General features: G+C 44.0%; 4 protein-coding genes and 1 long non-coding RNA gene across 8 annotated transcripts in view; 3 read left to right on the forward strand and 2 right to left on the reverse strand.

The window, feature by feature from the left end:
- Positions 1–4,524: 4,524 nt before the first annotated feature.
- On the forward strand, positions 4,525–130,529 carry Cdyl (chromodomain Y like). The gene is made up of 7 exons (XM_038335031.1): positions 4,525–4,801; positions 70,075–70,741; positions 111,496–111,752; positions 112,947–113,119; positions 118,244–118,454; positions 127,766–127,909; positions 128,990–130,529. The coding sequence occupies exons 1-7, from the start codon at positions 4,778–4,780 to the stop codon at positions 129,146–129,148; spliced, it is 1,635 nt and encodes a 544-aa protein (XP_038190959.1). The 5' UTR covers positions 4,525–4,777; the 3' UTR covers positions 129,149–130,529.
- A 22,090-nt stretch (positions 130,530–152,619) lies between these two features.
- On the reverse strand, positions 152,620–161,321 carry Rpp40 (ribonuclease P/MRP subunit p40). Of its 2 annotated transcripts, none has more exons than XM_038333669.1 (8): positions 161,171–161,321; positions 159,526–159,670; positions 158,803–158,871; positions 157,453–157,548; positions 156,707–156,832; positions 154,406–154,598; positions 154,165–154,299; positions 152,620–152,842 (listed from the first exon to the last, which is right to left on the reverse strand). In XM_038333669.1, the coding sequence occupies exons 1-8, from the start codon at positions 161,291–161,293 to the stop codon at positions 152,644–152,646; spliced, it is 1,086 nt and encodes a 361-aa protein (XP_038189597.1). In that variant the 5' UTR covers positions 161,294–161,321; the 3' UTR covers positions 152,620–152,643. The 2 variants fall into 2 exon arrangements, with proteins under 2 accessions (XP_038189597.1, XP_038189596.1); XM_038333668.1 differs by having other exon boundaries at positions 154,406–154,604.
- Positions 161,322–204,418: 43,097 nt separating this feature from the next.
- Positions 204,419–235,438, forward strand: LOC119816674. Its single transcript, XR_005285808.1, has 4 exons — positions 204,419–204,703; positions 232,221–232,290; positions 232,496–232,591; positions 234,875–235,438. It is a non-coding gene; the product is annotated as an uncharacterized LOC119816674 (long non-coding RNA).
- Ppp1r3g (protein phosphatase 1 regulatory subunit 3G) lies at positions 221,158–223,490 on the forward strand. Its single transcript, XM_038333515.1, has one exon. The coding sequence runs from the start codon at positions 221,918–221,920 to the stop codon at positions 222,968–222,970; it is 1,053 nt and encodes a 350-aa protein (XP_038189443.1). The 5' UTR covers positions 221,158–221,917; the 3' UTR covers positions 222,971–223,490.
- Lyrm4 (LYR motif containing 4) overlaps positions 233,099–288,358 on the reverse strand; it is an 83,907-nt gene continuing 28,647 nt past the window's right edge. For all 3 annotated transcript variants that reach the window (XR_005285807.2, XM_038333517.1, XM_038333516.2), the window contains one exon: positions 233,099–233,547. Coding sequence is in view for 2 of the 3 variants with exons in the window: in XM_038333517.1 (XP_038189445.1) it covers positions 233,479–233,547 (69 nt within the window). In the remaining variant the exon portion in view is untranslated. The remainder of the gene's footprint in view (positions 233,548–288,358) is intronic.

A 288,358-nucleotide genomic window follows, 5' to 3' on the forward strand; every position in this document is an offset into this window, starting at 1 on the left:
CCCAGCACTTAGGAGGCAGAGGCAGGAGAATCTTTGTAAATTTGAGTCCAGCTTGGTCTACAGAGTGAGTTCCAGGACAAGGCTACAAAGAGAAACCCTGTCTCGAAATATCCCCCCCCCACACCAAAGAAAAACAACAACAGGGAAAAGCAGTATCAAAAGCACCATATTAGTTGAAAAAGAAAATGACCTTTGATGGGGATGTAGCTTAGTTGTCCAATGCTTGCCTAGAGTGTTTCAATCCCTAGTACCACAACAAAAAAAGGAAAGAAAGTAGAAAGGAAAGGAGGAAGGAAGGGAAGGAGGGAGGGAGGGAGGGAGGGAGGAAGGAAGGAAAGGAAAGGAAACCCTTAATAGCAAATTCCCCAGCTGAGCAATGGTGGTTCCTGGTTTGAGAGGGAAATTGGTGAAATCAAATACAAAGAAAACTCAGAGCTGACCTCTCTAGAGCTTAAAAAAATAAATGATGGTGCTTTGACAGGAAGCAGTAGCATGGTGGCTTGGGAGAGAAGTCAACTAGAGATGATGTCCTGGCCAGAGAGGCAAGGGAGGCTGAAGTGGAAATGGGAGATTGACTGCTCAGCTAGGGAAGGAACTGGGGGTGAAACCAGAAATCAGAGAATGGTTGACTTGAAAGAGGCATTAGTATATACAATGTAAACCTTCAGGAAGGAATGGTTGGCTCCAAGTGCAGAGAACCCAGCACCCGACTTCCCGTTTCTCTTGCCCTGGTGTTCTTCTTAGTTTTGAGCTTTCCCTCTTTGCCTGCAGGTGATAGAGATGGGAATTCCACTTAGTTTTGTGGAATGGATAACTTATAGCAAGAATGGTATTTCATTTCCTTTTAGCCTCATTATGTTTAAACAAACCAACTCTAGGTCCCTTCTTCATAAAATCCATAATTAAATTCTGAGCTTTAGTGGCAGTAGCCAAGATGGAGTATGCTTTTGGGGTACAGAATTGCTGTAGGCAATCTTGATCTGCAGCCTTTCCCAGCTACCCGTCCCGAAAATGCCTTTGGCTCAGAAAACCTTTGGTGCTTGATTTTGGTTTCTTTTGTCTTTAAAGTCCCATCCCCCATCTCCTCCAGAATGCCTTGGGATTCAAATGTAGATGGAATGCAGATTATTGGGAGAATAGGACCAGCAGTTGGCTGTGTTGGTTGTTGAGAGCGAAGGAAGGCAGAAAGAGGAGACCTCGAATTTTGTCTTCAGCCATTGTTCTCCAGAGCTGGAAAATTGCTATGGTGCCTGATCCGAAGAGTTATTCTTGAGTAGTATTGGTTTGTGTGTTTCTGGAGAAGGAGTAAAATGGACTGTGGGAATCTCCTCCACTGCTTCAAGTCAGGTAAGAGCTGAAGCTTATTGTTTCAGATGTGTGTTGTAATCACGTGTGTCCATTGTCTCGTGTTGACCACTTCCTTAGCCTTTTAAGATTTTTGCTGTGTGCACACGTGTACTGTGTACTTGGGAGGATACCACTGTGTGGTATGTATTTTTGGTACAGTCTTCCTGAGGCATTTGAGAAATTGATTTCTTAATTGAAAAAGTACTTCCACACCTACACACGTGGTCTTGGTAACTCTGGTTAGAAACTGCATTATTTCATAAAGATGGTATAAATTCAAAGCCACAAAGTGATCTTGAGCATATTTACTTTTGTTATAAGCATTGATAAATGTTTATATTAAAAAAGTGAAGGTGGAAAGCAGCATTTGAAAGGTAAATGTTCATCTGATGATGTAAAAATGTATATGCAAAATAACATTTAGTAATCCAGTGGTTGTTTTAAATGAAGGGAAGCAAGGAGGTCAGGGAAGAGGGGGTAAATGGATGGCTGCAAATGTGGTCCGATTTTCGGATCTCTAGTTGAGAACCTGAGTACAAGTCTCCTGCTGTGGAAGCCGGCTCATTGGAGGAGAAGTAATTGGCGCTGAGTTTCGGAGGATGGCTTGCTCCAAAGCAGGCAGAGTCTACCAGGGGTTACACCTTCAACATAGGGGGCTAATTGTGGCAAGTCGTAATTTAGATCTTCGATGTTGTAAAACGTGAACTTTTCTGGGTGACTCTACTAAGGCTCTTATCCCCCAACCCACCCCACCCGTCTCAATCCCCAGCCTTTTCCACCACGTGGAAGGAAGGGTGATTTTCTATGTACTAGCACAGCGTCTGATTATGGTTGCTGTGTCTATCTCCATCGTCTTCTCTCCTTTTGGGGCAACAGGGGTAGGGCTGAGGGCTCTTTAGAGATAATATACCTTAGAAATCAATACATCCTGTCCCGAAAGTAGCAGTGATTAGTGTGAGTGTAGCGGGAGTAGAAACGCTTATACTGATTTTGCTGTCCACTCTTGTACATGGGTTTGAATGTGAGATGTTAATCGGATCATTGTCTACCTAGGATCCCTTTTGTTGTTTTTTGTTTTTCTCAATTTGCTTGTATGGCGTTTGGTCATCACTAGAGCACTTGACATGGTGTTAGGGAGCCAACGGCTTTGAGACGCCCTTGTAGAAAGTCCTAATTCTTAGCTTCGAGGAGTTGATGAATTAGTAGGACTTGAAGTGACTCCAGGGTAGCAAACAAAGAAACCGCCGAGTGAGGAGGCCTGTTTGGAGGTGGGACAGCATTGGCTGAGCCACCTGGGAAAGGCGGGGCTTGGGGCGGTTTAAGTAGTTGACGAGTAGGACTTCTTAACGTGTGGTTCTGTTTAGGAATTTGATTATGCTTTCTTTGGCCACCGGAATTCCTGCTCATTGAGTATCAGCTTATTTCATATGTACAGGGTAGTGTCTGGGGCAGGAAATTCAAATTTGAAGATGAGTGGATAAACACTAAACCATACTGAGATAGCGCTGCCATGGAGCATGCACCGAGTGCTTTTGGAGTCCCCGGAGAGAAGTCCGGAAGACCAGGCTTTCGATGTGGTGGCGCTAGGAGTCTAAGAGGGCTTTGCAGGCATGGCGGTCACAAGCACGGACACCTTCTCGAAGACCCGGGGATTGTAATGCTAGGTACTCAAGGACCTGGCGTACTGTTTTTTTTTTTTTTTTTTTAAAACCTGGATATGGGGAAGACAGGGAACTTCTCGACGTCTGTGGCTTTTAGAATGCAGTTGTAGTACACAAACCAGTTGGGTTTTAGGAAGACATTGGTATGATGAGCCCAATATCTGGGAGGTCTGTTAGGATGGAGCTTTGAGGGCTGGGGTAGCACGGGAGAGGAAGCATTGGAAGCAGAGAGAAGTGACGCTGACGTCCAGTAGACTCTGAGGGAGACTATCGGTAGTGCCCCGTGGGGACGTTCCATTGTGTTGCTAGCTGTTTTGGGAAGCTGGTCCGGTAGCCTCTCTCCCCAACGACAGAGAAACGTCCAGTTTACCGGGAGACGAGCCATGCAGGCTGGGCTCACGCTACCCATCTCACCTATAACATGAGGAAAGGCCAGCCCAATGCAGCAGATTGAGAGGGAGTGCTGTCTAGCCGGTCCCCACAAGACGCGTCACCATTGACAGCTTCGGTCCTTAAAAACGCAGACCTCCCAGAGTCTACATTCGGAACACTCCTCTCCGCTCCCCTTAAAGGGAGGTGGACACTTCAGGAGGAACCCGAGGCCTGGCGTGGGGAAGCTGCGGGCAGAGCTAGACGGCCGCACCCTCGCGCCGCCCTCCCCCGCGCCCAGATCCCACCCCGGCAGGAGGCCCAGCTGGCGACACGCGGCGGGGCGCGCAGTCCCGGCTCCGGGTCTTGGCTGCGGCCGCGGGGGCGGCGGGCACGTGGCAGGGCGGGAGATTCCACCTGGCCACACCGCTGGCCCCTAGCTTGCTGGCGCTGTCCTGGCCGGCGCCCGCTGCGGGCGCAAGGAGGCAGCCACTGCGCTCTCCCGATCACAGGCGCTAACTGCACCGCCACCGCCGTCGGGTCGCGACTCTAGACGCGAGCCCACCGGCCAGCCAGGTCCTTTCTGGCTCAACTTTGGGTTTGGTTACCTGCCCTAGTCGGCACAGTAACCCTCCTCCACGACCCTCATGCGCCGCCCGGTCCCGCCCTCTGCCGGGCAACTAGCGCCCACGTCCAGGCAGGGCCGGTGGGCGGCGCCGTGGCCAAGCCGACCCCGGGGAGCGGGACTTGGGCAACTCGGAGCCCCGCCCACAACCACTGGTCCCGCCCACTACCCTCCACGGCCCCGCCCACCCCACCCGACTCCTCCCCTTCCTGCCGGCTTGCTCCCTGCAGCCCGCCGCCCGCGCCCAGGCCCGGAACGGAGTCCGTGCTCCCCTCGGCCGCCCCGCCCCGCCGCCTCCCGCCCCTCCCGCGAGGGCGGCCCGAAAACCCGGAGCGCGGGAGTGCTGCTCCGCCGGGCCGGGCGGCAGCACTGGGCATGCTCAGTAGCCGGGGCAGGTTTTTCGGTCGCAAGTAGGAAGCTTTTTGCACTACACCGGAGACCGGGAGCCGCGGATCCCGCCGCACCTCCCGCACCGCCGCCGCGCCCTCCCCATCCCGTCCGGCCCCTTGCGGGCGCGATGAGCCCGCGCCTGAGCCTCAGCCAGCCCGCCGGGCACTGAGCGCGGGCGCCCAGGGCGCGTTGCGCAGCTGCTCCTGCGCACAACCCCGCTGCTGCCGGCCCGCACCGGCCGCCCGGAGAGCGAAGCTGGTCCGTGCACTGCGCCCGGCGCCGGCCGCGGAGCAGGAAGCGCAGGCCACGCAGGGACCCAACTGGAACAAAGTGTCTGCCGCCGGGTGCCGCGCCCCGACCCCGCCGCGCCCCTGCGCCGCCCACCATGGCCTCCGAGGAGCTGTACGAGGTACTCCCCTCCCCCCGGCGGCGCCCCCGACCCACGGGCCTCGGTGCCCCGCTTGCTGGACGCGAAGCGTGCGCCAGCCCCCCGAGCGAGCGGCGGGCGGGGGCGCCGGAGTTGCCGGGCCGGGGGGAAGTAGCGCTGACACGAGCGACTTGCTCAGACTCAGCCCAAAGTGCTGCTGGCGAGGGGAGCCCGTGCCTGCGCGCGGTAGGGTCCGTGGGCGGCGCGGGGGTGCTTTTCCTGCCCGTTTGCTAGAGCCTGGTGGACAGGGTGTCGCCTCGCGGGGGGCCCGTACGGCTGTCTCCACTCGGGTACTAGCCAGAGGGATGCAAAATTTCTCACCGAAAATGCTGAACGTTGACCACATGCTTTAATTAGGTTAACATTGTGGCCGGAGCCAGGAAATTGAACTTAAACGCCGATGCGCTGTCGTCGCAGCCCTGGGAGTAGGAGAGGGTACTTAAGAGTCGAGACGATGAGTTATGGGTGATGGGTCTGCCAGCTTTAACTTCAAGTTTGAGAGTTATCGGTCTGGATCTTGGAGGAATTCTGAATGTCTCCACGTAACTTCTTGACGTATTTCAAAGTAGACTTCCTGGGAGTACAGAAGGGTAAAGGCTGGCTGTGCCTTTGGACTAAGTGGTTCTCCGATTTCACATGTTTATAAATACATCTTTTTTAAGAGACTTAAAAACTTTCCGGATTCTATCCAGACTCAACCTTTTTGATGCCTTTGGGACTTGGGTGTTTAGAGATTGAAATAAGCATCTGTAACTGCAGCCTTATGTGAGCCTTCCAAGGTGTGCCTTCTTCTGTGTGTATTACTGCTTTTGGCATGGACTGAAGCTTTGTTGACAACAGTGAGAGCCTTGTAGCAAGTTTTTTTGTTTCGTTGCTTTTAAAAAACAAATGTTTACAAAAGTCCTTAGAAGGACTTTTTAGGTCTACCTTCTGTAGACCTAAGGGGAAGATTGTTGCCTGCCCTTGGTTTGTGCTGCTTCAGTATGCTGCTGTCTGTACCTATCATTGAAGATCAACTCCCCCTTTCAACCACTTTACACATTAGCAGTGCCCTAGTGTATTCAAGATGCTCTTAGGTCACTGGTGGATATAAAGAGAGAACTCCCCGTTCCCAAGAAGCTTTGTTTCCAGGAATGGACATGTCTTAGTGGGAACCCGCACAGTAGAGGTGAGAAGGGGTAGGCAAGATGTCTCACCGGCCGAGTCGTGGAAAGTACTGAGTGTGAACGAGGTGGGAGTTTCCTTTCCATATTAGATCATTGCTTTGGTGTCTTTGTGTGTTCACTGTTGAGTGTTTGGGGGGTTCTAAATATCAGCCCCGTTGGTATTTGGGCAAGAGGTTCACATTATACATAAGTTGTATCCTTCTCGAGTAAAGGAGATGACACGCTGGTCACTGTTGCCTTATGAGTTAGTAAAGTTACTTTCTGTGTTTCTCCTATAGCTTCCTGTTTTGTACTCAGCATTTTTCTGTCACACATCATTTATAAATAGCATTTTATACTAAGGCTTGTGGTCATTCAGAGTGTTTTTGATGTCTGGTAGAGCTGGAGGGATGTGATGGGCGGTGCTCTCAGAGAGCACCTCTTGGGCTTGGGGAACAGATGGGTTCACTGCAACCGGAGTTTTGAGTCTGGGTTTTTTTTTTTTTTTTTTTTTTTTTTTTTTTTTTTGTTAGTTTGTTGTTAGGGAAAAGGTAACATCGAGATGTGATTTGAAGTGGCGAAAGTCAATGTAGGTGTGTCCCGTTTAGTTTCATTTAGCTTTCCTTCTAACTTCTTGATTTGGTGGAAACATTGTGGCTGTATTACAATGAGAAGTTGAGATTGAAGCAGTGCACCTCTAATCTCAGGACTCAGGAGGCTGAGGCGGGAGGATCAGGATAGTCTAGGCTGCATAGTCAGTCCGTGAGGGGGGTCAGCAGGTGAAGGCTCATGCTATCAAACCTCACTACCAGAGTGTGGTCAGTGTTGTCTGCATGAGATTGTCACTTGGTGCTCACACATAAAATAAAGTACATTTAAAGGAAAAAAAGGGAAAGAAATTTGATATTTGAAAGTTTTGCATAGTGGCGGAGAGTCTGGATGTGGAGTCAAATAGCTTGTTACTGAGTTCCAGCTGTCATGTTGAGTAAATTAACCTTGAAAACTGTTTCCTCATCTGTGACGTTGGGATCAATGCTTCCCTTGTACCGCTGTGAGGGTTTATGTGAGAAAACCGAGCACACCCCTACAGCAAGCATGCACAGAGGGGTACTCAGAACTGTCCTGTAACTGATCTAAAGTGCCCAAGTCCCGTTTTTGCTTAAAAAGATGCAGAGTTTGCTCATGGAGGGAGGCATTATTGTGTGGTGGCCGAGTGCTGTCCAGCCGTAGAGGAGCACTGTGGTCTGACTGTTGGGGCAGAACACCATGTGCTTCAGAGGCCAGGTCATGGGATAATAGTTTTGTCCTGTTTTTTCTGGTTGTCCCTAATTTGAAATGTTCTGCTTTTGGCCTGAGGCTTTACAGATACAGAGCCATGAAAAGTCTTGCCCTTAAGTACCTGCCTTGATAGGAGGGAGGGAGGCTCATAGTCTTCATGGCCATAGTGAGTTGTCTAACTGCTCACTGATGTCGAGTTTTTTTTTTTTTTCATTTATGTCTCTAACACTTAACATGGAACCTTGTATGCAGTAGTAGGTCCTTAGTATGACCAAGTGACTCTTGTGTTTATGTTTTGGGAATGGAAAACAAGGGAATAATCTGCAAAAGGGTAGCACATTAGTCTGCCAGAATCCAAAGAGCTTTTGTTGGTTGGAGGATAGAATAGACTTACTCTCTGAATCTCGTGCAGCTAGGGCTGAGTGAACGCATGTTTGTGTGTGCACGACATGCGTACACCCCTTACGGTGCATGTGCAGAAGTTAGAAAACAACTTTGGAGTCTCCTTCCAGGTTCCTGACATCAAACTCAGATGCACCTTTTCCCACTGAGCCATCTTGCTGGCCTGAAGCATGTTTTTGACTAAGCATAAAAAAGAGCAGAGGTTTCACAAAGGCCAAACATCTTTTATTTTAAAAACTTTAAAATTTACATTTCAAAAATTGTTACACAGTTGTATATATTTATCATGTACAACCTATTGGGTCAAACAGTATGTGTGTGCTGTACAGTCCCTTAAGTGTGGATAGTTGACACAGTGTCTCACATCACTATCTTTGTGATGGAAACAGTCCATTTTGAACATTTTCAGTAACACAGTCACCATTGCTATACAGAAGACTTGAGTGTGTTCCTTCTCTTGTAGTGTACAGAAGACTCTGGAAGATCTCATTCTCATTTGAGGACCCTGTGTATGTTTATTACAGTGCTTGTACTAATTCACATTCCCGCCATCAGTGTCAAGAATTTGCTTTCTCTCTGCCCTTACTAGTGGTTATCGTTTGTGTTTTTCATAGTCGTTCTAACAGAAGGCACTTGGTTGTAGAAGACTATTATTCTGTGTATAATATATGTGTGTGTAGAGGTCAGAGGACAACTTTGCAACATTGATGCTCTTCCAGGGATTAAATTCATATCACCATGTTTTTGTGGTAGCGTATTTGCCCACTGAGTCATTTTTCTGGTCCTGATTGATTTCACTTTGCATTTTTTTTATAATTGATGTGGAATATTTTTAATGTACCCATTGGCCATTTGTTTGTCTTTTGGGTTTTATTTAAGATACTGTATCTCTGTGTAATCCTGGCTGTCTTAACTCCTTCTGCAGACCAGACTGACTTGGAACTCAGGTCTGCCTGCCTCTCACTCCAAGTGCTGGGATTAAAGGTGTGTGCCATCACTACCCGTATTCTCTTATGCTAGACTGTGCACTTCTATCTATGATAACTTGGTGGTATAATTTGAAGTCAGTGTGATGTCTCTAGGTTTTTTACTGTTTCTCAGAATTGCTTTATCTATCTGTTCAGGAACCTTTTATTTTTGTGTATGGATTTTAGACTTTATTCTGATTTTGTAAGGATGAATGTCATTGATATTTTGATGGCAATCACATTGATCTTCAGATCACTCTTTGTATTATGGACATTTTAACCGTATTGTTGATTGTAATCCATGAACATAGTATAGCTTTATATTTGTTTGAAATCAATTATTTGTGTGTGTATGTGTGTGTGTGCTTGCGCGCACGTGTATGCGTGCGTGCGTGCGTGTGTGTGTGTGTATGTGTGGTTCTAGGAGCCAGCAGAGGATCTTGTACGTGATAGATGAGGTGTAACAATGAGCTATACCTCCTACCCTGATATTGCGAAGTTCATTCCTAAGTTTTTCACTTTCTTTTGCTACAGCTGTGAGTTATAAATGTGATGACTTCCTTGATTTTTTTTTTCAGATACTTTGACTTTGCTGTTAGTGTAGAAACAATGCTGACTTTTATATGTTGGTTTTGTATTTCACGAAAGGTTTTTGGTGGAATTATTGGGGTTTTCTATATATGAAATGTTATTGTATGCAAACAGGGATAGCTGATTTTCCTTCCAACGGTCTCTCTGCTCTGCCTAGGACATTCAGTATGTTGAGTAGAAGGGTCTTAGAGGAAAACTGTGTAACTTTTACCTGTCCAGTACAAGGCTATCCTACCCATGGTGTTGTCATCAATACCCTTTTATTGGGATCACTGCCTCATTTGTGAGGCTCTTTATCCTGGAGGAATGTTTTTTTTTTTTTTTTAATCAAATGCTTTTTAGCAACTGTTGAAATGATCATATGGTTTCTGTTCTCTTTTCTGTTAATGTGGGGTATTTGTGTTGTTCAACCGTCCTTGCATCCTAGCGTGAATCACACTTTATTCTGGTGGGTTAGTTTTTCTTCTTTTTTTGATTTTTTGAGATAGGGTTTCTTTTTAACAGTTCTAGCTGGGAACTAGCTCTTGTAGACTACGCTGGCCTTGAACTCCGAGATCCGACTGCCTCTGTCTTGGGTCCCAAGTGCTGGGATTAAAGGCGTGCGCCACCATCCCCCAAGTAGTTTTTCTTTTTTATGTGCTGTTGAATTTTGTTGAGGATTGTTACACTTGTATCATTCATTCCGGGTATGATCTGATAGCATTCCTTAGCTGTGCTTTTGCTTGTTTTCTTTTTGTTTCTGGAGACAGGGTTTCTCTGTAAGTTTGGAGCCTGTCCTGGAATTTGTTCTCTGTACCAGGCTGGCCTTGAACTCACAGAGAGCTGCCTGCCTCTGCCTCCTGAACGATGGGATTAAAGGTGTGTGCCACCACTGCCCAGCATGCTTTTGCTCTTCTAAGTGGTCAGAAGAATTCAGTAGTAAGGCTATCAGTTTTTGCTTTCATGGAAGACATTTTATTACACTCTTTGCTCATTACTGGTTTGTTCAGATTTTCTGTTTCTTTATATTATTCAGTCTTGATTGTTTAGGAGCATTCAAATTTGTTTTCTTTTGGGTTATCGACTTGATTAGCAAACACTTGTTCATAATTCTCATGAGCCTTGTATTTCTGCTGTTTTTCTTAAAAAATTTTTTCTTCTGGTTTAGCTAAAGATTTGTTGATTTTATTTGGTTTCTTTCTTCTTTTTCTTTTCTTTTTTTTTTTTTAAAAAAAAAAACTTCTCCATATAACCCCTTCCACTTTCTAAATTTCACTTGTCTCTGCTCTAGCTTTTGTATTGGCCTGTTTAAGTTTTGGTCAGCTTGACACAAGCTAGAAGCTAGATTTTTCTGGGAGAAGGAATCTCAGTTGAGTAAATGTTCCCATCATATTCTCCGTAGGAAGTCTGCAGAGCATTTTCTTAGCAATGATTAATGTGGGAGGGTCCACCAGCCCACTGGGAGCAGCTCTACATCTGGTCCTGCGTAGTAAAGTAGATTGAGCAAGCCACAGGGAGCAAGCCAGTAACCAACCTTACTCCATGGTCTCTGCTTCATTTCCAGCCTCCAGGTTGCTGCCCTGACTTCCCTTTATGATAGGCTATATGCTGGAAGGTGAAATAAATCCTTCCCTTTCTAAAGTTTGGTTTTTCGTGTTTCAAGACAGGGTTTCTCTGTAGTTTTGGAGCCTGTCCTGGACCCTGCTCTGTACACCACCAGGCTGACCTCAAACTCACAGAGATCTGCCTGTCTCTGCCTCTGCCTCCCAAGTGCTGGGATTTAAAAGCATGTACCACTGCTGCCTAGCCTAAGGTGGTTTTTTTTAATTATGTAAAATATTTTAAAATTTTAATTTTTGAGATTATAATATAATCACTTCATTTCCCCTTTTCCTTTCCTCCCTCTAAAGCCTTCACTTTCTTTTTTTCAAATCCATGACTTATTTTTTATAATTGATAATATATACATATATAATCCTAAATGCAAAAATATAACCCGTTTAGTCTTCATACTGTCACTTCTATGTCTGTTTTCAGAGCTAACCGTTGCTAACCAGATAAGCGGTTGTGCCCTTCCCTGAGGAAGGCTATTTCTCTTTTCAGCTTGCCCTAGTTGCTTGTAGTTTTCTATGTAAGGTTGATGCCTGTTGGTCTTTCCCTGGCTCCCATGTCCACTGTTGTCCTGTTCAGGTCATGTTTAGACAGTCCCGTGGATGAGACTTTATGGGTGTAGCTTCTGACGTTTCTAGAAGACACCTCTCAGAGCACACTCCCTGAACCTCTGGCTCTTACCACACCCCCACTCCCTGCTTCTGCACTGGTTCAGGAGTCATTTTGGAGATGTGTCTGTTGGGACTGGGCTCCACGACTCTGCATTTTGATTGATTGTGCTTTCTGTAATGTCTCTGACAGTCAGTTGCAAAGAGAAGTTTCCTTGATGAGGAGTGAAATACTTAGAATGTGGTTAGGGATCATGCTGGTTTAGTAAAGTGGTGGTTATAGGTTCTCCTCTACGAACTATGACTTAATGAGCCCTGGGTAGTTGGCTAGGTTTCCAGTTCGAGGCATGAGTTTCCTTTTGTTGAGTGGGTTTTAAGTCCAAATAGAAAACTGTTGGTTACCACCAAGGAATGCATGCCTCTGATGCCCAGATAGGGTTATTGTTCCATGCTGATTGTTGTTGTGGTTCATAGATGGCATAGGGTGGGGCTACTAGTTGTTCCCCTCCTTTGGAAGCCTGCAGGGCTCTTCTGGTATTGTGAAAGCTAGTCCTCCAGGAGGAGGCTGTCAGGTGAGGTCCTGCAGAGGCCTCTGGACCCTCCAAGTTGCTGGTACTGGTGTTTATCAGAGCAAACTAGGACTTACGTCTTCCTCCTAATGCTACTTTTGCATGCTTTGCTTTGTGGTTACCATTGGGTTTACAGAAAATATACCATAGGTATAGCAGGTTATTCTCAGCTAATATAACATACACATCTTAGCATAGTATTTTATTAATTCTTTAAGAATTTCATGCAATGTATTTTGAAATCTTTACCCCCTTCCTCCCCCAACTCCTAGATTCACTCCCTACTTTCTTACCCATTCCTGTTTTATTTTAAATAACACACTAAGTCCAGTTTTGCTGCCCCTATATATACACATATATATATGTGGGCGTACACACACACACACACACACACCCATGAGTGTAGGGCCACTTGTGGGAGCATAGTTGACCTGTCAGGGACCACACGCTTAAAAAGAAAACACAGCCATCCCACCTGCAGAAGTCATCAACTGTCCATTACTCTTCAGCTGTGGGCGGGGCCTCTTGACCTTCTGGACACTCCCTGCTAGAAGGTTGGTAGGCATGTTCTTACACAGGTCCTGTGTAGGCACAGCTAGTGTGGGTTGAGCACATCCATCCTGTCATGGCCAGAGGATGCTGTTTGAGTCTGGTTCTCCTGGTAGTTTTCAGCCTCTCTTTGGCCATGTTACGGTCCCTGAACCCTGGGTGAGGTGAGAGGTGGTGATTTAAAAGAAAACCAGCTCATTGGCTTCTCTTCTCCTTATTTTAAAATTGGTTGTTTCTTGCAGCATTTCCAAGCTGTGATTCCATCGTCTGCTTTCTCAGCATTCTTGAGGAGCTTGTTTGTGACTGGCTCCATTATAGGAAACCAGTCTCTTTATGGTTGCCTTGGAGATCATTCCTTTGACTTTGCTGTTTTGCAGGTCTACGCCCATGTATGCTGTATGACCTTTTATATGTTAAACTGCTTTTGCGTGTTTGTGCCCTATCGGGCTATTCTGTCTGCAAATATTGTTTCTTCTCTAGATCCACATCCACTCTTCCTCTTCCTTTGCTTCCCTTTGGATGGCACCCCTTTGCCCTCAGCCTCCAGTGCTGGGGTACACCAGCACTCTCTTCCACTCTTCTGGGATTCCACAGTTACCTATTTCGTCATCATAGTGTCTCTTTATTGATTAGTCTCTCATTTCCATCTCCTTGGTTTTGTTTCTATTTAACTTCCTTTTTCTATTTACATATGAAAGTTGTTTGTTTTCTCTTTATGTGAGATAACCTTGTATCTCCTTGATTTGAACTGAGTTTAATTTGACAATTTCAGTTCAGTGGGTCACCTAACTGAAGGTGGCGGGTCATGAAACATTGGGCAACAGTAAAAGACTTCTGAATGCAGAAATCAAAGCAAATACGTAATGCACCCAAGGTGTTGCTGGCAGTGCACCCCGTGTTGCTCTGGTGACTTCATTGTAGCTGCAGCCTGCTAATCACAGCCGTTCACTTACCCGCCACTGCCTATGGCTGCCTGAAACACTGGTTCCCATCTAAGACCTTCCTGTCTGGAGTGCAGTGACATTAGCCTTGCATGCAGTCTTTGAAGTCTACATACAAATTTCCTGCTCTCTTAGAAGCACGATGGTTTAATTATGGAAAAAGAAGACTTAATAGTTGTCTACCCTCATTCTTTATCATGTGAATACCAAATTATATGTCTTTGGATTGTATGTGTTAGAATATTTGATTTTGAAATTGTTTTAAGTTGACTCGAGTTTCATAAGAATGCTAACTTTTGCTTGAGTTTAGGACAGAACTTCCAATACTTTGCTAAATAGCTGTAAACACTCTTCTTTCGTTATGTACTGTTGTGTGCATTTAGGTGAAGTGGCATGCTCAGCATTGATAGTTAAACATCAAAATGATCGTTTAGCTCTGACAAACATCGAGGGTTCTGTGTTGTTCTTTATGTAAAAAAGAGTGCTAAATTTGCCCTCATCTTTAATAAATGGTTAAATTATAAGTATACCAAATAATTGTTTTAAATTAAGATTTATATCAACAAATGTCTGAGTTTTATACTCATTTTCTATACGTGTGTGCTCGGAGTTAAGAATTTTTTTTTTTTGGCATGAAAAGGTTTTGAATGGAAAAGTTTTAATTTGCCCATTTCGTATTTTGCCTGTTTCTGCTTCTGAATATTCTGAATGACCATGTTACTGTTGTCCTTGTGCCCATCCCTTCCTCCCCCCCCCCCCCCCCCGCCTTTTGTCTTTGGTGCTGCAGTAGCTATTTACTCCTTGCTGTCACAAATGCCTGGCAGAGGTAATTTATAGAAGGCATTACTTTGGCTCGCAGTCTATCTATTAAGGGATTTGGTTTATCATAGTGTGGTGGGATGGTAGACGTGGCAGCAGGAGTCACTCAGGAGGGAGACAACTGTCACATTGTGTCTGTAAACAAGACTAGAGAGGAATGAGTACTGGTGCCCAGTTGGCTTTCTCCTTTTCGTTCATCCAGACTTTCAGTCCAAGGAATAGTGCCGCCAACAGCCAGGGTCCTCTTCTAGAGCTAACCTAGTTTATAAACCTCCCTCGCTCAGAGGTGTCTTCTTGTGGATTTCTGTAAGTTTGGATCACTATTAGTTGCCACAGTGTTGATCTATTTTTACGATTTACTCATTCTCCGGAATTGGAATTGGAGGTGTGCCTGAGGTTTTCCTTGCTTCCTGCAAGCCCAGTAAAGCCTGAAGAATTACATCTTATTAAAGGTCTGGTTATTTGTGGTTGGGGAGTGGGGGGGGGTCCTCAGAACTCTAGTTTGCTGTGGCTCCTGCATCCGAAGAAGCACCCCACCCCCACCCCCGTATTTGGAACTTGTAGTTACCATGACGAGGTGAAGGGTTTGGAGGGTTTGAGCCAAGGCTGTATTTGTCTGATGATATTGAAATGCAAATAAGGGGCGAGCTGGATTTCATATGACTGTTTATGGAATTGGGAATAGTTGTTGCTCTGCCTAGTCTTATGAGCATATCTTCTCAAACTTTTCTCTAGCTAAGACTCACTTGTTCTTAGCATGCCAGCCCCAATGTCTGTCTTCGTCCAGCCTGCCTAGTAGGTAAGGTCCTTATTCCCCAGGACCTTGAAACAAAGAACAAAGAAGCCACATGTCATTCGCACCCCTCCCTTGAAAGTGTGGGGCCATTTTGCTTCTCGCTGTAGTTTACCCCTTTTCACCTCCTTGTACACTGTTTCGTCCTAGTGTGTTGTGCAGTTTCTTCTGGAATGGTTGAATACATTGTTGGGGATACCATGGCGTGATGTCTGGGGACATGAATGTGGCAGACAGTCAATGGTTGCTGATGCTACTAGTGATTGGTGTTTGAAATCGTAGCTTATATGTGATAATGGGACATGAGGTGTCTGGCTTGGGACAAATCTTGCCAGGCATTTTGGAGGTAAACTAGAAAGAACCTGAAGTTTGCACAAATTATTTGAGGGGAGGAAGATTTTCTCCTTTGCACAAATTATTTGAGGGGAGGAAGATTTTCTCCTAGAAAGCTAGATTGCATTGTTGTTATTAAAATGAATATGGGATGGGAAAGATGGCTCAACAGTAAAGGGTAGTTACTGCTTTTGCAGAGGGCCTGGGTTTGGTTGCCAGCACCCACAGCAGGTGGCTCACAACTGCCTGAAATTGTATTTCCAGGTAATCCCATGCCCTCTTCTGGCTTTCATAGGTACCTGCACACATGTAGTGCACATACATACACTCAGACTCAGGCACATACAATTGAAAAAAAAAACTTTTTAAAATGGATTTATGTTTTTATTTGTGAAAGTGGCATGTGTGGGAGGGGAGGCTTTCATCTACCGCGGGTGTCAAATAGCTGGTGAGCTCCAGTGTCTGCAGAGTGTCTTAGTTGGTGTGTGCTTTCTGTCCATAAGAGTTGCTGCTGCTTGCGGTTTTCTAGAAGGTGGTGCTGTCCCACTGTTTGGTAGAAGCCAGCATTGTTGATCGCAGGTTACGGATATTCTTTAGTTAAAGTTTACCTTTCGTTTTCTCATTCATTTGCCGTTAGAATTTCAGGACATCAAGTAGATGCACACGGGTATTTCCTGATTTACCATGTAACTAATCTCCAGTAATTTAGCACCTGAGAGAACTCGGGAACAGCCCTTCCCATTCTTCGTTTATGAAAGTAGCTGCATACGTGCATCGGTCAGCTCTGGGGCTCCGTGGTACTTCTTAAGTTGATACTAGACATGGTGTACTTGGACTTCACTGGGGTCCATCTCATGACACGCAGGTGCAGCCAGGAAGGAACGCAGATCTGCTAAGGCAGGTAAATGGCGTGACGGTTAGCTCATGAAATGAGTTGAACATGGGGGAGTTCTTGGTCTTGGGATGATAGTTTTGGAGGTCGTGAGCCCTGGAGAGAACATAAGGTATGAGGTGTGTTTATGCAAAGGTGTGTGTTAGAGAGAAATATCTAGAAGCCCCTTTAAAAAAACTATGGCACCTAAGTGGTAAAGTCAAGGTCATTTTTATGGTATGTGTTTTACAGTTTTTACCTATGCTGTTCATTCTAACCACAGCAAAATGAGCAAACGTTCTCCTAGGAGATCGAGATGGAGTGGAGGGTTGAGTGGCTTCAGAAGGTGTGACCTGTTTATGTCTGATGCTACTCTAGAACTCGGAAGAGATAATTACTGTGCACTCCACAGACCAAGGGAGTGAGTATTGTTGCGAGATGCTTTAAAATGTTCCAGGGATATGAGCCATGATAGTGACTTCCAGGAGCCTGTGGGCTCCTGGTGTGTGTGTGTGTGTGTGTGTGTGTGTGTGTGTGTGTCTCCAAGCTTGTTTTAAGAAGCAGGAATTTGTATGTTATGTTCTAGAAAAATCATTAAGTGAAGTATAGGCTGATTTGGTGATGGGTAAATGAGATTTGTGATGGTTAAGGCCTCATCTTTTTTCAGTGCTTGTTCTTCAGTCAGCTTTAAAGGTCCTGCTTTCATCTTCCTGCCGGCCACTCAGGAGGTGCAGGGTTTGTCTCAACTAAGCCTTCTGTTTAAAGAGTGGCAGTGTTGCGCTGTAGCTTGAGTGAGGAGTGTCCTTCAGAGACCCGCTGTTAAAGGCTTGATAGATCATGAGCCTGTGGGTTATTGGAAAGTGTTAGACTCTTTAGGGTGTGGGATTGGGGAAGGGCAGGCATGGTTGGAGGAAACTCTATGGCTGGGGGGCTGTCTTTGAAGGAACTACTGGGGTTCTGGCCACCCTCTTCTCTCTGCTTTCTAGCCACCATGAAATGAGTAGCTAGTTGAATTTCAGTAAGTCTCATTGTCATGACATGCTTTCTCACCACAGGCCTCAGATGCAGCCCCAAACATTGCTATTGTCTGCCTTGGGTATTGACAGGCTCGCTCCTCCCAGTTTTCTTGATCCCATGTCCAGTCTTGAACTTGTCTTTATTCCCCACCAGGCTTTCTGCTCTGACTCTTGACTTTGGCCATGTGCTTGTTGCCTTGCAGAGCTCTGGACCGGGGCACAGGAGTCTGACTGCCTATTTAAGTTAGCTAATAAGTTTTTATCTGTGCACTCTAGGAGATTGCTTTTCTTATCTTATACTTCAGGCACCTAGAGTAGAGTGTAAGCAACTCTAGTTTAAACTGCCTTAGTCTTCCAACTGTCCCAACTGTCTGGTATATACATACAGATGATCTTTTGAGCTTAAAGAAGAGGTGGGTGTGTGTTCACACCACACATGAGCCTGTGCTGAGCTTGTGTGAATGCCCAGAAGATGCTCATTAGCATATGGTTTGCTGTGCTCTTCCTCAGATTATAATAGGATGAAATTTGAATTGAAATTTATGCCCTGGCAATGCTGAAGCATGCATAGGCAGTCTGTATATGGTAGTTCTATTGAATTTGTCCATATTGGGTTTCATGGTCTGAGGATGACTGGCACCAGATCTCATTACAGATGGTTGTGAGCCACCATATGGTTGCTGGGAGTTGAACTCAGGACCTTTGGAAGAGAAGGCACTGCTATCTCTCCAGCCCAATAGCAGGGGATATATACTAGTAGCACCTGTAGTTTGATACCTAAAATGGTGGATAATTTTGATCCCTCTCTCTGCTGTGCTTTTTCCTATCCATGTTCTTTGGCTCTTCAGTGACTCCCGAGGGCCCGTGTGTTAAATGTCCTTTATGCTATTGGGAGGTGTTAAAACCTCTAAGAAGTGGGGCCTAATGGGAAGTCTTCAGGTCATTGGGGGCATGTCCTTCACAGGAATAGTGAGAATCTGTGTTCTCTTGCTTCCCTAACCATGAGGCGAGCAGTTGGCTTCCAGCACATGCTCCCTGACACAGCCTGAAGCAAATGAGCTGTGAGCTGAAATCCTCTTCTGTGTGCGATTATCTCAGGCATTTTGTTGCAGGAATGGAAAGCTGACTAACACACACACACCCCTGTGGTATCGTAGTTTATAAATTAGGCATTGTGTGAGATTATTCTCTAACAAGTCTCCAGACTGTACTTGCTTGCTTAGAGTTTCTATTTGTAGTTGCCCTGCCTCACTTTAAGTACTTCGTATTTCCTGTTTGGCATGTTCTAATTCTTAACCTCTGGGGCCATTAGGTAAAATAAGAGATGAACTGTGAGCGCCAAGATAGCCAGTAGTTTATAGCCCAGATGGCTATCAGGTGGCTATGGTAGGTAGTGTATACAGTCCGGATATGCTCCGCAGGGTCTGATGCACATACACAGGCTTCTGTGGGTTTCATCATGCAGCTAACAGCATGCCCAGTTTACTTTTTATTTGTTGTCTTGAGACAGGGTCGCATGTAGCCCATACTGACCTCAAACTTGCTGTGCAGTTGAGCTGCCAAAGCCTGTCTGCACCTCCCAAGTGCTGGCATTGTGGGCATACATACACCACCATACCCAGTTGTGATGCCAATTAAAAAAATCTATGAATTGCTTTTTGAATTTTCTGTGTGATAATTTCAAAACATAGTTGGCTGTAGGTAACGGAGGTCATAGACAGTCTACAGTCTGTCCACTCACCTATCAAACTGAATAAGCTCTCCTTCAGAATGACTGTCCTGTCACTAGGTGCTAATAATAAATGTCTTCTCAGTGTGTCTTGATTAAATAGATGGACACATGTCTATCAATTCCTCAGGGAATTCAGTTTGTAGTGGTTATGCAGAATAAATTTTAAAATACCGTGGAATGTATTTTTTCTTTTAAATTGCGTGCACGCATGATGTGTGTACTTGGTTGCATGTGCCATGGTGTTGGTACAGAGGACAGAAGACAGTGTGGTGTATTCTGTTCTCTCCTTCAGCAAGAGTTGATGGGAGTTTCTTCTCCATCACTTCCAGTTTGACATGGGTTCCAGACATCAAGCCCAGGCCCACCAGGCTTGTGTCGCAAGCACCTTTACCTACTGGAGCATCTTGTCGAGATGTGTGTGCTCTTGTTGGTAGGAGGAAATCAAGTATTAAGACCAGAAACCTTCAGAGCTGGGTAGCTGTAGGGACGACACCTAATAGGTAGTCTTCCCATTGTGAGAAAGATGGATGGCCTTAGGAAGAAAAACAACACAGTGCCAAGGTAGAGATAGGAAGAGATTGTTCTAAAATTCAAATTTTTCAGTCTCAGTTCTACTGAAGAGGAAACTGAAACCTTGGGAGCTTCATCTTGGGGTTCCTGTGGCTAGTTCTACAGCAGCGAACAAATGAAACTGTAGGAAAGATTGGACTGCCCCACCGTGTTCCTCAGCTGTTGCTCTGGGTAATGGGCTGCAAGTGAAGGCAGGATGGAAGTACTCATCCTTTCTGGGCTTTGTGACTGCCGTTTTCCACTCAGATGTGGGGAGGTTATGTCATTTGCTTGTGCATGCCAGCTTCCTTCCCTGCACTGCCAGTTATCAGCTCTGCTTTTCAGGGCTTCCGAGTCTAGTCTGGTGCCTTCTTGGTGATGTGTGATGAGCTGAAGTCTCTCCTGCCTTGTAGCTGGAGCTTCCATTCCAGCACAGTGTCCGGATGCTTCCTCTGCATTGTACTTTGTTCCAGAGAAAGCCCAGTGATACGACTTCATCTAGGCCAGTGGTTCTCAACCTGTGGGTCATGACCCCTTGGGGGGTTCCATATATCAGACATCCTGCGTGTCAGATATTTACATTATGTTTCATAATAGTAGCAAAATTACAGTAATGAAGTAGCAATGGAAATAATTTTATTGTTGGTGGTTTACCACAACTTGAGAAACTTATTAAAGGGTCATAGCAATAGGAAGGCTGAGAACAAGTGGTCTAGGTCTAGAAGCTCTTTCGTTAGGGTAGGGCCCTTTAAACATCCCCTAGAAAGGTGGGAAGATCCAGGAGACAGACATTATCCATGTGTTCCCACTTGTAATCATAGCATTTTGGAACTGGAGGCATGATCTGGCTATCCTGGGCTACGTTGGGAGATCTGTTTCAAAAGAAAAGAGATGCTTCATGAGCACTAGAGGGCCAGTGGACCACTGTGTATGAAGAATCTGCTGTCCTTAAAGGATCAGCTGTGGAACCTAGAGTTGTTTCCAAAGCTCTGTAAAGTACCCCTAGCACACTGACATCATTCTTAGAGAGAAGGTAGCTGGTGATTGGCATCTCCAGACCCTGGCACCAGTGTCACTGTTTGAGGAAAGCTGACATATCCCCCCCCCCCCCCCCCATCCCCGTCGATCAGGTGCAGGTAGCTTCTTGGTTAGGGGTAGGACTTTACCTACTTTGCTTTCTTCAGCTAGGGATTTGTCTGGTTTGAAAGTTTTCTGTGATGACCTTGAACTTTTGTTTCTCACGCTTCTGTCTCCCAATTACTGCGGAGAGGTTTGTGCCATCTTATCAGGCCTGTGTGGTAATGGGAGTTCATCCCCAGGGTGTGTTACTTCCCCAAATTACATCCCCAGTCTCATTCAGGCCCTTATTGTCTGTGGACATCCATAGTGTTTGCAAAGAGTAGCAAATACATGGGAAGATTGAGTTTTCTCCCTAGCTATCTGATTTGGATATTAATGACAAGAAACTGTTTACTCTTTAAGCATCCTACATTTATTAAAGGTGATGCTTGAATGGTTTGCCCAACTGAGGTTTTGAAATGAATAATGAAATATCTTCTTTAAAGAGACCGTGTCTTATTCTGTTGTTCAGGCTGACCCTGTACTACTTACTGTTCTCAATTATTTGCTCTTAGCTTTTCACAGTACAGGGTCACAGCTTCTAATGAATTCCTTGAGTCTCATTATGTAGCCCTGGCTGGCCTGGAACTCAGAAACCTGCCTGCCTCTGCCATAATGAAAGGTTTTTTTTTTCTTTTTGGGGGGGGGGGTTATGAGACAACATTTCTTTGTGTAGGCCTGGACTTATTCTGTAGACCAGGCTGACCTCAAACTCACTGAGTTCTACCTGCCTCTAAGTGTGAGATTAAAGGCACGTGCCACTACCTCTTGGCAATCATAATGAAATCTTTTAATGTGACAACCAATAACTTAAAGATCTTGTAACTTAAAACCATAGCTTCATATTTATATCGGTGCCTGCTGAGGGCTAATGTAGCTATGTAGGGTCCAGGAGAGGCGTGTTCCCTCTGTGGTTGAGGTTATTTTGTTGTGTCTGAGATGCCATTGTCCTCTAAGATCGTACTTCAGTGGCATAAAACAAGTTGTTTTCTTGGAATAAGCATTAGAAACTCACGGATTTTCCAAACTGTTCAGTGTCAGTTGACAGATGGTAGTTCCTTTATAAAAGGTAAAGTCATTTAGAAAAAAGATTTATTTTACTTTTTGTGCCTGTCTGTCTGTCTGTCTGCCAGCCTGCCTGCCTGCCTGCCTGTCTGTCTACAGAGGTGCCTTGTGGAGGCCAGAAGAGGGCATTGGATTCCCTGGAGCTAGAGTTAGAAGTGGTTGTAAGCTATCAGGTATGAAGGTAGAAGAATAGCAAGTAATCTTTACTTTTGAACCATCACTTCATCAGAGAGAGAGAGACAGAGAGAGAGAGAGAGAGAGAGAGAGAGAGAGAGAGAGAGAGAGAGAGAGAGAGAGAGAGAGGACCGTGTACACGTACACTCATGCCATGTTGTATCAGAATGTAAGTGTTGGTTCTCTCGTACCAGGTGGGTCCTGGGAATTGAACTCAGGTTGTCAGGCTTGGCAGCAAGTTCTTTACCTGTTGGGCCTGAGAATCCGAGTCACTATCTCCATCTTCCTTTTCTTTCATGGTGACCGTCTCTGGGCGTTTCTAAGTAAAATGCACAACAGGCCTGACTAAAGTAAGACATTTTTTAACACTGCTGTGGAACTAAATAAGGCTTGACTAATTCCCAGTTATTTCACAGACAGCCAGTCATGGAACTCTTTGTGTGGACAAAAAGGAGTGACTAATGATGGGGTAGAAAATTAATAAACTTTATATAAGATGGAGGCAATCTGCAAGGAAAATGAACTCAATGAATCATCTCGGAGAACAGTTTTTGACTGACTTAAATTTAAGATGTCTAGAAAGATGCCTAAAGCATCATTGAATACAAAAAAAAAAAAACCAGAGAGATTGGGTTTGTTCAGGCAAGTTGATTGAAAATTTTGTCTGAAAGGAATCACCATGTTTCTTTTAAATAAAATTTAAGTGTCTACAAAGATAATGGATGTAAGTAAGCCGTGGTTTGACATGTGTGATGGCATTTAATCTTTTTATATGTAAATGTGGGCTTTGCACTGTGCTTGGGTGGGTGAGTCTTGCGGATGAGGACAGTCTTCCCCCGTGCTCCACATTACTCATTGGGGCATGGTCTCTTGTTGAACCCGAGCTTGGTAACGCCCTAGACTAGCTCGCCAACTCACTCTGCAGATTCCCTGTTCCTGTCTCTGGCTTCTGGGGGTTGGGATTCCTGGTGAATCACAACATCCACCTTTATGACCTTTATGGGTTCTGGCTATCTCAGCTCTGATCCTCATGCTTGCTGTTGTGTGCTTCAACCACTGAACCATTTCTCCAGGCCATGAGGTGGGGTGCGTGTTTTGGGGTGTTGTTTGTTTTTGTTTCGTTAGACTTTAGTTCAGCCCTTTATGAGATGTTTTTTAAAGAACTGGAGCAACAAGTGTTTGGAAACTTACCGAAGGCTTGTTCAGTACCAGCATTACAGATTCATTTATGAGGCTGGAGCAGCAACTCAGCCGGTTAGAGCACTTGCTATTCTTTAGAGAATTAGGTTCAGTTCTCAGCACCCATGTGCTGTCTTCAGCTCCAGCTTCCAGGGGCTCAGTGCCCTCTTCTGGTCATCATGAGCACATGAACACATGAGAGTATGCACACACATATACATAAATATTTTAATTTATTTAAAAGTTTTTTCATTGTTGTGCTTTTTGGTGTGTGTGCGCATATGAGTATAGTTGCCAGAACAGGAACCCAGACCAGGGAAACAGGTGTTTGTAAGACTCCTAAAAGGTTCTCTGCAAGAGCAGTAAATGCTTTTAACCACTGAACTATCTTTATAGCCCATAAAAATTAGCCTTTTTTTGAGAAAAAAAAAAGACTAGAAATATTGTCCATTGTAAAATGGTTCTGTAGGTCATATCTTTAGTGTGTGGCAATCAGTGAGCTTGGAGATGCAGAGGAACACATCTGAGGTCTGGTGATGACGTCCCTCGTCAGTGTTGTAGGAAAACTACTTTGGATTTGCACAGCCATCAGCCTCACAACACATTTAATTTATTGCTTCTGCTTATTCCAAAGCCCATTTCTCATTTATGGAAGGAAGTTTGGGCACTACGGAGGGCATTCAGTCTGAGGATTCGTAGGGATGGGATCGTCCCATTGGTCTGAAGATTTAGTGGAGGTGCGTGGAGACAGAAAAGGAAAGCTGTCGAGGAACTCAATGTTTCTTGAACCAACTTGAGAAATCTATTTTATTGGGTCACCTGACACCAGAAAATGAAAAGTGGCACATATGAAACACTGTTCTAATCATGACAGAAGGGAGAGCCACAGTTCACACCACTGGAACTGCTCCCCCCAAAGACAGTCACGCGGAACAAGAAAGGTCCCCGTCACCCCCCCCCCCCCCATAGAGAGTACTCTGATTACAGCCAGTCTGACAGACGAGGGTATTCTTACGATGTCAGCATGGAATCTCGAAGTAAGTAGGGACCGAGAAAAACGCAGAGAAAGAGATGTGGATTAGAAAGTCCCAGAAATGACCATCTGCTGGAAAAAGGAGCCCAGAACGAGCCATAGCCCAGAGTTCTATGCAGAAAGAACCTGCTAAGAAGACAAAGAAGGACCAGCAGGATTCACTGCTCACCTGAAGTTGGGGGGGGGATGGGACATATATTCCCCCCATAAAACTTAGGATTATGCAGTAACAGATCACAAACAGCCTAGCCTACCAGAGAATGAGCTGGACGCCCCTGAAGAAATCAATCAGTGGTCTCATTAAAAAGGTCAACATCTACAATATAAGTATTATTATCCAAAATCATCTTCAAGAAAACCTAGTCAGAGGGAAAGTTCGGTTGATGAGAGGGAGGAGCAATATTACAAGCAATCACAGACCATGAAGATGAGGAGGAGGAAGAAGAGGACGGAGGACACAAAGTATTCATGACAAAACAGAAATCAGCCTGGTCTCATTTTACCATACAAGATATCTCGCTATCCAGTCAAGTTTAGATTTTGAAGAATGTGCAGACAAGTTGCTGAAGATGGAGTTTTCTGAGAGCTAAACAGAAGAACTCTACAACATGGTACTCGATTGCTGTGCCCAACAAAGGGTCTCTGAAAAAATTTTGCCTTGTTAGCTGGGCCGTTTTGCATGCTGAAAAAAAGAATACATGAAATCACTGAGAGTCTATTCAAAGAACGCTGTGATAGCATCCATAGCTTAGAAACACACCGTTGAGGAATGTTGATGAGGTATTTGCTCACCTTTTCTACACGGATTCACTTCCATGTAGTGTTCTGAATGTATCAAGCTTAGTGAAGAAACCACTACATCATCTAGTAGAATTTTTGTCACAATATTTTTCCAGGATCTGGGTGAATACATGGGTCTTCCTCAGCTGAATGCGAGGTTAAAGGATGAAACTCTACAGTCATTCTCTAAGGACTATTACCTCGAGACAACCCGCGGAATACCTGGTTTGCCATCAACCTTTTCACTTCCATTGGTCTCAGAGTTTCATGGATGAACAAACTGCAAGAGCACCTGAAAATGCACCCCAGAAACAAGCTGAGCAAAAGAGCCCCCCCACCCCGATTTCGTCTTCTTTGGCGTCCTCCTCAGACAGAGTCTGATTCCTCTGACTCAGATTCTGACATCAGCAGCTCAGACTCCTCCAGACTCCTTATCCTCCAGCAGTCAGAGCTCTGCCTCAGACCCTTCATCCATCAACCAATGGAAGCCGAAGCAGAGATCCACAGCTAAGTACTGGGCAGACCTTCTGGAGTTCGGTTGGCAAGAGGAAGGAGCAGTATTACAAGCAACAGGGTCAAGACCATGATGGGGAAGCCCACAGAAGCAGCTGACTTGATCTAGCTGTAACTCACTGACCCTGAACGGACAGCTGTGGGAGAATGATGCACTGACACAACGTTTTATGAGATTCCTTTGGATGCTGTATGGAACCAAATGTGAGGAGCCCAAGCAGAGCCACAGAGGTAGATCAGGAAGCAGGCACAGCAGCACAGATACGGTACCTGGGGAGGATGTAGCGAATGCTAGTGGGTTGTGAGCACTAACTGCCTGTCATGTGGGACGTGGAACTGAGCTTGGTTTAGCTTTATGAGGGGGTCAGAGAAATGGAAAGAAGTCATGTTTTTGTGAGTAGGGTGTATTTGTCATATACTGAGGTAGGGCCACTGCTTAGGGACCAGTCTGGTCTTACTCCTAGGGAAGACTGTGAGAGCAGGGAATATGAGGAACTGGGTTTTGGGTGTCAAGTTGGAGGAACCTGTGTCCAGAGGGTTGTATTGGGCAATAGTGAGCCACGACGGTTACAGATTAAGACAGGTGGTGACTTGGAGTTCTCTGTGTATGGACTTGGCTAAAGCTTTGGACAAGATCAGCACTGGAAGATCAAATGGAGAGGGAACTGGGGTACTTGGGGTGTTCTGGCCACACTCGCTGTACAGAGCTCAGGAGAGATGACCATAAAGGTGAAAGAGCCAATACTTAGGCTGCATCTCCCTTTCTGAGCTCTCTAGGCTTTTGTGATTGTTGTTAATGGCTCCTGGTAACTTTGTGGTTACTGGTATGTTGAAAGGGTATTTGCATCTTCTCGTGTCTGTTTAGCTTTTCAAATTACTATGTCACTTGGAAAATCTGCAGGTTCCTTTTTTTATATGTAGATTGTCTTAAAGTTGAGACCCACTTTTGTTTATGAACGCTTTTGTCTTTTGTATTGGCAGCATTGAATATGCGTTGTAACAAGTATTCCTGCTTTGTTTCTGATCCTGGAAGGGACCGGTTCTGCCATAGTAGGAGAAGCTCTAGGAATCTAGATTCTCTTATGATCTGGAATTGTTGAATCATGGTTATTGAATTATATTGGATATTTTCTGCATTTATTGGAGATGATCGTCTTAGCCCCAGCTGTTTTAGTTTTCTAATGTAGTAAGAAAACTGTGTTGTGTGTTTTCTGATGTATTGCTACAATCTTTTCCTAAAAGTTACTTGTGGAGGTTTCTTGTGATCTTGTAAAGCATTTTATTTGGGAAATAGAGTTTGCATCTGTTTTGATCAGGATTCAGCTATTATATAGTAGTTGATGTGGATTGTGAGTTGCCCAATACCTGGAATCTCCTCGACTAAGCAATGGTCTGGGCGTGTCTGAGGGAGTTTCTAGATTAGGCTAATTGAGGAGGGAGAGCACCTTAACTGGACTGCACTGTTCCAGGTCCCCAGTTGAGTAAAAGGGCAAACGCCAGAGTAACACTGGCATTTTTCATCTCTCTGTGTGTTTCTTGACTGTGAGTGGCTGGAGTCAACCACCAATTGCCTGGACACTTCTGCCCCCAAGGCCTCCCCTCTCTGATGGACTGTATCCTTCAAACTGTGGGCCAATAGAGAGCAGCTTATGCAGCTTTGCTTGGGTCTTTTGTCATAGCAACAAGAATATGCATGTCAGACTTATATTCGTGGACTAATATTGATTGGGTCTTTGATTGTCTCTTGCCTGTCTTTTAATGAACTGACATGAGCAAATTTCTCGAGATAATGTATTTGTCCATCGTGTGTGTGTGTGTGTGTGTGTGTGTGTGTGTGTGTGCGCGCGTGCGCGCGCGCGTTCATGCAATGCATATTGAGCCCATGCTTTAGGTCTAATAAAATTTGTTTTTTAACCTTGAAGAAAGATATATATTGTATATGTGTCTGTGCCAGCTAGCTTTTTGGTTGCATTTACTGGTCATATTTTCCTTCCTTTGTATTTAAAAACAAACAAACAAAGCATCTGTCTTTTGGCAAGGATGAAATACCTCTACAGTCCTGGGAACTTCGGAGGCTCAGGCCAAGAGGGTCTGTTGAGTCCTGAAATTCAAGGGCTGGAGCAGCGTAGTGAGCATAGTCTCAAAGTGAAAGACATGGGTGGGATGGGAAAGAAAACCTCATTTTGTGAAACCTGTTCTAGACTTGGTGTTTCTTTGGCCATTGTGCTATTTTTAGTTTGTTCATATTTGCATTTAAAGTACCTCTTTAAAATAGATTATATGTGAATTTTTTTTGTGTGTTTGATCTTTAAAAAAGTTTTAATCTATTTTTTTCCTTTTGAATAGAATTTGTACCGTTTACATTTATTTTTGTTTTTAGAGTTATGTATGGGGAGGGGTAAGGTGCATGTGAGTGCAAGTACTGGCAGAGGCCAACGGTATCGCATCCCCTAGGAGTTCCGGTGTGGATGCTGGGAATTGCAGTGTGTGTTTTTAGGCTGAACAGTCTTTCCGACCTCTCATTTACATTTAAAACATTGTTTTACTCTTTGCCCACTCCCAACCCCACCCCGTTTTGCTTTTGATTAAACCATGGTCTCTTGCATGCCTGGTAAGTTTTCTGTTCACCAAGTCACATTTCCCATCCTATCATTTACACTTAAAAATCATTATTAATCTGAGTATATCTAGATCTCTCATGTTTTGCTTTATTAGAAAGAGGTTTTGTTTGCTTTTTGTATTAATTTTTAATTATCCCACCAATTCTTTTGTTTTCTAGCTGTACTTTGGTTTATTGAGGAAGAGGGTAGTTGATTTAAGAATTACAATTATGTATTACAGCTTTATCTGCTTAGTATGATATTCAACCTGGAGAGAACCATTTTGCTGTGGTGTGTTTCACGCTCTTCTCACCTCTCATGGTCATGAGTTAGAACCTCTATGCTTTTGGTACTTTATCAGTGCATTATAGAATTTGCTTTGAACTCATCTTTTATAGAAACCAAGATAGAAACTGCTTATTAATAGGTCCCCACGAATACTGTTTCTGACTCTATTTCTTCCTGCGTATCCGAGTTGCCATCTACTGTGGTTTCTGCGTAGGCTGTAGGACCTCGTATTTTTTATAGCAGAGATCTTCTTTTTGAAGTGATGTTTTTGCTAGGTGCTAGAATTCTTTGCTGAAAGGCTGGCTGTTTTGTCTTGCCTTCTTATCAGTTGACTGTGGTGCTCATGTATGAATATGCCAGTTTCTAGGGCAAGGCTATCCCATGTTCTTACGTTGCCATTGGTTTTCTGCCCACATCATCCGCTTTCTCTGGCTTTATCCAAGGTGTGTTTTCCCTGACTTTGAGTGGTTCAGTTAATCTCTATCTGGGAGATGTTTGAGGTTCCATGAGCTGTGGTGGTGGAGGTTTTCAGATGTTCCATCTCAAAGCCTTTCCCCTCTTGTTCCCTCCTGTGTTTCTCCATTAGTGTATGGTTTCCTATTGTTACAGAAATCTTTGAATTCTCATTTTTCAACCCATCTTTTCGCTTTTTGTTATCGTTGTTGTTTTATACTTTGTTTTGTTTACTTGCTTGTTGGTTTGCTTTACTATATTTCAACTGATGGTAGAAAGGAAGCACCGCTCACTTGCTAAGGTGTAGTTTTGATAAATATTTTGTTTAGGGGTGAGATGGCTCAGTAAGTGTGAGAACCTGTTTGTAGTCCCTGAACTCACATAAAAAGTCAGGTGCAAGAGCCTGGGAGTGAGCTGGGTGTGGCCATCTGTGCCTTTAGCAGCAGCCCACGGAAGGAGACACAAACCCTGTCTGCTCCAGGCCAGCCTTATCTGCTTACTCATTGGTAGCATGTTTTCCATCCATTTCTTCAACATGCTTTTAAAAGTATTTGAAATCCTTATTACTTAGAAATCCCTTGGTACCAGGTTTTGCAGTTTTGCTTGTGTTGTGTACACCTTGATCTCTTTCTCCTGCTGCAGTGGGGACATGTGCCATAGGGACTCCATTTCTTTATGCTCTTAGGGGGATTGCTGGGCCTATTGCAGCAGACAGTAGAGTTTGCTGGATTCCAAGGACTGTTCTCCCAATGCCTTGAAGCTGGTTATCCTCTGCTATTGTGGTCTGGGGTCCACTCCCCGGGGCTTGTGTTCCTGGAGTGCTGGACATGTGCTGGGGATCTGAGATCCTCTTACACCTTTGGTTTCCTTCTTGGTACTTTCCTGCCTTGCCAGCTGTGGGCTCTGCACCCGACACTTGAACTTTCTGCTGCCCTAGCTGGGCATACTTGGGAGAGTGGATTCGTAGATTTGGCTCTGTGCTGCCCTTGGATTTCCTTCTGGTCCTGATTTCCTTCTTGCGCTGCTGCTTGTGGTCCACCCGGTGGCTAAGCTGTGGTATTTCATGTTCAGTCCTTGTGCCTGCAACCTGGTGACATCAGAATACCCTGCATTTCTAGCTTACCTCCAGCTCGTGTGCTGTGGTATTGGAAACTATTACCACAGCAATTCTCAATCTGCGGGTCACAACCCCTTTTGGGTGTGTGACCCTTTTACAGGGGTCGCCTAAGGCCGTTAGAAAGCACAGATATCCACATTATGATTCCTAACAGTAGCAAAATTACATTTATGAAGTATCAACAAAATGATTTTATGGTAGAGGTCCACCACAACACGAGGGTCTTGAGGGTATTGAAGGGTCATTGTTAGAAAGGCTGAGAAGCACTGTATTGGGAGGAAAGACTGGCTCTTACTGCTCTGGGGTTACAGCCACAGCTGTAAACTTCCCCATCATCCTTACTTATTCTGCCTTTGTTTTGTGTAGTTTTAACTCTTTCTTGGGCTTTTGTGACAGTCTTTAGGTTTCTTCTTTAGTTTGGTTGTCACACAGGATGCCTGTGGGTGTTGGATTAGCCTCTTTAGTATTCTGCTGTTAGAAAAAGTGGATTGTTAAGTTGTTGTTTTTTCCTTTTTTTCTGGAAGTAACAGGGTAGTTTGTTTCATAAGCATGTTCTCCTGCAGAGCTGTCGTTTCTTCTTTGGTCATTATTCTTTTCATGTTTAGATTGCGATGATTTTGTATGAGACCCAACTGCTGGTTCCTTTCTGAACATTTTGCATTTCTCCTTGCATTTCTCCAGGGGAGGGGTCAGTGAGGGTTTCTGAAGCCACAGCTCCAGAGCGCCCTCTTCTGTCCTCAGCAGCTACTTGAAAAGGTGCCCTGGTATTGTTGAACCCAGCTTCTGTCTTTCGTTCTCCTCCTTCCCCACTTTCTTTGGATGGTCATTTCCTTGCCTCTGCTCTTTCTGCTCTGGCTGCTTGCTGTCCCCAGCAGTGTTCCCTAATGGTCAGTTCTCCAAGAGCCCGCAAGCCACAGACTGCTGTAGCCTGTCTGCCTGCGTTGTACAAACAGGTAGAAGCTTACCTGCAGGTGGTTAGTGCCCAGAAACCCTGAGGTCTGGACTGCTGTCCCATGCTGTCTCCGTTTGCTATGCAGTTACCCATCCATCATGCTTGGGTATTTCTGTCCCGTCTGTCAGATAGCGGTGACCCTCTCTGCCTGCCCAGACCCGCTGCGTTTGTGCCTTCGCCTTGCTCCTTTTTCCTGCCTCTGGAGCACGGTAGCTTGTGGGTTCACAGGTTGTTGTCTGAAGATTTTGACTTTTACTAGGGAGGGCAGGGAGATGAAAGGTGTCATTCATTGCTCTCACCTGTCTCTCACATTTCTGCCTCCTGGAGGTCGGCAGGTCGGCTCACTCTGAAGACTGGAATGAGGGCAGGCCATATCACCAGGGCTGGGAGGCCTGTGCTTCCCCTCATTCCTCATTCTCCCTTTGACCTGGGACCTTGCCTGCCTGAGGAGACTTTGATCTGCCCTCCCACCTCGCCAGGCTCACAGTCCTGTGTCCTAGCTCTACATCACAGGCACCAGCAGTTTTGGGGGGACTAATTGCCTTGATTTTTTTTTTTAAGTTTTTCATCTTTATCTTTCTGAAAATACCCTTCTTGCCAGCTTGAATGATGGTTGTTGTACAGTATTCAAAAGGTTTTCTTGCTTGTCTGACTGAGAAGGGTCTCACTACGTAACCCTAGTGATCTTGGAACTTGCTATATAAGCCAGACTGGCCTCAGACTCACAGAGATCCACCTGCTCTGCCTCTCAGTGCTGGAATTAAATCTGTGCGCCACCACACCTGGCTTTAAGAGTTATTTTATTCAACTATGGGTGCATTTAATGTTCTAAAAAGGATGTCTTGTTTACCACATTGGAGGAGATGAAAATGTCACTTTTCATTCTTTAAAGTTGCTCCCCTCACCTCACGCCATGACTAAACCTTTCTCAAGACGCACCGTGCGGCCTTTATTTTGCCCTGTGTACATCCTTAAGCTGCCTGCCCCTTAAGGCTCCCATGCAAGGCCACTCATTTTGCTAGACTTGGGCTCTTAAGTAGCTTATGGGTTTGGCCAGTGTAGATGGTAGGGAGAGAAAAGGTGTGACACCTGTGTTACTAGACTTCAAGAGTTAAGGGTCTGCCCACACTGGAGAGAGGGCACAGAGGAAAAGCCCTCAGCAGCACCTCTGCTTAATCACCACCCTCTAGCTCTATGCAGCCAAGGATGCTAGGACCAGGAGAGAGAAGAGAGTGGAATTACCACACAGGACCAAACACAGGAACTAGCCCCTCATCCCTGGTGAGGCAGGTGTTAGTTCCTCTTTCAGAGCTCAAGAGGGGCCTTCAGCTCTGTCTAAAAGCACCTCAGAGCCCTCTTGTCCCCACTTTTCCACCTGCTTGTGACACCAGGGTCTGTCCTGTCCTCCCTTGTCCGAACTGCTCTAAACAGTAAACTGCAGCTTTCCCTGGTTTTCTAGAATTGCACAGCTTCTCACACTTGACAAACTGCTGATTCTAATGTGCGCCCCGCCCCATATTCTCTACTTCAGGACGGGTCATAGACACCTGAAGGTCTTTGAGAAAATCTTTCACTGGTACACTGCCAGAGGAGTTGTTAAACTTGTGTAAACTCATCTCTTAAAATGAAGACACAAAATTGGTTAATTGTGTGGGACCAGTATCTGTCCCATTTTTGTATCTGTTGATGGTTACATTTGTTTCAAATACGGAAGAATTTAGAGCCAATAGTTAACAATGAGTTTTGTTACATAAAAGTTTGAGTCAAAATACTCCCCCCAAAGAACTAGACATTAGATCCGAATAATAATGCTATATTAGAACTGCTATGATCTTAAGCACACTTAAAATGTGCTAGCCAATAATTACTTTCTTCCTACTCAATATAAATTTGCTTTATTTTTAGAAACTTTAAAAAACAAACATTATTAATGTTAATCATTTTAAATATTTGGATGTTATTACATTATATTTTATCGTGTGCATGTGCGCACTGAGATTGGAAGATCATTTAAATGTAGTTTTAAGCTGCATGGCAGAAGGATACAGAGACGGAGAGCCATGTACCATCAGGAAGGACCCGAGTGAAGGAGAACCTGGGGGAAGAAAGTCCTCCCACAAAGTCACTTCTACATTGGACATCTGTCTCGGAGCTGGGAGAAAGCACATGCTTTTACTCAGGCCTCCAGACTGTGTTCTGTTATGGCATCCCTAGCAAACCTGTGTATGATTCCAATCCTTACTAAAATGTAGGAGACCCAAACTAAGGGGACAGTCTGTAAGATAAATGGCAAACATTTCTCAGAACTATGGAGGTCATGATAAAAAGACGGCACCGCCACAAGCAGAGGGAAAGGCATGAAAGAAGCACACAATACGCACAGACCCCAGAACAGAAGGGCATTGAGGGGAACATGCTGAAATTGGAGTAAAGTCTACAGACTGAACCAGTGAAGATCCAGGTTAGGGTGACTGCCATGACCTTATATTTGCACATTGGTTTCTGTTGTTGTTTTGTTGTTGTTGTTGTTGTTGTTGTTTGTTTGTTAAGACAGGGTTTCGCTATGCAGCCCTGGCTGTCCTGGAACTCACTCTGTAGACCATGCTGACCACGAACTCAGATCTGTTTTTCTCTGCCTCCCAGGTGCTGGGATTAAAGGCATGTGCCACCACCGCCCGGCTATTTGCAAGTTTTTTTTTCTAAATAATAAAGTTTATAAAAAACTTAGGTACTAAAGTTTAAAATGCAAGATTGTGTTTTAATTTTATATAAATGCATGTTTTGCCTGTATGTATGTATGTATGTATGTATGTATGTGTATCACATACATGCCTGGAATGCCCATGGGTCCCAGAGGGCATTGGGTCCCCTAGAACTAAATGATGAGCAGTTGTGAGCTGCCTGGTGGGTGCTAGGAACAGAATCTGCATTCTCTGCCAAAAAAAAAAGTGCTGACCTCTTGTGCTGTCTCTCAGTCCGTGAAAAGTTTGTATTGTTTTTAAATGTTCATACTCATTAAAGTAATTTGATAGGAAATGCAGAGATCACTTTTCTTTATTCTCAGTTGAGGGACACACTTGGGCACAGCACGAAGGAGATGGGTCTACTTTTTCTCTGTTCCATTTTTGCCCAGTCCTGTGACGTTTCTACACTGACAGCTCTCTTGACTCTACAGCAGGCTGCTAGAGGGGCAGCACACACAAGTGTCCCTTTTCCTTCGCTGCATGGTAGTCCAGGTGCCGGCAAGCAGCTAGCAGGTCTCGTGCACAGCTGCTGTTCCTCTCAGTGCTTGGTTTTCTTGGACTACCCCACCCTCTCCTTCAAGGCTGCAATCGGCAAAAATCTCCTTCAAGGGAGCTTTCGGCGGGCTGCCCTCCTTCAACCTGCTTTTCCTGTTCATCGCTTGCCTCCTGCCACTGCCACCCATGGATACATGAAGACTTCTCTTGCCCATAGTGATAGCTAATCTTGGCCATTAATTTGACTGGGCCACGGGATACCCAGACAGCTGGGAAGGGATATTTGTGGGGTTACCTTTAAAATTGTCCGTCCCAGAAAGAGATTAGCGGTAGAGGTGAGTAGCTGATGGGCAAGATCGTTCCCACAGCTGTGGGTAGCATTGATCTGTCTGCGGGTCCATTTAGTGCAGAAGAACAGGGTAAATTCTTGTTCCTTGAATATGTGGGGTTCATAAGAGATAGTAGATCTCAGAGCCACCAGCCTTCGGCTCTTGGTCTTCCTACAGTGTCACACAACGTTTCTCCTTAAACTTTTTGGGCAGTAACTTTAGTGCTCCGTTGACTGATTTTGCCTGCTGCGGTCATTTCTGTTGAGTATCTATTCTCTTTGACTCTTCTACACTAGTATGACTCTCCACTCTGACCTCTATTTACAGCCCTTTAGAATGTCATCCTGGACCTTGTTCTGAAGTCCTACCTTGGAGAAAGCAATTCTCTGAGGATGCTGTGTTACTAGGGAATGGTATTTAGAACCCTAGATCAGGGCACAGGCTACGCTTTTCATATGTCCTCCACAACTCTAGAGTTCATATTGATCTATTCGCGTTCAACACCCAGTTCATTCTAACTTTTTTTTAATTTGGTTGGAATGTCTTTCTCTCATAGTGAACTACCGAGCCCCCGGTAGCCCATACTCCATTTTCTCATCTGCCCAATTCTTGTTTCAAGTTTGTCAACCCATTTTTTTATGAGGGGTAACCCTTATTAACTAGATCAACTTTTAATGAACGATAACCCATGGAGCAAATCCAGCCTGCTTCCTGGTTTTGTAGACAGTGTTTTGGAATCGAGCCCGCTCTTCTGTTTATGTTTTGTCTGTGGTGGTTTGGTACAGTGATCGAGTCAAGTTCTTGCAGAGAGTGGATGGCCTGTAAAACCGGAAACACTGCTCCTTGTCATAGAGCAAGCTTGCTGACAACTCTGCTGAGAGAGTTTATGTGAAATTCTGTCTGTAGTTTTCCTGACTCAGATAACGTTTTCCAGTTTACCTTCTACGTCCTCCAGTGATAATTTTATTCATTTGTATATGCCCATTATACAATTGGGCACACTCCGTATTCCTTGGATCCTTCCTCTTCCCATTCCACTCCTCCCACCCGTCCTGCCGTCCCCCCGTATATCTTGTACAGATCAGGCACATGGATGTGTACATAGCTGGTGAGTGTCACTGTGAGGAGCTTTGCTTTTGTCCTGTAGCAGTCTGTCTAAGAGCATTCAGCTCTTAGTGATCACCCTACCACACTCTCCACGGTCCTGTATCTTCCCTCCTAGATCCGGCCTTTAGAAGGTCTGTCACTGTAAACAGTGTTGTAGTGAAAACTCTTGTGTGTGGACTGCTGGGGGCGTGTCTCCAGGATTTGTCTTTAGTGGGATCGCTGGAAAAACGTAAATGTAATTGTGTGTTGTTGTATCTATGTCCAGAATGCTGGGCTTACCGCCAGGTGGTTGAGAGTCTGTTTCCTTAGTCTTAGGAACACAGCCCACCTTAACTTTTCCTCCATGTCCTAAACTTGTTTTGTTTTTTTTAAGAAGTGAGATTCAACAGGTTTTTATGTAGTTGGCATTTTGTAATTTTTTTTTTTTATTTCTTGTGGCTATGAATTGTTTGCTTCAGCTTTTATCTTTTTCCCATTGACTATCTGTCTTTACATTCTTCAGCCTCTTCGTGATTATTTCTTGCACATGTTTTTTCCATGGTGACTTTTTTTTTTTTAAATTTTGTCTTGGCTGTTTTGTTTTCTGATAGGGTTTCATGTAGCCCAGGCTAGTTTTCACCTTGCTAGGTTGTAGTAGCTACCTGATCCTGGTTCTCCTGCCTCTGCCTCTTGAGTGCTCTGATCGCAGGTTACCACTCCTGTTCTTTGTGTTGACGTTGAGTTTGATTATGATGTCTGTGAGTTTTGTTGTGCTGCCAGCTCCCCTTGCCTTCTCCACGAGCACAGCGCAAGCTGTGTTTGTTTCCTTCACTGTAGCCGGCTTACACTCTCTTCCCATGCACACTGTTCCTTCCAGCTCCCACCCAGTAAGACTTGGCTCTAAGGGTCGTTCCCAAATGATTTCCCAACTAGAAAGAAGTCAGTGCCTCTAATTAACTTCTTAGAAGGTGCTCCTCTTAAAAGTTGTTTGATATATGCATGTGCCCTGTCATGACTGCCTCTTATAATATGGCTTGTACCGTTTAATAATGAGTTTCAGATTTCGTCAGTTCCCATGCCCTTATGCACAGATGCATCCTTGGGTCTGAGACTTAGATTGCACGAATCCATTTCACCCAGCGTACCCATGAAGCCTGTAAATTCCGGTGCTAGCCCGAGTGATATCCTGGTTCATGTGGGCTGTGATAATAAAATGGCATCAGCTGTGGCTTGTAAATAGCGAGGTTTATGGAACTAGGCAACTGTGGAACTAGGGGCTGGCACCAGCGGGTTTGGTGTCTGTGAGCACCTCCCCTGGTTCATAGATGTTTTTACTGTGTTCTCAGACAGGGGCAGCCAACTCTCAGGGGCCTCCATAATGGCGGCAGGAGTCTCTTTCACGGGGGTGGAGCATCCTGACCTAATTACTTTTGAAAGGCCTCACCTTCTAATGCGATCCTATTCACAATTAAGTTTCATTGTGTGAAATCGGGTAGGCAACATTCCCACCACAGTAAGTGGCCATTCATGCCCATTTTGTTACTGCCATAGCCTCTTTGTACTGGTCACCCTTAGCAAGACCTACACCATGGAGGCTCATAGCGCTTCAGGTTCAGGTGCCCCACTCTAGGGCCAACCCCGGAGACTTTTTGGAGTTGCCATTATCCAAGAGACATTCCTGAAAGCTCATGAGGCCTGGACTTCTTCTAGGAAGAGTCATTAAAGCGTATGAAGGGGATAAAACAGAGGATATGTTTTTTTAAAAAAAAAACAGTCTGGTACAAAATGTATTACTTTTCTCCTTGCTATGATCAAGTACACGACAAGCAATGAAAGGGAGGAAGGGTGTATTTTTACACGCAGTTCAATGGGTGTAGAGTCCATGGTGAGGAAGGCATGGTGGCAGGAGCCCTCGGTCGGGAAGTGGAGAGAGATGTGCGCTGGTGCTCAGCATACATACGTGCATGCTCTCTCATTCTCTCAGATGTATTCTGGTTTGTTGTTTGTCTGTGTTTGCATGTTTGTGTGTGCACCATCATGCAGATACCCACGGAGGCTAGAAGAGGCTGTTGGATCTGGAGTTGGATTTACAGGCAGTTGTGAGCCACCTGATTGGTTGCTAAGAACCAAACTCTGGGTTCTTTGAAAGAGCAAGGGCTCTCAATGACTGAGCTGTCTCTGCAGCCCCTACTTTCGACTTTTTATTTAGCTCTGAATCCCAGCCCCATGGATGGTGCCACCAACATTCAGAGTGAGTCTTTCCTCTTTGGTGGTTTCTGGAACCACCCTCAGGCACCCCCTGGGGTGTGGTGTGTTTCCTTGTTCTCTGGCTACAACAGTGCTTGAATATGCCTCTGTATTTGCACATGCACTCACACACACAGTGCGACTGTGTTTAGAATTCACACAAAGGGTCTAATACTGCAACTTTTCCCATCAGCCAGGGCTCTTCACGTTGCTGTGAATAGATATGCCTCATCCTTCTTGTTCCCTAGCTTCCCTTCAGTGCCCCACCCCCTGCCCCTCTTAGAAGTCCAGTGTGGCATTAAACTCACAGGGTGTATCTGATGGACGAGTACCGGGAAGTAGTCAGATGGAAGGGTGTGCATTAAAGGGCCCACCCAAGTGTGGAAATCAGTTAGAGTTTGTTTCTGGACTCTGATTATATGCTTTTTATTGTGTATAACCTTGGTTTAATTAGTGCAGCTTTATAAGTTTTCATCTCAACTTGTCGAATTCTCTCCCTGCTATAAAAGTTCTTTTGGCTTTTCAGGGAATGTGTTTTCATGTAGGAATGCTATAAGTTTACCCTGCTGGGGTCTGTGGAACCTTTTGGGGGTTTTCCTAGCAGGAGATTGCGTCTAATTTCTGCATCACTTTGAGTGAACAGTCTTGTTTGACTACTGAGCCCCTTCGTACTCATTCCCAAACACAGATGGTGTGTCTCTGAACTTGTTTTTAAGCCCTTTGGTGGCATTTTGTAGCTAGGTCCATATGTACATGGTGCTTACACGGGTCTATGTTGTGTTGTATACTTTAATCCACTTTCTCTTGTCACCTTCCTTGGAATTTTATATTCCCTGCATTTTGTTGTCTGCGAGGCTGGGGATTTCCAGGAAGGGCTGTTCAGATAACATAGCAGATTTCACAGAGGCACTGGGAGTGTTCCAATGTTTCACAATTCAGTGTGAGTGTCCTCCAAACGCCTGGCAGATACTCTTCTGCCCATATTTGCTGGTGAAGAGGTCGTTGCTGTCTGGAGAGGGATGAGTGGGTTTGCCTCTGATGGTATGCGTTTGCAGCTCCCTGCTGTGTTAGCTCATCTACTGTCTGACTTAGGATGGTGATGGATTTCCTAGAACTCCCTCTCCCAGGTCTGCCTGGGATGCTTTTGATTGCTGAGGCACCATTCACTTTTTGGGGCACCAAAGGGTTCAGCTTCCTATACTATTTGTTTAGGAAGTTCAGCTTTCTGCTGTAATGAGATTGACCCATGTGTTTGTGTGCCTGTATTTCTGCACCCTTCTGGTTTTCTTTTGTTAGTGGTTATTAGAGTCTTATTGCTTGTTTCTTGTTTTTGATAGAATTTTCCCAGAGTTTCTTTCTCAGACTCATAGTAAACAGATTTGTTGACATATTTTGTGTTTCAAATAAAACTGTACATTCCAGTTATTTTTAACTTCTACATTGTCGCAAACTATAGAAAAAAAATGTTCCCTAAAAATATTGGAATGACTGTTATGGAACATTTTATAAACAACTTTTTATATTTAGTTGTTTTTTAAAAAGACCTCTCTCTCTCTCCCTCCCTCCCCCCCCCCCGTATGTGTGGGTGTGTACCTGGTACCCTTGAAGGTCAGGCAGAAAAGGGTGTTGGATCCACTGGAACTAGAGTTACAGGTGTTTGTGACCAACAGTGTGGGTACTAGGAACCAAAATCCCAGTCTTCTGCCAGAACGCTAAGTGCTTTCACCACTGAGCCATTTCTCTAGCCTGGAAAGACTCTAACTCACTGACCTATACCTCCTAGAAGCTGAAGTTGAGTAGGGTTTACTGTCGAGTCAGATCGCAGGAGGGACTGCACTGCAGTGATTCCCTTAGCCAGATCTAGAACTGGGGATGTCTCTGGCAGATACACCAGGTGTCATTTCTGTGAGCTTGCCGAGGAGCCCATGCAGGATCTGTTTTAAGAAGTGGGATCCTCGGTAATGGCTTTTCTCCTAATCCAGGTAGAGTGAGGTAGTAGTGACTATTCCTTTGGTTGTATCTGTTGGGCCGTGTAGCACAGCATCATTCTCAGTTTTCTGCCTGTGACTTGGTATTTGCTTTCTCCTCAGCTCCAAAGTCAGTGTGTGTGTGTGTGTGTGTGTGTGTACATATTACGTCATCCTAGAATGTGCTATAGATCATAGGCTGATCCCACACCTCTCCTTTCTGGGCTGCCTACAGTCCTTAGGCCACACAGATCAACAGATTATCTTGAACTGCAGCTAATTGTGGAGAGATCTGGATCTTCCATGAGAGAACAGACATGAAGAGCTCCAGTAAGCAGAGGAGATTCGTGGTCTCAGCAGCTGTATCACATCTTTGTAGCGGTTCTCTGTTTCAGGGCTCTGACTGCGCTTCTGCGACTTGAAAGTGCTTACTGAAAATACCTGTATACCGTAGTTACTCTTTGTGGGGCCAAACAAAAGTTGTTAAAAATAAACCCTACTAAATAAAAATAAAATTTCACTAAAAGTGGGTGTCTTGTTTGGTTTTAACTTCCACACTTTGGTGCTGTTTGTGCGTGCTGTTCATGAGGCTTAGTTATTATTGACCAACTAAACCAGGCTGTACCATGAGTTCCCCTGGTGGCAGGATTCTATTCTTGGTGCATCACCAGGTTCTTCAGGTTCAGTAAATAAAGTAACCACATACTCACCACACTGGGTGAGTACTCGAGCAGTGTTCTGTTCTTCTCTCTGCCCAGATCGAAGTTGTGGGCCTTCAAGGAGAATCTTCAGTGCTGTCTTCAGCAGCTTTGTATGCCTGAACTTTTGACAGCAGGCAGGCGGCAGCAGCAGGTGGCACCCTCTAGTGGTACAGATTTAAATATCAGCCCTTAAGGTCCTCTCTACCACTGTCCTCATTGCCCCTCCTGGTTCGGTTCGTCGGAGCAGTTCCACCTCTTACCACTGTCAAGGCTGCAGGGTTTCCATAGCTCTGCGTCTGCCGCCCATCTAAGCTGCTGGCAGGACCCCTAACTCATTCTCGGGGACACCGCTACTGTCCCCAACTCTGCCTTGTTCTGCTTTCAATAGCTGGCTGTTGCTCAGCTCTGCTCAGCTGCTTCGTTAGAGTAAGAGGCCATTGGAGAGAATCCTTTGTATTGGTCCTGATGTTGAAACTGCAGAAGCACAGGAGGGTGTCTCCCCTCCAGCTACTTCATGGTGAGAACAGCCTGCTTGCATAGCCAGAGAAGGATGCTCGCACCAGTTGCAGGAAACCCCTCATGTAAATGAGTGCTTGTTTTTACACCAATCATGTCATTGTCCTTTCTGCACCAGGCCAGCAGGAATAGATAGTTGAAGGGTCAGAGCACAAAGGCTGGTACAGACTGTTGGAAACAGTTGTGGCTGGAGCTGTACCTTAAGGAGTTAGAGCAAGTGGCTACATTCACCCTGCAGTTTCCCCAAGGTGTCTTTGGGATAGTCGAAATAGAAGGTGCTGCCTGACTGGCAGTCCTGGGCTCAGGGAAGCCAGCAAGAACATCATGCAAGTGGCTCACAGCTCCCAATTAGAGTCCAGTTGGAAGTAAGCATCACAAGGAGTGCTTGCACTAAGAATTTGTTAATATTAATACTGATTTTTAACAGTATGCAACACTAGCCACTTTCCTGAGGGAAAATGGGTCCCTGTCTATTTTGGTTTCTCGTGTGTCTAAGAAGAGACATAATAAACATGGGCACTTTAAGGAGCGGTGTGAAAGGAGACGGGGCCAGTGCGTTGGGTGAGGGCATTGGGAAGTGATTGTTGAAAACGATGTGCACAGATGTCTCGGATATCCTGATTGTATGGGAAGAAACGGTCCTTCAACCCTATAAACACCGTAGACAGTGAGACCCGGTGGCGCGCCCACAATGGACTGAACGCTGTTATAAGAAGGCTTCTGGAATCTGTAACAGACCCACAACCAGAATGAAATGTAGAGTCAGAGCTCACGTAAATCTTAACCCCATTCTTGGCGTGGACCAAGTATTGGATGCTAATAGCAATGGGGACAGTTTTTTGTATCTCCTAGCCTTGCACTAAATTCTGTTGAGCTTAATGATCTAAGGTGGACTCTGATCTCACCTCACCACTTCATGTTAGTGGCTATCAAACTTCATGGTCCAAGCAACAGGTCAGAGACATGGAATGAAAACCAAAGGGTGAGAATTACCGGCCCCAGATGGGAATTCTTTAGAGAGCTCTAGCTTTCCATGTGGTTGTAGAAAGTTTAGCACATATTCCTATGTGATTAAAATGAATTTACATTGCCCATTGCATAATCATAGTCATACCATGGTTTGACTTAATTTTGATTGAGTCATAACCCAAATTTCAGTTGCTGCAACATCTTGTTTACCACCTGTATTCTTTACTTTTCTATTGCTGTGATGAAATACCGTGACCTAAAGCAATTTATGAAGGAAGTTTATTTTGGCTTATGGTTCCAGATGGAGAATCTGTATTAGTTACTTTTCTATTACTGCAATAAAGCACCGTGACCAAGGCAGTTTATAACAGAAAGCATGTAATTGGGCTTATGGCTTTAGAGTATTAGAGCCCATGCTGGCATGGTGACAGGTACAGCAGAGAGCTGACACCTACAAGCAGGAAGTCAAGGGCACACTGGGAATGGTGTGAGTCTTTTGAAACTGCAAAGTCCATCCCCAGTGACACACCTACCTTCTCCAGTGAGGCCACAACTCCTAATCCTTCCCCAACAGTTCCACCAACTAGGGACACAGTGTTCAAACACGAGTGTTGGAGACCCCAAAGCCCACAATGGCAAGTAAGGCATGGCAGAGGGCACCTGGGGAAAGAAGCTAAGTGGTCACATCTCAACTGTACACAGGAAACAACAATCAGGAAGTTGTGTATTATATATGTGTATAATAACACCTCAAAGCCTGTCCCTGGTGACAAACCTCTTCCAGTAAGTTTCCACATCCTGCCCAAGCAATGCTACCAAGTAGAGATCAAGGATTCTGAAAGCCTGTGCTGGATGTTTTCAAATTACCACCTGTATTGTTTCCTTACTTAAAAAGTAAATCAATTTCTTTTTTAACCTCTCCCTTTAAAAGCTAACTCTAGAATTAGAGTGGAATAATGGAATATCACTCAACTGAAAGAGACGTATAAAAAACTTGAAGAGATGAGGCTCATTTCATTGAAATATCAGTAGTGTTTATTGATTGATTACTATGTTACCTAATAAACATATGCCCCCCACAAAATACATAAGGTAACCAGCCATTTTTTAAAAGTTTTATTACCAAGAAATTTAATATCATAAAGATCATTTTGGTTTCAAGGAGTTCTTAGAAGCCGTCACCCAGAATCGTGGGGTTAATCTCAGTGTGATGAGAGACTGATCCTCTAGACCAGTGGTTCTTAGCTTTCCTAATTCTCTGACCCTTTAATACAGTTCCTCATGTTGAGGTGATCTTGACCATAAAATGATTTCGTTGCTACTTTCATAGCTAATTTTGCTACTGTTATGAACCATAATGTAAAGATCTGATATGTAACCTCTGTGAAAGGGTCACTTGATCCCCAAAGGGGTCCTGACCCACAGGTTGAGAACCTCTGGGCTAGTCACTTAGCTGCTACCATTCAGTGTGGAAAATGAGCCATTATAATCCGTCTATTAAGATTTCTTCTCATTTAGCAAAATGTTTCATAGCGATGCAGCCAACAGAGAGAGCCCCACACAGTTAGCAAGGTGCGTGGATACTTGTATGACTCCAGAGTTCTGAGTGTGCTTTCAGGGCTCATCAAGGCACCTGGAATCCTTTGAACAAACACCATTGGAGAAGACAGTGGTTACTGGAGACTGCCCAGGCAAATTAGATTCTGTCACCCCACACTCGTATTCGTATTTGCTGGAATACTTACTTTGCCTTTATGCCATCCTTGTCATTTAACCCTTTATCCATGGTAGGGTCAGCAGACGTGATCGTGTTTTCCCACCACCTGGGGGGGTGGCTTCCGGTCTACCACTGACGGCATGGGTGTTCGGGCTAATTAGCAATTTTGGAGTCTGGATTGATCATCAGGCATGTTGGCCATATGTTTTTATCTGTTGTATTTTCATCTGTTGGTACACTTTGTATAATAGAAAAAAAATTTAAGCCTACAATTCCATGACATTGACTACAGTGTTAATTCACAACCTCCTAAACTTTAAAAAATTCCAAACAGAAGCTCTGAAACTACCGTGTAATGGTAGTAATTCCCCAGTATCGTCCTCCCCATCCCTGCAAATCTCTAGCGTATGTGAATTTGCTTATGGATGGTTGCTACAGTGAGATTATGTGCGGTATTTGTTCATTGTTCATTGTTCAGCTTTCTTCACTCTGAATCATATTTTCAAGGTTCATCTATGCTGTGTGTATTGGAATCTTATGTCTGAACATTGCATTGTACATATACATCTTAATCTATTTATGTTGATGGAATTTTTGGTTATTTTTGTATTTTGTCTATTGCAATACTACTGTGACCACTAACATGCAAATATATGCTTTCAATGGACTGGTCATTATTGGGTCATATGACAGAACTTTGCACAGAACTACTTAATATTTTACTTAATGGATGGATACCATTCTGCGTTTGCAATAGAAACAATCATCAACATTTATTTTCAGGGTTTTTATTACTATTATTATAGTTGTCCTAATCAGTGTAAAATTATAACTCATTGTGGTATTGATTTGCATTTGAGGACAGGCACTTTTATTTATGCAAAAAACTATTTCAATTTTAATACTTATTGCATCAAATTTGCATATATATATCACTTTCAGTAGTATTCATGACCAGGTTAGAGAGGAACACTCAGTTTTGTGTGTTAATTGTGTGTCCTATAACCTCACTGAAATCTTTTGCCCTAATTTAATGAATTAAATTATTCCTTTCCTGTGAATTATTTAGAATCTTGTATATATCAGATCTTGTCATTATTTGAATAAATAGTGATAACTTTACTTCCTTTGCAATTGGAAATCTTTTTGTTTATTTTTCTTGTCTAATTGCTTTGACTATAGCTCCCAGTGCAGTGTTAACACCAATGCTGAAAGCAGGGTCGTTGAAAATTTCAGTTCCGGTAATTAAAATGTGAGTTATAGGCGGTTCACAAAGAATCCATTGTATACGTTCCTTTTTCTTTGTTTAAACAGGTGGTATTTTGTTTGTTTGTTTGTTTGTTTAATACTGGATTATATCAGTGTTTTGGGGTGGAAGACAGTTGAGACTTACTGTGTAGCCTTGTCTGGGTGGAACTTTCTGTCTAGATTAGGCTGGCCTTGAGACAGGGTTTGGGCTGACTGTGTTTGTCTCAAACTCTTCAGATGATAGCTACCTGCTTCTGCCTCCCTAGTACTGAGATGAATAAAAATGGGTTAATTTATGTTGTAATAGCTAGTTAATAATAAGCCTGAATTAATAGGCCAAACAGTTTGTAATTAGTATTAAGCTCAGAGTGGTTATCCAGAAACTGGCAGGCGGGAGAGAAACCTCTAGTTATGAGTTGGTTTTAATTTTCCAGTTTGATCAACACACATTCTTCATTGGGTGTTGAAACTACAAATAGTCTTAACTAATGGCTTCATAATGGTATGGAAATGATTAATTGCTGTAGAAACTATACTTAGAATATTGACTTTTGTTTCTCTCTTCTCGCCCTAGGTTAGCGATAGGAAGCTGTGATCATAGGGGTAACGAGCAGTACCGTGCACTCTTGTGTATTTAGTAAAGTAGTGAGATGTTCAGAGCTTTACAGAGCAGGCTTTGTGGTGGACGGTTCTGCTCAAGGCCAGGTTTTACCGCATTTCAAGCAGATGAAGTGTTTTGTGAATAGATTGGAGGTGTTGCCTACAGCTTGCGGTGGGTTTGTCTGTCGGTGCAACCTCCTGGGCGAATGCACAGCTTTCAGTGGCCCTGTGCCTTTCTTCCAGGCCTTCACAATAGTGCTGTATCCCCATAAGCCCACTGCAAGTTAAAAATCATTTAATAACTGAGAAATTTATCATAATACAGTGGGGTAAATTATAGGCCAAACTGCTAGAAGCTGGGCGCTTAATTGATTAATTGGAAGCATTTGAGAGCAGGGATACTAAGGGTTACACAGACTCCCAGAATGCATCTGACCAGGGCTTGTTTGCTTTTGTCACGTTTCTAGTCATAAACTGAGTCTATTTGGAAATTTACTGTATAATAACCATGAGTCTGGTTATTCTCGCTTTGTTCACTGCTTTCTTGGGTGTCTTGCAATACCATGTTGCTCTATAGAATGCGGTTTTGTGCCTGAAAGTCTCCTTTAGTTGTCTGCATGCTTCTTTAAAGTTCTTCCAATCAGTAAATACACGGGAGGTTGTTGACATTTTGAGTTTCTTATCCACACCTCATACTTTCCTGTTGAAAAATACTTTCTTGATAAGTAGTACGTTCATAGTAATTTCTAACAAGGGGAAAATATTTTCACTTTTTTTGTTTTGTTTTAATTGGTAATATGGTCTGTCTCAGCACAAATATTTTCACAAAAACTTTTTTTTAAAAAAAACCTCCATTTAGAACACCTTTGTTCAACAGATAATTTAGCAAGACAAAATGTCAAATAAATTGCCTTTTTCATCCTTTGGAATGTTTAACTATATTTAGATGCTGTAAAATTTAGCCCTTCTTTAATTAAAAATAGGAGCTCAAAAACAGTTCTTTCTACAGCTTGCACTGTTTGAAAGCACACACTGGCTTTCAGGCTTTAAAATGCATTTCTTCAGTTTGTTGCTTGGTTTTCTGTTAATCTCACCGTTTACCTATAAACTTTGATTTTACAATTGTCCATTTGCCAAAAGCTTCAAAAAGTATTAGTGGGGTGTGTTTGCGCGTGTCTCTCTCTCTCTCTCTCTCTCTCTCTCTCTCTCTCTCTCTCTCTCTCTCTCTCTGTGTGTGTGTGTGTGTGTGTGTGTGTGCGCGCGCGCGCACACAAGCATTCTAAGAATAGTTGCTTTTTAAAACCTTTGTTGAAAATTTTGGTGGATTTCCCAATGTTTTGAACAACAACAACAACAAAAAAAAAAGCCCAGGTTTTAAATATCTAATGTGAAAGGGTCCAAGTCATTTTGTTATACTTGGATTGATTTTTCACAGTGGTCTTTTGAAGGTCTACCTGGGTTTGCAGCATGAAGAGACTACATAACATTAAGACCCTGATTTTTTTTTAAAATATTTATTTATTTATTATGTATACAATATTCTGTCTGTGTGTATGACAGCAGGCCAGAAGAGGGCACCAGACTCCATTACAGATGGTTGTGAGCCACCATGTGGTTGACTGGGAATTGAACTCAAGACCTTTGGAAAAGCAGGCAATGCTCTTAACCTCTGAGCCATCTCTCCAGCCCCAAGACCCTGATTTTTCAACTTAGAGAAATTTGTTATTCTCACACACACACTCATATTTACCTTTCTATCTACATATGTTCATATGTTTGTGTGAAAATCACAAAAAACAACATTCTACACTGAAACATTGAACTTTTTGGGTTTTCAGGATAGGCTTTCTCTGTGTAGCCTTGGCCATCCTGGAGTGAGTACTCTGTAGACCCGGCTGATCTCAAACTCACAGAAATCAGCCACCTGTGCCTCCATGAGTGCTGAGATTAAAGTCGTGCATCACCACCACCTGGCAGCATCGACCATTTACTACCTTGCAGGGCAGGATTCAACAAACATCCTCTCAAGGGATAGTGATAGGTTGCGCTCTGTGTCACATGTCCTGGTCTTCTGTGGTAGCCCCAAGGCAGCTGTTGACAATGTGCATGTCAGCATGTGACTATGTCTTGAGGAATGGTCAACATTCCTTCACTGACATCGAGCTGTGAATTGTTAAATCATCTTTATGCATAACAAGTTATAATTTCTGTTTTTGGTCTTTTTCCAGCCACTGTAAGCTGGTACAAAGCAATCTCACCCAGTGGGCTGTGCCAGAGTGGGAGGCAAGGTGAATTTGACTCACAGGTTACTGTCATTGACCCTTATCCTATAAACTCAACTCTGCAGTTGAGCTTCTCTTAGAAAACTGCAACAATCTAACTCATGTCTTCCAGGGCTGCAGGGCCATCATTTAATAAATAGCAGGCCATTTCTGAAGAAAGCAGACATAATTAATTAGAACACTCACTGAAGTAAATAGAAAGTTGGACTTCACAAGATAACAAAATGCTTTGGTTGTAAAGATGTAAACTTCCTGACTGTACTTGATATTATTTTTGAGTATTCCCTTCTTAAATAGTGGATGTTGATAGTAATTTAGAGTCTGGTTCCCTTGGGTCCACCGTGGCACATGTGGACAGATGTGCATATTACACGGTCATCATTAATTTGCTTGAGCAATGAAAGTATAATTCTTAGTCACTAAGCCTGTATTTAATTTTTTTAGTTCATTGCTACTATAGTAGCCCATTACAAAAGAAAAGCAATCAAAACAGAGAATGGATTTAGACCATAAACAAGAGAGTCCAGTCTCTGTGACCCTGGTCCCTGAACAAGAAGAGTCCGCTGTCACATGCTTCCTTTGTATTGGAAAGCGAGTGCCCCACGTGCTTGGGACACATGGGGTCTGGAAAAGGCCCAGAAACAGTGGCTGCTGCTGTTAGGCTGCAGCAGCATGTTGAAGCTCTGCTCGCTGCATGCGTGAAACACTCTACAGATGAGATTGCGACAGAAGCAAGACAAACCTGGCATGGGCTAAATCCACACTAGTTTATTTTAATGCAACAATGAAGCGTAATATGTAATTAAAAAGTGGAAAATACAAAGACCAACCAGTTTGGATAATGGGACAACAGGTGTATGCCGAGGCTGTTCTCAGACATCAGATCCCATTAGTGTGTTGTCACTAGTATTAGCACACCGCGTCTGTGCCACCTTGCAGGTTCAGCCACTAAGACTCGGGTACAGTTGAATGTCCCCTATGTATGCCCACCGTTCTCAAGTGTTGTTCTCCATGCAGCAGCTGGGGCCCCCACTGCTATCAAGTGCATTTATCAGATTTTTCCACCACATCTGTCCTTCAGCTTAATAGATGTTATTCTGCACCTTCCTGTGGAATGGTGTTTGCTGTTTTGATTCTGTTTTCTCTCGGGGCTTCATGAGATAGAGCGGAGTCTCTTTCAGATCACATCTGTGTTCTCTGCACTCTCCCGGAAACTTGTGAGTGCTGATGGAGGATTAGCCGTGGTGTCCAGGGCAGCAGCCTTCTCGTTGGGCCTCTGCTCACCTGCTGGAACTTGTGCCAGGTGCATCTGAGCCTGTGTGGCTCACCGTACAACTCTAGATCTGCCTTGGAAACACGCTTTCTCCAGAGTCAGCTGGAGTGGAGACTCTTGATTTCAAGTTTGTTTCGAGTTTGCATTCGTGCGGGGCGGAGGGGGCTGTCCTAAAATGTCCTCTACATACTATAGGTTCATTTGTATTTTAAAACCAAGCATGGCCCTCTCCCTCTCTAAAGAGAGGGAAGAGCGCTTCATATCAATCCTCTAGCTCTTACGGGTCGACAGTCGGACAGACAAGCAAAAAATCCTGTTTGCCTTGAATGCCCATTGAAGAGCATTCTCCTCTTCTGGGGGCATCACCAGTAAAGCCCTTGTTTACTCTGTCTTGCCTTTTACACTCTAGAAGGCAAGGATTATAAAACAATGGCATTAAAGATTGTGAAGCACCATTCTTTGGAATTGTTAAGGTTGTCTCTGTGAGGCAGTGAGTCTTTGTTGGTGGAGGAAGAGAGGGGAGTGTGTGTGTGGGGGTATCTGTTGTTTCCTATCCTGAACTCTGCAATGGTGCCTGATAAATATGATCTGACAGTGTTCGCCAGAAGAACAACTGATAAAATATGGTAAAGCAATTCTGTGTTTTAGTGATTTTAAATTGCTTTAGATAACAGAGTTTCCCAGGAGTGGAGGGTTCTGTTATGATGAGTTCCTGACTCCCCTAACCCCAGTCACTTTGAAGATAGCTGCTGGTACCGAGTCAGCCTCTTTTCACAGAGTGGGAATGTCCTTTTTTGACAAATGCACAAACAGCAGTCATATGAGAGCAGCCACAGTTTATTTGGAGTGTCAGCAGCAAAGTTCTTCACAGGCAGGAGTCACATTGCATTGTGACCAGCTGCCCTGAGTGTCTAGGGCCGTGAAAGCCAGCTGGCTGGCCACTGTTAGTACCCGACTGTACGCTGCCTATGATCGCCTGAGTCGTGTGGAAAGCTCCACTTATCTGTCCGTGATCTTTCTGTGGCCGGCTGAGACTCTTGGCAGTGGCCACCTTGAGCTCTTGTGAAGAGTCGGGGTTGAAGGTCATTCATCTTATGTCCCAGATATTTGAAAATACTTGACCGATTTCCTTAAACATTCACCACTGAGGAACAGCAAACTTTAAGAGAGCTGTAAGCGTCTGGTACCACTCATCAATGCTGAAACTGTTATTATTGATCAGATGTAGGATTAATCCTGTTTGCCTTGATGGTGGCCGGTTGAAGAGCATTCTCATCTTCTGGGAGCATCACCAGTGAACCCCTTGTTTACTCTGTCTTGCCTTTTATGCTCTCGAAGTCAAGGATTATAAAACAATGGCATTAAAGATTGTGAAGCACCATTCTTTGGAACAGGGATTTCGTAATGTTGAAGCTTGTTGAAATCATGGAGTGAAGAGCCAATTACAAAAACAGATAATACTGATTTGGCACAGCGTGTCTTTGTGGCAGCATACATCAGCAACTACCTGCCAAGTACAAGTGCTTTTGAGGTTAAAAGAAATATAAGTAGGAAGCTGTAAATATGACTGTCAATAGGAAACAATGTGTTTATATGGTGTGCTTTCTTCCATGATTCCTAATCATCTTAAATATTCTGTTCTGTGTGCTTTGTTAGGAATTAATTGAGGATTGTTATTTAAAAGCCATTCTTAATTTTCTTTGCTGGTTTTGTGACTAAGCATCGCTGTTTGAAGAACATTGTTCTTTCAATTTTTATTTTTAACAAAAATCGCTCAGACTGTAAAACAGTATTTCTCTCCACAGTCCAGGTTAAGTAATTTAAGTAAGTCTTGCTACTCTGCCTCTCTTACCCACTGGGTGCAGGTTCAGTGAGCGGGAAGAAAGCAGAGCCTGCACTCATGGGCCCCATAATGTATGGAAACTATTGGCTTGGTGGTGGTGGTGGTGGTGGTGGCGGCGGTGGCGGTTTTTCTTTTTTTGAAACAGGGTTTCTCTGGGTAGCTTTGGCTGTCCTGGAGCTTGTTCTGTAGTTCAAGCCAGCCTCGAACTCATAGAGGTCCACCTGCTTCTGCCTCTGCCTCCTGAGTGCTGGGATTAAAGGTATGCGCCACCACCCCCAGACTGGAAACTACTGCATTAGTTACTTTTTTGTTGTGGCAAGCACTTGACAGTTTGAGAGGATGGAGTCTAACCAAGTTGAAGAGGATACAGTTGAATAGCAGAAGGCCTGGCAGAGAAGCAAGAGGGTGGCTGGTTACAGGAGGTCAGCAGTCAGGAAACAGAGAGAAATGCTGCTTCTCCTTCACTTCCTCTTTTTCTGTTCTTCCTGGACTCCTGGTGCCAGCCACATTCAGGGTGGGTCATTTGTCCTCAGAAAAACCTCTGGAGACACACTCCTAGATGTCTTTCCCGGGTGATTGCAAATTCAGTCAAGTTGACCATGGAGCTTAACTGTCATACCCTAAAAGACTAGAGTCTAAACGAAGTAACCTAGGCAAGGGATAGATGAGGCAAGCCCTGTGCTGCCGCTACACTGGGTGTGTTGGCCGAATGACTTCAGGTCAGTCATTTAACATTAGGAGCCATTGTCTTCTGAATACATACGTAAAAATAAACGGGCTGTGTAGGTGAGAGGCAGAGCATTGGTAAAAGGTTGTTAGACATGTAGATAATGCTCATTTACTCTGAGTTAATTTGCTGAAGCTCCAAGTCACGGGCCAGGTGTGCAGTTCATTCCTTGACAAACACAGCAAATATTTATTGAGCATGGAGGTGATATTCTCTGGGGTTTTAGATAGATAGGGGCCTCTGTCTTCAGTCTGATGGAGCTGTGATTTATATCATTCACATTTTTATGTATTTTATTAATTGGTTCGATTTTTGTGGCTTTTGGCAGTTAGCTGGAAAGGTTTATATTTTATTAAAGCTTCTAATAGGAGACTGTGGTTTTCCCAGTCCTTACCTCAGAACTATTTAAAAGAGTAATCTTTTTCATTCCATAAGCATCTTAAATTTAAAACGGTGGCATTCCTTTCCTTCTAAGAATTGTGTAAAATAGCCCTTACATTTATAATGGTGCTCACTAAGAACACTGAGTGTAATCAACTCTGTAATGTTAGTGTCCATTAAGAAACAGGAAGAAAATATGCCAGTGTAACCATTGAGTACAGTAGTAAAAGCTACACACTAGAATTTAGCTAAATTAACGGTGCTGCTGAAGGAATGATGATATCTCGTTCTGTACTTAGAGCAAGAGTTCTGAGGGCTGGCAAGATAGCCCAGTGCTTGCTTTGCAAACCTGAGTTCAATCCCTGGGACCTGTGTGAAAGTTGGAAGAGAACCAACTTCTCAGACTCGTCCTCTGACCTCTGACCATCACACGCCACAGTGTGCACATCTCCACGCCGCACAACTAATAAAGTGTTTACTAAGATAAGGAATCAAACTGTTGGGATGTGTGCTCTACATTATTAACTGACAAGTGGGAAACCACTCTTTTTTTTAAGAAGCTTCTGATTTGGAAGGGTGAGTGTCCAGGGGACCGCGATGGCTGAGACTGAGCATTGAGCATCAAGACTGCGGTTTGTCCTGTCCACCAATTGACTTATCATTTAGTTTTGTGGTAACAGCTGTGCCTGCAACGTCAGCACCTACTTGGTGACATGGACTAGTTCTTACCTTTGGACCTTGCTGCCTCTTCAAAGCCAGAGACTTGTTTGGTTAGAAACCGTCTGAGCCACATTTGAGTTGTCATGCTCATCCTGCAACCTTAGACTAGTTACTTTTAGTTTTCTCTCTGTGACGTGGATGATAACCAAAGGTGGTGAGAATCAAGCTGTGGTGTGTGTTAGACCTGACAGAGATCATCAAGGGCTGTTCTCACAGAGGTGTGAACACCTTGCCGTAGTGGAGATCTTCATGTAGGGAATGTTCAGCTAGCTGTCCTTGGAGATGAGCAGGAAGTGGAGCCTTGGTGTTGTCTACTGTTAATGGTGCTTTCAGAAAGGAAATGAGCCTGCCTCCATCTCTCTTTCCCTTTTGTGGGGGAGCTGTCAAATGCATCCAGGCAGAGAAGCTAGACACAGAGCTCAGTTCTACCTTCCCTGTAGGCCTGCTGGTACGCTACACCCTCCGGCTTCTGGATAGCTGGAATCATGGCAGTCATGCATGCATTCAGACTGTACTAACCATTGAAGCACGTGGCCTTCAGTCCTTGATGAATGGCGAACTGTGGCGTGGGGACGGACCACTGAGGGATCAGATTCCATCGAGTTGTGTTATCAGTGTGCTGGGCACAGCGCAGCATCTCGCTTCCTTCTCTGCACTAGCTGTTTCATTCATTCTCCTTGATTCTTGTCCTGGCCGGGTCAATTTCTAGGTCTCTGTCTCATCCCCTGGGCTCATCTGATTGTTTCCTGATTAACAGTGTTATGACGTTTATATTTCTAAGAATTGGGAGTTGGGTTTAAAGGCTTGATGAGACAGAACTTCTGTTGACCTTTCGGCATGAGGTGGCACTGCTGCCAGACCCAGAGGCAGATTATTGCTGGCAGGTGCAGCCTGTGGTGACAGGTTGGGTTCCCCTTGAGTGACTCTAAGGCACTGGGCAGAAATCTCTTTTCCCCCCGAATGTGTGTCTCCAGTGGTTGGGATGTGGAGGTCTTCTGTGTTTGTTCTTTCTGTATTTAGTAGGAAAATTATTTTATAATGACGTTCTTTCAACAACTGAGGTCCTCTGCAGTTCTCCCTAAGCATGTAGGACTACTTTAAACCAGTTTTCAAAGCTCACAAAAAGTTAATTGATGAATAAGGATTGAAATATCTCCATATGTAGCACTGTGGGCTTACACTGTTACGGGTATGATTCCTCTCTCTCTTCGTTGTTGTTGAGCATTTAGCTGTGGGAACCTTCCTGTGGGTTCTTTTTCTTCTGACACCACCTGTCATTCGTGATGGAGCTTCCCTGTGCAGCTGTTGAAGGTATGATCTGCCTGGTCACCCCTTGAGCACCTAAGCATGTCCATACCCGTTTACTTAGAGAAGGCTGAAGGTCCACATACAATGTTTACCACATTTGATCCTTACGCTGGTTAGGTTTTTTCAACTAGACACAAGCTAGAGTCCTCTGGACAAGGAGACTTCAGTCGAGGAGATAACACTGTCAGATTGGCTGGTAGAGAAATCTGTGGGGGCATTTTCTTGATTGGGAATTAATGTGTAAGGGCCCACCCCAGCCTTCTGTAAGCAGCGGCAGCCCTGGGCAGGTGGTCCTGGCTTTCATAAAGAAGCAGGCTGAGTAAGACACAAGGAGCAAGCTGGTGAGCAGCGCTCCTCATGGAGTCTGCTTGAGTTCCCATCCCCACAGTCTGTAAACTGTGGCAAAAGCCCTTCTTCCCCAAGTTGCTTTTGGTCATGGTGTTGATCTCAGCAACAGAAACGAACTGTACAATCCTCACCCTAACCCTGAGAATGGGAACTTCTGTTTTCCAGTGTTAAACAAGGCTGGCAAAAAGCTCAGAGAAATGGAGAAAGCCGGGCTGTGAAGTGGGGAGAGAGAGACTCAGACTGAGAAGTACTTCGGTCAAAAGCTCCCTGAGGTGCTGAGTATAGTCCACAGCAACTGTCTCCCTGCCCCACCCTCCATCTCTTGTTTAGTACCAAGGATAGCGCAAAAATTCTTTTACCCTAGCACCACCTCCTTGCCTAACCTGCTGGTCCCTCTTGTAGATTAGGGCTCTGCCTCTTGTCCTTCTTCTCCTATGAGCATTCTAGCCAGAGGGATCTTTTCCTTTTTACAAAGACCACTTCTTTGTAAGAGGCCAGCCCCCTATGTGTGTGATGTATTGTCTTCAATCCCACCCCAGGCTTTCCTCCCACCTGTCCAGCAGTCCAGGATAGCCTGCTTGTCCCTCAAACCCTCGCTTGCCTTCTTTCTTCTTACTGTTTCTCCACTGTTGACATCACTCAGGCTTCCAGCATCTCTGGGGATTGTCTTGTCTGGCTCCCCAGGCAAAAAAGTGTTCCCATTCCCTGAGAGCCTGCTGAAACGCAAATTCCATATGCACACGTCTCTTGGAGTGCAGTACCTTGCGTAAGTGGGCCTTGACCTCGCTTTGCTGCAGGCCTTTCTGTTACACAGGTGCAGATTACTTGCCATCAGGGTGTACTGGGCAGGCCAGTGCCTGTTGCTTCCGTTCAGGGTTTAATGTCAAGTGAACATCTTACAAGGAAGCTCAGGTCATCTTCAGGACGTTCTTCTTCAGCTCATGTTTCTGAAAAGCCAGCTCTCATAGTTAACTCTTTATATGAGACAAAATACATTGACAAAAAAATTTGACATTTAGTCATGGATTTGTTCCCAGCGTGTCAGAGTTAGAATCTGGGATTCTTCCAATACCAAAAGCTTTAGTGAGTCATTTTGGTATGTCAAGTGGCATGATCTTTGGTTGGTCATCTGTTAACACTCCCTCTCTCCCTCCCCTCCCCTCTGTGTGTGTGTGTGCGTGCGTGTGTGTGTGTGTGTGTGTGTGTGTGTGTGTGTGTGTGTGTTTCTGCCTGCCTGCCTGCCTGCCTGCATCTGCATGTGTCCCTTTAGAAGTGTTCTGTACTGTGGATGAAATACTGAAATGACCCTCTTGCTCTATGATTGTGAGGTCAGGGAGCATTGTGCCTCACAGGTAAGTTTCACCTGGCTGTTGGTTTATGAGAGGCTTAGTTCTGCCTATCCCAGGGTTGTGGCCAGGGGCGCTAAATCACCCCACACTATCTTTGGGTTGGCCAGCACACGTGACCACTTGCCTTAGAAGTGTACAGAGCTGTTATATTAACTGAGATAGTCTCCCTGGGGGCTGTCATCTAAGACTGTAGTGAGAATCAGGGCTAAGGTTAGGCTCCATCAGATCCAGCTGCCCTTTGATAAGGTCTGTGTATAAGGTGCATGTAAGCTTAGTCATCGGTTGCTGCAGTTCTAAACCTGTCTGTCTGTCCACAGCTGTGCCTGTCCACAGAAAGAGCCATTCCACAGAGAGTGACCATAGGATTTCATAATGATTGTCTAGGTCAAATGGTGGCTTACGGAAATTGACACATCTGTCGTAGAGTCTTGAATGAAAGCTCAGTGCTGATTGGTCCTCTTTAGCACCCCTGTTTGTATTAGCAGTTTTAACCTGTTTAAGCCATGAGCCCTTTGTGGGATCTGCTTTATAAAAGAAGAAAGTGAGGAGGGGTCAGACTTTCAACATAGAAGCTGAATTGTAAATGTTCCCAGCACCACTGTAAGTATGTGTCTGTGTCCTAAATGGTCCGCGGTCCGCGGGCACCAGCCTTCCTGTGCAGAGTGTTCCGCTCTGGTTCTTCCGTGAAAGGCGTCATTAAATGACTTAATAGCACTTAGGGGTCTGTACCTGCAGCTGGACAGGTAATTTTTGGTGTACAAAAGAGTCAGGTTTTGAACCTTGCCTTTATCATGGGCATGCCGTGTTTGATGTCCATACATGCTGCTTAGGTTTGTTTTCTGTTTGTTGCTAAGAAGGACAGATGAGACCTGGTTGTATGCTCAACCTCTGGCTGTCAGGGAGGCTTGGTTTAATTTCTGGCATATTAATTAAACTACTGAGGTTTTTCCGACATCATTCGAGTGCTATAAGGGCCTGTCTTAGGGTTTCTATTGCGGTGAAGAGACACCATGACCACGACAACTTTAACAAAGGAAAACTTCCTAATTACAGTTCAGAGGTTCAGTCCCTTATCATCATGACGGGACATGATGACATGCAAACAGACATGCTGGAGAAAGGAGCTGAAAATTCTACCTCTTTGATCCACAGGCAACAGGAAGTGAACTGAGACAATAGGTGTGGCTTGAGCATATACTAGACCTCAAAGCCCACCCTCACAGTGATATACTTCCTCCAACACCAACTCCATAGGCCACTCCCTCTGAGCTTATTATGGAGACTCAGTACATTCAAACTACCACAGGGGCTCTTACCAGCTTAGCAAACACGCCACCTTTGCGGTCCCAGTACAGGTGTGTAAAGCACTTTAGCATCTAGCAGTGAGCTCATCACACAGCCGGAGAAGGCAGTAAACAGGATGGCATGTGTGTGAGATGTCCCTCAGTGCTCAGGAGAAAACATGGAAGAGACCTGAAGGGCCAGAATAATGCCTTGGGTGATGTCTAACTCCTACTGCAAACCGAAGGCCTTCAGAACAGGGTAGGTTGCCTGAGTCTCCTGGGGTGACCTTTCTCTCAATGTCACCTGTTTGCCGGTCCCTTTTATCTATGCCAGTAGACTCTCTTGTTGGACAGTAGAGTTTTTCTCTTTGCTCTCTGCTTTCGAAGTGTCCTACAAAGCTGGGCCTAGTAGTGCACTTAGGAGGGAGAGGCAGGAGGTACAGGAATTCAAGGCCAGCCTTGGCTGCGTAGTTTGAAGTTTGCTTGGGCTACCTGACCAGGTAAAGCTTGTCTTGAGGCGGCATCAGCTTTACAGGGAATTGCCCCACATTTGATACTTCTCTTGAACTCTCCAAAGTTCTTTGTTTCCCATCATCCCCAGCTAGAAGAGAGCGCCCTCTCCATAAGGAGCCTGATCTACAGAAAGGTTCTGCTGTTCAGTCTCCAGTTTTTCCAACTCACAAATCATCTCCTGCCGCTTGTTCTTCCATGTTTTTTGTACTCCGGGCCCTTATCTTCCTCACAATTCCCTCACCCTTCAAATTGAGTTTATTTCTGAAGACAAGGGTTCCACATAGAAGCCTCATTGATACGCTTTCTTTTATCTATTATCTCTAAGTATGCTTCTTGTCCAAGTAAGTATTTTATCCCTCCTTCCTCCTGCAAATGAAAATAGCTCTGTATTTAAGCAATGCAATTGTACCTAGAAAAAAAGAAATCAAACTGCTATAATGTGAATTGCTCGAGGCTGTGGAAACGCTCCTATGAGGTCTAAACGGACCTAAGCCCATTTTCTTAGTCATTCTTCCATGTGATCTCCTTTCTATGTAGTAGTGGTGACCATAAATGCAGCCATACTGAGTGCCAGGGCCCCGGCTATTTGCCTGAAGCACATCTGGTCCCCGAGCATTTTAGTAAAGGGTGTTCACCTTGTACCAGTGTTGCCTAGTTACACAGATGAACAACCCAGACTCTGTGGAGCCCTGTCAGAGTCAGGCAGGCGTGAACTCAGGTGATGGCTAGCCCTCCTGCTCCCCAACCTCATCACACACATTTTTATTACCTGCCTTTGTCTTTTGTTTTCTAGCTCCAGCATATGCCATACTTTTACATGTGTATAACAGGATTGAAGGCTGTAGATACAGAAGAGAGTGCACTTTTAAGTGCACTTTTACGTTAGACTTGACTCCTTTGTCAGAGACCTTAGCCTCCCTGTAGCTGACTTCCTCTGTAGAAAGGGAAAGACAGATAAGATTTATCACCGAGGGTTTTGTAGGAATTAAATGAGTTAATGCATAAAGAACTCAAAACAGTGACTGCCAAGTAAGCTCTCAAAAATGTTAATCAGCTGTGTTAAATGTCAGGTACCTGCTGCGTCCTTTGTTTGTGACCGATTCATTTAGTGCTGGAATCAGACTTGTGCACATTTTCCACCCTTTGGTTTTTGTTCACTGTGAGTTTTTTCTGTTGGGTTGAAGCTGGCATCCCTAGTAAGTTTTCTGGAATAGTTCTTATTCTGTGAGGTTTACAGTGAAACACGTGACTTCTGTGTTTTGTGGACAAATCTATCCTTTGATTACAGCAGCGGGGATTTTAGTTCAAGGGGAGCTCCTGTTTGTGAGCTGTGTGTGTCTCCTTGGTCTCCTCTCCCCAGTGCTAGTCACTTCATACACATAACTTCTACTTGCTCCTAGCTTTAGCAGAATCCTGTGCCCGGTTCATTGTTTGATGTAGGCTTTTTTTGTTCAACCTCTTCAGCCTTGAGCAGGTTATCCTTGCTTTTCAGGTAGGGAAATGGCTGTGTTTTTCCTTAGCAGACCCCTGGTTGGCTCCTGGAACTTTATAGTACACATTTTCAAGTCAGGGTTGAAGGTGGCTACTTTTCTGCAGCCGTGTACATAAAAGAATATCTTTATCGTGAGCTTCGGCATTAGATAATTATGTATACATTACAAGTTATATTTACCGGGGGGGCAGTTTTGTCAATCTCGGGTGTTAATGGGTCAAGGAGCACCTGTGTGTAGATGTCACCTGTACAGTGCGCTTGCGTGGTTGGGCTTATGGTTTGACTTTTATGGACACAACTCTCATAAGATCTGGCGTATGTTTTCAGCTTTTTTGAATTGTGATTTGAGTGTTGCATTCCACATGTATATGCTTAAAGTTATCATTATTGCTTGCCAACCACACCCTCCTCACACCCTCCGCCCACCAGCCCTGTCTTGGAGTTTATCCGCTAGTGACCATGGTGGTGTAAGAACCGCTGTGCTAGCATTTGGGTGGTAATTCTCTGACTAGGAGTTTAGTACTGGTAAGAACAATGTAGAAGGTGATATTAATTAATTAGAGATCACTTATTTTTCTCATGCAAGAAGGGTTAGAGATGTAACACAGTCAAAATGTCAGTGAGGAGAATAGTACTGAGAACAAGTTATTGGGAGACACAAAGTGCTTTTTCTAGCCGTGTATATTTATGGTTTATTTGGTGACACCTAGATTAGCCCTCTAGATAGCCACCTGGGCCTGAAAAACAATACACCGTAGATAAAGCTGCAGTCGTGTAAATAGCCAGGCTGGAGGAGATACAGCCTTGGCAAGGTTTGTCAGATCTTGTGAGATGTGAGTGATACCTGCCTTTCTGTGGAAGAAGGGGAAACAGCACTTACAATAAAGATCCACCTTTAGAAGCTTAGCACGTGTCAGGTGTGGTGGCCGAGACCCGTGTAATCCAAACACACGCTGAGACCCAGGGGGTCGAGAGGTCCAGGACAGAGGGGGAGATTGGGGATGGAGGCTTCCACTGAGTAAGTACATAGAGCAGATCTTTGAGCCCAGTAGAGGCCACATCACAGAAGTCGGCCTTGTGACGCTCATGCTTCCCTGCCATTGCCTGAAACATTTGTGCAGAAGTTGCGGAAATTTGATTTCTGCCAGAGTAGTTGTTCTCGTCTCAGTGGCCTTGTTGGTTATGGGTCTTCTGTGTGCCTGCAGTGTCCACTTGTGCTTTGTGGACTGTAGAACAGCCTCGCTACATTTCACACGGGAGTGAGTTTTATTCCTCTGATGTGCTTATTTCTGTTAGCAGAAGATTGGGTTTTTAACAACAAAGAAGCAGCTTATAATTGATGAGAATGTTTTAAATTAAACCCAACAGGTAAGATCTACAAGATTTCTTTTGTGAGGCGCCTGCCTTCTGCCTGGTATACTCTGTACTTGGTTTAGTTTGGGTGTGCTTGGAGATTTGTAATATAGTCTTGACTGGGTTTTGTTTATTCTGTTTTTTTTAATTGCTGTAAAATACATTGCTGAAGCAATTTAGAGGAGATTTATTGGGCTCACAGTTTAATAGAACACAGTCAGTTGTGGCAAGAAGGTAGAGTTGGGAGCTACTTCCTATTGTGGCCCAGGGAGCCTGCTCACACTCTGCAATTCAGGTAGTGGGGGCTCCAGTATAAGCCTCAAAGCTGACTTTCAGCGACCAGCTGGTTCAAACACATGAGTCTGTCCAGGTGTCCAAGTCATTATGGGGCTGGATGTTTTTCTTGTAAAACATGAGGTTTAAAGGTGAATATTTTGGTACGAGTTTAACAAATTTAAGAAAATTCAGATAAACTATAGTTCCTAGCTTTTCTGTGGTCTTATGAAAATAGAACTAAACAGAAAATTCCCAGCCTCAGAATCCCTGCTTATCTATTTTTAGCCCCCCCCCGCCCCCCCCACAGTTCCGTCTTTGTCTCTAGGCATTGATAAAGCCAGGCTGTACAGCATAGTACCAGCCATTCGGCTTCACAACAGGAATTTCTTTATATGACTTCTCCGAGCTTCCCATTTAGCATGTTGGGCCTGTGTGGCCTGTGTGGCCTGTGAGAAATAGCAAATGGCTTTATTCCGCTCGGAGGCATCTGGCGAGGAACACAGCTGTGAAATGAGTTGGCACCGTTGTCTCGCAGTCCCGACCCTGTGTGCAGAAGTTCTGTCTCACCCTGTGTGTACAGTGCACACACGCAGATTTGATTTACTTGTACTCTGTCAAGCATACAGCAGCAAGTGCACGTGTATTTGCACCATTCTACATGTGTCCAGAACAGAAACCCCTGGAAAGGTAGCTTATTCGCTACTTCTTTTCCGCAACATTGCCATTAAATTTTTTTAAATTCATTTTGATTTTGGTAGATCTCTTTAAGAAAAAAAAAATGAATAGGGGTGGCAAGGTAGCTTAGTGGGTAAACTCTCTTGCTGCCAACTCTTACTCTCCAAGTTTGAGTTTGCTTTTTAAAATGTAATCTAGCAACTGTGAGAACTTTAGCAAGAAAGATCCATTTAATCTTTTTATTCACACAGAATTCCTTATCCTATTGAAGTGAGAGAATTACAATATATAGAGTGCTCATACCCTCTTATGTATGTTCCGAGTGTCTTTTTACTGCTGTGCATCTAGCATCTGCATGGCAGGGGGAGAAAGTATGAAAACTGATGTGCAGTTTTCGGGGTGGATGGAAATATGCTAAGAACTTTTCTCCTTTTTTCCTATGTTTTGAAAGCTAACTTAATACTTAACCCCATTGGAAATATGGCTATTAAACTCCTGTTTTAATCCTGCTAACTCGCTTTAAGAGTAAATTGGTGTGTGCGATAGTACAGAATTCTGTTCTCAAAGGAAGTAACAGATGGGGGTGTCGTGCTGTGCTTGTAAGAGCCGGTCTGCGCCCAGACAGGGGATGCAGTCACAGGTAGCACAGCCAGTTAGAGTCCTCTCACCTGCTCACTCACTCTACTGCTCCCCACCTGTCTGAGTCTGTGTGCATGGCTCCCATTACTTCCTTAGCTGAGTTCTCCACCTAGCCTGCGTGCACGCGCACACACACACACACACACACACACACACACCAAGAAGGCTGCCTTAAAGCCTTACATGCTCAGTGTAAGATTGCAGCGCTCTGTGAAACACGCAGCTCAGTCAGCCTTCACAGAGATGTTCCCACACACCCTGGTGAGCCTTATGCTGGGTGAGATTAAGTGCTATTCATGCTCACTGGTGGTTTGCTTTCTTTTATGAATTGCTTAGAATTTGTCCCACACTCAGTTTGTAGCATTGGCCTTACTGATTTGGAACATACAATCATGCAATATGAATTACCTTGTTCAGCATCTCTTGTCTGATTTTTGCGGTGGCTCTTTTTTACATATGTGCACACATGTTCACTGTTGGCTTTGGGATTCAGCAGAGTCTCCATCTCTACCACATGGGCCTTCACAGCTATTATGCTGGCTTCCTCATGGGAAGCCCTGTTGCTTAGCTATGAGCTGTTGCGCACCCAGCAGCCATTTTAAATGTGTTGGCCAGAACACATTTTAAATGTGTTCTCATACCAAGGACCATGTGGTGATCTTCTGTTGTGTAGTGATTATGTCAGATACAGCTGAAGATGCATAGATCTTAGATGGATAGAGTGTAATAGATGTAGGCATTTGTGTAGCTACCATCTGCTAGGCACAGAGACCGTTTTCACCCCTGAAATTCACTTGTGCCCCTTTTATTGCCTCTGCCACACACAGCTTTGTCCATATTTTTTGTACATCCCAACCCTGTCGTGTAGCATTTTACTGCTGAACGTACAAGTTTTAGTTTTATGTTTGCCACACGAATTAGTAGTAGTTTTTTGCTCTAACACACACCCACAATGCAGGCAGGCAAGCATATCATGGTAGGAGCAGGTTGTGGCGGAAGCTGCTTACCTCAAGGCATCCTGGAAGCAGAGATGAGAACAGGCTGGGGTTCCCAATGTCCTCTTCAGGGACACTCTCTCAGCTTGAGTTCACCTTGTACAGTTGCTGCCTCCTCCCTCTAGCAGGGGACCAAGCCTGTAAACATGTTAAGGGGCACAGTTGTTAAACCACGTGTGACTTTTGAGTATAGGGGCGACTTTGAACACCCTGAAACCACAAGCATGTGAATTTATTGGAATGACTTACAGACTGCAGCCCAACTAATCCAACAATGGCTAGCTGTAGCTGTGAATGAATAGTCCAAGAACCTAATAGTTGCTCAGTCCTGTGAGGCTGGATATCTCATCCGCTCTTCTGTATACACCGGAGTCCAGTGCCAGTGAAGGAATGGATTTTCTGGCGAGCAGGCAAGGAGTAAAACTCTTCCTTCTTCCATGTTTGTATATTATAGTCTTCCAGCAGAAGGTATAGCCCAGATTAAAGGTGTGTCTTTTTGCATCAAGATTTGGATCATAGGTGTGGCCTCTATTTCTGGATTGTAGTTCATTTCAGATATAGGCAAGTTGACAACAAGGAATAGCTACCCCATCCATCAAGAACAAATGGAACATGGCTGTTCTGCTCTTGGGCAAAAGGCGAGAATGCTCACAGTTCTCTTCTGGGAACACACTGCGTTTGCATTTGGCCTCTACAGTTCTGCTGCTTGGAAAGCACAGGCGGCAAATGAAAGCCACCCTTTCTTTCTTCAGCTTGTAGAATTGTTGGGGTCAGGACCAAGGTGCTCTGGGCCTCAGTGTTGAAGAGACTGGCAGAACAGCCAAGTGGCTCTGCTCCTGCCCCACTACACAGAACTGACCACGGAGACCTGGAAATGCCCTCCATTTACAGCTAGCATTTAGTCACCCCAGAGGAAGTATGGTGCCACCTCAGGTGGGCAGCCAGAGAAGTGGACTATTTCCTGCCAGGCCCTCAAAAAAAGGGACAAGCTTCCTTAATTTGAACTGAACCGTTTATCTCAAACATAAGCTGCACAACACACTGTTGGGCAGTTAGCCTGGGTCTCCGTGACACACTGTGACACACTGCCTCCAGTGTGCACGGTCGGGACTGTATGTATCGGTTGGGACAAGGCCAGGCCTTAGCTCATCTGCCTCCCAGAAATGTGATGACTTTCATCTTAGGGTTGAGACAGGAGTCTCAGGTTCTCACAGAGAAGTTATCAGATGAACATTGTAGCCTTCATGATACAGTGGAAATCTCTCCAAAATGAAATTCTGTTGATTATTGGGTCAGCTCTGGAGGGATCATTGATGCAGCTGTGCGTTTGCCCCCATGGGCCCTTACCCTGCATTAGCCATGGACAGAGTGGCAGGATCTTCATCCTGTGCTCCTGTTGAAATCACCTTGGTCCTGGAAGATACTCTGTCAGCCTTGACTCGCTGGTTTTTATGAATGACAGACTGCTCCATATTTCTTCATTCAGGCCACAGCAGGGTTCTTGTTGACACTAAAGCAGCCAGTTACACTTATGTTAATGGCCTCAGCCAAGAAAAAGTCAATGTCAATTGAGTAAATGAGTCCTGCTTCCCCACCATCCGACATCGCTGTGCAACCCACCAGACAGATGAAGAGGCGAATTTTTCGGGTGGATTTTCATTTGGGTCCTTTCAGTCTGGAGAAACTCCTCAGTATTTCTTGTAGAGAAGATCCACAATTAACAGAGTCTGACCTTATCTGGAAATAGCACCATCTTATGTCCATAGCAAGAAGTTTTTGAGGAGAGTAGAGATGTTGCATACAAGGCTTAGAAAGGGAACTACAGCCTCCTCCGTTGTCAGCAGACTGCTGCAAAGTGGTATGTTGTTGGAGGTGATAGATGTGCATTCGGACAGCCCAGAGCAAGAACAGCATCCTGTCTGGCTGTGTAGTAGTAACAAGCCAACCCATTGTGGTATCAGACAAAGCAGTGTCTGAAGTTCATCTCCCCCAACTCCCACCCCCTTCCCAAGTGCTGATGCACACTGGCCTATTTCTCCTTTTTCTATAGCTCTGCCTATTATAGAACTTTTTATTTCTGGGCTCATACAATAAATATATAGTCTTTTATATGTAATACTACACAGAAGTGTAGTATGTTACAGTTGAGGGTAGTTTGTTACAGTTGGTGTGCCCATAAATAGAGCAATATAATGTGTGAATCCCACAGTGACACCCCTAAAAAACAACAACAACAAAAAAGCATGGCAGGAAAAGTGACATCACCAATAACAGACGGGGCCTGATTAGGGTGTAAATAGAGAGATGTGTTGGTCACTGAAAGACTGACAGGCTTACAGCTGGTCCCTTGAATGTGCCGTACCAGTTTCTTCTGCTGTCCATTGTTCCTGATGAGAAGTCAGCTGTGAGTCTTACTGGACTTGTCTCTGCAGGAGTCATTTCTTTGCCTTTATTTTCAGTGTTGTGACTTGGATATATCTGTAATTTGTAACATTTTCTGCTTGCATATATTACTCATAAAGAAACTTGAATGGGGAGGTGGCTCAGTGGACAGAGCACTTGCTACACAAGGATGAGACCTTGGATTTGAATCTGTAAAACTGACATAAATCTGGGTGAAATAGAACACACCCACAGTCCCAGTATTGTGGTGGGAGGTGGGAGTGACAGCCCCCAGGCTTGTGGACCAGTGACAGTGTTTTGAAAAGCTGTCTCTCTCCTTGTTCTCTGTTAAGCTGTTGTTTCCATTTGGTGTTACACTAAGCTCGTTCCGTACTATTACATACTACATTCTGGCTGTCTACACCATTGCTTTGGACAGTGCCTGGTGTTGAATGGCTCGCAAGTCTGATCCCATTAAATAGAATGTAGGCAAGGGTGGTTTTGAAACCAGTCTGTGACATTTGTACTTAACCCACAAGGGTTCACTCTCCCTGCTGACCAAGGTATCTTCTGACTTAGCCTTTGCTCTTGTTTTCAAGGGCACCTTTGGGGCAGGGGGAGTCTTACGATTGACCACTACTCAGGTGTAACTTCACAGCTTGTTCCACCTGCCCCTGTGCAGAAGTCCAAGCCCAGTACTGCCTGGGGCCCTGGAGAAGGGCCTCCTGTGGGCGGGCTTCAGGGAATCCCTTGATCATCAGGGAATATACATCTTTGCTTTTTTTTTTTTTTTTTTTAAATTCACAGAGACTTACAAACAAAACCAGCTTTGCTTCTATAGAGGGGCGAGGTCTACTGGCTCTTTGCTTGCCTCCCTAGAATGGAAGGGCCTGTTCTCAGATTCAGGTCCTGAGATAGCTTCTCTTTGCTCCAGGCTTATGCAAGCGTATGTCCTGTGTGGCTCCACGGGGAGGGTATTTTTTCAAATGTAGGCCTGCCCAGCACCATACACATGTCACCCATGTATCTTTGTTTGGATTATTGTCACAGTTTCTTTCTCTGTAATGAGCCAGGGCTATCGGTGAGTTGCTGGCTAATTTTGGGGGCCCTGGGACACAGTATTACTCAGAAACTTGCCTCGGGTTTGAAGGGGTTAATAAGTCGGTTGGTCCTCCTCCTTCTGTGATGAGTCCTGTGTGTGGCCTACTTAGATTTTTGCTTTCCTTTTAACCCAGATTTGTCCTCCGACTGCTTTCTGTCCCAGTCCTGCCAGCTACAGCATGATGTGCTGTGCTTCCCTGTTCTAGACTCTGATCCCCTGCTTTCTTTTGGGGTTTCCTTGTAGTATCTTCAGATAGTTGTGTTTAAATTCTTCCTCGTTTCAGCTGTGGAACGCTCTATTTTTGTAGTATAGATGCTTCCCTTCTGATGGGATTACCTCTCAGTAAACCTGTTGGAATTTGGAATTAACAAAAAAAAAATGTTTCACATAGAACCCAAGGAGCATTCAGCAGCTCCTCACCCCATAGAGAGCCAGCTGTTTCCCCTGGTGACAGACGCTGCAGCTGTGCCCCACAGCAGGGTCCAGCTGTATTCCCACTAGCTACAAAGTCGGGATTCCAAGTTTGAAGTCCAGTTTCTATGGGATCTGTGTTGCTTTCATGCCAGGATAAAGCCGGAAAGTGTCAGACCGTTACACAAAAACTATCCTAAAAACGTGAGGCAACTTTCCTTCTTCACAGTCATGGCAGTTTTTTTCAGTGGCTGGTATGTTGTCTTTGTCTTTGGCATCTTTTAGGTTACCAAAGTTCTTTTTCTATAAGCAGGGTTTTAATATGCTATTCTCTCCACTTGGCACTGCTTGTGGCTTCATACTGGTCCAAGGGACCTCTCATATTCCTGGTAAACGTGCTGCTCTGGGGATGGTGTGGACAGCGATCTGATGTGTCAGATTTCTGCTGTCTTGACTTTGCAACTGGCAGTGGCATTTTGCATGCCTTGGGCTGTTTTTTGTTAAACTGCAGCAGAAATGGAGTTGGCTTCTTTGCTTGCGTCCCTGCTGAGCCTTTCTGCCAAGTGTTCCATTCTGTCTTCTGCAGCCCTGAGAACTTCAGTATACATTGCTAGACCTGGGCACTCCAGGTCCAAAAGAGGTGGCTTGGCAATTAATTCCACTACTTTACAAGTGATCAGCAGGGGTCTGGGATATTACACAAGGTTGGGTTTTACTTGTCTCACATTTTGGCTTTTTACTTTTAGAAGAAAATCATAGCTCAAAGAATTTGAGTTGATTTACTGTACAGACAAGAACATAGGGTTTAAATTTCATGTGTGACTCTGGGTGACATTATTAAGGAAAGTGATGTGGGTGGGATTTTCCTGCCTTTTTCCTTCTCTGAGTCTTGGCTTTCATCATCTTAAAGCTTTTCGGTGGGTGTACCTGCACGTCAGCGTCTTCCCCAGAGAATTACCTTGTATGAAATTCTTGGTATTAGCCTCATGGTCACTAGGGCCATCCATTATTCATACCATGAGGAGGGCACATCCTAAGAGTTACCTGGGATATAGAAGAAACAATGGGTTTTCTATTTTAAATAACCTAATAAGTTAAAGAATTATAGCACAGGAAACGACAGGGCTCTCTGTTTTTAGCTCTTTTAGACGTCACTGATTTTGATTCTGCTTCCTTGCCTCTGAGAAGAGTTGAGTGGTTGGGAGAGCATATAGCCCTGAAACTTAAACTTTCTGTTCTTTAGCAGTGCCCATAAGGTGCCCACTAGCTTAGTATTGCCTTTTTTTTTTTTTAGCATCTCTGAACAGTTTGGTCCTGTGCATTTGAGAAGTCCACATGTGTATCCAGGTAACTGCTGAGACTGGTTCCCATACTGCCTCTCCTTTGGCAAAAAGAAAGGGCAGGGTCCTGGGGCCCAGAGGAGAAAAGCCAGCATTCAGAATAAAGGAGGGAAGGACTATTCTGTGGCCCCATATCCTCACCTCAGCTTTAAGGACATGGAAGTGAGAATAAGCGGGTGTTCTGGTTGAGTGCACACTTCTGAGGCAGAAATGAATTTAGGAGGATAAAACATAGTTTCCCTTTAAGGCACAATTTCTTTCCCATGCACCTTTAAAACTTTTAAACCACGGCTGCCATGAAATTGATTCTTGTGGAATTTTCCAGAAATGTACCTTTTACTTCCACTGAAAGGCTTGCATACGTGAGCTCTCCTTTCTGTGTTACCAGCTGTGCGGACCAGCTCACGCCTTGCTGACAGCAATTCTTCACGCAGGAGATGTGTTGGTTGTGAAAATCTTCTTCCCATGGAGACAAGTCTTTCTGTTCCTAATCCTCCACATAGAAACAATAATGAATGTTTAAGTGGTGGCTTTTCTACAGCTAAGGGGCTTTAATTCTCTCTGTATCTTATTGATATGTTTGAGGACGTATCTTTTTTAAGAAGGAATCTTTTAGGGCTATTTCCACTTGTACGTTTGGTTACAGTCTAATTTGGAGTGTTAGAGAACTTGGTGTGCACTGTAACTTTGAAAGAAACACACTCATGTTTGGAGACTTGATGAGCTTAGACCTTTGTGGCCTTAATTAAAGAACTGTTAGCTGATATGAGCTTCTGCCTGCCAGGCAGGCACCAAATCACACCTGACCACCTTGGAGCAGTCAGGTGGCTTTTACATTAAGTGTGGCTGTCGCAACAGATTATGGGTGTTTCTGCAATAACATGTGGGCATTAATGTCAAATATTTTCCTTCATCTGAATTGTAAGTCTGCCTTTTACACTCAGAATGTCACAGTCACGGAATATATTACAATACTAGATGCATACAAAACAAGGGGTGTATGTAAATTTGGTGCACGATGTATCAGTCATCACTAAACGATCAACGTCACCTTCTTTTAAAGATGTTAGCATAAAAATTAAAACCAAGATTGAGAGAAAATAGCCTGACTATTCTAGAGCATTTCATTGAGAGAAAGGGCCTTGTTGATTATCATTGAGCACCTTAAAGTCACATTTCCCAGACTCCTGTTCCTTTGGTTGAGTCAGCTGCATGCCACAGAAAGCCCTTGCTGTTTATAGCTCACTGCTTGCTGCTGGCCACCTAAGGATGGTCAGCACTGACTGCAGGTGGCTCCTGCAGCCCCCGTTAGATCCAACGCAAAGGCCTCTTTGACTCATAAAGAAACTGGCTACCTCATGCACATCTGCGGATATAGTTTTGTTTTTATAGCTACTAGTTTATTTCCAGTTTAATCTTAAAGGCACAGTTCTGAAATTACCAGTAGTTCTTGTGGTTAAAACACAACCGGTTTTAAGACAGGGTTCTTCTGTGCAGCCCTGGCTGGCCTTGAAATGCCAACAACAATCCTGCCTTAACCCCCAAATTTTGGAAGGCTATTATCAGTTCTGTTTTAGTATTGTGTGTGTTGTTTTTCAGAAAAATAATTTAGCTGGTATTAACATCATAGAAAATTCACATGTTAATGGGGCGCCACATAACTTTTTGATTTGTGTATAGTATTTCTACATTTTGATTATAAAATACGAGTGTAGTTTGAGTTCAGGGCAGGGACATTGACATTCTGTTGCCTTTGTGTTTTGTATTGATTGGGGCAGGAAAGAAAGGACTTTATGGCCTGTGATAGTGGTGTTTGTAGCGGTCATGCTCGTGGTGGTGATGGTGAATATTTTCTTGTTAAACTTGTAGTGTTCTCAAGTAATGAGGATTGTCTTTTAACCTTTCTCTCATATATAGGTGGAAAGGATTGTTGACAAAAGGAAAAACAAGAAAGGAAAGACAGAGTATCTGGTGCGTTGGAAAGGCTACGACAGTGAGGATGACACGTGGGAGCCGGAGCAGCACCTGGTGAACTGTGAGGAATACATCCTTGACTTCAACCGGCGCCACAGCGAGAGACAGAAGGAGGGGAGCTTGGCCCGTGCCAACAGAGCCTCCCCCAGCAACGCCAGGAAGCAGATCTCCAGGTCCACCCACAGCAACCTCTCCAAGACCACCCCCAAAGCACTTGTGGTAGGCAAAGATCATGAGTCCAAAAACAGCCAGCTATTGGCTACCAGCCAGAAGTTCAGGAAAAATACAGCCCCATCTCTTGCAAATCGCAAGAACATGGACCTTGCCAAGTCAGGGATCAAGATTCTCGTGCCTAAGAGCCCCGTGAAGGGCAGGACCTCGGTGGACGGCTTTCAGGGGGAGAGCCCTGAGAAGCTGGACCCTGTGGAGCAGGGTCCCGAGGACACCATAGCACCAGAGGTGACTGCAGAGAAGCCCATTGGAGCTTTGCTGGGTCCTGGTGCAGAACGAGCCAGGATGGGGAGCCGACCCCGAATACATCCATTAGTGCCTCAGGTTTCTGGCCCCGTGACTGCTGCCATGGCCACGGGCTTAGCTGTTAATGGAAAAGGTGAGTGTCTAGGTGGGCTGTGATAGGCTGTGCTCACATGTTGGGCAGTGACCTAGAGAGCATGTATCCTCTAGAAGAGTTCATCTCTCTTTCTCTGGGGAGGGGAGGCACATTCACACAGCTGTCTCCCAGGCCTTTGGGAGATCTTGACGACTTCTTTCTTTCCTCAAAGCTTTTGGCCTTATTCTCAAATCAGCACTGGCTCTCCCTTTGCCACCCACAACTGTGTCACCACAGATGTGTGCAGGGTCTCCCCCTAAACTGCCTATGCTTGGTTTTGGTTTTTTGTTTTCTTTTGCTTTTGTAGCAGACTTTTATGAAGCCACCCGCCTTCCTACATCTCTTACACACAGCTCTGTTAAGAATCTGCCTGTGGTCTCTCATGTGACCAGCATAGATTTAGGGACCATACTCTCTGTTTGCCCACGTGAATCACCAGAAATGCTTCCAGTGAGGGTGTCTTCTGGAGATTGGCCTGTTTCTTGATGTACATCTGGTCAGATCCTATCACATTTTGTTTGGAGTAGGAGCTCTCTCAGCACAGTGCCGGTCTGTTAGCATCCACCTCCTTGCTTCCACTCAGCCATGACCTGCCCATTCCTAAGTCAGCCTTCCAGGGGCTCCTGCCCCTCGCTAATCCACACCTTAATGGCTGCCTGTGTTTGAGGGTTACTCATCCAGACCCCACTGGCCATTCTGGTCTTTGAAGTCTTAATCCTGTCTTCTTGCCCCAACTTTCTCAGAATCGGTCGTGTATAAGGGACTGCTAATGAAGCCCAGAGCCTCAGGCCTGCCTTGTAGGCGCTGTAGTATCGAGTCCCATTCGCACTGTGCCAAAGCTGTCCATAGCTCTCCTGCCGCTTGACACCTCCCATCCCTTTCACATAAATGGACAGAATGGTACCCCCAGACCAAGCTAGTGAATCTTCTCACCAAGTAGCAAGAACTCATCTGAATGCCCCTGGACCACTGTCCCACCTGTGCAGGCACCATGACAGCATATCCTGGCCTGTCTTTTTCATTTGCCTCCTGAGCTCCACTTGAATTGCAGGCTCTACTCCTGGGCCCCTTCTAGCCTTCTTACAGTGGTTTCCTGTGTGTGCACCCAACTCCAGTCTCGTAGACTAATATACCACACTGGTGTGGGATTGCTGGGGGCGGGGGGAGCTGCTTAGCTCCTCGGGTAAGAATCTCATGAGCCTTGCTATCAATCCTGTCATGGTATATGCAGCAAGTTTTCCTCTTGGTTTTAGCCCTTGCATGGTACCTCAGCAGGCTATTAACTAAAATTTGTTGTCTTGCCAACATTTTCCAGATACATATTAGACCCAAGGTCCTGCTCTCCTGGCTGCAAATCAAACTCATATGGGATGAGTGCTCACTAATGATTATGATGACGTTCCATAGCCAGGAAAATCATAGACATTTAGTGGTGGAGGAGATTATTAATTACCTGCTTGTGAGCTCTGTTTCCCATGTAGGGAATTCAGATCCAGAGAAAGTGAAGGTTCATAGAAAGAGCTGTAGACACAGAAGTAATCAAAACAAATGTCTCAGGTCATCTCCTGTGTTCTCCCTAGAGTGTCTACTAGTCAGGGGCCTCTGTTCTGTATTGATGACTTCAGGCCAGGCACTGTGCTCAGTTCTGGACAAGAGCTAGGACAACGGCTGGCAAAGTGACAGCCTTGGAGGCCAACCCCACTCACTCCTGGTTTTATATGGCATGCAAGCTAAGATTGGGCTTCCCTTTTCCTATGACATAGAAACCAAAACACGTGAAAATGTAACAGAGTGATGTATGTCTGAATGTAAAGTCTGTCTGGAACACAGTTGTGTTCATCTATGTATGGACTATCCATGGTTGTGTCTGCTATAGGAACAGCGCTGAGTCCCCATAGGGCCATGTGATGTAAAGTTTGCTGGTCCCTGCAACACGGAAGTCATCCCCTTTTTTAGGCCTTTACGTTTAACTTCTGAGTAGAACATAAAGGGCTTCAGAAGACCTGTGATCCTCTTATAATTCCTGAACTTTCTCTGTATTGTTAATGGGGGGGACTTAGGATAGTCAGACCTTAGCCTCAGCAAGGCTGAGGATGCCAGCGAGCTACTCTACATCCAGGAGGCCAGCTTTGGTAGGTTTCCATGTTCAGGACTGTCTTTCTTTTGCTCCCTCGTGTGACCAACATGGACTGTGCCCCTCTCATGTTTCCACAATCTGCAAGGAACTGCCCTCGGCCACAGCCTCTGGTCCTTGTGTACGGAGGGCACTGGCTCCAGTTTCAGAGTTTGATGGCTTCCCACTCTTCAAAAGTTCTGCCGCTGCCTGCAAAGGTCCTGTGAACCTGAGATCGTCCTGCTGTGGAGCTCGGTGGATTGGTGTGACAGTAACACAACGAGACTTATTTCTTAGCCCCTATTCCCTTCACAGCTCATGCTCACCTTTCTGCTTGTTGATCAGCTGGAGCGTTGTGCTGGAGTCCTGCCATTCTAGAACAGTCTCCACTGAGGGGACAGATAAAAGGCACTCACTTGGAAATGATTTTAGGACAATGGGGGCCAGTCTCTTCCAGACTGTGTCAGGTCTAGACTTGTAGATTGATGCAAGTGAGTCCCCTCCCTGCCTAGCATCTCCACTGCATGGCAAGTCCTTTCTAAACGAAGGATACGCGGAAGCAGCTCGATAAGACTCAGGTGGCAGAGAGATTCCTGCCCACTACACAAACGTGAAGGCCAGTGGGGACAGGGCCGGGACAGGCCAGAGTGATGTCTGCCACGGGGCTAGTTCTTGAGAAAAACTTGTATGTGGGCTTCAGTAGAACACATGCTCACAGAAGGTGGCACTTGTGGCCTTTCTGGCTTGGGAGAGAATGGGACAAACCTTTCAGAGAGCCGTGCATTGTCTCTCCTCAGTAATGGGCCATGAGACTGAATCTCTGCTCAATTGTTGGTCCACATGCACAGATCTCTTAAGCAGTTGTTTGTTTTATTTTGCAGATTAATTTTAGAGCTGCATAGAAAACGGATTTGTTTTTCTAAAACTAATTGAAGCAGATACTGGTTGAGTCATTGGGAAAGTAACCATCTTTCTGTTCTAAACATTAATCATGTGTTCAAGAGATGTATTTACCACTGAAAACAGCTTACAGTGTGAATCAGAAGGGAGGCTTTGGGCCATTTTAATACACAAATACTTGTACAGATAACCATATGCACATTTGGGTTTTAACTATTTTAAATAGAAAACAAGGGCTTAGAAGGTAGATTTATAGCTTCTCATTAATGTAGGTAGGGTGTTTACTTACTCCTCCACCAACAGGTCAGAGATCATTCCTTGCTCTAATTACCTAGTGAATTAATTTTATGAAAGAAATAATTGCTTTTAAAACTGTTGTAACTTTTTCTCTGCTCACAAATTCAAATGTGTGATTGTCTCATCATTCCACAAGTAGGAAATATGAGACAGTATTGTCAGGAAACTAATCCCTCCCCCCACCAAAAAGAAAAAAATCAGAAATAGACCCTACCATTGTTGGCACATGGAGCTGGCTATTATTCAAGTCAAAGCCAACCACTGTCTCGGGAGAGTGCCTGGAAAGGCCTTCACTTGGCTGCATTCATCTCCCCGAGGGTATGGATTTGTGGCCTGGTTACCTTTCCTCTTACTTTCAGGCAAGTGTTATGTTTCCATAGTAACAGCTCCTCTTTAGTCCCTTAGGGCTAAAGACACAGGGGAGATGCAGTCAGAAGACCAGCACCCAGCAGTAATCTTTTGGGACCACAAGGAAACATGTACCTGAAAAGAAGGGGCATTGAGCAAGAACATGTTCATAATCCTAACACCTGAGAGGCTGAGGCAGGAGGATTGCTGTGAACTTGAGGATAGCTTGGGCTACATAATAAGTTCAGGGGCATGGAGTGCTACAGAGTAAAACCAGAAAGACGAAAATGGAAAGGCGCCCAAGTGAAAGTGTGTATAAATGTTTGATTGACTGGAGAGCTGGAGGGTGACTCTGTGGGTAAAGCACTTGCTGCTCTTCCAGAGGACCATGTGATTCCCGGCACCCACCTTAGGTGGCTTACAACTGTGTGATTCCAGATCCATGGGTTCAGACACCCTTTCTAGCCTATGTGGGCCCCTGTATGCATATGATACACATATAGACAAGCAGACCAACACACACATATATAAAATAGCAGCAAATTGGATTTTTGTTTTGTTTTGTTTTGTTTTTTTTGTTTTTTGTTTTTCGAGACAGGGTTTCCCTGTAGTTTCTAGAGCCTGTCCTGGAACTAGCTCTTGTAGACCAGGCTGGCCTCGAACTCAGAGATCCGCCTGCCTCTGCCCTTGAGTGCTGGGATTAAAGGCGTGCGCCACCACCGCCCGGCTCAAATTGGATTTTTAAGAAAAAAATTTTTTGTAGGGACTGAAGAGATGACTTGGTCAGTAATTTGCTTACTGACGTGTGTGAAGACCTGATACCGTGTTCCAGCACCCACCTACCTTAAATATCAATGCTGGGGAGGGAAAGACAAGAATTAGTGAAAGCCTGCCTCATAAAATGAGGTTGAGGGCTGGGAGGTAGTTTATTGGTTAAAAGAGTTTTGTAGGTTAAAATGCCTGTCACACAAGTGTGAAAACCTGCCTTTGAATCCCCAGAACCTGCTCACCATAAGCATTATTAGTGTGTCTCCAACAACTGCCTGTGTTACCACTCCAAGTATCCCTTCCGAAGTTTTCAACTTTATATGGATTGGAGGTCATGGTGGTGGAAGTTGCTAGACCAGTATAGGAAATGCCCGCACACTCTTTATCCCAGTCACCCAGTTCACATCTTGCCTTGTTTTATTCTCCTGCCTTTTCTTATGCTCATCGTTGTATACAGTTATTTACACATGTGTGCAGGCACATTTCTTCAGCTGTCTGTGAGTTGGCGGAGCCATAATTGATTGAGGAGTTTGATGTTGCCAAAATGTTGTGAAAAAGCTCTCAAGATTGTGACTACTTGTTTACCTGGGTTTGTTTGTTTGTTTGTTTGGGGGTTTTTTGCTTGTTTATTTTTTGAGACAGTTTCACTGTAGCTGTGGAGGAACTAGCTCTGGTAGACCAAGCTGGCCTTGAACTCACAGAGATCCACCTGCCTCTGCCTCCTGGGTGCTGGAATTAAGGGCATGCGCCACCACGGCCAGGCTCATTTACCTGTTCTTAAGGAGTACTTTAATCCACTTCACAGTCTTTGCCAGGGGAGGCAGGAAACAGCATCTGGCAGTTTGAAGCTTAAGACGGAAAACTGACTGTCTGGGTGTTTTTATCTCTTCTTCGCCTTATATTCATTCATTGCTGTTTTCCTGTTGTTGGCTTCAGGCACATGCTGCCCTTCCTCAGGAGCCACGCTGTCTATTCTGTGTGCCTGAGCTGTCCTGCTGTGCAGAGGGCGTGCTTGTTCATGGTTCTCTCTTTTTTTTTTTTTTTTTTTTTTTTTTCGAGACAGGGTTTCCCTGTAGTTTCTAGAGCCTGTCCTGGAACTAGCTCTTGTAGACCAGGCTGGCCTCGAACTCAGAGATCCGCCTGCCTCTCTCTGTCTCCCGAGTGCTGGGATTAAAGGCGTGCGCCACCACCGCCCGGCTTGTTCACGGTTCTTGCAACCCTCTTGTGACTGGCCCTTTCGTGGCAGGATATGGCCCCTTCCATACAGGGCAGAAAACCCTCAGATTCATTTGCACTAATGAGATAGTTCCTTCCCAGTTTTGAATATACCAAAGGGTCTTAGTTTAAAGGCTCACAGAATGTAATTTAAAGAAAGTTTGGATTTCTTTGAATCAAATATTAAAAAATATAACTACATACTTTCCCTTTTGAATTTTGGGTGGCACGGGGAAAGAGGACAGGGTGTGTTTTCAAGTTAACTTCCCCTGTCTGTGGTACTTTCTTTTCTTTTTTTTTTCTTTTCTTTTTTTTTTTTTTTTTTTTTTTTGGTTTTCCGAGACAGGGTTTCCCTGTAGTTTCTAGAGCCTGTCCTGGAACTAGCTCTTGTAGACCAGGCTGGCCTCGAACTCACAGAGATCCGCCTGCCTCTGCCTCCCGAGTGCTGGGATTAAAGGCGTGCGCCACCACCGCCCAGCTTGTGGTACTTTCTTGATGTTTTATTATTTGCTCCTGGAACATGAGAACTCAACACCTGTCCTCAATCCCATCCGAACCTTGTGTCTTCTCATTTTTGCCTGCCGTCTGCGGCTTGAGTCTTGTCGCAGCAGTCCTCCGATGGCATCCTGTCTCAGGTTTGGGGTGACTGTACCCCCAGCTGTCCAACATGCTGCTCTGTTGCCATCGCTCTGCTTAAGACCCCCAGCACTGTGCTTCCTAGCTCAGACTGTCTTCCTGTTATAGGCGAGACTGGGTGTGAACAAGAAGGTGACCTGATTAAGAGACTCCCCAGAGTTGGTAAGAAAGTAGGGTCTACGTTAGACCCTACTCTGGCTTCCACTCTCTGTTCTGTCAGGTGAGTGACAGGCAAGATTTTAATAAGCCTAATTTATGCTACCAGTAGATATATTGGTCAAGACTTCGGTCTCCCCCTCCCCCCAAGCTGTCTCAAATAAGTGAAACTACTCAAAACAAGCCAATAAAAATGACATGTGTTAGCCATGTAGTCAGATCTGCCACAGCTGGACACAGGTCAGAAGAGCTACTAGGCCTCTCCTGGCCTCTGGGCTCTGTTTGCCTCATTCAGACAAGCCCTGCCCTCCCACAAGGAAGGAGCCACAGTGGTTGGTGCCCTGACCTCGCAGTAGACAAGCCAAGAAAAACTTTTCTTCTCCCAGAGCTCCAAGGGGACAACTAACTTCACCTAAATTGTCTGACTTAGAGGATTAGGGTGGTTTCCAAGGGGGTCTGGAGCTAGAAGCAGAACAGACCTGAACTGTAGCAGTGGAGTCTTGACATAGTCTCAACCAACAAGTACATTTAAATACAGTATTTTCAAGGGGCGAGATCATCATGAGGTTAAAAATTAATCATTTGACATACTTTCAAGTTATGTCATATTTCGGTGTTCAGCCAGCTGACTCACACAGCTCAGTCCTCCCAGTATAGCTGTGCTCTGGACTGTGCTCCTAGTAGACCATGCTCTGTCCATTCACTCACTGTATTTGAGTCCATATTGGCTGTTCTTGTCCTTTCTGTGGAGGATATACTCTGCCTTTACTTCCTTCCATATATGACCTTGTGTATGCTGGCCTTAATCATAAATAAAGGGTATTTAAATCTGTGCCAGGGTTCCCTGGAGGGCAGAGGCTAGAAAGTAAATTCCCAAGGTTATCTTTGCACAGCGACATCTTAGAGTTGAGGGCTTTCATGAGAGCAGGTTTCCAAGAGGAATTTGGAAAAAATAAAACGCACGGGAAACGATCTTGGAAAGTCTGTTGTGAGACAATTGGCTACTGCAGCAAAAGACATATGAGTCCCCAGAAGAAGGCCAGTAGATCAAGGTCATGCCAAGGACTGAGGTGGAAGGACTCCGGTATGTAGAGGTGATATCAAGAGCAGAGGGTTCCTGCAAACTGAGTCAGAGGAGGGGGCTTTTATGCTGGTCAGGGCAAAAATGCTGGTCAGGGCAAAAGTGGTTTTACTCATGCCAGTGTGTGCCTGGTTTATATTCATACCAAAGCCATCAAGCACCTTCCACATGTGCTTGGCACCAAAGTCCTTACACATAAGACCTTACACACCACTCTTGAGGGTTTACTTCTGTTGTGCTGTATAGAAAAAAAACCAGAGTTAGTTAACTCTGGTTGGTTGGTTGGTTGGTTGGTTGGTTGGTTGGTTAACTGACCATTGGGCCAGTTAAACCTTAAGGTGGTTGCTGTCAGGATAAGCTGGATCACTACAGAAAAGACTCAGAGAAAGACCTAGAAGGATGTATAAATCCATCAACACTTAAGGCTATGGGAATGGGAAAGCAACACAGTAAACAGTTAACAATTTGAGATTCTCCTACATTGGTTAGTCCAGTTGTTTACACATAATAATGGTGCTCAGCAGATGTTTCTGTGTGTCTGAATAAGCTGTTGGAGGAACTTTATCACTACTGCTTCCGTCGTTACTGCTGGTCTCCTGAGGAGGTGGATGGGAAATGATTTAACAGGTGGCTGGAGAAATCACAAGACAGCGAGAGGCAGGGGGAGGTTCGTGCTCCTAGGCACCTGCACGTCAGTGCCAGTGAGTCACATTGCCTTCTGCAGCACACCTAGGTGGCGGCTTAGCTTGCTGGGTTATTTGTAGACCCTACTAGAGTTGTTCACCAACAGAACTTCGCTTCCACAATGAGTTTCAGCCCTTGGGCTCTTGATGTTAGAAAAGGCAGTAATCTGTAGGTATGCTCTGGCTTTTCCTTCTCGTTATCCCTTGATGCTTTCTTTCACTTTTCTCTTGCGCTGGCTTTTGTCCCTTTTCTCATCTGCCTCCCAACTGAAGACACACCTGTTGTGACTTGTGAACTTGCATCTAGTGTCCTAATTCTAATCCTCTTGAACATTCTCACACTTTGCTGTCCGCCCCCAAATTTCCTAATCTCCTACCTGCTCCTCTCCTGGCCCTCTGGGGCAGAGTGCAACTCCCACAGTGCTCCAAGGATGCCACCTCCTGACCAGAGCCTGAGTTACGGTTCCTGTGCCCTCCTCGTGACTGTTGGCTTGAGCCAGCTTTGGTCTCCTATTCCAACATTACTCAGAGTTGCAGATTCTCATGACACGGCCTTCTTTCTCATTCATCTCTGCCTGTCACCTTAGATGTGGCCTTTAAGGGGAGTAGACCTCTTCTCCCACTGGTACCTCTGTGCATGGCGCACTTGCAGCATGCTAGACTCCTGACGGCGCCACCTGTCATCACTGCACCATTGCTGTTTGTCTGCCCTCTCACTGAGGAGAAGCCCTAGGCTGTAAGACGCCAACACGACAGCTGGAAGTCACACTGTTAGTGTCTGAATTCCCTTCCAAGGCTCCGGCATCCACCCTAAAGGTGACACTGCCACAAAGCAGGAACCTCACATGTATGAAGGTGAGAGGAGTGTCCTCACATGTATGTAGGTGAGAAGAGTGTCCTCATATGTATGAAAGTGAGAGGAGTGTTCTCACATGTATGAAGGTGAATGAAGTGTCTTTTATGGCTGTGTTTTTATTTGCCCTGTTTTGAACATTGATACTGTATTGTTTTACGTGGGCAAAATCTAGGTAAAAGATTCGTTGAATTTAAACAGATGAAATTTTATAGAGCCACCCATCTGACCATGAGCCTTTGCATCTTGCCTGTCTCCTGCCACTGATGCCCTTGAGGAGAGTCTTCCTGTTTGCTCCCCAGGAGGCTGTGGTCCTAGCAGAGCACAGACTTTCTTCTTGCACCTGTTCATGGCCTTGTGTTTGGGCTATATGCATTGACTTGGGTTTAACTCACCTTTAGGTCATCTTTTGTGGCTTTTAAATTTAAAATTGCTCGTGCTGTGTGCCAGACACTGACAAAACAGTTTCCAGAAGCCCCGAGTTCCTCCAGTGCACACACCAGCCACCTTGTGCCCACTCTGTTGTGTGCTGAATTCACAGCTCAGAAGCCATGCCCCTGCTTCTAGGAGTTCCTGGTGTCCAGCACACAGGCAGTATCTTTTGAGCTCAGGTCCCCATTCAGTGGCTGTGTAGTTGACACATCCACACTGCTTATCATGTGACCAGAAGCCATTCCCTCAGCAGTACTAAAAGGAACATTCTGCAGTTGTGGGCAGCATTCCTTAAGGCAGAGTAGCATGTTGGACCATTGTTAAGGTAATTGTCATAAATGAACCCTTCACAGATTTGCGCTTGCCAGCGTGGTGGCATAATTGAGATGGTCTAGCTGTATAAAGTAACAACCCTAACACAGTAAGTGCCCATCCTCCCCAGTGACACAGGTCTGACTTCCCCCTTTTAAGGCCATAAATAGGTTCTGTAGCACGAATCATAAAAACCCAGAGACAGAAATTAGGGTTCAACCCAAAAACCAAAAAAGCAAAGCAGCCAAGCCACTAAAGAAGTCTTACCTCCACTAAGGCTGAGTGACCGCAAACTAAGCAGGCAACCTCCCTCTCCTCTCATTTTATATTCCCTCTAGTGCTGGGATTAAAGGCATGACTCCCTAGTACTGGGATTAAAGTGTAGGCCTCCACCACCTGGATTTGTTTCTGCATTGATCTTGTGTAGCCCAGGGTATCCTTGAACTCACAGAGACCCATCTGACTCTGTCGCCCAAATCCTGGAATTAAAAAGGTGTGTGACACCACTGACCTCTAGTGGCTTTAGCTTTCTTTGCCTCAGGTCTTCAGGCAAGATTTATTTATTAAAATACAAATAATATACCACTCTAAGGCTCCATGTTGCGTTCAGAATAGAAATGGTAAGAAACCTCCAAAGTATTTGTTACCTTTAGTTTTTTTGTTGTTTACTGAGCTTACACATGGGATTACTTCCCATCTTCATTCATCATGTCTCCACCTCTGCTCCCTCTGGGAAGGCAATGCTGTATAATCAGGTTTATTTATTATCTAATCCATGCCCCACTGTGTTATCTAAGTTATATGTAATTTTTAAAAGGTGAATGCATAAATGCGCAAGAACATGGCGCTCCATGTATTTGCGTGACCAGGAGGAGATAGTAGATCCCCTGGAGATGGGTATAAGGTGCTTTGAGCCCCTCCTATGGCCTCCGTAAAAAGGCCAGCCTGGTTGTTCCCCCTTAACGAGTATGTTCTGAACGAAAAGATCCTGACTGATATAGTAGGTAGGAGGCCCAGTAGCATGGGATTGAAATGATTATATATTGTAGACTCACTGAACCTGGCAAACGACAGGCTGCTGCCAAATAAGAAGCTTTTAACTACCCCCAAACTAATAAGAATATTAGACACACACACCCCCAAGCAGACCACGCTGAACTAGAGGGGCAGCTCAGCCCACCTGTCGGGTCAGGCTTGAACAAGCTTGAACATCAGATAGATGCCATTCTTCTGGAGCTGGCCTCTGTTTTCTTGAGACACGCCCGCACTGTAGTGCAGACTACTTCCAGTTTTAGAAGCCGTTCTGTCACCAGAGAGGCCACACTTTTTCTGAAGTGGTTATAGTTAATCTTTAGAGGGTTGACTGGCGTGTTTAAAAGAAATGTGTGAGGAGAAACTGTGGTATTTTGTAGTAATAAAAGGGGAGTCCACTCTAAAGTTGCTTTTGAGTATTCTACCAGCCAAGCAGCCTATTCCGTGTGAGTTAGAATCTGCACCAGGCAGGCTGTCTATTCTGTGTCAGCTGAGCTCTGCACTGGGTAGTTGGTCTCTTCCATCTGAGTTAGAATCAGGATCCCCTAGAAACTCCCCAGAATTGCTGCCTGTGCATCAGATCCTTCCTATGTCTTTGTGTTGTGGTTTAGGTATAACATGTCTGTGCCCTAGAAGCTTGGTCTATTAGAAGCTTAGCTTTCAGAGTGGTGGTGTGGAAGGTGGATATATATAGGGACCACCCCGAAAGATGAGCATACTACTTGTGGCAAGACCATGTGGGGAGGCTGGAGGGATGTCTCAGAGGTGCTGAGTTCAATTCCCAGCAACCATACAGTGGCTCCCAGACATCTGTAATGAGATCTGGTACTTGCTTCTGGTCTGCAGGCATATATGCTGGCAGAAAACAAATAAATAAATCTTAAAAAATAAATAAAGACCATGGGGGGAGGGGATAAGTGTATCCCATTCTTTTTCATGCTCCTGCCATGGGGTCCTGCCAGGTCGTCAGGCACTTGAACCTGCAGAACTTTGAAGTAACCCTTATTACAAAGTTCTCTGTCCTCAGGCATTTGTTACCGTAACAGAAATTGGGCTGTTAGAGTCGTGTGTGTGTGTGTGTGTGTGTGTGTGTGTGTGTGTGTGTATTCATGTGTTTGAGTGAGGTTACCTGAGGATGCCAAAAGAAGGTATTGGATTCCCTGGAAGCTGGTGGTTTTAAGTCGCCTAATGTGGGTGCAGGGGACCAATCTCACATCTCTAGAAGGGCAGTAAGTGCTCCTCACCACTAAGCCATCTCTGCAGCCCCTAGAGTCCATTTTTATAGTCCAGTTCCATTGTTAGCTCCAGTCCAGTGGAAACCCCTGGGTTGCTATAGCAATTGGAGCCTTGAAAGAAAATGGCTTAGTCCTAGTAAAATCTTAGAATTATATAGTAAGGCGGTGTGGTTTATGAGGCAGGTTCCTACGGTTTTGATTAAGTATTGTATTAGTAATGGGAGGAGTGTGTTTTGTCTGGTAAGGAAGTGCCTATCCCAAGGATGGGTGCTGTGACTTTTATTGGATGTAACACGCCTTATTGCCTGAAACTCATAATGAACTAGATAGAGATATTTTTTTTGTCTTGCTGGAGCTTGAATGATGTATCCCTCGGTAGCACTGTAACCGGAGTGTTTGCGTCTTTGGATGGTACTTGAGCAAAGCGCGGTAGATTCTTCCATACTTGGTATCACCTCTAGACGTTAAATGCAATTTTAGTTTTTTAGCAATGCTGTAAAAATATAATGTGAACATTCTCCTCTTGATAATGAATATCAAGCTGCCAGGCACCTGTGCCCCATGGGCTGCCCCTTTGTGTTTGTCTTGTGGCAATGCGGTGTTGACAGCGATACAGTGGTGCCTGCCACAGAGCGCAGCACTGGGTTTCCGGCTGTAGTTTCAGGGTGTGAGCCTGTGTCTTGTCCACCTAAAGGTGAAGTAGAAAACAGTTATTTTTCTTTTCCCTGTCTTAAACTTGACTTTTTAAAGTTTAATTGGAACAAAGGCTTTATAGTTAGAGGAAGCTATTCTCAGAGTTGCTTACGTTGCCTCAGCCTTTTAACAAGCGAAGAGGAGGAATTTAAAATAGTCTTTGAGTTCCATTTTGGTTTTATCTAGGGGAAGGGATTTTCCATGCCAAATTTTGGTAATGTTTCCGCCAGGTGGTCTAAACCTATTTCATAATACAGTTTTTCAGAAGGCAGTTCTGGCCATTTGGAAGGACCATGGCATGTGACCTAATTCTTGCATTCCCAACTTCTCACAAAGGGACTCTCGGATACACTTCATAAGCAATTCCACTTTGAGTTTTCCTGCTTATGTAGTCTCTGGGCTGCTGTGACAGCCTGGGGTGACCCTTTTCCACAGTCTTGAGCTTCAGTGTCACTGTCTAAAGCAACCATGTTAGGACCAGTTCTCTTCGAAGCCAGGTGAGTGCATTGGGAGAGCTGGAGGGCTGGGTTAGTGCAAGCACCCGGTGTCACCGTAGTGTCTTCTGCAGAGAGCCAGGGAGACGGGCGAGCCAACGGCCATGCTGCTGCAGCTTAGCATTTCCTTGGTTCATGGAAGAAATGCAAGAAAAGCCGATGAGGCTGTGTGCATTCAGGGTGGTACGGATGTTTCACCTTCTCTATTGTGATAGACTGTTAGCTGGAATTGTGAGCCAGATAAACTTTTCTCCTCTCTACGGCTTTGCCGTGGACATCTTGTGCTGTGACTGAAAAGGAAACCAAGACGAGCACTGATTTTTGCAAGGGCTGGCATTTTAACATAAATGAAGGAACTGTCAGAAAGAAGAAAGGCAAGCTGACTGTCAGCACTTGGCGCTGGCACGGTTTTTAAGTGCTTAAAATTAATCTCAAAACTGGATTTCTAAGTTGCCCAGCGCTTGGTTGGGTGTGGGATCTGGTGAGTGTGGCTTTCAGCTTTTATGTTCCGTGTCTGATGCAGGAGTCTGTTTTCCGTCTTGGTTTCTGAGTTTCTTTTGTCCTCCGTTGTGAGGCGCTCTGTTGATCCCTCCTCAGCAATTGCCAGTGGCACGGGACAAGGGTCACAGCTGCAGGTTCTTGGCAGCTCTCTGTTTGATGCTGAGAAAAGAGCCTCAGCAGCCAGAGAGAGGCTGGGCGGCCTTTGCCGTGCTGACCGCTGTACAGTTTAAACAGTGTAACTTTTTGGACTCCTGGCATGATTAGGGCCCCTAAATGAGAACCATCAAGCAGACTAAGCTAAGTGTGTGATTTTAAGATGGGCACAGGACGTATTTTGTTTTAGGCTCGAGCTTTGCGGAGTAAGCTGGCTCTTGGCGAGGGTAGCATCGTGAGGACCCTGTCTGGCAGCTCTCAGCATTGTCCTTTGCTGGAGGCCATTGTACAACTGCAGAGGTTTCTCTTGTAGTCAGTGTAAATAGCACGTTTTCATTGGTCCACCTTGTAGCCTGCATGTAGTTTGACCCAGATTTTTGCATGCGTATACGTAGACAGGGCTTGAGAATCCATGCGCTCTCACACAGAGTTAGATAAAGTCTGCACAAGCAGGTGGTCATGCTCTTAAGACATGTCCCCTTCAATACATGTGTGACTATTCAGTGACAGGGTTGGGAGAAAAGTGTACTAACATCTAACTAATATATTTCACCGTTGGCATCATAAACAAAATAATTGAAAGAGCTAATTACTGACCCGCTCTGTCAGGTAGAAGGTAGATCCAGCCTTTGTGTTTCAGTAGGTGCTACTTCCATCTGTTTAGCTCAGGCTGAGAGCCATCCTTCCCTTCTCCCACATTCTTAGCATCCAGTCTGTCTCCTGACCTGTGCTGACATGGCCTCTCAGCATTGTCACCACCTAGGCCAAGATTTTGGCATCTTTGGTATTGCCTTTTTTCAAATGGTGTTTCATCTGGCCACTGGAATGCGCTGTTGTTGATGTGAATCATGAGTTGCTGTCTTGCTTTTGGCTCCTGACTTTGTGAAGCACTGGAGATCCGAGGTGTGGTCTGCGGAACCCGGGGCTGGCCAGTCTTGCTTCAGTGACATACTTCTTCCAGTTGAAATTGGCTGGCTTCTCTCTTACTGAATTTGTGCTTGTGTTCCCTTTTTCTTCCCACCTTTTTAATCTAGTGAACTCCATATGATCCTGGTCTCAGCCTGTCTGGCACGTCTGGAAACCACCCCTGGTCTCCACCAGCCTCTTGTCCTCTGCCTTCTAAACTATGCAGCTTGACAGCATCTCTGCTTATTCGTCTAAGTTACAGGACACTAGGAATCTTCTGTTAAAAATTCAGCCCTGAGTAGGGTCAGCATTTGGACAGTGACAGCCGTGATGGCCTGCATAGGAACAATAAGCTATAATGCTAATTTTCTTTACTTTTTCTTCCTACCACTTAGATTCTTTGGGCAGATGTCATGGTTTTATTTCTGTGTTCCTGACCAGAAGGTAATGAATAAGAGAGTGAAGGATGAATGGACGGGCTGCATGCCGTGAACACTTTAGACTTAGGCTGTGCATTGGAGCCTTTATGGAACGGTAATTTGATTAGGTCGTTGGGTATTGTTTAGAGAACATTTCCAAAGCCATTTCATTGTGTTTGTAGGGAGTGGGAAGGGGCTACATGGAGCTCTTCTGATTATAAGGCTATTATTGGCAGCTATTCCCTGGAGTGGGACACTGCGTGTAACTACTACACCCCCTAGATACATAAAGCGGGGGGGGGGGGGCAGCCATGTTTCTTCTTGCTTCCAGGTAAAGAAAGAGAAAGGCAGACGCATGGGAGGAACAACCTTGAGGAAAGGGCAGAACTGGAGCAGCTGACGCTATCAATTTATCATGGGACAAGTAAGATTGGGAGACCAGAGCCTAGGGCTTTCCAAGGTCACGCTCCTTGAAGTGTAGGAACCAATGGGGGTGGGACCCAAGGAACCACATCAGACTTACAACTAAGTAGATGCCCAGCAAAGGTCTGAAATCATGTTTCCTTACAGCCAGGCCACAATCCTGTATGAATAAGTAGGGTGGGCACAGCCAAGCCTCATTTTCAGACTGTTCTGGTATGTGTGCATGTGTATAAAACCTGTTTTACAAGTGCAAAGTTAGTCTCATGACTCCATTTAAGTCCTACATTCATGATTTTCTTTGCTTCCCACATTAGTTTTAGGAGAACTACATTATAGAAATAACAACTCTCTCTAGAGGTGTAGTGTAATGTAAATGGGGGATTATCCTTTGGGAGGAGACACTGAGTGAGCCTTGGAACGTAAATATATGTTTGCTGGCTGCTAGATCTGCTTTTATAGGCTTAAAGTAACATGAATGTTGGGCTTACCAGAGTTCTTAAGTGTTCAGATTGAGTGCTTTCAGTGAAAATATCTTCTATGAAAAGTTATGTCTTAGTCGGCTTTTTATATCTCACAGTCAAGATAGAAACTCCTCAGAATTGTTGATTGAAAAAAAAAAAACTTGATCAAAGGGCTTGTGTCACCCCAGTGAGTTATTTTGACGTCTTTGTGGACACGCCTCCATTAGATCCCTGGCCAACGAACTCGTGGGGTTTTCTCAGGTGCTGGATCTACATCTTCAACAGTGAGGGGCTGTTACTTCGGAGAGGTGGCAAGTTTGGTTTGTCTTACGTCTCTGTGTGCACAAAAAGTACTTGAAGCAGTACTGTACATGAGAAGATTGTTGAATGGGGCAACTCTGTTGAAGCAGGAACTCTGAGGATAGGTGCATTGTGGGAAAAGGACAGGTTTATGGACACGCTGGGGAGTGGATGTTAAGGTCTTTCTTGTTCCGAAAGTACAGGAATGTTCAGTTCCCGGCAGACAGCAGGGCGGGTGGGAAGCCACAGAAGAATACTTTCAGCTAGGAAAATTGCCCATGCAGCCCCACCCTGTGAATCATGAGGCTTTGTTGTTATTTGCTTTAAGTTTGTAGTAAACAACCATATTCAACATTCATGTTAATGAAATCAGAGTCTAAATTACATAGTTTTCACAATGAATTTTTTTCAACCTAAAATTACCATTGTTTTCCCTTGTTTTCAATCATACTCATTTTAAAATATCAGATGCAGTCGAGTGTGTAGCAGCAGGGAGCCTGGGCCCAGGTGGTGGTTGTGTAGAGTAATGAAAAATAGAACAGTTCAAAAAGGATTCCACTGTTGATTGAAAATCGAAAGATACTGAAGTGTGTTTCTAGCAAGGACTCTATACCCAGCCACAGAGATGTGTACAAAGTACACATGACAGTATCTTGTCAGCTTATGTGTGAGTGAGTTACCTGCTGAACTGGAGGTGGTTCGTCCCTGAACAATAATAACAGTCAAGCATCGCTAACAGGTGTGTCCTGAGAAATACGCTGGCAACTTACCATTATGTGAACACTCCAGGGTTTGTTCTCACTGACTTTGCTGCTGTAAGTTGCTCTGTATTCATCTAAGTTCCTCTTGATGGCATCAGGAGATTCAGTAAAAGCGAAGAGGATGATGATATGGCCTACATAACACTACAAAAACCATTAAAAGTGTGTGAAGCCTTGCGAAGTGGGGCGTACCTGGAGTCTCCACACTTGGGAAGCTGTGGAAGGATAAGTGAACTACGTGCCAAGACCCTGTCTTTAGAGCCTGTACTATGGTTTTGGTCTGACACAGCCTCCAGAGTGGGATAGATGACTCGAGATGAAAGCACTTGTTGCTCTTGCACCAACTCAGATTTCTTTCCTAGCATCCATATGGTGCCTCACCTCTATCCAGAACTCCAGGTGGAGGGGATCCCTTGCTCCCTCCAGACCAGTGTCTGCTGAGGTAATGCAGGCTTTGGTACATTCCATCACTTTGTTGAGCGTACTTCTCAGGTGTACTAGTTGTGCCAGCATTCAGAAAATGAACGAGACTGGCGCTAGAACTTTTTGTTGGTGGTGGTTTGTTTTCTTGTGCAAGTTTGTCTTCGGGAAATGCTTTGGCACTCCTCAATCCATCTACTTAGTAGCCATACTAGCTGTCAGATACAGTCCTTTTGCCACATTGTCACCAAGAAATGGTTCATTGTTTCTCATTCAATGAAAAGAGGACAATTCAGAATTATTTTCTTGATTTTTCTTCAGTCCTCTTATGAGACACTCAGTTATCAAGCCTCTCACTTTTTAATTTGCTCCCAAGTGCAGAGCGACTGTTGTCCTCCATGCTGAGTTCTCGGCAGCTTCCAGTGTAGTCGTAAGAGGATTGTCCCCAATGATCGCTGCTCATCTTCAAGACTCTCCCCTTAATATAACCTTTCACTGGCTCATCAGCAGTCCCTGGGCCAAATCCATTGTTCATGTTGCACGGTGCCTCTGTTTCTTTAGGACCCATTTTGAACTCAGATAAGAAAATTTCTCTAATTTGCTTTTGTCTAACTTCTCCATTGTGTAAACTAAAGAAGTAATAAGTCATTAGCAGAAAACAGAAAGCAGCAAGTGCGCGTCAAATGAAGTATAACATACGCATATGTATTAGCAATGTAATCCAATCACAAACGGCAAATTTCAGCCATGTGAAAACCACAATTACTTTTGTACTAATTAATATCAGTGTAATTGTATAGTTTTAATTGCTGGTCACAAACATTGCTGCATTTATTAGTGTGTGTTAAGCCAGTCTTGCCATTCCTAAGACAGATTAAGTTGTTGAAGGTGTATAATTATTTTTACTTGCTGCCGAATTCAATTTGCTATGTGGAGGATTTGTGGTCTGTGTTCATAATGAGTGATGTTTGTCATGGACTGTGGTTTATGAAACATCTCGGATTTTGGTATCACAGCAATATTGGCCCCATGGGATGAATGTAGAAGTGCTTCCTTTTCTGTTTCTCCTAAGAGTGTTTAAGTGCTAGTGTTGTCTTTAATGTTTGGGAATTCATGTAATCCTGGCTCTTCTTGGTGGGAACTTTTTTGATTACTAATATTATCTTTTGTCATGGGTTGTTCACATTTTTTGTTCTATACTCAGGGTTGGTAGTTTGTCTCTTCCTAGGAATTTCTCATTGTATCAGGTTGCTGCTCTTAACAGTATTCTCAGAGTGGTTATTTTATTCTTTGAGGTGACTAATGGCATTCCTCCCTCCCTCCCTCTCTCCCAACTGGAATACTTAGGAATTCTCTTCTTCTCTTGGCCAAGCCCAGATAAGAGTTTGTCAACACTGTTGAGCTTTCTAAAGAACCAACTTTGTTTGACTTAGTCTTACTTCTTGGATGCTTACACTGGTAGTCATAAAAAAAACTTTTCAGTTGGACTGGTGTGGTGGCACACACGTGATCCCAGCACTGAGGAGGCAGATAAGTTGCAGGCCAGCTAGGGCTGCAGAGCAAGACCCTGTCTACAAAGAACAATTTAAAAAAAAAATTCCAGATTTCCATTTGTTAACTGATTTCTGATTACATTCACTGTTCAGAATTCATGCTTTGTGTGTTTTCAGTTCTTCTGAAGTTTTGTTAAACTTTATGACCTTATCTGTTCTCTGCCCTGCAATCTTTCTGGTGCCCTGAGATGGGAGTGTCTAGTTATTTGGGCTGGATTGTTCTGTAGTGCTGTGCTAGGTTTGCTCGTTAGACTTACCTTCTGACTTTGTTCTTTCCATATGATGTTACTTTGTTACTAGAATTGGGTGATCTGTTTCCTCCTTTCCTTTGCCTAGGCTCCATTTTAGGACTCTGTAGTTACTTGAACATGTGATTTTGTTGTTGTTGTTGTTTCTTTGTATATTAACCTTTGGTTACAAACTGTCCTCCTTTCTTCCCCTTCCCACCTATATTTATTTTTAAGTTCTGGGAATTAAACGCAAAGCTTGCATATTAATTACTAGGCTAGTATTCTGACTGAGCTACACCCCGTGTGCCTCGTTTCTCCCTCTAGTAACAATTTTTCTTTTACTTCTGTTTTCACCCGCATGCGGTATATGGAGGCGTGAGATTGATGTCCTGTCGACCTCGGTCACCTTTTGCCTTATATATTGAGACAGAGTCTCTGAACATGGGGCTTACTGTTTCAGCTGTCTGCTAGCCAGCTTTCTCCCAAGATACCATCCCTGCCTTGGAATTACAAGCAGACTGTCACACACTCCTGGGTTTTAAGTGGATACAGAGATCTGCACTACTGTGTCCTGGTACAGCAAGCATTTTCCCTGTTGAGCCTCCTTCCCAGCCTTTTGTTTTATTCTGTCTGACACTGATTTTGTAATTCCAACTCCAATCTGGTTATTACCTGGTCTTTTTTTTTTCATTGTTCTGTTTACAGCTTATACTAGTATCATGCCTTTCAATACCTATTGTCTGAGGTTTCTGTCCTGCCCTGTTCCCACAGTCGTTAAGTCTCAAAGAAATTACACAGAGATCCACATTAATTATAAACTGATTGGCCTAGTATCTCAGGCTTCTTATTAACTCTTATAACTTATATTAGCTCATAATTCTTGTCTGTGTTAGCCACGTGGCTTGGTACCTTTTTCCACGAGGCAGTCACATCTTGCTTGCTTTGTGTCTGGCTTCCTTTCTGGGTGACGACTGCAGACTGAAACTTCCCTCTTCCCAGAATTCTCGTTGCCCCACCTACACTTCTGCCTGACTACTGGCCAATCAGTCTTTATTTAAAATACAAGTGACAGGGTACAGACCATTGTCTGCAAATTTCTTTTATCCATTTCTTGACATTTAAATGGAATGTCTACTATTGCATTGCACTAAATGTAGGTTCATTATGCATTGACACATGACAGTGTTCAGTCACTGATGAACCCACATACATAACAATGGTCCCATCAATTATAATAGATGAAAGAATTCCCATTGCTTATTATCAATTTACATTTTAAGATGGAGGTCTTTTATAAGTTTCATTTTGTTGCTGTGAGAAACACCATGACCAAAAGCTACATGACGGAGGCATGGCTTACAAGTTACAGTACATCACTGAAGGAAGTCAGGCCAGAGACTCAAGCAGGCCTGCTTGCTGTTCCGCACAACATTTCTACCTTTACAGCCAAAAAGTACAGCCTGGACTACTACTTAGTTGCAGACCCGTGCACACTTAGCTTTCTTCTCCAGCCCAGAACCCCTTGCATGGGGAATGGTGCGGCCCACAGAGGACTGGTCTCCCCCACATCAATTAACAATTGAGATAATCCCCCCAGCAGATACCCGTAGGCCGTCCCTTAATTGAGACTCAAGTTGACAGTTAACTAGTTGGCAAACTAGACAGGGTCATTAAAAATAGTTTTTATTTTAATCTACACATAGAAACATTTAAAAGATGTTGATAATAAGCTAAAGATTAATTTATAGATTAAAAATTATTTTATAAATGTAGTGTAGCCTGGCTATACAGTGTGTAAGTCTGTGGCTATACAGAGTGCAAGGACTTGGATATTCAAGCCTGTGTATCACTCGCCAACTCACCTGGACCAACTTCTCGTCTTGCCAGCTCCATTCGTGTTTAAGTGACCTAAAGAAGTAGACTAGTTTAATTTTTTTAATACTATTTTTGTATGTATATGTGTCTTTTCAGTGGTTTTGTGGGTTTGGACACGTTTATGTGTAATGTTAAGGAGCAACCCAGAGCTTCACACTTGCCAGTCAAGAGTTCAGTTACTGAGCCATACTCCAAGCCCATAGATGCATTCCGAGACACTTGTACTCACAGTAACACGCTGTTGAGACTTGTGGCCTAGAAAGAATGGGCTGTTCCATACAGCCTCAATGTATTGAATACAGATCACCTGAAGTTATGGAAAGCTGATTCTGTGTTTTAGTGCCCCTCCCCCCATTCTTCCCTTACTTTCTTTTGTGTTAAATATGTTCAGGTGTTACCACTTTTATACTCTTCATTTTTTTATGTACTGCATGTACTGTATAGTTTCAGCAGTTTTCATTAATTTCCCTGGAGGTTTTAGTTAAATGCTAATTGATGAAAGTATAGTTTGAATTAATACCAATTTACATTCAATAATACTTTTAAAAAACAGCTTTGTTCCTATATGACTCCATTCTGTCCTCCCTCCTTTTACAGCCGCTGCCATACAAATTATAAGCCTGGTCCAGATCTATAATTATTGCTTTGTATGAGATGTCTTTAAAATCAGATCTGAGAAGAATTACAAGCCAGAATACATTTTTCCTGCATTTTACAGTTTCCTGAGTGGGTCTGCTTTATCGGTGTTCCTCATTTCTTTGTGCGGACTTGAGGTGCTATCTAGTGTCCTCATTTCAACCCCCCAAATGTCTCTACTTTTCAGTTGCAGAGCATTTCAGTTCATGGTGAATTATCTTATTTGTATCTTCCCCCATGTTGTTGAGATTTTGGTCACCGTCCTCCTCTGGCGTTTCACTCCTCTTGCCCTTTGGCTTTGATTTCCCTAGCGCGGCACCTGTTACGCAGCCTGTCCTGGTTTCTGTTGGGAAGTGAGCTGCTAATCTATGGAGGAGCCTCGAACCCAGGAGTCACTGTCACCTCGTTCTCGCTGCTTTGAAGGTTCTGTCTTGGGCTTTTAACAAATCGACGTGTCTCCAGAGACTCTGCTTGGGTTTATTTTCCTGGGAGTTTTATGTTTCTTAGATATATAGATTAATATTTTCCCATCTGATTTTAGAATTTTGGGCCATTTTCTCTCTAGATGTTACTTCTGTGTCTTTCTTTCTGTTCATGGGATTTCCGTGATTCATGTGTTGGTGAGTTTGGTGGAATTTTTCCAGCCCTTTCTGGATCCCATCATGTTTCTTCATTCCCTTTTGGTTTTAGTAGTGTTCTCATTGACTATGTGAAAGGATTTTCAAAGGTCATTGCTGCTTTCCGTGATGTCACCTGTTCACGCAAGTGGTAGTGGGATTCCTAGGGACTGTTTTCAATTTCTAATTTGTTGGCCTTTGTAGGCTCTATCTTTCATATTACCCTCTTTATCCATCTTCTTCTGGGAGTTACCTTGTCTTGTCAGATTTTCTAAGATAACTTTCTGTAATGGATTTTACAGGGGTCCTTAATATTATTGTTACCTGCATGTTTTTCCTGTATTTGATTTAGACTTAACTCTGTCTCTGATTGTCTTAGTCAGTGTTCTGTTGCTGTAAAGAGATACCACAACCACGGCAGCTCCTACAAAGGAAAACATTTAATTGGGGACTTGCCCGCAATTTCAGGGTTTAGTCATTTATCTTCATGGCAGGGAGTATGACTGCACACGTGGCCGTGGAGCAGTAGCTGAGGCTGCATCCTGACCCACAACCTCAGAAGAGAGAGTTTTGAAACCTCAAAACCCACATCCAGTGATGCACTTCTCCAGCAGGGCCACACCTACTCCAGCAAAGCCACACCTCCAAACCTTCCCAGATAGTGCCCACTCCTTGGTGACTAAGCATTCAGATATAGGAGTGAGGTCCTGTTCTTATTCAAACCACCATACTAACTTATGATGACTGTTTCTATTTCTGAGTTTTAGCAGTTTTTAGTTTTTGTTTTGAAGTAGGATGTCATCTAGCCCAGGCTGGCCTTAACTCACTGCCTCCATCTCCCAAGTTCTGTTGCCTCCATGTGATAGTCCTGTTAAAATAAGCACTTAATGCTGTGGATTTCCCCTGTAGTGAGACTTTGTTGAGTCCTCCATGTTTTTATCTGCACCTTTAAAAAAATTACTCTGTGTGTTTTGGTTTCAATTATAATTTTTCCATAGGTATATTGCATTTCTGAACATTTAGCAGACTTGTTACTGCTATTCTTTCTATATTCAGTTAAGATGAGTCAATACCTGTTTAGTCAAATCCTTTGTGTCCTTACTAAGATGAGTGAATTCTCACAGCCCATCCCCTCTGAAGAGTCTTAGTTGTGTCTTCGCGTTTGAAAACCATATTTGCTAGCTGCAGATTATTCAAATGACAGTTCTCATTATTTTAAGATGCCTCTCCATCTTCTGAGGAGAAAATTGGTATGCAGCCTCTGTGTAAAGTATGTCTTCTGTTTTAGTCTAGTCTGAATTTTTATATATTTGAAATGGATTGTCTTTTTTTTTTTGAATTCTTAGAATTCCCCAAGTCCTTTATATTCTCTATTCTGGTTTTCTTTTTTGCAGGGTTTGAGAGCAGGGAAGCTTTGGTCTTTACACAGCTTGTGGAATTGTTTATTGAGGAGCTTATGGAAGCCTCCTTATCCTGGATACCATGAGTTGTTGTTGTTGTTGTTGTTTTCAGTGCACATACACAATGCCTTCTGATAGTGGCACCCTTCCCCTCCCTTACCCCTCTCCAGGCTCTGCTAACCTACACAGGTCCCTTTTCCACATCCATGTTATTTGGTTTTCTGACCTACTGAGTTTAACCAGTTTGACTGTGTGTCCAGTTGATTGCATTGACGATGTGATACCCACAAGACAGCATTATGCAGCTCTTCTGCTTTCCAACTCTTGCATTCTTTCCACTCTTCCTCCCTGTTCTCTGAGCCTTGGCGGGGAAGGGGCATGAATGTCCTATTGAGGGCTAAGTGGTCAACCATCACTGGTGCTCAGTATTGAACGGCCACGAGTCCCTACATTTACTGCATTTCACTGCAAAGTCTCTCTGATTGAGACCGAGAACAGCGTTTTTGGACACAAACACAAGTTTTTAGAAGCAGTTGGTGCACTGTCAGATTAGCTAAACATTAGTGAATTACCTGCTAGTGTCAGACTCCTGTTCTCAGCCATGGGCTTTTACCCAGATTTGCAGTATGAGGTGAGGTGTGGACTCTTGTTGTGGAATACCCAGGAGCTCCTGGTTGTCCCACAATAGTTATGCCACTGTCGCACCAGTGGACTCAGTGGCGGGTTATGCAGTTTGTAAATATTCAGCTGGCTAAGACCGCTGATACATTTTCTCCCCATATGGTTGTTGTCTCCTCACTCAACCCCGAGAAAGGCTTTCTCTGTGTAACAGCCCTGGCTATTCTAGAACTTGCTTTGTAGACCAGGCTGCCCTCGATCTCAGAGATCCACCTGCCTCTGCCTCCCAATGCCCAGCCCGGGATGGTTTTTATTTCTGCCCTTAGTATTTGGCCTTACATTTATTGTTGCTGGGATTCTCCATCTGCTCGTGCAAGTATCCGGATCCTGTTGTGTTTTGTAGTTTATCCAGTGCTTCTGTCACGGCAGGTCTGCTGCTCGTTCTGAGCGGTCCCTCTCGTTCCTTGCTGGCCCCCCTTTGCAGTAAGTACGGCATCCACAGATCAGGTCTGGACCTGGGATTTCTCTTAGCGGAGTCCTGAATGGCATCACCTTGATGCCAGCTCTGGATCCAGGTGGGTTGGTACCACCTCATCCAGTGTCCTTCAGACTCCTTTGCATAATACAGTTCTGTCCAGTGGCATGTGTTTCAGTACTGCGGGGGGAAAAAGCCTGGCAGATACCCTAAGTTACCACAGCATGCAAGAATTGTGCTTGCTACCCAACACCAAAGCAAATCTGATGACCTGATTTTGATCTCCAGGGTGCACATGAAGGTAGAGAGAAGAACCAATCCCATACAGTTGTGCTCTGAGCTCCACACATATACCATAGTCTACATGCATGTGCAGACATAGAGATGGATGATAAGTGGATGGTAGGCAGACAGACAGAGGCAGGAGGTAGACCCCACCCCTGTGAGGTCAGGAATGGATCTGCAGGTGAGAATGGTGAGAGAACATGACCGCCAGCTGTAGGAAGAACCTCATCACACACTTGTGGCTCCGCAGCACAAGCGGCTGGCTCTGTTTCCTTAGGCACAACCGCGTAATCTTTAATTACTGCAGAGGCTCCTCTGCTCAGACCCTGCAGGGCACATCCTTCTGTTATGTCTTTATGGAAGTCTGCAGGATAAATCCCAGATGAGGAGGTTTGTGGTGTTGACTCAGGGTCTCCAGCCACTCTCCAAAGCATTTGGCCCCTCTTTTGGGTGTGCACACTTGTAAAGGTTCTGGTGTTAGCTTGGCCTAATGTATCAAAGGCTTACTAAACTTGTGTGTTCCTTTGAATATTGCAATGATTAGTTTATTTGCTCTGCATTTTCAGAGCAGAAATGAACCATAAATCTTAATAAGCAAATACAACTGCAGATATGTCTCGAGTGACCATCTTTTTTGGATACAGACTGTCTACATTGCCATTCTCGGGGGATAATACAGTGTTTTCACCCAGTTCTGGGAATTAAGTCCAGGGCTAGGCAACCACTGAGCTACATCTCTAGGGCTTTTAAGTTTTGTTGTGAGCTGGGATCTAAGTGCTAAGGCTTGCGAGTCTCCTGCCTGTTTCCCAGGTAGCTGAGATCACAGGTCTTTGTTATCATTCCCAGTTTTCATACCCAATTTTTTTTTTTATTTGAGCATATTCTTTGTATAAAATCTGTGTTTCTGTGATTTCCTTTTAAATTTCCTTTTAAATAACCATGAGGTGGAGAAACTCTGACTAGAAACACTAAAACTAAAGGTGAACTGAACGCCACAAACACAGTGACACAGTTCTTAAAACATTCCCTGTGGAGCGGATGGGCTGGGCCTGTGGTCCGGAAGCTGCCTGGAAAGGTCGTAGGCTGTCCTGAAGGTGACCTGGTGGAGCTGGTGTTTCTGTCCTCCAGGCCTCCTGACCCCTTCTGTGACTCTGGTGATTGACTGGGTCCAATGAGGACTCTCTCCTGTCTTCATAGCTGTTTCATCCTGAATGTAGGTCTTAGAGGATCTCACAAATCTGAAGAGGAGACAGATTGGCTCAGCCACTATCACAGCTTAGTACCGCTTTTGGAACCATCTCTGTGGGTTTGGGAAATGCTATGGAAGCGTCTTGAGTTTGACCCCTCGTGTAAGGTGGACACCTGTTTATGCTTTTTTCCCCCTATGGACTTGAGTGAATGGCCAAGTATGTTGACTTTGTCTTTCAGAGACCTCGGGGGAGAAGCTTCTTGTGGATTTTAGAAGTACCATTTGATCTTAAGTCATCAGTTTTTTTTTTTTTTTATCTTAAGAGTTTTTTTTTTAATGGAGTTGTTGTGCATACCTCTGCGACTTTAATGGCATCTTTCGCCCTTCAGAATCTACAACATGGTACTACAGAGCCAAGTAGGACATCATTTGAGAATAATGCAGGCACCATTCCAGCTTAAATATTTCTGATTTAGAGAGGCGATGAGTTGGAGGGAAAGGTTAATGGTGTCCTGTGGTGTGCTCCGTTGGACTACCAAAGAAGTTGCCAAAATGGCCTCACTCAGAAAAGATGACAGATTTCACTCAGTCTGCTACCGTTGCCATTGTAGGGAGAAGGTTGCTAAACTTCAGTGTGAATGTCAGCAAGCAACGTGGCCAGCGTGACTCTGGATAATCACATGCTTTGCAAAGGTGTTTGAAGTTTTCGCTCTGTGAGGTTGTCTTTGCACGGAGGTGAATAATGAGTTGTGAACATGTTAGCCTAGAATATACCGAATGCAGTAAATCTATATTGAAAACTAACTGTCTTTGAAGAAGCTTGGGTGTAACTAAGATGGAGCCTCCCTTGTAATAGGTACAGTTAGAAACTAATGGCCGTGTACTACTAATGAACTAGGGAAATTGGATTGCTGGTCATTGGTTATCTTACTAAAATTGTAGTTGCAAAAGCTGGTTAATTCTAAAAGTCAAAACGAGCGTAAAGTGTCAGTGGATCTGATGGGTAAGTAGAATTGTACAGGATATGGTCCAAAGGCCCCACTGCTGCGGGACTACACCATACATACCATTCCTCCTGTTGGCACCCACCACCCAAGCACCTGACACACCTCTTAGTGTTCTGTTTCTGTGAAGAGACACCACGACCACAGCAGCTCTTATAAGGGAAAGCATTTAATTGGAGCTGGCTTACAAGTTCAGAAGTTTAGTCTGTTATCAGCCTGGCAAGTAGCAAGGTAGGAAGCAAGGGCAGGGGCAGACTTGGTGCTAGAGAGGTAGCTGAGAGTTCTACATCTGGATTGGCAGGCACAGCCACCCCGTAGTGACATACTTCTTCCATCAGGAACCACCTCCTGATTCCTGTCCAGTAGCACCACTCGCTAATGACCAAGCACTCAAATACATGAGCCTGTGGGGACCCATTCCTGTTCAAGCCACCACATCGCTGCACTACGCCTCTCTGTTCTCCACACTAAAGGGAATGGTGGGTCTTCCGGGGTTCTGCTCATTTTACAGTACTCTAAGATGACCTTTCCACACTTCCAATGTGGAACTGTTTTTTGTTTTTGTTTTTTTTTTAAACTGTCAGAGTGAAATAAAATACATTTGCAGTTGCACCCATCTCCTACTGGATTTACTTAGAACCCAGCCTGGCCCCCTGGGACTGGAGGATCTGTGTTACTAATAATTGTCCATCTTCTTGTTTCCATTTTCTGAGAGCAAAACTAAATTTCTCTGTGGGATTTGCATTGTCATTAAAGACCATTCTGACTTGAATAGTTCCCTTTGACTTTGAAATAGGATTCACATTTAAGGGTCCTAGTTTCCTTAATGTTCTACACTTTGACTCTAAAGTGTTGATTATAGCTGACAGCTTTGTACTTGCTTCATGGGGTATCTGTTGTGAAGGACTCAGTAAATGTGCGATTTCAGACTCCTTTGTGCTACTAAAGGCTCCCTTTCTAGATTTAGGGATCTAAATCCCCTTAGGGATTAGTGTTCTTTGAGGAGCTCAGCAAACTCACAGGGAAGATGGGAGCTGGCAGAGGGTTCTTAGCACAGGGTAATCCACCTGTGTGCCACAAAACCTGAGCACAGGCAAGGACTCTTGGCTATGCCCTTGTGCTAAGAACTTTGCATGGTGAAATCATATGGTTAAAGGCCATTCAGCAAACCTTGAAACTGGCTCAGAACCAGAGGCAGAATGCTGAGGTGTGGATGCTGCCTGTGCGTGTTAGCAGTCAAGGATGGCTCAGGAGACAGCAGCACCTGGCCATAAACAGATAAACAAAGTCCTTCCTTGTCCAGCCTCCGAATTGCATTGCTTCTTGTGTATTTTAGTTCCTTGACTTTTACAGCCTTGTCTCCCCTGCTTGCCTATTCCAAGGATACTAAATTGAAGATGGTTAGCAAGGAAATGGAAGTGAGCACAGTCCATAATTTAGCTACTTCCCAAGAATTTGACTATAGCTGCTCATTAAATACATTCTGGGATAATATAGGAAAATAAATATTAAGTGTAACTTTAAAAAACTTTAACATAGAATTACTGTAAGATGCAGCAACTCCATTTTTAGGAGTGGGTTCAGAGGATGAAAAGCAGTCTGGAAGAGAGAGTGCTAATGAAAGCCAAAAGGTGAAAACCGCCAGCGGTCCATTGGCTGGTGGACACACAACAGGATCATCGGGCCTTAAACAAGTCCTTTCTGTGCTACATCAGGACTGTGCCTTAAGGACATTGTTCTGAGTAAGCAGGCCAGTCACACAGGCCAGACGTGTGGTTCTTACAGGAGGAGTCCTCAGAGTCGCCAAATCCACGAACACGAAGGAGCTGGAACAGAGAAGTTAGTGTTTATAGGGGATGGCGCATGCCTCTGTAAAATGTGCTCAGTGGCACTGAGCTGCTACACACTTAGAAACACCCAACAAACTGTAACGCTGCAATATAACCCATTTGTTTGCTAATCTTTGTTGGGGGCCCTTGATTGATATCTGGACTGTCATTACACCAAGAACAGAGTCTATAGATTCTTGAGCAAGAGTGCCACGGCTTGATCCAGGTGACCCTGCAAACACTGGTGTACACAGCAGGGAAGCTTTACACAGCATAGGAGAAGCTCGTGCAGTGAGTGTGAGGGACAAAGGTAGAAACTGAGAGGAAGCTTGTGAATGAGGCGTTTTATGTGTGTGCATGTTTGCGCTTGTATAGGCACACACATTTGTGCAGGTGTTCGTGCATGTGTGAAGGCCAGAGGTTGGCCTCAAGTGTCTTCCTCGGTCACTTTGCAGTAATATTAAGGTATTTATTGAGTTTACCAGCCAGCTAGTTAAACTAGCCTGCTTGCCTGGGGATCCTGTCTCTCCCTTTGAAGTGCTGTGATTACAGTTAGGCCACCATAGCTGTCTAGCATTTAAGTGGACACCAGGGATTCAAACGTAGGTTCTCATGCTTGCATGGCCATCACTTTACCCACTGAGCCATTTCCCTAACTCCTATTAGAATTCTGTGTGTGTGTTTATATTTTTTAATAATCTCTTAGCATGAACTGTTGCCTGAATAGCAGTGGTCCTGGGTGTTGTGTGCAGGCCCTGCTGATGAATAATAGTCCTTTATTTAGGACAAATGAGACTGGGTGGGAGGGGCGTGTTTTAAGCCCAAGGAGAGGATGATGCTGCCGTGTGGCCTTAGTGTGTTTCCTCTCAAACTGTCATCCATGGAAGGGAAATCAGAGCATGCCTGAGAAACAGCCATTCCTTCCCAGCCCAACAGTGGTTTTCTCCCCGTTTGTAAAAAGCAGCCCCTTATGCTCTTCACTCGGGTCAATGCCAGAGGTAATAAAAACAACCCTGGTATGGAGCCCTTAAATTTTAATAAGCTATGAGACATGTGTTGGGAGTTACATCAGCCCTCGGGTTCTTTTCTAACTGGCTAGAATGTATTTCCCCTTCCCCGGATGAGCTCAAGCATTCCTCTCTCCCTGGGCTCGGTTGTCAGTTGTTGCTGGCAGGTGGGTGAGTTGTTGATCATTTAATCCCTCCACTGCCTCCACTGTTATTCCTATAATTATTTAATGTGCTGCTTAACCCTCAGAAGGGTAATTCCAATCTGTTCTTTTCCATCCTGGCTATTTGTGGTCCCTTGAATCTTGCATATCCGGACATTACATTTCTTTGCTAATTGGCATAGTATTCTAATGTGCCAGAGCCTGTTAACAGTTGCGTTCAGCAAATACCCATTGAGTACCCACAATATGCAAAGCACTTGGGAGCCGCCGAAATCTCAATTCCATCAAGTCTTAACCCAGAAGTCTTTGGAGATATTCCTAACTTTGAAGATTTCCCATCCATTAATTCTTTTCCCAACATGTACCTTTTGCTGGTTTGCTTTTCTTGTGCCTGTGTGCTTGCTGCTGTGGGGCTGCTGGGTGTAATGTGATCTTAACGCCTCCTGGTGAGCTCAGGTGGTGAAGTAAGCACAGTAGACCTTGGGTTTCCTCTTGTAAAGAGATTTAGTGAGGTCCTGGTACCCCGCAGTGAGCATTGGCAGGGCCATCAATCAGTGTTAGGAGCCAACCTTTGCCCTGTCCAGCCACCTGTCTTCATTACTCCAAGAAAACACACTTTTCCTTGAATTTGGTGTTAGATAAGTTTGGAAAAAGTTATAGTTATAACTGAATGACTAGTCCATTATGAGGGAACACGGTTGATCAAAATATGGACATTTCATTTGCCTGACCATGAAGCTATGCCACAAACAACCAATCCGCTATCTCTGCCTTGGGAGCCATCACAGAACCAGTCATTCGTCTCCTGAGGAAAGCAGATGACATTGGTGTTGACCAGTACTGCACAGCTCCCTGCTGGATTCTAAGATCCAGGCCAGCTGTCTTCCTGCTTCCTCTGTTACTTAAGTTTAATTGTTGGGTGTTTAGGATTCTTTGGTGTGAAGGAAATGTCATGACTCCTGTAACCTCTCTTCTGCCCTGTATATTTTACATTTGGGGCTATTTTAGTCCTTGAGTATGGTCCATTGCTGGTAGGTATCAAATGCATCAGCTCTTGAGTTGTGCTGATCCACATCAAGTGACTGGCAGTGTGGACCAAAGGCACTCTCAAGAGTTCTCTGGGAATCTGGTGGCTCAGGGTGAGAAGCCCTGCTGCTGGTAGCAGTACACCACACTCAGTATGTCAAATACATCATTATTGTGTCTCCTTTGATTGAATTAGACTGGTCTTATTTAGGTTCAGGAAGGTATAGTTAACTATTTAGAGTTGATTTAAAGTTACATAGTCTCTCTCATTAATTGGTTGTTCTTTTTCGTCTAAACATAGTATTTTTCAACTTAGCTCTCCTTACTGCTTTGCACACTTAATATTTTTAGATTAGTTCTCGCTGGAAAGTTAGCTGTTATAGCAAGTCACTTTAATTGACGAACCCACAGCTTTGATGCTTCCTAAGCTATGTGCTCTTGAGCTTTTAATGTTTTCATCCAGTTTTCCATTCATCTACTTTTTGTCTGTTTCTGATACTCCTGAGTTATTTGCAGTTCTAATGAAGCATTTGTGTGTTTTGTGGACTAAAGTAGAGCTTATGCTTTTGCCACTTGTGGGTTCCCTTTGTTCTGTAAAGAAGGAATCTTGTATGGTAACTGCTAACGCTGTACCATAGTTGAGTGGTACGGGGTGTCATGCCCCCTCCCTGACCTTTGGACAGCCCCAGTTCTCCTTGGAGAGCTGGATACACGTGTGTGCTCAGGGCTGGAAACTGAGTCATTAACACAAGAGCCTCAGGTCTGAAACATCTGACCCATGTTACGGGAATCCTGTACACTTCAACTAAGTTTACCCTTAATGTTGACATATTGGTTCTTAATTTGTATAGAAAATTGTTGAATGAAAAGTTTAAGGAGCTGGCTAGAGAGATGGCCCAGTAGTTAAGAATGCATATTGTTCTTGCAGAGGACCCAAATTTGACCCCCAGAAACCCACTTAGACAGCTCACAGCTGCCTATAACTCCAGCTCCAGGGAATCTACACCCTTCTGAATTGTTCAGACAGAAGCAAATGCATACACACACACTAGCACATAAATAAGTAATAATAATATTTTAAGAAAGAAGAATTTGAGAGACGTTTCAGTGGCCAAGGGAGGGTGTCATTGTGCAGTCAGATAAAAGTGGCTCAAATAGAGAAAGTGAACAGTGAGGGCAGGCAAAGGAGGGGACTGGGATTGCATGTGTGAAGAGCAGGGGCAGACCAGGCCTGTGACCTCCCCTGTGATTAGTGTAGAGTCAGGACAGAGACCTGGCATTCTGCCCAGCCAACCACCTGTCTTCCCAGATGGCAATGAGCCAGTGGGGAGAGGGCCCGGGAGGCTGTCTTAGTCACTGTTCTGTTGCTGTGAAAACACATCACATCACGACCAAGGCAGCTCTTATGAAACATGGTGTTTAACTGGAGGCTTTCAGAGGGTCAGTCCCTTGTCGTCATGGTGGGGTGCGCATGACAGCAGGGAGGTGTGACACTAAGAAGAAGCTGAAAACTACATCCATATCCACTGGTAGCAGGCAAAAGCATACTCAAGCCCGTAGTGACACACTTCCTCCAACAAGTTCACACCTACTCCAGCAAGGCCACACCCCTTAATCCTTCTAACTCCGATCAGTTTACCAACTAAGGACTAAACATTCACATATATGAGCCTATGGGAGCCATCCTCATTCAAACCACCACTATTCAGGAACCAGGCACAGAGGTTGGATTGGTAAGCTTGAAACTCAGGTGTGTGGATCTGTCAAGCGGATCAGAGAAGTGGTTCTCAGCCTTCCTAACACTATCACCCTGTAATACAATCCCTCATGTTGTGGTGACCCCAACCATAGCTACTTCATACCTGTGATTTTGCTACTGTTATGAATTGCAATGTAAATAATCTGATATGCGACACCTGAAGGGGTAGCAGCCTACAGGTTGAGCCCTTGAGGTAGAAGCGCTTCCCTCGGGGCTCAGGTGATTTGGGTGAGGTGATTTGGGACACAGCTGGAGCCTTTTGTGAGGTAAACTTAGCATGGAGGTGCTGGTATGGAAGCAGCATAGCATGCTCAGACCTCCCCAGCATGAGTCACATTGAAGGACTGGACACTATGTAGATACACTGTGATTGCTAGTTCCTAAGAGTCCTGTCTGAAACAAATACTAACTGGTGACCGTGAAACTGCCTTTGTATCCCAGAGCTTTAAAGTACCAATGTGTGGGGCAGGGGGTGGCCTCCCAGTAGAGAATACAGTATCTCTCACCTGTTACCCAAGAGCTCCAGGGCCATGGTCAGATTTTAACCTCCCTGCAGTGATGGCTAAAATAGAACTCCTAGCCTTATCCCGGGATGAAAGCTAGCAGCTGTACCAGCTAGAGCACGAAGCGTATTCCAGTCTGGAGTATCTGTCCTGGCAGCTATGTGGTGATATCAGCTCATAGGTCAGTCTGGTCCTCCTGTTCTCTTTGCTGCTCCTGTGTTGTTGGCCTGTATCCAGAACCCTGAGTGCCTAGAATGTTTGGCTGGGGTAGAGGGTGTCGCCTACACCTATAGCCGAGTTTGGACATGCTTCCTCTTTAGTAATAATGAGCAAATTTGAGCTTTGGATCCCCAAGGAGCTAAGTTCAGCCGGGCGCTGTTCCATGAGCGCTCTCTGCTCAGTTGTACCAAGTGCCTTGCCTTGCAGAGGGCTGCAGAACATCTATCCCTGGGAAACTCAGATCTCTGTAGTTGGAGGGAGGGAGAAGTAGTATTGTTCCAAATACTACACCTTTTAAAGATACTGTTTCCACTATATTCTAAACGATTTTATCCATTTTTTTTTCTTTTTTTTTTTGGTTTTTCGAGACAGGATTTCTCTGCAGCTTTTTTAGAGCCTGTCCTGCAACTAGCTCTTGTAGACCAGGCTGGCCTTGAACTCACAGAGATCCACCTGCCTCTGCCTCCCGAGTGCTGGGATTAAAGGCATGCGCCACCACCGCCCGGCGATTTTACCCATTTTTGTTGTTGATACGAAAGTAAGGAAAAGGTAGACTTTGTTGAGCCAGGTGGTTACTATTTTCTGCTTTAGTTAAAGGCACCATTCCAATGTCTGGCTCCTAGGCTGCTGCTGCTTCTTTTCTTTTTTTTTTTTTTTTTTTTTTTTTTTTTCACGCAACAAACCCACTTAGGTGTTTATTAGAGGGGTGGTGTACTGGCCTGGGGAATCGGTGTGCAGAGAGGGGGGGAAGGAGAGAGAGTGCGCTCCTAGGCTTCTAAAGACAAGTAGAGTTCTGTCTGCAGTGTCTCCCCACCCTCAGATTTATGATTTGCCTGTGTCTGCATGCACGAGGAGTGCACATGCATCCTGACTAATCTTTGTTAAACATCCTAGGTCCATAAGCTTCTTCCTGGCTTTCTTGAAATACGGAAACCATGAGCTGTTCTTTCTAAAGTATCTTATTCTTACCTCTGTCCTGAGCCTCAGGCATGTGATTTTTTTTTTTTTAACAAATTTTCCAGTCTTAAAACTCATTCTTCAGAAAATAAAGTTCTTTTTTCTTTTAGATCTATACTTCTGTAAGAAATATGCATAATAAAAAACATTTTCAACAACTTCATTATTCTAGTTTGTTTGTCATTATGATGAGCACCATAACCAAAAGCAACTTGAAGAAGAAAGGGTGTATTTGGTTTACAGTTCACATCATCAAGGAAAGCAATGCCAGCATCCAAGGCAAGAATCCGGAGGCAGGAGCTGAAGCAGAGGTCACAGAGAAATGCAGCTTGCTGGCCTCCTCCTCCTCCTCCCTCTCCATCCTAGTTTGATTAACTATCTTTCTTACACACCCTGAGCCCTTGTACAAAAGCCAGCAATAAAGAAAATCCACCTCCCTACCTCACAGTCCTGACCACTGTAGGCAATGAATGTCTCCAATGAGGTTCCCTCCTCCCAGGTATATCAAATTGACGGCTGAAACTAACTGTGACACGTCTGGGATTTTAAAACAAAAACATTTTAACTTGTTTCTATGTGGACCATTGTTGCACAGCCCTGGAACAGTGCGCTGAGCAAGACTTTGCTGCCTCTTCCCCCTCTGGGGGTAATTACCTTGTAGTCTATTAGTATTGTCTGCCTTGGCTGCTTAGGGACTGACTAGCACTCCATAGGCTATCAAATTGGCATGTCTGAATTTTCCCCCTTATGGGTCATTGTTCCACTCTTGGTCTTTACATATGGATGATAATTAGTTTTGAAATGTCTTTTTCTGTTAATCTCATCAGTTTGGGGATCTCTTCCTATTCAGTGATTTGATCTTGGACTTCAGTCCTGGTTTTCTCCTGTCAGCCTCGGGTTGCTTGCTGGATATTGATTCTTTTACAATTTAAGGTGTTGGGTTTTTATTATATACTTAAAAATTTGTGTTTGTTTTTAAATTATGTGTATGTCTGTGAGTATGTGCATGGGAATGCAGGTGCCATGGAGGCCAGAGACATCAGGTCACCTAGAACTGGAGTTCCAGGCAGAAGTATCAGCTGGTTCTGTCTCACTGTAAGTTGGTGTGATTCCACACATCTTTATCTTAGACCAGGATAGGTTTACTGCTGATGTGTGTCTGTGCCTTGCTCTGCATGTAACACCTCTCACCAGGGCTTCTGAGGACTCCCAGCCCTGTGTAAGCTCTGAAGATTCTCAGTTTAGGTCTCTAGGATCTATCCTCAAAAGTCGTTCTCTACTAGACTGCACGCACACCAGTGTTTTCCTCTACCCTTGGGTAGAATGCTGTTACACCTTTACGCTGCCCTCCCTGCCTGCCATCCAGCGTCTGGTGATATATACTTGTCTGTTCTAGTTGCCTTTGTGTAGCTGTGGGCCATACATCTTAAGGAAGCAGGGGCAGGGCTTGGCTTACAGTTTCAGAGGGATTTCAGTCATCACAAAAGAAAGGCATGGTGGGACCAGCTCAGTTCATGGTGGCAGGAAGAGCCTACTTACATCTGGGCAAGCAAAAAAAGAAGAAAAAAAAAAAACCTGAGAAAACTTCCCAGAACACAGGGGCGGGTACAACCTAATAAGGTCTGCCCAAGTACCCTACCACCCAGTTCTGGTGCGTGGCCTTACCTCCTGGAGAGTCACAGTCTCCCAGTGCTCAAAAATATGTCTGGTGTGGGACATTTTTTAATTCAGACCACAACAGTAGCCTCTAGCAGAGACGAGAAAGCACCGCGCCTTTCTAGGTTGGAAGCAGATTCCAGTCATTCTTGGAAACCTGCCCCCAGGCTGTGCACCAGGGTTTGAAAGTATCTTTCATTACTCTTCAGTTGGTAAAAGAAAACCAAGTGTTCGAAAAGAAATGATTCTTTCCTTGAGAAATGTTAAGATTTTGACTCAAGGAACGACGCTGATGGTCAGGGCTGTCAGCGGTTCGTTCTCTATGGAGGAACTTTGGCTCCTGTGTTTTCATGAGAGCTGTCCCCTGAGTCCCTGGATTTTTGTTTATGGTGTAAAGGACAGTTCTTCCCAGGCCTTCCACACGCAGTTGTTTACAGCTGTGTGGTTTTACTGGGAGCTGTGAACATTAGGCCAACAGCTGAGGCTTGCGCCCACCCTGCTGAAGAAGCCCAGAGAGTTTATTGGGGTTATTAGAGGAGCCACTGCAGCACCAGAAAGTTCGCCCTAACTGTCCTCGGGAAAACTATGTTTCTGGGCCTCACTACCCTGCTTGAGCCAGCCCCACAGCTCAGTGTCCCCTCCTCGGCCATTGGTCCTTATTTCACGTGGGAGTAGGGGGTGGGCTTGTGAAGCTTCAAAGGTTGGAGGAGCTTTCTGAGACTGGGAGTTTGCTTTGCTTCCTCATTTCCAAGGCGCACCCTTCTGAAAGGGAGCATTGGCAATATGGAGGATCTTGTTCCAGCTCTGTTCTGCTCCAGTGTTGAACCAGCTGCCTCTGGCTTAGCTGTGTGAGAACTGGACTTTGTAAATAACTCTGAAGTGTTGTGAGCACTGGGGCTAGGAAGGTAGATGGTTCAACAGCGGCCCTGCCTTCACAGGCCTTCATGGGGTATTCCAGAAGTGAGTATTATATATGAGAGTGCAATGAGAGCTACTTTTAGGGGGATACCTTATAAAGGGGGTGATGACAAGGGGGCGGCATGAGGGGTGAGTAGGTGTGGGAACACTTGCTGGTGATGCCCAGGCGAGCAAAAGAAGCTAGCCGTTTGAGTTCAAGGACAAGGTATTCTAGGCAGAGGAATAGTGTGTTAGGAGATCCTGAAGTGGGCACACACCTGGATGGGTATAAGAACATGTGGCTTGACTGTCTAGAGTGCAGACAGACACAGATGCTATAGGCAAGGACTTAATTTGGTGTCGGTGTTATGTAATGGCAAGTCAGCCATACATGAGCACTTCCTATTTAAGTCGTGCTTCATGCTATTCACAGGTGGATAACAGGATCCTCTAGCACAGTGAGCCAGAAGTTACTGGTTGGTTGGTTGGTTGGTTGGTTGGTTGGTTGGTTGGTTGGTAAAACAGGGTCTCACTATGTAGCCCTGGCTGGCTTGAACTCACAGAAATACTCCTGCCTCTGCCATCTAAGTGCTGGGATTAAAGGCATGTTCCACCATGTACAGCAAGTTGATTGTATTTTCACAGCCTTTGGTGATTTTTACATTTTAAGCTTTAACAATTATACTTTAAATTAGTAGTGTGTACCAATTGTAGAAACTAGTGGGTTTTATTATGGCATTGCTGTGCATGCATATAATCATATTAACCCACTGCATTTTTCCCAGCCTTGCTACTGACCTGCTCTTTCCCATGGAGGGACTGCCTGCTGTCTCAGTATCATCTCTGGTAATCAGTTCCCATCTACTGATCTCCAACCCTCGGTGTCCCAGCCCCTCTTCTGAGCTATGTACCCTATCCCCATGACTATGCTCACTCTGGGCACAGCCAGTGTCTCTAACTTTCAATTCCCCACGTGCATGCCCCTGTCTTGCTTACTTGAGTTCAGTACTTTAAAATCATACATGGTTCATTTCTCTGTACTAAATGGATTAATTACCTGGCAGTGTTGGCTCTGAGTTGAAGTGAGTCGGGGAATGGAGAAGCAAGGAAGAAGTGGTGCTGGTGAAGACTGGGGAAACTGGTGGGCGTGGCAGTGGTGCTGAAAAGAACAGCGGAGAGAGCCTGGGGCAGAAGTTCAGGTTTTGAGTACCAGTTGGGAAGGATCTGGCAGAAAAGAAAGTGAAACTTAAAAGTTTTCAGAGCAATTCAACAACATCCTGCCTGACAGGTGCCATTGGGTGTTCTAGTCAGGAAGGAAAGCTTGAGGTCACAAATTCTCTAGAATCATGCCGTCTGGATTTGCCTGCGTAGGAGTGATATAGACCACTGTTAGTAGAATTAACCCATTAACATTAGTGGTTATCCACTATGAATTGGGTAAAAACAAATTCTAATGTGGCTTATGGTGATTCCTGTGAACAATAATGTCCTGAGAGAGAGTGAATGCCAGGGTACCATTTTATACAAGTAAAAGCAAAGGTAGCAGCGTGTGCAAGACCCTGTGTATGTAGTCATCTAGCACCTGTTCTTTAATGGGGGCGTGGGAAAATGCTCATACTTCTTTCCCTATAAAACATCAGGAAGGACACCTTAGAAAGCCTGCCCTGAAGTGGGGTGGAAGGCTTTTTAGCACTTAATGCTATACCATTAGTTTAGGGGAGACGTAATTGACACAGGCTCTCATCCTATAACCTAGACTGACCTCAGATCTGTGGTGCCACTACATGCGGCTTATCTTTAGATTTAAAAAATTTTTTTATGTGTATGGGTGTTTTTATCGGCACGTATGTCTGTGTACCGTGTATACACAGTGCCTGAAGAGTCAAAAATAGGATCGTTGGGAATTGGAGTCCCAAATGGTTGTTAGCTGCCGTGTGGGTACTAGGAACTGAGCTCGGGTTCTCTGGGAAAGCAACACTTGCTCTTAACCACTAAACCATCTCCTCAGCCTCTATTTTTAGAGTCTTAAAACGTGTGCATTTATATCCTGCTTAGATCCATGAAAAGATTAAATTTGAAGGGTTTTTATTGCAAAGATTAAAGCAGACGATGTTGTTTCCTCCTGTTGTAATGGTCAGGGTACTTGACTGTCCACTTTATTATAATAAAAAATATTTTAGGTCAGACAGTAGCTTAATGGCAGAGCATGTACCCAGCATGCATAATGAGGCTGATCTCTCACACTGAGTAAAAAAAGTTGAGGAATCGTGTACCAAGACTGGTTGAAAACCAGTATCTGAAGAGCAGCAATGCGTGAGGGGATGCTATTGGGGAAAAGGAGAGCTGTCTTCAACAGATCCTCCCCAAGCTGTGCTCAAAACCCGTGCTGATTTAAAGAATGTCATGGAGGGGGTTGGAGAGATGGCTCAGTGGTTAAGAGCGCTGCCTGCTCTTCCGAAGGTCCCGAGTTCAATTCCCAGCAACCACATGGTGGCTTACAACCATCTGTAATGGGGTCTGGTGCCTTCTTCTGGCCTACAGGCATACACACAGACAGAATATTGTATACATAATAAATAAATAAATATTTTTAAAAAAAAGAATGTCATGGAAGCTGACCAAAATGGCACATGCCATTAATTCCAGTATTTGGGAGCCAGAGGAAGGGGTAGCCTGGTCTACATAGTGAGTTCCAAGACAATCAGGGCTACTTAGTGAGACCTTGTCTCACAAATAAACAAACTGATAAAATTGTGGGTCCAGTAGACAGACCTCATAGGCATCTTCTGGGGCAGCATGAAGAAGAACTCCTTGCTGTCTGTGATATCCACAGGGAGCAGTGGCCACTTTGCCTAGGCCTGCCAAGACATGTTCATGGCTTCACCTGTGTGTCTTTCTTGGTCCCTCTTGAACATAGGTGGAGATAGCTCTTCAGATCTTCATCAGTCAGCCTCGTTTCCCTTTTTAAATCCTCAGACTTTGAATGCATTCTCGAGAACCAGTCCCATTCTTTACAAGGCTCAGACTTCTCACTTCCTTTTTCTATGGGTGCATGGCCAGCATTTTTCTCTTTGGACACTAGTTAGGCAAGAAGCTGATTTCTTTAAAACTAAAAATAAACTTGGGCAAGCTTCTAATTTGTGATGTCCTTTCATAGCCAAGTCCTGGGTTTGCGATGGGCATCTTTGTCTAATTCAGAGGCTCCACACTGGGAAAGGATTGGTAGGACATCACAGACCACTGTGGTTTCAAACTCTTGGCAGGTACATCTCCGTTCATGGATGCGCTAACAGCCAACGGAACAGCTACCATCCAGACGTCTGTTACAGGAGTGACAGCTGGGAAAAGGAAATTTATTGACGACAGAAGAGACCAGCCTTTTGACAAGCGGTTGCGTTTCAGTGTGAGGCAGACAGAGAGTGCCTACAGATACAGAGACATTGTCGTCAGGAAGCAGGATGGCTTCACCCACATCTTGTTATCCACAAAATCTTCAGAGAATAACTCACTAAACCCAGAGGTGAGAGACACACCCCAGGCTATGGCTTCATGCTTCTCCGTGCCCTTGGTGTCCTGGCCTGCTTTGCTGGGTGGCACTCTTTGTGATCTTTCTAAACTTCTGGGGAGCTTAACTTCTCGTCACACTTGTGGCCACAGTGACACTTCACAGGAGGAGGGCGCTAAGCAGCTGCTCCATTCTCTGCTGTGGGGACTGTGGCTTTGAAGTGGGGATGGTAGCTGCATCCTTCCCTCTTCATCTCCCCCTCCCCCTAAGTCATCTGTAGATCATAGGGCTCGGTGACCCTGTGACCTTCCTAAAATCACGTGTAAATGTGTATACACTGGCTTTACTTCAGCATTCATCAGAATCTTGATGGGTCTTAGTCCCTTCAAAGAATCTGTCATCCTGCTGTACAGATGCCATTAGCATTGTAGCAGACACATGTCCTTGTCAGTAGTCCCTAGTAGAAGGGACTTTTCAGTGATCCAGGGTAATGTGTGTACAAAGTTAGGAGACCAATTCCATGACGGCTCTAGAATCCAGTGTGTTTGAACTTGTGCCTCATCAGAGTTTTGAGTTCTAGTGGTTGCTTGTCTACCATTGCGCACATCTTGGGCAAGTGGGTATCTGGCCAGAGTCACAAAATAGGGCAGGTCCTTGGTCCACCTTTAGACTGCAGGGTGCCTTGTTAGTTACTTTCATATGCTTCATGGAGGTCATTCCAAGAGTTGTATGCTCTCCCATGCTGTATCCCTACTCAGTGCACTGAGGCAGCAAATGATTTAGACATCTGTCCCTATTGTGTTAGGTTGCTCTAGCCAAAAGCCCTAGAACTTAACTCATTCTTGAAACTGGCTGAATGTGCCACCTGCTGTCCAAACTAGAATTTCCCGTAGATTTCTTGGGTGGCTTGCCTGGTCTGCTGAGAGCCACAGAGACTGTACAAGAGCCAGGTGGTGCCGATCTGCGTGCCGTTCCACCAGTGTTCGTAATTCCCCGTGCAGTTGTGCTCCTGTTCCACCCCTAGCGCTCTGATCTCCGGCGATAGAAAATAGAAAGCGTGCAGAGTATTTACAGTAATGGTGGGTGGAGTGAGCCGCATAGACCGGAGATGCCTTTTTTATAAGATCTAAATTGTCCCGTTAAAAAAGTGCCTTGTAGGATTTTGTACCCAAAGTGCTCTTGACCACTTGAACTCGTGGTGACTTCCAGGTGATGAAAGAAGTTCAGAGTGCCCTGAGCACAGCTGCGGCCGACGACAGCAAGCTGGTGCTGCTTAGCGCGGTGGGCAGTGTCTTCTGTTGTGGTCTGGACTTTATTTATTTTATACGGCGCCTCACGGACGACAGGAAGCGAGAAAGCACTAAGATGGCGGATGCTATCAGGTAAGCACCGACGGGGGTTTTCAGCCGCGCCTCGCTCTGGGCTTTTGCACGGTACCCGTCTTTCAGAGAATAAGCCTGTATAAGCCTCAGGAATAACATGTCCATCTTCCTCTGAAAGGCACTGGTAACAAGATTAATTAAATCCTCTGCCTTCTCTATGGCCCTGGCATAAGTTACTATTTGCCTTGGGCAGAACACTGATTTCAGGGTTGGCTTAAGCGCAGGGCATTCTGGGAGCGTTGTGGTGCAGTAGTCTACCGTGTCTTCTCTTCCCTCTGAGTTGTCCAGGCTTTGCACAGTTCCTAAGGTCACATAATGGGTGTGGTTCTTGGGGTTTTTTTTTTTTTTAAGTGTAAGTGCACATTCTTTGTTCGCCCCAACTTCATTCTAACTACCCAGAGAAATAAATACTGCTGTTAAAAGTTTATTTTTCTTATATTCATCCCAGAAAACATACTACCTTATTTGTATGTTTTTCCAATCTTTTCTGGATATATTTTTAAATTTTTGAAATGATTAAAGCTGTGTTTTGAGACATGTACGTTGTAAAGCGACTAAATCACCTAAGTTGGGCCTCACACTTCTGAGGTGAGAATATTGCAAACATTTTTTTTTCTTTTTTCTTTTTCTTTTGAGACAGGGTCTTGCTATATAGACTATCAGACCTTAGACAATTCCTATGTCGGCTTTCCAAGTCCTGGGATTATATCCAGGCCACTATCCTGCCCAGCTTGAAATCTACTTTCTTAACAAGTTTCAAGTATACAGTATGTTTTTAGTTATAGTCAACATGCCCTTCCCAATATAAGCATTTTAATATATGTATGTATGTAATAAAAATTTAGTTTTGGTTCTATTAAGTACATAAACTATACTATTACTTGGCAGCTTGCCATCTCTGTGTAACATGACCAACCTGGAGACTCATCCATTTCCCCTCTGGTTGGTTTTTTTCACGGGTTTGTCCTAATGGTTGAGGTGCCTTCCTTAGAACCTCCCGCTGTAAGCACATCTCCTTGACTCTGCTAATCCCTGCTGGTATAATTAAAAGTGTCTAAATTTTTCAGAGGTTACTTTTAGTTAAAATGAATAAAGCCCCTCACCTACCAGGAAGGTCTGTCTGTGTTTTCCTGCCCACCTTCCTAGACGTGCATTATCCTCACATGACCTCTTTGGACCCTTTTGTGGTTTTTCTTTTTAATTTGTAGCAGATTAGAAATCCAAAGACTTGTAGGCTTGCAAATAAATGAAGTATTTGTATCTTTTCCCAAATTGCCAGGTCCCTGTAGACCTAGCGTTGAGACTCTGAGAGTTAGTGGGCTCCAGGTTGCCAGGACTAAGTATTGTCGCTGGGCACTGGGCTTCCTGACCCCCTATAAGCCCCCTGGAGACACACAGCAGGGTAAGGGTGGGTTTGTGTGTTTTTCTGTGTTGGTGGGTCTGAGGTGTGGCAGATCATGGCTTTGATAGATCCCCCAAGAGGCTGTCATGGGTGCTGCCTACTGGCCCTGGAACGCCACACCTTGGAGTGGTGAGGCATTGCTTTGGCCTTACATAACGTATTTCATCATCTTCAAACCACCATCTGTTCCAAAAGTGTCCAACCATGGGCCACACACAACCAAAGATAGCTATATATAAATGAAACCCAATAAAAAATCATAAAATATAAATTTTTTAAACAATTAATTGTTTTACTTAAAACTTAATTGTTTTGATTTTTTTGTTTTTTTTGTTTTTTGTTTGTTTTTGTTTTGTTTTTTGTTTTTTCAAGACAGGGTTTCTCTGCGGCTTTAGAGCCTGTCCTGGAGCTAGCTCTTGTAGACCAGGCTGGTCTCGAACTCACGAGATCCGCCTGCCTCTGCCTCCCGAGTGCTGGGATTAAAGGCGTGCGCCACCACCGCCCGGCTTTTGATTTTTTAATACAAGTTTATTGCATAGTTCTGGGGCATGAAGTTTGTACGTGGCACTATCATGTTCAAAAGATGAACTGTGCCCTCATAGGTATCTTTCTGAGTGTGATCATAACTTGATCTTTTTCTCCCCAGAATTTTGAAGTTGTATAATCTTACTAAATATTATTCAGAATTGTTATATCTGGTCTTCTAAATAATTTCAGACTTGTGGTAAAATAGTAGATGGCACAGTCTTTCTCAGTTGAAAAATTAAATGTGCCTAAGTCCCTGGCAGATTGTCATTACCCATGAAACAACTTTATAGTAGTATTGCACAGTTAACCAATGGTGCCGCGGGGCTCCAATCCAAGACAACCTTAGACGTTCCTCATCCTCTGCCCCCATTCGGGATCAGTGGGTGGAAACTTGAGATTCATTTTTATCCCAATCATCCTGCCCCTTGTAGCAACTTTAAATTTTTTCCCATGTGTTCACTGGATCCACACAGAAAAGTATGTTTTGTGACAGCCCTGGCCTAGAGATGATTGATTGATAGATAGATAGATAGATAGATAGATAGATAGATAGATAGATAGATAGATAGATATAGAGATGATTGATTGATTTAAAAATAGGACTCGTCAGCCAATGTCTCAGAGCTTGGCTCCTTTTTCCAAGTCTGCTTTCCTTGAGCTCCATTTGAGTCTTCCTGAGACTCCTTCCCTCCAGTGCTGAGTTAACTCTGATAGCAGCAGAGACTAGTGGTGTTGGGATTAGGAAAACAGAAAAGACACCCTCCCCCCCAAAAAAAAATCAAGACAGATTCAAATAGTCTCATTTGTTGAACATTGTAATTTTAAATGTATATTTTCTTCATTTCTTTTCCCAACCTCCCCACGTGTATTGTAAAGCTGGCTTAATATTCTAGCAAACAACAAACCCTGCTTCACTGAAACCTACCTGTTTCTTTAAGCAATGCATTCCTATTGGTAGGAATTTTTCTTGGTACACTTTAGCAGGTCATATAAATAGTAGGTCACATCAGACTCACTTAGCCTTCCTCTTGCTCATTTGTGTTTGTTTCTGTGGTGTCCCTCATCTCAAATCCCTTAAAACAATGAGTCAAACTCATTAAAACAATGAGTCAAACTCTTGAGTTTCTGAAAGTCAGAAAGGAAGATTGAGTTAAACACTAGCCTGTTGCATTGTCAGACACACTGGGGATAGCCACTTTGAAGATTCATTATAATAAAATATCCAGGACATTGATGGTAAAGACAGAAGGAGCAGCGATCTACTCATTTGGCTTCTGGAGTCTGTGGACCAGGACTCGAGCAGCTGCCTAGACTGTGTGGGAAGTGCCGCTCTTTCCAGCTGCCCCTGAAGCCTGACCTCCTCTTCTACTCCATCCTGTTAAACTCTGCTGAGAAAGGGAAGTCAGCTGGCTGCTAACAGCTCTGGATTCTCATTGCTTCATTTTCCCAAAAGTCCCTAGCATTTTGATATCCAAGCTAGTAAATGTTCTTCCAGCAGGAATTTTGCTTTATACCAAGCCTTTCTCAACAAAAGTAATAGGCAGCTCCTTCCCCTGTTGCTGACTGGCTAGTCAGGGCTCCAACCTAAGACCAGGGACAGTCACTAGTTCCACAGCAGGAAGCTTTGTGTCTGGGCTGGATGCTCCCAAGACTAAGCCTTCATGGCCCTGGGGTGTTCCTACTGGACAGGATGCTGTGAGGGTTTGGTGATTTTCTGTGTGGCCCCTTATCTGTTATCTGGGTTCACACCTCAGAGTGATCAGTTCCTGCATAAAAGGGGAGCTCTTTCTTCCAGACTGGATTTCTGACCCTTTTACAAAGAGCCAGCTAAAGTCACTACAACAATAAAGTCCAAGTTTTGATTTTCCCCTAAGACTTTAGAAACAGATTTTTGGTTTTTGCAAGCATGTAAACTGGTATAGTGTGTTACGCAAATGGTAAATCCGTTTGTTATTTCTCTGTACAATTATTTTAGCATTGTGATCACTCTTGTTGTGTTAATTTACCATTCCATTGTGGTTTCTTGATCTTAGCACTGTGACAGCCACTCTGGGTACCTAGAGCGCATATTTTGGGAATATCTGCTCTGTGCCATGGAGACCAACAGTTTAACAGTCATCTTTCCAAAAGGTGTCAGGAACCGCATAGGATATGTAGTCCCATCCCAGGTTATTGATCCTTAGTTCTCAGAAGGCAATAAGACTGCTTGCTTCCAAAGCTTGTCTGACCCGTTCTGCAGGTGTTCAGGGCTAGGGACAACCTAAACTGCTGCGTTAGGATTTTCAGAGGTTCAAGCTTATCACCGCAGCATTTTAAATTGGTGAGTTGTGGAAAACAATTTGTTAGCTCTTTTCAGTGCTAAGAGTAGGCCCAGAGTGAGGAGCCAGTCATAAAAAGCTCTAGTTGGTCCCCATTCTGACCTGTGGCTCATTCTGCCTATGAGGGACTCTGGTCGGTACATTTTGGTTCTTTCTCTTTGTTCCACCCTGTTAAAATTCATAACACAGAGCTATCTTTGAATAAATAGCTGGCTTCCATATGTGGGAGAGGGATACCCAACCTTCCCCATCCCCAAAAGTGACCTGCTTTTTCAGTCTGACCCCAGAGACAGCTCCCAGATAGTATTGGCTGGGTTTGCTAAAATGCACATCCCTGTGATGGCCGCCCCACTCGTTGGCTGAATGTCCTTTGAGCTCCCGTGCAGTGGGGTCTCGGAGTGCTTACTGGCCTTGTTTGCCGTCTTTATCTCTTGGAAGGCATTGGGTCTAGTTCAGTGTAGTTTCAGCAGCCGTTAGAAGTCACATGCAGAGTTAGATCTGGGCTTTCTGACACCTCATCCTCTATGGTTCACTCCCCTTCAAACATTCTTGGTTTGTCACAGACCAAGCTTCATCAGGACCACTCCTTGGTTGGTCGTGAGTCCTATAATGTGACTGGGCTCCTGGCTTGTCAGAGGCTAAGGGCTAAGATATACTGGCCATGTCATGGCCAGGCTGTCTTTAAGCCTTACACACTACATACAGCGAATAAACCCATGGTCCACAGCTTTAGAGACTACACCTTAAGCAAATCTCATCTCTTAATAATTTCCATAAGAGTTTACATCTTGATGAATTGAATTCCATGATAGACTTTTTTTCATCTGCTCAAATTTGCAATGTTTTCAGTAATTCCCCATTTATTTTTCATTTTAGAAACTTCGTGAATACTTTCATTCAGTTTAAGAAGCCTATTATTGTAGCAGTTAATGGCCCAGCCATTGGACTAGGAGCCTCCATATTGCCTCTTTGTGATGTGGTTTGGGCTAACGAAAAGGCTTGGTTTCAAACACCCTATACCACCTTCGGACAGAGTCCAGATGGCTGCTCTACCGTTATGTTTCCCAAGATTATGGGAGGAGCGTCTGTGAGTACCATTTAAAACAAAATCATTCTAGAAGACATCCTGAAGAGATCTGGCTTGTTATTGTTATACTCCATGTATATACTGTGCCATTCTGTGGGGACTTTTCCATCCCAGCTATACAAACAGTTTGGTTTTTGTTCATGGAATACTATGAACTATGTACTATTGTGAACTTACAGCTTTGCATAGTTAACGCTGATATCCACTATACATATTGGCACTTGAAAATTCTTTACTAAAAAGGGGTAGTATGCATAGGGAAAGAAAGGGTCTCCCCACTTCTGTGCTCTTGTTTTGTTTTGTTTTAATGTTTTTTTTTTAAAATTCATCTGTAATAGTTCGTGCTTACAGTGTAGGTTATGTTTTGACAAGCAACTATAGACACCTTGTTCCTTAGTCCTTGAACTGAGACAAAAAGTAATGGCATGGGGTTCTCCAGAGGCAGAACTCAAGAGACTTCGGGAGGGAGAATCCCAGGCACTGAACACCTGTTAAAAAGCTGGCGAGACAGTCACACTGGACAGAGGGCCGTTGGGCTGTGATGTCGCGTGTGCGTGTGCGCGTGCACACACACGGTTCTGAAGCATCTGCCCCATGGATTTGCATGGCTGCTTCATTTCCATCATCGTGTGTGGACCTCAAAAGAATGTTGCCCATTAGCATGGCGGTGGAACTAATGCCTTCCCTGTGGAGCTGATAGCCATCTGCCAACAGTGCCACTCCCAAATGGGGTAACAGACTTCTCTTGGAAGGAACCACTTGTCTCTGCCCACCATAGTCCATTCCCCTACCACGAAGATGTACCTTTTGCACATTTGAAGGAGGGATATCTCATCTAATCCCAAAGGGCCTCTTCCTGGGAGAAACTTGGAAGAAAGGGACATTAAGCAGTAAGTTTCTATCAAAACCACCCAAGAATTACAAAGAAGGGGAAGGATATTTGCCTCCTCTTGTTGGCTGTGGTGGAAAGTGTGGCGGATACTCCCTTACTGCAGTCAACCTGTACATGGACCTCAGAACACCTCCAGAAGATGCAGAGACGCCGCAGCCTTCACACTGAGGACCCTCTGCCAAGGAACACCGCTGAGTCTAGTCAACAAGAAAACTAAACTGTACTTGTTGAATAACATTCCTCAGAAGCAGCCAGATGTGGGAGATGGTGAAGGATGGGTGGCTCCTGAGTCACAGAAAAAAAAAAATCAGTGAGGAAGCTGGCAAGATCAGTACCATTTATAGTCTAGTAATAATGGGAAATCAGTGGTAATTTGGTAGGGTTTATCATTTTAAGATGCAGCCTGTCAAAAATGCAACCTAGGAAGATATAGAGGATTGGGAACTCTTATCTAAACTTTCAATACTTTTCTGTAAGTCTAAAATCATTTCAAGTACTAAATGTGAAAAACAAAAGCTAGTAGAACAAACGAGTCTCCACAGCCAGGCTGGCCTCAGGGCCACACATGCCCTCCCACAGCTCCCCTTCTGCTAGCCTTAATGTTCAGTCTGTTGGGATACTTGTACCCAAGGGCTTCAGCCCCCATCACTACCCTACTTAGAACATAATGGCTGTCATCAAAGAGGAGAAAACAAAAAACATCCTGCTTCTCTCAAGTCCCTGGTCGTGCCACGCTCCTGTTGAAGATAAGATGCAGCTGAAAGGTCGTTGGGATACTGTGTGTGCTACCAGTGAGAGAAAACACCCACTCACTGGATCTTAGACACACATTTTATACCCAACAGGGGCACCATGGTCTTAACACCTCTGTGTATCCTCTGCTGTGAAGGGTCTCCTGGCCAGTGCCCTACCCTGGTACTCCAGACTCCCAAACCCGATAAAACCACAGTACCTGTGGGCTGGAACAGGCTGAGAGCATCAGTTCTTACTAACAGGAACTAACAGACTGGTGTCCTTGGGAATGATTCCACACATCAAGCTTTGGTATCTTCTGTTGGCAGGACAGTCAAGCAAAAATAGCAAAGTTACATGGTATTTTGGAGCCACTGGTGAGATGCTCCACCCCTCAAATTGTGTGACTATAGTGCCAGGTCCACCCTGGTCAAGCAACCAAGACTGGCCAGTGTTAGGAGTTGCACCCAATTCAGTGTCCTGTCCAAGGTTGGGTTCCCTGTTGAATATGGACACGATTCAGCAGGTGGCATTCTTTCTTATCCATCCTTCCCTCCTTTCCTCTACACACCTCTCCCCTACAAGCCTTTGTCCCCCATTCTTCAGGCCCCTGGCCATTCATCAAGGCCACATATCTGCTACAGGTCTGTATTGTCCTAAACTAAACTTGGTTTTTCTATGCCACATACATGACTAGACATACCCCACTTTTGTGGACATTTCGTATGTGGGTCTAGGGGACATTTCCAGTGTGATCATTTGATGCTAGATGCATCCTTTGCTGCTAAGAATGGCCCGTTCTTGTCTAGAACACCAGAGCTAAAGTATAACCTTCCTGCCTTTCGCTGTGAGCCTCCATGGCACCTTGTCCCTTCTCCCATGGTCACCAATAGCAGTCTTCATTCAGCTGGGGCCCACTTTCCTCTCCTTAGAGACATGAAAAGAGCAAGGGAAGACTTTTCCCTGAGGAACTTGCTAGGGATTAGATTTTTGTCCTAAGAGAGCAAATCTCCCTGCAGCCTTCACACTCCTCTAGTTACTTTATGGATTGCTGGGGCAAAATAACTGACAAAAGCCAGTCACAGAAGGAATTATTTGACTCACAGTTGGACGGTGATGGCACCAGGGTTTTGGCACTTGCCAGTTACTGCTTCTCTAGACACCCCCACACCCCACACCCCACCCCAGGGAATGAGATGATGCAGCCCACACTTAATGTGGTATTTGGCCTTGATTGACCTAATCTGGAATATCCCTCACAGACTTAACCATGAGTTTTTTCATGGTGATTCTAAGCCCCGTTGACAATCAGCATTAGCCATCATAAACCCGCTCCTTACCAACTTGACAAGCAAATATCACTTTTTAACCTTATAACCTTCTACTCCATGGCTTATGGCCATCTCATATAATATAGGTCTTTGTAGCTTTTTAATAATCCCAGTACTTTAAAAGTCCAAGTCTAATGTGAAATTCGAATTAATCTTATACTATTAAGTCACAGTAGTATATAATAAATATTCACATCCAGAGAGAATGATGGAGTTATATGATTGAACCAAATTTAGTAGACCAAGCACCAAATCCTGTATCTGTTCCTTATCTGTCATCTGGGACTGGTTCTAGAATTGTCTGGACTCCAAAAGGACAAGGGGATTTCCTGACCCCCAATCTCTGCTACCTGCATTACATAGAGTCCCAAAATCCTTCCATCTCCAGCATCTCAAGATCACTATTACAGTTTAGACTTAATCTTCACATTTGTGTAGTAACCTTTCAGGGACTTAGATCTTGCCTAACATTGTCACTGAAACCCTGGAAGACATTCCTTGACCCTGTCAATCTTGCATCTTTATGTCTGTACCTTATATCTTTACATTTAAGTACCATATGGCCAGTGCTTCCAAGTTATGCTACTAGCCCTGGTTGGGTAGATGTTGCAAGGAGATGGCCCGCTTGTTTGTCCCAGCCACCCTGGCTAGCTTGGCCCCACACAAACTGTATTAATTAAAATACTGCTTGGCCCATTAGCTCTAGTTTCTTATAGACTAATTCTTACATCTTAATTTAACCCATTTCTATTAATCTGTGTATCACTACATGGCTGTGGCTTACCTGCAAGATTCTAACCAGCGTCCATCTCAGGCAGAGGATCTATGGCTTCTCTGACTCTGCTTTTTTCCTCTCAGCATTAAGTTCTATTTTCCCCGCCTACCTAAGTTCTGCCCTATCAAAAGGCCGTTTCTTTATTCATTAACCAATGAAAGCAACACATAAACAGAAGGACCTCCCATACCAGGTGGAGACTGATCCCCATGAACCAAAGCACAGTAGCAGTGCTTCTCAACCTTCCTAATGTGTTGACCAAAGTTTCTGTCCCACCAGGTCCCACAGTCATTCATTCCCAAAGAAACACATAGAAGTCTACATTAATCATAAACTGGTTGGCCTGTTAGCTCAGGCTTATTAATTAATTCTTCTTAACCCATAATTCTTGCCTGAGTTTGCCACGTGGCTTGGTACATTTCATCAGCAAGGCATTCTCATCTGTGTCCTCTATGTCTGGGTGATAACAACTGCAGACTGACTCTTTCCTCTTCCCAGAATTCTCCTGTTCTTGTCACCCCGCCTCTACTTCCTGCCTGGCTACTGGCCAATCACCATTTGGTTAAAAAATAATACAAGTGACAGGATACAAGACCATTGTCCCACAGCACTAATGTTGTGACCCTTTAATCCAGTTCCTTGTATTGTGGTGACTGCCAGCCATAAAATTATGTTTGTCACTATTTCATGACTCTGATTCTACTAATGGTATGAATGTAACGTAAGTATTTTTTTGAAGACAGGTTTGCCAAAGGGGCCACAAGCCACCGATTGAGATCCTCTAGAGGCATCTGTACCTTGGCTGTATGATGTACACAAAAGTACTTTCCTAGGCAATTCTTTTTGAACAGGGAAGCCATTCTTCAGCAGTTTCTCCTGTTAAATGACTCTGCCTTCTTAGAAATTAGCACCTTCCAAGTAGAGTCTTTCCTTCAGGGCACCATCCCTGATGTCTCAGGGCAGAGTGCCAAGTTTTCATAACAATTACATTTGCCTTGTCTGTTAACTTGAAACTCATTTGTATCCTTTCCCTCGTTAAGCTACATATTTTTCATGAAGTTTCTGTTCCACTTGCTGCTTTTTTACTTTGGACCTGGATGAGAGCAGTAAGCAGTGTGATTGCCACCCAACAGAGTGCTATCCTGTCTTGGTTTTTTCCTCCACCAAATAGATGAGTGCATTCTGTATTCAGCCTCACTTGGCGTTTTTTAGCCATGAGTGGAGTGCATCCAGATTATTGGCCAGAATATTACATGAATGGCCTTTCACCCAGTTCCCTATAGAGTTCTTGTTGCTCGAGGGAGCATCAGGAGCCAGGCCTCCCTGTCCCTGTGTTCCCTCCGCACTCCTGTTTTCTAAGGACTAATCAAGCCCTTTTTATAGCATTCTAGGGATTTTCTAGCCCCAAAGTCCAACCACTTCTGATCCCAAGGGTTAATTTTCTGTATCACTGGAACAAAATAATTTGACAGAACAAATTGAAGGGTTGTTTCGGGGGACAGTTGGGGTACAGTCCATCATGGCAGGGACCTTAAGATTCCAGTCACACTGCGTCTACAGTCAGGGAGCAGCGAAATGAGTGCTGCTATTCAGCTCCGCTCCTCACCTCGGCTCACCACAGGACCCCACCTGTAATATCACCCACATTTAAGGTGGGTCTTCTGACCTTACTTGACTTAAACGTTCATAGACATTTGTTTCCATGGTGATTCTAAATCCCATCAAGTTTACAACCAAGATTAATATCAAAGCTCATTCGCTACCAATAAAACCAGCTTTAGGTTCATTGTGAGCTATTGCTAAAGTAGATCATTTGACAACAGTTATTTCCAATTCTGGCTGTAAAGAATTCTTATCACTTACTAAGCCGGCGGTTCTTGACCTGTGGGTCTTGACCCCTTGAGGGTCAAAAGACTTTCACAGGTAAAGCCTATGACCATAGGAAAACACAAGATATTTATATTTTGGGTTATAACAGCAGCAAAATTACAATTATGAAGAAGCGATGAAAATAATTTTATGGTTTTGGGGTCATTACAACAAGAGGAACTGGATTAAAGGGTCACAGCATTAGGGAGGTTGAGAACCATTGTTATAGCTAAATTTGAAACTCTGGTAGTATATTCTTCCTATATGTAAGTGTGTGGTGGGTAATTGTGCACACAAAGAGCCCATGTGGAGGAGATGACCAGTCTTGAACCTGTGTATACTGCTGAGCGGGTACATTTTTAGAAGTGCATTCTATGAATCAAATGCTGTCAATGTGAAGACATCAAGAGCTCACTAGCTTTGGATCACTGAGATGGCTCGGCAGGTGTGCCTGTGTTTGATGTTTGGGATCCAGATAATGGAAAGAGAAAGCCAACTCCTGCAAGCTGTCTTCTGCTTTCCACAAGTGCATTGCAGCTAATGCGCGCTCGCTCTCTCTCGCTCTCTCTCGCTCTCTCTCTCTCTCTCTCTCTCCCCCCCCCCTCTCCCCCTCTCCACAAGTACATTGCAGCGCGCGCAAGAGCACACGCAAGCACGGACATACACACACACACACACACTAAATAAGTATAATTTTAAAATTTAAAGAATTCATTAGCTTTGGAAAGCTCCCCAGAGAATAGCTTGAAATCAGTCCACATAAACGCCTCCTTCTCGATGGGTTGTTTCCTTGGTAGATGAATGAGTCCTGGCCAATAATTGCTTTTTGTCTCAACTTAGAATTGGGTGGTATAGCTCTACTCTGGTTACAGAGCTTATAGCCACGGTTAGAGACATTACAGGATTCCACAACAGTGGTGCTACTCTGCATCCTCCAAAACAGGACCCCACCCCACTCCCTCGAGTCCAGGATACCCTCAGAGCCTGCTGAACTCTGCTCTTCCAGATACCTCCAGAACCCTGCTCTGGAGCAACTGAGTGTCTGCCCCATACAGTGTAAATTCCCACCTTGTGTGCAGCATCTTTGACTAAAGCCTGTGCAACAAGTAACTAAATGCTATTGAGGTGACTTGTGTTGGTGGCAGCTCTTGTTGAAAGTGACTCCTAAAAGGATACAGTCTCTTTTGTGACACATCGGTGTAGCCAAAGTGAGCCTGGGACAAGTGTAAGTTTCCCTACCAGGTGTGTACGAGTTCTGCCAGGAGGGTTAAACTGAAGAAATGCCCTTGTCAGAAGAAAATGACCTCCAATGAGACTGTGAGCCTTCCTCAGCATGTCCTGTGGGGACCCGACGCTTGCCTAACTGCTGGTGGGTGTGGCTTTAGCCTGGGAGTCTGTTGCTCTGCATTCTGCCACCACCGCTCCTAAGACACCCACCGTAGAGTATCTGCTGTGTACCGTGCCCCTTTTACAGCCCCGTCTTAAGAATCCCCACCCCGTATGCTCAGGAACCGTCCAGGACGAGTACAGTATTAGCACTTTGGGAAGTCTTTGCTAGGGAGAACAAGGATGGGCCAGGCTCAGACATAGGCCCCATCTGTGAACCTTTCACTACCAAATCCTGCTTGTGTATGTACTCGATGTACCAATCTAAGGACTGATTTGCTAACCTCAAGTTCATCCACAAGAACGTTCTTGGTTATCCTCTTACAGCTTGAAACAGAAATGTCCCCACACCTTTGACTCTCTATTTTAAGACTGCAAAGTGACAGACTGGGGCTCAGCCTATGTAGTCTGACCAAGGAAATGTTTTTTTTTTTTTTTCTTCATGGGTCTTTGTTTGCTGGTGGTGGTTGGATTTGGGCTGTAGGTTATTGTGATTTGTTGGTTCTTCGTGCCTCTATTTTAAACTGACTCATGGCCTGTTTACATGAAATGCATTCACAGCCTTGAATCAGTTCTGCCTTACCCTTTTATTGTCCTGCACCTCTTAACCATGTGAAATAGGGGGTGAGGTGGGGGAACCACAGACCATAAAAAGTTGTCTAGTCACATATGGATGTAGAGCTAGACTGGCCAAGAGAAGGGAGTGAGATGCCAAGACAATGTGTAGGCCAGAGCCAGGGCAGTTGTGATTGGCCCAAACAGGCCATCTAATTAACAGAGATGGACACTGGAAGCTAGCACCACCCCCTGGGAGTGTGTGAAATGAAGTAAGGCGTGTTGGGATGCTGGAGCCAGACCACGAGTTCACGGCTGGCTGGTCTAGCCTGTGTCTCAAAGGTGGGGAAGAGAGTAACTAAAGACAGATGGGTCCCAAGGGACAGCATGGGAAGAAATGCTCAAGACGGGCTTCCTGGGCCTGGCAAGTTCATTAGTTTCCACTGTGTTGAGGACACATGTAACTTACATGACTGGTGGTGTCATCTCCAAAGAAAGAACATTCTGGGTGCTCCAGAGCTCTCCCTACTTATGCATATGACATCGGGGCCCTCTCCCTTTCTCATCTCCCTGGAGTATTCCTGCAGGGAAACTTAACTACAGAAATAAGGTCAAATGGGGTCTTACAGATGTTTATAGATCATCTCTGCATTATTCATGGGGTCTGTTCATTCAGAGAACATTCCAGGCTTGTGAGCTTGTTCACGACTAAGCTCAAATGGCTGTCTACACTTTAGATGATGCCCTCAAAACCTTGCAGACTCTTATGAGGAGGTCGCACATATGCCACACGCACACCCGTTTACAGTACAGTGTCTGCCCTGTTGGAAGTACAGCGGGTTGGCTGCACACTTGACCTCCATGGTGTGTGTGCTCTGTACATTACAAGACTCAAATATTCCCTGTGATTTCAGGGTTGCATGTGGTCACTGTAGGATCTCTGTAATTTTTGCCTCTGAAGAAAGGAGCATTTAGAGGGTGTTTACCTGGGCCTCTTCGGGACCACTGAAGTCTCGGCAAGGTTATCTGTGCTGGGCAAACCTCCTTAGCCGGCCACAGCAACTGTGATCCTGTCATTACTGACGTGAGGTCCATACACCTTCTGCCAGGATGTGAACAGTGGCCTCAAATCTCGTTGTCAAAAGTAAAGTTGCGTTAGTTTTCTCCAGTCCATCTTGTAAAGTAACTCAGAACCTCTCAAGATGGACGACAGTAGCTGAGGTACACTCAGTTCCTCCTGGATAGGTAGTGTCCGTATGACAGAAGCGTGGCCCCCCCCAGCAGTGACATTAGAACATTGTCAAGAGGGAAAATGTAGTTTTATGGTTGGGTTCAGTCCCCTTAGAGCACGAATTACTGACTCAGGTACCCACGTTGCATTTTTAATGCGTTGACTTGCGTGGGAAGAGCCAGTGTTAAGAGGAGAAACTCGAATTATAGGGGAAGTTACACCAGCAACCTCATTTACCACAAAATAGCCTCTAATTTGGACTTCATCCAAGTCTGTGTGACTCCGAATTACATCATGAAGCAAGCCTTTTTCTCTTCTATTTTTTTTTTGGACTGGCACAGGGTATTACTACTTTTCTATCCACCCACTTGGTCATGCTTTGCCCGTGGTTTGTTCTTAGTGGCCACTAGAGGATATGAAGCGATTCTAACGTCTTCAGAAGTCCACCCTCAGCTTGGATTTCTGAGGGTTGAATTTCCAAGACATCTTCTCCACCCACTTCCCCTCGTGTTTCACATCGTGTCTACTCTTTCATTTTAGGCCAATGAAATGCTGCTCAGTGGGCGCAAGCTGACCGCACAGGAGGCGTGTGGCAAGGGCCTGGTCTCCCAGGTGTTTTGGCCAGGGACCTTCACCCAAGAAGTCATGGTTCGCATCAAGGAGCTGGCTTCATGTAATCCAGTTGTACGTCGAAGTGTTTTTTTTTATATATATATATATGTATATACTGGTTTTGTTTTCTTTTGTGCTTGTTTTTAAATGAGGAGAGAAAGCCTCTTCTTCCTCCACAGAGATTAAATTGGATCTGTGCCTGGCCTTGATGTAGCAATGGACACCAGTGTGAAACATAGTCCTCACATGCCCCATCCAGTGCTAACCATTTCTTACTGGGGATTTTGGTTAGGAAATGTGCTGAGTCGTGGTCTCCTAACAACACTGATTTAGCAGTGCGGTGTGTGGCATGTCCCAAGTGATCAATCCAGCTCTTGTCTAAGCTCACGCAGATACACGAGCGACTCCCATAGATGAAATTAAACTGTTTTGTTTAGAAAATTCTACCCGCAGTCTCTTTGGGAAATGTCATTGAACCTCAGTAGAGTAGATAACCACTCGGGGCTCCACATTATCCCACAGCAATAGTGCTGTGGCCACGCTTGGTCGGTGTGAATCAGTGTAACAAACCACCTCTTAGCTTGAGCCATGTCAAGTTTCAGTGTCCAGCGTTAAATATCTCGGCATCCCTCTATTCCCATGGTACATCCCTCCACCGTGGGTACCAGAATCCACAAGTGTTGAAATCCTGTACACAGTGTGTTCCTCTGTGTATACTTCAGGTCATCTCTGGAGATGACGTGCGGTGCTTTGTGAGGAAGGGCTGTGCTGCATTTTGAAATAGGAAAGCCTACATATTCCATTAAACATTTTTTAAATCTTTTTGCATATTTTCAGTCCAAGATTGATTGAGTCCCAGGGATGTGGAATTCACAAGTGTGCAGGGCTAATGGTACTAAGCTGTGAGTGAATTTACATGTAAAGATTTTTGGTTTTTCAAGGCAGGGTTTCTCTGTAGCTTTGGAGCTTGTCCTGGAACTAGCTCGAACTTATAGAGATCTGCCTGCCTCTGCCTCCCTAGTGCTGGGATTAAAAGTGTGTGCCACCACAGCTTGGCAACATGTAAAGATGTAATGGTTGCTATCATGTGTGTAAGAAAAGGTTTGGTACCTGTAAACAACCAGCCTCCTTTCTCGTTGGTCACTGCCGCAGGTCCTGGAAGAGTCCAAAGCCCTGGTCCGCTGTAACATGAAGATGGAGCTGGAGCAGGCGAACGAGAGAGAATGTGAAGTGCTCAGGAGGATCTGGGGCTCCGCCCAGGGCATGGACTCCATGTTGAAGTACTTACAGAGGAAAATCGATGAGTTTTGATTGGCAGACTGAGCAGGACATCAGTGGCTCCCAGTCATCCTCAGCAGTAGCCCACGCTTGGAAGCAGGACTGGAAACATCCAAGCTATTTATTACCGAGGAGTTTTTAAGTACTGTAACTTTAAAAAATAACTACAAAGCTTCTTTGTCCAAACGTCCTTATTTTATACTCAAGTATACACAGTATAAAAATGTAATTGAGCACCAGACTGCTCTTAGAAGCTCTAATTTTCTTGTAAGCTAGTTGTGTTTTTTAAAGGAATTATGTTTTCATTTAGGGTGGCAGAAGAGTTTGCAATAATGTTTGTTTTACTCATTTTGGTGGGTTGTTTTGTTTTTTTTTTAATCTAGATCACAGACCCTAAAGAGTGCTAGCCAACAGCACCCCCCGCCCTATACCTAAACAGATGCAGAAATCTCTGAAACATGTTCCCGCATCTAAGAGGCCGAGGGAGGTACAAGTACCTCGGTACTGAAAAAAATTCTAATCAAAATTAAAACCAACTTGGGAAAAGCATCAAGGTTGGAAAATCTGTCCTGAACTACGGGCTCGTGCTGAGATGCCCGCTGGTTCTCCCGTTCTCACTGCACCCCGTTCTTACCCAGCTAACATGAAGAAGCATCGTCTGTGGCGGAAAGCAGGTGATGGTGCAGAGTGAATCACTCCCTAGCTTGAGTGCTACTTGCTAAGTTATAAATTAGCGCTAGTGGGTTTAAATATTTTTTTCTTACCCTTTTGAAAAATAACTACATAAGTGCTTCTTGTGGCTGGGTGAGATATACTACTTTGCAGTTTTGTCTATCTGCAGATAATGATGTATTACACCAAAAAAAGTATTTTTATGTTTATAAAGTGTAATTTTTAGGTTCACTTAGAATATATTTTATTTAATTTAAAATTCTCTCGGCACACTATTAAATACAGAAACTCCTTTCAAAACAGAGAAGAACTACCTTATATTTGACATTTAATGTTTGCGGTCTCTGCATTTACGTCTGCCGTATACTGTGCACAGTATCGTGTTCATGAGTACCCCGTGGAGTGGGGACTGATTCCTGACTACAGGCGCCTATTACGACTTAGGCATCTGGGTTTGCAATCATATTGAATGTATGAAGATGGAAATAAAATCGAAAACCTTATTTTTGTACAGTTTTGAAGTTTATACTCAGAACTGACACCTCCCCAGCCATGTGGAGCGCTGTGCAGTGTGTAAATCTGCCTTTACCGTGGATGGGTTGGTACAGTATTTTTGCATCTGTGGGACCTGCTCTTTTGTTCCGTAGTTTGAACTATATATAAACTGTACAATCTGTAAAGTTTTTATAGAATAAATATTCAGCTGTGAAAACTGGTTAAATAAAACTAATATTTCTTAACACATGGGAGTCTTTCTCGATGAAGTCTTCCCTTGCCAGGTTTCCTGTGGGGGCATTTTCCTCTGGGATTTTTCATGAGGTTCACAAACGTGCATAAACTTTGGTGTTTGGCTCAGAGACGAGTCCACAGTCCACTGCTCCTTCTCATATTCACACGGATGGATGGGTGCCTACGCCAAAGAAAGGTAGGTGTGTTTCACCAAATTGGCACCTACGAAATAGTGATGCTTTAAGGGGCCCTCAGCCCCGTGGCTGTCACTGCCTTTCCTGGTGGCTTCTCTTACTGTATTCTTTCATAGCCAACTTGATCTAGCCTGTGACTTTGCTGTCCCAAGGTGTGAATCACCTGAAGCTTGTGAGAGCCCTGGGTTGTGCCCTGTGTAAATGTGTAGGAAGGTGTGCCTGAGCAGAGACTTGTCACAGAAGAGGAAGAAGAGGCCTGGGACAGCTGGACACTGCCATCCCGGGGTGCTACCAGGACTTGAGAGAATAAAGCAGAGATTAACCACACATACTGGTTCGTCATCCGAGTCATTGTAGGAAAACGGGACCCAGGGCCATTGGGCAGCAGCATCTCTCAGCCTGTTGGTGGCCAGACCCTAGGGAAAGTATACTTCACAGCTACCTGATGACCTCCTCTTGCCTAAGGAGCTTCTGTCAAGATGGAAATGGCTTTTGTCAGATTATATTTCTGAATAGTCTGAGTGGCTTTAAAAATCAAAACTGGAGCCCGGCAGTGGTGGCGCACACCTTCAATCCCAGCACTTGGGAGGTAGAGGCAGGTGGCGCTCTGTGAGTTTGAGACCAGTCTGATCTACTAGAGTTAGTTCCAGGACAGGCTCTAAAACTTCAGAGAAACCCTGTCTCAAAACAAAAAGAAAGAAAGAAAGAAAAGAAAAGAAATTTTATGCCCTACCCACACAAGGCTTGCTAACTAGACATGAGGGGAGAATGATTCAGTACAGTCAACCTATCTGTACCCTAACATGGAAGAACAACCCTTCTTGGCACCCTTGAAGCATACAAATCTGGGTAGACGAGATGGTTCAGGTTGAGTGGGGTGAGGCCTACTTGGATTCAAATTAAAAACTAGGAAAAGCATTGAGCTGAATAAGAAAATTATGGAGGTCTGTCAACATCATTGGGAGCTAGACCATTCATACATTTAAAAGTGACCCTCACTGAGTTACTTAGCCAACTCCACCCAGGAGGACTGCTGCTGTTCATCTAGACAGTGTTGCTAAACTGTCCGTGGAAGAGTTAACCTAGCCAGTGTCTCTGCTTTTGTGAACAGAGCACTGGATGACTGTAATTTGGACTTAAAACTTCTTGGCCAGTCTGTGTGATTCAGGGTTACAACCTAAGAGACAAAAAGCCTAAATAACAACAACAAAATAATGATTCTTGTTTCTGAAATAGACCTGTGCCTGCCTCCAGGATGCCCGGGACACTTGGAAGCTACTCCCAGGTCACCAAAGAAAGCCCCCAGCAGTCCTAGATGGGGGCTGTGCTCGGCTGAGTCTTACATGCCCCGCACCCTTCATTTACTAGGCACTTTATATTGTCTTCAGTTTTAGCCCAGAGCAGATAGATACGAGTTCCAAATATTACAAGAGCCACTCTACAATCTCAAGCCAGGTATGACGGAGCACTGTCCTATGTTCCCAGAAGAGGGTCGTATCCAGATTCAAGGCCTCTTGGTCTACGAGTTCAGACCAGCAAGATCTACATAGTCATTTTGGGTGGGCTAGAAATAAAATCACAGATTTAATAGGTTTTAACATCCCTGTTTTGTACTGTCTTGTTTATACTACATTCTAGAATTGGGCAAAAATATATACATCTGTATTAAACATGTTAGATAGGGCAGGAGATAACAAGGGCAGTCTTCCACATTCTAAAATATAGACCTAGAACATTTGAGCAATCCCCAACCAAAGGCAGTGCCATGACTATGTGTCCTCCACAATAGGATGAAAGGAGATCAATTGCCAAACCCTGCAAATTTAACAATGCTCTAACTTACTCAGTTGTCAAAGAAGCCACGGAGTAGTTAGAAATAGTATGAAATGGGGAGGGGGAGCCTGGAGGGATGGCTCAGCACTTTAGAGCACTGGCCACTCTTCCAGAGGACCTGGGTTCGATTCCCAGCACCCACATGGCAACTCAGCTGTCTGTAGCTCTAGTTCCAGAGTATCTGATACCAACACACAGGCAAAACATTAATGCACATAAAAATAAATCTTTTAAAAACTTAAAAAAGGAAATAGTATAAAATGGCAGCAACAGAACTCAGCACAGTAAATTATATAAGTTCCTATATATTTTCTAACAGGTGGTGGTGCTGTGTATTCTGGAAGAAGAGCAAGCTGCCGCTGCATCATGTCTGTACTCAGAGTTCCTTTGTTAATGTTCGAAAGATACCAAGTTAGTACCTAAACTAAAACAGTGAACCCATAGCAAAAAAAGGGGGTGGGGGGGTCAAGAGACTAAAATGGTGATGAAGAAAATTCAAAAAGCCAGTGACCAAAAGTTGGTTCTTCCAAAAGGGCAACAAAAATGACAAGCTTCCACACTTCAATACAGACTTGAGGAAATAGAGACTATTCCTATTACTAAAATCAGAAATGCAGAAAAGAGGTGTAAACAAGTGTCTTACTGTTCTATTGCTGTGAAGAGACACCCTGACCACGGCAATTCTTATAAAGGAAAGCATTTAATTGTAACTGGCTTACAGTTTCAGAGCTTTAGGCCATTTGCGGGAAACATGGCATGCAGGCAGACATGATGCTGAAGAAGGAGCTGAGAATTCTATACCCAGGTCAACAGGCAGCAGGCAGAGAGGCCTCTGGGCCTGGCTTTGGTTTTTGACATCTCAAAGCCCACCCCCAGTTACACACTTCCTGCAACAAAGCCACGCACACCTCCTAACCCTTTCAAGTAGTGCTACTCCCTAAGCATTCAAATACATGAACCCATAGGGGCCGCTTGTATTCAAAGCACCACAATAAGGAAACTAAGGAGCTGGGCTTATGGTTCCATGCCTCTAATTCCAGATCTTGTGAGGTAGAAGCAGGACAATCATGAGTTCTTGGGTTAAGTAATAAGACTGTCAGAAAATTAATAAACTAATGAAATCAAGTTCTTGAGAAGACTACAGAAACTGACTCAAGAAAAACCTAAATAGCTTTAAAGATCAAATCTGTAAAATAACAATAACATTAAAAAACACTTGCCCAGAAACAAGTGTTTGGCTTTACTTAAAAATCTTAACAGAAATTTTAAAAGGAGTAACACCAACTCCTAACAAATTTCTTCCAAAAAAGGAGAGAGCACTTCTGTAAGGCTGGTTTTGTTCTGTTCTCAATCAATGGACTAGAGCTGAGAGTCCAGAGATAAGCACTCACTGTAATCCATCTTCAGTAAGTGGGCAAATGCCATCATCAGGGAAAGAGTTGCCTCAAGCAACTGGATGCCCATGTGGGACAAAATGAACTTGGATCCTTCCTCATGCTAGATACAATGATTAACCCTAAATTAAAAAAAAAAAAAACATTTAAGGGATTTGTCCACAAAGACTTCTATAACTGCATAATCTCAGATTCAGTATAATGTGAAAATACAAACGAACAAAAACCAAAGTGGATTTTATAGAGTGTTGAGCTCTTCTGCTTCTGACAACACTATAGAGTAAAAGGGAAGGCAACTCAGTGGAGAAGGAATTTGCAAATTTCACGCATGATAAGGGTCTAATGTCTAGAATATATTAAACATACACATAAGGTTGTTTAGGATTTCCCAACAGTGCTGGTGGTGATTGAGACCAGAGCCTTGGGCATGCTTAGAAAGCCTTCCACCACCAAGCCGTAAGCCGTATCCCAGTCCCTGTAAAGAGGTCATGTAACTCATCAACAAAAAGACAACCTGTTATTTTTTTTAATTTATGTGTAAAGGTGTTTGCATGTATGTGCGCCACATGTGTGCAGGAGCCCCCAGAGCTCAGAAGAGGCATGAGATCCCCAGAGGCTGGAGTTAGGGAAGATTGTGAGTCGTCACGTGGGCGCTGGGGATTAAACCGGGGTCCTCTGGAAGAGCAGCCAGTGAGTGCTCTTAACTCTGACTCCTCTCTCCTGCCTCGCAACTGTGGTTTTTAAATAGGCAGACTGAATAGATTGCTTCAGAGAAGTTAAACGAGTGGCCAGTAGGTACATTACAAGATGCTCAGTATTATCATCTTGGAGGAACTACAAATCAAAATTTATGAGACACCACTGTATCCCAGTAGAATGGCTAGAAGAAAAAGTAGAAAGTAGCAAAGGTTGTTACAGACATGGGCGTGGGTCAGAATCGCCCCCATTGCTGTGGAAAACAGGTTGACAGGTTCCCAAGCAATGGTATCTTATTACCCTGAAGTTTACACCTGGTTCAATATCCACAAGAGTTGAAAACAGCATTCATTCAAACGAGTTCCCGCAGGAGTGTCTGTAGCAGCATTATCATAGCGGCCTCAAGTGATGACCGCATGAACAACGGCATGTCATGTGGCCATGCAAATGAAGCACAAGTGTGCACTGCCACAAAACTAAATCTTGCCGTATGCTATGAGGGGAAAACATACAAAAGACCACAGATTTTTTTAAATAGGAGAAGTTCTTGTATGAAAACACAAAACTCGGGGCTGGAGAGATGGCTCAGTGGTTAAGAGCATTGCATGCTCTTCCAAAGGTCCTGAGTTCAATTCCCAGCAACCACATGGTGGCTCACAACCATCTGTAAAGAGGTCTGGTACCCTTTTCTGGCCTGCAGCCATATACACAGACAGAATATTGTATACATAATAAATAAATAAATTTTTTAAAAAAGTAAAAAGAAAAGAAAACACAAAACTCTGGCTGCATTCAAAATATGTAGACAGGGCTAGAGTGATGGCTCAGTAGCTAAGAGCTCCTGTTCTTGCAAAGGACCAGAGTTCAATTCCCGGCATATGGTGGCTCACAACCACCCACACCTCCAGTCGGGATCTGACACCCTCTTCTGACCTCCGTGGACCCTGTATGTACAGAGTGTACATACATGCAGGCAAAACACTCATGAGCATAAAAATAAAATATGTGGACAAAAATACGTATATAAGTACCTACAAAATATCCATACATGTTGTTTACAAGAAAATGCACATAAAACTGAGAAGCTGGAAGTTCAAAGGTGGAAAATATACCTCATGCAAATGTTAACCCACAAGACCCAGAGTGCCTGGGCTATTAACAGAATGCAAGGATTCCTCCAAGCAGCAGATAGACTGAGTTCTTTAGAAAGACATTGAAATTGTCACCTGCACGAGATCTAATTACATACCTGAAAATATATACAAAATCTATAGCTCTATTAAAAAATATGTGCAAAAACATAATGGGAACTCTGGGCACATGTCGGTAAGTGGCAAAAACTGGTATTCATATTCCTCCCAGGAGGACAAGGTAGCCGAGTCGGGCCTGATTGGAGCAGCCTGCAGCTGCCTCACAACTCTATGGGACAAGAATTCTGGCCTCATCTTCCGCGAGCTCTGGCAGGATTGGGCTCCTGTGGACCAATGGACTGAGGGTCACTGACTATGTGCAGGAGGTCACCCTCTGTTCTGGGCTTCTGGACCTCTCTGTAGGAGCTGCCCAGAACCGCAGCTTCATCCCCTAGGTCTGTGACCCCAAAGTGGCATCCCACTGCTTTCGTTGAGCCCAAGGTTGGAAACCAGCCACCAGTTCCAGCCTCGGTTAAGAGAGAGTGGTGCTTCTCGGGGAGGTCTAGACTTGGAGGTAGGGCTGCTGGGACCAGGAGCAGAGGTGGCCACCACACTCAGGAACTGTCCGACACAAAATATATCCCCAACAGGCCTGACTCAACTCCCTTGTCCGCAAGGAAGAAGATGAGGGCTAACGACACATGTCCAAAGTTCCCTTTATTTTTTGTACACATCTTTCTCTTTAGCGTCAGTATCAATTTTTGTTTATATTTTTGGGTTTGTTAAGTAGGTAAATCACACAGAGGAGCAGTTCTGTTTTCACTGATCTTCAATGAAGATTATTTTATGTATCATGGTTAACTCAACTTAAAACAATCCCTTTGTTTGTTTATTAGTGTGACAACCCATTTGTGTGTGTGAGTGTGTGTGTGTGCGTGTGTGATCATGATGGGGAACATGCTTTCCATGGCTTGTGTGCTTGTATGTGTCGATCAGAGGACAATCTTGTGGAGTCAAATCTCTTCCACCTTTACGTGGGTTCCAGGAATTGAACTTAGGTTGCCAGGCTCATGCTGCAAGCTCCCTCCCTTGCTAAGCCCTCTCACTCGCCCACAAGCCCAACTTTTACCACCAAGTTCCAGGCTCCAGTACGGTGAAATTGCTTTTGTCTTCTTTCATGAACTCTTGCCTCTCACTCACTGTCTTAAGCTAAGGAATGGAAGACACCTGGGACGCATGCCTCTCTCCCGAGTCCCCTGAACTGACTTCCAGTATCTAAAGCAGAAGCCAACAGCTGGCTGGGTAATGTACAGAGAATACACACCAAGTCCTAGCTCTCATTATCACTGCTTATCTCTAGTGAATATGATCGACTACAAGAAACCTTTACTCTCCAAATAAACTGCTTTAGTGTTTAAACTTCACAGCCTGTTTAATTAGCTAATTGTTATCTCACGGATCTATTGATGGGGTGTCCCTGGTCCCTTCTTACCTCGGGAAGCGTAAATCAGATTCTCAAAGAACAGCTTGAATGGGTGGAGTCTGATGCCACCACTTGCAATCTGATTCCATGGAAACATTCACAGCTTCACGTTGTCATTTCTTGGAGTGGCCTGTGATTAAAGGGACACCAGGCTCATGCTATATATATATTAGGCTGCCCTGGAACTCTCCGACCTCCTGTTGCCCCCTCCTGTGTGCTGGAATTATAGGCGTGTGGCATCACACCATCGACCATGTGAACGTTTTAGACTTTACCATGAAGCCCCTGGTTTCCAGGGGGAGGAAGCTTGCAATGTTCTGCTTCAAGCTCAGCTGAGCTTTCCTTATCTGGACAGACTGATGGTTCTATTAGCTGAAGTGCTGAGCCAAGGAGGCGTGGTTGGTGCTGGCATGAGGACCTGTTTGCGGCCTCTGATCCCTCACCAAAAACCCCCAGCAGCCAACTGACTCCAACACAGCAGAGAATTAGAAAGAGGTCACTTGTGCAACAGGGCTCCGGTTACCTCCCAGAAAGACTGGGCACACCTTGCCAAGGCTGGTCATTCTTAGACTACTGCCTGAATAGTGCTTCCGTAACCAGGCATCATTTGGGTATTAATAAAAGGAAAAAAACAGAAGACCATTGGCCGTCATATCTCATTGTAAGCTTTCTTAACAGCAACATGTGACATTCACCACTAACTGTTTTTTCCTTTTTATTACTAGAGATATTCTATGAGACTTAAGCCTTCCTACAATAAGAAATTTGCACAAACATACTGTTTAGAGGGAAAATTCTCTAATCTTCATTTGGCAAAAAGGATGTAATTAATATTCCCCAAAATAAAATAAAACCCTCAGCTCTGTCCTGAGGGCCATTGGCCATCATGCATCCCCTTCCTGATCAAGCAGAGGCTCTGCTACACTTCACCTGGAAGAGTCTGTCCTCGGTTGGGGAGATTATGGACCCAAGAACATCAAACTTGAAGCGATGTCCGCAACCTGCCTCCTCCAGGCGGGCTTGGAAAGTGACACGCCAATTAAAAGACAGATTCAAATCAGTTCATGACAAACTGCAAGCCCACCCAGCCCGACTGAAGGATGACATCACACACATCTCAAGTCTACAACTGACAAGCTTCAACAGAGGTGCACTCAGTGCAATAATCACCACAGTCAGAACACTCTGAGTGCCTGTCACCTCCAGAGGCTTTCCTGCGCCTCGTGGACACCCCTCTCTTTGGATCTTCTCTACCATCTCCTGCCCCAAGCAATGGACAGAAGGGCTCTGGGTCACAATCCAGACTTCTTTCTGTAGACAGTACTTTATATCCTGTGCTTGAAAGGCTCAACTCAGAGAGGAAGGAGATGAAGGAGGGGAGGAGGGGAGGGAAGAGGGAGGGAGAAGTAGGAAGAGAGAAGTAGGAACAGAGAGCAGCTACCATTTCTTCTTGGGACACCTTGCCCTAACACTGAGTGCCTTGGAGCTCTAGCCCCCACATGCCAGCACTTGCACTGCCCCCTACAATTTCTATGGCACCCCTCTTTGCATTTCTTGTCCAGGGCAGGCAGGCTCTGTACAGTCTGTGATCAACACCAAACACAGGGCACCAGAGGCGTTGTGCATGAAACCGTTTGCCACAGCCCTGCCTCTCTTCCAGGTGCCATGGAACTACAAACTCAGGGGGCTTCAGAGCTCCCTGCCAGAGCGGCTTCTCCTTCAGTCTGCTGGGTCATGGCATCTTCCTCATCAGCTCTGTTCTGCATCCTGTAGTACGGCCAGAGCTGGAAAGACTGATGTCCTTGAGGCATCAGAACAGTGGCACTTGCTGGGCAGATGGGGGCTTTTGGAAGTTCCATAGGAGACTGGAGATTGAGGGGGAAAAAAGAAATAAAAAGGAAAGGAAAAGAAAGGAAAGGGAAGGGAAGGGAAGGGAAGGGAAGGGAAGGGAAGGGAAAAAATGAAAGGAGAGCCCCTAGGTATGGTGGAAGGAAAAGTTTATTGTAAATATGTGGGAAAGCATAGTCAGGGATATCTGGGAGAATCCAGAAGGAACATGACCAGGCTGAGCTGGGCCATATGGGGAGAGGGGGGAGGGAAGAGGGAAGGGAAGAGGGAAAGAAAGAGGGAAAGAAAGGGAGAAGAGCCTCCAGGTGCAGTCACCAGAAGGCCAAAGATACAAGAAGGGAGGGAGGGGTAATCAAAATGTCTGGCTTATATAGGGGAATGCCTCTGAGGGGTATACCAGCTTCTAGGCCAGAGAGTTCAGGATAGAGGGCAGGGTATGCTATGATCCATACCCTGTAACAGGTAGGGACTGAGGGATGCTGGGAGAAACTGGCTACCAGGTCTGCTTTGATATGTTAAATAGGCACCTTAGCTGTTCGTTCCAGGTTGGAAACTTAACAGCTGGCCCTGGGAGAGCAGAGTTGCTGTTCCAGATACTCACAGACTCCCGCATGAGGATCACAAGCTCAAGTCCTAGCTGGGGCTAGCAATGAGTTCAAGCTCTGTAACTTAGATTCTGTCTCAAAATAAAATGTCCAGAGCATGTCAGTTAGACATTATTCCATATTATGGAAATACTGCAAGGGAACTAATTACTCTGTGTGATTGCTATATGCCAATAAAAGTAAAGTCAAACAAAAAATAAAATAGTAAAATGTAAAGGGGGAAGTATTGCTCTAATACACCTGCCTAGCAATGTAGGGCCCCAAATTCAACCCCAATCATACATTTTTTAAATAAATACATAAAACTCAGCAGGAGGAGGATGCAGATTTGGAAGTCACTAACCCAAAGGAAAAAATATCATAAATTAAATTTGTAAGATTAATCATAAGATTAAGAAATCCCCATCATCACTGGAAAGGCAGGCCACCTGTGGTAACTCCCTGGCACTGAGAGAAACACCTGAGGTAAATCACTCATAGAGAGTAAGGGGTGAGTTTGAGTTCAGAAGTCCCTGCCCATACTAACTGGCCTATTGCTGTGGGCCGGTAGTGAGGCAACATATGACAGAAGAAAAGAATGACTGACTCCATGATCAGGAAGGGTAAGAGGAAGAGAAGCCAGGGCCTACCACCTCCCTCAAGGGAATGCCCTCTATGACCTGAAGACCTTACACCTCCCCTCCCCTTTACATCAGCTCACAATTGCACCAAGCCTTTGGGGGACATTTAAGATCCAAAACCTGGAGTTACCAGTGGGGGAATGTGTTTATAATTTATGTACTAGGTAAGGATTCTGATCTATAATGAATGAAGAATTGCTATAAGTTACTAAGGAAAAAGCAGAGGGAAATCAACAGACAGAAGCCAGTCTGTAAATGGCTACAAAACAGCTGAGAGGCACCCATGCACTGACAGTGAGTGTGAATGCAGTACAAGTGATAGACTTGGTGACACATGTTTTACCATGATAAATAGCAAAAGAAGCTAAGTAAAAAAAAGAGTAAGTTCTTTGCAAAAGTAGATAAAGAAGAAGGAAGGAAGGGGAGAGAAAAGCAAAAAGGAAGGGAAAGAAAAAAGAGAAAAAGAAAAAAGAGAAAGAAGGGAGGAGAGAAAAAAGATGAAAAGAAGAGAAAAGAGAAGAAAGGAAGGAGGGAGGGAGAAAGGGAGGAAGAAAAGTGGAAAGGAGGATACAAATGTGGCAGTGCCCATGATAGTCAGGGAAAAGGAAAAAAAAATAGCCTTGCTTGCTGGCCAAGCAATATCTTTGGACGTTCTCAAACTTCACTATTCCCTCCCATAATTCTCTCTTTGCTGTGGGAACTCTTGCAGCCAATAGCCTTTAAGACTATCAGGAAAGGCAGGTTACAAATCAGGAGATTTAACTAAGGTAGAACAAAGCGTATATAATTCTGTCCTATGACCAAATTTGGTCATAGGACAGAATTATATGCTATTCTCATGATCCTAAGGGGTTTTAAAGAATATCTCAGTATAGTTACTGAGTCACAATATGCAGAAAGAGTTGCTTTGCATATCAAAACCACTGAATTTGTACCAGATGATACAGAATTGACTTCATTATTCATTTAGGTTAAAGATATAATCAGGAATAGGCTTTGTACCATATACATAACACACATCTGATCCCATATGGGTCTGCTAGGTTCTCTAGCACAAGGTAATGCAGAAATTGATTTATTGGAAAGGTGCGGAAGGCCTCAAAATTTCATAAAAAGCATCATGTAAATAGCAAAGTTTAAAGAAAGTTTTCTATTACATGACAATAAGCTAAGGAGATTATAAGGAGATGTCCTACTTGCTCTTTCTATAACCAAACACTGCTACTTGCAGGGAGTAACCCGAAGTGTACTCAAAGAAATCAAATCTGGCAGATGGATGTGTTCCACTTTGCAGATTTTGGAAAATTGAAACATGTACACTATACCATTGACACATATTCAGGTTTTCAATGGGCAACTGCTTTGAGTCAGAAAAGGCTGGTTCAGTAATCACACATTTATTACAAGTTATGAATATGCCTCTATTTCTGTTTATGATATTTGTACACCTATGCAAAAATATTTTGTCATTTTGTGTGCATGCATATTTCTGCCTCTGCTTAAGACATTTTGTGTACTAATGCAATTTTAGGATATATTTATCATATTGCAATATACATTTCTACCTCTGACCAAGATACTTATACATTGTTTACATTTTGAAGTCATTGTTCTTATTTGTTGCACAGTTGGTTAAAGATTGTTTAACATTCTAATATGAGGTCTTACTCTTTAAGCTATATCAGTATTAAGAAATATAGGTCAATAGTCATACATGTTTATCACACTTATAGTTAAACTAATCAGGTTCTTTGATACACAGAGAATGTATCCCACATAGATAGGTAATTTTCAACCACGTCAAAGAACTGTAGAATATGGCATTTAAATAACTTAGGGTTCTGTTGACATGAGATTGCTTCTGGCAGCACCAATCTATTCCTGAGAGAATGTTGGGCACCAAAAACACTCCACTTGGAGCTTGTTTTCTTCTTGGCAAAACTGACCTTTGGGCAAAGGACTGTCTATGTCTTGACCACTTGACTGGCATGGTGTCTGGACAGGACAAGCAGAATACAAGAAAAAAGACTGCCAAAACTTGCCAAGACACGGTAAGATGGTTTTAAAATTTTTCCTGCCTCTGAAAATGGTCTGTCAGTTACTCTAGACCTTAGCCAAAGTTGCTTGCTTCAATGTTGCAAATGAGTCTTTGGGTGATTGCCCAAGTAGCCAGTTGTCTCTGTTATTTATTGCACATTTTGGAAGTCACTTGATTGCTTTTCCTATTTACCCAAGTAATATTATTTCCTTCCTCAGGTTTTTAATGGGGTTGAAGACTAGATAGTCATAGTTTCCTCTCATGACTTAGTCAAGTCTTTCTAATACAAGACTTAGACTCCTTAGGATAGGATAACTATTAAAACATTTAGCATATGTTTCTTGCTTGATATTGTTTATGCTGGCTGTAATTCTAATTTTTATACTTGATATTTGTTCTTAATGTATATAGTTTTGTATTAGGCTTAGAACTCTCTTATTTAGACAAAAGGGGGAGGTACTGTGGGAACTCCTTAAGCCAATAGCCTTTAATATACCATCCCACTTGGGCGTAATCTTTTGTACTATAAATGTAAACATAAAGCTTATGTTTTCTCTCTCTCTCTCTCTCTCTCTCTCTCTCTCTCTCTCTCTCTCTCTCTCTCCCTGCTAAATCCGGTTACTGTTCTCCACTGGTGCAGAGTACTGTGATCTGTGAGTCTACCCCTAAATAAAGAACCCATTATTATACTCAATTCTGAGCTAGTGTGGGATTACTTTATAGTGTCCATCTATACTTAGTATAAGTCTCTTTACTTAGTAACCTTCCCAGAAGCCTCGAAGAAAGGACAAAAAGACCACCGTTCGATTTAGTCTTTTCCAAAATGCTTATGTTAATACATCTTCCCAGTGGTCCTCTGAGTGGTCCTCCAAGCGGCCTTCCCTTCCTCTACAACTGAGTCATCTTCACAATCCCATCTTAGGGTTTTAAAGAAATCAATAAAATTATACATACATAGGAGAAAAGAAGCAAAATTCCATAGAAGTCTTTACTTGGTTCTTTTGAACAGAGATAGGTCAAGTCTACTAGCATAGATAAAAGTTGTTTTCCTAGCTGGGCTGTGGTGTTGAACACCTTTAATCCCAGCACTCAGGAGGCAGAGGCAGGTGGATCTCTGAATTGGAAGCCAGCCTGGTCTATGGAGTAAGTTCTAGGACAGCCAGGCTTACACAGAGAAACCCTGTCTTGAAAAAAACCTAGGCAGGGAGTGATACTGTTTTTCTGAAGAAACCTGGATATCCCATCTTTTTGAGGAGAATCTTACAACAGGAAGGAAGAAAGGTGGGAGGAAGGAAGATGAGAGGAAGGAGGAATTAAGGAAGGAGGTGGAGGAGAGAGGGAGGAAGGGAAGAAGGAAAGAGGGGGGGGGAAAGAAAGTATCCAAACTGAAAGTTTCTCAGTTTCATCAGACCTTGGTTAAATAAAAATGTAAAGCTGGTGAGAAGGTTTTCATGAGCAAAGTGACCAAAAGCAAGGGTGCTGTCAGCAGTGACTTCTGGAGAGACGGGGAGACCTCAGGCTCTAGATGTTTAGCTGCTGGTGATGATGTGGCATAGCTCAGCCTTTCAAGGAGACTGGCAGCTCCCTCTCCTGTGCCCCGCAGGCCTGCAGCAGCACCGTGTAAGAGCTCTGCATGCCCATTAGTAAGAAAATGTGCAGTCACACTGTGTGACATGTATATTATTTTGTTGTCAAGACGGGGTCTCACTATGTATCCCTTACTGCCCTGGGACTTGTCATATAAACTAAGCTGTCCTGGAACTCACACAGGGCCTCCAAGTGCTGAGATGAAAGTCCTGGGCCACCAGACCCAGCTTACGTCAGTGTTTTAGGTGGATTTATTTATTTTATGTGCTTGTGTTTCCTCATGTATATATGTACCACATGCATGCAGGAGCCCACGCAGGCCAGAAGAGGGAGTCAAATCTCCTGGAGCTTTAGGTGGTTGTGAGGCACAGGGGTGCTGGCAATCAAACCAGGGTCAGCTGCAAGAGCTTAAGTGCTCTCAACCATCTCTCCCCTTCACTTCAGTTTCTTTCCAGCAAGTTTAGACCCTTCTACTGATTAAGAAGCTAAACAGTTGATGCTCTGATTTGTGATGGTTTGAACTTTGCTACAGTGCAAATGTGCATCCAGCAGAAACCTTACTTGTATAAGTTCTTTCCCTTGGACTAGGAAAGCCAAGGAAACAGCATGCACAGGGTTTGCTGCTAAGCTAGAGCGTTGGGAGGTGAGGTATCTCAACTTGTCATTGGTTAGTTGGCTATAACCCCAGCCTAATTCAAGCAATGCCAGTGTTTTATTTATAACAATCCCCATGCTATCGTCCTCGGTGTCCCTTGCTATCATCCTCAGTGTCCCTTTTTGCTTCATGAAAAGCTCCCAGCAGACAGACTTCCATGCAATAAATAAACTCTTATGTACTTCTTAGTGGCACTTGTGTTATGATCATAAAAACTCAATGAGCCCCATGAATCCTAAATTGAAGAGTGTGCTGGTCTTAAATCAACAACTGGCCTATAGATTTTAAAACAGAGAGGTAAAGGGAGGGAGAGAGGAGGAAAGCAGGCTGGGTGACAGGCAGGAGCTGGGTGGAGAAGACACCTCCAGACACCAGAGGGAGTTGAACAAGTCAAAAGCTAGAAACAAAGTCTTGGTTTCACACAAAACAACAGGAGAACAAAGTGAAGTAGCTTGGCATGTCAATCTTTTTAATAAAAAGGGTGTACCAAGAGCCAATCCTGACCAGCAAGCACACTTGGCCAAGACAGCTTTTCTTTTTTCATCCCTGATGTAGGTGGTGACTACATCTCATCCCACTGGTGGGAACTCAGATTCACAATCTGATGCAATTGGCTAACTGGTGCAAAGGGAAGAATCCGAAAATATAGTTCCTCCCCAGATTAATTACCTATGACAGAAACCAAAAAGTTTCTCACAGGTGAGAAAAACAAAGCTTGAGGGGAGAAAGTCAGGGCGAGAGCCAAAGGGGAGACTCTGTTGACCGAAATCTTCCACCCTGCGTCCAGATGCTTGCTTCACACACTCCTCAGGAATGGTGACTAGTTCAGAATACCCTCCCCCGCAAAAAAGCTGATCATGGTAATGGGGTGGTGGTGTGGGAGCTTTTGTGCCTATGAATCCATTAACCAAAATTTCAGTTCTGTGAGTCAAAAATTATTGCCTCTTTAGTCATAAAATATTTTCTTAAAAACAAAATAAAGCAACTTTAGATGGGGCTGGTCATTGCCAGGATTTGGGTGTGGGGGGTTGGGGACCTGGTGCCAATGTTAATAGATACAGAGGTTAGGTTGGGAAGACCAGAAAGTTCTAGAGGTGGTGGCAATGTCTGTACAACCTTGGAAATGTGCACACACATATATACATACACACATACACACACATACAAATATATGTTTGTTTGTTTCTTTGTATTTCACAGACTTCTTTGTGCAGGTTTGTGGTCTTAAGGATGAACCCCGGGCCCTGCACATGACAAGCAATTGCTCCATCCAGAACTACATCTCTAGTCCTGTGACTATACCTAAGCCTGCGGAACTACATACTTAAAGCAGATAAGATTATAACGTTTATGCTGTGTGTTTTACCGTGATTTAACATAATCAAATAGTTTTTAAAAGATTATTGCATACCTTTAATCCCAGTACTCAAAGGCAAAAGTGGGTGGATCTCTGTGAGACTGAGGTTACCCTGATCTAGACAGTGAGTTCCAGGACAACCAAAGCTGTGTAATAGAAAGATCGTATCTCAATAAATAAATAAATAATAAAAAATAAAAGGTTCCACAGAATTTGTTTACTTCCTTGATGTAAGTTTTTGAATCCTGGAGGTAAAATGTTTCTAATGTTCTTGATCAACAAAATGGTGTATGGTGTGTGTGTGTGTGTGTGTGTGTGTGTGTGTGTATTTAGCCCATCAAGAGGAGTCCTGCCCAGAGCAAGCTCTGCAGTACAAGGAACTTAACCTTTTCAAAGCAGAACAAAGCAAAGGAGTTTGCACATCAGTGAGCCATAATTTCAACCAGCAATTCTATTCAGCTGACACGGAACCCACAGTGTGCCAGGCATGCGGGTAGGGTTTGTTTGTGCCACTGTTTGCATATGTTCCTACTTGAACTTTTCATAGATGATGTCTTGTGCCACAGACACACAGGTATGATAGGGCAGTCTATAATCCTGGGTGAAGAAGCCACCAACACTCCATCTTTCACCGTCAGGTTCCCCCTATCTTGTCTATGTGGGGAAGCCTAAAGTCATCCCCACATGCTTGCCTCAGAGGTCCAAAAGCCTAGAAAAGACCACTGACTGGGGAGATGTGAAAGGTAACTAAGTGCCTAGAAAATTCTTAATGAAAACAACAGTTGCAAGCCGGAATGGATTCACCCACAGCAGCTTATTGTTCTGTGGCTGTCTTGGATTTTGGCAGCAACTCTACAGAATCTGCCACAGAAGGAACACAAAGAGCAGCAGATAGCCAGGAGGGGGACGGGGAGGATGACAGGGTGGGAGGAAGTGTGGATGAGCCAGGAGACTGGATCCCAGTTCTCCCAGCGTGCCCAGCTCCAGCCCAGTTCGCAGCCTCTGGCCCCCTCTGGCTGTGACTGAGGAAGTGCAGGCGGAGAGCCAGCAGAAAGCGGCCTTGGGGCCGCTCCAGTTTCAGCAGAACTGGGCCACGTGTTATCCTGGGACCGGTAACCTGACACCCAACGCTCAGAGCCAATTATGGCTTTTGGCTTTGGTGGCATGGGAAGTTGAGGCCACTTTACGGGCACACCAGAAATGCCTGTGCTGTTTCTCCAGCGGGTTGGCAAACTCTTGGGCGAGTCAGGTCTTTGATGGAATGAATTTGGATACAAATCAGATATTTAAATGAATACGTTCTCTCTCTGGCAGGGCCCCATTCAGCCTAGCCACCCGTTTTATTTTCATACAAGAGCTGGACTTCTTTTAAAGTGGGATCTCCTGGATGATAACGTGGACCAAGTGGCTGTGCCCGAGAGTTCACAGGTTGCTGCCAAGTCCTAGAGAGGGAACAGGTCATCCCTCCTCACCTTTCTGGCAGCGGTGTGGCTGTGAGGAAACCAATTCCTTTGTCTGCCAGCTGCACATGGTCTGGTTATTTAATCACTAGGTTTGGGGCTCACACCAAGCAGCAACTTGCATCTGCTATCCTTCAGAAAGAAGACTCGGCAAAATCGCTCACTTCTCTTTCAGCTCCTGGGCTAAATGGGAAAAAGAAGTTCTCTGAGATATTCATTGCGGTGCAAGCAATATTGCTTCCTTTTGAGAAGTAGAATTTCGTGAAACGCTTGTCTTTTCTTTCTTTCTTTCCCATAAATTAAACTGAGACATTTATAGATATTTTACAAGGCTCCTATCCCTCCATTCATTTGTTTTATTTCATTTATTTTGAGACAAGGTCTCATGTAACCTAGACTGTCCTGGAACTTGCTGTGTATCCGAGGATGACCTTGAACTCCTGATCCTCCTGCTTCTGCCTCCCAAGCATGGAGATCTCATCTGTGCACCATCTCACCCAGCTTCCTCCCTGCACTGCTAAAGCAAACCTGAAGAAACGTGAAGCTCTTTTCTCACACACTGTCCTGGACCCTGGCCAAGAGCTGAGCCTACACCCCTGGCTGCTTGTGGCTAAGGCCAGCATTCGTTGACATTTGGAACAGCCTTTGTAGGAAGTGCAGAGATCCAGCAATCTACTCTCGTGGGATTCCAGGAAACCCCAGACCTGACACCTCCCTATGTCCCTTGGCAAAGCTGGTAGGACATTTTTCCAACAGGATACGATCCAGAGAAAGCCCTTGCTTCTCTCTGCCCACCATGCCATGTGGTTCTGCTACTTCCTTGCAGAGGGTGCATGTCGCAGCCCTGCTTGCCCTTAGCACGCTTTTACCCAGGTATGGATCTCCTGTAAGCTCCTTTCTCCTCCCATCTTCCCACCCCTGCATCAGTCAGTGACATGGAATTTCATCAGTTGACTCTTCACAGTGATGCTGAGACACACGGAAGGGAATGGAATCTCCAGCAAACCATTCCAGGCAAAACTGGATATCCACATGCAAAAGGGTGAGTTTCAAGCTCTACCATACCATACAGAAGGTCAGTTCAAGTGGACTGAAGGCATTGGCCTAAGTTTATAAAACCATAGAAAACACAGGGGCAAATTTAGTGACTGGGGTCTTGTGAACTCTCAAAGTACAGGCAGAAGTTAAAATACCAAACTCAAACACTGTGCAGAGGAGACAACCTGCAAGACCAGAGAGGCTATCCATGAACGTCTCAGCTGATGAGTGGGTAGCATGAAGGATGGAAGAAACTCAAACCTAAACAGAGAAAAGAATAGCAGCAATGAGCTCAAGACAGAAAAGTATTTACCCCAAATCAGAATGGAGGTTTCTACAAAGGATAGATACTGTGGACAGAAGCACAGTAAGTGAATTCTCAGACAGAGAAGCGTACCCCTGAGAGGAAAAGGCCTTTAATAGCAGTTAAGAGAAGGCTCCTGTCCTTGCTTCCTAAGACATCTGTGTTGGGTCAGGAAGTAGATTTTAGGCACCACTTACCCCTCCTAAGAATGGCCACTGGAGACGCCAGGGACCATAAAGTTAGGGTTTAATGCTTTCTATAGGACAGCACAGGTAACTAGATTAGGCTCCCCACAGTGAGGGACCTGATGGTTAGAGAGTAGGGTAAGGCTGTGAGTACAGAGAAACACAGAGAAACACATTTACGTCTTTCCACAATGTCCGTACTCACTGAGTAACGGTAAAATTCACAGGGCCCATCAGCTTCAGCGGCAGCAATGTGCCGGACAATCCCACCTACCCTGGTTGTCTGGCTGAGGTAAACTCAGATTCTTTCGTTCCAGTCTCAATTACTAACTGTCACACAACACCAGTTATATATCTCTCCGCATATATGTGGTTTACAGGACACATGCAAGCTAGAGACGATCAGAGTTGAAAAGGTTTCAGAGTGGGCTGGAAGAATCTGCCCTGGAAAGATAACAAGGAGACTTAGCATCAGGAAACAGCCGCTGCAGAAGCTGCTGGAGTCAAGAGTTTGAGGGCGAAGCTGTGGAGTGAAGCGAAGCTTCAGGGTGAAAGGTTGAACCAGGGTCCAAGAGCAGGGAAGGGCGAGTTCAGGTCCGGGTCTAGATGGGTGAAGTTAGGTGAGCAGGTAGTCAGTCCTAAACCGAGGTCCGGGTCTAGATGGGTGAAGTTAGGTGAGCAGGTAGTCAGTCCTAAACCGAGGTCCGGGTCTAGATGGGTGAAGTTAGGTGAGCAGGTAGTCAGTCCTAAACTGCATCAACGGTTTTTAGAAACCATGTTGCTTTTCAAAGAAAACAGCATGTGTTTCTTTAAGGAAAATTCACGATTGTACTAACAAAACTTAATAAGGGAAAGATTAATGGAGGCTTCAGGGACAGTTAGTCCTCTGCTCGCCAATCTATGATCACATGTATCAGGTATCACATGATAGCTTGGTGGGGGCATCATCAGCAGAGTTAGGTGTCCATCACCCTTCCTGTCTGGTGTGTCTGTTAAGTTCTTGGGCCTGGAGTCGCTGATAAGCTTTCGACACACCCATGTGCCTCTATGATCTCAATTCACCCTGACAAATGTATGTCCCCTTTCTCCTTCCAGGAGTGTCATTCCCCTGTCTGGGCTAGACGAGTGCAGTTTGGGGCTCAACCCAGGGCTGACGCTCATTCCTTTTCCTCAAAATGGAGTAAGAAGGCTCCTTATAAAATAGTCTCTTCAAGGTAAAGCACAGCCTGAAAAAAAAAAACACTATTTCATTTACATCAGAGAAGCTTAGAGCAGGACCCAGCTTGTTCTCAACGCTGATTTTGATTCTTACTTTGAGCCCTTTATTTTTGGCCTTACTGTCTCTACAATAAACTGTTTGCAACTTTGGCAAAGAACCTAAAGAGACATTTGTAAAACAAAACAAAACAATACAACAAAAACATAAAAATGGCCAACAAGCTTGTGTGTGTGTGTGGGGGGGGGAAGTCCAATCTCACCAACCATCAAAGAAACGCAAATTAAGCCCACTGAGGAAGACATGCGGTGTTACTGTAGACAGAGGAACATCTGCCCTGTTTCCCCAGAGTGGACTGAAGCACAGTCATTGGGGGAAATGCAGACATTTTATTTTGGTTTTGAGATCATATTCCAAGTTGGGGAATTTGCTTATGCTTCTGGTAACATCGGAGAAGTGCTGATTTTCTCACTTGTGAAAAACAAAACCTGAACATGGGTCACTGAGTATTTATGTTGGTAACATAGGCAGCTGGGTAGACTGGGCACTCTCGGCTTCTCTGCATCACCCACTTCCTTCACCCGTCGGATTAACTTTTCTCTTTGTGGTGACTAGATACGTGACAAGAAACAATTTAAGGGAGGAGAGGGTTCTTCTGGCTTATAGTTCTAGGGGATACATTCTACCATGATGGGGATGGCACCGGGGAAGGAGTAGGGAGTCTGGCTGGTCACACCACATCTGCAGTAAAGAAGCCAAGAGTGAACAGGAACTCGTGATTTAACCATGAAGGAACACTGCTTACTGGCTCACTCACTGGCTTCCTCACAGCTTCATGCTCAGCTAACTCTTATACTGTCTTATTGCTGTCAGTGGCCTAAGATGCACAGGACAAACCGCTACTCAAAGACCTAAGAGACAGCCATACATCTGAGCCTCTGGGTCGAATCTGGACCTCTCACCCAGGTGACTGCACTGGCATCAAGGCCTAAGAGCTCAGAGTCACTGAGATGAGCAGAACATGCGGTCTCCAGGCTGCCAATTGTGCTCAGAAACGAAAGCCAGATGTGGACTCTTCCTAAGTCAAGGGAAAGAGCCCTAACTTTCATCATTAGTTGAGGGAAGCAAAGAAAGTAGGCAGGACCACCCACTCCCCAGCCTGGCTTCTCTCAAGAAAGAGTATGCAGTGTTGTGGGGTGATGATCCCGCCTGAATGTCCTCATAGAGCTGCTTTCTCTCAGAGGTATCCCCTACAGGTGGCATCTACACGGCTGGTGGATTTCTGCGGTCATGCTCACTCACCTTGCTATGACCATTTTTCCTACCCCCTCCCCCAGCCTAGTGTGGATTTTAATGGAGCCAGAAAAGGGGCAGCAAGTTCAGCCAAACGGTGCTTACACACCTCACAAGATCCATGCCTTTGTGTTGTCTCCTACACTAACTCAATCTTTGAGCCTCCTGCCCTAAACTAAGACAGGGCACAAAATGCTCAGTTCTGAAATGGGGCCCTGTCAAGGAAAACACTGTATCCACAAAGCAGCGCATTGTCCCGATACACACTTTCCCCTCACCCATGGAGGAAGGCGGCTCCTCAGAAGCTCAGGCCAGGGTGTGGGCTGGAGGTGGATGAAGTAGTTCTATGTTGAAGAAGCTCCCTGGTGGCTTTTCTCCACAGGGGAAAGGTCCAGTCACATTCCAGCCCTCCCTGCACTCTTTCTGTGCCTTCAGCCCTAACAGTCAGATCAGCGTGACCTAGGGGTAAGTGCCCTCCGAAACGTCCTCCCTTCAGAGAGAAGTCTTCGCCCTCTGTGTCACCAGCTTCACAGGTATACATATACATCAGGTAGAAGCCAGGTGTTTATACCCGAAGAACTGCCTCAATCAGCCTGGCCCATGAGCATGTCTGTGGGACACTTTCTCGATTGTTGGTTAATGGAAGAGGGTCCAGCCCACAGTGGGAAGTGCCACACCTAAGCAAGTGGTTCTGGGCTGTATAAGAAAGCTAGGCGAGCAAGTCAGAAAGTAGCATTCTTCTGTGGTTTCTGCTTCAGTTCCTGTCTCTAAGTTCCTGCCTCAACTTCCCTTGATGAAGGATTGTAACTGTTCGTTCCTTCCAGAAGTTGCTTCTGGTCAACAGAAAATCAAACTGGAACAGTTACTATGTGAATAGCACCCATGACTGGGCCTACCAACGATAAGGATTCCTTTCTAGCCTAAAAAACTCACCAAGCGGCCCAGTCCTGCTGGTCCCCATCTTCCAGCTTACCCTACTCTTTAGTAAGCAATGCTCTGTGATCAACACAAAAATCAGCTCAGAGTTATTCAGTGGACGAGCAGCCCGTGCCCAGGGGCCACTGCAGAGCAGACAGCAAGCAAAGGCTGGTCTGAGAAGTCAATCCTTATGACAAGGCTGGGTGTCACATAACCCTTTCACAATGAGGAAATACGACGACAAACACACACAGTTTTACATTTTGCATTTTCTTATGGTGGACAGTCATCATTGGCCCCAACGGCCATCTGAAGCCAATAGTCCTGATTTCTAAAAACCACAAAGTTGTACAAGTGCTCTCCTCCTTTCTGGAAGCCATGTTCGTTCTCCCTCCATGAAACAGGGCTGTCTGCAAAGCCTTGAACTGACAAGGTGACCCACGGTGCTAACTTTGGTTCATCAAAGTAGTGACTGAAAAAGAAAGAAAATTCTTATAAATTAGAGGTCAGGAATATCCACATTAGAGAAATTATCCTGGATTGGGGGTATTTCTGATGTTCTAACTAAACTGAGACTCTATTTTGATTCATTAAAAACCAGGCTATGTGAATTAAATACTTGGTGCTATATCATGAAGTCCATAAAGATTAACGAACATTAACACTCAGAAAACAAAATCAGCAGCTGTTACAGCCTGGAAAAACTCAGTTAAGACCAAGAGAATAACCTCCACCCCACCCAAATTACATAACAGCTTCCCTCCTATTAAGGTGGGTTTTTGTTTGTTTTTAAATGTGTGTATGCCTGTGTGGGGTTCAGACAACTGTGAGGTCCTCTGTGGATCCTGAGACTCAAACTCAGGGTGTCAGTTCTGGCTCATATGTCTTTACCCACTGAGCTACCCTGCTGGCCTCTCTCCCATGAATAGTAAACATTCTTGCTGGTGTGGGGACTTAGTGCTTAACACTTGCATACCGTCCTTAAGGCCTTGAGTTTGACTCCCAGCATGGAAGGAAAAAATAACAACAACAACAACAACAACAACAACAACAAAATCTAGGGTTTCTCTATATAGCCCTAGGTATCCTAGAACTCACAATGTAGACCAGGCTGGCCTTTGACTCAGATTCTCCTGCCTCTGGGTCCCAAGTGCCAGGATTAAAGGCATGGCCCCACCATGCAGAGTTCCTACCTAATTCTAAATGAAAGATTTGCAGAATTCTTTAACATACCATAGGTCATAATTTGTCCCACAGAATACGAAATGTTTTCAAGTAGTAGTATACTTTTTAAAAACAAAATGGCTCAAAACATAACCGGGAAAATGAGCAGCTTGTTTCAAGAAGCCTACTGAGGTTCTGCTTTCTCTTTCCACAAGGGTTAAGCACTTCCAAATAGCATTTGTCTCTGTCAGCAAGAATTATACGCCAGGGCCAGACAGAAGGCGCAGCAGTTAAAAGCACTTCCTTCCAGAGGGCTCAAGTTTGCTTCCCAGCACCCACATAGGTAGACTCAAAACTGTAACTCCAGCCCCGGAGAATCTGAAGCCCTCTTCTGGCCTCCACTGGCACTCATGCACAAGTGCATATAAATAAAATAAATCTTTAAAAAGACAAAGCTATTTTTTGTTGTTGTTTTTAATGAACACTTACAACATTTAAAATGTTACTATACTTTGAGTTCCAGTAATGTGTGAAGGGTCCTGCCTTGTACCCACTAACAAAAGTCCTTAACGCCCAACATTAATAATGTAGCACCAACAAGTGAGAGACACAGTCAAGAAGGGTTCTCACCGCAGCTGTTCCAGAAGGCCCTGTATCTTCTCTGGCAGAATGAAACCCGTGATTGTGCACAGACAAGCTTGGGCTATCACTGTGCTTGGCTGGGGACAGCAGTAGGTAGATACGAAATTATAAGGCTGGTTATTCCTGCCATAAAAAAAGGAAAGAAAACGTTATTTACAACCACTTCATAACCACATGCAAAGTACGGAACTCTTATCGAAGACAAGCAACCAAGAGCTCATATACCCACAGGTCCGCGTTGCAGAAGACAGCGCCGAGCCAGTCAAGGAGCTCCAGGGCACTGCAGGCCTCCTCCGGCTCTCCTGCAAGTGAGCTGCTCTGCAGCATGGGACACTGCAGCTCTCTCACTGTGCTCAAGGCCACTTTTGGCTGATGCTCCTGAATTTGGTATTTGGAAAAGTATGACCTCATTGTTGATTCTTCTGCACCTTAAAACACACCAAATAAGGCTGAGTCAACACTGTTACAACTTGGATGAGTCTTGACCCAACTCCAACCTCCCTTTTCTTGTGTGTGTTTGAGATAGGGTCTCAGTATGTAGCTGGCCTCAAATGCATGATCCTCCCGCATGCCTCCCTTCCCTTTATAGGTAAGTACCACCATGCCTAAGACGTTTCCCATTTCCGTTTGAGTTATGCAGAACAGGTAAGATAAAGTAAAAAGGAAGCTAGGCAAAGCTGTATCCTAATTATAACCTCTTAAAGTTGCTTTCAGCTGCGTATGCTAAAGCATCACGAACAATCTCCCTTCTCACTTTCCCTGGAAAACACAGGACGCCTTCAGCTCAGGCCTGCATTTGTTTTACTTGCTCTAACAAGAAAATTTCAACTTCTTATATAAACCCCAAGTATTCCTTATATAGGGATGCTAGTGAACTCTACAGAAAGGAGTGCATTTGTAGAATCTAATAGGAGACAGCAGAGGAACTGAATGATAATAAAAGCTCTTGCTAACTATCCCTTTGAAGACCCAGGAAAATCCACTGTATCTTTTCAGAGAAGTTTGTGCACCCAACAGCCTTGGAAGGCAGAACAGACATTCCCTCCAAAGCACAGGGCAGGCTGGCTTACTGTCCAGTAAGATAGAAATAATGGCCCCACCCCCATCTGTGAGCAGAGCAGGTAGGCTTGCTCCCACTATTATACACTCTAAAATGACCAAGTTCCTTGGGTTCTATGCTTTCTCTGTCATGTAACCCACTGCATATGCCGGCATTACCATACCAACTCTGTGCCACTCCATGCCAAGTGGAATTTGGTGAACTTTACAAATGTCGATTCTCTTATGTGTTGATTAATTCTAGGTGTCAAACTGGATTAGTGGTAAAGCTCACTCCTAGGTGTGTCTGTGAGGATGTTTCAAAAGGAGAGTGGCATGTGAGTTCACGGACTGCTTAGGAGAGCCCCACTCTGAGGGTGGTAGACATGTGAGTTATTCCAACAGCCAGGGCCCAGACAGAACAAGGACAGAGGCAAGGTAAATTCACTTTATCTCCTGGAGCTGAGACACCCAGCTTCTCCTGCTCCTGGGAATCAGGCTCCAGGATGTCAGGCCCTTGACTCATGCTAAGTTTGCCAGCAGGGCTTCTAGACTAGTCAACTGCTTCCACTGTGATCAATCAAATCCTTTGTCTTTGACCCAGGACACTTGTGGCTGACTTTGCTGGCTGGAAGATAGTAAAAGTCTCAGGCCATTCTTAGTTTCTCTGGAGAACCCATAGCACGAACAGTCCTCAGAAAAGTTGCCAACTGACAGAAACATTAGTTAATATCTTCCCCCTCTTGTATATTTACCATATGCAGAAGGAAGAGAGGCATTAAACTTTAGAAAATTTGGACAGACAGGAGCCATCTGGGGCCGGGAGAATCCAAGAATTTTCCATGAGAAGCAGACAGATGGACAGAGTTCCAAAATGGACTAGGTCTCCCTGTCCTCCAAAGGAGATACTACACCAGCGTAACTCCCAGCAATCTGACTTGTTGCAATCTGGTAACGGGCCAAAGAACACTTCTAAAGGGAGCAATACATGTGGAAGTTGTAAGCAGATTAATATACTTGATGACCATTAAGGCTGGTACTAAATTCAGTATTCTAATCAATTAAAGTCACAACAAAAGCTATCTGACATTTAACAGTCTGTCTGGGGTGCTATCCTGCAATAATGATAAACAGATCACTCACACATAATTCTAACTGATGCTGCTTTAAAGTACTCTAGCCAAGGCTGTCTGGTGTACGTGGGAGGGAGAGAAGGAAGTGGATACAGGTTGCCGTTCTGAAGCCACAGTGAAGCTCTCTGCCTCTGCAGGAAACCCAAGAAGACTGGGGCAGATTGCTTCAGAACCGGGTTAACCTGACCTAAGGTGCTGCGGACATCTGGAAAGTCAGAGCAGCTCCTTCACAATGCCACACCCCTATGTAAACAGTATCCCTTGACCACAGCGATACATCACAACTCAACCCTCCATTACACCTCGCCAACAGGAAGATTTCAAAACCACTGTATCATTATAAAGTTTATACTCCATACCTGTAGGATGCCACGCCAAAAGAAAATCAAACTTCAAAGGCTTCTTTTCTTTGAAGGACCAAGATATTCTTTCATACTTCTTAGAATCCAGGTTAAGGGATAAATCCATTAAATCAATGGAAATAACTTAAAGTAGAAAAAGGAATAACCATGTTTCATTCAAATTACACACAACTAACCCTGAGAAACACCTGAAGTTTTGGTAAGCTTACATACAGCACAGATTATTTTGTTCCTCACCCCCTTTCCTTCATCAAAAACACATCCCTCGGGGGGTTATTTCTACTACAGTTGTTTTAAATACTTTAAATCTTCCGAGGTCAAAGACCAAGGGCAGAGGTCTTCAGGAGGTCAACTCCAATCTCCAGTGTATGTGGCAGCCTTGGCTAGTGCAGTCCACACCACAGAGTGTCATCAAAACCCCTGTTCACTTGTGAGTAAATTCCTACGAGGGCTCATAAAGAAACTGTGTGCCAAGCACACTAAGTTGCTGCTCTCCACTGCACGCAAGGGACTAGTCCAGTTCTACAACCCTTATTCAAGGTCGGGTACAGAGAAGAGAAAGAGTCGGAACAGCACCAACTAAGCCCCTGGGAAGCACAACCAACAGCTCCTTGAGTCAGGATTTCAGAGGCTAGAAAGAGCCCTATCTTTCCTGAACATAGACCAGAGGTGTGGCCAACATTTACATTTTATTACAAGAAAGCTGACTGGCTAGACCCCAGTGGAGCACACATAATACTTACCAAACTTCATGGGTTTTCTGCCAGAACACCGAGATGGATGACCTTGAAGCCCAGTTTCTTCATAAGTATCTTTATCCAGTGATAAAATTAATTTTCCTATAAATCAAAAAATAATTCCCATAAGAGAGATGTTAAAATAAGGCTGATATTCTCTAAGGAAGGTAGACAACTGGGTAGCGAAACAGCAGTATTAGTACATATGAAGAACTTATTTAAAACACACTGATGTTATCTAGCCATGTACTTTACTGGCCTGGGACTTGCTGAGGCTGGCCTCAAACTGGTGGCAAGCATCCTGCCTCAGCCTACCATGCTTGGTGATATTATCTATCATATATACATAGGTAGATATTACAGTAGTGAAACTAGAAATAATTGTAATTATATTAAGTAAGAAACCACCAAACTCTGGTCTGTACATCACTTCAAATACCTTCTTTAAATTTAAATATGATTTAATTTTATGTGTATTTATGTGCCTGGGCATATGCAAATACACCAAAGAGCCTGTGGAGGTCAGAAGAGGGTATCAGATCTCCTGGGACTCGAGCTGTAAGCTGCCATGTGGATACTGGGAACTGAAGCCGGGTCCTCTGCAATGGCAGTAAGCACTCTTAGCTGCTGAACCATTTCTCCAGCTCCTACTTCAAGTATCTTCAAGACATTTAAAAACTATGTTAGAGCCAGGTAGGGATGTGCTGGTTCATGTTTGTATTCCCGGAGCTTGGGAAGATAAGGCAGGGGGAACGAAAACCTGAAACCAACCTGGGCTAAATGGCAAGATCCCATCTCACAACAAAACAAAAAGCTCTAACTCACAACTGTTTGCACTGACGAACATGTCTATGCCATATAGCTCGACTGCTGAGAAACAATGTAATACGTCAATGTTAAAATTCAATGCTTATAAATTCATAGAAAATTATGAAAAGCATCAAACTGCTCCATCTAGGAAGGAAGTCTAAAGTTCACAGAGGAGCTTCATTTTACTCTGTTTTGAGCTGTATGATTTGACCTTTAAAATTTAATATTATGTATTAAATATATTATTTATATATTTTTATGTGTGCGGGTGTTTCATCCACATGTATGTCTGTGCATCATATGTGTGCCTGTGGAGGCCAGACAAGGGCACTGGATACCCTGGAACTGGAGCTACAGACAGAGAGTTGTGAGCTATCAAGTGGGTGCTGGGAACTGAGCAGCCCTGGTCCTTTGGAAGACCAGCCGGTGCTCTTAACTGCTAAACCATCTCTCTACACCCTAGAGTCTTTTGTTTTGTTTTCTTTTAACTATACAGATTTCTTTTATAGTTGAAAAAAAGACAGAAAAAAAAGTGAATGTTGTCACCATTTGGTAGGAGGGCGACAGCATTGTCTTCATCAATACTTGTGTTGAATGTTAATGCAGAGAATGAACCTGTAAAAGAAATTCAAGAAAAAGAATTAACCCTTCACAATGTCTGCTTATGAATTATTTTCACATGACAACAAATCTTCCAGGTAGGTAACAGTCAGTGTTTAGCACTATTCTGAGTCACTCAATAAGCCCAATGCCCTCGGGGATAAGTCAAAGCATACAAATGCTAAGTTCCTACTCTGGACCCGTTCAGGGTCTTTTTGTACAGGTTTACTAGCAACAGGCTGAGAATGGACTGAGACCAGAACCTGTAACCTTGGGGATCCACGCAGAAAGAAAGCTGCCCAGCAGAAGATGCAAGAGGACAAACCTTTGAGTCAAAGTTCTAAGTCAATAGTCAGAAATTACTTAACCAAGCTAATAATCGGAAGCTACTTAATCTTCCTCATCTGCTAAGTAGGGATTCGACCTACTTCACCGAGTAGCTGCGAGGGTTAATTAAATCTGGTCAGATTATCTAGCCATCACCTAAAGAGGCCACAGGAAGGAGGAGAATGGACAATGCTGACAGACAGAGAAGCCATGCGTGCAGCTAACCACATGGTCTATCCTCTCAGGCCTGAAAACAAGTGAAGAACGCCAGTATCTGCTACGGTCTTCCTAGAGCTCTTCATCCTGCCTTGTTCGTATGAGACGTTAGACGCCTTTCCTTACCTTTCTTTACAAAGGTCTGGATGAATTCACGTGTAATTAATTCATGAAGAGGTAAGCTCTTCACAGAGTAATAGGGCCCAATTTCCATGACCAGGCTTTTCAGTTCTTTTGACAGCATCCCACATTCAGGAATAAGAAACGAAACCTATTGGAATGTAGAAGTACAAAGTAATATTCCATGAAGATCAACACCATGTTTTCAGAAGTGAAATATTAAAATTGCTAGCTATTCCTTCACAGGTTTTACTGGGACATACAAACACAGGCAACAAATCGTTTTAAATTTTTTTTTTTCTGAGACAAGGTTTTTTTTCTTGTAGAGAAACTGTATTATCAGGTTGACCTTGAACTCAGAGATCTACCCACCTTTGCCTGGGATTAAAGGTGTGCACTACCATTATGCTGCTAGACAACACCTTTTTTTTTTTAAAGATTTATTTATTATGTATAGTGTTCTGCCTGCATGTATGCCTTCACACCAAAAGAGGGCACCAGAACTCATTAAGGATGGTTGTGAGCCACCATATGATTGCTGGGAATTCGACTCAGGCCCTCTGGAAGAGCAGTGAGTACTCGCAACCCCTGAGCCATTCCTCCAGCCCAAGCAACAAATCTTTTAATCTATCAAATCTCAGGCAAACAGATTTGATTATTCAAGCTTTTCGTTTCTGCATTGCCATGTGAGGCACGAGACTAAGCAGAAATGTAATGGAAGTCTTGCTTAAATTTTATCTTTTGCACACGAACAATACATGCTATGTCGTACACACTTTATATTCAAGGAAGTAGAGTATAATTCAACATGCCTGGATTTGTTTACTCTGAAGTCACTGAAATCAAAGGAACTGCTCCTGGGAGCGCAGGGAGTTTAGGACATTCTATAAACAGATGTGTAATAGAAACAGATGTGCTCCTGGTACTTCCATTTCCTAAACCAACGTAACAGGTCAGGCCAGGCAAAATAGGCGATACACCCCTGACCACAGCGGAGACGTAAAACCCGCGCGGATTTCAAATGATCCCCGAGAGCACAGCTAAAGTCCATTTCGCAAAGCTCCAACAATCAGCCTGTGCCTGAGTGACAAGGACGTCAGTTAATGTCTCTGAGAAACATATCAAGCGGATATTTAAGGTGTAAAATGCTTAAGCCCCTATCGTATTAAGGTAGGTTTTCTTGCCTGCTTGTTTTAATTCCTTATTTGTCAAACCCGGTGGTGCTTTGGAAAGAGGCACAAGCTGAGCTACAGAGAGACCAGCCCAAATTAAGGGCGAAGGGCAGCTATACGTTGTTCACATTACACTCCTAATTCCTCCGTGCGTACCCAACTCTTCACCTAGCTACGGTGGGCCTTGGGAGACTCAATCCTGAACCCGGCATTAAACAACCAAACTCAGAAAAGGAACACCAAAAAACTCCACTGTTCCTGAAGGGCGGAGCACCGTCCTGTGTCCGGCGCATGCTGGGAGTTGTAGTCCTACACGCCTCCAAGAAAGGAAATCGGTAAACTGAAGAGACTACAGTTCCCAGCATGCTTGGCGACCTACTCTGCCCGCCTCCGCAAGACGAAAACGTCCCGCCGAGGAAACCCCAGAAAGGCTCTACCCTAGCTCCTCAGCCAGAGGAGGCCGGGTGGATCTGACTCACCCTGTAGTTATGATAGTGCGTCTCCACGAGATGTTTATGGCGAGACTTGTTGTGGCCGAAGTTGGATTTCTCACAGACCAGTAAGTGCCGGGGAGTCTCTTGCAGTCTGCGCAGCGTGGCCATGTTAAGCACGAGTCGAGGTGCGCCTCGCCTCCCGGACCGAACCGCCCCTCGCTCTACCATTTGTCCCTTTCTGATGCACGTCCCTCCCCCGTCACGCCCCGAATTCTTTTTTCCCTTCTGCTGTCAATTTCTAGGCGCATTGGGTAGGAGTGAAAGGAGGGTTTCCTACGCTTCTTCGAAATCCAAAACCAAATAAACAAACAGAGAGAGAGAGAGAGAAAGAAAAAGAAATAGTAATGGGAAAGTATGTGTCATGGAGGGGAAGTGAAAAGAAAACGGGTTTAGAAAAAATAAAAACAAAAAGGGGGGATCCCACTAATAAAACAGCTTGAATAATGAATTACATGTAAGCGAAATAAAATATTAAAAAATACAATTTTTAAAAAGATACAAAAGGAAGAAAAAGAGTGCCAAATAATAAACATGTAAATAATAGAAAATAAACTTATGTACAAAATGTAAAACATAGGAAGATATATGAGAGGGAATTAAAAAGCTTTAAAGAATGCAATAAACTGGAAACGCTAACAGTGTACTAGAAGAAAAAGGGTAAAAGTAAAAAGTGAGAAAGGAAAAAGATGAAAGGTTGAAACAGCCTCTTTCAGGGTGTCTGGAATTCCCCAGGAGTGGGGTGTCAGTGAACTTGTGGGCTCTGTCTTGAGCCTATTCTGAAGAAGTGGTGGCATGTGCCCTCCAGAGCTGTTTTTTACTTTATGTTTTTTATGTGTGTGTTTGACATCTTTAAAAAAAACTTTTATTCTTCTCTCACCCTGACCAGTTTCCCCTCCCTCTACTCCTCCCAGTCCTACCCCTTCCCTCTTTGATCTGCCCAGATCAACTCCCCTGTTTTCCTTCAAAAATAATAATAAAAAATAAAAAGAGCAGACCTCTCAGGGATATCCGCAGAACATGGCATAACACGATAATAAGAGTGGGCACAAATCCTCATATCAGGGCTAGCTGTGGCAACCCAGTAGGAGGAAAAGGGTCCCAAGCACAGGCAAAAGAGTTGGAGACACCCCCCATTCCTATTGTTGGGAGTCTCACAAGAACACCCAGCTACACATGCATTATGTATGTGCATAGGACCCAGCTCAGACCCATTCAGGGACCATGTGTGTCTATTCAGATTCCGTGAGTCCCTGAGTTCTGCTTAGTTGAATCTGGGGCTCACATTTTTGTGGTGTCCTTGACCCCTCTGACTCTTACCATCCTTCCTCCCCTCTTCTGTGGGGTTCCCCTTGCTCTGCCTGGTGTTTGGCTGTGGGTCTCTGCATCTGCTCCCATTAGTTGCTGGATGATGCCCCTATGATGACAATTGGGCATTGGGCTAGGCACAGATCTACGAGTATAGCAGAATATCATTAGGAATCATTTCATTGACTTTTTTCCCAGTCATGTTTGGTTCTATGCTGGGTCTCTGGGCATCTGCTCCTGGTTCCTGGCCATCGAGGCAGTGTCAGGCACGGGCTCCCTCTCATGGCATGGTGTGGTGTAATACACAAGTTGTTCCAGTCCATGGGTTGACTACTCCCACGAATTCTGTGCCACGATTGCCCCAATGTGTCTTGCAGGCAGGACAGATTGTAGATTACAGGTTTTGTGGCTGGGTTCATGTTCCAGTCACACTGCTACGAACCTTACCTGGTTATAGAAGATGGCCAGTTCAAGCTCCTTATCCCCTGTTACTAGGAGACTTCACTAGAGTCTCTGCTGCACTAGGTGTCTTGAGATGACTGTAATTGGGGGGCCTCTGGGGGTGATGTCTTTAGTAACTCTACTTCTTTCATCCGGGATCTCTGCTGACCACACTTTTCAATCTGTGGCTCAAGTTCTCCCATTCTCCGGAGATTCTCCAGACCATAGTCCCTGGGGTGCTAACAGTCTAGCTGAGGGCTGTCTCCTCCGTGTTTTGAGGAGGAAAGTAAACGGCGCACCGAGTGTATAGACAGAGATGGTCTTGTACTTTTCAATCTTTCTAAATATTGACCGCCCTGGGGGAGAAATGCAGCTGTGAAGATCAGGTAATCCGCTGCAGCTTCAGAGTTCTGAAGAATAGTGATACAAAGACACTGAAATTTCGACAAAAATACAACAAATAGAAATCATGGGAATAAAAAGAAAAGTCCAGTAAAAATCAGGTAAAGTATTATCAATAGATGTGACCAAGCAGAAGAAAGAGTGTTTGTAGTCAGAGGCTGCTTGTTTGTTTCCTGGCCACCCAGATCCCAAATAAATCACACAGAAACTGTATTAATTACAATACTGCTTGGCCCATTAGCTTAGGCTTCTTATTAACGAACTCTTACATCTTAAATTAACCTATTTCCACTATTCTGTATTTTACCACGAGGCTTGTGGTTTACCGGCAAGGTTCTAGCTGATAGCTCGTGTCTTTCTCCTTTGGCGGCTAGATGGTGTCTCCCTGACTCTGCCTTCTTTCCTCCTCGATCTGCTTGGAATTCCCACCTTACTCTATTCTGCCCTGTTATAGGTCAAAGCAGCTTTATTCATTAACCAATAAAAGCAACACATATACAGAAAGACTTCCTGCACCAAGTATATGATAAGGTTGAGGAAACCATACATTCAAATATCAATAAAGAAAATAATGAGCAGGACTACAGTATTCAAGAACTCTGGGTTGTAATCAAGAGGCCAAAGTTGAGAATCTGCGAGATAAAAAGGAGCTGAGGTCAAATCTGTAAAGGCAATGAGAATCTATCCAATGAAATTATAGCTGAGAAAAAAACAAACTTAGGGAAAGAAACAAACATGCAAACACATGAGACATTTTCAACCTCAAACAAACACAGCCAGATCCTCTTTACTACATAGTGAGGAAGCTAAAATATATAAAGCAAAGAAACAATATTAGAAACTGTAAGGGGGGGAACACTAACTCAGCTACAAAGGTGAACATAGAAGAATAACATCCTAACTTTCAGCAGCAACAGTAAGACCTAAAATAAATAACTCCAACCATGATTGCTATACCCAGCACAGCCGTCTTTTAAAATCAGTGCTGAAGCCAAGGATGTTTCTTGTCTAGTGTATACAAATCCCAGGACCACATAAACCAGGCATGGTGGCAAACACCTCTAATCCCAGCAGCTGGAAGGTGAGGGCAGGAGGATCAGGAACTCAAGGTTATCCATGGCAATGTAGCAACTTGAAATCAAACTGAGCTACATAACACCCCCATCAAGAAATCAAATTCATTGGTTTAATTTAATCATTGCTGAAACGGGACCTACCTCTCAAGACAAGTAAAAACAAAGGCAGTTCGCGACCACCAAGCCAGCATTTAACAGAAGAGGCTTACCGGCATCATGAGAATGCAGACAGAATAAACCAGGAGCGGCATGTGAGTGAAGACAGCCTAGGCAGGAATCCATCACATAATCCCGTTGTGCAGATGTGTCGAGAAAGAAGAGATCCAACAGTAATCCAAGAGAAAACCAACCAACAAAATTAGAGGCATTAGCTGAATGCAGGGAGTGGAACACAAAGAGCCATAAATGTTGCTGGCTGCAAAGCTGGAGGGACAGCTGTCTAGGGCCGTTGAAACCATCCCCTGAAACTAGCTGGTGGATTTGGTGTTTTCCCTGCTGGATTTCAGTCTGCTTTGGTTGGATTTTTTCCTCACTTATGCCCGATTCCTCCCTTTTGGAAATGGAATATTTATTCTGTGCATTGTATGCTGGAAGTATGTAATTTGCATTTTTGTTTTACAGGGGGTCACAGTTAAGGGATTGCCTTGAGTCTCAGGAGACACTTTGGACATTTGGACAGTGTTGAGACTATTAGAAACTGTAGGACTTTTGAAGTTGGACTAAATGTATTTTAAATCATGAACATTTTATACCACGAGCCTGCGGGGACCAGGAGCAGAATGCATGGCTTGAATGAGAAATGCCCCGATAGATTTGTGTATTTAAGCTCTTGGTCCCCAGTTGGCGGTGCTGTTTGAAAAGGCTGTGGAAACTTTAGCCTTGCTGGAAGGTACGTATCACGGCAACAGAAAAGTAACCAAGACAGACCTTAATGTAAAACCGCAGAGTCTGAAACTGCTACAGAAAATACAGGAAGAGAGCTTCAAGATATAGACAGAGGCAAGGACTGCTGAAAAGGATTCCAAAAGCGTAAGGGATGATCCTAAATAAGATTACATAACAGTAAAACCTTCTGTGCATAGCACAGTGAAGACACAGCTGGTAGAATGGGAGAAAATCTTTGCCAAATATACAGCAGACAGGGGATTACTATATAGAACCTAAAAAGAACTCCAAAAACCAAACATCAAAATAATCCAATGTATAAATGTGCAAATGAATCAGACAGTTCTCAAAAGGAGAAAATACACATTGCCAGTAAATGTGTGGAAAAGGATTCCCCAACCTTCACCGATAGAGAAATCCCAGTACAAAAAACTAGACAGTGAGATTCCAGCTCATATCTGTCAAAACAACTGTCATCAAGAAAACAAACAGCAATTCTGGTTCAGGGAAAATGGACCCTCATGCACTGCTGTGGGAGATGTAAATTAGTGCAGCCACTATGGGAATCAGTGCCGCAAAACAACTAAAAGAGAGCTACCGTGGGAACCAGCCCCACTCCCAGGTATGTGCATAGCTGAAGATTCTAACTCAGTACGGCACAGAGATGATCGCACACCTATGTTCATTACTATACTGGAACCTGCTTGCTCACCCGTCGATATGAATTCAGAAAGCGTGCTGATCTGATGGCACTTGGGAGGCTGAGGCAGGAAGTTTGCTAAGAGCTTAAGGCCTTCCTGGTTTAGCTAGGCAGCTGCAGGCCTTTAATCCCAGCACTTGGGAGGCAGAGGGAGGCGGATCTCTGTGAGTTCGAGGCCAGCCTGGTCTACAAGAGCTAGTTCCAGAACAGGCACCAAAGCTGCAGAGAAACCCTGTCTCGACAATTCAAAGGCAAACAAAACAAAAATACTGGCTCAAAAAAAAAAGTATAGAGAAAGATAACAGGGTTTATGTACGCAGTAGTTTTTTTTTCTATGACATTTCCAGGAGACTAGATGTAACTGGAATTCATTATTTTAAGTGAAATAACTCAGACTCAGAAAAACAGCATGTTTTGTTTTCTCTCATTCATGGAATCTGGATTTGAATATGTGTGCATTCAAATGTATAAAGGTCAAGAAACCAGAAAGAGGACCATAAGACTTAAGGAGCCAATCCTGAGGTGAAGGTGGAATAAGAAAGGAAATGGAATACATGTGACATGATTGCAGAAGGGGAGACCATGGGGTGGGGACCAACAAGAAGGGGAGGGGGAAATGGGGCTGCGCTGTCAGAGAGGGAATGAATAAAAACAGTTCAACAACAGATGCTGTAGAAATGCCATGATGAAACCCATTACTTTGTATGCTAACTTTAAAAATGACTTTTAAGATTATTGTTTTAAAACTAAGAAAACAAATATTAAAAATAATCAGGCAGTGGCTCATGTCTATAATCCCAGCATTTGGTAGGTTGTGGCAGGGGGATTACCGTGAATTCAGGACCAACCTGGGTTACAACCTGGCTGGCAAAGTTCCAGCCTAGCTTGGCTAAAGAATAAAATGCTATCTCAATCCTCCACCCCCAAATAAATAATAATAATAATAATAATAATAATAATAATAATAATATAATTAAACCAAAATTTAAAAGCATACAAATACATGAACGTATACAAGTCTGAGCTACCGACTGAGCATTTACAATTAATATTAAATTTCTGAGTGGTTATTGGGAGCAGCTACAGGACAGAAACTTCTGCCTACAGAGGGGAAACTGCAATTGGGATGTAATATATGAGAGAAGATAAATTAAAAAAAATAAATAAATTGTCTTTGCCAAATCTAGACTTTTGCCTCCCCACATAGAAGAACAATTCACTTGAGGCTTTAAAAATTTTTTTGACTCACGAATACTTTTATTAATAAACAAACACTAACTAAAATTGTTAATCATTCATAAAATATTGTTTACCATATATGTTTTTAATATTTTTTTCTCTTTTTTCAACTTGTATTTACTGTGTGTTTGTGTGTGTGTGTGTGTGTGTGTGTGTGTGTGTGTGCGCGCACATGGATATGTGCATGCCATGGCATGAATGTGAACATTAAAGGACAACTTTTGGTAGTCAATTTTCTCTTCCCACTGTAGGATCTAGAGATCAAATTCAAGTCATCAGGTGTGCAGGCAAGCAAGCCATCTTACTGGTCCATGTTCATTTGAGCATGAACACAACAGACTGGGACCTTACAAACAACAGAAATTTATTTCTGATGGTTCTGAAAGCCAAAAAGTGGAAGGTGTTATGTCCGGTGAAGTCTCTCTCTTGTCATGGTGTATTCTGTGATCTTACAGGGTGGAAGGCTACTAATCCCACTTATCACTTCCTGAAGGTCTCATCTCCATACCATCACACCAGGAACATGAAACATCCAGACCAGTCACAGGAGAGATTGGTTCTCACTGCTGCAGGAGGGCAGTCTGGGTCTCATCTCCAAGGTGGTTTGCAGCAGGACCTGGAGTCTGAAAAGGTGTGTGATGTGGCTTTCATGCTCAGCAGGAGGCAGCCTCTGACTTCACACTGGTGTCTGCAGGAATTACATATCCCTGCACGGCTGGGTCTACTTGTAGTAAGATGGTGTTAAATGACTCCAGAGCAGTGCTGGCATCTAATTACTATAACCTGGCCACTTTTAGTACTTTTGAGTCAGAGAACCCTTTAACAAGCACCACATGTCTGTGGAAATATTTGACAGTATATATATTCAAACATTATGATTTTGTGTTTCTGATTTTAACTTTGACCCAGGATTAATTTATTTAAAACAATATTTTTAGTACTTTCCAGAAGCTGAGCATCTTTCAATTCTGTTTTGGTTGTTAGCAATTTTATTGCACCATGGCTTGAAATGTGCAAATTGTTTAGTATTCTATATTTACTAGCTACAAAGGTATTTCAATTTCTCTGCAAACCCCTTGACCTGGATTTACTAGTTTATGGTCACATTCTCTGGGGAATACAAACACAGAACAGGTATACAGTTGTGGTCTGAGGATGAAGTCTGAAGAGACAGTATGAGGACAAGATTCCAGAGAAAAGTTTCTGTCCCTCCGGTCCCAAAGTTGTTCAGTCCCAAAGAAACACACAGAGGCTTATATTAATTATAACCTGTTAGGCCAATTGCTCAGGCATATTTCTAGCTAGCTCTTACATCTTAAATTAACACATTTCTATTAATATATATATATTGCCACAAGGCTGTGGCTTACCAGTAATGTTCTGGCATCTTTCTCCTTTGGCAGCTATATGGCATCTCCTTGACTCTGCTTACTCTTTCTAGATATCTCTGTTCGGGTTTCCTGCCTGGCTTTACTCTGCTAAGCCATTGGCCAAAACAGCTTTATTCAGCAACCAATAAAAGCAACAGGACATCTCACTGGACATCCAGAAGGACATTCCACATCACAGGATTGCACCTTGGTAGAGGTAAAAGAACTCTGTAACGGCTGGCCACTCTGCTTCTCTTATCTTTAGCAGTAACCCCTATATCTGACTCTGGGTTTTACTATTAATACCAATTAGAATTCATGCTACACTGGTTGAAGCCTCCCTGATGATGATTAGGCTCCTGTCCTCCTGTCTGTGAGTATGGCAGAATATTATTAGGAATCATTTCATTGACTTTTTTTTGCCAGTCATGTTTAGTTCTATCTAGGTCTCTGGGCTATCCAGCTTCTGTTTCCTGGTCCTCCAGGCAGTGTTGGGGTAGGTGCCCCCTTGGGGAATCAGTCATCGGCTGGTCACTCCCACAATTTCTGCATCACCTTTACCACCGTGCATCTTGTAGGCAGGACAAATTGTAGGTTGGAGGTTTGGGGCTGATGTCACATTTTCTCCACTGGGAGTGGCAGGGACTATTTCTGAAGCCTTCCAATCTCATGGTGAAGTTTTATTTATTAAACGGGTGATAGATTTATTTTTACCATAGATATTTCATAGACACATAACTTTGTGTGTATGAAATGATTCATAATTTTAAATGTTAAAGATGATGAGGATGGCTTACTTCCTCCTTTGAAGTGTGAAGTCAGTGACTTTTAGTATAGTCACTACCTTGAGGACATAGTTGGTACCTCAAAGGAGGTCCACACCCTTTAGTTACCACCTCCGCACGTTTCCCAGCAGTAAACAAGCACTAATCTCCTCTGAAGATTTGTCTTTTCTGAACATTTCACATAAGAGAACTCACGTAGCGCAAGGATTCTTGTGACTCTTTTCCTTAGCTGTGCCTTTGAGGTTATGAGCTTATCATTAGCATGTGTTAGTACTTTACTTCTTGTTATGACTGCTGCAATGTGTGTGTGCATGTGCATGTGCGTGCATGCGTGTGTGTGAATTTTTTTTCTTGAATGCTTGTATTTGAATAAAAATAGAAGGAGGTGAGAAAGGCAAAGCTTTCTTCCAAGATTCTAAAGGGACTTTAGTGACTTCCCAAACTGGGGATGCTAAGCTATAGATTGGATTTTTGGTTTCTAGTGACATTAAGTGTGGCAGGAGTGGGGACATACTCATTTTACTGTGGGAAGGGGCACAAAAATGACCAAAGAGCTACAGAAGAAGATGGAGGGATTGAGGGAAGGCAGCTCCTGTTGCAGACCGAGCAGGGAAAGGCAGCTGGAAAGGGGCAAGTGATGGAGGAGTGTCTATGTGTTACTTTCATTATTAATAAAGATACTGCCTTGGCCCTTTAAGAGACAGAAAATTAGGTAGGCGGAGTAGACAGAACAGAATTGTGGGAACAAGGAAGCAGAGTTGGGGAGACGCTTCAGGCAGTCGCCATAGTGAGTCTCCATGCTTCTCCTCTCCAAGATGGACGCAGGTTAAGATCTCTCCTGGTAAGCCACACCTCGTGGTGCTACACAGATTACTAAATATGGGTTAAAGGAAGATGTGAGAATTAGCCAATAAGAGGCTGAAACTATGGGCCAGATAGTGTTTTAAAAGAATACAGTTTCCATGTAATTATTTTGGGCAAAGCTAGCCGGGTGGCGGGACACAGCCTGCCGCTCCTTCAACAGGCAAGGGTAGCTTGGTGTGGGCTTGATGGGAGGATGGGATGGAAGAACAGAGACAGGAGCTGGGGCCGGGAAGAGTCAGAGGGTATGTCTCAGGAGGAAGTCAGCCAACAGGTGTATCTGCAGATGCCTGCAAGCCCTCAGCTCCAGGATGTAAATCTCACTGCCCTTCATGTTTACCAGAAGTATTCATTTTGTTTGAACCAACAGCCCCTCCCCTAGGAGCTTGCTGTGGGAAAGACACTATATAAAGCATCAAGATGTAATATCCCTGGTCCCGTTTCAGAGCGCTTACCATCTCATGAGGACAATTTTTGTTATTTCTTCTCCATCTCCCTGCAGTTCCAGGAAGCATAGTCTGTATAGAGTGGGCAAATTACAACCATTGTTGGTGAATAATTGAAGAAATGAAGCATTTTATATTCAGATTTCCTTTACAAAAATGCAGCCTCTAAGTGGCTAATTTCAGCTTTGCTGCATGAAAAGGTTTGGGGAGTGCAGAACTATGGAAATCTCTTAACTGCTAAATTCTATGCTTTAAAAGGGCTAAGATGGTAAACTTCTGTATTATGTGCATTTTGTTACAATGAAAAAATTAAATGCGGTATCAGAGATGTTGGCTTTCTAAAGTTAACAATACAAACCAAGTAGAAAATGAAAAAACTAATTTCCTACTATGGATGCTGGCATTGGTGTTGACGGCAGGTGTATTGTTTGGGGGCTTTGGGTCTTCTATTCCTCTGGAGTTCAGTCATACTCTGGAGCAACCATCAAAGCATTCCAATATTTGGACTGGGACTCACTGTCTGAAAATGTTTTCCTTTTTCTTTTTTATTGAAGAAGCAAAGCAGGAAGTTCCCTTGAGTAAGCTAACTTTGGCTATCATTCTTGCTCTCCCGAAAGACTGTGATTTGTTCCGTGTGCAATAGAGTTTTGCTTGCTTTCTTACCTCTCAGCTGGTCTGGTCTGAATCCAGTACACAATCCCCTCAGTGGTACATGGGCATAATCTAAGACCCAGGGTGGACCGGGACCTTGCTGAATTCTTGGGAATTATGCCTGCTTTTAGTTATGAGTGTGCGTGTGAACATAACATATCCTTCCACTCCAGCCTCAACCCAACAAGTTCTTTCTCTCAATTGTGGTCTGAAATTGCTATTTTAGAAGTGAGAAAATAAAAATTCTGATATTCCAAGGAAAGAAAAACCCTGTGGGTTTTTAGTGCTGCCGACATAATGTTGGCCTTTTCCCTGGTCACAGGGAAGAGAATCTATGGAAAAGAAAACTACAGAGACCCACAGCCAAGCCTTGAAACACTTGCTAAATTAACTGCTTTGGACCGGACTCTCATTGGATCTTACATGTTTATAAGGTGGCATTTATAATGGACATGAGGATATGATATGTACTTATTGATTTAGTTGTGCAATATCTTATGTAATAATATATTACATAATGTAAGACATATGATTTTTTTTCTACAAATTACCGTAATTTCCATTTTGGTCCTCCATCCTGAAAAGTGATTTTAGCCATTGAGGTTTGCTCCCTCTGTCCTGATTTCATCACGGTGCCAGGCACAAGCCCTGTAGGTTCGCAGGAACATACTGAAGTCATCCACTCACACTGACTGGTCTTTGGTAAGCTGGACCTGTTTTGTCTGGTTTGGCTCATTAGAATTTACAGGAATTCCGACTGAATGATGAGGTCTGGGTATTCTGACTATGGCTGTCTTACACTGAAGAGGCCAGTAACACAGTTTCTCAGTGTATGAGGCTGGATAGCTCAGCGATTCCTGTCTGGTACTGTAGGAGACTTGTCAGTCTCAGTCTACATGGGAGGCCTGAAGAGGTTCGTTCTAATATCAGCAGAGCAGTGCAGGAGTGGTGGCATTGTCCGGAGTGAGGACAAGCAGGCAAAATGAAAAGCTTCCTTCTTCCATCTCCCTTTTAGCTGGGTTGTTTCACCTTCTGAGGGGATCTGACCTGCACCTACTTCAGGGAGATAACCTCTCCATCCTTCCCATCTTTCCTTGGGCCCACAGGGAACTGAGTAGGAGGCTCCAAAGGTGGCCATTCTCTCTCTCTCTCTCTCTCTCTCATTTATTATGTACACATTGTTCAGTCTCCACATATGCCTGCAGGCTAGAAGAGGGCACCAGATCTCATTACAGATGGTTGTGAGCCACCATGTGGTTGCTAGGAATTGAACTCAGGACCTCTGGAAGAGCAGTCAGTGCTCTTAACCTCTGAGCCATCTCTCCGGCCCCCATTCTTTCTCTCTTGCTGCTGGCTATAGTCTATTCTCTTTTCCCAGGGACCTGAAGAACAGTGAGTGGCACTATCAAGAGGGGACCCCATCTTTATTTCTTTCTAGTCTTTACCACTAGAATTTTGGTGTGATGGGAACAGATAAAAAACTGACTTTGCAGTCTGGCCTTGGAGTCCTGCTGGATAGAGAGAGGTTGTCTGTTTCCTCCCACAGGGTGCTGTATAGTTGAAACTCCAGTCACAGACACACATGCCTGCATGTGTTTCTTTATTATTCAAGAAACTGGACTTTAAAAAAGAAAAGGAAGTCAGTAATTGTAGGGTACTCATTGCCTGCCAGGGAGCTTGTAATCAACATGCCATCAAATGCTGGGATCCCATCCTGCATGTATTAGTTGGTTATTGCTGTATAACAAACTAGTCTGAAATTTATTTAGTTCATGGTTGGCCCGGTGAGTCATAATTGGAGGCTTGGCTGGGCCATTCTTTTTACTGGGATTCTCTGTGTTTAAGTGTGTGTGTCTGTGAGCATGTATCTGTGTGATCAACTATTGATTGTCTAGGTAATTCTACTAGGAAACCCTGATTCTCCTCCCCAGGATATTTCACCCTTCTGCAGGCTCCAGTGGGTTTCTTCCCATGGAGATGATATGGCAAAACTTCTGGAAAGAAAAAGCACGGAGCATTTAAGGCCTCTTCTCACAGTCATATCTTCATTCTCTTGCCAGCGGAGGGTCAGCTCAGATACAATGCGGAGGAAACACATGCTACCCAGCAATGGGAACAACCATAAAACCACGTCACAGATAGCCCAGCAATGGGAACAACCATAAAACCACGTCACAGATAGCCCAGCAATGGGAACAACCATAAAACCACGTCACAGATAGCCCAGCAATGGGAACAACCATAAAACCACGTCACAGATAGCCCAGCAATGGGAACAACCATAAAACCACGTCACAGATAGCCCAGCAATGGGAACAACCATAAAACCACGTCACAGATAGCCCAGCAATGGGAACAACCATAAAACCACGTCACAGATAGCCCAGCAATGGGAACAACCATAAAACCACGTCACAGATAGCCCAGCAATGGGAACAACCATAAAACCACGTCACAGATAGCCCAGGAACAGGCAAGGAAGGAGACACACTGGTTCGGGATTTGATGTCACCAAACCTCCTTGGCAGATGAAGCTTAAATAATATTCCAAGTGAAGTCTGAAACTTCACAGCTAGGAAATGACTGGGCTGGGCCTTAGTTCTATCAGATGTGCCTGGCTTCAAAGTATGTAGCCCTACACTCCACCACGCTGCTAATGCAGGGCTCCATGTGGGTCTGGAGAGAGCCCTTTCTATAAGAGAAGCGTGAGTCCTGTACTCCTCACCAATGGGATAATCTTGCCAAGAGAATGCTGCTGAAATATCTCGCAAGGACTTGGAATAATTTAAGGAAATAGCTGAGGATGAAGTTTAGAAATTAAGGACCAAGCAATATACTTTTCATTTCTAATCATAGGATAAAATCTGCAAACACGTATAATGCATTCCATATGTTTTCACAGTCTTTTCATCTCTCTCTGGTATGTGTAGGCTGTTTATGATTTTTGTCACAAGCTAAACCAAATGGTGCCTGAAACAACCTCATATTCTGAGAGCAAGTCACAAAAATCACACTGCTGAGAAGACATCTCCCCCTGCGGCAGTTAGCCAGTGGCTGAGGGCAACTTGACTGAGGCTTGGGATTAACAGGGCAAAACTGGTTCCCAAGACCCCGGAACTGAGATGCTGCCATGGAGCAAACTCCCTCAGCACCCATGCAACCAACATATTCTTAACCCCAAGTCGGAGCTTCTCACTGAAGGCTGTTTGTTACAAAGAACCTTGAAAGTTGCCAAAGTTCAAGGAAGGAAAAACCAGTTAAATCAGGATCCTTGGAGCAGGACTCAGGCCTAAGGCTGTTTTAAAGTTCTCCAGGGATTTTAGTGCCACACGAGACAGAAAGAAGACCGCCACTTTAAACCCACTTGTCTTAGGGAATTACTTACAAATGTGTTGTCAGTTGAACAGAAAACATCTGCTATTAAGTTGTAGCCTTTCAGGCTTCCCTCCAGTGTCTACTTCCTGTCTTTGCAGAGACAGTCCTCTGCTGCTGCTGATTTTGTTCCTGTCTTCTGGGCCCTCGAGTTTGAGAGCCTATATGGGCAGGACACTGATGGATGCTGTGACCGTCACATGACACCACGAACAGTCATCTGCCACTTGGAAAGAAAGTACTCACGTAGTATTTAAACCTTTCATTGGAATATAGTATGCTCTGATAGTTCATCTTCAGTGTCAACTCATAGGATCGCCTAGGAGACACGTGTGTGAATGTATCTATGGGGGTGTTTCCAGAGAGGTGTAACTGAGGTGAGAAGAACTGATTGCGGGTGTCACCATCCATGAGCTGGGGTCCCGGACTGAAACAAAAAAGGTTAAAGGAAGTGGAACATCAGTGCACGTCACTCTCTGCTTCCTGACTGTGGATGCTGGGTGACCAGCAGCCTCACATGCATATGCCTACCACTGTGCATGGTGGACTGAATCCCTTCAAACTGTGTACCAGAATAAACCCACCCAGATGTTGCTTTCGTTCAGAAGTTTGTCACAGCATCAGGAAAAACTAATTAAGACAGATGCATATAGTACATGTACAAGTATCATATTTTGGTGAATTATTATTAAGTGCATATAATTATAGAACTGAGAAATAGAAAAGCAACTTCTCTAGGCACCATTTTCTTCCTTCTCTCAAAGATAGCAAAGATTCATAATTATTATATATATATGTATATATACATACATATATACATACATACATATATATAGTGTGTGAGTGTGTGTGTGTGTGATATGTGTGGATATGAGCGTGGTAGCATGTGTTCCACAAAGTCTGTTCAGAGGTCAGAGGACAACTTGGAGGTGTTGTTTCTCCTCTTCTACCATGAGTTGCAGGGACTGAACTTAGGTCACCAGGCTATGGCAGCAAGCGCTTTTCCCTGCTAAGTCATTTCATAAATAAATAAATAATATTTCAAAAATAAAAACGAAAGATCCTAAGACCCAATATTGTACATTCATTTTGTCTTTATATTTTTTACGTACAATTTAGACATATATGAAAAACGAAACAATATCATTGGCATCTCACCCAATTTCAAAACCTAGCGATTATTCACCATTTTTCTTTCATCTACACTTCAATCCAATCTCCAGACTCTTGTGTAAGCTTTGTGTCACTATAGCAAAGATGCCTGGTATAATGTACTTGTGGATAGAAGAAGTTAATTTTGACTGACAAATTTTAGAGTTTCTAGTCCATGATGAGTGACATATTGCATAGAGTTTGTGTTGAGGCAGGACATCATCATGGAAATGAATGATAGAGCAAATTTGTTTCATTTCCAGGAAATGAAAAGGAGGATAAGGTACTTTTCAAACATAAAAGAGAAAGAAAAGAAACTACAAACTCCTTTAATGAAGCTATTATTACCCTCATATCAAAATCAGATAAAGATACAACAAAAAATAAAGTTTTAAAAAGATCTTCCTGAACATAAGGGCAGAAATTCTCAATAAAATATTTGCTGACTAGCTGGGCGGTGGTGGCGCACGCCTTTAATCCCAGCACTCAGGAGGCAGAGGCAGGCGGATCTCTGAGTTCGAGGCCAGCCTGGTCTACAAGAGCTAGATCCAGGACAGGCTCTAAAAACCACAGGGAAACCCTGTCTCGAAAAACCAAAAAAAAAAAAAAAATTTGCTGACTGAATTCAAGAACACACGGATAATATCATTTGCTGTGATCTAGTTGGCATTTCAGAGGTCCAGGGAGTTCTCAACATGAACAAATCAACACGTGCAACACATCAATGGACTTGGGGTAGAAATCACATGACCATTTTAATAGATTCAGAGAAGGCATTTGACAAAATTCAACATTTCCTCACTGTAAAAGAACTGAATAAATTAAGAATAGAAGGAATATATCTCAAAATAATAAATGTTATATATGACAAACCTATGGCCAGCAGCATACTAAATGGGAAAATACATGAGAGCATTTACTAAAATCAGGAGCAACACAAGTTAGTGTGTCTACTTTCTCCAGCTTTATTTAATGCACTACTTGAAGTCTTAGCCTCAGCAATAAAACAAGATAAGGAAATAAACGGAGATAAAAAGGAAATGAAAAAGTCAAAGTATCCATATTTACAAATGATATGATCCTATACATTACAGAATCTAAAGACTCCCCCAGAAAGCTCATAGAACTGGTAGACTTTTTTTTTTCTGCAAAGTGGCAATACAAAATTGACAAAACTCAGTAGCCTTATACTTTACTAACAAGCATCTTGAGAAAGAAATCAAGTAAATAATACCATTCACAAGTGATTTAAAAAATTATAAACTGGGCATTGGTGGTACACACCTTCTATCCCAGCACTCAGGAGGCAGAGGCAAGCATATCTCTCTGAGTTCGAGGTCTACAGAGCAAGTTCCAGGACAGCTAGGGCTGTTACACAGAGAACCCCTGTCTTGGAAAACAAAACAAAACAAAAAACTTGGAATTAAGGGCTGGAGAGATGGCTCAGAGGTTAAGATCACTGACTGCTCTTCCAGAGGTCCTGAGTTCAATTCCCAGCAGCCACATGGTGGCTCACAACCATCTGTAATGAGATCTGGTGCCCTCATCTGGCAAGCATACAGACAGACAGAACACTGTATACATAATAAATAAATAAATTTTAAAAAAAAACTTGGAATTAATCTAACCAAGGAAGTGGGAAAACCTTTACATATATATTCAACAAATTCATAGAAGAAAACTTTCCCAACCTAAAAAAGGATATCCCTATGAAGGTACAAGAAGCTTACAGAACACCAAATAGACTGGATCAAAAAAAAATCCCATTGCCATATAATAATCAAAATACAAACATACAGTATAAAGAAAGAATATTAAGAGCTGCAAAGGAAAAAGGTCAAGTAACATATAAAGGTAAATCTATCAGAATTACACCTGACTTCTCAGTGGAAACCATGAAAGCCATAAGGTCCTAGACAGCTATGCTGCAGAGACTAAGAGACCACAGATGCAAGCCCAGACTACTGTACCCAGAAAAGCTTTCAATCACCATTGATGGAGAAAACAAGATATTCCATGATGAAAACAGATTTAAACAATATACAACCACAAACCCAGCCTTACAAATAGTACTAAAAGGAAAACCCCAACCCAAGGAAGATTACTGCACCCACAAAAACACAGTCATCTGATAACCCCCCACCAGCATAACCAAAGAGGGGAAACACAAAAACACTACTACTGAAAAATAACCAGAATTAACAATCACTGGTCATTAATATTGCTTAATAGCAATGGACTCAATTCACCTATAAAAAGACACAGGCTAAGAGAATGGATACGAAAACAGGATCCAGCCTCCTGCTGTGTACAAGAAACACCCCTCAACCTCAAAGACAGACAGACACTACTTCAGAGTAAAGGGTTGGGAAAAGGTTTTCCAATCAAATGGACCTAAGATACAAGCAGGTGTAGCTATCCTAATATCTAACAAAATTGATTTCAAACTAAAATCAGTCACATGAGATGGAGAAGGACATTTAAACTCATAACAGGAACAATTCATCAAGATGCATTCTCAATCCTGAACACCTATGCCCCTAATACAAGAACACCCACATATGTAAAAAAAAAGCATTACTAAAACTTAAATTGCACATCAAACCCCACACACTAATAGTAGGAGACTCCAACACTCTACTCTCGCCAATGGACAGGTCAGCCAGACAGAAACTTAACAGAGAAATAAGAGAACTAACAGATGTCATGAATCAAATGGGCTGAAAAGATATCTATAGAACATTCCACCCAAACACAAAAGAATATACTTCTTCTTAGCACCTCAAAGAACCTTCTCTAAAATTGATTACATATTTGGTAACAAAGCAAACCTCTACAGATACAAAAATATTGGAGTAACCTCTTGTGTCTTATCGGCTCACCATGGATTAAAGTTAGAATTTAACAACAATACTACTCTCAGAAGGCCTACAAAATCATGAAAATTGAACAGTGAACTACTGAAACACCCCTGGGTCAAGGAAGAAATAAAGAAAGAAATTAATGACTTCCTTGAATTCAATGAAAATGAAGACACAATATATTCAAACCTATGGGACACTATGAAAGCAGTGCTAAGAGGAAAGTTCATAGCACTAAGTGCCTACATAAAGAAAGTGGAGAAAGCTCACATTAGTGACTTAACAGCACACCTGAAAGCTCTAGAACAAAAATGAAGCAGACTTACCCAGGAGGAGTAGAAGACTGGAAATAATCAAACTGAAGGCTGAAGTCAACAAAATAGAAACAAAGAAAACAATACAAAGAATCAATGAAACAAAGCGCTGGTTCTTTGAGAAAATCAACAAGATAGATAAACATTTATCCAAACTAATCAAAAGGCAAAGAGAGAACATCCAAATTAACAAAATCAGAAATGAAAAAGGGGACATAACAACAGACACTGAGGAAATTCCGAGAATCATTAGGTCATGCTACAAAAACCTGTACTCCACAAAATTGGAAAATGTAAAAGAGGTAGACAATTTTTTTAGATAGATACCATATACCAAAATTAAATCAAGACCAGGTGAGCAATTTAAATAGACTTATAAACTGCAAGGAAATAGAAGCTGTCATCAAAAACCTCCCAACCAGAAAAAAGCCCAGGGCCAGATGGTTTAAATGCAGAATTCTACCAGAACTTTCAAGAAGAGCTAAAACCTATATTCCTCAAAGTGCTCCACTAAATAGAAACAGAAGGAACATTGCCAAACATTTTTTATGAGGCTACAGTTACCTTGATACCAAAACCACACAAAGACTCAACCAAGAAAAAGAATTACAGGCCACTCTCACTCATGAACATCGATGCAAAAATCCAAGAAAACATCAAAAAAAATCACCAACCATGATCAAGTTGGCTTCATCCCAGAAATGCAGGGCTGACTCAACATATGAAAATCTATCAATGTAATCCATCAGATAAATAAACTGAAAGAAAAAAAAACATAAGATAATTTCATTAGATGCTGGAAAAGCATTTGACAAAATCCAACATTCCTTCATAATAATGGTCTTGGAGAGATCAGAGAAACAAGGAACATATCTAAATATGATAAAAGCAATATACAGCAAGCCGATAGCCAACGTCAAATTAAATGGAGAGAAACTCAAAGCGATTCCACTAAAATCAGGAACAAGACAAGGCTTCTCACTCTCTGCATATCTCTTCAACACAGTTCTGAAGTTTTAGCAATAGCAACAAGACAAGAAAAGTAGATCAAGGGGATTCAAATCGGAAAGGGAGAAGTTAAATGGACACAGAATAAGATGTCCTCAGATGGTCCAAGGAATAGATACAGCTGCATTAAACAATGTGGACCAAAGTCCTGTGGGCTTTGCTATGTTGTGATAGGTGAGGTAGCAAACAGGGAACTGTCAAACTGGAAAATGTAGGCAAACTAATTGTCATCATGTATTGCCACACATCTTTATGGAAGCCCTGCCCCTATGAACGTTCCCACCCACAATGCATGAGAAGGCACTTTTCTAGAAAGTTCTTTCCTCATGTGAGCAACTGTGAGATCATTTCCATTTCTCTGTTCCTGATTGAATCTATGCTTTTAATTTTTGTTATTATTAGTGATGTTTGAAATAGTTTCATGCTTTTCTATACTCTTAAATTTCTTTTTTAAAAACTGCCTTGGGGGAAGGAGAGCTGGTTCAGTGGTTAGGAGGGCACACTGCTCTTACAGAGGACCCGAGTTCAGTTTCCAGCACCCATATCAGTTGGCTCACAACCACCTGTAGCTCTAGCTCCCTGGAGATCGCATATTTCTGGGGATCCAGTACATCTGGCATCCATTGGCACCTGCAGTCATGTGGACACACAAACATATACATTAAAAATAATAAAATCTTAAAACCCTGCCTTTTCTTGATATCTTACTAATAATTTTTTTTCAACGATTTATTCACCACACATGTTGCAAATGTTTGGTCATTTGCCTTCAATCATTCCTTACGCTACTCCATAATTTCGCACAATCATAAAATTCTCCTCATAAAGCATAGACTAGCACCTTCATAAACAAACGCACCATGTTCTTCACAGCCAACATGATAACAGACAGTAATAGGACTGAAACCTGCTGAGGACCCTGTTGCCTGCACTGCCGGATGGGTCTGTGTTCTGCCCTGAACTAGCACAAATGCTCCCGGCTCCTGCTCTGTGGTGGCTGAGTGACCCACTAAACTGAAGTAGGAAGACTGCACACAGCTGACACGGGACCCATGTAGCTTGGCAGGAGCCCAACCCAAGTTCAGAGATGAGGGCATGCCAGGCAGTTCCCCATACTGGATGGAAGGGAAGGGGTGGGGCTCACTTAGCATTGGGCAACAAAGTTAAGAATGCATTGCCCTGGCAACTTCCTTGGCTCTGCTATTTAAGTTGGAAGGAGAATTACTTTCAGAGCTCTGGTGTGCAGTGCGCCGGCAGTTGCCCTGCATTCCCACCGAGGGAAAGGAAACACATTTGAAAAGCATCCACCATGGCTGCCGGCTTGGAATGGAATGCTATATGCAAAAGGAACTGCTGCATTGTGGGTTTGTGGAGAAGCCACATTAAATGCCTATTTAGAATTAAAATGATCAACCAAAACTAAAGAGGAATTTTGAACAGAAAAACTCGTCTTCTATAAATGCTCAGAATGTGACATCCAGGTACATAGGAAGCACAAGGGGCAGATGTTTGCCAGCGCTGCTAGCTAATGCCTTCCTGTGGAAGATGGCTCGTCTCTGAACAGTCTTAGGCAGAAAGGTGACCAAGGAGACATATGATCTAATCTTGGTAGAGGGCCAGGTGACATTGTAACCTCCTGGAAGGGTGTCACATGCCAGGCAGTCAGCCAAGCTGAAAAGGCCGAGGAATTCAATGTATTGAATTGTGGCTATGAACAGACAGATTTTTTCATGTATCATTAGGTTTTGGATATGCACTCTTCACACGCTGGTAAATGAAAACTCATTTTATAAAACGGCAGAACTGCCACTTCGCCATGTTCAGAGCACTTGAAGGAAGCAGAGCAGGAACTGAGAAAGGGGACTAAGAAATAACTCTGATCTGAGTTCAAATTTCCAACCCTCATGTGAGAAAGCCAGTTATGACTGGTGCAATTAGTGTAGTGGAACGCAGGTTACAAGGTGACTTTTGAGTTGGATTTGAGGCCTGCTCCACAGGAGAGAATTCATGCCAGTTACTGTAAACAGTCAAAAGCCCATGGATGGGGATGTCATAGGCCTCGTATAGCTATTGTCTTGTTAAACGGGTAGGTTATTAAACTGCCTTCTGTTATGCCCAAATCCGTGGGTCCCCACAAAAGCCAACAAAGGAGACCGAGTCCCATATGTAAAAGCAAAGAGCCTTTATTTTAATCAAGCTTTCAAACTCGGTCTCTCTGCATGTTAAACGTATTGGAATATCCGAAGAGCCCCAGCTCAATTAGAATTGGGATTTTATAGTAGTAAAGGTGGGAGTGAGGGGTCTCTGAGGTTCAGGACCCCTGATTGGCTGACATTTGTCTAGGGGTGTCCTGGTGAGGTGCACTGGCAGGTGATTCTATCTACAGCGTTTGGAATGTCGGGCATTTCCTTTAAATGGTCTGCTCTTGGGTGGGGGTCAGGTAATCTCAGTTTGTGGTGTTTTCCTGCTACCAGGTATTGTTTCAGGGTAAACTACTGAGACTCAGGCCTCTTATTTAAATTTATTGATGGCCAGAGTCCCAGGTGATAATGGTTGGAAGTAAAGAACTTCCTTTGGGTGACCTGCCCAGACTTAGCTTTCATGGCTGGCCCCCACACCTTCTAAATCTCTGGGTTTCTGCTGCCTCCACTTTGGCCAGAGATAGCTCTCTCTGCAGACTTCAGCAGTTAGCGCAGACTTATAGTTGGTCACAGGTCTGACAGTAAGTAGCTTGGTGTGCCCAGCCCTAAACGGAACATCTGTATCAATCTCCACTGAGGCTCAAGAAATACCTGGAAAGAGGAGACGGAAAGAATAAGAGCTGGAGGATGGGTGAAAAGCAGTGTCTCTTGGACTCGACGTGGCTGTTACACTGCCATATCCCAGCCGCTGGAGTCACCTGCACAAAACCGACACACTCGGTCGACATTCCCGCAGGCAGCACCAGCTGGACTCAGTGGGTTAAAAAAATAAAAAGAAGAAGAAAGGCAAGGGCTTGAAATGTGTGAGGGGACCACATGTGGGGGGCCCTAGGGGAGTACGAGGGGAAAGTAGGGGCGGGTATGATCAAGATGCTTCTTCACATGTATGAAATTAACAATGAATAAATAAGAGTTACTCTCTTTATAAAAAAAAAATTCAGGTGTTAATGCACACGCCTGTAACCCCAGCATTCGGGATCAGGGGCAGCAGGATCCTGGGAGCTCAGTGGCGAGCCTAGCTGAAGGGGCACGCTCCAGGCTCAATGAGAGATCCTGACTAAAGGGAGTATCGTGGAGACAGTAGCGGAAGACACCCAACGTCCTCCCCGGCCTCTGGATGCACCCGTGTACACGCACACAGGTGTGCATATACACACACACTGCATATAATACAGACCACAGGAAAAGATTTTTTTAAAGGACTTAGAAAGGAAAGGGATGGTTGGAGAGAAGCAGGAGAGTCCACACAGCCGAATAACAGTAGGAAGGAACTTTAGCAGGCATTTGATAGAAAAGCAGTCTTTTCTCTTGAAGCAGTCCCTATAAAGAGCAGTGGTGGGCAGGCAAGGAGAACGGGGGTGACTTAACCAATAAAGCAATCAGGAAAGAGAAAAGAAGTCATGGAAACTGTTGCCAAATGGCTCCACACAGGTAAAGGATGTGAATAACCCCTGCTCCTCTGAATAATGTCACAGTCCTCAGCAGGAGGAACTGTACTCTCTTCCTGCAGGTGTAACAGTGACAAGCCCAGTCACTTTACTCCAGCCTCTCTGTAAGCCCACAGGAAACCCTGGGAGATTCTGGGTGGCTGCTGACGCTCCTCCTCGAATCTGCATTTTAACAGAAACTCTTTGAGTCCAGTAGAACAGCCTCACCTCAAATGGCCCAGTGGGTCTTCAAAATACAGAACCGAAAGAAAACACAGAGCATAAAGAAAGACATATGCTGTATAATTAAAGTGTGGAGAATAGAGAAAAAAAAATCCCTTAAGAGTTAAAAAAAAGGTGTATTTATAAAACACAAAAATAAGCCAACCAGAATTTTTACATTTGTTAACAGATTCCCTTTTGTATCCTTCTGGGCATACTCTAAAAAGAAAACCTTTTAAGCAAATACTTCTGATTTTCAGTTAAGGATGTGTAGCTGCTCAAAACAAAAAGCCTGGAAACAGATGAATTTTAAGATATCTAATTAATTTTATGTGTCTCTGTGTGTGCAGTACTCACAGAGGCCAGAAGAGGCATCAAATCCCCAGAGCTGGAGTTAAAGGGTTGTGAGCTGCCTTCTGGGTGCTGGGAACTAAACCCAGCTCTTCCTCAAGAGCAGTAAGTACTCTTAACCATCGAGCCACCCCTCAGTCCTTGGAAACAGAATTTTTAAAAAGTTGATAAATTTAGTGACATACTGGCCAAGTTGAGTGGCAGCCTGGAGTCCCAGCTACTTGGGTAGCTGAGGTAGGAAGAGTTCTTGAGCTTGGAAGTTTGAAACCAGACAGGGCAACATATCAAGACTCCATCTCTCAAATTAATTGGTTAATTAATTGGGAAACACCTTCAGAGTGATCAGTTTTTTTAAATATTTATTTATTCATTATATATACAATATTCTGTCTGTGTGTATGCCTGCAGGCCAGAAGAGGGCACCAGACCCCATTACAGATGGTTGTGAGCCACCATGTGGTTGCTGGGAATCGAACTCAGGACCTTTGGAAGAGCAGGCAATGCTCTTAACCTCTGAGCCACCTCTCCAGCCCAGAGTGATCAGTTTTTGACAGAAATTGTGGAAGACTGGAGCAAATCATGGCCCAAATAGGGGACTGATCCAGAGCGATCTCCACAACTCTCAGTAACAAAGGAATGGGCAGTCGGGAACACTCATGGTAAGAGAATAGTTCCAAGACATCCTAAATCTACTTGTGAAGAAATACAAGGTAGAAGAGAGGAGGGCAGTTTAGCTGGTCCAGATATAGTTGGAAGTCAACAGGACAACGTTCCTGAATGTTCAGATCCAGATGCAAACACCCAGCTAGTGCACCATGCAAACACAAATAAAGCTGGCCAAAAAAAATTTGTTTGCAAAATACTTTGGTACAGGTGGGGAGAAGGACCAGGGGGGTAAAGCACTTGTTGAGCAGGCATGAGGACCATAGTTTGGATCCCCAGCACCCAGCATCTGCCTATAATGCCATGACTCAGGAGGCAGAGACCCTGCCTCAGTATATAATGGCAAGAGTCATCAAAGACATATATACATCCACATATCAGTAAGCACACATGCAGAAAAGGCAAAATATATCTCTTATATACATTATAGATCCAACAAGTTGTAACATGTCCTTAGTCAAAATATCAACCACAGTCTTGTGCCACTTAACGATAGGTCATTCTGGAAACACATTTCTATTTCATCACTGTGGGATCAGATTTTTCTGTATTAGAGATTTGCCCTAGAAAGCAACTGTCCTCCAAAAGTTGACTGAAATATGTGAAAATCCTTCGCCGTCTGCATGCTAGCTCTAGCAGGCTTGCCACTTATTCTCACATGTGTATCCAGCCACGATTCTTGAGGCATTCAGCTCACCCAGAGCTAGCCTGAAATTCAACAGTAGATCTGGCGTTTACTTTCAACATCACAATCAGGTTTTTTGCACAGCTTATAATCATTATGGTGCTGAGAGGTGTGTCTGTCATGGTTAGGAGCATGTGTGTCCATCATGGTGCTGAGAGATGTGTCTGTCATGGTTAGGAGCATGTGTGTCTGTCATGGTTAGGAGCATGTGTGTCCATCATGGTTAGGAACATGTGTGTCCATCATGATGTTGATGAGCGTGTGTCTACCATGGTGCTGATAAGCTTGCATGTCTGGATTTGGTCTTCAGTCCGCACAACTGAACATTTATACGCGACATGTTCCTTGAATTATGTTCATCTTATTGGTCTCAGTGAAGCAGATCCTCGGTTTCTTTGCCTATTCTTTGTGTTATCAGAGTACAGTGATCATGATTCATCCAGAAGCAATACTTTCCTAGTTCTGTCATTTTATTCCCAGTCAAGGTCGTAGCCAGGGTGGAATGGACCGTGCTTGCCTGAAAAACAATACCCAAGGCCAACTCCGTCTTCATGGTCCTTAACACTTTTTATTTTGTTTGCAGCCAACGTGCTCTCTTTGTGCCAACTCTTACAGGAGGTAGAATATGCTTAGAGGCCACAGTGCACAAAACCACATCAGCTGAAATGAAGTACAAGAGAAAAGGATGCGGGCAAGAGACACAATAAACACAAGGTGGATGAGGCAGCTTCTGGTGTGGCACAGCAGACTGTGCGACAGAGAGATTTAAGGGAGCTTTTGTTTTTTTTTTTTTAAATAATTTACTTAACTTTATTTAATGTCCATTGGTATGAAGGTACATAAGAGATCTCCTGGAACTGGAGTTACAGACAGTTGTGAGCTGCCATGTGGGTGCTGGGAATTGAACCCAGGTCCTCTGGAAGAGCGGCCAGTGCTCTTAACCACTGAGCCATCTCACCAGCCCAGGAGCTTTTGTTTTATGTGTAGGAGGCGCACACTGTAAATTAATGGTCAGAAGTGCCGTGCAGTAAATACATGACTAGCAACATGTGTGCTTGTCAGCCTGTTACATTCACGTGTGATACATTGTACATCTGGAGGCACAGGAGGTGTTTTCACACACACACATCATCACAAAAACCATGAATAATATGACATCATGACAATGGCTATGACATCACTAGGTGATGGGAATTTTTCGGCTGCTATGCAGTCTTATGGGCCCACCATCATGTATGCGGTGTTTGTACATTCATAGAAAGGGATTTGGTTATGAATTTTATTTATTTATGCGGGCATGTAGAGGACCAGGGAAAAACCTTAGACCTCAGGAGCTTTCCAGCTTTGTTTCCTTGAGACAAAGTCTCTTTCTGAACTGGAACTCACCAATGAAACCGGGCCGACTGGCCAGCAAGCCCCAGGGATCTGCCTGCTTCCACCTCCCCTGGGCTGGAATTACAATCAGGTGCCATGGTGCTCAGATTTTTCTTTAACTTGGGTTCTGAGGATAGAACTGAGGCCTTCATACTTGCAATCAAAAGCATTTTCCCAAGCGAACTATCTCTCCCACCTGTAAGTGAATTTTAAATACACAAAAAATGTTCCTAAAGGCCAGAGAGAGGGTGTCTCGGGGAATGAGGTGGAAGGTAAATACAGTCAAATCATGAGTATATGAAAATTCACAGTGAAACCTCTTATTTGTTCAATTAATATATACTAATAAGTTTTTTTGAGATAAGGTCCCACCATGTAGCCCTGCTTGGCCTGTTGTATAACACCAGGCTGTGCCCCGCCTCTGTGAGTGCTAGGATTAAAGGTATATAGGCTGCCATATCTGTCACTAATAGAATGCTTAAAAGCAAACCGCCCATGTCCCTCCTTAGGGCATCTCCAATTCCTCTCTCTACCTCATCGGACTGAGAGGAGGCAGGGATATGGGGAGACCACCCTGCCAATCACCACCCTCCACTGTGGCACTCTGGGCCAAGCCCCTCCCAAGGCTGTAACATCAGAGGCTGCATGCCTACCAGAGACTTGGTACCATCCCTCAGGCTAGGTAAGGTCTGCACCGGTAGCGCATCTGCACTAATCACGGCTTAATTGATCTCCAGCATTTCCAAGGCAGAATCTGGGCTTTAGGACCTCATATCTGCTACATCCTCAGCCGCCTGTTTTTGAAAATTTGAGGAACTCATCTACCGTACTGCCATCCATGGTGGCTGTACCATTTAATGTTACCACCAACGGCGAATAAGGACTCATTGGTTCACACGTTCCCAACACTGGCTGTGAGCGTGTGCATGCGTGTGTTTGTGTGCGTGTGTGTGTGTGTGTGTGCATGTGTGTCTCCTTATGGGTGTGAGGTAGGATATTTTTGTGGCTTTAGCTTGCATTTCCTTCACGATTAGCACTGTTGAGTATGTTTTCATATGTTTACTGACTTCTTGTGTATCTTCTCCAGAGAAGGCTTCATAGAGTTTCTGCACATTTTAAAATCACACTGTTTGGGGTTTGGCTGCTGTTTCCTTGTTCCTGTTGTTTTGGGGATCGGATCCAATGCATCACGTTCTCTACCACTGAGTCACACCAAGTAAAGGTTAATAATTTCACTGGGTAAAAAACTCCAGGATGCGGAATATTTTTGTTTTCCTTCTTTGGTTTTGTTTTGAGACAGGGTCTCACTGTTAGCTCAGGCTGGCCTGGAGCTCATCGTGTAGAGCAGGCTGTTCTCCAAGTCATGGAAATTCGCCTGCCTCTGTCTTGAATCTGGGGTTAAAGGTGTGCACCACCAAACCCAGCACTACTTTTTTTTTTACTTTGTTTGTTTTCATGGCCTAAGAAGTCTGATGTAAACTCTCTTTTTAAAAAAACATCTGTACTATTTTACACATTCTTACATACATAGTACATTTTAATCAGCTCCTCCACATTATCATCTCCTCTCTTCCCAGAGAGTCTCCCTCCTCTCTTCAGGTCAGTTTTTATGTGTGTGCCCACTGCATTTAAGTGGGGTTGCTTTCATGAGTATGAGTGGCAGCTTATTGGCTTGAGCAAGGGGCAACTTATCAGTGGCTACAACACTGAGGAATCTGACCCCTCACTCCCTAGCAACTAGTAACTACTTATAGCTTCTCTGGGAGGAGTGGGCTGCTGAGCCCCCTGCTCCACCCATGATGGAATACTGAAGGGCCCAGTCGTGGAACCACTGCCATTGCGAGAGCATGGGTGTCACAGCCATGCCATGTCCAGAAGATAGTGCGTCACAACACCCCTCCCCATCTCTGACTTTTTACATATTCTTTCTACTCCCTCTCCCATGGTGTTCATCAAGCTTTAGAAAGGGTGACATAGATACTCCATTTAGGGGTGAGCTCTCAACAGCACATTGACCTTCAATGAGTTTCTGCATTAACTGTTGCCTACTACAAACAAAGGTTTATCTAAGTCAGGCTGAGACCAGCACTGATCTATATGTATAAACATTAAATGATTAGAAGGCAGTTTGAGAACATGTCCATTGAGCAAAACAACAGTACTGGATTCCCCAGAAGGGCCTATGACCTTCCCAGCCTTAGACATTTGTCTAGGTTTCCAGTAGCAGGCATGAATTTTCTCCTGTGAAGCAGGCCTCAATCAAACCCAAAGATGGTTGGCTACCCCACAACATTCATGCCGCTATTGCACCGATAGACCCATCTTGCTTGGTGGGTTGGCATTACAGCTTGTAGAGTTCACAGCTGGCTAAAACCACTGATGGCTTCTCTACTCTAGTAGCCTGGTTAGTAACTTCTGGCACCATGAAAGCTGGTCTGAAGTGAAGAAACTTCCAGCTCATTTCCAGCTTGATTTCTCTATGTCCTACAACAATAGGGTCTCGTCACCTTATTCTGGTGACAATCAAGAGCAATGCCAATAGCCTGGGTTGTTTTGGGGCCTAACCTGATAACACCTAATAAGAGGTGCCCTATTTTGGCACTGGGATTTATGTTTGTTTGACTTACAGCTTCTAGAGGTAGCATTATCCACCATGGAAGACACCTTCCTTAAAATTTATTTTCAAGTCGTATTTTTCAAGTGGCTTACAAAACAGTTTCTGTTCTAGTTTGGTTTCTGTTCCTGTGATTAAAATCATGACCAAAAAGCAACTCAGAGAGGGAAGGGTTGATTTTATCTTACAGCTTGTAGTCCAACACGGAGGGAAATCAAGGCAAGAACGCCAGACAGGAACCTGGAAACACGAGCTGAAGCAGAGACTATGGAGGAATGCTGCTTATTGACTTCTTCTCTGTGGACTGCTCAATCTATTTTCTCATTTAACCTCGGGCCATCTGCTCAGGAGTGCACTGCCTGCAGTGGGCTGGCTCTCCCAGATCAATAGTTAATCAACAAAATGTCTCACAGACATGCCCAAATGTCAGTCTGATGGAGGCAATTATGCAGCTCAGGTTTCCTCTGCCAAGATTGTGTCAAGTTGACAGGAACTAACTACCATAATTTCCAGATGGCTTTCTCATATGTCTTTAGTTTGTGGTAACACTCCGCCTGCCCCTTCCTCTCCTCACTCCCCCATCCCTATCCACACTTAAACCTTTCCACTCCAATAGTCCTTCCGCTTTCACATCACATGTTCTGCGTCCTCCCCTCCCCAAGGCCCCTTTCACCACCACTGCCTTTCTAATGGACCCTTCTAGCTTCCTGGACCCTGCAGAAACACCAGGATTTGTCTTTCTGGGCTTGGGTTAACTCAACCTAGTTTAGTATTTTCTAGTTCTATGAATTCCCAGTAAGCATCATAACCTCATTTTTTACAGATGACTAAAATCACATGGTGCACATGTACCACACTGTCATTTTTCATTCATCAATTGATGAACGTCTGTGATGATCCCATTTCCTAGCTGTCCTGAATAGAGCAGCAATGAACATGGATGTGAAAATACCTGTATAGTAGGATAAAGAGTCTTTGGGGTATGCAAGAATAGTATAGCTGGATCACATGATGGTGCTTTTTGAGAAACCTCCAAATGGACTTCTACAGTGGCTGCACCAATTTATGCTCCCATCAACAGTGGATAAAGGGCCCCCTTCCCCGTCCTCACCAGCACTTGTCAGTCATTTTCTTGATGGTGTAGCTCTCACCCTTGTCCCTCTACACAAAGGTTAGGGAAGCTGGGGGCAGGCTTTCCTCTTGATCTTCTGGTTTCTTCTTGGACTCTCTTTGGTTTTGAATTCCTGTAGTTTTACCAAATGTCCAAATGTTTAGTTTTTTCCCCAGTATTAATCTGCTTATTCTTCCCTGAGTTTTTAGAATCAGTAAGGCTTGTTGTCTGTTACTAATTCTGGAAAATTCCCTACATGTTTACTTCCCATGCTTCCTTGCTTTCCTCGTTGTTGGCATTCCTACTGACATATGCTCTCCTTATGAAATTACTTCCCAGTGGGATATTTATATTCTGCTTTTAAATAGTTTTTAGGCCTGTTTGTTTTGCTTTTGCGTGTGTATGAGTGCTTTGTCTGCATGTATGTATGTGCAGCGTGCAGAGTTCTCAGAGGTCAGAAGAGGGCATCAGATCCCTTGCTACTAGAATTACAGATGGTTATGAGCCACCATGTAGGCAAGAACTGAATCCAGCTCCTCTGCAAGAGCAGCCAATGCTCTTAGCCTTTGAGCCATCTCTCCAGCCTTTATCCTGCTTTTATGCATTTATTATCTTCTTCTTCTTCTTCTTCTTCTTCTTCTTCTTCTTCTTCTTCTTCTTCGTGCGTCTGCGTATTGCTTCGTCGGCGTTTCTCTTCTTCTTCTTCAGCGGATACTTCTTCTGCCCCTCCTCACGCCTCCCTCCTATGCACGCTCATCTCATCCTCCTCCTCCTCCTCCTCGTCCTCCTCCTCCTTCTTCTTCTGGTCAGAGTTGCAGTCTACCATGGCCTGGCAGCTCTCTCCGAGCTCAGCAACATGGAAGACTATAGTCCAACTAACAACGGACCAAAATCTAGCTCACTAATGGTGGGCTGTGAACAAAAAGTCCAAGAATCCTGAACTTGCTCAGTCCACAAGGATGGATATCTCAGCAGGTCTTCAGTAGATGCTGGAATTTCAAAGAAGTATGCCAGTAAAGGAATGGACTTGTTAGCAAGGGGAAGGCAAGTAGACACAAAGCCAAAGCTTCCTTCTTCTATGTCCTTATATAGGCATCCAGCAGAAGATATGGCCCATATAAAAGGTATGTATTTCCACCTTAAAATCCAAATTAAAGGTCCAAACTAGAAATAGATTCACTCACTTCAAACCAAGCACAAAATAAAAGCTCACAGTTGACCCCTCCACTTCTGGGTTGTAGTTCATTCCAGATGTAGTCAAGTTGCCAACTAAGAATAGTCATCACAGAGACTCACAATAGCTATAGTTGAACAAAACCCCCTAAACTCAAAAACAGAGTCTGCTTTATAATACAGTGTTATTTCCTCATGTAATTTATTGACTGTCCATATTCCTAAATGATGGCAGCGTGGTAACCTCCACTTCAGGTGTTTTCCTACATTTTCAAGTGACTGACTGAGGTCCGAAACACCCTGCCACAGCCCAGAATCATAAGACTCATACTGCATTTCCCAGTCTAGAAAATGGCTAAAATTCAAAAATCAAGACATACTTTTTAGTGAAGATATATTAGTTTTACATCATCATAAATACTTTTGGAAATTTATTTAAAAGTCAAGCCATCATGATTGGGCACTATCTGGGTAACTCTATGATTAGTGAAAAACATAAATGTATATAGATATTCATGCTATGCAAACCAGGCTGGCCTCAACTTTGTGATCTCCTGCTTCTACCCACAAATACTGGCATCTTAGCTGGTTTGTTGTTGTTGTTGCTTGTGTTCCTGAGTCCTTACAAGTCTTCTCAGCTCCTAACCCCACATGGGAAAGACAGGAAATCTAAGGGTGACTGAAGTTGGGTGTTTCCTATCTTTCACTTCCTTTAGGCTCTGGGAAACCTAAAGTGTCAGTCTCTAGGGAAAGACATTCCCCTTGAGGGAATCCCCTTTTGCTCAGAACACAATGTTTTGTGGATTTATTTATTTTTGTGACAAAGCTCACTATGTACCACTCGCTGGGATCACAGAGATCCGCCTGCCTCAGTCTAGAGTGCTGGGGTTAAAGGCACGCACCACCATGCCAGCAGCGGAGATTTTTCTCAGATGCAGCTCGGGAGGCAGATTCACTGACGGTTGGGCCTTCTGGAAATGAGATTTCCTCCCTCCCCTATCTCCACCTCAGGCCTTTGAGTCAGCCACTCTCTGTGGACCTGGAGCTCCAGTTTTTCCGGTTAGGCTGGAAGCCACTAAGCCCAGGTCCTCCTGTCTTTGCCCTGCCGCCTTGGTGCTATGGATACAGGCATCATCAGATCACACCTGGCTTGTTTCATAGATGGGATCCAAACACAAGCGCCCTCAACTGATGGACCCTCTCTCCAGCCCCTTCATTTTTCAGGAGGCCGTGCTTTTTCATTAAGAAATCGTGACTTTAACCCCTTAATTTTTAAATCTCAGACTTGTGCATGTTGAGTGGATCTTAAGCTCTCCTTTGGCTGTGCTCCTCTAGTGCCCGGCCCCCAGCAATACCAGATTCGCTCTGTTTACCTTACCTGTGTCGCCTCTGGTTTGGAGCATGGTTGTTCCTTGCCCTCTGACTTCCTGATGAACCAAAAACAGTTGTTGGTTTTTTTTCCCCACTTGTTTGGTTTTGGCCTTTGTGGTGACGGGAGTAAAAAACGTCCTGGCCAGAAGGATTTGTCACGACGGTGGGGCTTTTTCTGGGTGTAAGTCTACATACAGCACCTTCAATTTAAACTTTCAATTACAGTTCTCAAAAAAACAAAAAACCACACTTCACACCTCTTTAGTACTATCTTTGTGTGGATGGGTAGACAAATGCTATCGCATGCAGAGGCCTGATGACAACTTTGTGGGGTTCTCCCCTCCATGTTTACATGGGTCCCAGGAATGAAATTCAACTAAGAAGCACCATTACCTGCCAAGCCATCCCTCGAGCCCTTAAAATCCATGCATTAGGAACCAGTGATGTGACTTCACAGTTAAAAGGGCTTACAGCCAAGTCCAAGGACCTGAGTTCAACCCCAAAACCCCATAATAGATGGAGAGGACTGAGTCCTGAAAGTGATCCTTGACCCCCACACTCATACGCTTGCATGGGAGGACCTGGCATGTACCATGTGCATAAATATACACACACACATATAAATAAACAAACTTTTTTATATTATATTTAGGAAGTAGAGCTTGGATAGTTTCAAGATTACAGAAGTTCTGAAAAAAATAGATGAAAAAATTAAGCCCGGTCCCAGGAAGGTTTTGGAGGTCACTGACAGCCAAGGGACAGACCTGTGGTGTCCAACACTGCAGTGAAAGAGGCCTAGTATAAAAGGCAGAGGGTTTCAGGGAAGGATGGGAGGGGCTAGGGGAGCAAAGTCTCTCTCCCTTTCTCCTTCCTTCAGTTTGAATACAGCTTTGAGTATCTCTCATATTGGAGAAAAAAAGTCAGCCCTCAGCAGCACCAACGCACGCCATCACACCACACCCCACTGGGCTTCAACGTGGAATTTCTAAATGTCCTCCTCCCTTCGCTCCTTGCACATGAATCTACCATGGAGGCTCTCCTCTCTGTACATGCGCACATAGACCCATGCGGAGCCTTTGCAGTGCAGCAGCAGGGATGTCTTAATACGTAATAGAAATCTCACCCCAAAATAAAACCTCGTGCACCTTCTCCCTCTAGCACTGGCTTCTGTTCTTCCTGTTCTGAAGTTAACCCATAGCTTGTGCTGTTGATAACTTGACAATATTTGTCATCAGAAACCTAAATCTTCACCCCAAAATAAAATCGATAACTTAAGGTTTATGGCTAGGTCAGCACATGTACAAGAAGGAACGGGAAGAAGACATGCAGGTGTCCAAAGCAAAGCTGAGTGATGGAACGTGCTCAGTAGGGTAGAGGCCTGCACAGAGTGGGCTGTGGCATCAGGAAAGGCTCCACATGGGTCTATGTGCGCATGTACACAGATGAGAACCTCCATGATAGGTTCATGTGCAAAGAGCTAAAGCAGGAGGACATTTAGAAGTTCCACGTTGAAGCCCTGTGGGGTGTGGTGTGATGGCATGCGTTGGGTGCTCAGGGTCCCTGTAGGCATAGCTAGAGAGATCATCTTTGTGGCCCTCTGACACAGCCTCGTATAAGCTACCTCTTCTTGCCATCCTCTGATCACCTCCTGCATGCCTAGCATAAACGTGAAGAGCTTGTTTCGGTCTGGGGAGAAATCACATTTCTTTCCATCTTCAAGCATTCTGGTATAGTTCTGGAAGGCCTGGTCCTACTTTGGGCATCTGCCCTGGTCTCTGGGTCACCTGCACACCCATGTGGACACAAAGGAGACTTGGTGAAGTCTGAGTAGCTTGGACAGTCCCCCGGCCTCTTTGTTATTAATTTTAACTGGATTTTTACTTCTCCTCACACTGATTCTTTCCCCTGTTTTTGATTTCTTGTAATATGGTTGCAGCATTTTGTAGAGAAGGACCGCCAATTGTTAACTGTGAGAAGGTGGGGACGATGTGTTCCATAATCTTTTACATGTTAAACATGTTCTACAAAAATTAGGCTCCTTCACTTGAGGTTTGTCACTAGTAATTACAACAGATTTGCTAGTATAACCATGCCATCAAGGCTGGTGTATCAATCTGGCGTTTTTTGCGGGACTTTCCAAGACCTGAGAGGAACAGATGGAGTTCTGAATTGTTTCTGCAGAAACAAACTGTGTCAGGCTTCTCAGAACTCTCAGGGGTTTATAGACATATCCCCAGTGAGCCTAGATTTCTTGAAAATATTTTTAAATGTTGTATTTTAGATGTTAGTCTTAAAAAATAGATAAGCCGATTCAAAACCTTCTAAATCACCTTATTAAAAAAAACACAACAACAATTAAGTCCGGGCTGGAAAGATGGTTCAGTTGTTAAGATCACTGGCTGTTCTTCCAGAGGACTCAATTTCATTTCCAGCACCCAGTTGTGGTGGCTCACAGCTGTATATAACTCCAGATCCTGGGGATCTGATGCTTCCTCTGGCCTCCGCAGGGTGCATACACAGGCACAGAGGCAAAACACTTAAAATAGAATTTAAAAAGAAATAACGAGAAATTTAAAATTAAAATAAAAACAGGTCATGAGTAGATGTTATGGTTCTTGTGTCTTTGGTCCCAGCACTCAGGAAGCAGAGCCAGGTGAATCTTTGTGAGTTTGAGGCCAACCTGGTCTACACAGCTCATTCCAGGCCAGCTAGCACCACATAGTGAGATTGTCTCAAAGAAACAAAGAAACTAAGAGAAATAAAGTCATATGATTTCTATGTACAGAGTCACAGTCAGGAAGTAACTGTGGGTTACTGGGGATCCCAAGCCAGGCAGCAGATTCCTCCCAAACCAGTGGCCTGATTTCTCCTGGTCCCTCAGAAATATCGTCTGGACAAGGGCTTTGAGCTCTTGAGCCTTCTTACCAGCAAACCATAGAATCACCTGCCATCCTTGAACGATAATTGACATTGTTATTCCTTTTAAATATGAAAATTGTCCCAATAAAAGTAAGCATAACTTTCTAAATATCTATTCCTGGTGTGGGAGAATTGTCTGTATTCTGTCAATCATGGTTTAAATAAACGCTGATTGGCCAGGCAGGAGGTAAAGGTGGGAAAACCAGACAGGAAGGAGAAATGATGTAATGAGAACAGGAGAACTCTGGGAAGGAGGAAGTTGATTCCCCCTCCAACTCCTGCCCAGATCACCGAAGCAGAAGGATGTGATCTGCAACCACTGAAAAAGGTACTGAGCCACATGGCTAACATAGATCAGAAAAATGCGTTAATTAAGATGTGAAAGTTGCCAGTGAGAGGTTAGAGCTAATGGGCCAATCAGCTTTATAACTTAAAGAGATCTCTGTGTTATTTCTTTGGGGCTTGCCGGCTGTGGGGTACCGGGCTTGACAGAAACCAACAAACAAGCAGGCCTGGCTTCCATTTCATGTTACATATTTCAATCTATACATTGACCAATATGGTCAATATTTTAATCTCATTTGATGAAACAGTATTATCCTGAAACTGAACTCAGCAACCATCCTTCCAAAGCCAGGAGGAAGCCACCCACAATATTGAGTACATACCTGTGCTCCAGTCATTGTCAAGTCTGAGCTGTCTGTCATTCCAGCACTTAACGGTAGTGGTCCAGTGACTGCCAGGTGAATCTGACTGCGGGTCCAGCTTCCAGCAACATAGAGCTCAGAAGCACCTAGGTGGGGAGCTCAAACTCACTGTTTGAGAGTATTATACTGTCTCATCTGGGAGCAGCCTGGAGGAGGAGGCTGTGTATCTATTAATCACATACAGACACATGACCCTGGGGGCCAGGGTGGTCATAAACAATTTCAAAATACAAAAGCAGAATTGGGTGACCTTCAAAGATGTAAACCTATAAGCTGGGAGTGGCAGCACACACTTGCAGTCCCAGGATGTGGGAGTCAAGAGGCAGGCGGATGGTTGTGAATTTAAGGTCAGCCCAGGCTGTACAGTGAGTCTCAGACCAGGTGGGTTACACAGTAAAGCCTCATCTGCAGAGTCAAACAGAGCAGGCAAGATGGCACAGCAGGTAAAAGCACTTGTTGCGTATGCCTGATGACCCGGGTGTGATCCCCAGAATCACGGCAGGGAGAACCATCTCCCAAAAGTTGTCCTCTGACTTTGACAATAATAATACAACAAATAAAACCATTTTTAAAAAGAAGCAAGACAATGAAATGTCGTGGAATATTATTTTAAGGATATAAAAGTGTGTTCCATTTGTTTATGCTGTATTTGTTTAACGATGTAAAGGTGCGTTGCTTTGCCTGCTTAAGGTACCTGTTTGGTCTAATAAAAAGCTGAGCAGTCAGTAGCCAGGGAGTAAAGGGGTAGGCGGGGCTGGTGGACGAAGAGAAGAAGTAGGAGAAGGAATCTAGGCTTGAGAACAAGAGGAGGAGAGAACCATGGAGAAAGAGAGGGAGGTGCCCAGAGCCAACCAGCCAGGCAGTCCCCAGTCAGCCAGACACGGAGTAGGACATACAGAATGAAAGAAAGGTCAAAAGTCCTGAGGCAAAAGGTAAATGAAGAAAAACAGGTTAAGTTATAAGAGCAAGTGGAACAAGCATAAGATACATCCAAGCATTCCTTTTTTTATTTTATATATATATTTTAAGACAGGGTTTCTCTGTAGCTTTTGGAGTCTGCCCTGGAACTTGCTCTGTAGACTAGTCTGAAGGCCGAGCATTCTTAACTAATAATAAATCTTCCTGTAATGATTTGGGAGCTGGCTGGTGGCCCAAAAGAAAGCCTGCTGCATGGAAACAGCAGTAACAGGGAAGTTGTAACTATCACTGGGGGCTGGCTCAGGAAAGTGTTTGCTGCATGAGTATGAGGGGGCATGTGTGCACCCCTGCACACAAAGCACAAGTATAAGGGGCATGTGTGCACCCCTGCACACAAAGCACAAGTATGAGGGGGCGTGTGTGCACCCCTGCACACAAAGCACAAGTATGGGGGGTGTGCACCCCTGCACACAAAGCACAAGTATGGGGGGTGTGCACCCCTGCACACAAAGCACAAGTATGGGGGTGCACCCCTGCACACAAAGATGCAAGCTCATGTCCCACTTCTAGTGATGTTAATATGGGTGGACGTTTTCCAACAAAGGCTGTGCTGGATTTCTCGGCTCAGTCTCTTTGTGGTTCGGAGATGCTCTTCACCTCTTGACCTGGAGGCTGATGCTCAGGGCCACTGCTGTCCAGGAGACAAGCAGCAGATATCAAGCTGTATTTGACCCGAATTCCAGATGTTGATCTGCACTCCATAGTGGGCAACATGCCCTCCCCGATGCTAAGAGTAGCTGGAGGGAGCCCCCTCCTCTCCTCCTGCCTGTGGTTTGGGTCTTAACAGAGCTGATGTAAAGGATGTTTCTGTATGGAGCCTCAGTGAATCTGCTGAGGGAAGTCTGACCAACAGGAGGGCCATTTTCTTTCTTTCTTCCTCCTTCCTTCCTTCCTTCCTTCCTTCCTTCCTTCATTCCTTCCTTCCTTTCTGGAGTTGTCTGGGAAAACGGAAAAGGCATGCAAGAGAAAGGAAGCACCTCTGCTGCTGATGATTTAAAAACTTCTTTGGGCACAGTCTGACCCACAGCTGGTCGAAAGCCGGGGTTAAGGGCCACTTGGGTTCCCGCACACTGTAAGCAGGCTTCTGAGGCTTACTTGTCCTTCCGCCTCTCACCTTACGCTTCCTTGTCTGAAAACATGAAGAGGACAAATGGTTGATTAAATACCTGTTGGTTAAAGCTCAGAGAATGTGGAGGACAGCTGTCACTCCGCTTCTGGGATGTCCGGCAACGGCTCATGTGTCAAGGGCTTGGTGCTCAGTTGTGAACAGAAAACAGAATTTAAAAAAGGAAATGAACATGAAATATGACTGCTCTTAGGGATGGTGGGGGAGAAAGTTTGTTATAGACATGTGTGAGAGCATAGCCAGAGGCGGGGATGTCTGGGAAAGTCCAGAGTGAAGAGAACCGGGCTGAGCTGGGCCATGTGGGGAAGGGGTGAGGGAAGGGAGAGGGGAGAGGCCAAAGGTACAAAACGGGTGGGTAAACAAAATGGTTTAATTATGTAGGGAAGAGCAGCCCAGTCCCTAGGGCTGGAGAGTTCAGCTCAGAGGGCAGGATAAGTCAGCTAGGAGAGCCCTGTAACAGGTTGGGGTTGAGGGATACTGGGAGAACCCAGTCAGCCAGATCTGTTTTGATGTGTTAAATAGGCACCTCAGTGATTGAAACCTAACAAGTTGGGGCTATTGGGAGGTAGTAGAAGCTGGTGGGAGGAAGTCACAGGGCCACGTGACTATAGATGTCATCACTGAAACTGTTGGGAGGGGAGGCAGATAGGAGCTTTCTGACAGCTAAAAGGCTCATGCAGGATGCAAAGGAGTTGATAGTTGGTAGGGCAGCCGCAGAAAAGAATGAAAAGGAGCAAAACCCTGGTTCATGAGCTCCCTGGCTGAGGAGGGAAGGAGGGAAGCAGCTGGCAGCCTTTAAAGGTCCCTGTAACAATGGCAACAGACAGAACCTTTCTTCCTACTTTCTCTTCTGCTGCTGAAACAGAGACCTGAAGATCTCATCATGGGACTTTTAGAAACTTGGCAGGCTCACAGTTCTTCCCCCTTCCCCACCAGGTTTGCCAGCTCTTCTCTGATTGGTCCTACCTTTCACCTTATTTGCATACTTACTGTATCAGTCACTTTTCTTCTGCTGTGGTGAAACACCGTGACCAAGGCAACTTACAGGAGAGTTTATTTATGATTCCAGGGGTTAGAGTCCGTGATGGTGGTGGATAGAAGGCATGATGGTAGGAGCAAGAAGCTGAGGGCTCACACCTTGGAGAGAGAGAGAGAGAGAGAGAGAGAGAGAGAGAGAGAGCGAGAGCGCACACTTGGAATGGCATGAGACTTTTGAGATCTCAAAGCCCAACTCCAGTGACACACTTTTTTTTAGCAAGGCCACACCTAAAGCGAGAGGTAATGCGAGAATTACAAATTGTCTTTATTATGGGGATACAAAAGGAAATGGGATTCAAAGGGAACCGCAGACTCACTGAATACCCCAAAGGTGGAAGGTGTAAGATGTAGTGTCCTGATCCTCTTCCCTGGGGAGATGTGAAGAACAGCAAAGTCTTGCTTCTGCTCCAGCCTCCTAAGAGAGCAAGGGAGAAGTGAGATCCCTCCTCTCTTTTATAAGAGATAAAGTCTGCACACTGAAGCCATGCCCTAAGGCTGGTACCCAAAAGACATGGTGGAAAGAAGTTCCCACAACACATACCTCCTAAATCTACTGGAATAGCTCCACCCATTGGGGGCAAGATATTCAAGTATCTTCCTATGAGATCGTTCTCATTCAAACCACATCTGCCTTCAGCCAGTTAAGGTCCAACTGGCAACCGGCATGTCTGTAAACAAAGACACCCTGCATCTTCACTAACAGAACAGCCACAGGAGCTGACGGGGAAACAAGAGAAGACTCCAGAGCCTCCAGAGCCCAGCCTCCAACATTCCCGTTCTCTTCAGAGGTAGATGGTAGGTCCGGCTCCCAGCCATCTTGCCCATCAGAAAAGGAGGACTCGCCAGGGACAGACATATCAGCTCTGTGCGGGAGGATTCTGCCCTAGATAGGGAATTCTCCAGAGCAGCTTCCGGTACCTACCAGAGGCTGCAGGCAGAGGGACTCATTCTGGCTCCGCCTCCAAGACCCTGTTCCTAGCTACAGATGGAAATGCATTCCTGCAGCAGCTTCCACCTCGAAAACCCTCCTCCAGATCTGCAATCCCAGCTCTTAAGATCTGCTGGAGATGGGAGACCTGTTTTTGCCACTCCCCTGGGTAACCTGTAGATTTGATCTGCAAAGGGTCTGCTCTTGGTTGGAATCTCAAAGCCCTGGCGAGGGCGAGCGTCTGAGCTAGCCAGTTCCCAGTTCCGCTCAAGCTCCGCTGACTCCTTTCAGAGCTCTAAGGACTCTTGATTAGCGTCTCATTGCTAGCCAACAATTCAAATCCGCTTCACTGAAATGGCACGTGGCAATCTGACATAAGCCGTGTGATCCCACTTAAGGGTCTTCATCCTGAACTGACAGTAGAGTTCCTGCCGGCTGTACTATTTGTGTCCGCCCACTCTATTCTTGGAGGAGAGCAGGTCAGGAACCCACTGATTGTTTCAAAACCAGGAGCCCAATTAACCTTTTCTCCTTTTTAATTGATTATCTCAGGAAGTTTGTCTGACCATTGCCGTGTCTTTCTTCTTCAAGGCTGTATTCTTGGGGTTTTACATGCCCATAGTTAGTTCTCAGTGTCAATTAAATGAACACATTATATCACATTGTTTTAACCTTCTAAGACAAAGCAATATAAAACATTGGATATAGTGGACACAGGTATAATCTCAGCACTTGGGAAGTAGAGGCAAGAGAACTGGAAGTTTAAGGTCAACCTCGAGGCCAGCCTGGATTACTTAAGAGCTTGTAACAACAACACTAATAACTTCTAAATAACATCAACTTCTATAAGCTTTATACCCCAAAATTTGCCAGTTAGTTGTAAACGTTAAGGAGAAAAAAGCAGTATGTTGTAGGTCCAGAAATATCCGACAACCTTAAACTTTAAAATGATGTTAAAGACAAAGGTCTGGCTGGAAATGGGGCTGAGGGGAAAAGCGCTTGCCTACTGTGCACAAGCCCCAGATTGAGCCACAGTTCTGGGGAGGCACGGAGGCAGGACGTGGTATGCCGTTTTACCTTCTATAATCCAGGTTGTCTGGGAATCAAGTGACCTTCCTTTCATCCCCACACAGCCTGTGAGATGCTTTATTTCCCCTCCTACCTCCTTAGCTAACCTAGAGGAGCTTAATTAACACGTGCACAAATTGAGATCTCCCCGACTCTAAAATTCTCTAATTACTCTGAACAGAGTAGGAACTGATTAACTCCAACTGCTTCCTCCAAATCTCTAATTATTCCATTTGGTCTAAGCTTTAGCTTATTTTGTTCAGCAGAATTTTATTGCAGATAGGTCAAATTTAAAGAAAGAGAGAGAAAACGAGGTTGGATAAGCATTTACAATATTTAATGGAACACAATGTTAATGCATTCATTTGAAACTGTTAGTCTGTTATCAAGGTTATGACCCAAGGGACTTCAATTATGTTAAACAGGATGAACAGTGATACCTTTACTGTTGCTTTTTAAAGGAATATTTACTGACCCTTTGCTTAGACCAGGCTCTGTCTCAGTACCAGGACAGAGAAGAGTCAAGTCGGGTGGACATGCCACTGTGTGGGTGTTTCCTTGGGATTAAAACACCCCTTCCTGGAAGAAGTGGGGTGGCTCAGAGGCTCATGGAATTTTCAAGAAACCCACAGGGGTCATAAAGATTCCTTCTTAAGGTTCCATAGCATTGGGGAGAGATGAGCCAGCCCATGGCGGGGCTGCCTGCACGCTGTGCCGGGAAGTTCAGCGATGTGGTTTTCGTGCGTGGTTGCCAGCGCTAGGGTGACTAATCAGTGATGTTGCCGTTGGACTCGCTCATGCTGCCGTGAAAACCCCAGAACACAACGGGTAACACCAAGCTGAACCTAAATGGGATCATTTCTTTGTTACTTTGCTGTTCCCTCTATCTGGGGTGACTGGAAATCCTAGCTGGGCAGGGCGCGCGCCTTTAATCCCAGCTCAGGAGGCAGAGGTAGATGGAGGCAGATCTTCGAGTGTTTGAGGCCTGTCCTACACAGGGATTTCCAGGCCAGCCAAGAAAAGAGCGGTGGGGGGGAGAAGAAAAGAAGTAAACTCCCCCAAATAAAGTAACTACTATGTGTTAAGAGTGGGAAGTTTCTTCTAAAGTAAAATAAAGTGCAGAATTATTTTACATACAGGATAGTGGATGGAACTCTATTCCCCCTTCATTCCCTCAGTACCAGCCTTTGTGCTGAGTCAGAAGGCGTGTTTGCTGTACCTGTCCGACCTGCCCCTCCTCCCATCCTCTCCTGTTCCTTATCCTTCCAGTTAATCAGAATCCTCCCAGCACATCAGAGATTTCCTTGCAGACTCTCAGGGCAGTGGTTCTCAACCTTGCTAATACTGCAGCCCTTTAATACAGTTGTGGTGACCGCCAGCCATAAAATTATCTCATTGCTACTTCATAGCCGTAATGCTACTGTTAATAATCATGCTGTATATATCTGATCTGCAACCCAGGGGGGTCGCGACCCACAGGTTGAGAATCACTGCTCTAGCGGCTCTCTGCCGAGGGATGATGGCCTTCAGTGTTGCTTCCTTCACAGCTTTCAGGCACTCTGTCCCATGCCGTCACCAGCTCAGGCTGGGGGTCAGACATCTAGGTCATTCCCATTGCGGACAAGCCCACCCCGGTTTACACGTTCCTTCTCCCAGGGACCACAAAGAAAGCTCTGTCCACAGCTCTTTGGTCCTGCTGCCTCCTTGTGACACTGACGTTTCCCCTTGGTGTGCCTTGGGAATGGTGGTCAGGGAAGGTTTTGTTTGTTTGTTTGTTGGATTGGTTTATTTTATGTGCATGAGTGTTTCGCTTGCATGTAGCCCTGTGTGCCCTGTACCTGCCTAGTGCCAGAGGTCAGGAGAGGGCCTCTGACCCCTGCAACTGGTGTTACAGACTTTAGCGAGCTGCCATGTGTGGGTGGGAATCAGTTCCAAGTCCTCTGAAAGAGCATTAAGTGCTCTTAAGCACTGAGCCATTGCTGTAACCACAGGGTTCTGTGGATAATAAACTTGCTGTAATCATCTCTTTTGGGAGACTGGTAGAGGAGGATCACCATGAGTGGGAACAGCCTGGGTTATTTAGTGAGAGAGAGAGAGAGAGAGAGAGAGAGAGAGAGAGAGAGAGAGAGAGAGAGAGAGAGAGAGAGAGAGAGAGAGAGAGAGAGAGAGAGAGAGAGAGAGACAGACTCCTGTTATCCTTACCGAACCTCAAGATTTCTATCTATTTTATTTTGTAAGACTGATACAGTGAGCAGGCTGGTTTAACCTAGGGGTCTAATGTGCCGCTAGTTGGCGCTTTAATCCTCGGAGATAGACTAGGAATAGAGCGCCACCTCCTGGTGATTATATTGCACTGCAGTTCCAAAGTTGTTCCTTCTGCCGTGTGTTTCATGGAATTGAATAGTGGTGCTCAAAAACCAAGTCCGAGAGTTATTTCCGGTGTGTCCACGCTGGCAGAGTCGAGAAGGGTGAACTGTGGAGACGAAACGCATAAAGGCGAGGCAGTGAACTCGCAGCAAAAGTCTGGGTTCACTGAGTGATGGGCAGTGGCACGAGAGACTCATTTCCTCACCAAGGAAAAGCTGAGCTCACGGGTGACCGGAAGCCCCAGCATTCAGAACCAGGTGGGAAATCTTTGGAGCATTTCTGAACCAGATGAGTAAGGACAGTTGCTGTTCTCCGCCCTCATTCCAGGTTTGTGTCTGCTCACTCGGGTGTGCAATCAATTTGTATGCTTATAGAAGGTGGCACAGGAGAAGTCTGGAGGTTTTGTTGCTGTGTGTGTTTTACTCTTTTTGATTTTGGGGGGGGGGCTGCCACCCAGCTCCCAAATAAATCACACACTGAGGCTAATTCTTAGTTATGAATGCCTGGCCTTAGCTTGGCTTGTTTCTTGCCAGCTTTTCTTAAATTATCCCAACTACCTTTTGCCTCTGGGCTTTTACCTTTCTTTATTTCTAGATACCTTTCTTTCGTTCTTACTCTATGTTTGACCTCTGGTGTCCTCCTTTCCTTGTTCTCTTGCTCCTTGTTCTATTTATACTCTCTGCCTGCTGGCCCCGCCTATCTTTGCTTCTGCTTAGCTATTGGCCATTCATCTCTTTCTTAGGACCAGCAAGTGTTTTAGACGGCCAAGAATCACAGCTTCACAGTTAATCAAATGCAGCATAAACAAAAGTAACACACCTGGAAATAATATTCCCCAACATTTTGTGGTTGTCAGCTTTGATGTGCGCAACACCACAGATAGCCTGTGTGTCCAAACAATATGAGAGTGGTGCAGAGCGCTCGAAAAATGGGGCAGCTTAGATATGCTTGTAAAGACAGGATACAACGGGGGGGGGGGGGGTTGCTGATTTGTTTTATTTTGCTTTGCTTTGTTTTTCGAGACAGGGTTTCTTTGTGGTAGGCCTGGAACTTGCTCTGTAGATCAGGCTGGCCTTGAACTCAGAGATCCGCTGAGATTAAAGGCACGCACCACCGCAGCTGGCACAGTTTATCTCATTTGGTCTCACCCCGCCCCGGTGTTCAGATGCTCTTTACTTTTCTTCCCACGATGGCGTGATGGGGCCTAATGCTCTTGCCAAACAGTAGAAAGGCAAAGTTTGTCATGTTTTAATGAATTGAGTAAAAAAATACCTTATATAAACCAAAAGGATAAGTAAGTTTACAGGTGTAATACAAAACGCCTCCAACTCAGAGAGCGTCAACAGTCAGGAGGGAAAACACCCAGGTGAACACTCTGTGCTAAGGCTCGGGCTTTCCCACCCTGTTAGATGGGCATGAAGGAAGTAAGAAGGGGCTCGGGAGCCCTGACCAGCCTAGAGGAATCCTTGGCAGTTACTCTGTCCTTAGCCCTACACAGATCGCTGTATCTCACACCAATCCTCCAGGCTGGAGGTCTCTTCCATATCGTGCTGTCCTCAGCCACCAAGTGACCCAAGACACATGGACCAAAGCCCGAAGTCAAGATAATGCATAGGGTATTATGCATGCACCAAAGGAACAGTTAACTTGAATGTAAAGTCAAAACTCAGCAACAAGTCCTGTGACCCGGTGCTGATAGCAGATAAAAGCTTCAAGGGGACGTTTCCTTTCAGAGGCGATTCCAGTTTTGTGAGGCTAGCAGGTGGTGTGTACATTTGCCAGAACAAATTGAAATTTCAGAATCCGCTCAAGCAGCAAAGACTGGCACCTGCTCAGTCTGCTCTGGGATGTCTTTCTCTATGCTATGAATATGTTATTCTTATTGGTTGATAAATAAAGCTGCTTTGGCCTATGGCAAGGCAGGATAGAGCCAGTGGGAAGTCCAAGCAGAGACACAGGAGGAGAAGGGTGGAATCTGGGAGACAACAACCGGCTGCCCAAAGAACAGCATGCCAGCAGATCAGTAATGCCAAGGCCCTGTGGCAATACTTAGATTAATAGAAATGGGTTCATTTAAATGTAAGAGCTAGCGAGTAATAATCCTGAGCCATCAGACAAACATTTATAAGTAATATTAAGTCTCTGTGTGGTTATTTTAAAAGTATCTGCAGGCCTGGGCAGGATGAAAAGTCTCTGCTTATATCAGTCCATCTAAACACAGGCAGCAGATGATGGAGGGGCCCAACTCTTCACACTCCTGCCTGTTGATTCACATTGCAAGAAAGAGAAAGCAGCCAGCTCAAGTCAGACTTGGTAGCCAAGCCCTATCCTCCAGGTGACCATCACACTTTTGGAGAAATGGCTCATGTGTTTCTCCTGTTCCCACAGAATGCTCAAGGCTTGCACACATGGTTGATGCTAGTATAGAAATCATTTCCATTGCTTTAGCCGGCTGATCTTACGTAACCTTAGCGAGGTTTTACCATGCCGTTCCAGTATTCTACACCACCAGCACAAACATCCAGAAGTCCATAGGGCACACGATGAGTGGGAAAACAGCTTCAGCCTCACCCTCCCATGACACCACAATGAGAAAGGCTTGTCCTAGCTTGTAAGGATTGCAGGAGCTGCACATTTTGCCCAATAGGGGGCGCGCAAGGCCTTTTTCCTTCCTGTCCTGCCTTACTCCTCCTTTGGGCCAGAAGAGGACCAGGTGGGAGACTGAAGGGCTGGCCTTTGCATTGGAGGTCTTGAAGCTGTAGCACAAATGAAAACCAGAGACAGAAATTGGGGTTCAAGCTGAAGATCAGAAAAGCAAAGCGCCCAGCCACTGGCTCTTACCTCTACCTCAGACCGAAATGGACAATCCTGCCTCCACAAATCCTCAGACTGGCATTGCGACCCTGAGCTCCTGTTTCCTTGCATCTTATATTCCTCTCTAGTGCTGGGATTAAAGGCGTGCATTACTACCGCCTGGCCTCTATGGCTAACCAGTGTGGCTGCTGGGATGAAAGGTGTGTGCCGCCACTCGCTGGCCTGCATGGCTGACTAGCATGGCTAGCTTTTCACTCTGATCTTCAGGCAAGCTTTATTTACTAAAACACAAATAAAATATTACTATATGAAATATTTGGTACCAACACCTCTTTATTCAATCATTTATGATTTAATTTTTAATTCAGTTACCTAAAAAATTCTTTTTCCACATTAAGTTCCTGATGGGACCACTGAAGTGGAAGCCATGGAAGAACCCTGCTTCCTGGCTTGCTTCTCATGGTTTGTTCAGCTGGGTTCCTTACAGCACCCAGGACCACCTGCCCAGGAAAGACACCACCCCCAGCATGCTGGGACCTCCCATACCAATCATCAGTCAACAAAGTGTATCACAGGGGCTGGAGAGATGGCTCAGTGGTTAAGAGCATTACCTGCTCTTCCAAAGGTCCTGAGTTCAATTCCCAGCAACCACATGGTGGCTCCCAACCGTCTGTAATGAGGTCTGGTGCCCTCTTCTGGCCTTCAGGCATACACAGAGACAAAATATTGTATACATATTAAATAAATAAAAAAAAAAGAAAGTATCACAGGCCAATCTGGTGGAGACATTTTCTCAACTGAAGCCTCCCTCTTCCAAAATGAGTTTCTCTTCTGTTGAGCTGACATCAACACAGTCAGCACAGCTGGATCCCTGGAATGAAGAAAAGGGAGGGACCATGGGCACCACCATTGCCTTTGTCAGCTTCCTGACTGGATAGGATGGGACTGCTCTCAAATTCCCACTGCTGTGCCTTCCCCACTGTGGTGGATGGTGTCTCGAGCCATGAAACTAAATAAACTCTTCCTCGGTGAGGTTGCTTTCTCCAGGGATTTCACCACAGCAAAGAGGAAAACAACAAACACAGCCTCATACCCTTGTGACTGTTCACACGAGCAGGAGATGAGCAACCCTGGGGTGTTCCAGGCTTTTCCTTTTGCCCACCAGCCAGCTCCCAAATCATGACACAGAGACTTATTATTTGTTTTGAATGCTTGGCATAGTTTAGGCTTGTTTCTGGCTAGCTCTTTTAGCTTAAATTAACCTATTTCTCTTTATCAATTTTTTGCCTCGGGGATTTTCACTTTTCTTTCCTTCTGTATAGCTTACTTTCACTGCTTTTCGTGTCTAGCTGGCTGGTGGCTGCCTGGCTTCTTGCCCCTGGCGTGTCCCTAGTTCTCTCCTCCTTCTTCTCTCATTCTTTCTTCCAAGCCTAGATTTCACCTCTTGTTTATTCTTTCTGCCTGCCAGTCTTGCCTATTCTTTCTCTGCCTTTATTAGATCGATCAGGTGCCTTAGGCCAGCAAGGTGAAACAAATGCACCACATAAATTACACAATTAAATTACATAATTAAGCACACATCCTTACATCATTAAACAAATGCAGAATAAACAAATGTAACACATCTTTGCCCAGTTAAAATAATATTCCACAATAGCGGTGCTTGGAAGGACTGCTTCACAAGAGAAATCATTTCTGCTATAACTACAGACAGTGCTTTGGGAAAATGCTGGTAGATGCATAGGCTCGGTTGCTGTAGTAGATTTATTAGCTCAGTGTGTTTGGTTGCAAATGCTGATAGCCTGGGGATGCGGCTTGGCTGTACAACTCCTGCTCCGCACCCAGGAGGCCTGGGTCTGATCCTCAGCACTACAGAAAAGGTTTGGCAGAGGGTTGTAGTGCCCCCAAAGAAGGCACTTTCTGTCGTGACTGTTAGAAATAGCGCCATGATAAATACTGTTATGCATGTGCATCATTTTTTCATAGAAAGTAATTAATTCACTATGTCATTTTCATACTGTGGTGGTTTGAATGAAACTGGCCCCATAAGCCCTTAGGGGGTGGCACTATTATGCGATATAGTCTTGTTGGTGTGGCTGTGGCCTTGTAGGAGGAAGTGTGTTGCTGGCAGTGGGTTTTGAGCTTTCAAATGCTCAAGACAGGCCCATTGTCATTCTTCCTGCTGTCTGATGATCCAGATGTAAAACTCTCCGCTACCTCTCAAGCACCATGTCTGCCTGCATGTCTCCATGTTTACCATTATGATGATAATGAACTAAATGTCTGAACCATAAGTCAGCCCTAATTAAATACTTTCTTTTATAAGAGTTGCCATGATCTTGGCATCTCTTCACAGCAGCAGAAACCCTAACCATCCACATACCTCTGTGGTATTATGCTTTGTTTATTTCCTAAGGGGATAGGGAGAAGTAGTAGTAGGTAGTGGAATATGGTGTGGAATGACCTTCTGTATTTTTGGTTGTGAGACTAGCTTTTAATGACTGAGTCATCCCTCCAGCTCGGGGTGCCATTCTGCATATGTGTTGCTTTTATTGGTTAATAAAGATACTTTGGCCTTTGGCAGGGCAGAATAAAGCCAAGCAGGAAATCCAAACAGAGATATAGATAGAGAGTAGATGGAGTCAAAAAGACACCATGTGGCTGCCAAAGGAGGAAGACACCTGGAAACTTTCCTGTAGGCCACAGTCTTGTGGCAATACATAGATTAATAGAAATGAGTTAATTTAAGATGTAAGAGCTAGTTAATAAGAAGCCTGAGCTACTAGGCCAAACAGTGTTGTAATTAATATAGTTTCTGTGTGGTTATTCAGGTATGGGTGGCCAGGAAACCAATGCACTGTCTCCTTCAACAAAATGTCGCCCATACGTTTGGCGCTAACCCAGGTGGCCAGCTACACACTTCGGGTCCAGGTGTTTATATGCCCACTTGGAGTTAGGAGGAAAGTAGCTGAGAGCATGCATGCCACCCAGCATGCCCACCTGGGAAAGCAACTGGATTGGGTCTGCTAGGCATGCACAGGCAGGAAAGCATGGCAGATTCCTGCCAGCATACACAGAGACATTTCCAGGATGCATAGCATGCTACATGGCAGATTTAGCTTTTACTCAGACAAGAAAGGTTTATGTGCTGCATGGTGCTACCCAGAGTTGAGGTGGTATGCACAGCTCCCACCCAGCAGTCCCAGAGTTGGTGGTAAATGTACCTCCACCATATTGAAAGGCCAAGAGAGGCAGAGTCAGCATTCAGGGCTACTGCAATCACACTGCTTACCATTTTAAAATGCTTCTTGTCAGAAAAGGATTTCAGATACACAATAGGACAGATTCATACACAAAAGACCTCTGAATGGGACAGAGTGTGTTAAAAAATTTACGTAGGCTTGGGAGAGAAAGGAAAAAGAAAATAGACAGTATAAAAAGAAAGTTTTTAAAGAGACAGTAAAAGTAATATAAAAGAGTATAGACAGTCATAGATTAAAGGAGTAAAAAAAATAAGCCACGTAAGATGGAAAATATACAGAGAGTCTGGATTATGTATATTATTGTGTTTTCTCTGAATTTTTTGACTACAGAGAGACATTTGATTCTGGGGGATGCTAAACTAAACCAACATATATATTTTAAAGGTATCTTGACTTTTCAAAATTTGGGTTTAAGGACATGTTGCTTGGGAAAAGAGGTTCTGCTTTTATTTTCATGGAAGATGAGAACCTGTGGATTCCTTCCAGGTTAATGTGGTTTGATTAAGCAAGATCCCCCAAAAGGTCTCTGTGAGCCCTAAGAATGCTTCACCCAACAATCAGCAGGAATTAGTCTCAAAAACTACACCCAAATTCCCAAAATAATTATTTATAAATATTTGTTTTCATTTAAAGGCATTAATTATAAGTGATTAATGGTCACAGTCAATTTCTAAAAAAAGGGGGGATATGATATAGAGATGAATGCATTGGTATGAATCTTGGTCTATATTTAAGGTTGATTTTGTTATAATATATATTTATACATACATATATATATATACACTTGTTTAAGGTATTATGTTTGTGCAGCTCATTTAAAAATATAATGTAAATTTTTAAAAATTTATTTATTTATTATGTATACAATATTCTGTTTGTGTGTATGCCTACAGGCCAGAAGAGGGCACCAGAACTCATTACAGATGGTTGTGAGCCACCATGTGGTTGCTGGGAATTGAACTCAGGACCTTTGGAAGAGCAGGCAATGCTCTTAACCTCTGAGCCACCTTTCCAGCCCCATAATGTAAAATTAAAATTATAGATTAATAGATAGTAATTTATAATAGTCAAACTTGGAGTCATGTTAGATTTCGTAAATGTACAGAGATATATTTCAAATGGATAGTCAGTCTTCAGCCCTTTCAAAGACCTACAGAATATGGCATTTAAAATCTTCTAAGAACCTAGAATTTTCTTAACAGTGAGACATGTCTGCTTTTGGCAGCATCAATCTACTTCAAGAGGATGATGGACATTGAAGAAACTCATTGTGAAATTTGCCTTCAATGTGACAAGGCTAGCCATTTAGGCAAGAAACTGCTCTTGCCTGCACTGCTTGATGTTATGCTGTATAAACTGGACATGCAGGACCCAAAGAAAAGTGACTGTTGAACTTGTCTAAAGAAGGTGAGACAGTTCTTCAGGGCTCCTACTTCATGAAAGAGTCTGCTAGACATTCTGCAGGACACAGAAGAAAGTGACTGACAAACTGCCAATATAATCCAAACAGTCTTTCAAATTTCCTGCTTCATAGAAAAGTCCGCCGGATGCTATGGGCCTTTAGGCTGAAAATGGATGCCCCAAAGAAGAACTTTGGGTGACTGTCCAGGCAGTGAGATGTTTCTGTCACACTTCCTATTTACTTAGGTAGTATTATGTCCTTCCTTCTTGAGTCTTTGGTGGAGTTGAAGATAGTTATAGTTAACAGTTTTTCTTAGTTATGATAAAAGACAAATTAGAGATGAAAATTCCCAGATACGAATTTGTAAATATTATAAGTGTAATTCTTGCTTGATACCTGTTTTGTTATATGTAATTTTACTATGTTAAAGTTAAAACTTTCCTTTTTAATTATACAGAAAATGAGAAATGATGTGGGATGTCCTTCTGTATATGTGCTGCTTTTGTTAGTTGATGAACTGTTTGGACCAATGGCTTAGCAGATTAAAGCCAGGCTGGAAAACCAAACAGAGATATATATATAGAGAGAGAGTAGGCAGAGCCAGAGTAACACCATGTAGCTGCTGAAGGAGACAGATGCCAGAACCTTACCTGGTAAACCACAGCTTTGTGGTGATACACAGAATAATAGAAATGGGTTAATTTAAGATGTAAGCGCTAGCTAGAAATATACCTGAGTCATTGGCCAAGTAGTGTTTTAATTAATATAGTTTCTGTGTGATTATTTGGGTCTGGGAACGAATGAGCAGTCTCAGTTACAGGAATAGAAGATGTAGAATTTCATGTAGAATGAAGCTGAAACAGGAGCTATCTGGGGAAAGGAAGGGAAGCAGCTAGAAGGGGCAAGGAGAAGAGGGAAAAGTTTAATCCAAGTAAGATTTAACTACTACACACAGCATCAAAAGAGATCTCGGCAAGTCGTAGCAATTTGTGTTCAGAAATTTTAATCATTATAATAATAAAAAGTAAAATTATTAAATGTCAGTATAAATAGAATATTAATATAATAATATAATCTGTGAGGATTTTCATTTTGGGAGAACTAACTTGTTGATACTTGGATGTGGGAAGTGCTGTGGCCAATTAACTTTTACTTAGTACAAACCTTACGAAAGAAGCCTTCACTCATCACAGTGCTGGATGTGGGATGGAAAACACGCTTAAAAGAAGCCTGACATTTTATTTTTCCTTTGGACAGCTTGGCCACATGCCCACACATAGAGTTATTTGAGTCTTGGGTTCATCTATTTCTGAACCAGGGATTTGGGCTGGTGGTGCTGGATGCTTTATTTACAGTACTGCGGTCTTTTGCGCCCTCATACCACAGGAGGGCAAAGTTGAAGCTCTGCTCTGTTTTGGACTATGATGAAAACATGGTCCCTGCAGAGCCAAGAAAGGTAAATACGGTGAAAGGTTCCCATAGAAGCAAAAGTGCAGAAACATCTGGGACAGGAAGGACATAGGACTGGGACCATAAACAGTATGAGTGCCACTGTTTACTGTCCTGACTTCAGAGTGCACAACTATTGATCACCGGCAAGTGTAAACTTTAGAGTACAAAAGTGTGATTAGTCAGGAGAAAACACACGTCAAAATACTTGTTTATGTTTCTGATCCAGATGTCCCATGACTTCTGGGCTCCCTGTCCTGATGTCTCAGTTCTAGTCTCAGGTGTCCAGAGCCTGTGACTGTTATTTAACCATTCTAGAAAGAGAACTTTGACACAGAGAGGTCAGAGAGGTGAAGGTGAGGAGAACTAACAGTCACCCCTAGCTTAATGAGTGCCTACTATGTGCAAAGTTTCATGTATGTTACCAACTATGTCAACTATGTATTCTTTCTTTTCTTTCCTTCCTTCATTCTTTCCTTCCTTCATTCTTTCCTTCCTTCCTTCCCTCCCTCCCTCCCTCCCTCCCTCCCTCCCTCCCTCCCTCCCTCCCTCCCTCCCTCCTCCTCCTCCTCCTCCTCCTCCTCCTTCAACAGTTTCTCTGTGTAGCCCTGGCTGTCCTGGAACTCTCTATAGACCAGGCTGGCCTTGAACTCACAGAGATCTTCCTGCTTCTGCCTTCCGAGTGCTGGAATTAAAGGGGCGTGCCACCACCCAGCTTCAACTCCATATTTTATGCATTTGTTTATGTATTGTTTCTATCTCATTCCCAGACACCAAGATGTTAACTCACCAAGGGCAGGGAGCTGAGCCTACTTTATTGACAGCTCAGTATCAAACCCTAGGGGAAAGTCTTTAGCTGGGTTTATAATGTAGCAATCAGAAGTATTATTGCAAATTCAAGGCCAGGCTTGATGTGAAAAGGAAGAGAAGGTGGGGGTTGTGGCTTTTGTGTGTATGTGTGTGTGTGTGTGATTATTGCTTTACACAATTGGCATGCAATGTGTTAAATTAATGAAGGCATTATGATAAAAAAATAATAGTAGCAAACAGTTACGCACATCAAAATAGTAGCAAACATCAACGCACACTGGCTCCATAAGAAGCAATCTGCCCACATTTTGTTTCTGTGTTCACAGCACCATGAGCAGGCACTATCAGTCCGACTTGCTGCTAGGAGACCACAACTCAGGGAGTACGAAACTTGCAAACATGTTGCAGTGTGGTATAAATTCTTCTGTCTCCCAGGTTTTTTAGTTCAGACAAAACCTGTATTACACACTGGGGAAATCACAAAGGCCAGTGCCAGCAGTGGCGGTGGTAAAGACGGCGTGGTGATACTGTTGTGATTTTGCTGAGGTCATGGTGTGGTGGTGATGGTGACAACGGTGATGGGGATTTGCTTGTTTTTGTGGTGGAGTTCTCTGACCAAGCAAAATCTTAGGAGATTCCAATAAGTAAAAAAAAAAATTCAAATTCTCAGCTAGAGATGCTCTCAGCTTACATCCACCCAGGAGTTCCTAGGGCATTTTTCAGAAAATGACTTAAGGCAGCAGGAGGGTAGTGTGTTTGATATAAGGCATGAGTGGTTAGGAGTTTGCCTCATACCTGGTACAGGGGTGGGCAAAACTCCTTCATCAGGTAACCAAAGGGTTGGAGAAGGAGCATGCTGGATGCCAACAGTGATCTAGAAAGGAAAGAATGGACATGAAAGACACTATGACAGCAGAAAGGATCAACGCATAAATGAGACTGTGTGGCCAAAGGCAGTCAACAAAAGAAATAAAGCATTATAATGAAGCCAGGAGTAGCAATGATGAATGCTGCACCAGCTTTTCATTTTCAACACTATTTTTTAGAGCATGATGAAATACGCAAGACATAATTTTTTTTACCTGATTTGCTTTTTGTATTTTCTGGAGCTGCCAGGAGCATTTTAAAAATTGAGTTTACGAATGTTACAGGTCTTAGAATGTTTAGGGCGTTCTATCACAACCAAGACATTCTGCTTGATACCAATGGCTGTCTCATCGAGTCGTAGCGGGTAAAGAGTTTGCTGTGAAATCATGAAGACCTGATTTCAGAGCCCCAGTGACACATAAAAAGGCAGGCACAGTGGCATGTGTCTATAATCTAAGCACTAGGAGACAGAATTAGGAGGGTCCCAGGGTTTTCAGGCCAGTCAGTCAAGGCAAACTGGCAAGGTTCAGGTTCAATGAGAGATCCTGCCTCAGAAAATAATGTAGAAGGCAATTAAGGAAGGTGTTGAGCTCTGGCCTCTGCACATGCTTGCATACAAAGGCACACACACACACACACACACACACACACACACACATATAACACAAATACACACACACAAACACACACACACATATAACACAAATACACACACACAAACACACACACACACACACACACAGAGACAGAGACAAAGACAGAGACAGAGACAGAGAGCTAAAGCTAAAAAAAAAAACAGGAAAATAAATTTGGGGATTCAACACACAACAACACATGAGCTCTGGAAGACTGGGCATCTAGAACAATCCAGTCTCCCTCTCTATGCCTTCAAGACCCATTACTGCTTCTAATGATGTTCCCAGTCCCACAAGGCTATGCAAGAGGGAAAGAAATGAGCATTAAGGGCTGGAAGTGGGTGAAGTGCTGAGGATAAAGTGTGTGGTGTGTGTGTGTGTGTGTGTGTGTGTGGTGTGTGTGTGTGTGTGTGTGTGTGTGTGTGTGTGGTAACCAGCACATGGTGACTAGCAGGCATCATCCAAATCCTAGCTCTTCGGGTTGGTTGAATGTCTTTGATTAGATAAATCATTCGAGTCTCTCTTGGCATTATTTTCTGAGGTCTTAACCAGTGCCTTGGTTCTCTCAGGAGCTTGTAGGTGAGTGAAAAATTATTCAGACAAGTGAGGTCATGCTTTATCAAATTCATTGCAAGTTTACTATTTTGTTCTACCTCAGTTGTGTTGATAAATGAAGCCTAAAAAGCTTTAGAATTTGACCGCCTCAGGTCATAAGACATTCCCACCCCCAGAAGTTGACATTACTGCATTTAAACCTCTTGAAAAATCACTGTTACTTTAATCTAAGTAAGTTAATCTGCTTCGAAAAGCTAAAGAAAAGCTATAAAATATTTCTAAAATGTTCCTGCCCTTTAAAAAAATGAAAATATTTACATTATTAAGGAAATATTTAGCCAGGCAGTGGTGGTGCACCCCTTTAATCCCAGCATTTGGGAGGCAAAGGCTGGCGAATCTCTGTGAGTTTGAGAACAGCTTGGTCTACAGAGTGAGTTCCAGGACAGCCAAGGCTGCAAATGGAGGTTTGTCTCCCACCCATCAGTTCTCAATAACCACTCTGAGGCTTAATATCAACTATAAACTGTTTTGCCTATTAGCTCAGGTTTATTATTAACTAGCTCTTACAACTTGAATTAACCCATTTCTATTAGTCTATATTTTACCACAAGGCTTGTGGCTTATTACCTCACATCTTGCTTCCCTGGTGACTGCTAGTATCTCTCTGACTCCACCTTCTTTCTCCCTGTCTCTCTGCTTGGATTTGCCACATAGCTCTTTTCTGCCTGGCTGTTGGCCAAGTCAGCTTCATTACTAACCAATGGTAATAAGACATATTCACAGCATACAGAAGGGCATCCCACATCACAAGGCTACACAAAGAAATCCTGTCTTAAGAAAACAAAATAAAACAAAGCAAAAAGCTTGTGCTAGGCATGGTGGCACAGGCCTTTTATCCCAGCACTCTCAGAAGGCAGAGCAGGCAGATCATAGTGAGTTCCAGGATAGCCAGGGCTTTGCAGAGAGACCTTGTCTCAAACAAAACCAAACAAACATTTCTGAGTGTGGTGGCACACACCTTTAATACAGCCCTTGGAGGTAGAGGCAGATGAATCTCTGTGAGTTCAAGACCAGTCTATTCTACAGAATGAGTTCCAGGACACCCAGAGTTATGTAGATAGACCCTGTCTCAAAAACAAGCAAGCAAAAAAACAACCCAAAACAAAAATACTTTGACATATTATGGATAGTGCAGGGTAGGAAAGATTTTACTCTCTTAGGAGTTTGATTCAGTCTGAGAAACTTACAAAAGACAGATACAGAGAAGCATATGCAACTTTTAAATGGTTTTTATCTATTTATTTTATGTGTGGAAATTTTTCCTACATGAATTTTTGTATACCACATGTATAGAAGAATATAGCAGAAGGGGATGCTGGCCTCCTGGGATGAGTTACAAGCTATTGTGAGTTGCCATGTGAGTGTTGGGCCCTGAGCATGGATCCTTCCCAAGGGGGCTTTATTTAATGTGAATATGTTTATGTGTGCACAGAGACTGCATGTATAAGAAATAGAGGCCTAGGGAAGTGGATGGGTCTGGGAGCTTATGTGCCTTCTTTGTATGTGTGTGGTATATACATGTTCAAATGTGTGTGGATGCATGTGTGTACACGTGTGTGGAGATAGATCTGCCTGTCTCTGCCTCCTCAGTGCTGGCATTAAAGGCATTTGGCGTACCACCACCGGGTGATATTCATCTATTTGAGAGAGGGTTTCACTATGTAGCCCTGACTGTCCTAGAACTCACTAGTGTAGACCAGACTGGCCTCAACCTCACAGAGCTTTTCCTGTTTCTGCCTTCTGAATGCTCAGGTTAAAGGTGTGTGCTGCCACACCTGGACTTCCGTGTTATATATTGAAGCAAGTTCTCTCTGTGTACTTGGGGTTCACAGTTTATAGCTAGACTAGCTAGCCAGCTTGCCCTGGGGATCCCCTGCTGGGATGACGGCAGTAGCCACAAACTGCCAGGCTTTCCCATGTGTTCTGGGGATCTGAACTCCAGAGGTTTCTCCACTGGGCCATCTCCCAGCCCTCTGGAATACCATTTTGACAAAGTAAAGAGCATGCCAGCCACACCCTCGTTGCCTTGACTATTTCGGTTGAGTTCTTTTTACCTCGATGTCACATACATTAAATGACAATTGCAGCTTAAGGACAAAGAGTGACAACTGCAGTTCTCCAAGCTGAAGTTGCTCTAAGGCTGTTGTTATTGGTCGCATTGCCCTCGGCGGCTGTAACAAGCCCGTCCAGTTTTCACTGAGTTTACTCACTCGTAATTTCTGGTGTGAGGCAGTATAATCAGGTGAGCAGCTGACTGTCCCGGTTGCATAAGGGTGACCTGTGACCCAGCTGAAGCCCTTGGTGGTTTGGTTTGAGGATGTCAGTCTTGGCTTCAGACCACAGCGTGGGACTGTAACCTTGCCTCTTCAGTTTTGTTTTTAATGCAAAGGGTAGTGTTCTTTTCCACTGGCTTTCTTTACATCATTTGACTCTTCCAAGGACCCAGACTCGGGGATCAGATGACCCCAGCTCCAGCCTTTTAGGTAGAAGCAGGAGGATCAAAAGTTTGAGGCTGGCCTGGCCTTTGCAGCAAGCATTCCTTAACCTCTGCAAAACAACAACAAAACAGAACAGAGAAACTAGGAATGCCCGGAGTAAATACTTTAGCAACTGAGACGTGTGGTCATGTGATGTTCATGACTGACCTAAACACATATCTATTGACTGGGGGGGGGGGTCTAAATTCACTATTTTTCACTTAACCACAGCTGTTCTCCAATTTACACCGGGGGTTGGTTCCAGTACGTCTGCCATATGCTGGAATGGCGTAAGTGGGAAATGCATTGAGGGCACCTCATCAACAGCACGCTTTAGCTCAGGGCGTCCGTTGTGTCCCCTCACAGTCTTGGAGTTACCCAAATTCAAAATCTGAATGACAGTTTCTACGAAAGCATGTCACTTCCATGCCATCATGAACCCAAAAGAACCAAAAGTTGAACCATGTCTACGTGGGAGACCATCTGTCTAACTTATGGGAGCCAAAACTTTAAACGCAGATCACCTGGCCCTGTCTCAGAGAGGAAGACAAAAGGAAATGTCCTTTGTCCCCCCAGCTCTGCCAGAGGACAGACGTGCAGTGGAAGCCAGAGACAGACTGAGCCTTTCAGAGCTCCCCTTGATGGAGGAGTGAGGTGCTTACTGCCCTTGCTTCTCAAGTCTTTTCTTGGATTCTAGGGAACAGCTCCTTCCTATTTCCTGCTCATCTTCCTTCCCTCCGCAGGATACATCCTTCTGCTTACTGTTACCAGAGTTTCTCAAAGCTCAGTGCAGACCTGCCGAGCTGTAGACCAGGGCAGTATAATGAAACACACAAAGCTGAGGAGAGACCCACCCTCTTGCCTCCCTTGCTTTTAGTTGACTTCAAAAGGCAGACATTTTGGAGGTCAGGTATCTCAGCAACCCATCAGCCTCCCGCTAGCTTTGCTATGGATAACGCCTCTGATGTGTGTGTCATGGTGATAATGTTGCCTGGGTTATTTTTCAGGGGATATGAGGGCATTTTTGTTGAAACCATTAACTTGTTATGTGGGCTTGCTTGATGGGCCATTACACAGGACCAAAATTTCTGTTTGCAGATCTGATATTCTGAACACGTCTGTGTTCTGTGAGGATCAACCATGCACTACATCACTTCCAACCACCTTTCCCCAAATCTTAAATCACTCTGCCATAGCCATAACTGCCCTCCACCCTGTCCTTAGAGACAAACTAGGAAAACACTCTCTTTTTCAAAACTCATCATTTCAGTGACCTGCGTCCTGTACCAGGGCAAAGGGTCCTGGTTGAGTAGCAGGTACGTTTGGTCTTTGACCCTAGTTGCTGGTATAGACTAAGACTCAGTTCTAAGTGAAGGGAAATTGGTCATTGATTATGTATTTGTTATAACTAAATATTTATAAAAAGCTCCTTTTGGCAACACCTGAGTTTATGCTAATAGGCCTCTTAAACTGGGTCCCCTAGGACATTGGACTAGTTGGCTACCAGAAAGTGATTAGAAGCTGACCTCCAGGAAAGGGAGGGAGGCTGGAGTTTCTAAATTTGAGCCTTTAACCTGTGGATCCCACACTGAGCTCCAGGTAGACAGTGTCTTGAGCTTTAGATACCCACTTCAGACAAGGCACTGTTTGGTGTGAGCAAGGGTCCAAGTTTAATCTGTCCCAGTGAGGGGACACAATTCACTCCAACCTCAAAAGCTAGTCCACCTTTATACTCGTTTGTGAATACCGTACAGTATCACAACATAGTAACGTCTATTTACGTGTGAAAACAACGTCCTCTGAAATAGACCTCGAAGATGCTGGGAGGGGGGAAGGGGCACTCCAGCTGGGTTTCTCTGTGAAGCCTTGGCTGTCCTGAAACTTCTGAAGAACAGGTTGGCTTTGAACTCAGAAATCTGCCTGTCTCTGCCTCCCAAGTACTGGGATTAAAGACGTGTGCCACCACTGCCAGGCCTAACTTTTTATGTAAGTAACTGTATACACAATCATGTTAAGTAGTTAGTCATCCTAAATGGTGCTCCCCAGAGCCCAGTCTCAGCATCTTCTTGTTAGAAATCCTCTCAGGCACTGCCTGGGACCCTCTGAATCAGACATAGGGAACAAGTGGGAGTGGGGGGGGGCTGACGTTTGGTCAAGTTTGATGACAAAAGAACAATACAACACTTTAGGAAGTCTCCAACGCCAGAGTAGAGTGGAATGCTCTCCTATAGATCTTCCAGTGACTGGGCTAACTAAGTAAGACTGGTCTGGGATCCTTGGCGGGGGGTGGGGGGGGGTGGGGTGGGGGAGGAAACCGGTACACGCAGGCTGAGGAGGAGGATGCCTTGCCTACTGTGGTAAGGCGCCCAGCCTGGGAGGGAGGTGCCAGCCCTCTTCTTCCCCATCCAGATCTGCGGGCGGGACAAGGGGGGGGGGGGTGGATCGGAGACGTGCTCTAGTGCCAGGCGCGAATGGCCTCCGGCTGCTCTGGACTGGCCGCTGTGGCCGCTCCCTGTGGGTCCTCTCTCTGTCCGGTCGCAAGCCCACTGGCAAGGCCACCGGATAGGTAGGTGGAGATTGCAGCTCAAGCCTCCAGCTTTCAGGAGCACTGAGGGACAAATACACGGATGAGACCCGGGGATGCCTAAGATTTGGGGGAGAAAGGACGAAAGAGAAGGGCTAGCTTCAATGACGGGCTTGCTCCGCGAACTCTCTAGGCTGGTGGCAGCAGGGATGTCACTGCGGGGCGACAATATTTCTCCGGAAGACTAACTTCACTGGCTGGAAAACTTTGTCCACGCTCTGGGCTCCGAAAGTTGCGAGCTGCCCCAGAGGTGGGGCAGACGCCGCTCTGCTGCGGGGGAGAATCGAGGCTCTCAGCCAGCCCACGACCTTCAGAAAATCTTAGTTTCTGTTCGGGACCTGGTTCTCAGGTGTTCTGGAGGCCGCGCCTCCCCGCCCCTGGCCCTCCCCTTGGGATCTAGCCCCAGGCCATCATCCTCCTCCCTCTCGTTCCTGGGATGCCGCAGCTAAAAGCTGGAGGCCCCAGGCTGAATCTGCTCTCTGCTCTCCAACCTGGCTAGACTGAGCCAGGGAAGGCGAGCCCAGCGGGAGCTATGCGCTCCTTCTGTTGCGGGAGTAGATAAGTTTCCATCGGAGTGTCCAGCACCGCGTTTGCTACCGGACGAGTCCCGGGGCTAGATGGTGTCATGGAGCCATCCGGGGAGCAGCTGCAAAGTTCCGGGGCCCCAAGCTCTACGCCTTCCGGGGAGCCCCCACCCGTGGAGGGGCTGTCGGTCCCCGAGGTCCTCTGCGTGGAAGGTGGCATCTCGGAGACCCCGATCCCTGACGCTCAACTCCAGGACATGCCCCTGTCTCCGCAGGAAGAGGCGGCTCTCTCGGAGCAGGAGGAGCTGCAGGAATATCGCCGCCCTCGTACACGCTCCTTCTCTTTGCCGGCCGACCCCATCCTGCAGGCCGCCAAGCTCCTGCAGCAGCGGCAGCGGCAGCAGACCGGGCAGCCCGACGCGGAGGGTGGCGAGTTCCCGGCCGGGAACTGCTGCGCCAAGTGCAAGAAGCGCGTGCAGTTCGCAGACTCCCTGGGGTTGAGCTTGGCCAGCGTGAAGCACTTTAGTGAGGCGGAGGACCCTCAGGTGCCGCCCGCAGTGCTCTCACGTCTCCGCAGCTTCCCGTTGAGCGCCGAGGACCTGAAGCAGGTCGGGGGGTTTCTGGCGACGGCAAAGGTGCCCGCGCCCCTTTGGGTCCCTCGCGCCCAGCTCCGACCCCTCTTCCAGCTCCCGGGGCTGAGTGCTGTGGAGGAGCGTCTGCGGCGACAGCGAGTGTGTCTGGAGTCCATGCAATGCTCCCAGCCACCCGGTGCTGAGGTGACCGGCTCGGGCCGAGTGATCAGCTGCCCCGGAGCCAGGGCAGTGGTGGTGCGCTATACCTTTACCGAGTGGCGCACCTTTCTGGACGTGCCAGCTGAGCTGCATCCTGAGTCCCTGGAGCCGCAGACTCCTATGCCTTCGGGGCTCTCTGGACCAGGGGCTGAGGATAGTGAGGAGGAGCCAGTCACAGAGCGTTTCTGCTTCTCGCTGGGTCTGCCACCAGGTCTGCAGCCCAAAGAAGGGGAGGATGCTGACTCCTGCGACGTCGCTATCCATTTTGCCATCTGCTACCGCTGCGAACAGGGCGAATACTGGGATAACAACGAGGGGGCCAACTACACCTTGCGCTATGTGTGCTTCACAGACCCTCTCTGAGTCCTGGAGCTTTGAGAGAGGCTGACCAGCACGCGAAGTTCCAGCAAGGGCTCTCGGGGAACCTTGGCTGAGCGGCGCAGACCAGCAAGCACAGAGGGCCTGGCAATGCTCTGACCCTCTTTCGACAGACCTTTCTACTTGCGTTCTAGAACTCGCAGCCTGTAATGGAATAAGAAACACCCTAGTCACCCAAGCAAACACTCTTTCTAAGAAAGGGACTTTGGGACCCTGAATCAGGACCCGTGACCTTGTGGATTTGTTTCTAGTGAGATGCGGTCCTTACAGCTTGATGAAGACCTGCAGGGTAAGACAGGGCACCCCAACTTCCCGTGGGAAAGGAAAGACTTCGCTCGTGGAATTTTCACACCCAGGCTTGATTCTCAGAAGGCTCTGTGGGTGCCTTTCAGCCTTTCCTTTTAACTAGGATCTGGAGACATCTGCCCAGACACAACGCTATTTTCTTCTGTGATTGGATACAAATGTCCTTTTAAAAAGTAAAGGCCACATGCGCATACTTTCACTCTGTGCTTCCTGTTTTACCTTCCGAGGGCTTGGGTTTGGGGAGGCGTTGGCAATCAGGGGATGCTCAGCTGATGACAAGGGCACGGGGACAAGCCTGAAAGAACAGCACGGATAGGTTTTCTCCCTGGTGTGGAAGAGTCCAAGATCCCCACACTGGGAAAAGGGATCTTCAAGATGTGCAAAAAGTGCGCTGTCCCTTGCCATAGTAAAATGTTGGGTGAATTAAAATGCCAAAGGCCTTGGCTGTGAGCTGCAAGAGCCCATCACATTCATCCCAAACGCTTTTGTGCAGTAGAATTCCTAATAGCTGTGCCACTCTCTGGGCCATTAGTAGTCAGAGAAGCTCAGCTCTTTCAGGCTGCACTCCAAGTACAGAGGCCGGGGACTGGACAGGTGGCTTCTTTCTCCTCCCAGAGGCACAAGGATGAGTGGAAACTTGATGGTAACAAAGCACACTTGCAAGTGCTGTCAGGAACAAATGTGGCACTCGGCATAGCAGAGCCCTAGGCACGGGTGCGGGGTCCTTCGCTTACTGTGGATGGCTCCAGGTCTGAGTGGGATCGCGCTCTGAGTGAAGGCTCAGCTCCTTTCTTCCCGCTTTTCCTGAGTAACTCATTGTCTTTTAAAAACTAATATTCAAAGTGTCCTATTTTCTAGCACGTGACTAGCATAATTATAGTAATTATGTTTTCATAGTTCAACAGACAGGTCAGCACAGTCACCAAAGACCAAACATGGCCCAAAGTCTGTTTTCATGGAACCAGCGACCTTATACATGACTTCCACAGACTTAAAGTTTTATTTTAATTTTAAAGTATTATTTTGTGACATGAAAATTATATTAAAGCCAGATATAGTGGAACACGTCAGTAACAACTAGCATTTACAGGCTGAAGCAGGATTGTCAAGAGTTTGAAGCCAGCCTTAGAGGCCTAGAAAAACTATATCAAGCAAAACACCAAGGCTGAGTATGATGGCTCATCCCTGAAATCTCAGGACTCTGGAAGCTTGAATAGGATTACAACAGCTTGTTGGAGGCCAGCAGAATGAGTTCTGGATTAAAAAACCAAACCACCGGGGGCTGGAGAGATGGCTCAGTGGTTAAGAGCATTGCCTGCTCTTCCAAAGGTCCTGAGTTCAATTCCCAGCAACCACATGGTGGCTCACAACCATCTGTAATGAGGTCTGGCGCCCTCTTCTGGCCTGCATGCATCCACACAAACAGAACATTGTGTACATAATAAATAAATTAATACTTTTTTTAAAAAAAACCAAACCACCCCAACAAACAAAGGATCATATGGAATTCAAACCTCACCGTGGTCCACAGATATTTACTAGAATGGACCATGAACTCACCCTGCGGATGCTCTCCCGCACCTGCAGTGGAGTTAGTTAAGTAGATGAAAGTGCCAAACACTTCTTCTCTGGCGCTCTCTAGACAGCATGCCAACCCTGCTTACTATGTTTAAAGCTACACGCCGAGAATTATAATTCACAAAACAGTTAACCGTTTAGTGATGATTGCCATTTAAAATAGCAAGCATGGTCTGAGTGTGGTGTCACACACCTTTAATCCCTGCACTTGGGAGGCAGGTGGATCTCTGTGAGCTCTAGGGCAGTCTGGTCTACATAGTGAGTTTCAGAAAACCCAGGGAGTCATCACAGAGAGAGCCTGTCTCAAACACAAAACAAAACAAAACAAAACAAAAAGCAAACATTTTGGTTGTTGTGGGGGATGAAACCAGGGTATGTATGTATGTATTTATATTTTATTTTATTTTGCAACCCAGGGTTTCACACGTATTAGGTTTGTAGATTAGCAGGTCAGTCTCTCTAACACTGTGCTATCTTTTAGCCCATAAGAAACACTTTAAAATATTTATGTATTATTATGAGCATGGATGGTTTGCTGGCATGTGTGTCTGTGCTCCACCTGTGTGCCTGGTGCCCTTGGAAGCCAGAAGTGGGCATAGGATCCCCTGGAACCAGAGTTACAGATGGTTGTGAACCACCATGTAGGTGCTGGAGATCAACCCTGGATCCTATGGAAGAAAAGCCAGGGCTCTTAACTGCTGAACCATCTCTCCTATCTCCAGGAAACATCTTATTTTATAAATACAAATGAAGTTAAAATACCTTTTTTCTTGTTTGAAATTTTATTTATTAAAATTTGTGGGATTTTTGTTAGAATTTATGTTTGTTATTTCAGTCTGTGTGTGTAATACTTGACTACTGAAATCTCAGTATGAAGAAGGTGAGGAAAGAGGGTAGGGAGTTCAAAGTTATTCTTGGCCACACAGAAGCTTCAAGACCAGTCTGGACTAAATGAGAAATTAAAAAAATAATAATATTTATTTTGAAGGAAATGTTAATACTAACAAAGTCATTAAGTATTTAAAAGCGTGTTTGTAGGGTCTGGATGCTGTCCAGTGCCAGAGGACTTGCCTGGCATGCCAGTTACTTTTCTCTTCCCTGGGGGGCAGCTGCTCACATTACGTCACATTGGGCCTCTATCAGGAAGCAGAAAAATGTGAATGCTGGTCTCGGCTTACTGGCTCCATTTCTTGTGCACGTGTGTGCAGTGTATGCTATAGCGAGTGTGTCCGTGTCCGTACATGCATGTGTGGAAGCCAGAGGTTGACATCGGGTGTCTTCTTCTATTGCTCTCTACTTTAGCCTTTTTTGAGACAAGATCTCTCACTGAAGCTCATCACTTGGACAGACTGGCTGGCTAGTCAGTCCCCAGCATCTTCCTGTTTGCACCCTCCAGTGCTGGGGTGACAGGTGCACCCCATCACACAGTTCTTTTACAGAGCCCTCGCTCCTGCATGGAAGGCACCTTTCCCAGTGTGCCATCTCCCAGTCCTAGTCTTCTCCTTTTTTCTTCAGTGTGAGACCCCAGTCCATTCACGATACCCACATTCACGGTGTGTCTTCCACCCCCAGGTAAACCTTTCTGGAGACATCCTCACAGACACCCCTAGAGATGTATATTCTGTTGTATTTCTAAACTTAGTCCAGGTGGATGATGTGGGTTAATCATTGCATCTAGTACATGTGAAGGCCTGAGTTTGATCCCCAGCCCCACAAATCAAAGGCACAGGAGAGGAGGGAGGGGTGGGAGGAGTAGGAGTTGACTTTCCAAAAAGAACAAGCAATGCCCTCATCACAAAATAAAGCTGGTGCCCCTTGGCAGGAATATTCACCTTTATTTGGTGCATGTGGTCATTCTGCTTGAAGGTGGAACAACTTGAAAAATCTTACTATCTCTAGTCATTAAAACTACGTCTTCCCAGTCATTCAATGACCCTGTCCTACATTAAAGAGAGATTCCAGAAACTTCTTGGTTGCAAAAAATCTCTCCTTCAGGGAATGTTGGATAGAAAGCATCTTCCCATCTAAAGAGTTTCCAAAGCAGTGAGAGAAAGCCTGAACAAAATGTTTCCCTAGGAAACTCCATGCTCATGAACAAAGATGGGAAGTCGAGGCAGCATGGTTTGCAGACCTTGGGAGGCCAGGCTCTAGCTCAGGAATGAGCACTGCACTCTGGGAATACAGGGAGCAGCAGGGAAGGTCACTGTTCAGGAGCCTTTCCTGAGCACCTGGGAGTGGGACGGTCTTAATTACCCACAAACCTCCACAAATTCCTCACAATTGTGAAGTTTCTCATACTCTGTGTGTGTGTGCGTGTGTACATGGGCACATGTATAAGGTTTCCACTCCGATATCTCTCAATCTGCCCCACCCTTCCTTCTCTCCTCAGCTGTAGGGTTTTCATAAACCATTTCATGGGTTTCACGAATTTCAGCTCCTTTGCCACACAGCTTTGTCTAATTTACCAGGCTAAGAGTTTTCATTTCCTGACTTAGCAGTGCGTGTCTTTTGAGTCTTGTGCCTTGAAGCCTGTGGCTTAGCGTGCCTGCATCATATCTTCTATATCAGGAATGGGAGGAAAAGCAAGAGGGGGGATCTTCTATGTTCTGCCTTCTGTGGCATCATGGAACTGCATCAAATGTGCTTTTCTGGCACATGCTACAGGATCCAGCTATGTAGGGCAGAGAGAGCACTTTGGCTATAATAAGCTAAGAAATGCTGATGAAATATTGGTAGCCCCAGCCTTTGCCTGGGCAGTCTCCACGATGTAGGGGGGCTGCCAGATTCATAGGATCAGGGGCATGTAGCTTTTTGAAGTCAATGAGGATAGAGGTTTGAGCAGGGACATGACAAGCTGAGCTCACTTTAGTGACTTGGCTTTCTCCATCTACAAAGCAACCCGGGAAATATAAGCACCACTGACAGCAGGACACCAGCTCGGTGAAGAGTCCTACACTTTGCGTTTGGATTATATATTTTAGGAATGTTGTTATTCAAAGGGCAGCACAAGAGAGAAAGACACCATGTGACAGAGTTCATGTGAAGGAGAGAGGGAGAGAGAGAGGGGGGGGGCAGATAGAGAAGAAAAAAAAAGAAGATATTTTTGAGAAGCAATTTTCATCAATGGCTCCCTGAAGTACTAGTAAAGCTTCAAAGACTGAAAAAGGAAGATATGGTTTTCAGTGGTAAGTGAGCCACTGGCTGCATGGATTCTAGGGAGACTTCCAGATAGGAGGTGGGGGTGGGGCAGCTTTGTTGTCAAGCACAGTCTCCACTACCAGGTACATTCTATAACAACTGGCAAAGACTTGGTTGGCAGTGAGGCATGTGGATGCGGGATGTGCAGAGGGCTTCCTGTTGGCTGCCTCTTTTGTTTTGAATGATGTGCACCTGAATTAGCTTCGCCAGCTTTGTCCTGTGACCTTGCCAGATGCATTTATTACAGTGACCAAGCTGATCCACATGGCTTCTGACCTGTACGTAGTTGTTTGTTTTTGACTCTTTTGGCTCTTTGGGGGACCCACCACATAGCTCCCAAATAAATTACATGCATGGAGATTTGTTATTACTTACAAATGGCCGGCCTTAGCCTAGCTTGTTTCTAGCAAGCTTTTATTAAATTATTCTATCTTTTGCTTCTGGGCTTTTATTTTTCTCTATTTCTGTATATCTTTCTTGACTTCTCTCTCTGTAGCTTGCTGTATAGCTGGGTGGCTGGCCCGTTGTCCTCCTCTCCTTGTTCTCCTCTCCACCCAGATTTCTCCTATTTTCTCTGCCTGCCAGCCCCACCTATCCTTTCTCCTTCCTTGCTATTGGCCATTCAGCTCTTTATTAGACCAACCAGATGTTTTAGACAGGCAAAGTAACACAGCATCAGAGTTAAACAAATGCAACATAGAGGAATACAGCATGTCTTTGCATCATTAAATGTTTCACTTCATAATCAAATGTAACACATCTTAAAATAATATTCTATAACACCTTTACTTTGGTGGTTGGAACAAGACATTCACAAATTTCCCTCAAACAGAGCTTATGGTTGTCTTGCCAAGGTTTGATCACATGTGGCTCGGATGTGGCTTAGCAGTAAAGCACTCGCCCAGGATCTTAGCATTCATCGGCAGGGCTGGGTGTGTGTGGGGTCATCTGGGTTCAGGTAATATTTCTCAAGGGTCTTTTTGACTGTGAGTTAACTCCTCTGGAAAAAAGAGCTCCCAAATTCAGGGAACGTTATACTGAGTATAAGACACTTCCACCTACTATTTTGGGGGGCCTATCTTCTCTTTGACTTTTTAAAAATTTTTTTAATTGATTTTATTGAGCTATACATTTTTCTCTGCTCCCCTTCCTTCTTCTCCCCTCCCCTCCAACCCTCTTTCATGGTACCCATGCTCCCAATTTACTCAGGAGATCTTGTCTTTTTCTACTTTCCATGAAAATTAGATCCATGTATGTCTCACTTAGGGTCCTCATTGTTGTCTAGGTTCTCTGGGATTGTGATTTGTAGTCTGGTTCTCTTTGCTTTATGTTGAAAAACCACTTTTGAGTGAGTACATAAGATATTTGTCTTTCTGGGTCTGGGTTACCTCACTCAATATGATGTTTTCTAGATCCATCCATTTGTCTACAAATTTCAAGATGTCATTTTTTTCTGCTGTGTAGTACTCCATCATGCAAATGTGCCACATTTTCCTTATCCATTCTTCAGTCGAGGGACAATTAGGTTGTTTCCAGGTTCTGGCTATGACAAACAATGCTGCTATGAACACAGTTGAGCACATGTCCTTGTGATACAATTGAGCATCCTTTGGGTATATACCCAAAAGTGGTATTGCTGGGTCTTGAGGAAGGTTGTTTCCTAATTTTCTGAGAAATTGCCATACTGATATCCAAAGGTACTGTACCAGCTTGCACTCCCACCAACAATGCAGGAGTGTTCCCTTTACCTCACAACCTTTCCAGCATAAGTTGTCATCAGTGTTTTTGATCCTGGCCATTCTTACAGGTGTATGATGGAATCTCAGAGTTGTTTTGATTTGCATTTCTCTCATGGCTAAGGATGTTGAGCATTTCCTTAAGTGTCTTTCAGCCATTTTAGATTCCTCTGTTGAGAGTTCTCTGTTTACGTCTTACTCCATTTTTTTTTTTACTGGATTATTTGTTCTTTTGATGACCAATTTATTGAGTTCTTTGTATATTTTGGAGATTGGTCCTCTGTCTGATGTGGGGTTGGTGATCTTTTCCCATTCTGTATACTGTCATTTTGTCTTGTTGACCATGTCCTTTGCTTTACAGAAGCTTTTCAGTTTCAGGAGGTCCCATTTATTGTTTCTCTGTGTTCTGTCTCCAATACCTAAGATGTCCTTTAATCTAGAAGGCAATAGCAGTTGGTATGAAGTACAACAGTCCCTGCAGGGGACTGATTCCAGGAGCTCCGATAGGGAGCAGAATCTACAATGTCATTTTTTACATAAAAAGCATTGTATTTGCATAGAACTTACACACTCAGCTGGGAAGTTATGGTACATACCTTTAGTCCCAGCACTCACAAGGCAGAGGCAGGTGGATCTCTATGAGTTCAAGGCCAGCCTGGTCTACAGAGTAAGTTCCAGGACAGGCTCCAAAGTTATACAGAGAAACCCTGTCTCAGAAACACTTCTGAAAACCAAATCAAAATAAACAACCCCACAAAACCATACCGTGTTTTGGTTCTGTGGTCAGTAGACCCATGGGTGTGAAACCTTGGACGAATGGAGAGCAGCCTGTGTGCTACTCAGAGATAGGAGGCCGACACGTTGCTCAGTCTTCCACAACCATTGAAAAAAAAAACCTACCCTCTTTTGTTAAATATAGAAAACATTCTCCAAGCAGTGGTGGCATATGTCTTTAATCCTAGCATTTGGAGGCAGAGTCAGCTGGATCTCTATGAGTTCGAGGCCAACCTAGTCTACAAAGGAAGTTCTAGCTGGGGCTACACAGAGAAACCCTGTCTTGAAGAAAAACAAAAACAAACAAAAACAATAACCAAAACCAAATAACCAACCAAAAGGAAAACATTCTCTGTAGGCAGCTCTCCCTATAGGTGCATATCTGCTCTACAGAACTACAGCTAAATTGTCTCTATGGTCTTTCAAACTGTTTTATGGCATGATACACACAATGCTACAGCTCCATGACAGAGCACTTCCCTAGCATGCAGAGGGTTACCTGCAGCACTAAAAAAAAAAATAAGAGCAACATTTCCAATCCTTGGAAATAATAGGCTATGAGTATTGGGTGTGGCTAAGGAGGGAAGGGCTGAAAGTGACTGCTGCAGGACAGCATGAATGCAAACCAATCTATGTCACAGCCCAAGGACACTCTTGCTCCACCATCTAGACCACAAGGGCCATCAGAGCAACATAGCTTCATACCTGTCTACATACCGTTGCTCTAGAACCAGAGTTAAAGAAGCAGATAGACCCGGCCAATGCCATCTGCAGGTCTAAGGAACGGCTGCTTCGCAAGTGGTTCTTGCCTCTGGAGAGGTAAACTTTTGGTGGCATTTTTCATCTGCAGCTGTTGACATTGAGAGAAGTCACATACTCTGGAAAAGTTGAGATGGCCCAGGCAAGTGGTATAACTTCTCCATCACATTGCCTGACCCAAGCTCTACAGTTGGGGCTATCAGGAAGGCGGATGGCTGCATTATACAAACATCAGTTAAATGCCACTTTTTCTGAAGTCCTAGAATCAAGTTGAAGTCCTGTGTTTTGCGGGACACCCAACGTGAGGCTCTGCTCAGCCGACTCCTGTTTGTGGGCTTTTCTATCTCAAGTCTCCTGTTTTTTTTTTTTTCTTTTTTTGTACAGATCCCCAAATATGGAGTTAATTTGAACTAAGTTATAAGAATTAGTTCTGTATTATCAAGCCGAGGGCATGTCCAAACCCATTTAGGAGGTTTAATTAACACAAAAGCAGCCAGCTGTGAACGGTTTGCGGAACAAGCAAGGTTTATTCCATGACTGTCTGTTGAAGCGATCCTGTGGTGAGTCTCCCACGGAGCTGCCATTCTGCTTGCAACGTGACACTTTCAGGGGGGTCAAAAGCTACTTAAATCGAGAGCACTGCCCACAGCATTGCTGTTAGATGGTGAGTGACCATTTTATCGACGCTCGGTGTAAACACCAAGTGCCACCTCCACCAGGGCTGGGTGACACTGCTCCACAGGTCATTCGAAAGGTGAGAACACACTTCTCATATCACGTTCGTTCACCCAGGCTGCATGCCCTGCTTCTTGAACACCTCAGCTCCCAGGAGTGGACCCAGTGCTATGAGATTCAAGACTTTCAGTGATCTTTACTACTTACAGGTGTTCAAGACTTAATTCTGAGATCAAGAGTTGCAGAACTGGATGGATGAGAACAAAGTATGACACACAGGTATGAAAACTCCATGAAACCTGTGGTGGTTTGAGTAAGAATGGCCCCCATAGGCTTATCTATTTGAGTGCCTGGTCGTTAGTGAGTGGCACTACATGAGAGGATTAGGTGTGGCCTTGTTGGAGGGAGTGTGTCACTAGGGGTGGGCGTTGAGGTTTCCAATGCCCGAGCCAGTACCAGTGTTTCTCTCTTCTGTTGCCTGCAGGTCTAGATGGAGAAATCTTAACTACTCCCCAGCACTGTCTGCCCATGTGCCACCATGCTCCCCACCATGGTAACAATGGACAAAACCTCTGAAACTGTAAGCAAGCCCCATTTAAATGCTTTCTGTGTTGAGTTCCATGTAGTTGGGTGGTGTTGGCACACACCTTTAATCCCAGCACTCGGGAAGCAGAGGCAGATGGATCTCTGAGTTTGAGGCCAGCCTGATCCACAGAGTGAGTTCTAGGACAGCCAGGGTTACACGGAGAAACCCTGTTTTGGGAAAAGAAAAGAGAGAAAAAGAGTGGCTGTGATCATTGTGTCTTCACAGCAAGAACAGAGACGAAACCCATCACTCTGCACACTAGTTAAAAAAAATAAAGTTGTATTGCAAAATAGAATGTCTATGGATATTATATCACCATGACAGAATCTATACTGCACAGACACCAGGGTGCTCATTATCTCGATCTGCGTCCTTATCGCCTGTGTCTGAACTGGTGCCTGGATTTGCCTCCACTGAGGCAACCTTCAGCTGATGATGGCAAGGCCTTCCTTTTGGGTTCCCACTTCTACAATCCCAGCCTTATCAGGAAATAAATGCACATTCATTATAATTGGTTTATTTGGTACAAAAGGACAGGGAGATAATTCTGTTTATTTTTAAGGACTAAGACACAAAGTCTGCAAAAGCTCTACACATGGGTGATCTGTAAGATGGGGGGATGGAGAGGAGACAGGACAACACATGGCATTATTCTGAGTGGCTTCCAGCTCTTCATTCTAATGCCTGGATTGAGGAGTCACAGCCATTTCTTCCCATTACGGCTGTGACAGGATACAAATGGGACCCAGTTTATCAGCTCCTACAAGGCAGGCAGAGCAAGAGGCTGTGTTCAGCCAGCATTGGGAGTTTCCACACCGTACAGAATGAATGCTGAAGGTTGTTGGTTCTGCTGCTGGAGGCCATTTCCAAGTGTGGGGCTCCTATGTCCTGGGCTTCTCTTGATTCTCAATGATAAGCTTGTCAGTCGAATACAGCTGGCCAATATGGACCTGAAAGCAAAGACGAGATACAGGTCAAGAACGGTTGGACCCTGCCAGCTAATTTGGTTTGAGAGAGAGTCTTGCTATATAATTTAGGCTAGCCTTAGTTTGGCCATCCTTCTGACTTAGCCTCCCAGGTTCTGGAATTATAGATGTGTGCCATCAGCCTGGCTTGTGCCTCTGGAAACTGTGCTGCAGGACAAAGTTCATCTCCATGTGCCGTTGCTAGTTCCCTTAATATTCGCCCCCTAGGCTCCTTGCAATGGGAGGTTAGTAAGACCCTCACATTTCTCTCACATGTCACCATGGCTGGTCTTGGTATTTGGAGCTGGCAAGGCTATCAACCAGGCTCCCTGGCTGCCAGCTGCAGAGCCATTCATGTGTAGAGCTCTTACCCCATGGGAATTCGTTCCTGTACAGGAAGCAAGCAGCCTGTGCTGTCTATGCTGGGGTTGTCAGTTTGTGTTCGCTGCTCCTGCTCCATCTGTCCTGCCTCTTTTCTTCGGTTGTGTCCTTTTTAATTAAGTGTCTCTGTTGGTATCCCAATACCCCCACTTCCTCAGATGCTGGAGCAGCAATGCAGGGCTGTCCCTTTTCTAAAACAAAGAGTCGTTGTCATGGTTTCCCACTAAAGACACTTCCTGGGCAACACTTTAAGGAACAAACAGAACCAGGGAAGAAAGTGCTGAGCATTAGGACGTCTGTCTGGATCTCAGCACTGGGACACTCTCTAAGGACCATCTGGGGCGAGAAATTGCTCTTTACAAAGACAAATGAGAGCACACTCCCAGAGGCCAAGGCTGCTACCCAGAGTGGTCATGTGTCAGAATCCAGACTCTTTCAAAAGACTTCTTCTCTCCACCCTCCCTATGAGACAGGATTTCTCTGTGTAGCTCTGGCTGTCCTGAAACTTGCTTTGTAAACCAGGCTAGCCACAAACTCAGAGATCTGCTTGCCCCTGGCCTCAGTGCTGGGATTAAAGGTGTGCACCATCCATCACAGAGGTCCTTTTCCTGCCTTAATGCTCTAGCTTAAAGAGGGGTCCAGGGGAAGGGAGTATGTTGTTAGTGAGGAACACAGTGTGGTTTGCTCCCACCAATGGTGGCAGCTGCAGAGGGTCTCCCGAATTCCCTTTTTTTCATACATTTGTCTTATCCTTGGTCTGGACTGATCAAACACCCACATAGGTAACTTAATGGGTACATTAGCTAAGCACAGAGTGTGGAAATGAGCATCAATGCAGGTGGCTTCAGTCACCAGCAATGAGTGCTTTAGAATCATTTCGAATGAAATAACAGTGGTAAGTTTACTTCTTTGTCTGTGGTCTTGTCATCAGCACAGAGGATGCCAGGTGGATGAGACCTGGGACGGCGCATTTCTCAGAAGCAGGACTGTGAGCACTGTTCATGGCTGGAACCTAGTGCAGTCTGGGATTAGCTAGGTAGGTTTTTAATTTTTTTATTGCTTTTGCTCATCTGAGTAATCATATCATAATCCTAGTGAGTGGAGTCAAGGAGTAGATTCAGAGATCCCACCTTGACACCTGAAACTAGTGCTTTTTCTCAACCCTGCATATTTACGATAAATTAGTAAGTTGGAAAAAAGTACATACTAATAAATTTGCAAAATCTATTAGTAAAATGTTTGGTGCTGTTTAACTCACTGACAAGCTGGCTGTGGAGGCTGGGTTGTCCCTGTCCAATTTCAAACCAAAGCATGTTTATGTCAGTGTGTCCTCAAAAGACCCCTTGTCTACCGAGCCCTATGAGAAACATAAAGGAGAACAGAAAACAGTCCTCGGGAATAGGAGAGCAGCTTGTGTGAATAAAAACCGCATGTCCTTGAACACAGCTGGGAGGTAAATCATTTCCAGGCACCTTTCCAAAGCAACTCTGCTACTGTTTACCCCATGACACAAACGTAAAAATGCCTATGGCTGATGGTTTTGTGAGACAGGGTCCTGGCCGCCCTGGAACTCACTATTGTAGACCAGGTTGGCCTTCACCTCACAGAGGGATTAAAGATGTGTGCTACCACATCCAGCTTAACAGGCGCTCAGCTTCTGCTGTCAAAGTATTGTCATCTCTCAGACCTTTGTGGATGCCTCTGGCAAAGCTCTGTGATCTCAGAATGGCCCTGGCTTGGGTGACGGTTTGGGCACTGGGCCATAGTCCTGTCTCTATTCGTAGGGTAACAGTCTCCTTGTTCTCCCTCTGGTCTCAGCCTCTGTACACTGTTACGTCTCTGAGCCAGTGTGTACCTGTGCTGTGATCTCAATGTTAGTGAGGCTCCTCTATAGAGTAAGGGCTCTAAGACACTGTACCTCTATACACTGTGAGGTTTCTGAGCTACTGGGCTACTGGTGTCATTTTTAAGGTTCTGAAGCCAGGTGTTTTTCTGTAGTGTGAGGTTCCCCAGCCAGTGAGGTACCTCTGTGGTGTGAGGTCACTGAGGTAGTGGGGTACTTGTGTAGTTGTGAGATTCAGTTAAATGTTTTCCTTATAAGAGTTGCCATGGTCATTGTGTCTCTTCATAGCAATAGACACCCTAACTAAGACACGTGGGATAGATCCTCATTACTGAGTCATTCAGAGTAAAGCGAGTGCCATGAAAATGTGTGTAGCAGAGGACTGACCCAGAACTGCAGTGGCAAAAACCTGTTTCAGATCCATTTCTACAGTTGTGATAAAATACCCACAGAGCAATTTTACTACTACCATGACTATTATTATTTCTTTGAGACAGGGTTTCCTCTGTGTAGCCTTGGCTGTCCTGGAACTCGTTCAGTAGAGCCTGTCTTGGACTCAGAAACCCACCTCCTTCTACCTCCCCAAGTTCTGGGATTAAAGGTGCTCGCCACCCCTGCCTGGCAAAAGCAACTTACTTTATCTCACAGTTACAGTGCATTTTCTTGCAGGGGAGTCAGGCTATTAATTCGGTCAAGAGCAGAGGGGAAGGCATGCATATCTGCTTAGTGCTCATCTAGTGTTCTCTACTTTTATATACAGTCCAGGGCCCCAAATCAGGGAGTAGTGCCTCCAACTTCAGGCTGGGTTTTCCCATGCCAATCAAGGCAATCAAGACATGCCTTGTGACATGCTCACAGGCCAGACTGAGACAATTCCTTACTGAGACTCTCTTCCTAGGTGGTTCTAGCTTGGGGCAAGTTGATGTTAAAAACATAAACCCTTATCCCTGTCCGAGGAGAACAGGATGGGGACCAGCTGAGGTCAGGGCTCTATAAGAGACCAGCAGTAGTGGGCAGTGCTCCAGTCTAGCAGGCATGGAGGGTAGAGGCGGCAGGAAGATACGGTGGTAGACAGAAATGGACATCAACAATAGCAAGATGGAGACCGATGTGTGTTCGTGAACCAAGATTCACTAGGACAGAGCAGTCAAGGCACAGCAGGGAGGTAGTGGGAGGAGGGGACTCTATGCTCTGCCCAGTGCCTGCTCCTCTACAAGGAATATTCACTTGTTGTGAATATTCAATATTCAATATTCAATGTTGTGAATTATTTATTCAAATTACAAGCCTGTATTATTGAAATGAAATGGTAACAATGGATATATGTGGCCTGTTTCTTTTTCCTTTTTTGGGTTAATGTTTGGATCTAGAAATTTACAGTCTAGCTTCCCTTGTAGCTATTGATCCCCACTGACGTGCTGGCTGACACCATTGGCAGAAGAGCTGGCAATGGGTTAGGCAAGTGTAAGCGCTCTACCAATGAGCTAACCCTTTAGCCCAAGGGCAAGTTCTTCAAAACCATGCATGCCTTCGCTTCTCCTCACTTGACAGTTCATGTAAACTTGACATGAGCTAGAGTTACCCAAGAGGAGGGAAGGACCACTGAGACAATGCCTCTATAAAATCCAGCTGCAAGGAACAGGGACTGTCTCTTACTGTTTTACTGGCTTTGGGGACCCTACTCCTCATACTGAGTCACCTTGCTCAGTCTTAACACATGGGGAGGTGCTTAGTCTTACTGCAATTTGATCTGCCATGTTTTGTTGGTACTCCTGGGATACCTGCCCTTTCCTAAACAGAAACAGAGAAGGAGTGGACTGGGAGTGTGAACAGAGTGGGTGTGGGGGGAGGGACTTGGAGGAGAGGAGGGAGGGGAAACTGTAGCTGGGATGTGAAATAAATTTATGAAAAAAAATCCAGTTGTAAGACATTTTCTTAATTAGCGATTGTTGGAGGAGGCTACCATCCTGGGCTTGAGGTCCTGGGTTATATAAGAAAGCAGGCTGTGCAAGCCAGGGTATGTCAGTAAGCGGCACACTCTCATGAACTCTGCATTAGTTCCTGCCCTCAGGTTCCTTCCCTGTTTGAGTTCTTGTCCTGACTTCCTTTGATAATGAACAATGATATGAAAGTCTAAGCCAAACAAACCCGTTCCTTCCCCAGTTGCTTTGTCATGATGTTTCATCACGCAACAGAAGCCCTAACTAAGACACCTGGCCTTCTTTCTCCTTGGGATACAAACCCAATGGCTGAAACACCAGCAGCCATCTGGCACTGTGTGTAAAGTCAGATCTGGGAGTCACACACTAAGAATGAGGGCACAGAAGAAGTACCAGATGCCTAATGTTCATGGAGTTGCCCTGTTAGCTTAGGGTACCCTCCTGGGGGGAAAACTTACTGTTTTAAAAATCTACTGTTACAGCCGGGCGGTGGTGGCGCACGCCTTTAATCACAGCACTCAGGAGGCAGAGGCAGGTGGATCTCTGTGAGTTCGAGGCCAGCCTGGTCTACAAGAGCTAGTTCCAGGACAGGCTCCAAAGCCACAGAGAAACCCTGTCTCGAAAAATCAAAAAAAATCTACTGTTACTTTGATTTTGTGTTACGTAGCTAAAAGCAACTCATAACTGATTTGAATATACACTGTGAATATTAGCATATGACTGATGGGGGGAGGGAAGGAGGTAGACCCTGTCCTGTTTATAATAAAAGGAAAGTATCAGATAATGGCAATGTTCCAAAGTTTAAAAGCATTATAAAGCGACTTCAGGAACCTTTATTCCCTAAACATTGGATTGCATTATGGTACATAGCTATTGACATTTTCCTGGGAATTTTTTGGAAGGGGGTCCCAGGACTGGATTCAGGGCCTTGCATATTACATGCAAGCACTCTATCATTGAGGTACATTCCTAGCCCTTTACCCTTGCCCCCAGTTTGTTAATTTATATAGGTTTAAAAATGTGCTCACTTGTACAGTGTTTTCTAGCATGTGAAACCCAGTACTCAATCCTTAGAACTGTATAAACCAGGTGTGGTGGTGCATATCTGTTATCTAGCACTGGGGAAGTAGATGGAGGCAGGAAGATCAGATGCTGAATGCCATCTCTGGTGCATACTGATTTTAAGTCCAGCCTGGTTACCCTGTCTCAAAAAGACAAAACCAAACCAAACCAAACTAAACAAAGTGTGTGCACATACACAAAACAAGGTATTTAAATTTGGAATTGTAACTTGCTCATTCTACTAAACTTCATGTTTTAATCACCATTTTTCTGAGCTAATATCTCTTTCAAAAAGATTTATTTTAAATTATGTATATTTATGATATATATGTGTGTGTGTGTGTGTGTATGTGTGTATGTATATATGTATATGAGTGCAGATGCCCATAGGAGCCAAAGGTGTCAGCTCTCCCCAGTGGGTTTTGGGTCCTCCACAAGAGCAGATAGCATTCTTAACTGCTGAGCCATCTCTTCAGCCCCTGAACGAAAATCTTTAATAGTTGTATAATGATGTGTCATTATATAAATACATCATAAGTGTTTAGTTGTTTCACATTATGAACATGCAGACTGCTTCTGGTTAACACAAGGATGAATACTTATGTCTTTTGTGTGTGTGTGTGTGTGTGTTTGCGTGTGTGTCTGATCTTTTTTGTTAATGAAAGCTGCTAGAAGAAGAGTTACTGGGTGTAGGTATGGCATTCTTAGGGATCCCAAAAGAGCTTCCAAATGGCTTTCAAAATAGTTGTGCTTAGTTTTCCTACTGATGCTCCCTCTGGTGGTCTGAAGACTTCAGTGACACAAAACTGAATTCACTTTGACCTAAGTATCAGGTTTTTAAAGTCCATTTAAAATTTCAGTGCTGGGATAGAACCTAGGGCCACGTGCATGACAAATTTTCTACCCTTGAGCCACACTCCCAACTCTTAAATAAATTCATTCAGATGTGTAATCCTATGGCTTGGGCTGTGGTTTATGTAATTGGATCTTGACAACATAAATAGTGATAAGTAAGCACAATGATGAATGAGATCTGCCTGTCTAGAATCTTGTCTGCGCATAGCCCTCCCCAGCTGCTCACTACCTCTGTCTGTAAACGTTTCACACACTGCAATCAGACTGCGAGTCTCTGTCTGCTATACCTTTTTGCCTAGTATTCTCTTTTAAGAGAGACTCCATTGATGTCCACCCCAGCAAAAGGCAGCGAAGCCTGCTCATCATCATTTGGACTTCCCTGGTCTCTTCTGTAGATGGGCTCTCTTCCTGAGAGAGCGTGATGTAGATGGTAACACTCATATGTTCACATGCCCTGCACTGACTTCAGATGAGCCCACTTCAATGACTGATGGAAGGAGAAGGCAAGAAGGAATGGAACTACTGAACTGTGTTGCTTTCATATCCACAGCTCATGACAGAACAGGCAAGTGGGTAGTGTCCAGTCAATACCACCACCTACCACATGTCCTACATGATGGTGGCCCTTTACCATCATATTGCCTAGTGGCACTGTAGCCATATTAGTTTTTACAAACACTCTATGATGCTCTCACAGTAATAACATGGGCTAACGACACATTACTCAGAACATATCTATCTCATCAGTATGATGCACAGCTGTTATTTGGTAACTGAAAATGGTGTCTTGCAGCCTGTGACCATAAGATTCTATGCTGTTACTGTGGAGCCTAGATCTGCTGTGACTGAGTGTAGAAATACAGCCTCAGTGAAGGCAAGCCCATAAAAACAGCAATAGGATGACTATTTCCTGAAACAAGAACGTCCACTGACTGTTGAACAGAACCAAACAGTTCAAAAATGGCTGAGCAGAGGGTTTTATGCCATAATCCAGGACTATAGGGATTAACGCAGAGCAATTACAGAAGAGGAAAGTGAAGCACTGAGTTCACACAGGGAGGGAATTCCCAACTGCTATCTGAATGAGTGCTACGGAGCCGAGCCCACAAATGTACATCTAACTGTCCTTTTGCATTTTTCGGGCCTGCTCAAGTCATCAGCACACGCAGGAGGCTGGTGGGATTATGGCTGCAGCACTGAAGACACAGCATGCCGCCACTGGGCTGCAGGTTAAGGGAAGTAAGGAAGTGCAATTAACAGCCTCAATTTACAGCCCCCTCAGAACCACAACTGACTTCCACAGCCAGGCCAGACAATTATTGTGCATAAAATGGCCATTAAAATGGATCACACTTTTTTCCTATAAGGTTTAGGAGTTGCCATTAGAGTCTATCCGAAAAATATAGATTATTCAACTCCAAGTAGGTGGGTGAATTGAAACATAGACAAAGAGGCTGCTGAAGATGAAGCAGAGGATCCAAGAAAACAGAACAGATCTTAGTCTTTGAGGTCTTTCCTGTTAACTCGTCAAAAGTGATGTGCAATCGCCCTCCACTGCATCTGAGACTCAAGGGCAGAAGAGCTGGGCTTGACAGCTGGAGGCTGGGGAGTATAGAGAGACCTGCCTTTGGAATGGATCTCCACTGCCAGGAATCCTAAACCTGCTCCTGCTACTTCTTCCTTGTTTCATGGAGTAACAGGGACTCAAAGTAGATGACAGGTATGGGGAACACTTAGCAACCATTCTAACTGTTCCCAGAGCCCAAACACAGGGAAGTACATGGCAAGTTCGTGTTAAGTGCTATTATGTGCATGACCCCTCTCAGTCACGATGTGCATCATAGGGTCCTAAGCCCTAACTTTAGGACTCTCTCTACCTCCTAGAGCCTATCATAGCTCTGTACTGATTAAACTGAGGCCATGTGGCTTTGAATGTGAGGCTTCTTTTTTGAGGGGAGGGAGCTGAACTTGAGGAATGACTGCTGGGTTGGTTCTTGTCTTCTCTAGGGCTGTGGTTTCCTGCCCAGCAAGAGCCCTTGTTCTTCCAGCTGGTGTGGGTTTGGTGAGAAGCAGTGCACAGACACTGAAGTTAGGGGGAAGCTCAGGGTGGAGTGCTGCTGCTCACTCCCTGGAGGTTAGGAAAGCCAGCCAGGCAGGATATTTCCTGGGCAAGTGGCAAATGTGCCTCCAAAGCACTGTGACGATACCATTACTGTCCATGGTGAGCAGAGTCACAGAGGCATCTAATGAGCACTCGCTGTGTGTCAGCCGCTGCTCTGCACATTCCACTGAAGAGAACATAACTTGTTTTGCTTTACTTTTCATCTTTTGGAAGGCACATCCTTGCTCTGATGAGGATGTCCTTTCATTTCACACACTGAAGCCAGTGCTGTACTGATCTACCCTGCTCACACGATAAAAGTTAGCATTGTACCAACCGTCGCAGTAACCAAAACCACACCAGGATGTAGCCTTAATAAGAAATGTGTGGTGTTGCGGAGGCGGCTCTGTGTGTAAAGGCCAAGCCTGGCAAGCTGAGTTTACTCCTTTAGACTTACAGGGTTGGAGGGAAGAAGAGATCTTGTATGCTGCCCTCTGATCTTTAAATGCATGCTTGTAGCATGAGTCTGTGTGACACACACAAATATAGTCATATTTTAAGAAACAGGAAGAAATATAAGTGATCTTTAGGAAATCAGAAAAATTAAATCTAGGCTGCATGTGGTAATGCATACCTGTAGTTCCTGCACCCAGAAGGCCAAGGAAGCAGAAAAACCTACCAGTCTGCCAGTCTGGGATACATAGCATTTTCAGGGTGGCCACACCATATACAACAAGATTGTCACAGAAAGCCAAAATAACAAAATTATCCCCCCCCCCAACTTAGAAATTTAGAGTGTTTCCTCTCTGGCAAGGTTTCTCATTACAGCCTCAGACTAACCTATAACTTGTTATGTTGTAGGCTCACCTCAAACTCCTGGGAATCCTGCTTCAGCCTCCCAAATGCTTGGATTACAAGTGTGAGCAATTCTGCTCAGTGTCTAAAACAGATTTTAATGAAATGTGAGATAAGTCATGCTCACCGAAGGCATAATATATTTGACTAATAAGAAAGAGACCAGGCTGTGTCTACAGTACATGTTCACAATCCCAGCATTAGGCCAAGATAGGCATCTGTGAATGTGAAGCCAGTCTGGGCTCTACAGCAAGACCTAATTCAGAGACAAAACAAACGGAACACCAGAGGCAATGATGTCAAAACAGAGATCAACTTGAACATTAAAATCTGAAGCCACTTTTGGGATGCAACCAAAATAGCACGGTGCTCACCGGAGCTAAGGCTGGCAGGGTAGAGCCTGCCACACTGAACCCTGTTATGAATTAGCTCATACACAATCATCCTCTTGGGGATTTGAGGCTAGACTTGAAGGTGTTACAGAGAATATTTCTCTGAAGTTTCCTATAGATACTTAAATATATGGCATATATTGCTCTAAATATATTTCTGTTTATTTTAATCTAAAAATGTTTTTCCCAAGGTGATCGCGAATTTCTAGGAAGACATACGGAATTTGTCCTGTGCTTCCACACATTCAGTTTCAGAAGCACATTTTAAAGATTTCTCACTTTCTCAATGTGGCTACACTCAACAGGGGATTTGAAAGGCAATAAACACAACAAAACACCTTTCAGCTATCAATTAATGAATCTCGTATGGAATTCCAGCCTGAGGCCTCTTCTCAGAGGGCAAGTGATCAGCTATCTATTCTCACTGCTGTGCACTGTAGAGGGCAAGAAGAGCATCAGGGCCTCTGGGTATGCCAGCTGTGCAATGCACTCAGCCACCCTCTGTGCCACACTGCAGCCTTGCTACAGCTGTCCATTCTGTCTCTAAGCCCTGAGTCGGACACTGGGACATTCTTAATGAGGGCAGAGGTGGCGAAACAAAACTCGTCCCTCTGTTGCTCCTGGCAAGAGTAATGCACAGGGTGGGGATGGAGCTCACTGGTAGAGCTCACTGCTTGTCAATCTTCAGGTACAATTATCAGCAACAAAAAAGAAAAATAGAACAAATATTCTCCCTTCCTCACATCCCACATCACAGCTTGTAATTAATGCTGTTACCTTTGCTCTTAGGGACAGAGAAAGCAGATGCAAGAGTGTGTGCTCTCGTTAGCATATCCATGTATCCTGTTTACACTGGCTGTCCCTGCAGGATTAGAGATACACAGTGATCTTTCTCCCAGGTGTCCCGGTTTGGACAAGGAATGACATGGTTCTTACTTGCTGTCACCAGCTTCCTGGCCCATCTCACTGTTTGCCTGCATATCTGATGTTCAGTTACAGAAATAATCCCACCACATGAGGGCCATTCTTTGTATTCTAGTAGGGGAAATGAAATTATTTTAAGGGACCTCCAAAGAACTGTGGCCTCTAAGGAGCCTGAAGTCATGGTCTGCCAGAGGCTTACCATTTCAACAAGCTTTTGATTCTTGCAACAGGGATGGATCTGTTTCGAATGGATGTAAGTGTGTGTGCAGAGGCTCCTAACAAGGCCCATATCCCTAACCTGGGGGTTAGCTTTTCCAGGCAGTCATTGTCTGGATAACACTTGAGTTGCTTAGAAGATCAGGCCATTCACTTCTCTTTCTTCTGATTTACATCCTAGGTTGATAAATTACAGGGAGTGTAATTTAAAGAGATTCTGGACCAAACATTTACTCTTCCTTTTATTATTGAATGAATACACTTTAAAACAAACAAACAAAAACCCAGAGTAGAGTATTTCCCCACCAGTCCTTCCAGAAGACAAGGCCACACACAGCAAATGAGGTGGAGAAGAGTTCTGCAAGACATTAGTGCCTGTGGACTGCTCTCCTGCGCTGGGGCTTGTGGATGCTTCGAGCTGCTGGTCTAGCCCACTGCTCAAGGTGGGGAGGGGGTTGAAAAACAGGAGACAGGCATTTGTTCTTCTACCATGTTCTTCCCATCTCTGCCAGGGTGTGGCAGAACTGGTAAGGCAAGGACAGTGGACACAAACATGCCCAGCTGGAGTTTCTGGGAGATTCGTGGAGCATTATATAACAGGTTCTGTGGAATGAAAGCGTCTGAACATTGGACTAACTCAGGCACCCTGCCCTTCTTGGAACTGAGCAAAACCTGAGACCCAAACAACACGTCAGAGTAAAACTTGGTCCTTTGCCATCCACGGTGACAACAGAGTCTGGGCAAGCTGTCAGAGACAATGTCCCGCTGGAGGTCATGCTCCTGCACTGTGGGTGAGACTCAAGCTCAGTACATGTCAGTTCCTGAACTCACTACTGCAGATCACCAGCACCTCAGCAATAGGCCACGCCCTGATATATTAGTAGCATTGCTATCCAAATGCCCACCATCCCTCCTAGGTTACAGGCCAGAATGAGCAAATGCCTAACTATATGTCTGTTCCCTGCTCTGGGGAGCATCTCTGACAAACACTCGGGGCCACCATGCTGCCTCCTGATATTTACTCCTTCAGGACCACCGTTATTAGGGAAAATGAGAAGGTAGGCTTATAGCAACTGCTCAGGACAAAGGCCAGCTGTGCTTAGCTCATACAACTGCAGATGCTTCGTCCTGCCTCTGTTTCAGCTGCTTTTGGTCTGTTATCTTTGCCAGCTGATAACTGCCTAGCAACTTACCTGGCTAGACACTGGACAGTTCTGATTCTGGGTGGTTCTCTAAGTTTTGGATTTTGTGGGCTTCCAGAATTGAGAGGTCACTACATGGTTTCCTTAGTTCTGAACACAGCAGAACCCAAGTCAAGGCTAAAGCCTCGCAGAAGAGTCAGTGCAGGAAGACTCTGGGTAGGAGCCAGAGTCATACTTACTTTCAGATTCATGTCTATGAAATGCACTCATTCACCGGCCCCTTCCAAAATTCACCAGGGGAAGTTTGATGAAAAAGTTCCCTATGATTCACAATGAGTGTCCTCTTTTTAGGTTGTGCTCTATCATTTATTTGTACACTCAGTGCTTTCTGGAAGTTTCTCTATCCCAAACTATTCCTAACAGGATGCTATAGCTGGCAGCAGATACCCTTCCTGTGTCCTCATGAGCTGACGTCAATGAGGCACATGCTAGAGAGGTTTGGAAACAACAGAAATAAATGAGCAGCAAGTCTCAGTGGGCAGTTTCCTACAGCTACGCTCCAGCCGGACGTTTAGAACAGGGTCCCTTATCCTCAGGGTCCACAGGTTTGCTCACAGGCCCACAGGGAGTTGTGAGTGACACCCAAGGACTTTAAGGTACGCGGTCAGCAGTACTCACTTTCCAGGCATTTGCGGTGGCAAGAATGACTACAATTCAGGGTCAGTTCTGACTAATTGGGTTCCATTTATCTCCCCCACTAGCAGTCAGGCTGTAGAACACACTGTGATAGTCACTGGGAGAAAATATCAGTATAATCCGGACTGCCTGGCAGGGCCTTAGAGGGGCCCTAGTCTTACATGGGATCTCATTGTAGCTCAATGGTGAGGAGACAGCAGATGTTCTGGAAGCATTCAGCAAATGAGCCAGGGAAGTGCAGGGAACCAGGGCCACAAGCAGCAAGGCAGGCAAGGAGCAGAAAAGGCAGAGACACACATCCCCACAGTGCTACTTCCTGAATACTCCTCCCTCGGGAGCCCTGGGTTACAGGCTCAAGGAGACATTTCAGTTCATATGTAGGATTCTTGCTTTTACTGAAAGAAGACTGTTGGCTGGGGGCTAGAGCAAGGCTATATGTATGAGACTTGTGAAAATGTCAAACTGCACCATCTCTAGGTAAATACCTGATTCTTATGCCCCCACCCTCTGCCCTGTGATGGATGCCTGGCCCTCACATTTGGGAACCTTTCTTCTGTCTCCCTCCTCCTGGATGCCACACATTTAAAGTTCTCACTTGTCAGTGCCCCCTTACTCTGTTTTCCAGCTTGGCCGTCTTTCATTCAAAGTGGTCAAGTATAGGACTCAAAGACAATGCAGTGTCCTGTACCTCACCTATAGGGAAGGGTCTCGGTTACTACTGTGAAAGGGTCTAGTTTGTGAAGACAGGCTGCTGTTCACAATGTTCATTACCTCTGACAGACTCATAACACTTGTTACCTGGCATCTTACTACAGTTCTATACATGTTTCCTCAAATAAATGGAAGATTTTAATCCCTAAATTTTTCACTGAATGGTGGAAAAAGGCTGGAAATCTAATCTAACTACCAGCAGTGCACAAGGTCTTGGGCATGGATGTCACTGGGTGAAGGTCCTGTGACTATATACGCATTTCCTGATGATGCTATCCTGGCGAGGTACTGTTTTGTCAGAGTCTGGGCCATGCTGTTTATTTCCAGAACCATGAGCCAAAATGTACCTTTTTCATCATTTATATAAAGTAGCCTGACTCAGGAATTTAGTTGTATTATTAAAAAGCTGACTAATACTTGACTCCTCAGACTTCCCAGATGGTCTCAGTCTCTGTCAATGACTAATCTTTCTGATTCTTGTCTATTTTGCTCATAAAAACAAAACTATACAGTACACAGTCCTTTATGGCTCTCTCACACAGCATCATGTTTTCAAAGGTCATCTCTGTAATCTTTTCATCACCAAATGCTATGTCATCATATGACACATGATCCTAAGTTAATTTTACTAATTTAATACTCAGTTATCTGAAGGAATGATGATTCTAAAATAAATAATTTCTAAATTGCCACAAAACCTTATATAGAATATGGTAATGGTTGTATATTATATAAGGAACCCTACTGTATATCCCATTTAACTCCAGAGAAAATATCAAGGTGTGATAGAAAGCAAGCCTGTGCTAGATATGACCATGGACTTTAAGATGGAGATGGAGTAAGAAGAACAAATACAAGCCAACAAAAACTCAGAGTTAAGAGAAGGGAGATTTTGGGACACCACATAGGAGCAAGTGCTAGAAGAGTCAGAGGAAAGCTGAAAGCTAGAAGCATCCTTCCTTTGGACCTACACTTGCTGCTCTCCGCAATCATGCTAGAACTCTAAAGTGGTAATGAGAGTCACTACATTCCAGACATTTAAGGTAAGCACTTGAATTACAGAAATTAATGTCTTTAACATTTAACAATAGGAACTAGCTATTAATCCCTATGTATATCATATCTCCATTTTGTATTAGTTATTTTTCTGTTGCTATGATAAAATACCATAACCCAAAGCAACTCATAGTTTATTTTGGCTTATCGTTCCAGAGGGGGAGTCCACAATGGTGAGGATTGTATGACAGCAGCTGGTCAGAACAGGAATCTGACTGATCACATTTTAATTGCACACAGAAAACAGGAAGAAAGAAACAAGTCAGGGGGAGGGGTGCTAGTTATAAACCCTCAAAGCTGCCCACTCCCAGTAATGTACTTCCTCTAGCAAAGTTGCACCTCCTAGAAGTTACATAGCCCTCCAAACAGCACGACCACCGCCACATCCAAATCCATAAACCTGTGGAGGATATTTCCCATTCAAACCCCAGAGCATTCACACACTGTGGGTGGGCACCTTGGCTGGCCCGCTGGCTACTCTGAATGATGCTGCAGTGTCCATGTGGGCACAGGGTGCTGATTTCACTGACTTGGGTCTGTCCCTACAGAGCATAGTTGGGCCATCCCGAGGACTGATTTCTAGTTGTGGGAAGAACCTCCTTATTCTTTCCTATAGGCTGTCCTGTTCACATTCTAATAGCAATGAGAGCGTCCTCTCTGCACCTTCATCAGCATTTGTTTGCCCTTTTGAGAACCACTCTAACTGGGCATGAGATGGCAACTCACTGTGGTTTCCATTTGCATTTTTTGCTGATGACTTCTTATGTTGAGCATTTCCCACATACTTGTTGGCCATTTGTATATACGTGACAGGACACCATTAATCCATAAGAAGAATGATATTCTCTGATTCATAGCAACAGGGGTGGGACTGGAGGACATTATGTTAATTAAAGCCACCTAGTCAAAGACAGGAAAATACCATGTATTTCCATTCATATGTTGAAGCTAAGAGTTGATCTTGTGGGAGTAGAGTAGAATACAGTGGGTATCAGAAGCTAGGAATGGTGGGGTTAGGTAGAGAGGGGTTGGATAATGGGTATGAACACACACCTTGATAGGAAGAATGAGTTCTACTGTTCTATCACACAGTAGAGTCACCATAGTTTATAACAATTTATCTCAAAAATATGTATGAGTCCGAATGTTCTTAACATTATTTTGATTACACACTGTACACATATATCAATCTATCACAATGTAACCTGAAAACATGCACAATTATTTGTCAACTAAAAAATTAAAAGCCAATATACCAAAACCTCTGTGTTGGAGGACTAGCAAAGATGTAAGACAAAGTTGTAAATAGCCAGCTCTGAATGACGACAGTAGGTGACAAGCAGAGCTGGCCAGACAGGCCTGCTAGCCCAGTGCACATGACCTTCCCAGGCACCACACTGCACTTTCACCTCATTTATCACAGAAACAGAGTCAAAGTTCAAGTCCTCTCCTCACCAGAAGCCTGACAAATGGATTGTTTCTAAAATGCTGACCAAGACAAGGCAGACTGCAAAATCAGTCAACTGAATATCAGGTCCTACCTGTGACATAGGTTACCCTGCATTTACAAAAACACAAACTGGAGCTGGAGACTGAAGAAGATTAGGTAAAAGCATGCCTTTGGTTGGTTTTATGATGTTAGTATTGACTGACATTTTAATGATAATCACAGCTAATATTACACATGACTTTCTTTTTTAAAGGCTTAACTGACACTTGGTAGGATTTATAGCATATTATCTAGAGTACAAGAAATTTGTACATAAATCACAAAAATCCCCAAAGCACAGAGGTGTCAGCACTGAGAACAATCTTTTACACAGCCTATACAGGCTTAGACAAACAAGGATGTGGGCTCTGGGCTTTACAGATAAGAAAGTTTTCATGTTTTATAGACATTTACATTTGTGTCTGGTGACCCTACATCCAAAGCTTCAAAATATGCTCAGAAATGACACCTAGTTTCACTTACTTGCTCTTGTGTATATGAAGGCCAGTCTCTCTTAGCTGGTTGCTCCTGGGATTCTAGATCATTTACCTAAAGTCTGGTAACAATGTAATATAAAACTCAAGAGGATTAAGGTGTCAGAGTCTATGTTCTGTGTACTTCAACGTAAGTAATAATAAAAGAGTGATAAACCAAACTTTTTGCATATACCGTATTCTGGCAGGAAAGCTTTCTTTTCTTCTGCTACTTTCCTCTTCCTACATAATTAGCTCCCTAGATTAAAAGCTGATAAGCACACTTTGAAAATAGCCAGTTTTATATTGAACTTCCTGGTCGTCACAGAAATTATATCAAGAACCTCCATATGTGATCATGGTTACTTCTGTTTATAGTATGTTGAACTTTTAGTCTTCCAATTTAGAGTTTTCATGTATGAAAACCTACACTTATAAAATTAAGGGCACTTAATACATGTGAATGGGCACACTGCCAGGGCCCCTGGACTGCCCCCTGAGACTATAGGAGAAGGGAGAGGTAGGGGCTGATGTGGCTCAGGTCCTCATGGTTATATGTCTTCTGTTATAAAGAGATCACATGACTAGTAAAGTGCACAGCTGTCAGGAATGGAATTTTGGCTTCTCCTGCCACTTAAACTTTCCCCTTGACTTTGGGCAAATCGTTTTCCTCGTCTGTAAACTGCCAGGTGTGATGGTTTCAAATGCCCAGCTAACTATAAAAGCTACTCCATGCATCTAAAGTTCCACAAAGAAAACGTCTCAAGTAGGCAAGGCAAGAGCCTCTGAGTATAGGCTTTCTTCTTTGGCAGGCTCTTATACCCACAGTACCCAACTGCAGAAAAGAACCTCATTCTGTGGAAATGCATACTGGCTGACATGGGACACGAGAGGCCCCTAAATTTTACAGAGTAGGAAAGTGAAATTCAGAACAACTAAGGATGACCACAATCTCAATGCACATGGGAGGGACTTTAGAGATCATGAAGGCATTTGGGGGAGGGGGTGTCTTAGAATTTGATGGAGGTTTTCTCCAAACTTTCCGACACGCTAACAGAAATTATACCCAGCGCCACCACTGGGGCATATGTGTAAGTATAAAGACAGGGTCATGACCAACGCGCAGTCTCTTTTCTTCCTTTCACGCTGGGGATGCCCATAGCCTTGGGCCTGTCTGACAGCTGTGTAAGCCACCACTAACTGAGCTCCGCTTCCTTGCTTTCTCTCTTTTCCAATGAAGCATGTGTGGGGTTCAAGGGACAATTTGTCAAAGTTGGCTCTCTCCCTCCACCATGTGAGTTCCAGGCATCAAACTAGAGTTCTCAGTGTTAGTGGTGTGTGCCTCTACCAGTTTCTCACTGGGCCCCAGTCTTTCTAGGATGAAGAAAATAAGGATAAGAGAGTCTAGGACCTGGTCAGACTGCTAATTGGGGAGGGACTGAAACTAAAGCTGCCCCATTGCTCCAACCTGTCATCCACTGAGGGCCTGTGGCAGGTTCTCTCCGGCTACCCATGTGTGCAAGGAGACAACAGCAATGTATAAACAAGTCTGGACAGACTTGTGTCCTGTACACTCCTCTTCCACTGACAGTGTGACTCGAACATTCATGGAGACACGTTCACTGAGCCCGGAAGGTCCTGTGACTCTGACCCAGCCCCCCGACAAGAGAAGTGATACTGCATGACACTGGAGGTGATGGGACTTCTGCCTGGGAAGCTGCCATGTTGTGAGGAAGCCCAGGCTACGTGGAGAGCTCATGCTTGTGTGTTTTGGCTGAAAGCCCTGGCCTGGCCCTCAGATGCCGACCAGCACCAGTTGCCAGAGAAGTTTATAAGGAGGATTTTGCTGCCCAGCTTTCAGGTCTCATAGAAGACTCTGGTGTGTAGTGATATTTCATTTGTATTTTAATAAACAAAACTTGCCTGAAGTTCAGAGAGTAAAACAGCTGCATTAATAGCCCTACAGACCAGGCAATGGTAACACACCTTTAATCCCAGTAGCCACATTAGTTTTCAATAGAAACCAGGTGGTACATGCCTTTAATCCCAGCACTAGAGACGATTATACTACAGGGTCAGTCTAATTCTGAGATTCCTGTTGGCAGGATCGCCATTTTTGTACTGAGTCAAGGTAAGAGCCAGTGGTTGGCTGCTTTGCTTTTCAGATCTTCAGGCTGAACCCCAATTTCTCTCACTGAGTTTTTATTAATCATACTTCACTGGTCAGCACAGAGTAACATGGGGCACCTCTGCCATGTTTGAAGTTCTGACCTGCAGAAGCAGAGTGTGGTAGTAAATGAAAATTGTTATTTCAATTCACCAAGTTCAGACAGGTAGTTTATTGTGCAATGATAATGGGTATGTAAGATCCTTGGGTTAATAGTCCACATTAAACTTCTTATTTTCACTTCTACTATTCTTCCAATCCATACATTCTTCCACTGTTAACGGAGAAAGAGAAAAGTCATCTGTTTGAAAAAATTCCCCTATAAATTTGAAAAATAACATCCTTTGTATCAAAAGACAATGTTACATCTTTTGGGGACTACAGCCACACCCAGATTTTATAAGCGCACTACAGTGGTACACAGTCACTTTGTTTACTACAGAGTCCCTAGGCATCTTGCGCCTTACATGCAGCCACTGGTATCTCATAGGCTGCATGGCAAGTGCCGTCTTCCACTGTGTGTCAGCATCCCTTTGCTCCTGCTCTACCATGGCTCACCATGGTCTACACTTTGGGTATTTCCGGCTTAGTATTTCATGATCCCCCAAGGAGCTGAGCAGCCACACATGTTGTTTCAGAGCAGAAAAGACCAGCGTATTGCCACCTCATGCTCAGAATGGCATGGGGTAAAATCCTGATTGACTTCAGAAGGCTCCAGTAACATCTATTCATGAACTAAGGCCTTTACTGGTCACACTGAAGAGACCAAGAACTATACTGCAAGCAGACCTTTGGTGGCTAGTTGTAGGTAGGTTTTCCTGGTGATGTTCCGGATTCTGACCTTACTGATGTAATACGTTGGTGATGGTAGTGCAAAGTTACTGAGAGGTTCACAGTTACAACAAGGGGACTCACTTCTAAGGACAAACTGAGTAGAGTCTTTGATGTGTGATGAAGGATACCATGGGGCCTTAATCTAGAGGGCTCAGAAATAGCGTACAGCTAGACAGAATAAAGCCAGCAGGGATAAAGTGCCTTTGTCTTCATTTTCTGTTCTATCATATTTTCAGAGTGCTAATATGTCTCTCAGCAACCCTTAAACACAAGGCAATTAAGTTTTAGTGGGGGTAAATTTTTCCTTTAGAAAAACCAGAATGTCAAACAAATGTGGAGAGGGTTGTGGTAGGGGCACACCCCAAATATAATAAGAACAAACCAACATAAAAATTTTTGGCCAGCAGATGGCAGTAGAGGACCTTGGAAGTGATTCCAGGAGCTGGTTCTGAAATGCTGGCAGGTAGCTCTTAACAGCTATTGTATAAGTGATTTATGTATTTGGATTCTGCTCAATGTTATATATGCATTACTGAATAAAACATTCACAGTGTATTTTCCAGCAGCAGCTGAGCTCCAATTCCAGGGTTCTGAGGTCCTAATTCCCAAGGCTCAAAGGAACCCCTGACATCAAATTGCTTTTCTTCCCTGAAGAGCTGCTCCATACCCAGAAAAAGAAATGCTTAGAGCTGGGGAGAGGGATCTGATGTGACCATATCGTCAGAGTGGTCTCACAGAGTACGTGTGAAGAAAAGCAAGTGCCTGTCAGGCAATTTCCTTGAGCATAAATCATACGGAGCCTCCTCAAGCTGGCAGTTTCCTGATTTCCTTCTGCCTGAGCCTTCTCAGCACACCTAGCACCCTGGCCTTGGGAGAGAAAATGCCTGACTCGGTTTGCTCAGGGAAGAGGGGCTTATTTGTGAGACTCATACCAAACAAACTTCTCCTTCAAGATTTTCTCCATTTTTTTCTAGAGAATTCCAGCTGCCCACATCCATGGGGGCTGGGAAAAAAATCTCTTCATTGTTCCAAATAATGTCAAACAATGTGTACATGCAGGAGTGGCTAGATGTCCATCTGGGTGCTGGAGTGTGGCACTCGCTCTGAGGCTCAAAGCCTTCCCCGTGGCCTGCACCAGATGATGGGATGGGGTGGAGTGGTCACAGGTGCTGGAGCAGGCCATGAGGCCACTGTTGTGCTCTCAGAGAAGGAAAAGTATCTTATTTAGAACAGTGAGAGGCAGAAAGATAAGCTCTCTCTTCTGGCAGGGACACATCATCTAGAAATCAGGGGAAGGCTAGGTTCAACCCTGTGTGGACCACCAATCTGCTATTTCAAACAGGTGGCCAACTAGTAGGCAAGTCTTTCATGTCTCACATATATTTATGTTTACACAAAGGGAAGAAATGCAGTTATGGTTAGCAGTGCTCACAGCTCACATCTGACCATTTCCTCTAGGTCAGGTGAACGCCAACCAGTCTTAATGCATCATGGCATGTGGCTTGAATAACTGTTCTATTCAGTTCGTCTGTTAGCCTCATTTTGTAGGAGAGGAAACTGAGGTCTAGGAGATGCCTTAATTTTATGTGGCTGATACTCAGGAGTCAAGACTGAAAAGGGGTGAATTAAGACCCAGAGCCTTCCTGACTCCTGCCAATGCTCTTCATCACCATGACAGGGCGGGTGATAGCTGTGGTATTTCTCAGCGACAGCGAAGGCTTTCTTGTCCGCAGAGTTAAAAAAAAATTCTACAGTGAAAGCAATTGGTGGGGGAAGAAATCACAGGAGAGATGACAGTGGAAGAGCAGAAAATTCATTTCATGCCTCCATTCCTCATGCATATTGATAGGCAATGCTACAAACACCAGAAACCCACCAGTATGCCTTTAATAAATATTTACCACCTATGGTCTCATCTATCCCCATGGCTTCATTACCAGTGCTCTCACAGTATTGACTGCTAGATCTATAATGCTTGACCAGAACTGTTTCTTGACCCCGTAACCCGGCATAATCAACATGTATGTTATCCCTATCATCCACACGCTCCTTTGCTTCCACGGTCATTCCCTTCTGCCAGCACTCAAATGAGCTCTTACATTTGGTCTTCTACCTGAATATTATTCCTCCATTAGTACACTTACATTTTCTTGTTACTACAACCTCTCTAACACCTACATTTCATTTACCACTTTACTACCTAAAATACTTTAACTTTCTCCCACCGTGTATGGTGCTTCCGACACTGTATTCTGACCGGTCTGCCTGGGCTGGAGCATAGGGTGTCCTGTCCGCCCTTTACCGCTGCTCGCTGGTTTCATGACACACGGGTAGCATCCTCACTTCTTTCAGTCCTAGCAATCAAACGCCTGCGACATTGCTGAGGCTGCCTCTACCAGGCCCTGCCCTCAGCATTAGATTTCACTGGGAATGAAGGCTGTGTCGGATACAGCGCTCACATGAAAACTGAAATGCAGAGGCCTTGCCCAGGATGACAGCGCCATGATCTAAATCAAGTGTATGCTTCACTAGTGTCACGAGATAACACCCGATTATATGTGCTGAATGCAGGCTGTCTCGAGATAATACCCGATTATACGAGTTGAATGCAGGTTCTTGGACACTTGTAAAGGACTCACTCTGGCAAGATGATGCCTGTTCCAGGCTATTTCCTTTCTGCTAGGATGTTCGGTTACTTCCTTGTGCCCCAGGGAAGTTCAGTCTCTTTGTAGCCTTGTGGTTTCCCAGGGACTGGCTGGGCACAATCCTATAACACAACTGCCAACAAAACTACTGTAGAGGGCAGTTAGAACCTCTGGAAAAGCTTTATCCTCCTTTAGAGGACAGAACCATGCTTTAAAAACTACACACAGCATATATGTATAAAGATGTCACACTGTACCCCATAAATAAGAATGAATACTGTGTGGTATAGTGGAGCAGTTTCTTCTGGGTTGGGCAGTGCTACAGTGATGACCAACACAGACTGACCAGGCATGGCAATGAAATAAGCAGAACCAGATAGTTGCCAGTGGGGTCTACAGCAAAGACAAGGCTATTAACATTCCCTTGTGGAAGAAATGGGCAGGTGAGGAGACCTCACTTGAGTATGGCTCCTTCCTGCCTTAGCTGAATGCAGAGAAGCTGCTGCCAGAGAACATGGGGTGTAAGGTTGACTGGGGATTTCTTCGTGGTATGGCTGCTTAGGTCACTCACGCTCCTGTAAATCATCATAATAAGCTCATTGGTTCACTAAGCTGGACTTGGGCAGAATCCTTTCTTGGTGTGTTGGTGTTCTCATTATTAATGGTGAATATGTATCCCCAGGAAAACTTAGACAACATGTGTCAATTAAAACAAATAAAAATAATAAAATAAGATGCAAGTCACAGATTTTTCTGTCCTAAATGATGGATATTGCCAAACTGAAACTATTAGGTCTCCAATATTAACCATACCGAGATTTGATCTCATATAAAACTGTAACATCCTTATATTAGGAATTTGATGGAGTAGAGGGAGAGGGCAGACCACAGTCATTTTGGACCAATTTGCAGAAACGCACCAGAGTCACTGTGAATGCTCCTGCCATCATTTGTCCACTGTGGAATCATGCTGTGACTTGCTCTGAGTCATTGTCCTGTTCTAAGTTATTCTGAATTGTGGGAAAGAGTGACTTTTTACAGTGGCTTTTAGGCTGTGCCTCTCCCTAGCTGACTCCACTTTACAAAGCAGCAGTTGGCTCCATTTTGAGTGCAAATGCTGAGCAGAATGACTCTGCACCTTGTCTGTGCAGACACCATGTACAGTGTGAACCACAAGGAAGTGACTGATGAGAAACTTCTTCGTGTGAGTAGACGTGCTACCTATGAACTACCTGAAGTAGACGTGCTACCTATGAACTACCTGAAGTAGACGTGCTACCTATGAACTACCTGAAGTAGACTGGTGCTATTAAAATCCTGTCAGCAAAGATCCACGAGACCAAAGCAGGGCAACTCCCTCGCCTCAATAGCTCAGAAAGAGGGGTACCTAATAATGTGCTAGCAAGAGCCCCACCAACCTGTCATCTGACCATCTGGTGCCTGGGTCAAGGCACTGACAAGCGGAGAACTTCTGGCTGTCCCCAGGGCTTCAGCCCACTATGTTCCCAGTGCCTAACGTGGCCCAGATGGCTTCTAACAGTCCATTCACCTACGGACTGTTACTGGACCTGGTACTATGTCTTGCCTCGATGGTGCTGCACTTCAGGCTCTGGGCACCTCAATAACTCTCAAATTGGATTCCTCAACTTATAGGAAGCCATCGTTAACCCTTTCATAGCCGCTCACTCTTTGTATCATTGTCTGAGATGTGGAGTGAAGGGTTAACAACAGTAATTAATATAGGAGTGAAAGAATCCATAGTTGCTAACGGCCATACTATCAAGGGAAATCTAGATTACTTGGTAAACTACAGGCATCAAAACAAATGGCGCTTGTGAACTTACTGCTAGTCAATGAGTTCTGACCTTGAGGAGAAAAACACAAGCACGGCTGTGTGTTTCTGACAGTGAGCGCATAGCAACCTCTCAGAGGGACTCTTCCTAGTCAGGACACACAATCCAAAGGCCAGGTGTAAAGCCATGGCCACTGGTTATCTGAATAATTTTGTATTTTCTACTTTATTGATATTCTTAACTGGGTGGTAGGAGTTAGGCTTCACTGAGATATTTGTGTTTGAGGAAAAAAAATCCTGTTTACTAGCAATTTAAACATAGATTGATACTCCAACTGAACTCATTTGGTTTTCTCAGGGAAACAAGGCAACGCTAGGATTTTCTTCTCTTTAGCCAGGTTAACTGGTCTGGAAAGCAAATGTGTAGCCATGGTCTGGCTGCCCTCACAGTCACAGCACTGCACCTGCTGCGACAGTGCTTTCTCAATGGTGCATCAGCCCACAGATAACCACACAGAGACGTATTATTAATTATGAAAGCTCGGCCTTTAGCTTAGGCTTGTCTCAACTAGCTCTAACTTAATTTAAATCAACCATTTATATTGCTTTACGCTCTGCCATGCCGTGTTGACTCTCTTCTATCTTTTCATCTCCTCTTTCCTCTCTGTGTCTCACAGGTGACTCCACCTTTCTTCTTCCCAGAGTTTTCTATACCTCTTACCTAGCTATTGGCTGTTCAGCTTTTTATTACACAATCACAGCAGCACATCTTTACACAGTGTACAAATAGCCCACAACAATCTGTACCTCATGTTAGAGAATAAGGCTCCTAATTAGGCCACCTAAACCATCATCTCAGAATGTCACTGCAAATGTCATGGCCAGGAGTGTTGTTGTCTCCCTCTGAGAATCAATATGAAGTTACAGGGAAACTGTGGGTTATCACTGTACACTAAATACACTCTACAGGCTAAAAAGTGTTGGGATTTGCTTAACCAACCTTTGTATCTACTTATGTTTTATGACTGGGTTCCTTTAAATTCTTTAAGAAGGCAGAACACACTCTTCACCAGCCAACAGGGAGTCAAGTCAGAGACTGTCAACCAGGGATCAAACTGGGTCCTTTGTGCCACCTTTTCTTCTTTGTTTACTTTCCCAGGGAAGTAACAGCGTGGTACTTTGTTAAACTTAATTTCCCTGGAAGCTCCAGGTCTCATTAATGATGCACCAATGAGTGATTTCTTTAGTGAATTTGTTGGTAGCCACAGGCTCTAGGAAAATGTCTCTTCCAAGCGGAACAGGAAAGCAACACAGGCTTTCTCTTTAGTTTCTGAATTGGGCCACGCTCTTCCTTACACAGGGCACCTAAAGTGTCCCTTTCCAGGGTACTTGTCCTTCTTGTGCTCCTCACCACCTCTACTTATGTCTGTTACTTGCTCAGAAAACAGCCATTCAAGGCATGTCTGAGTTTCTCTCCGTCCTCCTCCAGGTGAGAGATTCGCTTGCCTAGCCTGCGTGTAGAGAGACCCACTCTGTAGTTAGCCACTCAGAGTCACAACACTTATGCACAACATCAAGGAGGAGCAGTTCAAATCCCACACCTGTGGTTAACAGAGCTATGACTTCCTGGTAAAGTGAGGGAGAGGCCTGATCTGGACCAACATTTGAACAAGCCTTGGGTAAGGGCAGTTTCTTCTAAATATTCCGAGGAACAAAAATATGGATGAGAGAAAAAAGAAGCTACAAAAAACATTAAGAAAAATTTTGGATTAGGTGATTTAAGAATCCTTGCTGGGAGATTTCCCCCCCAACCCCCCCAGTTTCTTATGTTTGTATGGCAAGCATTTTGGCTACTGAGCCATCCCTCCAGTCCATGTCTGGTTTTTCTAAAGACACCTTTATGAGAATGATATATTTCCCCTTCCTTTCTATTCCTTTCTGCTTAGACAGCCATGTTACATCAAAGACCCCCATACTCGATTCTTGTCTCTATCAGCACTCTTAAGGCATGGCTGGATGTGACTTCCACATCTTCATTGGTTGTTCCCAAATATCCTATAAATAGCTTCTGAATCCTTCACCTGGTGCACAGCTGCTTCCCCATACCCCTTTTACCACTGCCCTTGCCTATAGAAACACATCTGGGCGCCCACATGCCCATGGCCTTTGCTCCCCAGCTCACACACACCATACCATTTCTACCCATTTAAGGTCCTTAATCAGATGGCTCTTCTAAAAAGTGTTTTCTTTATCCCCGATGGTGTATGTCGCCACCTGTTAACATGTCTCCCAACATCTTCCCAGGAAGAACACAGCATGATCGGAAAGGAGAAGCATGTGCTTCCAGCCAGGAAAGCCCACGTTCTGCCTTCATGCATGAGCTGCAGCAGGAACACAGCACTCACTCTTGGAATCTCTGGCTTCCCACCTGTAAAGTCACACTAACTCTGTCTCTTGGAATCCTATAATTAGATCACATGTATGCCAAGCATCAAGTAAGTCCTTAGGGCACCGAGACAGACTCAGTACACAGCTGCTTATTTATCCATGTCCTTCTCAACGGTATTCCACACTTTGAACTTTCTGTGAGAATCGTTTGTGCTATTTCACACTAAGGTTCGATGGTAGGATCTAGGAAGACAAGATCTTTGTGGGACTCACTGTTGTGCTGCACACAACCTCCAGCATGTAGCAGAGGTAAGACTCATGCAGTGCGTGAGTGAAACCAGGCTTACCATGTTACCAGAAATGGGAAAGAAAAGCCACAAACCCAGTGGACTTTGCTGTCACAGTGACATAGTATCTGAAAAAAAAAATCAACTTAGAAAGGGGACTTTTTTGGACCAAGCTTCCAGGGGCTTTAGAAACCTCTGATTTTCTCTGTTGCCTCTGTGCTTGTAGCAGTAAAACACACCGTGGCAGCAGAACATGGTGGCTGGTAACAAGAAAGTCAGCATGGGGCTAGGATTTCAAGATTCAAAAGCACATCCCAAAATAGTTTAGCTTCCTTCTATTAGGCTGTACCTCTTAGAGGGTGCACCATGGTCTGAGAACAAGCTTTTGGAGAAACAGTGCTGTCCAGAGGTACAGCGAGTAAGGAGTGGAATACACTAACTCTGTGTCTCTCCCGTGCCACATTTCCTAAGCAATAGGACAAGGCTGGCTGTTTTGTGAACCACAAGCATTTTTTATAAAAAACGGTTACTTTCCCAGACCCCAAGTCACTCAAGGAAGTATCCACAGACAACAAGCAATTTGTAACCTGACAAACCAGGTACTGAGTCTCTAGTACTCTTCATGGCTTCCTAGATGAAGCAAGGAATGAAAACAGTCATTTAATAATCTGCTGTCCTCCCAACTAAGGAAAGCAAGTTTATCTTTTTCTATCTCAGTCTGGCTGGCAGATATGAAAGCCTGGACTATCAGGCTGTCGTCTCTGGCCTGGCTTGTCACCTCTGGCTAGGCTGCCCACTCTTGTACCCTTTTCTCTATCACCACAGAGATCCTATATATAGCTTCCAAAGATGAAGTCTGACAATTTTATTATTCAGCTGTTCGAATGTGCGAGACCTCTCTTTTCAAAGTCTGCTTGTTTGGGCTGCTCTCTTGGGGGCGGCGGGGTCTACATCCCAGGCAGGTCAGGCTGCTGGTGAATATGACAAGAGGGCTAGCACTGTACTTGCTAGTCTGTACTGATGAACTTGGCGATGGAACGAAGATCTGGTTACTAATTTCTAGACCAAGAATATGACAACTCATGGTATGTCTTTAACATGTTTACTTGTGATTTCTGGACTCTCAGCCTCCTTCAATGGAGCATTCACCTAATTTTGCTTCTTTGTGTCACCACTATTTTTAAACGTTTTGTTTTTTTATTGATAATCTTAAATTTGGTGAAGAGCCCAGGTCACTCACTACCTTGGTAGGGAAACTGGGCATCTAGAACCAAACAGGTGAGATGCATTAAGTGTGGCCTTGGGACAGCTTGTCTAACCTGCCAGAGCCTCAGTTTTCTTCCCTGGAAGAGGGATGACCAACACCATACACTGTGCCTGTCATCATGGGTGGAGCAGAAGCATAGGAACAATGACAACACTCCCTTGGGAACCTGTGCTTTTGAACAGGGGCTCAACAAGATCATCCCTGTAATGTCTTACACATACATTCTGAGGCACAGTCAGAGTTGGAGGATACTGTTGTACAACACTGAACAAATTTAAGAAATTACTGATGTTCTTAGAGCCACTCATGAATACTTGAATGAAATGACCATGTACCCAGTAAATGCTGAAACAAGACAGATTCTAATAATTACAAAAGAAGCAGCAGAGCGCTCATTCCTTAGAAGCATAACATCCCAGACATATATGCTAAATTGCAGCAATAAAGCTGAGACCATCTTCTACAGAATGCACTGATTCTAAATTACTGGCTAAATCTAGTAAGGAAAATTACCTGCTGAATGTTATCATAAATGCTGGGGCAACAATATTATTATTATTATTATTATTTTACCTAAGCCCTAGAATAAACCATAAGGGGAAAAAACCCAACCCTGCAAAAATTAGATATTCTAGATCTTAAAGCCACTAGTTTTAATCAATATCAGCCTGGAAATTTTAAATGACTTTCTACTGAACTTCTCCACCCCCATCAAGTAATTATCAGAAATATTGATTCTATTCCACATATTCAATCTTACAAGTTCATAAAATATTAGCTTATTAAGTTAACATAAAAATGCAATTTAGTAGAATTAAACAGCAGAGGGAATTTCACATAAACACTGCAAATTGGGTCTATATATGGTTGACATCTTAATATATTACCTATAACTCATCACCAGTCCCCTGGCCCTAGGTAGGTGACAGAGGTCATCCTCAAGGGGAGGAGTATACTTAATAGCTTGCATAAACTTAAGATCACACAAGACTAAAATGAGGAGAAAAAACTCAGAATCTCATATTACCTCTTTAAAAACTAACAAGTTTACAAGGTTGCAGTATACCCTAAATCAAACTGTAAGAATAAGACATCACAATTCAGGTTCCCACACTCTAGGCCTGTGATTTTTTTTATACAACATTATTCTAATAGTTGGTTGAATGTATGGACGGAAAGAAGGATGACTTGGAAGTCTTGCTTTGATTCTGTGGGGGATCATTATATCTTATACTTTGGGGATCACAAGACTATCATCAAAAACCAACACTACAGAAACACAGGACATGCATTCAGAGCCCATCTTTATGAGGCTAATAATGAACTCAGCTACCATGATTGTAATGAACTCAGCTACCATGATTGCAGACACAGAATAGAAATTACTGATGCTGGCAAATTCTATTATTTCTCAGTAACCGTGTTTTAATGGCTGTGTGTGTGGGGAATCCTGCCTGACTTTCAAGGCTTGTTCTGCTATTACTTTCTTACATAGTGTCAGACCTGTTGTCTCATCTCAAAAGGTAGTAATTGCTTATCCCAGCTACTGTGAAGGTTATAATAATACACAGGAATATACTTAAAAAGGCTTATAGCATTAAGCCAAGCAAATGCCTAATTGACATTTTATAGTTCTCAGACTTGTATATGTTCCAAAGTATCATACATAACTTGATCCCTGTGAACATATTTTATTGCTGTGATGAAAAGAAAACAAGCAAAGAGAAAAATCTTGAGATTGGGTTGGAGGCAGGCTGGGTCAACTTGAGTTACTTCACATGCCATTCTCCAGAGGTAACCATGCATATTTATGATCTTGCATACTCAGCTGTGAATGTTTCAGCAGAACTGTGCCAACTCCCTTCTAGAACATTTTCTATGGAAGGCAACAGTAAAGAATGAGGAATTCCTTATGATAGCTAAGGCACTGGGACAGTTTTGTTAGTTTTGAAGAAGACCACTGTGCTCCACAGGTACAGTCGGACGTCAAGAAGAATGGCAGCCATCTCTGGAGCTGAGAAGCAGGATTCCTTCTCTATAGAAAGATAAAAAGATGGCCCCATTCCATGGTTAAGACCTCAGCTTCAGGTAGAAATATACAGGTCCTGGAAAGGTACTGAACCAAAGGCACCTGCTAACAGTTCAGGTCTCTCTAAGCATGCCCAAGGAATATGTGTGTCTGTGCACTGCTCATAATGAGCTTGCTGAAGAAGTATTTGAAATGGAGGCACAAGATGATATGAAATGCAAAAGTAAGAAATGTATGTATGTGGGGGATGGCTGGAGTTGTGATCACATCTTAAATGACTTCTAGTCAGGGTGGGTGACCTCCTGAGGCTCCTTGCTGAGCTCAACATTGTTCTAGGAATCTAGAATGAAAAGAATGAAACCCTATGTCATAAATATATACTTCTATGTCAATTTTTTTCTTCCCCCCCAATACAGGGTTTTTGTTTTGGTTGTCTGTGTAACAGGGAGCTCTGGCTGTCCTGGAACATGCTTTGTAGACCATATTGATCTTGAACTCACAGAGATCTACCTGTCTCTGCCTCCAGAGGAGTGCTGGGATTAAAGGCTTGTGCTACCACCACGGGCTCACACATTGGGATCTTGAGAAGACATAGGAAGAACATCATTACAATATTTTAGAACTGTAAGCATATATATGCATATATATATACATACATACATACATATATATATATATAATAGTGTGTGTGTGTGCGTGTGTGTGTAAGCTTCCCACCCTTTCTTCTTTTTCACCTAGATCATCAAGAATGGCCGACTGGGTCAAAACCCATGATATAATGCATTAAATTTCTCTCTGATTATTTCATTCAGAAGCCCACGTTTGTAAGAATGAGGACTTAGAAGCTTGCTGTGGACTCTGATGCAGTACTCTGATGATTGGTGTTTTTTAGACAGGTTCCAAGGATGCTTCTTTCACTAGTGAAGGTGGGTCCACAGCAAACTGCCTCTCATGCAATTGGATATTCATAGTTGGCTACATTATCAAATGTTCTCTGCGTAAGTTCTGCTTATCAAAAGGAAGGAACTAAATGGTGCCTTTATGGTTTGGATAAGAATGGCCCACTTAGGCTAATATGTTTGAATATTTGGTTCCAAGTAGATTAAACTGTCTCTGAAAAAAGTAAGAGGTATGGTTTTGTTGGAGGAGGGGTATCACTGTGGAGGGCTTTGAGTTTTCAAGAGATCACACCATTCCCAGTTAGCTCTCTCTCTGTCTTGTGCTTATGGTTCAGAAAGTTCTCAGCTATATCTCCACTACCAGGCCTGCTGCTATATTCTCCACTGTGATGGTCAAGGATTCTAACCCTCTGGAACTGTGGTCCCAAATTGTATGCTTTCTTTAACAATTTGCCTTGGTCATGGTGTTTTGTCACTGCAACAGAAAAGTAACTAAGAGAATGTCTAAAGCTAAAAAGCAAAAAACAAAATCCTAAACACTGAAATTTAATATTTTCAATTGTATGCCTCAACCACAGAAGAAATGGTGCAGTTTACTTTAAAATAGTAACACCACAGGAGAATTCCCAGAGAGTCATTTAGAAATGAGATTTTGTTTTCGTTTCACCTGGCTTACTAATGAAAACATGAAGGATGGCTCCCAGTTTCTCCAAGATCAAGACATTAGTCCCTTACAGAAATGTCACAGGAGGCCACTCCTACTTTTCTTTAGAAGACAGATTTCATTTATTCGTTGTTTAAAATTGAATCTATCTCTCAATTTTAACAGTGTCTGAGTCACAACTGGGCAACATGAGTTGGATTTAAATGACGCCTGTAGGCAAAACTACAGTAGGACCTTCCAATCCGCCAACTGCTGGCCAACCTCAGCACTGTGGGCATTTTCAGTGGGTTCCATTATCATTCAGGTTCAAGTCTGATGAAGAGAGGATACAGGCCGTGTGTGTGTGTGTGTGTGTGTGTGTGTGTGTGTGTGTGTGTGTGTGTGTGTGAGAGAGAGAGAGAGAGAGAGAGAGAGAGAGAGAGAGAGAGAGAGAGAGAGAGAGAGAGAGAGAGAGAGAGAGATTGAGAGAGATTAAACACTATGGCAACAACACCACATACAACTCCCTCTGTTTGCTTCAGAGCTGAGCTCAGACAAAGGAGTACGGGGTGGTGAGAAAGAATAGTCCTACTGTCTTAAATTTTTAGATGGATGTAGGAAAAAAGGGCCAGACAAAGAAACACACTGGCCCTGTAACTTGAGCCAACAAAGCATACTCTGACCCTTTTACCAGGGCTGAAGAAACACACTTTTGCCATAGAATCAGAACCAATGAAAGAAATATGCCCTGGCCCTGAAATTAGAGCCAAAAGGCAATAAAGGGCCAGTGAAAGAAACACACTTGGGCCCTGAAAGCAGAACCAAATCTGCCCCTGACCAACTAAGCAGAGAACAAATCAATCTCTGAGTAGGAAAAGGAACCAATCCCTGAGCAGAAAACCAACCAATCCCTTAGCATGAGATCTAGTCAATCTGAGCTCAAGGGACTGAAATCCCACCAATTCTCACCCTGAAAATCTCCTTGGAAAAACTTTGCCCCTAAGAAGGCCTACATAAGCTGCTGCCTTTTTCCACCCTGGCAGAGGCAGTCTCTCTCCTGGATTCTTCCTTTCTGATAAATTTCTTGAACGAGGTTTGGGTGATGACCTTCTTTCAATGGAGCAGAGATGGAGCCTGGGTGGGGCGGAGCCAAGCTGAGCAAGGCTGTAACATGTGGAGCAGAACTATAACAACTTCGCTGGGGAAACCCCCGACTGATGGAGCAGAGCTGTTACATTGGGGGAAACCTCTCCTTGGAGCTGCTCAGCTTACTGTGTGACCTGTGGTATTCTTTGGCTTCCAATTGTCAGAATACTTTTCCATCCGAGCTATAACACTTAGAGTGGGCAAAATTTATTATTTCATTATAAAAACTAATGCATTGTATTTACAAGAAAAAGGGCATGGGTGAGTCATATTTTTACAAAACATTCCAGTTGTTCTTCACTGTTTCCATGGGAATTATCTTAAACCCATCTCAAGTTTTCTCTTCAAACAAACAACAAACCTCCCCAAACTTGACCTTTAACTTCCAAATTTTATGTCCTGGTTCTTTCCATTCTGATATTTAGCTTGATTATTTCCTAAGTACGTATTTACTTGCCACTTTAAAAATCACACTTTGCTAGAAAGTCCTAGAGAACTTTTTGATACACACACACACACACACACACACACACACACGAAACTTCAAAAACTCTGTATGTAAATATGTGACTTACAGTACCTGTGAAACAGCCCATGTCCTCCAGACATGGCTTGGAATCTGCTTTGTTTTTCCTAAGTCTCACTTTAAAACTATATTTAAGTGTGCATGAACATGTGTGTCTGTGCAAGTAAGTATAGGTGCCCAAGGGGTCTGGAAGAGGGTATTAGATCCCCTGGAGGTTGGAACCAAATTTAGATCCTCAGGATGAGCAGTGCCTACTCTTAACCACTGAGCCATGAATTAACCAAGACTTTCTTGTCAAGGACAATATATGTCCTGGTGGCTAAGGCTGTAAAAAGACCAAGGACCCCCGTTCCCAACCAAGCACAAATCTAATAGCCCAAAGGTCATTTAATGGGGCAAACCCACATTTAAACTCTGAGGGAACCTAAGAAACAGATAGAGTAATGTGCTGGATGCATCAGTCCTGGGCCCCACATGCAGTGGTTGTTAAAGCTCTCCTAAAGATTCCAACGATTCCAGACACCAGACAGAATATTTTAGCTTGGTTTTTGTGGCATTTTGACACCTATTTTATTTTTTTTATGAAACCCCTGAACCACTGCATCTTCCAGCATTGCATAGTGCCCAGGTAGATCACATAAGAATTTTCCTTATTCCATTCATTCTATCACATATATGCCCCTTCATTATTTCCTCTAGGGATGGCATTGGTAACCTACAAAGGTGAGCCTTAGTGGCTGTATATGTGATAAGACATCTATGGCTCAATGATTAGAGAGAGGGAAGGAATAAGCAGGCCATGTAACTTGGTGAAAGATCCTGTTTGATCACAGTTTCATGGTAATGGGAAAGCTACGTTTTTCTTAGGGATGTAAATATGTGTGAAGCCATCTGCTGAGTCCTTCTGCCACATCCTTTGGATCCTGCATATTTATATGTCTATGGCATCAAAATATCATGAGATTAAAACAACAATATTTACAGGACATGAGATTTTAATGGAATCATACATAATACTGGTTCTTCTTAAACATAATAATTTATAATGCCAGTCATAGAGAAGTGTTTAAATTATATGCACTAGCCAGGGGTGAGGGCAGAATCTCAGCACTCCAGAGGCAGAACTCTGTAAATTCAAGACAAGCCTGGTCTATAAACTGAGTTCCAGGCCTGCCAGGGTTACTTAGTGAGACCCTGTCTCAAAAACAAAACAAAACCAAAAATAAAACAAAAAATTACATACATATCCTGTCATAAGTCAAGAGAAAATGAAAAAGAGACAAGATACCTTACTTAACCACCTAGATATTGCCTTTGTAAGCTGAGTGCTCAAGTTGTTTACCTGTCTTTAAAAGATGTCTTGGGGCCATTCTAAAAGATAATTTGTAGTTCATTATATACTGTGGATAGGGTCTTTTTCTCATATATCTTCTTCCATTCTGCTTTGCCACTCTCTTAATAATGGTATTCTTGATGCTCTAATTTCTATAAAGTATAATGTTTTAACATTTTTGTTTGATGGTTTACACTTGTGACCTGTTTGACAAAACGTTGCCATTTCAAAATATGAAAGATGATGTTTTGCTCTAAAAACGTTATCCTTCTCATTTAAGTAAATCTACAATCCATTTTTACCCATTTTTTTTGAGACAGGGTTTCTCCATGTAACAGAACAGTCCTGGCTGTCCTGGAAATGGCTTTGTAGACCAGGCTGGCATTGAACTCACTGAGATCCACATGCCTCTGCCTCCCGAGTGCTGGGATTAAAGGCGTGCAGCCACCACCGCCCGGCTTCCTTTCCCCTTTCTTAATGGGCAAAACATGACAGCAATAAAATGAATACATCCCCACTCCCCACCACCATCATTACCAATTCAGACTTTGCTGAACCTAAGCTTAGGTTCAAGAGTTAATCAATCACTTGAAATATGCATGTGTGTAGTTTTCAAGAGGAACACCCAACGTTTCGATTCCTAACAGTTCTGATTCACAATACAAATAAAGGTCTGGAAACCTCTTTCCTTACAAGAGGGTGTCGTCCAATCTCTAACCATATGAGCAACACACAAGTATTAAAATCAAATATATTTTTCCTCCTCTCCAATTTGGCATTTAAAAAATCTTTTCATACCAGGTATAAATTTTAGTCTGTCAATTTTATTTTCAGCAATGTATCATAAACAAAAAGCTATCTATATCTCTACCTAGTAATGTTCATCACAGCACTGTTCATACCAGCAAAACCGGGAAGTGATCTAAAGGCCCACCATTAGGAGACCAGCTATACGGATAGAGAATATACTGGGCAGCGCCCTGTCTTGTTATCTTTAAAATCATGATGTAGGCATATTATTTACTGTCTTGAGAGATACTAGAATTAGGCTACTAAGTACTAGTAGGATTTTATCAAATGACAGACAAAGACAGACAGACAGATAGACAGACACACACACACACAAACATACCTCTGTAGAAGTAACATTTTGGAAGGAAATAGATAAAGGTGACATTGTTTCATGGCAAAAAGATTAATGCTAGCTTTGCTTTATAAATATCTATTTTTAATTGTGTGGATGCATACCTGTGTGCATGTAAGTGAATGTGAGTTACGGTGCTCACAGAGGCCAGAGGCACAGGATCTACTGGATCTGGAGTTACAAGTTGATTATGAGCTGACCAATGTAGGTGCTGAGATGTGTCTTCTGGAAAAGCAGTACCAGTTCATAGCTACTGAGCCAGTTCTCTATCCGTATAATTTTTATTTTTTGATTCTAAATATTAGTATTAAAATTGTATATTATTTATGTATTCAAAAAGACAACAGTTCCTTTACTCTAGTCCCCCAAATCAACAAAATACCTCTCCATCCATCAACATTATATCCCTCTTTAACTTTCTTACCCTGCCAGGCAAAGCACTAACACTGTTTCATGAGAGTCCTTTGTCCCTTCAAGTCCTGCATCAATCAGTATGATTCATATTGCTCTTGGCATGCAGCATTTGGATGATCTATTTTAGTTCACAGTTATACCTCTAATCTGAGAAAGACACAGAAATGTCAAACAAAACATGAGTGATTGGGGGTAGGTAGGAACAATGGAGGCTAAAAGAAGACCAGAAGACATTGTTATAAATAAATCAATCAATAAATCAAGAAGTTTAAACTTCCCACAATCTTGATGTAAGAACCAATTTGCATTTGCTCTCATTTTGCTGGTGCTTGCTAACCAGCCACACTGACATTTTCAGAGACTACAGTGATGACAAAGCCTCTCTTTCTGTGGTGGAGACTCACTGAGCAAAACGCTAGCTTTTCCTCTACCGTCACTATAGGTACTAAAATCAAACACAGCAGATTTATGTAGCATTTTTAAATTGACTTTTTTATTATTACTTTTTGAGTTGAAAGGATAAGGAAAGAATTATGAATGGGGTAAACCTACTCAGAATTCATCAGTTTCTAGTGACAAACACTGTAAATCACCAATGAATAGAGCCCATAAACCTATCAGTGACATCAGCATCAGCCATGTGGAGGTGTGGACAGGCTTGCTGTGGCTGTGGCTGTGGCTAAGGCCATGCACTATAACAGCACTCTTGGCTGCAGAATACATAGACCACTCATAAGGACCACAGACTGTATACAGGAACTCTCTAAACTCCTACAAGGAGTTGTGCAGACATGCGGACTGCCAAGTCGCAGCCCAACCTAAAAGCCAAGGTGGGTATGCACTAACATGCTGGGATTGCACACTGAAATGGCTCCCTACTATAGGAAGAGTTCTATCTGATGAGCAACAACAAAGTTTAGGAGAAGAAGCAGCAGAGGAAGGATAAAAGATTTGCAATGTATTTGCAAGCTTAGGAAGACACAATGCTGACACCCAAGAACTATGTGTAGGTTCCAGGAGCTGTTCTTTTTTGCTTGGGTGCTGAGTCAGCTGCCTAATTCCTAGCTTGTGCAGTATGCTACACTTTCTTTGATCCCAGGTCTTAATCATGACCTATAGGCACTGTAGGGCTCAAAGTCTCCTCTGTGCAATGAAGACCACAGCCTTACAGCTCTCCAACATCTCACTGACTCTATGCTGTCCAACATCAGGGCATCAACCACATATAGTGAGGGGAAACCTGACGAACACTACTTCCCTCTTCCACTTCATCTGCTCCTAGGTAAGCATGCCCATCACTTGGTGTTTAGAAGACATATTCAAGAAGTGCTAGATTCTGCCTGACCTAACTGCAGATAATACTTTGATAAATGGGGCACCATTGTAGAGAGTAGGGTTTGTGTTTAGCATGTACACAAAAGATGACTCCATCCAGTAAAATGTGAATATCAAAGTAATGTGCCAACATTCAACTTTCAATTACAGTAACAATGCGTATAGTTCCAGGTCATCTTGGATTGTCTGGTGAGATCTTAACTCATAAACCAATGAACCAACAACAACAACAACAACAACAACCAAAAAAACAAACAAACAAAGAAAAAAAAAACAAACCACCCCCCCCCCCGTCCTCAAATCTAAATACTGCTGCAATCTTCTCTGCTGCATTCAACAGGAAGCTATCTTATAGACACCTGGAGATTTCTATAGACCTGAGTGCCAAGGAATAAGACGGCACACAGGCCCCTGGAAGAGGCAGATATAAAGACCCTGTTTCAAGTAAGGATAGATGGAGTTAGAGGAATTCTGGTCCCGAGTTCTACCATTCCAAGAACAAGAGTGGGATCCATCATGCAACCTGAAAGGACCCTCTCCTCTGCACTTCTTTTCTGTTGTTGCCAGACCCCAGCCTCTCCCCGAATTCTCTGCAAACACTGCCTTTTCCTCTCTCCAGCAAGAGTCTTCCATAAGCCAATGTTCAGATCTTGTAATAAATTTTGCATTGAGAGCTCTGCAGAACATAAAAATCACTACAATCTTTCCTCCACAGAGGAAGCAACTAATTTCACCCCTACAGGGCACCAGTCATGTTACTAAGGGGAGTGTCACCTTTAAAATCAATTACTGTGGTTAGAAAGAACAAGGAGCATATCCATCTCTCCCTACTGGCTTCAACAGAGGTGCTATGATACAGAGGTGATAATGAATAGCACAGGAGGGAAGAAAAAAATGGGAGAAAGATTTTCACAAAGATTCAAGTTTCAAAAATGAAAATGAAGATCATTCCCATGTCTCACCCTGTTAGGTGTCACTAGGACATTTCTTCTCAGAGCAAACAATGCTTTGGTCAAGAAGGTCAAAAAGACAAAATTAAGTCTTAAAGATCTCTTATATTCTGCCTGAACCACTGTAAATTGTCTATTTTTGTTTAGGTTTTAGTTATCTTTACAGATATAATTGTCATCTAGAAGGCCTCATGCTAAATTAAGAGGCATAGATGGACAGTTTTATTCCCCTCCATTTCTAAACATATATGAATTTTAGTAAATTCTGAGAAGAGTTGAGAGTATAAAATACAGGCTAGTATTATTGTCAAAGTGAACCCTTTTCTACAATTAAGAGTATGTTCCCTAGCCAATGAAGCTTAGAGACATCCAGACATCATACACATACATTTTTCCGTTCTTTTAAGACAAGGTTTTATCCTGTAGATCTGGCTGGCTCGGAACTTGCTATTTAGCCAAGATAAGCCACAGACTAATAGTTCTTCAGTGCCTAAGCCTCTCAAGTGCTGGGTATGCTCCACCATCACCTGGTTTCATACACATAATTAATACAACATTCACACATATGCAGATGAAGCATAGGCACATACTCATCTATCTTTCTCTTCTTTTTATTTGGGGGGGGCAGTCTCTCACTATGTATTTCTGCCTGTACAGGAACTAGCTATGCCAAGCGCTGGGATTAAAGTTGTGCGCCACCATGCATAGTAAGCAGCTAACTTTCTTATATAGTTCTGGATCACTTGCCTAGGGAATGGTACTGCCCAGAGTGGGCTGGCTAGGCCCTCCTACATAAATTAACATTAAAGAGAGTCACCTCAAAACATGCCCACAGGGCATTCCTCAGTTAACTTCTCTTTCCACATAATTCTAGGTTGTGTTGAGTGATACTGGAAGCTATCCAGGAAAGCCTGTCAGCAGCCTGCTCTCCTCAGGAACAAAGGAGAGGCCGCCTGGGTGACTCCTGCACTGCACTTCACAAGCAGTGTCACTGTGAACACTTCCTGCCTGTTACTTTCTTTGGACTAAATAAAGTGCCAAAGGGTGTTTATGAATTCATGTTAAGATATGACATTTTCTTTTGAAAATGAAAATTTCCTATTCATCACAGAAATAAGGTTAATGATGGATGACTATAGAGTTCTTCTGCAATGGTGTAAAAGTTAGTGCATGTGAATTTTAGAACTCCCCAAGAGGGCGCCTTTATCTGTACTGGTGTGTATTATTTCTGATATCTCTTGTATCTTTTCTCCAACTGCCCGTCACACAAAAATACAAAAAAATATATTTCTATCAATACTCTACACACTCATTTCAATTGCATCCATTTTGTTTAGGGTTGCAGGCTGTTTGAAAATAGGTCAGTAGATCCTCTATTGTAGGGGTTCTCAACCTTCCTAATGCTGCGACCCTTTAATACAGGTCCTCATGCTGTGGTGACCTCTCAACTATAAAATTATTTTTATTGCTACGTCATAAAACTAACAGTATTATTAGAAACATAACAGTTACTATTAATATTAATAACATTATTAACATATTATGTTACTAGTAACATAATAGTAATACTGCTATTGTTATGGATTATAATGTAAATATCTGATATGCAGGATATCTGCTTTGTGGCCCCTTTGTGAAAGGGTTGCTTGATTCCCAAAGGGGTTGTGCCCCACAGGATGAGAACCTCTGCTCTCCCATGTAGTTGTCCTAAAGAAAATCACTATGAAGGGGAAGTATGGAAGTGTTAATACAGTCTATGTACTGTAGAAGGCCTGCTGAGCCTCCTACCTCTTTTCAGTTTAAGGCAACTCTGTTTTAAATAGGTGGAACCAATGCTGAAGCCACATAGGAATTTGGAAAATTCTTGATTTTACATTCCTCTGTGAATTACCATAAAAAAAATTTGGTGATGCTGGGATGGAGCTAAGGACTTCACACATGCTAGGTAAGTCGTCTCCCATTGAGATACCACCATCCGCACCACCATAATAGCTAAAGGCTTTCTTCAAACAACACAGTCAATGAGCTTTTAAGACTGGAACAGACCTTTCTTAGAAACACAGTGTTGCTCAGGCACAGTCAAGTCACATCTTTGGAGAGGTATCCCACACTCAAAACTCTGATGACTGGAGCAAATCTCCCAAGAAGAAACTACTTTGGCTCTCCAGGATGAGCCCTCCCAGCACTAACCCCCTTGGTAAGGCCACAGTCCAGTGGTGCACAAGCTCGTGGTGCCAATGCTGCGATCACTTAAGAGAAGGACATTTGATAGCTGACTTTTAAAACACACTCTCCCAAGTTGTCTGGCAAGGACTTATAGTTTCTGTCCTGATGCTCTGACCTGAGCAATCTTTAAATCTTTTCTCTAATCCTTTTATCCATGGCTGTCAAATATGTCCTTATGACAGTAGGTTACTTCAATAACAAAAGTAGAAAATCCAGCAAGAATCACAGATGTGCTGATTTGTATTCTCTGACCAGTCCAGGGGCTAAAGGACAAATCATCACCCTGCAGCAATGTCTGTTCAGTACTCTCAAAACAAGTAAGGTCAGACATATTTACACAAAGACAAGACGTGATTATTAGGAAATGAAAAGAGCTCCGCAGGTTGCCTTGTATATTCCTCATGATCATCACTTGGGGAGATGGAAGTGCATCCCAGGGATGATGCTTCTGTCTATGGTCAAAGCATTCTAGAAAGATGCTCCTTCCCATGGCTCTGAAGATGCTCGTGTGAGCTGCTCCCATAAGAACTATATAGTTAATTGTGTGAAGTCTTGTCAGCAGTGTAAGAGTAGAGAATGAAGATGTCTTTTCATCTTATATTTGTTGTGACTGGAAGAAACTCTGGGAACTTGGAAATATTTATTGAACAAGTAACACATATTCTTTTGCATATTATTCTCTGACAGTTTCATCCTCTAAGGGTCACTTTGCCATTTGGAACCAGTCAGATGTAATTCAGAGCTAGTTGTGGAGACAGGCCTTGGTACTGTGCAGTTTTCTTACATGTACTATAAACTAGAATGGCAGGCCATTCTGGAAACTTATTGAGTTAAATGGCAGGTTGTTGCATGCAAAAACACAGAAGACTATCACTCAGATGCAGGAATCTCACATGGCTCTTAAAAAAACAATTGCTCAGGATTCCTTTTGTAACTTAAAAAAAAAGCTTCAAAACATAAATTTTACTTCTGCGTGTGTGTGTGTGTGTGTGTGTGTGTGCGCGCGTGTGTGCGTGCGTGTGTGTGAGTCTCCTGAGTGGACAATGAGGTACAGATGGGCTTGTATTTTGGCATGTGTGACAGTGTGAAAAGCCCAAACACTTTCTGTTCTCTCATGGCTTCTGTGCCAAAGCCTTTCTACTGTTTTACTCTTCAGCTAAAGCAAAACCTCATCTAGGCATGATTAGAAAGACCCAGACTCTGTCACTGTTTGGCTCATGCATCTCTGTGGCACTATTTACAGGCAACAGATCAGAGATGATCTTCCCTCGACATCATCAGTTTTTAATCAGCCATATTTAATGTGTTTAAATAACAACTTAAAAATTTTCAATTATTGTATTTTATGTGTATGGGTGGTCTGACTGCATGTATCTCTGTATACCATGTACATGCCTGGTGCCTATGCAGGCCAGAACATAAGCAGTAACTGTTGCTTTGTCCATGCATTTCAATCCGTTTGAAGGCACTGGATTCTTAGGAACTGGAGTTATAGACAGCTGTGAGCCACCAAGTGAATGCTGAGGATTAAACTTGGGTCTTTGGAAGAACAGTGAGTGTTCTTAACTACTGAACTATCTCTCCAGCCCTCAAATGCTGACTTTTAATTCAAGTAAAAATATGTGCAAGGCTGATCTATCTACTAGAGTCATCTGTCTTCCTCTTCGTTCTTCTCAGGGCCCGGCAAGTGCTCTACCCTAGCTTTCCTTTTCTTGTTAAAGGACATATAATTTATGCACGGTAAAGTACACACAACACTGGTGAGTCAAACTATGTTTTTAATTGCTTAAAGAAAGCAATTTTCCTTCTCTTATACTTCCAAAAGTGAAAAAACAAGCAAACCAAAACAAACCTAATTCACTTGTAATCAGTAACAATTAGATCAAGAATGAGGGGAAAAATCTAAATAAAATATAATCCCTTTAAGCAATTTAATGATTTTCACTTAATGTGAAAGAAAAAAGCTTTCAATAAAAGACCACATACAGAAATACTGGTTGATTTTATAAAGTTCGCATGAATGACAGGGTCAGAAAAATCAGAGTGGTCACCTCAGAGAAAGTCACATTTTATATTTAATCAAAAATGTTGCTGAGAATTAACTTCAACGTCTACCTGATCACCCATATCTGCTTAACTATATAGTTGATTGTTATAGCTTTGGATTTTTGTTTTCTTGAGACAAAATCTTGTGTAGTATTACCTTGAACTTGCTATGTAGCCAAGGTGATCTTGAATGACTGATCCTCCTACCTCTGTCTCCAAGTGCTGGAACCATATGAGTGTGTCCCAACGCTTGGTTTATAGTTTAGATCTTCCATACCTCCTCCAAGTCATTGTGCTGAAGAGTGTTATTTAGCTGGTAACACTCATGCGAGGTTGGTAAAACCTTAAGAGGTTAAGACCTTAAGGGTCCAGGGAAAGGAAGACAGGTGAGGCTGGGTGGTGGGGAAGCCCTTAAAGGGGATATTTGAACTCCAGACTCTTCCCTTCATGGCCCACTCCTTCTCTCCTCTCCCTCATCTCCCTCCTCTCCATGCCACAAAAGGGTTCAATGACACAGGCAGAATGAAAGTCCTGTAATTATAATCTAAAGTACGTCTTTCTTCCTCATAAATGGATTGTCAGGTATTTTTGTCAGAGCACAGGAAAACTGATTAAAACTGAAACACAGAACCGTATTTTAACTATCCTAAACATAGCCAGTCCAGAATCTACTCCTACATGTAGTACATTTTTATATACACGCAGTCATGTCTATTCAAGCTTCTAATTAGAACCATCTTGTTCTAGTTTTACTTTACATGGTGCTGCTTACCTAATGATGCCCAGTGAACACCTGTGTTTCTTCTCTATTATGCCTTAGAGGATTCTGATGATGATGTTCCCATCATCTCTTCCTAGTCTAGAAGTAGTGACCCATGTTCAGCCAGGACTGTCTATACAGGGGACTTCTGGACAAAAGTGTCTCCACATCAGCATGGTGCTCCGCTCACATTATTTTCAAAGACTCAAAACAGCACCCCCAAGAGGCCAGTTAAGGATTTTATGAGCTCTCCATGGACTCGGGTCCTAGTTTATGAGTCATGGCTTATCAAGGGACACTTAAGCCAGGGAGAATTTAGTTGAAATTCAGAGGACAATTCCCCCTTCCTAGGCACACACCCTCAATGTGAGTGAAATCTAAACTAAACCACATGCTCCTATGATCTAGGTACTGCAGCTAACACGACAGCAGAGGGCAGGCAGGTTATGAAGGGTAAGTACGGTAAGAGAGTCCATGCACAGTTGAGAACTGGGGAGATTTTGGCAAGAGAAGGAAAGCCTGTATTAGTTATGTTGTCATATATATTTTGTGGCCAAGGGGGAAAATGGTGTCCCCAAATTTCTGTGAGGCTATGGCAATGCTACGGGTGGCTACAGAAGGAAGCAGAGTTTCTGCAGTGTGGTCACACTACCACCCTACTTCCATCCCACTGGGCTAGCCTGCACTATACCTCTGTTAATAGGACAGACATGCTCTCACGGGTTTACCAACTTAAGATGTGGCTCTAATTGAGGCCAAAGAGAAGTCTGCAAAGCAGGAAAAAAATACCAAACTGTATTGTTAATGTCCAACTTATGAAGGAAAATAATTTGTTTTCGTTCAGTTTTTAAGGTTTCTTTCCATGACTAGTTGAGCCTGGTAATCAGGACCTGTGGCACACAGTGTAGAGGGAGTGCATGGCAGACCAATCTACTCACCTCATGTTGACTAGAAGTTGGAAGATGAAAGTAGGAGTCTACTATCTCTCACTGGGCCTCATCCATCCACATCACAAAAGCATACTCTGGGTACCAAATGTTCAACACAGGGGACTTTGGAGGGCATTCAAAAACCAAATAATTACACAGTTTTTGGAAACTTCCTCTTCCAAGTTTTCAGCTGAAAAAGTAAATTGATGTGGCCCCATGGCCACTTTGTCATGCATGGATAGTATGGGTAAAAGGTTCAGTTCACTGGCCCACCATTGAAAACACAGACCTCCATCTGGATGCCAAATGTACAAGAGTCCTTCACGGATGCCAGGAATTCTTCCATACACTGATGTACCAACATTACCTAACAAGATAGGTGGGAGTGAATGAAGTGTGTAGGGGGCGCCTTCCTGCAACTAAGGAGTCAAGGGTAATATAAACTAAATGGCTTTAATAAGATTTATTGGCAGTTTAAACTTGCTGTTCCATGTAAAATGTACGTGCTCTTTTAAGATTAGGAAATGATACACAGATCATGTTCTTACTGATTTTCTTCAGGCAATTAAATGTACGATTGGAAAAAAATCAATAGGAGCAAGCACCTCTTAATAACTAAAAGTTGGGGATAGGTTGTTTGCCATGATGTGCACATGGAGGTCAAAAGACAACTTGTATGAGTCAATTTCTCTTTCTCCAATGTGGGATGAGCTCATGTAGTCAGGTAGGCTGCAGCTGCCTCGATCCAGTGAGCAATCTAATTAGCTCTAAAATTCTTTTTTATAGGAAGACTTTTTAACATATCATTCTTTTGTTTTAATTATTCATAAAAATAACTATTTGAACTATGACTAGGTGTGTAACTCTGTATATTCACACTGTCCTGCTTATTACTTCTACCTATCACAGAACTACTTTACCACCTCACCCAGAGCTCTGCCCTCCTTACATTCCAATTCCTTGTCCTCCCTTCCTGCAGGCCCTAGCAATACTGTTCCCCACTATCTCTGTGAATGTGACAACTCTAAATACCCACTATAATTGTCATGATAAAGTGCTGTCCTTTTGGGATTATTTTATTTACTTGGCATATGTTTTCTTGGATCATCAATATTGTGTCAGAATATCCTACAATTTAAAGAGGAATGCTTTTCCATGGTATTGTATTATCACATTTTGTTTATCTAGACATTCATCTAGCAACACAAACTACCTTTTGGCTATGGTAAAACACACTGCTTTGAGTAAAGATACTTTGAGTAAAGTATCTGCTTATATTTTTATCTGCTTTCAGTTCTTTAAGGCAATATACTCAGAAGTGGAGCTACTGGCTATATGGGAACTCTGAGAGATGTAGCCTCAGTTGGGCTTTATACAATTATGCTTCCTTATAATATATTTTAGGTTATGGCCCTTTTTCTGAATATGTTTTAATTTTTTTGAGACTGGTCATACTATGCAATCCTGGCTGGCCCACGGCCCATTATGAAGACCAGCCTGGCTTCAAACTCAGATATCCACCTGCTTCTGACTCCCAGGTGCTGGCGTTAAAGGTGTGCCCACCCTGCCTGGTTTCTAATGCTTTTGTACTGTGCTTAATCAGAGAAGATATGACTATGACAGATAGTGTCCTATTATGCTGGCCACATAAGTCAACCAGTTTCCTGTCATGCCACAGTTTCTTACATGGAAAGAAGCCAAGTATCAATAGACAGGCATACATTATAGATCAGTTAAGTAAACTTATTTGTTTCTTGGGTTAACCTGTGAACGCTGGCATCCCAAAGGAGCTGTTCTGAGCAACATCTGAAAAGCAAGGAACTAGCATACACAGACTATTCAATATAACACAATCCTATTGGGTTACCACATGTGGCAGTGTACATGTGCCCTGTGCAATTAATTCCACACCTCTTTCCAAATGTGTAGCCTTTCTCCTTCCTGTGATACTAGCGCCTGGCTCTGTTTTCCTGTGTACTCATTCTTCTGCCTTTATGTGTAGTCTCTTTAGCATCTATGCCAATTATCTTCCCTACACTCTGGTTCATACACAATATCTAGCATGATCAAACTCAGTAGCTTGTTTGCTTCCCTAATGCTGCAACCTGGATCTCATTGGTATCTAGAACATGTCCCAGGTCCAAGGCTTTAATTAGCGTTTTGCTTTTCTCAACCTGTCACCCATGTACTTGGTCTTTTTCTTCAATGTGACTTCTGCTTCTTTGGTCCTTCCCATTATCCTAGCTCTACAGGCCTTGCTGTTCCGCTAAGCTGGCATTAGTGATCGATCACAGCAGTGATGTCCTTAAGTGTGGCCTTCTTCAAGTGACTCCTATGCTGTCTTGTCTTTGCTATTTCTGGCTCAGGGAAAAGGTGCCAATTTCTTTATGTGCTCTATACACTGCAAATCAATGTTGGAAGCCCTTGCTATCAATCTTGTGATTCAATTTCAGCTTTAAAACCAGCCCAGCTGCTTTCCCTCTACCCGTCCTTAGTGCGGTGTTTCTCCCAAATACCTTCACTACAGACTTTCCCATTTTTTTCCACACACTATATCTTAATCCTATAACCCCAGACTTTATGCAGAGAATTTCACTCTGAAATCTCTGAAGGGATCAGAACCATTTAAAATTAATTTTCTTGTCAAGAAAAAGAAAAGCACAAAAAAGAGCCTTGGTTTATCTGCTAATTTTGAGTTTACACTGTTAAACTAAACCAGAATGAAAGAGCCTTGGTTTATCTGCTAATTTTGAGTTTACACTGTTAAACTAAAGCAGAATGAAAGCTGGATGGCAAGGTAAGAGAGACAACAGGAGCACACTCAGGTTCTCTGCTTCGCATTTATCGTGTATGCCTTATAGCCTAAGTGCTTCCCTCCTTCCCTCTTTCTTACCGCCTGCAAAAGGAATTTCAGGAAGCATGTCTTCCTCTGTAGCCCTAGGTCCATGCTCCGCTCTGTTCTACATTGGACATCAATGATTACTTCTGTATTCACTCCATTCTCTTAGTCAACACCACAACTCCTTTACTTCTTCACAAACACATATGGGCCCATCTGCCCTTTCTTTCAAACACCTGCCTTAACCATTCTCTGTTCTTTCCTAACTGCTTTCATGCCTTCCCCTTTCTCATTCCTGCTATTCTATGTGTCTTTTCTCCCTCACTCTTTTATGCATCACAGCCTACTTGTACATTTCATCAGCCGCCAGGTGGTCTCTTAGCTGCAGGTCTGCGTCCTGCTGGAGGCACTGGAAACTCAAGAATGGCCACTGGATTCAGTCTGAAGGGACTTCTCTTTCAGTCCTTTGGTCCTCCTTTGTTCCCTACTGTAGATAACAGCATTCCTCAAACTAAGTGACACACAAACACTCACACTAGTATAAGAAGCCAACTTTGTGCTTAATGGGGAAGCTCAGACTCTGGCAATCAGGTAAAGTGAGCCCCCAGGTCATATTATGGATTATTAAACCCAGACAGGTATTAATTAACATGACATTTCTGAAACCACACAAGGATGTGTAGAAATAATGAAAAGCAAAGTCAAACCAATGCTGTTAACATTTTAGAACAGGTTCAAGTATAAATGTAGTAATTGGCTTTGTAATGACCATTTCTGCATTGCTTTAGCTAGTCTTTAAGCTGTTTGAATTAAAAAAAAAGCAAATACATTAGAGGAATAACTGCTTTTAAAATTGGCTAAAGAAACATAGATTTTAGTCAATGCTTAAATATTTACTAAAGATCTATTTTAAAGTTTCATTTATTGGATACCTAAGATTAAATAACAAGTCATTATGTGTGATGTACTTATTCATGGTCACAGCCCTCTGGCTATTAAAAACCAATCAATGTTCAATGTACATCATTCATACATCTCTTATTTGTTTTAACGGCTGAGGGTCACAACTTTACAGAGGAGAATAAGGGCTCACAACGACAGGTCTGAACATGTATATTCTCTGATGAACTGCCCCTTTGAGGAATCACTGTCCAGGCCCACCCTTAATCAGTGCAGAGAGTATAATAACCTCTCATTTTGCTTAGGATCGATGGATCTTCTGTATTCTCTAGTTAAAATATATCAATTTTAAGGAAGCTATAACCTGAGAGATAAGACTATTTTATAATTCAGACACTTATTGTAAGGAGACTATCTGCATGCATGCTTTATTTTTACTATCTAGCATTTACTATAAATAAAGGGAGAAACTATATAGACTTTGAGTATACTTGACACATACTTAATTATCAAAGATTTTTGCCTCTGCCTCTTTGTCCCATGCTAAGGAGTTTAGTCTCTATGTGGAGATGAGTTCAGAGATTAACCAAGGCCCACAGGCAGGATTAAGAAAGGTACCCAGAAACTAGGTCTCTAGTTGGCTTAGTCAGAGCTCATGGGCATGTGATTGAGAAAAGAAAATCAATCAAATGTACTGAATTGTAATGTTTGTCCTTTTCTTTGCTATATAAAACCAGAGGTTCCCCGTGCCCTCTGATCCTGTTCCACATCTTCCATTTGCTGCTGAGTAAAAATATCTTCTATACTTAATGTCTAATTCTGCAGCCTAAAGAGGCAAGCATTCCTTATATTCACCCCTGGTCAGTGAAAACAGTAATAGCAACTGGCAATTCAATAAATGATAGTTATTGTAGTAAGGAAGGTTATCCTTCCTAAAGGGGCTGTGCACCAATGCAATAATTCTGAGATTCTATTTGGCAAAAAATCTGGAGAATAAAGTTACTATTAACTAATTCTGATGTGTCCTACAGAATCCCCTATCTGTAGTTCCACACCGAGTCTCATTCATCTCCTCTCCTCTCCTCCCTCTTCTTAGAGCCAGGAAATAAGTATTAGTATAGAGGTGGTCAATTCTCATTTTATGGGGACAGGGCTAAAAGTAAACAAAAGGAGAACAAAGACTGTTACAATTAACTAGGCTCCTGAAGCTACTGCTAGAATCTACTATGCACATGGGGACTGCTGCCAATGGTAGTGCTCTGGATATTCAACAGTTGCCGGGAGAGGAGACCTGTCCATGGGGACTGCTGCCAATGGTGGTGCTCTGGATACTCAACAGTTGCTGGGAGAGGAGACCTCGAATGCACTGATCACTCAGATCCATGCAGTAAGGACGAGAAGTGATGCTCATGGTAACTAGTTTGATGAAATCATCTAGATAAATCTTACAAAACATATAAATCAGTACATCACACTCCACACTGAAAACACAGAATTTATATTTGTCAATTAAAAATATAGATTAAAATTTGAATTTTTTGTGTGTGTGTTTTAAAACTTCGGTGTAAGGAACTACGGGGGCAATCTGTCCAGTTTTCTATCTTTCAAATTACTTTTACTAAAGACATTTTTATGCTTTCTTTTATTGAGGAGATGGGGACTGAACCTAAGTTTTGAGGAAATGAGAACTGAAAGAAAGTCTCCTTCCACTGAGCTACATACCTTCACACATACTAAACATAACACTCTACCATTGTCCAAAATGTAGATGCTGTTTCACAACAAAAACATCAAAAGTAAAGTACAGATAGTGTGCACTGAGATCTCACAATAAAGAACTTTACTACAATCAGGCAGTCTCCCTTACAAGAACTGCTTCTTTCTTCCCTCCCTCCCTCCCTCCCTCCCTCCCTCCCTCCCTCCCTCCCTCCCTCTCTCCCAACCTCTTTTCTTCCTTTCTTTCTTTTAAAGAAAAGTATTCTTTTCTTGTCCCTCTTGGAAGGTAACAGATCCTAAATACTGGTTGCTCAGATGGGACCTATAACAGTCACATATCCACAAGGTTAGAATTTTCTGTGGAGATGCTATTAAAAATACAAACACAAAAAGGATTTGTTCACAGTTCATACAGATAAATTTTATTAATGTTTCATTAAATTAACTTAAGCCTTTGGTTTTAGAAAATGGATCCTATTCTCCACAGAAAATAAAAAGAGGGTACAAAGAGCTCCAAGTTCCTGCTCCTGGGTTGAGGATGAGCACACGGGCTTGCTGGCAGATCCTGCTTTCTAATGCTCACTCATATTCTACAAACCCTTGCTGAGTACCAACGAGTGAAGCTGCACAATCAATTACCAAAAGAAAACATTTCAAGTCTTCTCAGAAACAACAATCTGACAGATGCCAATTGCAAATATTTCTTTACCAATAGAGCAGAAAAGCTCTTAATAACCTCATAACTAGTTAATTTGAATTAAATCTATTGTTTGGAGCTGTGGAATGCATTAAACCAAGTGAGTCTGAGAAAGTTTCATAGGCAGTGTGTGTGATCTTGAAAATTTTCAGATTCTAATCTTGAAAAGCAAGAGTTCTGAACCTGAGCCCATTTCTCCAAGAATCCTGAGTGAGACATGCAAAACATCACCTCTGTATACATGTGTAGCTGTTTCTGAGGAAGGTGCAACAATTTAGTCTATACAAGGGGTTGTATTAAAAAGCTGCCTCATATACTTAAAGAATATGTTTTCACACAGTCCAGTCCTTTAATAATAAACATTTATCCTATGGAAGCTATCAGGGACACATACGATTTATGCTAGTATTATAATTGGAAAAAAACCCAGAAACTAAGCAAATATTCAACATTTGGGGGACAGAGTAAACAAATCATAGGGAGCTAAAAAATAAAAAAAACTAGAAACCATTAAAAACTACGAGACAAAAGGAAATTGAGTCATATGAAAAATGTTCACCTTATATTAGATAGTGCAGCTGTGATAAAGCCAGCGTGCAGCAAACAGCGTTAGAGAAGGGAAGTAGGTCCTATTCTGTGCACGTTAGTGCTGAAAGCAGGTTCAGTGGTGTCTCAGGCAGCTCAGGAAAGCCAAGCCCCTTTGACAGACTGACCTTCAGGCCCCTGTGAAGGAGCAGTGGAATACCACAGTTCCTAGGTCAGACTTTAGAATGGGCCAGATCATGAGTCTGTTCAACCAAAAATGAGGAGTAAAACAGACTGAGAAATTCAACTGATTGTAAGTCAGGCTATTCTTGTTAAAAGTGGTAAGAGATCAAGAAACATCACCATTTTGTAGTCACTAATGTAAGAATCAACTCAGACATGGTGCATTAATGGATCTGAAAACCACTGGATAAAAAGCTGTTGGGAATTTGTTTATTAAAAATAAATGGATTATTAATTACAGAGAGAAACAGGATTTTTACAATGGAAAAATCTGGCTAAATCCATTCTTACAAATGACCAAGCCAAGTATGAATCAATAATAGTTCAAAGGATATTATAAGTTTCCTAATATAAAGCAATGGATTCCCATATTACCTATGGAGTTTTCTTGACAAGGGTCTAATTCTCAGTGTGTCACTAGAGAACAACCTGACAACTCAGATGGGAGAACATTCTGGCTTCATGTATGTGTCATGAATGTTAATAAAATTTGCAGGAGCATTCCTAAAAGACGACTGAAGAGACATGGCTGCAAATGCAGTGCTCAACTCTGCATGAACTCTCGGGGAGAGTTAGTACTGAGCCTTACGTCCTCGACAGCGGCATGGATTGATCTGTCTGATACCTGAGTGTCCTCTCTGCATGAACTCTCGGGGAGAGTCAGTACTGAGCCTTACGTCCTCGACAGCGGCATGGATTGATCTGTCTGATACCTGAGTGTCCTCTCTGCATGAACTCTCGGGGAGAGTTAGTACTGAGCCTTATGTCCTCGACAGCGGCATGGATTGATCTGTCTGATACCTGAGTGTCCTCTTGGATTTGGGGAAGCCTGTCTTAAAGGATCACAAGTCTACTCAGATGGCCCCAATTTGAACCTAGTCCTGTAAGGTCACTGACTCTGGGCAAGCCATTTAAGCAAATAGGCCCCGCATAGTTTCCTCCCCGTCTGACACTTCAGTTTCTCCCTCAGCAGAGTTTGTCACTCTCAGGGGAGATACATTTGCATTCAGGACAAGATGCTGAGCTTTGTGGAATGAACTGTGGTGCTCTGGAAAGAGCTATTTAAATTGGCATGACTGGTTCTTTAACTTCTGGCCCTTTGGCAACATGGGCTCACCTTTCTGTCCTGCTGCACAGTTCCTCCTTTCACAGGCAAAATATTCTTCAGAAAACAACTTACGACACATCAAATATTGGCAGGAATCTAAAGCCTTAATGTCTGAAGTTATCTGTACATATGATTTATTGTAGATGTTTCACTGTTATAACCTGGTAATTAGGAAATATTGATAAATGCAAACATATTATTGATGTCAATTAAAAAAAGCACAAGATTGACGAGCTTCCCAAAGTGCTCTGACAGCAGCAGTTAAAGAGTAATGCCCATCAATACACATCGAGTCACCACCAATGCAGAAAAATTAGGCTGCCAGGAAACAATGCTTTCACATTAAAAGTGAGATTATTCAAACAGATGAGCAGGGAGTCAAGAGGAAGCTCTATCAGAACTTCAACTGCAGACCTGGCATAAGAACAGACAGAAGGACCAATGGAACCAAATCAAAGACCCAGATATTAATCCACACACCTACAAACTTCTGATTTTTGACAAAGAAGCAAAAAAATACCAAATGGGTAAAGAAAGCATATTTAACAAATAGTGCTGTTATAACTGGATATCAACATGTAGAAGAATGAAAATAGATCTATATCTATCACCAAGCACAAAACTCAAGTCCAAATGGATCAAAGACCTCAACATAAAGCCAGACACACTGAACCTCATAGAAGAAAAAGTGGGAAGTACACTTGAACGCATTGGCACACAAACCAGCATACAAATCACAATCCCAGATAACACAGACAACAATGAGGACCCTAACAGAGACATATATGGATTTAATCTACATGGGAAGTAGAAAAAGACAAGATCTCCTGAGTAAATTGGGAGCATGGGGACCATGGGAGAGGGTTGAATGGGAGGGAAGAGGAATGGAAGAGAGCAGAGAAAAATGTATAGCTCAATAAAATCAATAAAAAATACAAAAAAGAATTAAATGCACACTCAACTGAAAAAAAAAAACAAAATGCAAATATGTCTAGATCACTCCTTTGAAACTGTAGTAAATCTCATGGCACCATCAGTATAGAGTGTACAATATAATGTATGAGGACAGCCAGGACAGTTTCTGTCTCAAAGAAACAAAGCCATGCAACACTAGTAAGTCAAGGTACTACTTAACTTTTATTTATTCCCCCAGCATTGGATTCAGGGCCTTTACGTAATTACACTTGCATTTCCACAATTACACTGGTACACCCCCAGCTCTAAGAAACCAAAGAAACACAAAAGCAATTCTTATTACCCGTCTACTTCTATGTAATCATGTTTCCTTTACATGTCAAAGGAAGCAAGTTCCTTGACCCAGGCAGAGGGTGCATGCCTGCATTCCTAGCACTAGGGATGTTGAGGTAGGAGGATCATAATTTGCAGCTTGCTTAGGCTACACAGTAAGATCCTGTCTCAAAAACAAGACAAACAAACCAATGTACAACACGATGCTCAGATACTACAGCCCAGCCGGTCTTCTGTATCCATGGGCTCTACAAATATTTGTACTCTACAAATATGTCTACAAATACTTCAGTCATCTGTACTGAATACTTGTCATCATTCCCTAAAAATGCAGTCCAGCAACTATTAACACAGCATCCAAAATTTATTAGGTATTTGAAATCATCTTCAGACAATTACAGATATGTACAGGTTATACTAAAATAGGAACTTGAGCACCCATAGGTTTTGGCATGCAGATAATGGTTATATTACAGCAGTCCTTTGCAGATATCAAGATACCGTACTTTGGTAAATTGCCCCCAGGGACACACCCTGATGCCTAGGAATAAATTCTGAGATGAGCATTATAGGAAAAGCAGAAGTTCATCCAGGCTTTGACAAGATATACCTTGTTGATCATATATGTCTATGAACACTAGGATGGGCAATTTTATCTGTCTGTCTCCATCCATCCATCCATCCATCCATCCATCCATCCATCCATCCATCCATCCATCCATCCATCCATCCATCCAGTCCACTGTTTGGAACAACTTCTTGCTAGGACTGTTAATGACTGCTTGTCCTGTAGCTCTACCTTCTAAACTTGTGAGTACCTTTGTTCAAATATGGGCACCCTTGTTGGGACCAATTGGAGTTCTGGCCTTCAGCTGCTCTTCCCTGCTAGAGCCTTCTAATTGGAGTGCCTTGCCTAGAGGATCAGAGGTTGGGATTTTCATCTGTTGGTCATTGACTGCTGGGTATTTAAGCCTCCATGGTGCTATTAAAGAAGGACTTTGTAACCAGTGATTGAAGGTCTGTGTGTCTGTCTGTCTCTGTGTGTGTTTCCTCAACCTCCAGTCCCTTGCCCAGAGCTCATGAACTGAATTCTAGCGCATAGAGTGCAGACTGGGGGCACGGTGTGCTACATACCCTTGTTAATTTTCAAAGCTAGCTTCCCTTACCTGCTGCTACTGTTAGCAGTTTGTATTGTGATAAGAACATTTAAAAATAAGCTAGATAATGTGTACTGAATTTCTGCCTGGCCCTTGTGATCCTCATCACCTGTTATGCTTTTATCCACATGCGATAAATATTTCATAGTAAATTGTTTTGGGACTTTAGCATTTACAGCTCCACTGAAAAGACTGAAAGGTAGTAAGACGTCATCTGCATGCTGGCAGGGCCTCTACTATGTGTGGTAGGAGACAGACCATAGCTGCTCCCGTCCTGCACATTTAGAAATCTGAAATAAAATTGGGAACATCTGCGCTGAGACTGACTTCATTAGGAGATTTTGAAAGAAGTGCAGAACTATTTCAGTTGGACGACGCTGCCATAGGCTGAGCAGTCTCTCAGCACCCCTTGAATTTCTGCAACACGGGGACACTTATGCCTGTTTAGGCCATATGAAAGTGGTTCT

The sequence above is a fragment of the Arvicola amphibius genome, chromosome 6, assembly GCF_903992535.2.
Source record: "Arvicola amphibius chromosome 6, mArvAmp1.2, whole genome shotgun sequence".
NCBI classification, from domain to species: Eukaryota; Metazoa; Chordata; class Mammalia; order Rodentia; family Cricetidae; genus Arvicola; species Arvicola amphibius.

What these genes read in the sequence shown, in the direction of transcription:
- Cdyl (XM_038335031.1), top strand. Translation starts at nt 4,778, where the DNA reads ATGGCCTCCGAGGAGCTGTACGAG. An exon ending in AAGATGGCGGATGCTATCAG is followed by an intron (nt 113,120 to 118,243) that starts GTAAGCACCGAC and finishes TTTTCATTTTAG; the next exon opens with AAACTTCGTGAATACTTTCA. An exon ending in TGGCTTCATGTAATCCAGTT is followed by an intron (nt 127,910 to 128,989) that starts GTACGTCGAAGT and finishes TCACTGCCGCAG; the next exon opens with GTCCTGGAAGAGTCCAAAGC.
- Rpp40 (XM_038333668.1), bottom strand. Translation starts at nt 161,293, where the DNA reads ATGGCCACGCTGCGCAGACTGCAAGAGACTCCCCGGCACTTACTGGTC. An exon ending in TTTGGCGTGGCATCCTACAG is followed by an intron (nt 154,605 to 156,706) that starts GTATGGAGTATA and finishes GTGTGTTTTAAG; the next exon opens with GTGCAGAAGAATCAACAATG. An exon ending in GTCTTCTGCAACGCGGACCT is followed by an intron (nt 154,300 to 154,405) that starts GTGGGTATATGA and finishes TTTTTATGGCAG; the next exon opens with GAATAACCAGCCTTATAATT.
- Ppp1r3g (XM_038333515.1), top strand. Translation starts at nt 221,918, where the DNA reads ATGGAGCCATCCGGGGAGCAGCTGCAAAGTTCCGGGGCCCCAAGCTCT.